General features: G+C 40.8%; 6 protein-coding genes across 7 annotated transcripts; 4 read left to right on the forward strand and 2 right to left on the reverse strand.

The window, feature by feature from the left end:
* LOC102170346 (complement factor H) lies at window positions 18,762-35,415 on the forward strand. Its single transcript, XM_018059969.1, has 7 exons — window positions 18,762-18,819; window positions 23,296-23,484; window positions 23,926-24,102; window positions 27,587-27,760; window positions 30,844-31,017; window positions 34,515-34,697; window positions 35,082-35,415. Exons 1-7 carry the CDS (start codon window positions 18,762-18,764, stop codon window positions 35,288-35,290), a joined length of 1,164 nt encoding a protein of 387 aa, XP_017915458.1. The 3' UTR covers window positions 35,291-35,415.
* Window positions 40,873-47,140, forward strand: LOC102169690 (complement factor H-related protein 2). Its single transcript, XM_005691046.2, has 5 exons — window positions 40,873-41,015; window positions 41,438-41,632; window positions 41,991-42,167; window positions 46,282-46,464; window positions 46,898-47,140. Exons 1-5 carry the CDS (start codon window positions 40,931-40,933, stop codon window positions 47,092-47,094), a joined length of 837 nt encoding a protein of 278 aa, XP_005691103.1. The 5' UTR covers window positions 40,873-40,930; the 3' UTR covers window positions 47,095-47,140.
* On the forward strand, window positions 62,561-80,195 carry F13B (coagulation factor XIII B chain). The gene is made up of 12 exons (XM_005691047.3): window positions 62,561-62,669; window positions 64,495-64,695; window positions 66,858-67,043; window positions 68,754-68,930; window positions 69,294-69,470; window positions 72,433-72,612; window positions 72,701-72,886; window positions 73,780-73,962; window positions 75,085-75,285; window positions 76,140-76,322; window positions 78,629-78,842; window positions 79,982-80,195. Exons 1-12 carry the CDS (start codon window positions 62,606-62,608, stop codon window positions 80,013-80,015), a joined length of 1,986 nt encoding a protein of 661 aa, XP_005691104.2. The 5' UTR covers window positions 62,561-62,605; the 3' UTR covers window positions 80,016-80,195.
* Window positions 92,343-120,213, forward strand: CFHR5 (complement factor H related 5). Of its 2 annotated transcripts, none has more exons than XM_005691048.3 (12): window positions 92,343-92,491; window positions 96,932-97,126; window positions 97,995-98,171; window positions 99,894-100,076; window positions 103,659-103,835; window positions 105,287-105,463; window positions 106,693-106,875; window positions 106,997-107,176; window positions 110,998-111,174; window positions 113,927-114,109; window positions 116,802-116,984; window positions 119,306-120,213. In XM_005691048.3, exons 1-12 carry the CDS (start codon window positions 92,434-92,436, stop codon window positions 119,500-119,502), a joined length of 2,070 nt encoding a protein of 689 aa, XP_005691105.2. In that variant the 5' UTR covers window positions 92,343-92,433; the 3' UTR covers window positions 119,503-120,213. The 2 variants fall into 2 exon arrangements, with proteins under 2 accessions (XP_005691105.2, XP_013825854.2); XM_013970400.2 differs by having other exon boundaries at window positions 105,314-105,463.
* ASPM (abnormal spindle microtubule assembly) lies at window positions 131,667-194,152 on the reverse strand. The gene is made up of 28 exons (XM_018060804.1): window positions 193,710-194,152; window positions 186,075-186,218; window positions 184,431-185,922; window positions 178,231-178,335; window positions 177,345-177,491; window positions 175,255-175,500; window positions 174,912-174,979; window positions 172,274-172,415; window positions 170,650-170,780; window positions 169,705-169,880; window positions 166,147-166,292; window positions 165,973-166,058; window positions 165,324-165,545; window positions 163,280-163,487; window positions 163,040-163,182; window positions 162,792-162,920; window positions 159,453-159,647; window positions 148,458-153,161; window positions 145,730-145,896; window positions 143,607-143,703; window positions 142,090-142,299; window positions 140,574-140,726; window positions 139,562-139,750; window positions 138,773-138,965; window positions 138,265-138,419; window positions 135,940-136,116; window positions 134,713-134,882; window positions 131,667-132,739 (listed from the first exon to the last, which is right to left on the reverse strand). The coding sequence occupies exons 1-28, from the start codon at window positions 194,004-194,006 to the stop codon at window positions 132,637-132,639; spliced, it is 10,395 nt and encodes a 3,464-aa protein (XP_017916293.1). The 5' UTR covers window positions 194,007-194,152; the 3' UTR covers window positions 131,667-132,636.
* ZBTB41 (zinc finger and BTB domain containing 41) lies at window positions 207,075-243,492 on the reverse strand. Its single transcript, XM_018060805.1, has 11 exons — window positions 243,402-243,492; window positions 241,526-242,765; window positions 231,866-232,073; window positions 231,107-231,176; window positions 228,138-228,285; window positions 225,601-225,730; window positions 222,218-222,313; window positions 220,772-220,878; window positions 219,204-219,309; window positions 217,672-217,760; window positions 207,075-213,296 (listed from the first exon to the last, which is right to left on the reverse strand). The coding sequence occupies exons 2-11, from the start codon at window positions 242,646-242,648 to the stop codon at window positions 212,641-212,643; spliced, it is 2,733 nt and encodes a 910-aa protein (XP_017916294.1). The 5' UTR covers window positions 242,649-242,765; window positions 243,402-243,492; the 3' UTR covers window positions 207,075-212,640.

Consider the following 277,479-nt stretch of genomic DNA (forward strand, 5'->3'; position numbering starts at 1 on the left):
ATAAACCTATCTGAGGAGGCAAAAGTCCTATACTCTGAAAACTATAAGATACTGATGAAAAGAACTGGAGATGACTCAATGGATGAAAAAATATTAGAAAGATAGATGGAAAGATATTCTGTGTTCTTGGATTTGGAGAATCAGTATTGTCAAAATGACTATACTACCCAAGACAATCTACAGATTCAATGCAATCCCTACCAAATTACCAATGGCACTTTTCACAGAACTAGGGTAAAAAATGTTTTAAGTTGTATGGAAACACAAAAGACCCCTAATAGCCAAAACAATCTTGAGAAGGAAGAATGGAACTGGAGCAGTCATGGTCCCTGACTTCAAACCTTACTATAATGCTACAGTCTTCAAAACGGTATGGTACTGGCAGAGAAGGGGACGCATAGAACCATAGAACAGGAGAGAAAGCCCAACAATAAACTCATACACTGATAACTAATCTAGAACAAAGGAGGTGAAAATAGACAATGGAGACAAGTCAGTCTTTTCAATAAGAGGTGCTGGGAAAACTAGACAGCTATATGTGAAAAGAATGAAACATTCTTTTACACCATACAGAACACAGAACATTCTTTTACACCATATATAAATAAATACAAAACTAAACTCAAAATGGATTAAAGACCTAAATGTAAAACTCTTCAAGGAAAACATAGGCAGAACACTCTTTAACATAAATTGTGGTGATTTTTTTTAGATACATCTCCTAGAGTAATGGAAATAAAAACAAACACAAAAAACTGGGATCTAACTAAATGGGAAGCCCTTCTGCATGGCAAAGGAAATCATAAATAAAGGAAATCTATGGACTGGGAGAAAATATTATAAATGATGATACCAAGAAGGGATTAATTTCCAATATATGGAGTTCACACAGCTTAATACCAAAAACAACAACAACATAATCAAAAAATGAGCAGAAGGACCAGACATTTTTCCAAAGAAGTATACAAGTGTCTTTTTCAGGCACATGAAAAAAAATGCTAAATATTGCTAATTATTAGAGAAATGCAAATCAAAACTACAATGAGATATTACCTTATACCTGTCAGAATGGCCATCATTTAAATGCCTACCAATAATAAATGCTGGAAAGGGTGTGGAGAAAAAGGACCCCTCCTACACTGTTGATGTCAGTCATTTCTGTGAGCCCTCCTTCACCTTTGAGAATGGCCATTTTAAACAGGTGTACTTTGTAGTTAAGGATAAAGCTATCATGATTACTACATTTTTGCCACATCCAATAGGCTTATTCTCACATATAATAAGTATATAATCTTGCTTTTCTTCCATTTAAATTTCTATTAATTACACAGTTTTTCAGCGTAACTTATCATTTCAGGATAACACATCATTTCAAGTGCAAGTTACCACCTAGAAAGAAAAGTGAAATCAATTTTAAGGAAATGATCAAGTTGAGAAGCAAAGAAAAATGAAATTCACAATGTTTACCTTATTTATTTCTAAAGAGTAACTTACTTACCCCTCATCACAAGAAATGTGAGCTTCTGATTCCCACTCAAATGTGTCATTTGGGGCAACTACTTTACCATGTTTTACTTGTGGATCTGGACATGATTTTCCTAAAAGAAAATTTTCAAATTTGTTTTTTCATACCAATTTCAAAACATTTAAATCAAGATCAAAATTCTACACTGCTCTTTTCTATTGATGAAATATTATTTTCTTTATTTAATTATCATAAGGGCAAACTTGAAATTCACATTTATCGAGGGGCCAATCCCCAAGAAAGATTCCCTGGAGATTTCTCAAAACCAAAAAAAATGATTGCTATCTACAACGTAGTTTCTTATGAGAAAATCATTACTGTTGTAGTGGAAAATTAACTCTTAAAATGCGCAAAAATCTCTAGAGAACGGAAAAAAAAAAAAAAAAACAAGAAATAAAAACGGTTTCGTTTCCTTACTTAAACATGCTTCTTCAATACGGCTCCAAGAGCCATTAGGCTCACAAGTAGCTGAGAGTAGATAAGGCCACACATAAAAGTATCCTCGGTAACACTCATAGTCTATTCTGTCCCCAGGATAATAACGGTGTTTAATGACACCCTTAAGCTTCATACTGTCCAGTACTGGTGGGTCAATGCAGCGTACTAGGAATGAGAGAATAAAAACAGAAAATTAGGAATTTAATCTTTCCCATCAGCCATTGTGGTGTAGCAGCAAGCGGGTAGTATAGAATAAGTAGAAAGTTTCTCTGCAAGAGTTTAAATGATTTTATCCATGGTTTTATCCCAGCGATGGTAGTAGTGGAGAATGTGTCTTGCTTACTAAAAAAATCCTATTAACTTTTAATTTGTTGAGGAATAAGCTAAATTTTCATTCAACAGTAAATTCAAGGATGCAAAATCTATCTTTTGGGTATTAAATATATATATATATACACACACATTCTCATGGGCTTCCCAGGTGGCACTAGTGGTAAAGAACTCGCTTGCCAACGCAGGAGACATAAGAGATGCGGGTTCAATCCCTGGGTTGGGAAGATCCTCTGGAGGAGGGCATGGCAACATACTAAAGTGTTCTTGCCTGGAGAATCCCATGGACAGAGGAGCCTGGCTGGCTACAGTCCAGCAGGTCACAAAAAGTCAGACACGACTAAAGTGACTTAGTACAGCACAGCACATGTTTCCTTACATATTTTTTCCCTAAATTTATTTCAAAACTCACCTTTCATCTTAAAAGTTCTTTTATAGTCTATAACACTCTGCTCAGATTACTCTTCCATAGTTTGAAACACAAGCATATGATCACTTGTCAATTCAGGCACAGTTTCCTCTCAGAAGGCAAGGTTCTAGAGGGAAGGAATCATATGCTTTCTTTTTCTACTACACTCTGTACACACTGGGTGCTCAAGACTTGCTGTAGTAAGAAGAGATTATTTAATAAGCATTGTGGATTTCAAAGATCAAAATAGATGTGGACTATGTATTTCAAAATATGATTTCACTTTATATACTAGGTTGATACAAAAGTAATTGTGGCTTCAGACTGAATTTTAAATCATTGTAACTAGGCTCAAATACATCTTTATTAATCAAAATAGGATCCATTACAATCAACGCATTTTTGCCAATGAGAAATAAGTTTGTTGATTCTGGTAGCATAAAAATTCATGCTTTGGGATTTGAAGAACTCTTGGAAACCATTTTCTACCTCTTGTTTTTCGTGGAAGCATTTTCCTCACAAAAAGTTGTCAAGACACTTGGAGAAGTGGTCATTGGTTGGTGAGAGGTCAGGTGAATATGGAGGATGGGGCAAAATATCTTACCCCAATTTGATCAACTTTTGAAGCGTTGGTTGTGTGATGTGAGTTGGGTGCTGTCGTGGAGAAGAATTGGGCTCTTTCTGTTCACCAGTGCTGGCTGCAGGCGTTGCAGCTTCTGGTGTATCTCACTGATTTGCTGAGCATACTTCTCAGCTGTAATGGCTTTGTCAGGATTCAGAAAGCTATAGTGGATTAAACGGGCAGCAGACCACCAAACAGTGACCGTGACCTTTTTTTGGGGGGGCTGCAAATTTGGTTTTGGGAAGTGCTTTGGAGATTCTCGGTCCAACCCCTGAGCTGGTTGTTGTCAGCTGTCATAGAAAACCCGCTTTTCATCGCATGTCACAATGTGATCAAGAAATGGTGTATTGATGCTGTGTAGAATAAGAGAAAACAACACTTCAAAATGATGATTTATTTGATTTTCAGTCAGCTCATCAGACACCCATTTATCAAGCTTTTTCATCTTTCCAATTTGTTTCAAATGCTGACTGACTGTAGAATGGTCGAAACTGAGTTCTTTGACAACCTCTTGTATAACTGTAAGAGGATCAGCCTCAACTGGTCATTATCAACTTCCCATAGCCAGCCACTATGCTCCTCATCTTCAAGGCTCTCGTCTCCTTTGCAAAATTTCTTGAACTACCACTCCACTGGATGTTTGTTAGCAGTTCCAGGGCCAATTGGAGTGTTAATGTTGTAAGTTGTCTCCACTGCTTTACAACCCATTTTGAACTCAAATAAAAATTCACTCAAATTTGCTTTTTGTCTAACATCATTTTTATAGTCTCAAGTAAATACAAACTAAATATCAAGTAATACATCATTAGCAAAAAATAAGGCAAGAAATGCAATATTATACTTTAAAAATAGGTTCAGTTCAGTTCAGTTCAGTCGCTCAGTAGTGTCCTACTCTTTGCGACCCCATGAATCGCAGCACGCCAGGCCTTCCTGTCCATCACCAGCTCCTGGAGCTCACTCAGACTCACGTCCATCGAGTCAGTGATGCCATCCAGCCATCTCATCCTCTGTTGTCCCCTTCTTCTCCTGCCCAATCCCTCCCAGCATCAAAGTCTTTTCCAATGAGTCAACTCTTCTCATGAGGTGGCCAAAGTACTGGAGTTTCAGCTTTAGCATCATTCCTCCCAAAGAAATCCCAGGGCTGATCTCCTTCAGAATGGACTGGTTGGATCTCCTTGCAGTCCAAGGGATCTTCAAGAGTCTTCTCCAACACCACAGTTCAAAAGCATCAATTCTTCGGTGCTCAGCTTTCTTCACAGTCCAACTCTCACATCCATACATGACCACAGGAAAAACCATAGCCTTGACTAGACGGACCTTAGTCGGCAAAGTAATGTCTCTGCTTTTGAATATACTATCTAGGTTGCTCATAACTTTTCTTCCAAGGAGTAAGCGTCTTTTAATTTCATGGCTGCAGTCACCATCTGCAGTGATTTTGGAGCCCCCAAAAATAAAGCCTGACACTGTTATTACATAATATAATAGGCTGCATTCAGAAAATTCCCCAGTGCTCCAGGTAAGTGACAGAAAAGTGAAATAGTACTCTGCTATGAATCAAGAGAACTGTTCACTTTCTACACACTTGCAAAAATTATGCACTCACTCTACCCACTTGCAAAAATTAAAAATAAATGTCTGACACAAGCACACACCCATACCCCTTCTCATGTAGTCCCCTCAGGAAATCACGGTCTCTGACTCAAGACATAATTCCCCCAAATCTTATCTATTTTTAAAATTTCTTTGCTTCTTCAAAGTGAACATTCTAACACATAATCTGTCAATTTTACTTCTAAATTTCCACTCATTTATAATGTACTTTCAAAGTCATTAAGTAGCCTCCTTCTAGGTAAATTCACCCTAACACTTTCCCTCGGTAATTTTAGGTTTCCTGCCTATAACATCTGGAGCTATTGATCATTTTCCCTTTGCTCCTTCATGCCCGAAAAGCTCTTTCCCTTGGTTTTCAGGAAACAAATGACCTTGATGTTCAGCCTGTCCTCTGGCTACTCTTCCTTCTATGTCTGATTGCATTATGTGACATTACTCGTGGGTTATTCTAGGAACGTTCCTAATTTTCATCCTGCAAATCCCCCTGGGTGAGAATACATACTCTCATGACATCATTAACACTGATGAGAGCTGCCTCCCGAACCGCTCTATCCATCATAGATCTCTAGCTGGGGTGCCAAGCCTATGCATTCAATTCCCTCGCAACACAACTCTACTTGGAAGGTGTTGCACTTTCTCAAATAACATAATGAAGCCAGAGTGTGGTCTCTTTTGACTCTTCCTATCCAGTTTCCACAACTGAAATGCCTGCTCTTTCTCTATTTCCACCTTTGCTTCTACTAAAAATTCAAGCCACTATCATTTCTTATCTGAACTGCTGCAAGAGTTTCTGAATAAGTCTCTGTACTGGTCTTGCCACCTTTCATTCAGTTCATTTACACACTGCCACCATATAATACTAATACTATGACCAGAACACTTCCAAGTCAGATATATTTCAATGGCTCCCTTATTCCCTCATGATAATGTATAAGGTTCCTTGATACAGCTAAGAGAGCTTTAGTATCTGCTCACTCTTGCACACTCGTCTAAGCCCATTCAGTTCCACCATAGTGCCCATGAAATCACTCAGCTTCGTGTAGCACTCTGGACCTCTATGCATCATTTGACTTCAGCTTTGAGCAGAGACTTTGCCATTCCTCCTTCACTTTCATCTTAGGTGCCACTTCTTCCCTGAGGCTCTGAACATCTATCACTCAAACAACTGGGTCAAGCGTCCTCATGGCTGCCACAATTTACTTCTTTCATAGCACCTTTCATACTGTAATTGCTCATTGCTTATATTCCCTAGGACATGGTAACCTTCCTGGGAGCCATGTCCCATTCATCTCTGCATTTCTAGTTCCTAGTGCCACAGTTGAAGAAGCACTGTTATCAGTTTTACATACTTCTGATAAGATTAAAATTCTTTACTCTTCAGCCAAACTGCTCCACAAATATCTTCAAACCATCACTTTTTTACTGCTGTTTTTGTCTGTTCCATTTTGGGGGGGTTTCTTTACAAAAATTTCACTTTATCAGAATTTTTCACTTCTTTCATGTCAAAATATTTGTTTCAATATTTTATTATAAACCTATTTATATCACTTCTATGACTAGAAATAGTATTTTAACATTATAAGTGAACTCCAAAGACTGTAGGTTATATTTTTCCTAAAGATTAGCAATGAACAATTCCAGAACATGTTTCTTACAAAAACATTGGTGATATCAATCATTTTAGAAACAGCAAATCAGGCATTACCTGTGCCAACCATTGTTTTCGTGTTCTTTAAACTAACGTATCCTTCACAGTCTTCCTATGAATTGGGTACTACTTTCCCTTCTTTAAGATAAGCAGTCTGAACCATGGTAAGGTGAAGGGACTTTCCCATGAATGCATTCCTAGTAGGTAGCACACCCAGGGTCAGGCCAGGAATCTTGGTTCCATTACCAACACTGCTTTCCATCACTGTCAGTCATCTGAAATCCTCGTATGGTAATGACAGCGTTTGTATTTAGTGCTTAAGAAATGGTCTTATATTGAGCCTGGGGAAATTAAAGCAACCTAGTTTAGATGTGGTTTCCCAGGTGGTGCAGTGGTAAAAAATCCACCTACAAATGCAACAGACACCGGTTAGGTCCCTGGATCAGAAGATCCCCTAGAGTAGGAACTGGCAACCCACTTCAGTATTCTTGCCTAGAAAATTCCACGGACAAAGGAGCCTGGCAGGCTGTAGTCCAAGGGTCGCAAAAAGCCAGACACAACCGAGTACACACACACACAGTTTAGCTGTGCATTTGCTAGAGCCCACAAAAAGTCTCATGGTGCCCAAAACAACAGGTAATAATATCGTAGTCTGATTTTTAGGATTTTAATTGTTCATTCCTAACTATCCTGTTTCTCCACAACTGTTCACTCTGTGATCTACACTGCTGCCTTCCTCTTGCCTCCTTCACCCCACTGCTGCCACGCGGGTTAGCTAGACAGGTCACCACTGCCCTGAGCCACGTCATCTCCCTCAGCCTTTGCTCACACTCCTTCCTCTGCTCTGAACACCTTTCCTCCTGCTCTGGAGCAACTCCTTCAGCTCTTGCCTTCCTTGTTCACTCAACATCTCCTCTAGGAAGTAGTTTCTGCTTCCTTGGGGAGGCAGTGATCAGTCCCTTCTCTTGTGTAAGCAGCTTTTTGTAAGAAAGAGCTATCTGCAGGAGGTCCCCTTTGTCTTGTCACTTGATCAAAGCTATATTTTAACTAACCTCGGGCCCAAGCATACCTTTCACATCTTTTGATCACACAATACTCTGCCTAACCTGTTGGTTCTTTTCTAAGTTCAAGAAATAGAATGAAGAATAATCAAGAGATGGCCAGCTCTTTCCCCCAGTTTTCCCTTCAGTAATCTTGAGAGCAAACTCTGGGAGACAGAATCTAAAGAAAGAGCACAAGGAGTCAAGAAGTCTGCAGGCAATTGGAGATGTCAACAAATATGACTCCCTATCACAATGACTGGGCTTCCACGGTGGTGCAGTGGTAAAGAATCTGCCTGTACACATAAGAGATGTGGGTTCAATCTCTGGGGTCAGGAAGATTCTCCTGGAGTAGGAAATGGCAACCCACTCCAGCATTCTTGCCTCGAGAATCCCATGGACAGAGGAGCCTGGTGGGCTACAGTTCATGGGGTTGCAAAGAGTCAGACATGACTGAGCATGCACCCACATCACAATGATTAACTTTGGAGATTACTTCCCCTTTTTCCCTTTAAAAACTTCCAGGGCCAAGCAGAATCTTCAGAGTAGGTTCTGGGACAGAAGTCTTCCTTCTCCCCAGATGCCAGCCTTCTGCTTAAAGCAACCTTTCCATTCCTACCAGCACTTGTCTCTTAAATACAGACTTTCTGAGTGGTGAGTAGTCCAACCTAAGTTCAGCAGCACTTGGACTTTCCTCTGCATGCTTATCATTACATGCTTTTATGTTTAACACATAATATAGTGGACTCCCTTCATCCCTGTGGCCAACAACATCTCACACAGCATGTCCGTCAGTCACTCTTCAAAACACTTTGGTTTTCAAAGTATCACTACTGTTAAACAGAAATCAATGGAAAAGAATACAGTACAATAAATCCAACCATTGAAAATAATCATCTTGAAACTTTATGCACTGGGGAAGCATTTGACCACATCATTTCTTTTGCTGTCTATCTCCCAGTAGTATGGTAACCTAGCAACAGACGGATAAGGACTGTTCTTCTTGCACTGTAATACGAAGAGTAGGAAAACTAAGAAACTGTCATGTAAGCATTTACTGATCTTGGCTTCTTTCATTAGGAAGAAAGGAAAGACTTAATATGGGCAGAAGAGATCACCTATAAAGGGAAATTATAGGTTTTGGCCCAAAAAACAGACCCTGCTCTGGAGGTATGAGACGGGTCCCTTCTGTGGGCTCCTGCCATTTGGCAACCACCTTTGAGCTAGCAAGCCTTCCAGGCACAACAACTACTGCTTATTAAACCTGCTCCTCAAGAGCCACTTCTGTGACTGTTTGTAGTATCCACATACTTTCCATGCCCAGTAGAGTGAGTTCCCATTTATACCTTATTTAAGTTTCCTACCTATCCTGATTTTACCTTTCAACCTTAAACATAACCTTTTCATCTTCTTCATTTCCAGTTGGTATCTTCTCTGATATACCCTATTCATTATATCCTTTTTTTCTCTATTTTGAACAATTTTCATCATCTCATTCAACTTCTAGCCTTAAGCATATTTTAAACATCATTAAAGAATTCCTTTTAATTTCTTGTTAGCACTGCCGTTCCATCACTCACACCTCTCCTGCAGAGAAATAAACTTTTAAAATGATCTGTAACAAGCAAGACTGTAGCAGTGTGAGCCCTGAGGAGTCTACTATCAGGGGCATATACATCCTTTCTGATCCTCAGCTGCCTCTGCCTTAGCTTTTAGGCACCAGAGAAAGGCCATACTAAGTGTGGCTCTTTAGAGAACTTCCTCCTGGAAGCAAGAGAAGTTGTTCCTGGGCTCTAAGCCCCAGCTGAAAGTTACCTCTAATTTTCTAGTACTCGATAGTTATACAAGAGTGTTGACACTGAGGCAAAAAAAAAAAAAAAAGGCATTTCAAACCAAGTGTGCCAAGAAGACAGCCAAGGTCTCTGCATTCTCGTGAAGAGAGAATGGAAAACATAGTTTGGGTGGATGACTATCAGTTAGCAGGGGGTTTAAACTGAAGTGTGTGTGTCCACTGGGAATGGTAGGCCAGAGAAGGTCCCTCTGAAAAGGTGATACCACAGACCTTGAAGAATAAGAAACAGTTAATTATGCATAAGGCAGAAGAATTTTCTAAGCCCTCTGAGGAAACAGCAAGTGCAGAAGACAAGGTGGCAGAGTCTAGCCTGTTGTTGAGCAGAAGTCTCCCCTCCCACCAGCCCTTTGTTAAATGCCATCAGAGAACCACACTTCTTTCCTCTTGGGCACTTCTCTTGGGCTATAACATATTCGTTAGTCTTATGCGTTGGCTACCGTCTGCCACTCCCAATAAATTCTAGCAAATATTAATATTCAATTTCCTAATGTGTGCCTGGCACTGGGGGTGTAACAGCGAGCAAAACTCAGTCCCTGCATATACTCACACGTGTGTGCGGGAGGGGGACAAACAGACAGACAGTGAAATCAGGATAGTGAAAACAGGAATGCTGTGTTTATTGTTCACAAGTGCATCTTCAGGACCTGGACAGGACCTGGCATACAGAAGACAAGTATTTGTTGAGTAAATGCTGCTAAGAAAAACTGTAGCAAACAAACTACATGAAATAGATCCTAAAAATATCCTGGACATAGAAACACATCTGCGGACAAAGACAAGGAAATATACCAAAGTATTAAAAAATGGTTGTCCTTGTTTATGTTTTATACAATAACCTTGTATTTTTGTACATATTTAAAGTATTTATTCGATTCACTGAAACACACAAACTTAGTGAACGGGGTCTCAGCTCTAACTTATGAGCTTTAAGGGAAAACCAGGTAAACATCATTTATAGCTCATTTCCAGGATACTCATTTTTCACTAGGTTTGACTACCAATGTGTTTTCTGTTGCTTTGGTAAGCCCCGTGCAAAGCAAACATGGATCTCCCTGGTGGCTCAGACGGTAAAGCGTCTGCCTGCCGTGTGGGAGACCAGGGTTTGATCCCTGGGTTGGGAAGATCCACTGGAGAAGGAAATGGCAACCCACTCCAGTAATCTTGCCTGGAAAATTTCATGCACTGAGGAGCCTGGTAGGCTATAGTCATGGGGTCGCAGAGTCGGACACGACTGAGCAACTTCACATGCAAAGCAAACAGTAAGCTTCCTAGTCCCACACTGGGCACCACTGGGTTGGTGACTTTCACAAAGCATATATTGGGGTACACTTCTCCCAGCTCGCCCAGCGGGACACAACCCCCCACCCCCGCAACCACCCACGGAACACAAGACAAACCCTTCCCCTCGCAACATCCCCAGACACTTGAGCAAGCCTTCCCCACCAGCACCAGGGCCCTGCACCTGTCCTCACCAGGCTCTGCCCTGTAAACACCCTACAACCTCTTGCCAGGAAACCAGCCTGGCAAGAGCTGGTCAACCCCGGCCGAGCCCACCATCGCGCAGCTCTCAGTGCCCCCCAAGATGCAAGCCTTCTCCCTAGGTCCCCGCACAGCTAGACCCGGCAAACACCCGCCCCGCCCTCTACCCCAACTCCGCAGGACCCCCGGCGGATCCAGCTCCGTGTCAGCGCCCCGCGCCACCAAGCAAAGCCCCCCGCCCCCGGTTCTGGCCTGCCGGCCCCCGACCCACTCCAGTTCGCCGCCGGGGCGCACGCTATCTCCAGGCTCCTACCGGAGAATATGGGTAACGGGAGCACTAGGGCCGCCAAAAGCATCCCGACGCAGCACCAAGGGAAGAGGGGACTCTCGGGGCGAGAGGGAGGTGCCTGGCGAGGCGCGCAAGACGCTGTCATTTTCGGGACGATCAGCGGGACACCGCAGACCAACGCGGGACAGACCTTTCCAAACTGAGTTACCGCGCGCAACAATCCGCGGATTCACCCAGTCCAGTGCGGTCACGGAGGTGGGCGTGGCCTGGAACGCGCCCCGGCTGGCCAATGGGCGGGCTGCAAGGCGGGGCCTCGGGCCGGGGGCGGTCCTTAAGCCGGGAGGGGCGGGGCGTGGGCATCACTTCTCCGTCTGCAGACCTAAAGGAGCAGCTCAGCCGCTCGCGCGAAATGTTCACCGCCTCTTCGGGAACACACTGTCACTGCCCTATTTAGGAAGGATGGGAAGGAATCAAGGGCAGGAGCGGTCATCGTTGACCCTTTTCCAGAACGCTGGACTAAATAAAAAGAATCAAGCACCTCCACCTGAAAACAGTCAGTGGATCCCTGTGGGGCAGGCACCGCTCAGGACTCCACTTTGGACCTGGGGCCCTCCAGACTGTCCCGACGCCTAGGCCCTTGCTCAGTCTTTGACATTCAGTTCAGTTGAGTCGTTCAGTCGTGTCCGACTCTGCGACCCCATGAATCGCAGCAAGCCAGGCCTCCCTATCCATCACCAACTCCCGGAGTTCACTCAGACTCGCGTCCATCGAGTCAGTGATGCCATCCAGCCATCTCATCCTCTGTTGTCCCCTTCTCCTCCTGCCCCCAATCCCTCCCAGCATCAGAGTCTTTTCCAATGAGTCAACTCTTCGCATGAGGTGGCCAAAGTACTGGAGTTTCAGCTTTAGCATCATTCCTTCCAAAGAAATCCCAGGGCTGATCTCTTCAGCATTAGGCAGGCATAATTCAGGACAGTAGCTGAGGTTTCCGTGGTTGACTGCTGCTGAAGCCTCTAGTGGCCGGATAGATTTCAGAATTAGGAAAAGTATGGCCATTGTTCTCCCAACTGCTAGTCAATTAGTTTCCCCTCTGCTCCCAGAAAAGGACTCCTGGGAAGGTAAATTATTTACATGGACCATTAGCATAAGAGGCCTCAACTCTATGGGGCCTCAGTCCTTGAGCAACTAAGTTTTATTGAAGGTGAAATTTACATGCGTGAAAAAGGTAAGGACAAAGATTCTGGAGAAGACTCTTGAAAGTTCCTTGGACTGCGAGGAGATCAAACCAGTCAATCCTAAACAAAATCCATCCTGAATATTCATTACAAGGACTGATGCTGAAGCTTCAATACTGTGGCCACCTGATGGGATAGCCTACTCAAGGAAAAAGCCCTGATGCTGGGAAGATTGAGGGCAGGAGGAGAAGGGGATGACAGAGGATAAGATGGTTGGATGACATCATCTACTCAATGGACAGAAATTTGAGCACACTCTGGGAGATAGTGAAGGACAGGAAAACCTGGCATACTGCAGTCCATGGGTCGCAGAGTTGGCCGTGACTGAGTAACTGAACAACAACAAAAGGATTAGAGGAGGTATTTTGGATGGAGTACTTATGAGCAGGATTGGGGTCACCTGAAGACTAACAATAGCACGTGCTTCCTTTTGCTTCCATTTGTTCTTTTTATTTCACACTCTCCCTGAGAATTGGCAGAATGCTCTTTCCTGCTCTGCAGCTTCTAGGAGCGGCATCTATCTTTGGTTTTTTTGGCTTGCAGCTGCATCATTCTAATCTCTGCCTCTCTGGTCACAAAAATATCTCCCCAATTGTCTTTGTCTTTACTTGTATTTTGTTCTTCTTACAAGGATGTCAGTCACATTTGATTGGAGGTCACCATAATGACCTCATCTTAACTTGATTACATCTGGTAGGCACCCTAATTCCAAATAAGGTAGCACTTTTAGGTCCTGGCCGTAAGGGACCCTCTTTGACACATAAGAGTTCACATTGCAATCTATCAGATCCCTATTTTCCCATGTGTCAAATAGATTCACCCAATCCCAACATCCTCCAAAGTTTTCACTCTTTACAGCATCAACTCGAAGGCCCAAATTTTACTTAAATGTCTTCTAAATAAGTTATGAATAAGATTCAGTTTCTGGACCATCCCTGGGCAAAATTTGTAGTCACATGTGACCCTGTGAACTAGAAAACAAGTAATGTGCTTCCAAAGTACAACGCTAATATTGACATAGGATAGAAATTGCCATTCATAAATGGAGAAAGAGATAAGAAAGGGGTCACAAGTCTTAAACAAATTCAAAACCCACCAAGAGAAATCTCATTAGATTCTGGGACCAGAGAACACGCCTATGTGAAAGTAATGCTCCATGTCAGCCCCTATGCAGGCAGACTCTGCTTTATGAACCACCAGGGAGATGAGACTATTTTCTCAGCTGGAAGAGGCCCTGTTGGCCCCACCTACCAGGGCACTAACTTTGGAGACATTCCTCCCTTACGTGTATGATGCCGGCTCCTTTCTAGCTGGAAGCATTTCTGCTAGAGTAACCTTCTTCTACAGGAAACAGGAATCAAGACCATCCCCATGGAAAAGAAATGCGAAAAAGCAAAATGGCTGTCTAGGGAGGCATTACAAATAGCTGTGAAAAGAAGAGAAGTGAAAAGCAAAGGAGAAAACGAAAGATATAAACATCTGAATGCAAAGTTCCAAAGAATAGGAAGAAGAGATAAGAAAGCCTTCCTCAGCGATCAATGCAAAGAAATAGAGGAAAACAACAGAATGGGAAAGACTAGAGATTTCTTCAAGAAAATTAGAGACACCAAGGAAACATTTCATGCAGTGATGGGCTCGATAAAGGACAGAAATTGTATGGGCCTAACAGAAGCAGAAGATATTAAGAAGAGGTGACAAGAATACAACTGAAGAACTGTACAAAAAAGATCTTCAAGACCAAGATAAGCACGATGGTGTGATCACTCACCTAGAGCCAGACATCCTGGAATGTGAAGTTGAGTGGGCCTTAGGAAGCATCACTACAAACAAAGCTAGTGGAGGTGATGGAATTCCACTTGAGCTGTTTCAAATCCTGAAAGATGATGCTGTGAAAGTGCTGCACTCAATATGCCAGCAAATTGGGAAAACTCAGCAGTGGCCACAGGACTGGAAAAGGTCAGTTTTCATTCCATTCCCAAAGAAAGGCAATGCCAGAGAATGCTCAAACTACCACACAATTGCACTCATCTCACATGCTAGTAAAGTAATGCTCAAAATTCTCCAAGCCAGGCTTCAGCAATATGTGAACCGTGAACTTCCTGATGTTCAAGCTGGTTTTAAAAAAGGCAGAGGAACCAAAGATCAAATTGCCAACATCTGCTGGATCATGGAAAAAGTAAGAGAGTTCCAGAAAAACATCTACTTCTGCTTTATTAACTATGTCAAAGCCTTTGACAGTGTGGATCACAATAAACTGTGGAAAATTCTGAAAGAGATGGGAATACCAGACCACCTGACCTGCCTCTTGAGAAACCTGTATGCAGGTCAGGAAGCAACAGTTAGAATTGGACATGGAACAACAGACTGGTTCCAAATAGGAAAAGAAGTATGTCAAGGCTGTATATTGTCACCCTGCATATTTAACTTCTATGCAGAGTACATCATGAGAAACACTGCGCTGGAAGAAGCACAAGCTGGAATCAAGATTGCCGGGAGAAATATCAATAACCTCAGATATGCAGATGGCACCACCCTTATGGCAGAAAGTGAAGAGGAACTAAAAAGCCTCTTAATGAAAGTGAGAGAGGAGAGTGAAAAAGTTGGCTTAAAGCTCAACATTCAGAAAACGAAGATCATGGCATCTGGTCCCATCACTTCATGGGAGATAGATGGAGAAACAGTGGAAACATTGTCAGACTTTATTATTTGGGAGCTCCAAAATCTCTGCAGATGGTGACTGCAACCATGAAATTAAAAGATGCTTATTCCTTGGAAGAAAAGTTATGACCAACCTAGATAGCATATTGAAAAGCAGAGACATTACTTCATCAACAAAAGTCCATCTATTCAAGTCTATTGTTTTTCCTGTGGTCATGTATGGATGTGAGAGTTGGACTGTGAAGAAACCTGAGTGGAGAAGAATTGATGCTTTTGAACTGTGGTGTTGGAGAAGACTCTTAAGAGTCCCTTGGACTGCAAGGAGATCCAACCAGTCCATTCTGAAGGAGATTAGCCCTGGGATTTCTTTGGAAGGAATGATGCTGAAGCTGAAACCAGTACTTTGGCCACCTCATGCGAACAGTTGACTCATTGGAAAAGATTCTGAAGCTGGGAGGGATTGGGGGCAGGAGGAGAAGGGGACAACAGAGAATGAGATGGCTGGATGACATCACTGACTCAATGGCCATGAGTCTGAGTGAACTCTGGGAGTTGGTGATGTACAGGGAGGCCTGGCATGCTGCAATTCATGGGGTCGCAAAGAGTCGGACACTACTGAGCGACTGAACTGAACCGAACCTTCTCAAAAACTTTTTCAGTCTCTTGTGCCCTAATACATGCCAGCTGTTAGTCGTGTGTGTACACCACACATCTTCCCTGGATAATAGCATCTCTACTTCTGGCTTAGGCTGAGACAATTGATTGGTTCTCGACTCACATGTGTAACCTTGTAAGCAAAGGACTGTCTAGCCTCACTATGGGCTTGATTGGTGAGTATAGTATATGGATAGGCTAATTCATTTCAAATCATCTCACACTGCTTCCTTTTTCTTTGACAGTTCATTCTTCAATTTCCATCACATTGAATGTATTTTACTACAAGAAGCAAGAAGAAATCAGGTGTATCTTTCATAGTAGGGTTGGGAATCTTCCAAACTAAATATCCAAGTTGATCTTGTGTGGTAGTTAATTTTGTGTCAACTTGGCTAGACAGTAGTACTCAGATGCTTGGTGAAATTATCAGTTAGATTTTTGTGTGAAGGCATCTTAAAGATAAGATATATACAGTTATATAACCACCCTATTATCAAGATGTAGAATATTTTCATCATCCCAAATGTTCCTTCATGCCTTTTGAAATTACTCCCTATTCCATAATTACATTATTATTTTTTTAGGGTGAAAGTTTGAGTTCAATGAAAAATGAACATTTGAAATAAAATAGTAACTTTTAAATTTATTCTTCAGAAAAATAGTATTTCTAAAGCTAAAGTAAACATATAAATAGTTAAGTACCTAAAGTGAAATTAACCTTAAGTGTCCTGATTGATGTCTTTTAATCACATATATACCCATATAACTACAACCTGGAACTAAAGAGAGCAAACTTCCAGCACAACATAAGATTTCCTTTTGTCTCTTCCCATTCTGTACCACACCTTATCTCCATAGGCAACCACCCTTATGGTCAGGTTTTCCATGTTTTAAAATTTATATCAATAATAAATTGATGAACCTAGTGAGTGTGTTTGATTTTTTTGTTTAGCATGAGAGCTGTGAGATTTTGCAAAATTGCTGTCAATAGCTATACTTCATTTTGGTTTCTAAATTAGTGAATATTAATCCATTGTATGAAAATGCTACAAATGCTTTGTCCAGTCTCCAAATGTTCATGGGAACAATATAGACTTTTGCCATTTATAAATAAAGCTTCCGTGAACCATGCTGTATGTGTCTTTTTATGGGCATGCACTCCCGATCCTCTGGTGAGGGAGGTTAGGGAGGACAAACTGCCAGTCCAAAATACATGAGTCAGGAGCACGAAATATTCAATGTCAAGAATATAATCATTAATTATGTAATTTTAAAAATGTTGGTAGATGTAATTAGAATTATTGTGGTGATTATTTTGAAATAAACAGAAACATGGAATCACTACACTGGGTAACAGGAAGTAACAGTGTTATTGGCCAATTGTATGTAAAAAAACAAGCACATTGAAAAAGAGATCTGATATGTGGTTATCAAGGCTAGGGCTGGGGATGGGAGAATTGGATGAAGGCAGTCAAAAGGTAACAACTTCCAGGTGTGAGATAAATTAGAACCAAGGATGTAGCATACAATGTGGTAAATATGGTTAATATTGCTGTATCTTATGTATGAAAGTTAGTAGAACAGTAAGTCCTAAGAGTTCTCTTCACACACAAAATATTTCTCTATCTTTAATTTTGTATTTATATGAGATGATCTGAAAGTGAAAGTCATTCAGTCGTGTCCAGCTCTTTGTGACGCCATGGACTAGACAGTCCAGGAATTCTCCAGGCCAGAATACTGGAGTGGGGAGCCTTTCCCTTCTCCAGGGAATCTTCCCAACCCAGGGATCGAACCCAGGTCTCCCACATTGCAGGCAGATTCTTTACCCCAGCTGAGCCACCAGGGAAGCCCAAGAATACTGGTGTGAGTAGCCTATCCCTTTGCCAGTGGATCTTCCCAATCCAGGAATTGAACCGGGGTCTCCTGCATTGCAGGGGGATTCTTTACCACTTGAGCTATCAGGGAAGCCCATATGAGATGATAGATATTCACGAAACTTGTAGTCATCATTTCAAGATATATATACATTAAACCATTATGCTCTATATATGGAATCTAGAAAGATGGTACTAACGATCCTACATACAGCAAAGGAGACACCGATGTAAAGAACAGATGTTTGGACTCAGTGGGAGAAGGCGAGGGTGGGGTGCCTTGAGAGAACAGCACTGAAATACATACGTTACCGTATGTGAAATAGATAGCCAGTGCGAGTTTGATGTATGAAGCAGGGCTCCCAAAGCCAGTGCTCTTTGACAACCTGGAGGGGTAGGGTGGGGAGGGACTTGGGAGGGGAGCTCAGGATGGAGGGGGCACGTGTATACCTATGTCCGATTCATACTGATATATAGCAAAACCCATCACAATATTGTAAGGTAATTATCCTTCAATTAAAATAAATAAAATTTGAAAACAAAACAAAAATAATTATGCTCAGCACACCTGAAACTTATGCAGTGCTGCATGTCAATTATATGTCAAAAGAGCTGGAAAAAATAACCATAAAATACCCAGACATAAGTAGCATATAAATACAAAGAATTCACTATAACTTGTGTACTTGGTATTAAGATCTAATGTAATTTAAAAAAATCTCCTCACTTCCCTAGCCATGTGAAAATACAGATAATTCAAAGGCTGGGAAAAACTTCACCTATTCTCTAGAAATGTTTTAATAAAAATTAATATTTTATGTTACTTTGAAGCCAGTCCACACCTAGTCCCACATAAAGTTGTACACGGACATAACAGGTGTTGAACACAATAGCTTATTGTGAAACTACCAACAGAAATCATTTATGGATATTGTAAAACATTGAACTTTGATATTTATTAAATGGCACTAATTAACTAGCTTCATTGTAAGGCACTTAAATCCAAAGTCATGTTTTCTAACTGCAAATGAAGTAGATTTTCAACCTCAAATAGTGCCACTGGAGTATTGTGTGAATGTATCATCAGAAAATCTAACATGTTTTTGCTAATCAGTGTTGTTCTCACCTTGTGGCTTTCCTGTGCTCATGGGCAAGGTAAGTTGAAACAGGTATGAACACTCACCCTTCTTCCTACTTCGTTTCCACTTTCATGTGTGTGTTTTTGATTGAATCAACTGGTAGAAATAGTCTTCAGGATGTGATAACTATAAAGAATACCTTAATGAAATAATGATCACATATTCACCTGAGGGGAAAGTAAGATAAATTATCTTCAACATCCTATGAGTACTACAGTATGCAGAGCCACTGAATATTGATTTGTGAGGTCATGTGAATATGCTCAGGAAAATGTGAACAGAAAATATATCACAGAAAAGCTAGAGTATAACTCCAAAATGTTTAGGGGATTCCTATTTGTAATACAAGAAATTTAGAGAGCAATGTATATCTTCATAATCTTACATGTGGTGTTGATTTTGCAGATTCACACTTCATCAAATACTAAATTTTAAGTATGTTCAGTTGACTGTATTTCAATTATATCTTAGTAAAGCTACTAAAAGTCATTAACATCACTGCCAAATCAATGTTTTAACAAAAGTAGCTACAGGTAACAGGCATCTCTTTTAATAAAATCCAGAGTACACTCTTTATTTCTGCTGCAATGCCAAAACTTTAAAATTGTTTTAAGAGAGCATTGGAAATTGTGAAATTAAAAAAATTTTTTTTATCATTTCTATCTTGAAATTTATAAGTTCTTCATTATGATGCTTTTCTTCTGTTTTTTTTTTTTAAATTTTAATAATCCAGTCCTCTTCTTTCTTTCTTGTAGCTATATCTTCTAATGAGTTTTATGATACCTCATTAAACACTAAGTGTGACTATAATATGCATTGCTGTGTATTATTGAGTTTATAATATGTTGCATGTTGGGTTTTGCATATTATTTAAATCAATTTGTCAATTTTCCTCATAAACAATGTTTACAACACAACAGAGCTTCCTGTCCAGTCCTAAGGGTAACAATTAAAAGCACCTTAGGTCCCAGGTCACCTATGAGAATGGCTCCATTACCAGAGTGCTTGCTGAAGGGCAGGCAGAAGTGTTACTCAGTTTATCCCTGGTTCTCAGTCATATGGGAGATGGTCTATTAATCAGTTAGAGGAAACATTAAAGGCATATTTCTAAGTAAGAGAGATAGCAGAGGAGAAGGAGTATGCAAGCATGAAAGAGAAATTTGGAACTTTGACAAATCCTTGCCTGATATTCCAGTTGAAAACTAGCCTTCTCATTAACAAGGGGCCTCTTTCTAAAAGTGGCCTTAGAGATAAATGTTCTGAATATTTGTGAATAGTTATTTTTCATAATAGATAAGTTGTTCACAATTGTAGACTTCTTGTAAGAACTACTTCCTCATCCAACAGAAATAGAAAGTCATATTTTTCTTAATTGAAACTCAAAGTGAAAGTGAAAGGGAAGTCAGTCAGTCGTGTCCGACTCTTTGCGACCCCGTGGACTGTAGCCGACCAGCTCCTCCGTCCATGGGATTCTCCAGGCAAGAATACTGGAGTGGGTTGCCATTTCCTTCTCCAGGGAAAGCTTCCCGACCCAGGGATCGAACCGAGGTCTCCCGCATTGCAGGCAGACGCTTTAACCTCTGAGCCAAAATCACAGAAATAGATTCATCGTCTGTTGTTCATGACCCATTCTCATCATGAAATCACACTTGTTGATGACATATGCTGAAAATGGAAAAACCCAAGGGTAAAGAATAATTATTCCAAATCTCCAACAGTGTTGGAAATATACACTAGAATGTTAACCAAAAGGAATGAGACTAAATTAGTGGTTTATTCCCAATATGGAAGCCACAGTGAAGGGGGAAAAAAAATCTAACATTACAACATGTCACAGCATTAGAGTATCCTGCGTGCAACTGTACACTTACATTTACCAGTGCACTGTGTATTTTCATGATATTAATTGGCATGCTTTCATTGCACCTTGAATAACTCTTTTCAGGGTTTCTAGTAAGGCAAGTCTATAGGTATTCAGTTCCCTCGGTATTTGTGGGTCTGGAGAAGTCTTTATCTTCAATTCATTTCTGAATGACAGTATTCTTGGTTGGCAGTTTTCTCTTTCAGCACTTGGAATATATCATCCCACTTTCTCCTGGCTACTCAGGATTCTGCTTTGAAATATGCTTAGAGACATATGGTGTTCCTTTGTAAGTTTCAAACTTTTTTGTTTTGTTTTGATGTTTGTGGGTTTTTTCTTCATGCTTTTAAAAGATTTTAAGTCTTTAAGTCTTATCTATTTTTCTTTAATTTTTGAAGCTTCATTATAGTATGCATTGTAGACGTGTTTTAATGTTTATTTTGTTTAGTCATATATAGACTTCATGAACTTTGATATCCAAATCACACCCCTGATTTGGGAAGTTCTCAGTCATTCTTTAAATTAGCTTTCACACTCATCTCCCCTTTTCTCCTTCTGAAAACTCAATAGTTCACAAGTTAGTTCTGTTGATGCTGCTCCATAGATCATACAGACTTTTTTCATTCCTGTTTCTTATTTTTATTTTTGTTGTTGTTGTTTTATTTTCTTTTTATTCTCCTCTGACTGGATAACTTCAATATGTCATCTATCTCACAGATTATTTCTTATGCTTGTTTCATTCTGTGGTTGATGCTCTCTAAAGCATTTTCATTTCATCCTTGAATCCTTCAGTACCACGGTTCCTGGGGTTTTTATATGATTTGTTTATTTTTATTAAACTGCTCATTTTGTTCATTTATTGTTTTCCTACTTTTGTTTGACTGTCTTACTGTATTTTCTTGTAGCACATGGAGTTTTTTAAAACAGCTGTTTTTAAATCTTCACTGGGTAAATCACAGGTCTCCAGTCTTTTGGTGGAAATGTGCATGCATGCATGATAAGTCACTTCAGTTCAGTTCAGTTCAGTTCAGTTGCTCAGTCGTGTCCAACTCTTTGCGACCCCATGAACTACAGCATGCCAGGCCTCCCTATCCAACACCAACTCCTGGAGTATACTCCAACTCATGTCAATTGAGTTGGTGATGCCATCCAACCATCTCATCCTCTGTTGTCCCCTTCTCCTCCTACCCTCAATCTTTCCCAGCATCAGGGTCTTTTCAAATGAGTCAGCTCTTTGCATCAGGTGGCCAAAGTATTGGAGTTTCAGCTTCAACATCAGTCCTTCTAGTGAACACCCAGGACTGATCTCCTTCAGAATGGACTGGTTGGATCTCCTTGTAGTCCAAGGGACTCCCAAAGTCTTCTCCAACATCACAGTTCAAAAGCATCAATTCTTCTCCACTCAGCTTTCTTCACAGTCCAACTCTCACATCCATACATGACCACAGGAAAAACCATAGCCTTGAATAGATGGACCTTAGTCGGCAAAGTAATGTCTCTGCTTTTCAATATGTTATCTAGGTTGGTCATAACTTTTCTTCCAAGGAGTAAGCATCTTTTAATTTCATGGCTGCAGTCACCATCTGCAGTGATTTTGGAGCCCCCCAAAATAAAGTCTGATACTATTTCCACTGTTTCCCCATCTATTTCCCATGAAGTGATGGGACCAGATGCCATGATCTTCGTTTTCTGGATGTTGAGCTTTAAGCCAACTTTTTCGCTCTCCTCTTTCACTTTCATCAAGAGGCTTTTTAGCTCCTCTTCACTTTCTGCCATAAGGGTGGTGTCATCTGCATATCTGAGGTTATTGATATTTCTCCTGGCAATCTTGATTTCAGCTTGTGTTTCTTCCAGCCCAGCGTTTCTCATGATGTACTCTGCATAGAAGTTAAATAAGCAGGGTGACAATATACAGCCTTGACGTACTCCTTTTCCTGTTTGGAACCAGTCTGTTGTTCCATGTCCAGTTCTAACTGTTGCTTCCTGACTAGAGTATGCCAACTCCCATTAGTGTCCTGAGAGAGGTGAGCTAGAAGCCAGAATAGGTGGTAAACCTGAGGACTGGAGGCTATGATTTCATTCACTCTGCACTGAGCTGGCGAGAGGAGCTGTGCAAATGCATGCACACTCCTTCAAACCTTGTGCTCTTTGAAACCATGATTCAGCTCTCTGTAGTCCTCAGGCACCAAGCAAACTCTGGGCTTGCTTCATCAGCGACGGGTTAGTCAGAAGCCAGTTCCCTGGGCAGCAGCTGAAGAAAATGAGCGTCTTAGATGTGTGGTGTGACTCTTCCATGAAGAAACTGGGAGCTGCTCTCTCCACATGTAGCTGGGAAATGACTTGTGAGGAGTGCTGGCACAGCCATTCATAACTGCTATTTTGTTCTCTGTAATCCCAGGAAACTGGAAATGCTGGGCCTTCCGGAGGCAGGCAAGGAGAAACCAGACCCTGGAATAGCAGCTGCATGGATCTCCTTACACATATTAGTCATCTGAAATTTTTATAAATTTTCTTGTCCTAGAATCCCTAGTGCAATGAGTGTAATTATGCTAGTAAGAGAATATAATTAATAGATGAAACCATTTTAATTTAAGATAAAATATTATTTATACTTTTTTTTTTCATTTCAAGTGAAACCTTGTGATTTTCCAGTAATAAAACATGGAAGGTTATATTATGCATTTAAAGGATACTTTCCAGCAAGTGTTGGTCAACAGTTTTCCTATCACTGTAATCGGTATTTTGTGACTCCTTCACAAAGTCCCTGGGATTACATGACTTGCACCCTGAAAGGATGGTCCCCAGAAGTGCCCTGCCTCAGTAAGTAAACCGCTTCAATTTTATGTGTATAAATCTTTCAAAGTGTGAAGAGACACTAGTACTCACTAGTGAGTGAGTACAATTAGGTCTTGTATACAACAGGAAGGCTGAGGAACAAGGTCTGTGAGTAAAAAGATCCAAATAGGTCTTCCTTTCATGAGGAGCTCTTCATGGAAGTCACAGGAGAATTATAGAGACCTTACAAGAATATCTGCATCATTTATACTCATTTTAATTACAAAAACTAAAGATAAATGACATGGAGTATTCATTTTTTTTTTCCTTTTTAACAAATGTGGTAGCAACTTTCATTTTTATTAAGTTATATGATATTTTAGAATACTAATGCATTGTCAGGTAAATACTATAAAGTTAATTTTTACTGTGCTTTTTTACCAAATATATGTGATTTTTCTATTCTATTGATTTTATGATCCTTAGGACAATGTACTTTCAATTATTTGGAAAATGGATATTACACAAATTCCCAAGAAAAGTATTTACAAGGTAAAACTGTAAGAGTCCGCTGCCATGATGGCTATAGTCTTCACAATAATCAGAACACAATGACTTGCACAGAGAAGGGCTGGTACCCTCCTCCAATATGCGTCCGCGTTGGTGAGTAAACTGGGCTCAGACCCTCGTATCTTCATAAGTTTCTAAGACTCAGCTGTATTATCCACTGATAAAAATATTTAGATCAGCTTCTTGTTTTGTCTAAGGACCTATTTAATTTTATTGTTTAACAAGCATGTGTGAGTGTACCAATTCCTAGATATGTGTATAACAAAATAAATGTGCCTATTGATGGACATTAGTCAAGAAACTGAAAAGAACCACAAAGAAGAAACCTGTAATAACAGAGTGAAGTTAGAAAGATGGCAGAATAGGAGTTTTACTGTCTCTCCTGATACAAACAGTCACGCATGAATGAGAGCGTCTTTGTGGGAGGCAAGGCGTCTAGCAGAGAGATTACAGCAGATATGCAAGACCCGGCGCCTCACAGAGGCTTAGAGGAACAGCCTCACCTTTTGTGTGTCGCCCTCCCCTAAAATGGCACAGCTTAGTGCCGAGAGAGACTGCTCAGCATAGGATTTTACCTGTGGGGGAATAAGAGCATCTGACCAAGGGTGGCTTCCTCAGCTTCCAACACCGATGAGAAGGCGCACTTCTCTCTCCCCTTATCCAGGACACTGGGGTCATCTGCATGGCTGAGGGGTGGGGAGAGACCAGCTGTACAGCATCCAGAGCTAGAACTTATTGAGGGACATGGATCCCACTGACCATGTTGGAGACACTACCAAGAAGCCCACCCTCTAGGCATTGCAGACACCTTGCTTGTGGGTCCTGCTCACCCATGGGCACCTCAACACATCCACGTCCCCCTGCCCCAGGGCCAGCTCCCTGTGTAGGTCCTCACGGTGGTGTTCCAAGCCTTTGATCTGTGAGACATCCAGAAGCCAGTCTGACCCCGTGGGACTGTGAGAAAGCACACAAACTCAGTATTCAGCATTGCCCCAGGGAATCAGCCAGGAAGCTGTCAGCACAGAGACTGGCTTTGCTGGGTTGAAAGAAGCATATGAGCTTCAAAATTCTCTCCCAAGAGGAACTGAGATATGTGGCCAGGTGTATCCTTAAAAGAGGTCTGGAAAAGCCTCAAAATCCTATCAGTGACAGAGTGAACTTCTCTCCCCAAGGCAAATCTGTAAAGACTAGAGGAAGTGACTGCTTCTTTAAATGCAAACACAGCATGCTTTAAACGCAAAATGAACATGCGACTGTAAGGAACACAAAAATCAAGGACTATAAGACAAACAGAAGAACATAATAATTATACAGTAACGATATCAAATAATGAAACAATGGATATTCACTAAACTTATGGTTGTAAACATATCATTATATATATGAGTCAAATCATTACACTGTGCGTGATCGGTCACTTCAGTTGTGTCCGACTCTTTGTGACTCCGTGGACTGTAGCCCACCAGGCTTCTCGGTCCGTGGGATTCTCGAGGCAGGAATACTGGAGTGGGTTGCCATGCCTTTCTTCAAGGCATCTTCCCAATCCAGAGATCAAACCCACGTCTCCTGCACTGGCAGCTGGTTTCTGTAACACGATCGCCACATTTAACACCCCATAACCTGTGCAGTACATATTAAGATCTACTGCAATTTTTAAAAAATTGATCATTTTCCATAGCCCATGAAAATACAGATGATTCAACAGGCAGGAAGAACTTCACCTACTATCTTGAGATGTTTTATTGAAAATTATTATTTTACATTACTTCTGGAGCCAGTTCATACCTGGTCCCACATAAAGCTATGGACATACTTGTCAGGTGATGAATAAAATAACTTACCATGAAACTACCAACAGAAAACATTTAGGGATAGTGTAAGACATTGAACTTTGATATTTATTAAATGACACATTAACCAGCTTCACTGTAATACACTTAATTTTGGAGTCACATTTGGGAACTGCAAATGAGGCAGATTTTAAACCTCAAATGGTGCAACTAGAATATTTGTGTCACTGTACCATCGAGAAAATCTAACATGCTGTTTACATTTTTGATTGAATCTCCTGGTAGAAATAACCTGCAAGGTGAGATACCTATAAATAATACCTTAATGAAAAAATTAACATGCTCACCTAAGGGGGAAACAAAATGAATTGTTTTTTATATTCTGAGTACTACAGTGCGAAAGCCCACTGAATATTGCTTATGAAGTCATGTGAGTATGCTCATGAAAATGTCAATAGAAAATATGTCACAGAAAAGCTAGAGTATGACTTGAACATGTTTGGGGGATTCTTGTTTGTAATATGAAGAAACTTTGGGGAACAATGGTTATTTTCATAATCTCGCATAGGGTGATGATTTTGCAGATTCAAACCTCATCAACTCCTATATTTTAAATATATTTTGTTGACTATTTTTCAAAGTCATTAACAATGCTGTCATGTTAATGTTTTAACAAAATTAGATCTAGATAACAGGCATATCTCTTTTCACAAAATGTATAATATATTCTTAATTTTCAGTGTAATGTCAGTATACTTAAATGCCAGTTCATTTAAAAATTGTTTTCAGAGAGCATTGAAAACATAAAAAACTGTTCAGTGAAAAACTCTGGGGCTGCAGTCCTGACACTGTCCTAAAGATTGCCAAGGGATTCTGTGCACATTTCAATCTAGGAGCCGTGGCCACAGCCTCTCGTACCTTACATCCCCTCAATCTCACTGAGGAATTATACACATCACTCACTGCGGTGTCCTTAAGCATTTACCCAAAACATCATTAAAGAGTAGTTTTGTAAATTACGCATTTATTTTCCTGTTGTTTTGTCAGGTCTTCTGTTTGGGTCTTTTGGTCATCTTCTTCCTTCAACTGTGTTATTCTTCAATGTGTATTAATTCCACTTTTTTAAACTAATGAATTGGCAACAAAGTCATGAGACAGACTCCTTTACTCAGTATATCAAATTTTGTATATATTATGGCACTTATATGTAATTTATATATTAATGCATTTAATTAATTTTTGCATGTTCAAATCATTCTTTTTCTTAATTACATTGGTTCCATATAGAATCACTTTTAATTTTGGCAATTTTTTTTGTGTTGGTGCTGGATTTATAACAAAATTAAACCTCCCTATAGATATCAGCAAATGTGTTCATAATTCAACTGTTCATAGAAGTTGCAGTGTTTGCATTGCCACCAAGTTTTTCCCCAAAAAATGTCCTCTGTCCTTCCTACAATGTGCCTTCTAATAATTTACAATACATAACACTTCTTCTAAGATGATGGAATCTCAGTGTGCTTTTCTTTAATTACCCATGATTGGTTAGAGAGCAGAGATAGTCTCTTTCATATACTGGTACTTTTGATTTCAAGCTCTTCCTTATGTGGACAGCGGGACACACATCAGCATGGTGATCTTAGGACACATTTGTGCACTTCTGTGTGATGTCATGTAAACTGTAAAATCATTTATTACTTTCAGTTAAACTATCAAATATGACAAGCAGTACATAAGTTAAATTTCAGAGTTATTTAAACTTAAACCTTTCTTTCATTTATTCCTAGGTCTTCCCTGTGGACTTCCACCTTCAATTCAGAATGGTGCTGTACGTCACAAGAAAGACAGTTATCAATATGGAGAAAAAGCCACATACACCTGTAATGAAGGATTTAGGATTTATGGATTTGCATCTATAAGATGTTTAGGAGGAAAATGGTCCCGTACACCAACATGCATAAGTATAGTGCATTTCACTTTATTCTAATGCTGATAAATATCTTTAATTAAGAGCATAGATGGTACAAAGATGAAACTAAGCAGTAATTCTAGAACTTTACAAGGCATCTTGTGAAAGTTCTGAATTCTAGTAGGGAATTAACAATCCTAGTAATAACAAAAGTTTGAAAACAGGAGCTAAATTATCTCATTTTCACATCAACTTGGGTGCAGTTTGGACATCCTCTGATAAACATTCTCAGATTTCTGGTCTTTGTTCCGCATAACTGTATCACAGTTGACCTCTGCTCATCAGTCTTACCACTACTCAGTGTACTCTTAATTTATCAATCGGTTCTTTATAATACACAATTTTCTAAGACATGTGATGTAATTCAAGGTAACAGATTTTGATACAAGAAACAGAAACACGTTTATAATGTAGGCGGCCTGCGATGGGGAAAAAGAGTGTAAGTGTGAGAAGTATGCTCTCAAGCACCACATGCAGCCCTATCTCTTTGAATATCACCCTTCCCATGTTGTACTTCTGATGAATATAGAGACACTCAATGTGACTAGGTCAAGATGGCTGACATTTGTTTTAAGTTATAAGAGAAATTTGTACAATATTCATTGGTTTGATATGTATATATCTATTTTTTCTGGAATGTAATCATTGGTCACTATGTATTTTTAAAGATGGACTAAACTAATACATATTCCCTTTTTTTCAGGCACAGATTGTTTTAACTTGCCCAGCTTTGATGGTGCTGTACTCACAGGCAAGAAGAAGAAATCATATAGGTCAGGAGAACAAGTGGCTTTTAAATGTCAACCATATTATCAGCTGGATGGATCCAACACTATACAGTGTGTTAAGAGCAAATGGATAGGAAGGCCAGTGTGCAGAGGTACTTTGGTAAAAGTTTTAAATTTTATTATTAAAGTATCTTAAGTAATATAATATTCACCATCATTAAATGGCCATAGATTATTCATTGTTCTTATTGTTGTTCAGTCAATAAGTCGTGTCTGACTCTTTGCAACCCCATGGACTACAGCACACCAGGCTTCCCTGTCCTTCACTGTCTCCCAGAGTTTGCTCAGAATCACGTCCATTGAGTCCATCTCATCCTCTGTCACCTCCTTCTCCTGCCTTCACTCTTTCCCAGCATCAGGGTCTTTTCCAGTGAGTTGGCCCTTCGCATCAGGTGGCCAAAGTATTAGAGGTTCAGCTTCAGCATCGGTCCTTGCAATGAATATTCAGGGTTGATTTCCTTTACAGTTGACTGGCTTGATCTCCTTGCAGTCCAAGGGACTCTCAACAGCACCACAGCTTGAAACCATCAATTCTTCAGCGCTTAGCCTTCTTTACAATGGCACCCCAATCCAGTACTCTTGCCTGGAAAATCCCATGGATGGAGGAGCCTGGTAGGCTTCAGTCCATGGAGTCGCTAAGAGTCAGACATGACTGAGAGACTTCACTTTCACTTTTCACTTTCATGCATTGGAGAAGGAAATGGCAACCCACTCCAGTGTTCTTGCCTGGAGAATCCCAGGGACGGGGGAGCCTGGTGGGCTGCTGTCTATGGGGTCACAGAGTCGGACACGACTGAAGTGACAGCAGCAGCAGCACCCATCCATACATGACTACTGGGAAAAAAAATAGCTTTGACTATACTGCCCTCTGTAGGCAAAGTGATGTCTCTGCTTTTTAATACGCTGTCTAGGTTTGATACAGCTTTCCTTCCAAGGAGCAAGCATCTGTGAATTTCATGGCTGCACTCACCGTCCACATTGATTTCGGAGCCCAAGAAAATAAAATAAGTCACTGCTTCCACTTTTTCCCCTTCAATTTGCCATGAAGTGATGGGACTGGATGCCACGATCTTCGTTTTTTGAACATTGACCTTCAAGCCATCTTTTTCACTCTTCTCTTTCACTCTCGAGACTCTTTAGTTCCTCTTTACTCTCAGCCATTAGAGTGGTATCATCTGCATATCTGAGATTGTTGATATTATTCCCAGAAATCTTGATTCCAACTTGTGATTCAGCCAGCCTAGCATTTCACATGATGTACTCTGCATAGAAGTTAAACAAGCAGGGTGACGATATACAGCCTTGTTGTACACCCTTCCCAATTTTGAACCAGACAATTGTTCCATGTCAAGTTCTAACTGTTGCTCCTTGACCCGCATACAGGTCAAAAAAGTTTATGTCTCAGCATAAAAAGAGATGGGATTGTGTTCTCGGTGTTTAGCATTGTAGCCAATAATTCTAAAAGCACATTCCTGGCACAGCAATCTCAGCATGTTCTGGGAAACTGTAAGATATGCAAGCAGATTCACAGGCTCACTCAGACCTGTTGAATCAAAACCTCTGGGGCTGCAACTCCGACACTGTTTTAAGGAATCCCAAGGGATTCTGTGCACATTTCAGTTTAGGAGTCAAGGCTACAGCCTCTTGTACCTTACATCCCCTGAATCTCACTGAGGGATGACCCATCACTCCCTGTGGTGTCCTTAAGCATTTTCCAAAAAATATTATCAAAGAATAGTTTTGTTTCCCAGATATGTTTGGATCTTTTAATTAATCTTCTTCCTTCAACAATGGTATTCTTCAAAGTGTGCTAATTCTTGATCAAGTTTCTAAATAAGTATCTACTGTGTTTATTTTTCTAGGTGTCTTAAGTTACAGTTAATGCACAGAATGACTGTAAACCAAATCCTGATGATTTAAATCAAATCCATATGATCTTATTATTATGACTTTCTTATGGTTTATAAATTCATTGTGAATTTATTTAACACTGATTTTACTAAAGTCAGAAAGAGTTGTCCAGAAAAGCCCTCATTTTCACTGGCCTGAAATCATGTATTAACCTGCTAGTGAAGGCTGGGGCAGAGATTTAAGGTAAAAAGGCTTAATTTCCACTGAAAAATATTGCTTTCTCTCCTTTTCCTTAATCTTATATGTAAACATTGAATTTAGCAGTCTTTCATGACAGATTACCTATTGAATTTAAGTAACCATGGAATATACTTGACATTAACTCATTGCCTTATTGTTCATAAGGATCATTATATTAGAAATACTTTTTTTTCAGATGTTTCCTGTGTGAATCCACCCAGAGTGAAAAATGCAGTTATACAAAGTGAGAGGCCTAGGTATCAAAATGGTGAGAGAGTACGTTATGAATGCATTGGAACTTACGACATTTTGGGGGACGTAGATGTGACATGTTTAAATGGAACTTGGACAAAACCACCTCAGTGCAAAGGTAGAGTACCTTGTCTACCCACTCCTTGATTTAAGAGAAAGTATTAGGAATAAAATATGTTGATGTAAACAGATATTGAAGAAGTTCTTAGGGAATAATTTTTTGATTAAAAGAAAATGATGGTGCTTAACATCCAGTTCTTTTGTAGAATGAATAAATAATCTCGCATATATATTTTATGAAATAGTTGACCAGATTTGAACGGTTGGAATCATGGAACATTTCCTGTCTTAAATATTAAGACAGTTATTTCCTGAAGTATAAATGTGTTAAAGATACCATAAGTACATTTGACAGCCCAAGGAATTTCACTTTGAGCCATGGAATAGGCAACTGGGACTTGATAACAGAATGTGGCCTCTTTTGGGCATCTTCACATATGGGTGATATTTAAAGGTATGAATGAGTTGAACTCATTCAGGGAATTAGTGTACACATAAAAAGAAAATGTCTGAAACTTGGCCTTAGGACACTTCAGAGTTTACAGTTCAGAAAGGAAGGGAATATAAACAAGAAATTGTAAGTCATGTCCAATTCTTTGCGACCCCACGGACTGCAGCACACCAGGATTCCCTGTCCTTCACTATCTCCCAGAGTTTGCTCACTCATCTCCATTGAGTCGGTGATGTCATCCAACCATCTTATCTTCTGTCGCCTCCCTTCTCCTCCTGTCCTCAATCTTTCCCAGCATTACAGTCTTTTCCAATGAGCTGGCTCTTCACATCAGGTGGCCAAAGTATGGAAGCTTTAGCTTCAGCATCAGTCCTTCCAGTGAGTATCCAGGGTTGATTTTCTTTGAGATTGACTGGTTTAATCTCCTTGCTGCCCAGGGGACTCTCAAGAGTCTTCTAGTTTATCAAGTTAATTCTTGCCTGGTGTGAATTTTTGGCAAAGTCTCCTGAATGTTTTCATGTTTAAAACAGCACACAGCTTAGCATACAGTTTTTGTGTTTAGCTGCCACTCTGTCTTTAAACTGAAGTACTTAGACCATCTACATTTAAAGTAACCACTCTCAGGGCCAGTGTCTGCCATCTCACTGTTTGTCTTGTGTGTGTTCTCTCTGTTTCTCATCTCCGTTTCCTCTTCTCCTCTGTGGAGTTTTGAACACTAAAAAATAATTTAACTGTGATACATCTGCATTGCTTTCGAGTATATGCTTTCTCTGCAGGGCTTTCTTAATAGTTGCTCTAGGTATTAAGGTACACATAGGTAGTTTATCACTCCCTACTGTTGCTGACATTTTAACACCTCAGGTGAAATGTGGAAACCTTATTTCCATTTAGATTTATTTACCCTCCCCACATTTTTAACATAAATTCCTTAAATATTCCCTCAACATGTACTAAGCACTATATCAAATGACATAATTTTGCATGACCATGATCTAATAAAATCATTAGCGAAAAGACAGTCTTATTATATTTACCCCTGAATTTTTAAAATCAATTCTATTATTTTTCGTTCCTTCCTAAAGTATCAATCCCTTTTCTATTTTCCTTTCTATCTTAAGAATTCCCTTAGCAATTCTTTAAGTAGGTCTGCTGGTGACAAACTCTGTTTTCCTTTGTCTGGGAATGTCTTTCTTTCTCCCTTTAATCCTATAGGATGGTATCACTGGACATAGAATTTGGGGTTGACGATTCTTTTCTTCCAGGATTGGAAAAATGAGGTCACTTTTTCCTGGCTCTATTGTCGTGGATGAGAACTCTACTGATGCCTGGATCCTTTTTTTGTATAAGTATTGCATAATATCTATCTAGCTGCTTTTGAGATTTTTTTTTCCTTTGGTTTCCAGCAATTTAATTCTGATGTATCTTGACATTAATTTATACTGTTTGGGTTTATACTGTTTGGAATTCTTCAGATGTTTTAATATGTAGACTTGTGCTTTGTGCCCTATTTGGGAAATATTCAGTCATTATAGTTATTTTTTCATCTCAATCCCCTTTCTTTTCACCTTCGGGGTCTCCAGTCTTTTACTGTCTTCCTTTGCCTGAGGCTCTGTCCTTTTTTTTTTCAGTCTATATTCAAAGTTAGTCTGCAGTTAAGCTTATTTATCCTTCTGTCCTCTGCAGTGTATTATTGAGCCTATCCAATGTGTTTTTAAAATTATATCAGTCTATTTTTTTTAGTTCTATAAATTCAATTCCATTAAGAAAAACCATTTACCAATTATTTCAATATCTGTGTCATCTCACTGTTGTCTTCTATGGATTTTTTTTTTTCTTTTGAGGCTTTCCAGGTCCTTGGTATTATGAATGATCTGTATCCTAGACTTTTGGGGTATCATGATTTTTGAGACCCTAGATTTTATTGGAATCTTTCATTTATCAGGCCTCCATTACTGCCATGTAGGGTGCAAGTTCAGGGTTCCCACCTGGCCTCCACTGACTTAAGGAGAAAGGGCAGAGGTATCTTGCTTCCCAGCCATGTGAGTGGAAGTCTGGGCTCCTCGCTTGGCCCCTGCTGATCAAGGCAGGGAAAGAGTTAGTCTCAGGTTTCCATTATGGTGTATTTCTAGAGTAAGTCAGTATTATAAAAATTCTTTGTCTTGCTAGCCTGCTTCGTTTCTGGGCTCCTCCAATGTCTCAGCAGTAAAGAATCCGCCTACAGTGTAGGAGCTGCAGGAGATGTAGGACTGATCCCTGGAGGAGGGAGTGGCAACCCACTCCAGTATTCTTGCCTGGAGAATCCCACGGACAGAGGAGCCTGGCGGATTACAGTCCATAGGGCCGCACAGAGTTGGATACGACAAGTGACTTAGCAAGCATACACATACCACTTCCTGGGCCTCTGATGAAAAAGATGAAGTATTTCTTGAGAACTTATTTTTTTTTTTTGCTTGAACTTGTTATCATTTCTGGGTTGTTGTCTCAGTGGCTAGACCAAGACACACAGAAAGCAAATTAAAACCCAAGCCACTGTCTGCAGTGTAATTTCTTGAATCTCAAGGTCTCTAATCAGATTGACATATTCTCTACATCTTTTAAAATTTTCTGTGTTGGTTTTTATAGTATGTCAGGATTTTTAATTAGCAGAAGGAATACTTCACAGATTTAATAAGCATCTCAACTTGTCCAAGAAAGGAAGTCCATTATTCAAATCTGTAACAATTTTTTTTGTAACAATTTGAAAATCAACAAAAATGACTAGAGATTTAAGACACTGCAGTATGTTGTACATAAGGACAAAAGAAATGTTATTTCTCTTCAGTATCCATCTGCCTAGCATACATTCACTAAGAAAATGTATTTTAATACCAGAACCCTGCACAGAAGACGTATTTGTGAATGTGTTATGTGTGATTTCAAGTGGGATAAGAGTAAAACTTAAAAATGTGCCTTTCCTGTTAAGTGATTGGATTTTCTTCAATAAATCATTTCTGTCATCAGAAGTCACAACTCTTGATATTACATAGTAGGCTACATTTTTTTTCCTTTATTTTAAACTGTAGGGGGTGGTGGTTTTTCAATAAATCAAACAACACAGATTTTAGACTCTCAAGGAAAATGTGGGCCTTCTCCAACAATAGACAACGGAGGCATTACCTCACTCCTCACACCTGTATATGCTCTGCGGTCAATTGTGGGGTATCAGTGCCAGGCCTACTACGAGCTTCAGGGAAACAGAAACAATGTGGGTGAGAATGGAGAGTGGGCTGAGCCACCAAAGTGCTTGGGCAAATGCCTCAGTCTGCTCGTGGATCCTGGGGAAATCTTTGTACTGGGCAGGAGGCTTACCTGTTTATAATAGAGCTTTCATGGACTAACAAACCATCCTGTTGCATGCTTGATTACCAAATATTACTATGTGTAGACATAAAGTCTGAAAATTTTCTGGTCAGGAACAATAGCAACAAGAGTAATAATTACATTAAATATAGTACCTCATTCTAACGTTTAAAATGATGAAACCTGCATAATAGATTTTCAGTGAGTTGGTTTGGAAAAGGTTTGAGAAGGAATTTTTGGACTAGAATAGAAGATTCTACTTGAAAGCTTGAAATTCTGTGGAAAATATGTGTTCACTATATAATGTTTTATGTTTATATTTTTATCTTCAGAGACCTGTGAAATTTCAGAAGAAATGATGAAAAAACATAACATACAGTTAAAATGGACAACTTCAGAAAAACTTTACTCTAAAACACAGGATCATATTGAATTTATATGTAAACGTGGATATCATCCAGTGACACCATATCGTACATTTCGAACAGCTTGTCAGGAAGGAAAAGTGGTGTATCCTCGCTGTGGGCAAAACACTGGTTAGATGCAGTTGTATGTGCGTGCATTGAGAATTTTCCATTATTAATCCAATTCTGTTTATTTTATCAAGTATTGTTTAACTCATTTTGATTCACAAATCAAATGTTCTGGGGGCGATGAAATTATACTCAGGAAGACTAATGCATCACTTCTTTAGAGCACCTCATTAAACTTGGCAAACCAAGTGCTATCTGTCCTGTTGATAAAATACCTGAGGAAGGAATTAATGCAATCACTTCAGTGCCTCTGCTATAGATCAGTTGCCTAACTTTCTCAAAGATTTCTCCATAACTTCTGAGGTTTTCTGAGACTCCTTCAGGAGAAAAAGGAAAAGAATCTTTGTTGGTATCTTCAAAATAATATCATTTCCAAACATGTAAAGAGCGAACTATGTCATACATAACCATTTACAATATGCATATCTAGCACACAGTAATTCAAAGAAAGAGGAATTAGAGTCCAATTGGGTACATAATGATTACAACATGACGTTAAAAGTGATTACAGTGATTAAAATCATTTGACATCTATAAACACACATGCACATAAACACACTATGCTTTAAACACTGAATGCATTTTTAATAGAAAAATATTAGCAAGAAATGGAATAGAATATTTAGAATAACTATAGTTGAATTTAGAGATAATGGGGTAAAATGTGGTGTTTAACTCCTTTTTGTGTACACGCATTCTTGAATTTTTCTGTCTTTAATGTATATCACCTTTGAAACATAGAATATGTTATTTTAACATAAAGACATATACAAAGCAAGGGTATATATTCCTTGGTGGTTCAATGGTTAAGAATCTACCTGCAATGCAGAGACGCAGGAGATAAGGGTTCAGTCTCTGGGTCAGGAAGATGCTCTGGCGTAGGAAATGACAACTCGCTCCAGATGGATGTGCTTTCCCTGCACAATGCATCTGCCAAAACAACCCTCTGTGGAGGGTGGTGGTCCACAGAGCAATGCTTCTGATCAAGGAACTCCTGTCACAGCAAAAGAAATGCAGCAGTAGCCTAGTGAATTTTGGAATTCACTATGGCAACCCACTCCAGTACTCTTGCCTGGAGGATCCCATGGGCAGAGGAGCCTGGTAGGCTGCAGTCCATGGGGTCGCTGGGAGTCAGACACGACTGAGCAACTTCACTTTCACTTTTCACTTTCATGCATTGGAGACGGAAATGGCAACCCACTCCAGTGTTCTTGCCTGGAGAATCCCAGGGATGGCGGAGCCTGGTGGGCTGCCATCTGTGGGGTCGCACAGAGTCAGACACGACTGAAGCGACTTAGCAGCAGTGAATATATAGGCTCCAGCAACCTGAAGCAGTTCAATTGATAGAATAGTGGCAGAGCAGTTGGAAAACTCAGTTTCAGCGAGCTTCCAAGCTGTCAATCCTTTGCAGGTTGTGGCCATTTTCCCTCTGCTCTAAGTCAGCATCTGATATACGGTGTTGTGCCTCCTTGGACAAGATTAACAGCACCAGGAATCCAGTGGAAACGGGAGTGACACACTCTTGTGCTGTGCTGTGCTTAGTCGCTCAGTCATGTCTGACTCTTTGTGACCCCATGGACTGTAGCCTTCCAGGCACCACTGTCCATGGGGATTCTCCAGGTAAGAATACTGGAGTGGGTTGCCATGCCCCCTCCAGGGTATCTTTCTGTGCATCTGAATATATTTTTAAATTAAAAGGTGCCTCAAAGCACATTAAAGAATATTTAATGTCAATAATATGCTGAAACTCTTGTACTCACTACTGTTATCTCAAGTGAGTTTTTTTTTTTTTTTAATTGGTGCTTCCCTAAGCACCAGCTTCCCTAGTGGCTCAGACGCTAAAGAATCTGCCTGCAGTGTGAAAGACCCGAGTTTGATTCCTGGGTCAGGAAGATCTCCTTCAGAAGGAAATGGCAATCCACTCCAGCATTCTTACCTGGAGAATCCCATGGACAGAGGCTGGTGGGCTATAGTCTATTGGGTCTCAAGGAGTCAGACATGACTGAGGGACTTTCACTTTATAAGCACAAGAAAGTATACATGGTGGAGTAACGTCCAAAGACACGTTGGTTTTCATAGACCCCCAAGCAAAGCTGGGTGAAAGGACATGAGAAAGTGATGGTGACATGGAATCAGTTATTCATATACACTTCACCTGGCTGAGAGAGAACTTCAGTGATTTTTGAGAAGTGTTTAATTTAAAAATTAGATTTTTATGTCACTTTTGGAGCCAGTCTGTTACTGTCTTAAAAAAAAAAAAAGACTTGTAAAAGTACATATCAGGGAATGAATTCAAGAAACTGTTGTGAAACCACTCCTAGGAAATCATGGATTTTTAAAGCTCTTTGAACTTTGATATTTACTAAGTAACCTCACTTAACTAGCATCATATTGATAGAAATCCCCTTAAATTCAGTCACACTTGATGAGCCACTAATCAACCAAACAACACAGCTGGAATATTTATATGAACATGCCGTTGGGAATATCTAATATACTGTTACTACTCAGTGTCGTCCTCCTGTGCTCATGGAAAAAGTTGAAACAGATCTGAACATTCAGCTCCCCTCTTAAGTGTAACTTCATGTTTATCTACTTTCATGTGCCTCTGTAGAAATCGTCTATATTGTGTCATCGTGATGGAGAGTAAACTTACAGGAAAATTACCACATACTTTCCTAAGGAAAAAGAAAATTAATTAATCAATTTTCTGTTTTTTGAGTTGAACATCAAAAGGACTCTCAATACTAATTATGCAAACAGAGAAAGACAAATGCCATATGATATCACTTATATGTGGAGTCTAAAATATGACACAAAGGAACCCATTTGTGAAACAGAAACAACTCACAGACGTGGAGAGCAGACCTGTGGCTGCCAATGGTGTGGGGGAGGGAAGAGTCGGGAGAGTGGGGTCAGCAGACACGAGCTATTACACATATGAAAGATAAACAACAAAACTACTGTATGGCGCAGGGAGCTGTATTCAGTGCTGTGAGACAAACCACAGTGGAAATGAATGTGAAAAAAGAATATATGCATAACTGAACTATTCTACTATACAAGAGAAATAGACACAACATCGTAAATCAACTCTACTTCAATAAAAATATATTTTTTAAAAGGGTTCTATTTTGTTTACCAACCAAAAGGCAACTGTCACCTCACTCTTTCTGGGGAAAACTTCTCTTCCCTGCTGAATTACATTGGTGCCCAAAACGTAATCTCTGGGTGGGTGTGTATTTCTGAACTCTCTTCTTTCTGCTGGTCAATTTGACTATCATTAGCCAACTACCACATGGTGATAAACACAATATCTTAATTATAAATCTAGATATCTGGTATTATGAACCTTCTTTTATTTTCAAGATCTGGCCATTGGCACATGCATTTTTAAATCATATTATTAACTTTTGGAGGACAAATTAAAGAATCATCATCTACTTCTCCCTTGATTTGCATTTTAACATTTTTCTCAGTTTTGTTTTACAATTTGCAGTGCAGCACTCTTCAAACATTTTCTCAAATGCGTTTAATAAAGTTTTTAAGTATTTATAAAAGTCAGTGTGGCTTTTAATATTTTTCCCATTTTTGTTTTTATATGAGGTTTTAATATCATAGGTCTAAGGCCTTTTCTTGGTGGAACCCTTAATTTATAACCATCACATGTATAACGATGCTTTCCTCTGCCCTTACCACTCGCCATTGTAATGGTGTTTCCCTTTTGCCTTAGTGAATCCAACATCATCTGGATATTTATTATTATAAAACACTCTTCATTATTATATAGTAATTCTCTTTTTAATTTTATTTTATCTGATTTTGGAGTTCCACCCCATAAATACTCATGTGGATTTTGTAGATAACTTAAGGAGAAATATGAAGATTTGGGGGAATTTCCCCCAAAAATGGGTAAATACAGGTCCCAGTTTGGTTCCATTTTTTCAAGGGTTGGACACTTACCATTTTCTGCTTTCTTTCAGTATGTCAAGTACTCACTGCTGTAGTTTGTATTAGTTTATAATATTTCTTTATAGAAGGGTTAGTTGCTATAAGCTATTTTTCTATTCTCGAAGCTTTAATTACATTAATAAATAATTTAGTATTTTGAAACTATCATAGTAATATTACGTAAGGAAATAATAAATAATTTCAGTGCATTAACTCTCTCACATTGGCGACTGATCTATTTTCTTCTCCTTTCTAGTAGTATTATATTTTCCATGTTAATTATCTGCTTGATAATTAGATAATAGAATTTCTTGATAATAGAAATTCTCTTCTATTAAAAGAATTACACTTTAAATGATGACAAATATAATTAGTTATATAAATACACACATATAAACAAAATAAGGAATAAAAGCAATTAATAAGTCAGTGAAAGAACAGATAAAGATTCTTGAGTTGTATTCCTATAAAAAGAGGATTATCATTGTGTGCATCTGAATATGTTTTAAAATTAAAAGGTGCCTCAAAGTACGTTACAGAAAAAGAAACGGCAACCCACTCCAGTATCTTTGCCTGGGAAATCCCATGGACAGAGGAGCCTAGCAGCTAGAGTTCATGGGGTCACAAAGAGTCAGACTCAAGGGAGCACACATGCAAAGCACATTCAATACTTCATGCCGAGAATACACTGAAACTCCTGTACTTAATAGCATGATCCCAAGTGAGTTCCAAAAACACTGGTGCTTCCCTAAGCACAAGAAAACCTAGAGGGTGGAGTAAGGTCCAAGTACACATCAATTTTCATAAATCCCTACCCCACGCAAAGCTGGGAGAAGGTAAGTAAAGGCTGTGAGAAAGTGTTAGGGACATGGACTTGGTTACTCATCTGGCTGAGAAAGAAATGGTGTTTTTTCGAGAAGTGTTTAATTTAAAAATTAGTGTTTTATATCACTTTAGAGGCCAATCTAGTACTCTCCCCAAAAAGAAACAAACAAACTCTTACAGGTACATTTGTTGTTGTTTAGTCACTCAGTCGTGTCCGACCCTTTGTGACCCCATGGACTGCAGCGCACCAGGCTTCCCTGTGCTCCACCATTTCCCGGAGCTTACTCAGACTCATATCCACTGAGTTGGTGACACCATTCAACCACCTCGTCCTCTGGGGTTCCCTTCTCTTCCTGCCTTCTTGATACTTAGCAGACACGAGCTATTACACATATGAAAGATAAACAACAAAACTACTGTATGGCGCAGGGAGCTGTATTCAGTACTGTGAGACAAACCACAGTGGAAATGAATGTGAAAAAAGAATACATGCATAACTGAACTATTCTACTATACAAGAGAAATAGACACAACATAGTAAATCAACTCTACTTCAATAAAAATATATATTTTTTAAAAGGGTTCTATTTTGTTTACCAACCAAAAGGCAACTGTCACCTCACTCTTTCTGGGGAAAACTTCTCTTCCCTGCTGAATTACATTGGTGCAAACAGACAAGTACATATCTGGGAATGAATTCAAGAAATTGTTTTGAAACCACTACCAGGAATTCAGGGATGTGGCAAAGTTCTTTGAACTTTGATACTAAGTGACCTCACTTAACTAGCATCACGCTGATAGATATCCCCTTAAATTCAGAGTCACACTTGAGGAGCTGCTCAACAACCAAACAGCACAACTGGAATACCTGCATGAACGTGCCTTTGAGAATGTCTAACATGCTGTTACTACTCAATGTCATCCTCACCCTGTGGGTTTGCTGTGCTCATGGGCAAGGTAAGTTGAAACAGATCTGAACACTCAGCTTCCCTCTTAAGTGTAGCTTCATGTTTTACCTACTTTCATGGGTCTTTATATTTTAATAGGCGACTTGTAGAAATTGTCTGTATTGTGTCATCATGATGGAGAGTAAACTTATAGAGAAATTACCTCATACTCTAAGGAAAAAGAAAATACATTATGTTTTCTCTCTCTTCTTTTATCCTGTATAATGTCAATATTAGAAACACTTCCAAAGAACATAAACATCCTGTGTTTCTCCAAGACCTTTACGCCCTATTAGTTATAGACTGTCCCAGATCTCTATCACTACTACAAGTGGGATAATTAAGCTACGAAGAATAATAAATTCATCAATGGGATTATTAACATACATAGAACTATTCACTAATGTAGGATAACTATTTTTTTTCCTTGAGGAAGAACGTGTGATTTTCCAGAAATAAAACATGGAAGCATATATAATGAAAATAGATATAAAAAATCCTTCCCAGCTGATGTAGGGAAATATTTCTACTACACCTGTGAACACAGCTTTGTGACTCCTTCACAATCACTCTGGACTCGAATAAACTGTACAGAGGAAGGATGGTCCCCAACACCAAAGTGCCTCAGTGAGTAAGCACCCTCCTCATCACCGGGATGAATTATCAGTGTGTCCAGTGGGTGGAGAGGCCGTGCCTGAAGGAATTGCAGGGTCTGGGCAGTCGTAGCAGTGGAGACCAGAGGAGCCAGCAAAGACAGGTCGACCTAAGACAGTCACTGTGGGAAGATGTCTGTGGAAAGAGACTTTACAAATGAAAAACGTTTTCATTATACAAGTTGAAATTAATGACATGGCGTACTAATTTTTTACATGCATGGCCAAATTTTTAAGAAGCAAAATTTTTGTACTTGATTTCTCTTTGGAACTTCGCAAAATGTCATACTCTTTCATTGCAAACTGAGTACCAGTCATTTTTTGCCTTTTAGGACAGTGCTTTTTCCCTTGGGTGGAAAATGGTCAATCTACATCTTCAGGACAAACGCACCGGGAAGGTGACGTCGTTCACATTGTGTGTAATGCTGGCTACAGCCCCCCAAACGGTCAGAGCAGCATTGCATGCGGAGAAAGTGGCTGGTCCTCCCCTCCTGAATGCCGTCGTGTCTGTGAGTAACACACTGTGCTCTCAGGTCCGGTATTTATTCATATTTTATAGAGAAATAACAATATTAAGTGCAGGCGATTTTGCTGTTGCTACTGTCATCACCTTTTCAGTTCAAGGTTCCAACTCTGCCTAAGTAGAGCTGCAAATACCTGGGTCATCACTAGAAAATCATTTTGTCTACTCACATAAATTTAATGTAATAATAGCAAACACTAGCCAAGAACACGGTGAAAAACTATAATTCTCACATTATATAGTTTCTTCAGTAAATGATTTTTATCAGAATCAACAAATCTTGGTAATGCATATTGTGCTGCTTTTGAATATACAGCATTTTAATGTAAATCTCAATAGCTTCACAAAACATAACAATGCATCAAAAGAAGCAAATCAAAATATGGGTCTCTCATGGAACTTTTAAAGGCAGCCAGCTGACTCTGACAAGGTCCTTCAGCAAGTAAGTGAATGATACATAGGGAGGAAACCAAGGGAAGGAAAACTAGCCTTTTTCAAGGTCAAAACCAAATTCGTCAAATTGAATATTTCAGTTACCCCACGTGGCTTTTACTTCAACTTAGGACAAGCCTATAATTATAATTGTTGAAATAGGCCATTCCAGTTGTTTAATGATCTTTCCTATTACAATGATGCATGTTTTCCATGCTGCTGCTGCTGCTAAGTCGCTTCAGTTGTGTCTGACTCTGTGCAACCCCATAGACGGTAGCCCACCAGGCTCCCCCGTCCCTGGGATTCTCCAGGCAAGAACACTGGAGTGGGTTGCCATTTCCTTCTCCAATGGAGGAAAGTGAAAAGTGAAAGTGACATCACTCAGTCGTGTCCGACTCTTAGTGACCCTAACACCAAGCAATTCCCTGAAACTGTCTAACTGGAAATACTGTCAGTTCCCACAGGTAGGCGTTCAGGCCCCCAAGACTTCTTCCTCCCACCGCCCACTTCACAAGTCAGTCACCAGTCTAGCTTGTCATCTATGCTTTTGTCTACGGGCTATGTGTTAGAGGTTCCCAGGACCTCATCTTCAGGTTCAATTAATTTGCTAGAGTGGTTCATAGAACTGAAAGAAACATTTGATTTCTCATATTGCCAGCTTAAAGAATATAAAGAACATAACTGAGGAACACTCAGATGGAAGGGAGGCACAGGGTGAGGTGTGTAGAAGGCGAGGAACTTCCAGGCCCCTCATAATAGCCACTCTTCCAGCACGTCCACATGTTCACCACCCAGGAATCTCTCAGAATCCCATCCTTTTTTCTTATGGAGGTTTTATGACAGGGGCAAATTGATTAATCCATGGGCCATCAGCAGTTGATGTGATCTGCAGCCACTCTTCCCTCCCTGGAGGTCAGGGTTGTGGGACTGAAACTTTTAATCTCATCACAAAGTTGGCTCCCCTGGCTACCAACTCAGGTGTTTTCCATTGTATATATACAATGGAATACTACACAGCAAAAAAAAAGAATGATATAGTGCCATCTGTAACAACATGGATAGCCCCAGAGAATATAATCCTCAGTGAAATACACTCAACTCAGAAAGTCAAATATTCTATGATATTATTTATATATGGAATCTAAAAAATAATATAACTGAATATATATGCAAAACAGAAACAGACTCACAGATATAGAAAAAAATTCATAGTTAGCAAAAGATGGAAGGAAGTAGGGAGGGGCAAGTTAGAGGTATGGCATTAAAGGGTACAAACTACCATGTATTATATAGAGCAGATATGCCACAAGGGTATATGGTATAGCAGAGGGAATTATAGTCTCTGTCTTAAACTACAAAGGAGTATAATCTATAAAAGTACTGCATCACCATGCTATACACCTGAGACTAACACAGTATTGGAAACCAATTGTACCTCAGTTAAAAAAAACCCAATCATCCTGTTTGTTAGTGAGGATTCACCTGGAACTCTCACACATTGCTGGTGGGAATGTAAGATGGTACAATCACTCTGAATATCAGTATGGCAGTTTCCTATAGATTTAATCATGCATGTATCAGATAGCCCAGCAATTTCACTTTTAAATATACAGCAGGAAATAGTAAATACATGTTTACTCGAAGACTTGAGTTCAGGTGTGCATAAATAGCTCAATTATAACTGCCACAAACTGGAAACACTTCAAAAGATAGTCAACAGAGGATAAAATGGATAAACATACTTACACTTATATAAAGCTACCCTGTTCCACAGTGAAAAAGAGTGAGCTAATGACGCAAGACACCACAGAGCAGATGGGGCCCGACATTTGATGACATAAAGCAGCCAGATGTAAGAGAAGGCATGTTATATGAATCCATAAACAAAGTTGTAGGAAGGCAGCATTGCTCCGTAGGGACAGAAAACATGGGCTTCTAAGCAGAGGAGAGTTGTGGGGGAGGGGTGGAGTGGAAATGAAACAGCAGAATTGTAAAGGGAGGAGAAGACTGCCTCTAGTTGGTTGGGTTTGTGACAGCTACACACTGTCACATCATTGGCTGACACGTGGATTTTATTGTATGTAATTCAAATCTGAATAGAGGTGATTTTAGCAATTTTTAAAAATCACCTTTATTGGGTGATTATGGAAAATGAATCTAAAAAAGAGTTGATATATGTATAAGAGATTCACTTTGCTTTGCACCTGAAAGTAACACAACATTGCAAATCAACTACACTGCAATAAAAAAAATTTCCAGGAAGAGATACATTTATATGTACAACTGAGTCACTTTACTGAACACCTGAAACTAGACAGCATTTTTACTCAGCTGTGCTCCGATATAGAATAAATTTTTTTTAAAAATGAGCATTTGCAAACCAAACATATGTGTCCAAAAAACTGTAATGTGATTGAATTATTATTAATTGAAGAAAGGAAGCAGAAGCAATCTGCTAAACAGATTAATAAAATAGTGAGAGAATATACAAAATTACTAGAAACAAGAAATTCCAAACAGAAAGAAGAGAACAATTATGAAATACAGACAAAAATAGCACAGAGGTTAGAGTGATGTCAGCAAGATAAAGGATAAGATGCTCCTCCTGGTATTCCACCTTCAATAATAAAAATTTAGCATCTATCCACAAAAGTAACTTTACGGCAGATGCAAGATCCAGATTCCGGGAGACCATGAAACCCCCAGGGTGCAGTCCAAACACAAGGACAGGCATCTTGTTCCCTTCCAGCATGGGTGAAAAGTCTAGACTCATCAAAGGCCCCTGTTGATCAACGTGAGGAGAGGGTTAGTCCTAGGTTTCCTCTGTGATGTTTTTCTAGACCAAGTCCTGCACTATGAAAGAAAATGTTTCTGCCTTGCTAGGTTGATTCTTTCCTGGGCCTGTGCCTAAAGAAAGCAGAACCTTCTTGTGACCTTTTTGTTTGTTAATTTTGCCTGAATGTGAGATCGTGTCTGGGTTGCAATCTCAGTGCCTGGTCCTGATACATACAAAGCAAAGTGAAAGCTCCAACAGCCAGTGCATTGTAACTCCTTGAATCCCAAGTTCTCAAAACAATCTACTTCTTTTCTACACTCTTCACAACCTCTTATGTTGGTTTTTATAATTCTGTTGAGGATTTTTAGTTAACAGAGGGAATATGTAGCAGAAGAAATAAGCAGAAATGTTCCCTTCTCATTTTGTCCAGACAGAAAGCCTGAAATTCCCTTCACATTATACACATTTGTAATTTCTTGAATTTTATTTAAGAAGTTGATATTTCTCTTGGAAAAAAAATAAAAATCAATTTTTAAAATTACTGAAGATCCAATAGCCATTGCAGTATGCTTAATACCTAAGACCAAGAAACTTCCTTTGTTTATGGTAGCAATCCATCTTTCTAGCAAACATTCATTAAGGAAAATATTTTTAAGTACCAGAATACCACAGAGCAGACATGTTTGCTAATGTCTAATGTATGCTTTCACATGGGGTGAAAGGAAGGCCTTAAAATTTTACTCTCAGTTTAAGTGATTAAAATTCCTTAAATGAATCATTTCTTTCATCAGAAATCATAAATCTTGATATTACATATTGTGGTATATTTTTGTTTGCTTTCTTTAACTTCTGTTTTTCTTTGGTCTCTCAATAAGTCAAATTATGTTTTTAGATCCTCAAGGAAGATGTGGGCCTCCTCCGCCAATAGACAATGGAGACACTGTCTCACTCCCATTACCGCAATATCCTCCAGAATCAGCTGTTGAGTACAAGTGCCAGGCCTACTATGTACTTCAGGGAGACAAACACATAGTGTGTCGGAATGGAGAGTGGTCAGAACCACCAAAGTGCTTAGGTAATACTTTCATCTTCTCGTGGGTCCTGGGAAAATCAGCGTAATTGGTATAATATTTTGTTGTTTAGAATAGAAATCTTATGGATTAACAACAATTCTATTGAATGTGTGACTAACAGATAATAATATATGAGAAAATAAAGTTTGAAAAACTCTTGTTCAAGGGATCATAGCAATGAAAGATTATTTAATATAAACTCAATGTGATATTGACTTCATGAATCCCTCATTATAACACTTAATAAATTAAATGTAGTACCTCATTTTAATATCATTAATTGGAATCTACATAATGGATTTTCAGTGAGTTGGCTTGGAAAATGTTTTGAGAATGAAATCTTGGACCAGTGTAGAAGGTTTTACTTGGAAGTCTAAAATCCTGAGTGATATATTTGTATACTACTTAATGTTCTATGTTTCTTTTTAACTTCAGGTGCATGTGTAATTTCAGAAGAAATGATGCAACAACACAACATACAGTTAAAATGGAGACAAGATAGAAAACTTTATACTAGAACAGATGACAATATTGAATTTACGTGTAAATATGGATATCGCCCAACGACACCAAATCATACATTTCGAACAACCTGTCACGAAGGAAAAGTGGTGTATCCTCATTGTGAATGAAACATTGGTTAAAATGCAGTCATAAAACTGAACTTTTCATTATTAATCCAATTCTCATTTTATCAAGTAAATCAGAATTTGTGTTAAATATTATGTGGATGGTGCAATTATAATCCAGGTGACCAACTAATCACTTCTTAAAAGCACTTTAACACTTATAAAGTCAAAATGCTACATGTCCTATTTATAAAACATCTTTGGGAAGAAATTAGATGCAATCACTTCAATGCCTCCTTCCTTCCATCATTCTAACTTTCTAAAATATTCTCCATAACTTCTGAAGTTTCCTGAGACTTTATTTCATAAAAAATGCTTATCTCCATCCTCATAATATCATTTCACAAACACGTAAAAACCTGTGTGTCATACCTACATTGGTCATTAGATCCAGTTTATTAGATTAGTAATTAGATTTCATTTCTTTTTATGACTGTAATATTCCACTGTGTTTTTGTAACACATCTTCTTTATCCATTTATCCGTTGATACACATCTAGGTTGCTTCCATGTCTGGCCGATCGTAAATAGTGCTCCACTGAACACTGGAGTACATGTGTCATTTTAAGTTATAGAATTTTAAATCCCTGGTTTTCTCAGGGATATCCCAGCAGTGGAATTGCTGGGTCATATGGTAGTTCTATTTTTACCTTTTAAAGGACCCTCCATAGTGTTCTCCACAAAGATGTATCAATTTACATCCCTAACAGTAGAGCCAGAGGGTTCCCTTTTCTCCACACCCTCTCCAGCGTTTATTGTCTGTAGATTTTTTGATGATGGCCACTCGGACTGGTGTGAGGTGATAACTCATGGCAGTTTTGATTTGCATTTCTCTAATAATTAATGATGTTTAGCATCTTTTCATGTGCCTCTTTCATATATGTCTTCTTTGAAGAAAGGTTTATTTAGGTCTTCTGCCCATTTTTTGATTGGGTTGTTTGTTGTTTTGATATTGAGTTGCATGAACTATTTGTATATTTTGGAGATGAATCCTTTGTCAGTTGCTTGAGTCTGTCATGCAGAGTGAAGTAAGTCAGAAAGAGAAAAAATATCATATACTAATGCATATAGGTGGAATCTAGGAAAAATGGTACAGATGAACCTCCTTGCAGGGCAGGAATAGAGACACAGTTATGAACAAACATGTGTACACAGTGGGGGAAGAGGAAGGTAGACTAAATCGGGAGATTAGGATTGACATATATACACTACCATGGGTAAAACAGGTAGCTAGTGGGAACCTGCTGTATAGCACAGGAAGCTCCACCCGGTGCTCTGTGACAATTCAGATGGGTGGGATGAAGCGGGTTGGGGGGAGGGAGGGAATATGTGTAAACACATGGCGGTTTCACTTTGTTGTACAGCAGAAATCAACACAACACTGTAAGGCAATTGTATTCCAATGAAAAAATCAGTTGATTGGAAACATTTCAAATTTCTACAAAAATATGAACACTGAAAGATGAACATAAAGATATAAAGTAAAAATATTTTAAGGTAATACTTTGTTACTCTTTTTTTTTAAATATCTATCACTATACATTGTAATAAAAAACTTTTTTCTTGTGATAAGAAATTTTAAGATCTACTGTCTACAACTTTAAAATATATTATTTTAACACATTATTAGCTGTGCTTACCTGCTGTATGTTACCTCCCAATGACTTCTTTTTTTTCCCACAATTGAAAGTTTTAACTTTTTCTTCACCCATTTTGCCCAACTCCCTATTCCATCGCCAGACTCTGGCAACCACTAATTAACCCTTGGTATCCTTAAGCTCAGTTTTTCTTTGGTTTATTTATTTGTTTTTATGGTTTTGTTTTTGATTCTACAAATAAGTAAGATCATATGTTCTTTGTCTTTCTTGGACATTTCATTTAGCATAATGCCCTCAAAGGTCCATCCATGTTTTCACAAATGGTAAAATTTCATCTTTTTAAGGCTGGATAATATTTCTCTGAATACATATACCACATTCTCTTTATCCATTCTGCCATCTATGAATACTTAGGTTACTTCCATATCTTTGCTACTGTAAATAATGTAGTGGACACTGGGTCGCATGTATCTTTTTGAATCAGTATTTTCATTTTCTTTGTATAAGTGGAATTGCTGGATCATATAGTAGTTCCATTTTTAATTATTGAGGAACTTCCATACTGTTTACATAGTGGCTGAACCAGTTTGTGTGTGTGCTAAGTTGCTTCAGTCGTGTTGGACTCCTTGTGACTCCACAAACTGCAGCCTGCCAGGCTTCTCTGTCCATGGGATTTTCCAGGTAAGAATACTGGAGTGGGTTGCCATACCTTCCTCCAGGGGATCTTCCTAACTCAGGGATCAAACCCGCAACTCCTGCACTGACAGGCCGGTTCTTTACCACTAGCGCCACCTGGGAAGTCCAACCAGTAAACCAGTTTACGTTCTACCAAAAGTGCTTGAGGTTTCTCTTTTCATACCCTTGCTGCTAAGTCACTTCAGTCGTGTCCAACTCTGTGTGACCCCATAGACAGCAGCCCATCAGGCTCCCCTGTCTACGGGATTCTCCAGGCAAGAATACTGGAGTGGGTTGCCATTTCCTTCTCCATCATACCCCTGCTGACACTTGTTAACTATGCCTTTTTAACAACAGCCTTTCTGGCAGGTGTAAGGCGACATCTCACTATGGTTTTGATCTCTTCATCTGGCTTGTGATTTGTAGTCTTTAATGTCCTTTGTAACAAGCTGATAATCTAGTGAGTGAGCCATTTTAGTAAATTAATCAAACCCAAGGAGGGGAAAATGGGAACCTCTGATTTATAGCCAGTCAGTCAGAAGTACATGTGACAACCTGGACCCTGACTGGCATCCTGAGTTGGAGGAGGTTGTAGGAACCTCCAGTTTGAAGCGGTTGGTCAGAAGCACAGGTAACAAACTGGGTCATAACTAGTGTGTGAAGTATAGGGTGATCATACGGGAATAAGCCCTTTACCTGTGGAATCTGATTTTATCTCTGGATAGTGTCACAATTAAATTGATTTCTTGGACACCCTGTTGGCATCTGGGAACTGCTTACTGGTGTTAAAAAGGCTTTACACAGGCACACAACCACAGTGGAATGGGTTCCAGGAACTCTTTTAGTGCGTATCCTTGTCCTTCTTGATGATAGACAAAAATACTTTCAGCTTTTCATCATTAGATATTATATTAGTTGTGCCATGTATGGCTGTTCCCTGTACACCCACATTATTGATAGAATTAACATAAATGGATGTGGAATTTTGTTAAATGCTTTTTCTACAACTATTGCAATGATCTTATGATTTTTATCCTTCATTGTGTTAATGTGTTATATCACAGTGGTTAGTGAATGTTGAACCATTTCCACATCCCTGGAATAAAAGCTACCTGAGCATCAGCAGCAGATCACAGCCTATGATCCTTTAATGTGTTGATAAATTCAGTTTGCTAATATTTTACTGAAAGTTGTTATATTTATATTTACCAGGAATATTGGCCTGCAATTTTCTTTTCTTGTGGCGTCATTATCTGGTCTTAGTATCAGAGTAATGTTGGCCTCTTAAAATGAGTTCAGAAGAGTTTCCTTCTGTGAAATTGTGATTTATAAAAATGTATGTATAATTTGACATTCAGATGACCAAACTATTTCTCATACATTTAGTCTCCCTACAAGGTTCATACTTCACAGTTCTAAACACTAGCATAACATAAATGGATGTGGAATTTTGTTAAATGCTTTTTCTGCATCTACTGCAATGATCATAAGATTTTTACTAAGTGCTGAGAGTGATAAATGTGTATATTGCTATGTTAACGAGGTGACTTTGGGAAAGCCCCTAAAACTGGGGGCTGGCTGCCAGTTTTGGCTGGCAGAACCAACCTTATGATCAGAGGATCAGAACATTCAGTCTTATCTCCTAACCTCCAGGTAAGACTGCATTGACTAATGTTGAGGTGAGGTGAAGTCGCTCAGTCGTGTCCGACTCTTTGCGACCCCGTGGACTGTAACCTACTAGGCTTCTCTGTCCATGGGATTCTCCAGGCAAGAATACTGGAGTGGATTACCATTTCCTTCTCCAGGGGATCTTCCTGACCCAGGGCTCGAACCCGGGTCTCCCACATTGGAGGCAGACGATTTAACCTCTGAGCCACCAGGGAAGCAAATGGCAACCCACTCCAGTACTCTTGCCTGGAAAATCCCATGGTCAGAGAAGCCTGGTGGGCCACAGTTCATGGGGTTGCAAAAGAGCTGGACACAACTGAGTGACTGAACACATTAAGAAGTAGGAAAGCTGTGGGGCCTAACTTATTTTACATATATAAAGTTTGTAGGAGCAAAAGGAGAAAAAGCAAGACTGTTTTATAATTGTCCTAATGGTTCAGAATGCTAGGCACAAATAAAATTCATTAAAAATTTCTTTAGTCTGTAGGCAACTATTTATGATTAAAAAAAAAAAAAACAAAGTGGTTATAGAGGGAACATTTATCAGCATAATAAGGGCATCCAAATTGGAAAAGATGAAGTAAAACTGTCACTATTTGTAGTGCTGTGTGGGACACCTAATTCTCCACTGCTGTGTAACAAATCAGACCAATTGTAACCACTTAGAACAACAGACATTTATTACCTGACAGGTCCAGTGGGTCTGAAGTCTAGTGGCTAAGCTGGTGGCTCTGGCTCAAGATCTCCCCTGGGGCTGAGGTCAAAGTTCACGGCAGTGAGGTCTCCAGAGACTGTGCTGGAGCAAGCTTCACCTCCGAGCTCACTTCTGGGCCTGGGTTCTCCCCACATGGCCTCTCTCCACAGGGCTGCCCGGTGATGGGCAGCTGGCTACTCCCAAGAAAAAATAAGAAGAAAGAGTGAGAACACAGGCAGGATTTAAGCTGCAGGCTTTTATAACCTAATCTAGGAAGAGATACCATGTCACTTCTGCCATTGTGAATCCCTAAGTCCACACCACCCAAAGACACAAATTATTTTCCCTCTTGAATGAAAAGAGGAATGGCTAAGACTTTTTAGACACATTTTGAAAACCACCACGGATTCTTTGGTTCTAGAAGAAGCATTCTATCGTTTGTGGGGACGTACAGCCTCCAGACTCAGAAAATACATCTGCTCCAGAGAGGACAATACCACCTCATCCATCATAGAAAGGGTTTAAAGTAAACCACAGGCCACAAGTAGCTGGTTGGTTCCTACCATGTTAAAAAGAGTTGAAGCAAACATTTCAGTGACTTGAGCTTAAGAGGGCTTATATTTGCAATGTTAATGTGATGAATAACATTACAGTATGAAATAATAAACATAAATTTAGTGTATTAGAAAGTTATCATTGTTCACATTAACATTTTGCTTAAAAATTGTAGTGTTCTCATTGAGAATCAATCCTAAGGGATTCAAAAATACCTTTATAAACATTTTTTGAGTAAGTATTGTCCAGGTGGCACTAGTGGTAAAGAATCCGCCTGCCAAAGCAGGCAACACAGGTTAGATTCCTGGGTCAGGAAGATCCCCTGGAGAAGGAAATGGCAACTCACTTCAGTATTCTCACCTGGAGAATCCCATGGACAGAGGAGCCTGGCGGGCTGTGGTCCATAGGGTCACAAAGAGTCAGACAGGATTGAAGCGACTTAGCATGGAGTGTTCTCATTGTGAATCAGTCCTAAAGGATTCAAAAACACCTCTATAAAAATTTTGGGGTAAGTGTTGTTAAGCTAACAGGGTTCAACATCAGGTCAAATTGGGTGTCAGTGAATACAATTTCCGATCTCTCTTTCCTCATTTTGGTTTTCCACTCAGGGAGTTTTCTTTTCATGTATTCTCTGTGGCTGTACGCACATCCACAGGTTATTTTTTAGTCTCCTGTCTTTAGAGGCAGCGCGGGCAGCGGGGACAGCAAGAGGAGCCGACCCGCCCGTGCCCCTCCTGGCCTCGCCACTCCCAGCTGGCTGGACGCCGGCCTCGCTCTTCTGTGAATCGCGAATAACGGTCCCTTCTCCCCAGGGTGGAAGCGAAGGCGAGATAAATACGTGCAGGGCTTAACACAGCCCCTGGCAGAGAGTAACATGTAGGCTACAATCATTACTATCAGATATCTACAATTAAAATGAAAACCGAGAAGTTATCTGTCGAGGGCCATGCCCGTCAAGACCACGCTTATGAATTACTGGGAATCTCGGGTTTTGTTTGTTTACCTGGTTTTGCTCCCAGATTCCCGAGGTAAGAACCAGCAGGTAAATTACTGAGCTGCTGCACCGATACCACGCACTGACATCAGCACGTCCACACTAACTGTACATTTAATTTTCGTTTTCCTCATTTTCTCCCTTTTGGGCCCAGGAAGTGGAGGAAGGATCCCAGGCGAGTACATTGATCTCCTTCAAAGTACTGTGAGGGAATGACCGTGCCAGCAACCGCCAAGACAGCTGCATTTACGGTGGAAGAGCTGTGACTCTCTTCCCTTCAACCGAAGTGAAGTCGTTCAGTCGTGTCCGACTCTTTGCGACCCCATGGACTGTAGCCTGCCACGCTCCTCCGTCCATGGGATTTTCCAGGCAAGAGTACCGGAGTGGGTTGCCAATTCCTTCTCCAGGAGATCTTCCCGACCCAGGGATTGAACCCGGGTCTCCCGGATTGTAGGAAGATGCTTTACCATCAACCAACCTGTTCACAAAACCGAAAAGCGAATTCCAAACCTAAGCCCCGGCCCTCAGAGGCCGCCGAGACCCGCTGCCCTCGCTGTCTCCTCAGGGAAAGCGCCGCGCCAAGTTTAAATAAGGTGCCGTCTCCTCATTGGCTGGCGCTGCTGCTCGTTGATTGGCTCCGCGCGAAGGAGGGCGGTACCGGGCGCGCCCATTGGTGGAGGCGGAAATTTTAAACTGGTCGATGCCCCTGCGCCATCTGCAGTTTGAGAGTCTCTTGCCCGGGCTATCTTCCTGGGACTCGGTGATCCGAGGAGAAGGGGCGAATTCTCTCTCGATCCCCGCAGCTCCTCGAGGGGACGCGGTGCGCGTTCCTTCGGAGGCCGCTCGCAGCATCCCGGCGGACCCGGAGGCCTTGGTGGCGACCTGACACCGGGGGCGCTGCTGCTGGGAGCGAAGCCCGCCAGAGCCAAGGCTGCGGGCTGGGCAGAGAGGTCCCAGGGCAGAGAAGGCGGCGTCCTCGCCCGTCCTGTCCCTCAGCCACTTCTAGGAGCACTTGAGCATCCTATTTGCACATGTGCTCTTCTTCTGGGTTAGTCAATTAAACTTTCAGCTCCCTGGTGGCTTAGACAGTAAAGAAGTGAAGTGAAAGTCGCTCAGTCGTGACCGACTCTTTGCGACCCCATGGACTCTCCAGGCCAGAATACTGGAGTGGGTGGCCTTTCCCTTCTCCAGGGGATCTTCCCAACCCAGGGATCGAACCCAGGTCTCCTGCATTTCAGGCAGATTCTTTACCAGCTGAGCCACAAGGGAAGCCCAAGAATGCTGGAGTGGGTAGCCTGTCCCTTCTCCAGGGGGTCTCCTGCATTGCTGGATGATTCTTTACCAACTGAGCTATCAGGAAATCTCCAGACAGTAAAGAATTTGCCTGCAACGCTAGAGACAGGAGTTCCATCCTTGGTGGGGAGGTGGGAGGGAGCAATCGCTGGAGGTGGGAAAGATCCTCTCCGAAAGTAAAAGGCAGCCCACTCCAATATTCTTGCCTGAAGAATCCCATGGACAGAAGAGCCTGTCTGGCTACAGTCCATGGGGTCACAGAGTTGGGACACAACTGAGTGACTAGCACTTTTACTTAAGGAAGAAAAGAATAGTACTACATTTTGTCATGCCTTAAAAAAGGAAATAGACAAACTAAATTAAACACCTTTGCAGCCCCCAAACATACACCCAAGTAATGTTTATAATTCAAATCTGCTAAATTACATGTCCCCAATCTTTTGAAAGATTTTCATTTTAATGAGAAAGTCATAACTGAAACTTCCTTTGACTCCATAGATAATGTTAATGGCCAAATTAAAGAGAACAGTAAACTTATTCTTACCCCAATTATTCTTCAACTTTGAACATCATACAGTCAAGGACATTTTCTAAGTCCAGATTCTTTTTTTGGGGGGGGGGTGTGGGGGGTGTGAATAATAGCTGTGCAGCTAATAATCAGAATTAGTGGAGAGTCTTTCACCAGATATATTTGTAAAAAATTATTCAAAGACTATTTGGAATCAAAACTTGTGCATGAGATTCACACGATTGTAAGTCCAGATTCTTTCATAAATGATAATTACAGACTAAATTAGGATCTAGAATCAGGGTAAATTAATCCAGTTCTATCCCCAAGTCAATATGTAAAAGATACCATGGCATGTGTATATGTATATTTCAGCAAATATGTAAGTTGTCACCATCATCAAATGGAAGTTCTTTGATTTGAACTCACAATCTTCTCAGGATGAGACAAAAAATGAAGTTTTACCTTGATTCCTGAATGTCAGGGTTCAAAATCTCCAAAAGATATCTTTGAAAAACCCAAAATCTCCAAAAGCTACTTTTGGAAAACCCAAAGCTTTAGAAATGAAGTAAAATTGTTACACTTTTAAATGAACAGTACCAGAACTGAAGTTTCTGCAGTTCAGGACATCTCCAGTCACAGCCGTAATAAACAACTTAAGTGCTGACTGCATGAAATGACCTAAGATACAGGACTCTGACAGTGCCTGAAACAAAATATTCAACTACTAGCCATCACTGTCATTTTTAATATTGTTGAATTCCTTTCTTCCTCTTCCAGCCTCTTTTTTGTCTTGCTTTTCTTGTCTGTGTTCTTGGTTCCAGGCACCACCGTGCAGTTCATTCAGAGGCCCTATTCCTGGTGTGTCATGTCCACTGCAGGGTCAGCCCAGGGGTGCTCCTGCCAGGAGGCTGTTTGCCTTCCAGATGACTCAGCTTTCCCTCCCCTGTACTGGACCCAGAACGTCCTGAGAGAAGAAAATAAGTGTTTTATAAAAATTCAAATTGCATTTCAAAATTTAATTTTAACAAATCATATTCTTTAAGGGCTTACCTTTTAATTTATAAAGCCAGGGAAGCAGAGAGACCAGCTAGGAGGCTGTCTCCTTAGTCTGAGTTGTGTGTGTGGGTGTGTGTGTGTGTGTCTGTGTGTGTGGTGTGATATGCTCACTCTTGTCTGACTCTTTGCCACACCATGGACTGTAGCCCACCAAACTCCTCTGTCTGTGGAATTTTCCAGGCAAGCATACTGGGGTGGGTTGCCATTTCCTCCTCTAGGGGATCTTCCCAACTCAGGGATCTAACCCAAGTCTCTTGAGTCTCCTGCATTGGCAGTCAAATTCTTCACCAGTGTGATACCTGGGAAACGCTAGTCTGGGTTAGAGGTGACCACATTTGACCATGTTTGACCACAGCAGTGGAAGCTATGAGGAGTGGTTAGACTTGAGATGTGGTTTGCAGGTGTATCTCGAGTATGTTAGTCACTCAGTTGTGACAGACTCTTTGTGGCCACGTGGACTGTAGCCTGCCAGGCTCCTCTGTCCATGAAATTCTTCAGGAAAGAATACTGGAGTGGGTAGCCTTTCCCTTCTCCATGGGAATTTCCGACCCAGGGATTGAACCCAGGTCTCCTTCATTGGCAGGCAGATTCTTTACCACTGACCCACGAGGGAAGCCCAGAAGAAAGATTACACTATATTAAAGAAAGACTATAAATGTATTATTTCCAATATACTTCTATGTTGGGTGAGTTTATTACTGGTGAAGTTAGGTAAATTTCAAATTCACTATCTTGTTACCTGTAATTAACCCAAAGTTTCAGTAGATGCCATGATAACAAGAGTGACATTCTTAATTTAGTTTTAAATATATACATACATAATGTTACAACCTATGATTTTTGCAAATAAAACCCATACTTTTACATTCTTGGAAATTTTTATCTATGCATTCCTAATTGAAGTCAAGTGAGCCTTAGGAAGCATCACTATGAACAAAGCTAGTGGAGGTGATGGAATTCCAGCTGAGTTATTTCAAATCCTAAAAGATGATGCTGTTAAAGTGTTGCACTCAGTATGCCAGCAAATTTGGAAAACACAGCAGGGGCCACAGGACTGGAAAAGGTCAGTTTTCATACCAATCCCAAAGAAAGGCAATGCCAAAGAATGCTCAAACTACTGCACAGTTGCACTCATCTCACACACTAGCAAAGTAAAGCTCAAAATTCCCCAGGCCAAGCTACAACAGTACATGAACCATGAAATTCCAGATGTTCAAGCTGGATTTAGAAAAGGCAGAGAACCAGAGATCAAATTGCCAACATCCTCTGGATCATCGAAAAAGCAAGAGAGTTCCAGAAAAACATCTACTTCTGATTTATTGACTACACCAAATCTTTTGGCTGTGTGGATCACAACAAACTGTGGAAAATTCTTTAAGAGATGGGAATACCAGACCGCCTTATCTGCCTCTTGAGAAATCTGTATGCAGGTCAAGAAGCAACAGTTAGAACCAAACATGGAACAATGGACTGTTTCAAAATTGGGGAAGGAGTATATCAAGGCTATATATCGTCACCCTGCTTATTTAACTTATATGCAGAGTACATCATGTGAAACTGGGCTGGATGAAGCACAGCTGGAATCAAGATTGCTGGGAGGAATATCAATAACCTCAGATATGCAGATGACACCACCCTTATGGCAGCAAGTAAAGAGGAACTAAAGCGCCTCTCAATGAGAGTGAAAGAAGAGAGTGAAAAAGCTGGCTTAAAACTCAACATTCAAAAAACAAAGATCATGGAGTCTGGTCCCATCACTTCATGGCAAACAGATGGGGAAACAATGGAAACAGTGACAGACTTTATTTTGAGGGGCTCCAAAATCACTGCAGATAGTGACAGCAGCCATGGAATTAAAAGACACTTACTCCTTAGAAGAAAAGCTATGACCAAGCTAGACAGCATATTAAAAAGCAAAGACATTATTTTGCCAACAAAGATCCATCTAGCCAAAGCTATGGTTTTTCCAGTAGTCATGTTTGGATGTGAGAGTTGGACTATAAAGAAAGCTGAGCACGGAAGAATTGATGCTTTTGAACTGCGGTGTTGGAGAAGACTCTTGAGAGTCCCTTGGACTGCAAGGAGATCCAACCAGTCCATCCTAAAGGAAATAAGTCCTGAATATTCATTGGAGGAACTGATGCTGAAGCTGAAACTCCAATACTTTGATCATCTTATGCGAAGAACTGACTCATTGGAAAAGACCTTTATGCTGGGAAAGATCGAAGGCAGGAGGAGAAGGGGACGACAGAGGATGAGGTGGTTGGATGGCATCACCAACTTGATGGAAATGAGTTTGAGCAAACTCCGGGGTTTGGTGATGGACAGGGAAACCTGGCATGCTGCAGTCCATGCGGTCGCAAAGAGGCAGAATGACTGAGCAACAGAACTGAACTGAATACAGTTTATTATCCATACTATTTTTTGATTTTATGCTTGAGAGCAAGAAATTGACATTGTGCATTCTGTACTGAAAATTATTGAATTTTTCTCAGTAGGCAAGTGATTTTTTTGAAGTGTTATTGTCTGTATAGCATCTAATTTTTGTTTATAGCAATGAAAGACTAAGACATTTAAAAATCTTTACTGATTAAGAAAAAAATGCCTTTTGGGTAGCTTGTTGCTAGTAGCTAGGCTTGCTAACAGGCCTTATTTTAATTTTTATATTGTTCACTCAGTCAAGAAAGAATAATAATCTACTGTAGTTCTGCTTTCAACCAAGAGGGAGAACTCCAATGAAAGTATTTTACTTATGATTTCTTTATCAGAGGTAAAAATAGTGCAGATAAATGTTTATTTACAATTTTTATTTGATCGTATATGTATTTGTTGCCATGTGTAAAATATTTCAGCCTACGTAAAGGAAGAAGGAAATAGTCCAAAAACTTGCTTATTTCTAGGAATACTTATGGGGGCCTACCTAAAATAGTGCTTTTTCATCTCACATAAGTATGGACCCTTTTTTCCCCTCCAATTTTGCAAAAGCCTACTTCAGAAACCAGTCTTACAGGGCAGAGTTTTATTCTATGAATAACATTCTATCATTGCTACAGATAACTTTTATATTTGGTATACTTGTGGTTTATTTTCAATTACCTAAATGAGGAGGTGTAAGAAACATGGGTTTGAGCCCTGGGTGGGAAAGATCCTCTGGAGGAGAGCATGGCAACCCACTCTAGTATTCTTGCCTGGAAAATCCCATGGACAGATTCTATAGTCTATGGTGTCGCAAAGAGCTGGACATGACTGAAGCCACTCAGCACCCACACACACGCACCTAAATGAGAACAAAACAAAATTTGATCTAAACTTTGCCTTTCCTTTGCCAAAGCATCATTAAGCTTCAACCTGCAGAGTATTGTAGGAGTATTAGAAACAGGCTCTTCCTGTTGTCACTAGTCATGATTGATCTTTATTGAGGTACATTCAAAGAATAGTCCAGTGACTTATGTTTATGTTCAGTTCAGTCAGTTCAGTTCAGTCGCTCAGGTGTGCCTGACTCTTTGCGACCCCATGGACTGCAGCAGGCCAGGCCTCCCTGTCCATCACCAACTCCCGGAGTTCACTCAAACTCATGTCTGTCGAGTTGGTGATGCCATCCAGCCATCTCATCCTCTATCGTCCCCTTCTCCTCCCACCCCCAATTCCCCCCAGCATCAGGGTCTTTTCCAGTGAGTCAACTCTTCGCATGAGGTGGCCAAAGTTAGCAACGTTATTAAGGACAAGGGTTACTCAGTGTCTCCCTCCACTGGTACTTTCTCTGAGGCTCTCTCTGCACCATGGCCACTTTCCTACAAGCCCTCTCAATGCCACGTGTGTCCTCCCTCCTCTAAAGTAGGTGATGACCTCCTGGACAGGCAGCAGCCCTCTGCTTCCCTCACATGCAGGCAGCTTTTGAGTGAAAACCCACCCTGATTCGTAGCCTTGCTGTCAGCGTGCAGATGTTCACTCTTCAACAACCTCCATCCTCCACGTTTCGAAATGCTCTTTATTTCAGGGTTTGAGGTACACAATATTCGATTTGCCCAAGACTCAGAATGTACACCTAAAACTTCTACATTTCTTTGTAAATTTCAAGTCAAAAAATACTCTGCAAAACTGCTGAGTAGAATTAATGATATATTTGCTTTATTTTTTAGAGGAGCACACACAAATACCATTTACTTTTCAATGTGTCAAACAAGAACAGGTGGATAAATGAATAAAGACATGATTTTATAAGTATAATAAAATGTTGATGGTAGAATCTAGTGGGGGAGGTTACGTTTGAAACTGTTCAAATTAAAAAATAATCAAAATAAGCAGAGGCCGTCTTTATACCTTAATTGGAAGTCACTTAAATATACAGGAAGAGTAGAATGGGTAGGTAATCCGTGTCACATTAGGAAAGTGGAAAACTACTCAGGGAAGGAGTTATTCACTATAGCCCCAGACCAGGGTGAATCTCACAAGCAGAATGTTAAATGAAAGAAGCCAGATATTTAAAAAAAAAAATACTCACTATCAGGTAAGAACCGAATCGCCAGTCTATGTCCGACGCAGGATACAGCATGCTTGGGGCTGGTGCACAGTGATGACCCAGAGGGATGTTATGGGGAGGGAGGTGGGAGGGGGTTCATGTTTGGGAACGCATGTACACCCGTGGTGGATTCATGTCAATGTATGGCAAAACCAATACAGTATTGTAAAGTAAAATAAAGTAAAAATAAAAATTAAAAAAAAAAACTCTAGGATTTCATATATGTAGAATAAAACTGGGGGCTTCTCAAGTGGTACAATTGATTAAGAATCTGCCTGCTCAACACAGGAGACACAAGAGGTGAGGGTTCGATCCTTGGGTTGGGAAGATTCCCTGGAGCAGGAAATGGTACCCCGTTTCCAGTATTCTTGCCTGGAAAATCCCTTGGACAGATGGGCCTGGCAGGCTACAGTCCATGGAGTTGCAAAGAGTCAGACATGACTGAGCACATATGCACAACAGCCATCACAAAATAAAACCAGGCAAAACTGACCTATGCTATTAGAAGTCAAAATTGCATTTATCCTGGGAGTGGACCTTGGCAGTGACCTGGGGTGGGAGGGAATCAGAGGGATGGTGCATCCTGTCTCTTGTTCTGGGTGCAGGTTCACAGCTATGTTCAGCTAGGGAGACTTTTGATCTGTGTAGAAATGGTTCATGCACTTTCCTATTGTATTTTAAATAAAATTTCCAAAATTGAAATAATAGGACTTCCCACCTCACAGTATTATTTTGTAGTTTAAACTAAAGCCTGTTAGAATGTAAACTCCATGAGGGCAGTCATGAGAATCTGTTTGTTTTTTTTTGTTTTTTTTTTTTTTACCGTTATTGCTGACTTTAAAAAATGCACAATGTGGGGGTTGTGAGTTAAGTTTTATTGGGGCAAAATGAGGTCTACAGCCCAGGGGACAGCATCTCAGACAGTTCCGAGAAGTTGCTTTGAACAGTTAGTGAGGAAGGTGAATATATATGTGATTTTTGGTGAAGGGAGAGTACATGCAATCAAGCCTATATTTTTTGCAGGTTTCTGCTAGTCACAAGGAGTAGATGTCACCATAAAGGATCTCAATGTACTCCTAGATATGAGGCGATACAAGAATTGGGCTCATAAAATCAACTCTTGAAAACATCTAACAGTCTGACGGACGTGTTCTGCCCGTTTTCCCAGAGCACAGAGTGCCTCGTTTCTGCTCTCCACCCTGAGCTCCCTCCCAGGAGTGTTGCAAGTCAGCCCCTGCAGCAGCACAGGAGTTAATCCTTGTGGAGGTAGAGGGCAAAGGCCAAGTGCCAAAGGGCAAGTGCCAATTTGGAGCTGACACTACAAATGCAAGACCAAAGCATGTCCTGGTTTACACCGGGCTCTCAGAGCACTCCCCACAAGTGGCAGTTCAGCACACTGCTTGTCTCATCACCTGCCACGGGATACAGACTCTCTCCACATGAGACTTTACAAGCAGTAATAATATTCTATCACCACTCAAAACAGGGCCACTTTTCCCTTTAGCAGCTCAGTCTGTACGACACTATTTTCATATCGGATTCATTAACTCACAGACCTAAGTTCAACCCGTCAATTATTCAGTGGTGGTGAAGAAATCAATGGCGACCAGTGAACTTTACTCCATGGACTTACAATGGGAAATTAAAGTCGAAAACTTAGCCTGCTTTTTATGCAGCTTGGGATAATTATTTTACTTTTCTTACTGTTGCGCTTATTGGTGATCATGTTCTAATTGGTCTGTGGCATGAAAAACTACTGTCCATTAACATGGCTGGGTATTTTTAGTATTATCCTAAGCTATTTTAAATCAATTATAAACATTGTTACAAAGGGACTTAGACAGATGTTGTAAATAATTAACTTTTTTCCCATGAGAAGTATTGTGTACTTAATGAGGAGTCCCTAAGTACTTTTGAATGGTTAAAACCTCTATAAAACACACCACAGAAGATGAAGTCAAAAGGCTTGGCTTTGATTATCATATTAATCATCTCAGGAGAACTCCATGCAGAAGGTAAAACTAATTTTTAATATTCTTTATTCTCTAAAAATTATAAAGTGAAGTCGCTCAGCTGTGTCCGACGCTTCGCGACCCTGTGGACTGTAGCCCACCAAGCTCGTCTGTCCATGGGATTCTCCAGGCAAGAATACTGGAGTGGGTTGCCATTTCCTTCTCCAGGGATCTTCCCGACCCAGGGATTGAACCCAGGTCTCCCTCATTGGAGGCAGACGCTTTAACCTCTGAGCCATCAGTGAAAATTATAAAGGGAAATTCTAACATTACTTCTCTTGAAATTTGAATATAGTCTTTCATTTTTATGTATCAATATTATAAAAAAAGATTCTTATAAGTTGTTATAATATTTAGACAAACTTTTTGCTTTGGGAAAAACTACTAAACTATTCCTAAAATAACATAACTTAGAAATCCAAAACAAGACAATAAAAAAAAAAAAAGAAAACCTTTAGCATCTCTAGTTTTGAGGGCATAAGAGACCAGGATATAAATACCTTAAAGGATATTTTAGGCTAAAAGTACCACCATTTGAAGTCAAGTTAACCTTAATTCTAGTTTTAGACTAGAATCCATTCCTAACACTGCTAAGCTTGTATAATTTTAATTCTCTGTCCTTACAGTGAGAGCCTAATGTGGGAAATTTGAAAAAGAACAAACCGCAGATCATCAGCAAGATTTTTGATTCTTGATGCCTTGATTTTTATCCTAATTTATTCTTTGGTTGACAGATCCTGGAGGGGGTTGCCATTTCCTCCTCCAGGGGATCTTCCCGACCCAGGGAAGAACCCACACCTCTTGCATCTCCTGCATTGGCAAGTGGATTTTTTTTTTTAAATCACTGCACCACCTGGGAAGCCCTTGATTGGATACATTAGATAGTACAGATAATTAGTAGGACCATACGATTGAATATGTAAACAAGGACACTTCTGAGAATGCAAGTGGGGTTTAGCGATACTCACGTAGGACAGCAGGGCTTAATCGGGACTGTCCAGAAAACGGTACCTGTGGACTCCCTGTTAGAAATCTTCCTGCCCAGACTGCCTCATGTCGCGAGGTGAGTGTGAATGAGGAAGGCAGTGCACAAGCGTGGGCCCTTTAGGAGTAGTTCACGGTGTTCTCGGGCTGCAGGGATGAGAGACCAGGCAGGTCACTGAGTATCAGGAAGAGGAATAAACAGAGTAGGAAACCATGGCCACAATGCTCTTCTAAAACACCAGAGGGAATCTGTTGACTAAAATAACCTACAGATTATCTACAACCACTTTTAGTTGAATAGCTTACTACAAATTTTCTGCCAAAAGAGGTTTTGCAATTAAAATTATGAAATAGAATTCATCTGATTTGATGCATTTAATTCTGGTATAAGATAATTTTTATATGAATAGTTTCCTGTTATTTTTCTGTCTAATTAGGAAAAAAACAGCTGATATAATTGTCTATTAGCTGTACCATGAGACATTGCCATATTTTAGCTAATTTTGTAATTATTGTGTGGTTATAATCTTCTTTCACACAAAGAAATGTCAGCTGTGTTCTATTTCTATTAGAACATGCTGCTTGACAAAGTTAGGGGATGCTTCTCTGGGGAAGTGGCCTACCCAGACTAATTCCAACAATTGGGATTTGGGGTTGCTAGCAGATTAATTCTGATTGAAAAGTATTGTCACAAAAGTACCTTAAAACGGTAAGTAATAGAAAGTAAGTACTGGCTACAGTGTCTGCAAACACTTTGAAATTTAAAATCTATTGTCACTTGTTCACAAATTGTATGGTTTTAAATGTATTTTTCAGTGTGCAGCTTATTGTTTCCTCATTTCAGAGAAGCTCTGTGGTTTTCCTAGTGTGGAGAATGGAAGGATTGCCCAATATTACTATACTTTTGAAAGTTATTACTTTCCAATGAGCATAAACCAAAATCTGTCATTTTCCTGCTTGGTTGGTTATACGACTGCGACTGGAAAACGGGAGGCGCGGACCACGTGTACGGCGGCAGGCTGGTCTCCAGAACCACAGTGCTTCAGTAAGTCAGTGGTGGGGCCGCTCTCAGGTGATAACTCACAAACAGATTAGCTGGTGAAACCAGGGGCCCCAGAGGGCAGGTGTCTGAACCTTTCAGTAGATATGGGCAAATTATCGGCCCTCGGTCTTTTCTACAAAATGAAAGCATATTCTGAAATTCTATAAGCCATGTTCTTCATTAAGATGTTGTCTTCCTTATCTTTCTGCAAGCAGTTTTAGTTATGTATTTATTTTTGGTGGTGCTGGGTCTCCGTGCTGTGTGGGCTTTCTCTAGCTGCCGTAAGGGCTACTCTCTAGTTGTGGTGCGTGGGGTTCTCATCGAGGTGGCCTCCCTTGTTTCAGAGCAGGGGCTCTAGGCAGACAGGCATCCATAGTCATGGCATGTGGGCTCAGCTGTTGAGGCTCCCGGGCTCTAGACCACAAGCTCAAGTGGTGGCTCGTGGGCTCAGTTGCTCCTCAGCATGTGGGATCTTCCTGGATCAGGGATCAAACCCACATCTCTTGCACTGGCAGCTGAATTCTTTACAGCTAGGCCACCAGGGAAGCCCCCTTATCTGTTCTTAATAATACTCTGGGAAGAGAATAAGGGTAATTATTGAAATTGTTATCATCACATGGCAAGGAACAGACACACCATCTAGTTACTTTGAGGAATGAGGGGCTTATACAGAGAATTCTGCGGGAGCCAGAAAAATATCTGATGCTGGCCTTAGAAGTATGAGGTTGTTACTCTAGTATTTTCTCATTTGAAAGACTCTTCTCTCCTTTGTATGACTTCTCCTTGCATAATATCCATTGAACAATCTGTTTTTCTGAATTTTTGAGTTCAAATTTGTGGAAAGGAAATCTGTTTGGCAGAACCCAATATTTCATGTCAGGCTACACTAGAAACACTAAAGATTATCAGCTGGTTTCCAGGGGCTCAGGTGACCTCTCTCTGTTGACACAGTTCCCAAGCTCTGTTTTGCAGAGTAAGGGGCTTTGGTTGAGTCAGTTTCATTTAGAAGAAGTACGATGTTTATTTACAGTGGTTGATATGTCCAGTAAACATATCCATGTGGGATAATTATCCATTCCATGACTTGTGGATAGATCACCAATTTAAGTTTTACACTTTTTAGTGTTAACACAGATCATAGGTTAACTGCAATAAATGAACCTCATTCATAGCTGGAGGATAAAAGTAAATTAAACATCTGAGATGAGATGTTTTGAGAGCAGTGAAATAGCAGCTGGAAGAGGATGAAGAGGGTCAACACTGCAGGGTCAGGGCTGAGACATACCCTCTGCGGCCAGACTGCCCTGGTGGATCCTCCTCTACCACTGGGAAGTGGCTTAAACATTCTGGGCCGAATTGTCCCGTCTATAAAATGGAAATCACGCAACTTCAGCGAGATAATCCGTATAGAGTGCATCCACACAGCAAGTATGACATATTTAACACTAACCTTGGACAAATCTCTTTCACCTTTCTGAATTGGTTTATTATGAGGGTCCATTAATCATGCTCAAAAACTGATTGAACTGCATTCGATGCTAAGATAAATGTCCTATTCTACATATCACTGTCCTAGGTATTTACTAAAAATTAGCTGTGTGAACTCGAAGTAGCATGTCTGTGACTCACAGTCTACATAGACTGACGAAGGAGTCTTACTGAGCTCGTAGGCAATCAGAGGCTGAAAAAAATAGATGAACACAATTTCCACAATAACTTGTCTGCAGGATTATATAAGGATTCATAGAGTAGGTACATGTGCTTTAGCTACATGATGTTGAAAATTATCAAATGCAGTGGTCTCAAAAGTATTAGGAAGTAAACCTAAAAGAAACTCCATTTCCCATTAATGATAATAAGAAGCAGATCTCTGGATATATTTCCTAAAGTAGATGAGGTAGGGGTGTGGATGACTGAGAAAATTGAAGTCAGTGCATACCAAGAATTTCAGTATCAAACTGAATCAGCTTTTAAAGATACTTCCAAAATCAAATAAAATCAAGGAATTGTGAATTCCTTGTTTAACATTCACAAAAAAGTGAATTTTTTTCCTCCTTAAAACTCCAAGAATAACATTAAACTTTTACATTGTTAGTTTTACAACTTTTAAAAAAATAAAGCTTAATTTTCATCAATTTAGAAAAGAAATATTTTTCTCCCCACAGAAAAGTGCCCTAAGCCTGACTTGAAGAATGGTTACATCTTTGATTCAAAATTATCTTACAAAATACAAGAGAACATGCGCTATCGTTGCGCGTCAGGATACAAAACCATCTCAGGGCAGGATGAAGACGTGGTTCAGTGCCTTGCTGATGGGTGGTCTTCCCAGCCAACCTGCAGGAAAGAACATGGTACGTGTTTAAGAATCATCTCCTAAACCTGAAGACAAGAGCTTGGGAGTTCAGTCAGTTTAGTGCTTTCTTAGAGTGACAGGTATTTTTATTGAAATATAGTTTATTTTTTAGTATGTCTACCAATGCAGGCAGTTATTATGTTGTTTCCTTCAAATGTTAGGTGTTTCCTTCATCCAAGGGACCCCATCTTCCACAGCACACCTACACCAGGAATTCCTACTTTCTGCTAGTAAAAAAAAAAAAAAAAAGAATTGATGTAAGATAAAAGGAAAGAACTTTAATGAACCTGCTTTTTGCAACACATATAAATGATTTCCTTCATTAGACAAGAATTTGAAATAATGCACATTACTTTATTCTGCAAGCCAATATCAGATAAACTTAAAGCAATCATTTGAATATATGTGTGTGTGTGTGTATATATATATATATATATATAGAGAGAGAGAGAGAGAGAGAAAGAAATGCTGGACTGGATGAAGCACAAGCTGGAACCAAGATTGCCAGGAGAAATATCAATAACCTCAGATATGCAGATGACACCACCCTTATGGCAGAAAGTGAAGAGGAACTAAAAAGCCTCTTGATGAAAGTAGAGGAGAGTGAAAATGTTGGCTTAAAACTCAACATTTAGAAAATTAAGATCATACCCTCTGGTCCCATCACATCATGGCAAATAGATGGGGAAACAATGGAAACAGTGAGAGACTTTATTTTTTTGGCTCCAAAATCACTGCAGATGGTGACTGCAAGTCATGAAATTAAAAGACGCTTGCTCCTGGGAAGAAAAGCTATGACCAACCTAAGCAGCATATTAAAAAGCAGAGACATTACTTTGCCAACAAAGGTCCATCTAGTCAAAGCTACGGTTTTTCTGGTAGTCATGTATGGATGTGAGAGTTGGACAATAAAGAAACCTGAGCGCCAAAGAATTGATGCTTTTGAACTGCAGTGTTGGAGAAGACCCTTGACAGTCCCTTAGACTGCAAGGAGATCCAGCCAGTACATTCTAAAGGAAATCAGTCCTGAATATTCATTGGAAGGAGTGATGCTGAAGCTGAAACTCCAATCCTTTGGCCACCTGATGTGAAGAACTGACTCATTTGAAACGACACTGATGCTGGGAAAGATTGAGGCAGGAGGAGAAGGGGACGACAGAGGATGAGATAGTTGGAAGGCATCACTGACTCAATGGACATGAGTTTGAGTAACCTCTGGGAGTTGGTGATGGACAGGAATGCCTGGCGTGCTGCAGTCCAAGGGGTCACAAAGAGTTGGACACGACTGAGCGACTGAACTGAACTGAACTGATGTATCTATCTATCTATCTATCTATATATATATACATGTAGTTAGTGTGGTGTTAGCTATTTAAATTACACAAACTTGCAGATTGGACATCATGAAAAACTTGTTAATGCACAAGCCTTCCATTGAATTGTGGCCTTTGGCCAAATACTCCAGAGCAGATTTTGAAGGATGGAAGACCAGTAGGGTTAGGATGCAGAGTGCATGAAAAAAGGGACTCAAGAGACAAAGACAAACTTTGACTATTTTTCAGTTTTGCTGACAGTTGATTCTGTTATATGTTTGTTAAGATTCAAAGTAAATAAAAGTTGAAAATACTTTCTGAGATTTCCTTTTAATATTCTAGATTCAGGGATGAAGTCCATAAAACAAATGACTTTAATTTTTTTTTTTTTTTAGAAACATGTTTGGCCCCTGAATTGCATCATGGAAATTATTCCACAACACAGAAAACATTCAAAGTGAAGGACAGAGTACGATACGAGTGTGCCTCTGGGTACCACACAGCTTCTGGGAAGAGGACAGAGGAGGCAGAATGTCACCCGTACGGATGGGCCCTCACCCCACAATGTACCAGTAGGTTTCCCCTTTGAAGACAGCTGCTTTCACTCTGAAAAAGTACCTCCCAGAGATGGGTGCAAGTTGTTAGGCTAATTATGTTACTTTTTCCATAATTTTGCTTTTTTTGCTTCTGACTTTAATGATGTTGACAGTAGGCTTTCCTCATTTCAAGCTCTCAAAGAAGAAAGAATCCTTTTAGCTCAGATACTTAAAATGAGTTTATTGATATTTAATAAATGTATAAATTGACAAGCTTTGCTATGGATAATAGCAAAGTTGCTGAATTTGAATTCAGATATAGCATGTAAGTAGTAAGTGGATTTTGTTCTAGCAGGAAAAATAACACGTCTTTGTTTTTATCTGTTCTTTCATTTTTAGAATTAAAATGCTCTTCTTTAAGAGTAATTGAAAATGGTTATTTTCATCCTGTTAAGCAAACCTATGAAGAAGGAGATGTAGTTCAGTTTTTCTGTCATAAAAATTATTATCTAAGTGGCTCTGACTTAATTCAGTGCTATAACTTTGGTTGGTACCCAGAATCTCCTGTCTGTGAAGGTAACTTTTAAATTTTCATTCACAAATAAAATATTATGTCTGAATCAGCTTTAATTTCTATGAAAAATGTCTCTGATGATATGTAAGCATTCTTCTAATTCCTATTTTTAAAAACAAGTATTGTCTTTTAAATTACTGCTGTTTTCAGCAGTCTTTAATGCATTTAATCTGAGTATATAATTAATATGCTTATTTTCTATGTTAGTCTGCAGAGTGGATATAGCTTTTAAACATATTGTTAAAAATCTGTAATAAGTTGTAAATCATTTATTGTAATGAATCATTTTTTAATTGGGAATTAACTAGATCCATTGTGCCAGGTGGCAGCCTTGTAAAGGTACTTTCTTATTACTGGGCCATATATTCCCTAATGTGAAAACACAGACTTCAAAATAGTGGGACAAAGTGCAGAAAAGGCAGCACAAAGTTACCCAGAGTGAAAAAGAAAACTGAAGTCATGCTGTAAGGGCGGCCCTCAAATGGGTCACCTGTTGTTTCATTTGTGTCACTGGCTGTGTTCAGGCAGGTGGGATGATTACCTGTTAGGAGACAGCAATTCCATAGTCACATAATCACACTGCAGAGTTCCATGAAGAAAGTTCTGGTCTAGCAGAAGAAACAGATACAAGAGAGTAATTGATCCAGTGTGAAAAATGGTATCATAAAGTCAGGTATAAGGTGTTCAAACAAACACTGAAGGTTCTGACTGAAGGTGTGGGACCACATGTACAGAGGGGATGGATAATGTCTGATCTGGGCCTGAAAAGATAGGTAGGAGTTGGAGGATTGGGAGGGATGGGGAGATACAAAGGGCTTGATAGCCTCTGTTTTCTCTGTACTGTAGAAAATACAGCCATTACTAACACGCAGGAGAAAGGCAGGAAAGGAAAGCTTGGAAGAGACTAGTGACAATTTGAAACAGTTGCTGGGAAGAATGAAAGCTGAGTGACCAGGGGTTGTGTAGTGGGATTGCTCCAAACGGCCAGCAATCTTTAATTGCACTGAACAGTGACTTTAATTTCTTTTATTAAAAACATTCTTTCTAAAATTTTGCAGTGGTGCCTAACAGCCCTGGTCTAACAGTAGAGCGAAGACTGTTGGCAACTTTCCTATAGCATCTTATTCTTGAACTTAATGGCAGGGTCTTCCCTGGCGGCCCAGCGGTTAAGAATCTGCCTTCCAGTGTAGAGGATGTGGCTTCAATCCCTGATCTCAGAACTAAGATCCCACATGCTCTGGGGCAACCAAGCCCACACAGCACAGGTAGAGAGCAGCCCAGGTGCCCTAAGGAAGAGGCTGAGCGCCGCAACAGTGGAAAGATCCTGCCTGCTGCAGCTAGGACCCAACGCAGCCGGAATAAATAAATATCAAAAAAACTAAATGGCAAGCCTACCTACTCACCACTTATTCCACACTCCTCTCCCCGCACCAAAAATTAGTCAGATGCCAATGTCCATGATACTTTTTTCTAGTAGATAGTCCTTAGATGTAAGATGGGCAGTGTCGTAATCTGGGTAACACCTCCCTGCCCCTCCCATCCCCCAAAGATACTCATATCCTATTCCCCAGAACCTGTGAGTGTTCCCTTATGGAACGGAACAATGGGGACTTTGCAGGTGTCATCGAGTTAGGGATCTTGAGATGGGGATAATATCTGGGATTATCCATGTGGGCTTTAAATGTAATTGCAACCGCTATACGAGGAAGAGCGGGATTTGACTATAGAGGATCAAGTATGAGAGGTGGCAGTGGAAGCAAAGGTTGGAGTGGGAAAGGAAGGAGTCACGAGCTGAGGCGAGCTGGCAGCCCCCAGGCGCTGCAGAGGCAGGCAAGCCACTTCCTCCCTGAAGCTTCTGGAAGAACGCCGCTCTCCCGACACCCAGATCCCAGCCCAGGAAAGCCAACTCTGGACTTGGGTTTCCAGAACTGTAACAGAATAAACGTGTGGTATGTCAAGCCACTCCATTGTGGTAATTTGTCCCAGCAGTCATGGAAAATGAATATAGTCAGTATTTTAGAATAGTTGAGAGGAGGAGATTTTAATTCATACAGACACAGGTTTAGGAATGCCAAGATCCACCACTTATTAATAATTTACTTCCTTCTTAAGTTTAAGTTCCTCTGTCTATAATATGGGAAATGAAATAGTCCCTACTTAACAAAATTATTTTAAGATTAAAGGAGATAATGAATGTAAAATTCTGGCTCTTTTCTTGTGTTCTATTGCATGAACTTAACAGCTTAAACCCTGGAGACAGAAATGGCACTCCAGTATTCTTGCCTGGGAATTCCCAAGGACAGAGGAGCCTGGTGGCTACAGTCCACAGAGTTCCAAAGAGTCAGACATGATTAAGCGACTGAGTAAAGCTTAAAACCACATACAAGTGTGGGTCAGCTATAGCTGTGTGTCCATGTCTGATGAAGCAATAGGCAAGCTGCGGTATCATCTGAGGCTGGACAGGGGAAGAACCTTGCACTCAAGCTTTCTGTAATTTGTGGCAGATTTCTGAGCTTGGCGGCTACTGAGCCGAGGGTAGTAGTGCCTGCTGGCTGCCCCCTGGAGGCAGCCCTGTGCCCCCTGCCCTGCGGTCCTCCTCCCTTTTTGGAAGCTCGCAGACAAGGCAGATTCTCCTCCAGATCAGTAGGGGGACGAAGGGCCTCGCCACACTGCGTTGCGTGAGCATGTGTGCAGGATCACACCTCCACCCTTGTGGCTGTGTTAAACACAGTCACCTCATCACATCATCTCGGCTGTGTTCATCGGTTAAAGCAAGACCCAGGTCCTGCTCCTGGGGAGGGTGTGACTTGAGGAAGTGACTGTCAGGATGTGGGGATCCAAGGGGTGACCCCACTCTGCTTGCCAGACTTCTTAGGGTCCTTGGCACAGCCCAATGTGCTTGTGAGATCTTAACTATTATTTCTGGTGACTATACGACTAAACATCCTGATGTTTTTCCATAAGGAAGAAGAAATCGGTGTCCTCCTCCGCCTCTGCCTCTGAACTCCAACCTTCAAACGTACTCAACCACGTACCGGCAGGGAGAAACAGTTCGTATAGAGTGTGGACTTAACTTCGCCAGGCAGGGAGCAGAGGAGATACGCTGTGAAAACGGGAAATGGACGGAGCCTCCCAAATGCGTTGGTTAGCAGCACCTCGACTAAGCTTTCCCTGACGAGAAACCTGCATGTGAAGCTAAATGGTGTCTTCTCTCTCAACTGTCCCCTTCCAGAGGACAAGCAGAGGACGACCTGTGAGGCCCCGCCGTCGGTGGGGAATGGCGTGGCAAACCCGCCCTCCGAGGTTTATCACAGCGGGGATAAGGTGGCCTACGTGTGTGAGAGGGGCTATCACCTCCGTGGACCAGGAGAAATAACGTGCAACCATGGGAGATGGACCCTTCCCCCTGAGTGTGTTGGTATGTGTGCTGCGTGTCATATCCAGAGCTAAGCCTAGCGTGTAGAATTTTTTATTCTCTTTGTTTAATCCGTACGCTTATAGCAATAGTCCGGGGCTTAGAAGAGTTTGACATGCACAGATAGAGCACCTGCTCTGTCATTTTTCTGAAGCATATGAAGCTCTCTGTAGACTCACATTTTTAATCCAATATAAAGAATAGGAAAGCAAATAATTTTTGAATGTCCTGATTCTGATATTTTTGCATCTGTCCATTCTGACTCCCCCGCCCTCCGAGCAATAAACTTGGCCTTTCACTTAACTCAAGGATGCAACCAGGTTACAACTCCAGGATGCCACCCTTCCTGTCATCCTCATTTCTTGGCCAGGTCCTGGAGAGACCTCCACATGTTTACCAAGGATAACTATTGCATAAGAGAAAAGCTTCTAAGGATGCTAGAGAAATTAACAGAGTAAGAGCAAGATTCTTACAGACAGAAAAATGGAACTTTTCATCCGTGTGTTGACTGAGATCTGAGATGAAGAGGGAGGAGAGGAAAAAATAAAACAGGATAATGACAAACGACAGTTTTAGAACCGACCATAATCCTTAGGTTAAAACACTCTTTACCTTTCTGCTCATCTTAAGAATATCTATAGCATGATTCCTTTGTAAGCCAGAAAAGTAAAAAAGACCCATACTTGTTCTTCAGCAAAACATTTGCTGTGTTATCTTGCTTAGTAAATTTTAATAATACGTAGCTGAATGATGTTTCTGTAATTTCTGATGAGTTCAGAAATCAATTTTCCTAAATTACATAGTACAGATATTGAAGGACTATTGTCTGGGCAACTGTATTATGTCATTATGTTACTATAAGCTCATGTTAATCTAAAAGCAACCTCTTTTCTTAGAAAATACTGAGAATTGTAACCCTCCACCTGGTGTAATAAATGGGGCTATTATTGGCGAATTATTGGCAAGCTACCCAACAGGATCCTCTGTGGAATATAGATGCAATGAATATTACTTATTGAGAGGAGCAAAAATATCTCATTGTGAACAAGGACGATGGTCATCACCACCTGTTTGCTTAGGTAAGACAGAGAACACGATGAATTGAAACAAAATTTTCCCCTGCTTTCTTGAGGTGCAATTGACATATAGTATAGATTTAAGGTGTACAGTGTGATGATTCTATACACAAACACACTGTGAAATTATCATCATGATAAAGTTGGTTTACATATCCTTCACCTCGAGTAATTTAGGGGGCTGTTGTCATGATGAGAGCATTTAAGATCCTCTCTTTTGGCGTCTTTTAGGTGTACCAAATAATGTTGTTGACCATAGTCACCACAGGGCTTACCAGGTGGCACTAGAGGTAAGAACCTACCTGCCAGTGTAGGAGACATAAGAGATGTGAGTTCAGTCCCTGGGTCGAGAAGATCCCCTGGAGGAGGAAGTGGCAACCCACTCCAGTACGCTTGTCTGGAGAATCCCATGGACAGAGGAGCTTGGCAGGCTGCAGTCCATGGGATCGTGAAGGGTCAGACATGACCAAAGCGACCTACACGCGTGCACAGGCAAGCCTGTCCCAACCACCTTACCTAGAAGCATAACCTCCCTTCCCCTAGCTCTGTGACAGCCCCTCCCCTCCACTCTTCATTCTTCTGCCTCGCTTACATATGTCATTAAAGATGGACAAACAAGATCCACATATGTAGCACATTTATTGTTTATCGTATTACGTTTCTCCCAGTTAGAAGGCAATCTCCATGAAGTCAAGGAAATTTGTTTTATTTGCTGATGAATATCAAGTGAAAGGTGTCCCACAAATATAACACAATAAGTACATTTCCTGTTTGAAGGTTTTTATTTTATAGAAAGGAAATCATGATGAATCTAAGTGGTTGCTGGTCCTAAACAATATTTTTAATGTTTCAAATTAAGTTTTTATTTGGTTTTAATTGGTCTATTTGGTTTCAATTGGTTTTATTTGGTTTTAGTTTATGGTATAACAGAGGTTATATGAAATATATAAATTCACTTGATAGTAATGTAATATATACTTTATTGTGTATGTGAAGAGCTTTAATAATACAAAGTGGTAAATATAAAATACTGCTTTTGATGCCTATCATAATTTTATTGTAAAAATGCATCACTCTCATACTTGTAAGATGAGAAAAGAATTTAAAACAGACTTTGTTTTACAGAGCCGTGTACTGTTAACGTGGTTGACATGCACAGAAATAACGTGGAGATGAAGTGGAATTATGAGGGAAAGATCTTACATGGAGATTTAATCGATTTTGTGTGTAAGCAGGGATATGAGTTGTCTCCATCAACCCCGCCCTCTGAATTATCTGTGCAGTGTAATAGAGGAGAAGTGAAATATCCTTCATGTATTAGAAAAGGTAAAACAACAGTGCTTCCTGACTTCCCTGATGGTCCAGTGGCGAAGGCTCCATTAATTTCACTGCAGGGACCTCAGTTTCTGATCCCTAGTCCGGGAAAGTTCTGCATGCTGCAGCCAAGAAAACAAACCAACAGTGCTTCCTGACAATTTCTTAGGTGACCAGTATCACAGGTGATCAATATGGTTCAAAGGATAAGACCATAAGCTATCTACCACCCTCATCATCCAATCTATAAAACTGCGAATGAGCTGATCAGTTACCAGATAGCACATACCCTTAAATAGGATGACGATGAGGACATCTTTTAACTTCATAAGTCAATTTTATAAAAGGAGAAATCATGAGATTTTGCAAATGTCACCAGACTTTCAGAGGATGGATCGCTTTCTTGTGGGCAACCAGTATGCTTGTAAAGCTCACCTCAGGGTGAGCTGGAGAGCATTGTCTCAGAAGGGAACTTGAAGCAGAGGGAGAGAATTTGTGGACTCCTTAGACAGGGGACTGTCATTTTTAATAAGGAAAAAAGGAAGAGAATGCATTCAGAACCATGGCTTCGAGACAGATCTTACACGCTTTCACTTTTGGAAGACAGAAAGGGGAAAAGTAAAATCATGGTTGTTAATACTTGGCTAGTTTTAAATGTGTATTTAATGCTATGAGATTCTAATTGCAAGCATAAATTTTATGTATGACGTGACAGCAGAAAATGCTTTTGATATTTAAAAATTACTTGAGAGTTGTCTTAAAAATGCTTTGACATGAAACATCTTGTTTTATTTCTGTAGCAGTTACGAAAGCACTGGCCACCTACTGTAGCAATTCACTGTGGACTTTAACAATTATTTTTGCAGAATCTAAAAGAGCGTGTGCATCTCCCCCAGCTATTAAAAATGGAGTTATTAAGAGTTCAACACTCAACACCTATGAGAACGGTTCTTCAGTGGAATACATATGTTTCGAGCACCATTTCCTTCAGGGGGCTAGGGAGTCCTATTGTTTAGAGGGCGTGTGGACTACACCACCTTCATGTTTGGGTATGTAATGCTACGTGTGTCTCTATTTGTTCAAACTGAGCCCGATTTTCCACTTTCTCTTCTCTTTGAGTTGATATAACACTAATTAAGATGAGATGGTTGGATGGCATCACTGACTCAGTGGACATGGGTTTGGGTAGACTTTGGCAGTTGGTGATGGACAGGGAGGCCTGGCGTGCTGCGGTTCATGGGGTCACAAAGAGTTAGACACGGCTGAGCGACTGAACTGAACACTACTATAACACTTAAGTTTGCATTTGTTTTATTTTATTAGTGTGCCTGATAGTTTACTGGTTTCCACTCTTTGCTCTAGATCTGGTTACTGTGTGTGCTTATTTGCTCAGTCATGTTCAACTCTTTGCAGCCCATGGGCTGCAGCCCTGCAGGCCCCTCTGTCCATGAGATTGTCGAGGCAAGAATACCAGAATGGGTTGCCATTTTCTACTCCAGGGGGTCTTCCCAACCCAGGAATCGACCCTGTGTGTCTTGTGTCTCCTGCACTGGCAGATTCTCTCCCGCTAGGGGCCCCCTGGGAAGCCCCAGGTGAGCCTCTAGATGACCAATAATGGGAGTCCAGCCCTCCTAACATGCACTTCTTAAGTACAAACCATACATCAGGTATGGGGCTAGGAGGACCTACAGGCTGTGTAAGCCATGCGGTGTGTGTAACCAGGCTAACCACGGTCATCGTGTTATTGGTGCTGCTAGGAAACACGCGGACAGCAGGAGCAAATACGGGAATGGCCTCCTCGGTCTAGAAGGGGAAACACGTTCCTGCCTCGCTGGCAAGGCAGCCTATAGAAGCGACACCACTTCCCAAGATTCTCAGGAGGCGCCAAATAACATATTTTTAAATAAAAAGAAAAATTTCTTTGTGTTTATATTTATTCCATTTATTTTCATTTATTTTCTTATTTCACTGTCTCGGACTTTTGTACAAGGCTGAATAGAAGAAGCGGTGTGTGTCCTTGTGTTCCAATCTTATAAGTAAAATCTTCCAATATTTTTCTTTAGCTATGGTGTTACAAATACTTATAAAACTCAAAGATACAGAAGCCACCTATTTCTATTTTGTTAAGAGTTTAAAAAAACCTCAGTGAGTTTAATTTTAGCTGTATCTGTAGAAACAACCATGATTATTATCTTTGCTCTTTTCCCCCTGGAATTATATTGCTTCTTTTTGAAGGTTAAAGCGTGTTCGCATTTCTGTAACAAATCTCGCATGATTGTGATGCATTATGCTTTTTATATACTGCTGAATTGTATTTGCTAGTATTCTACTAGCAATACATTATGATTAATGTATCTTTGTACTAGCAATACATTATGATTAATGTATCTTTGTCATGTGAGAGGTTGGTTTGTTATTTTCCTTTTGGTTTAGTTTCTGTTAACCTCATACAAGCTGAAAAGTATTCCCTCATCAATTCTCTGGATTTTGTCTGAGTGATACTATTTCTTTCTTAATAATTTTAAGAATTTATCAGAGATATCACCTGAGCCTTGAGGATTTTTTTTGAGGAAAGATTTCAATTACAGCTTCAGTGTGTTTAATAAATACCAGGTTATTATCTCTTCTCTCGGTTTCAGCAGGAAGTGGTTTGTATTTGTCCACTATACCTAAATTATCAAATGTGTTGACATAATGTTCATAACATCCTTTTACACTCTTTTTAGTGCTTTAGTGATGCGTCTTCTGTTATTACTGCTGTGAAGATGTATCTCTTTCTTGTCATATCTTGCTACAGGTCTATAAATTTTATTAGTCCTTTCAAGAGCCGATATCTTCATTTTTTGATACTTTCTTCATATGTTGCTGTTTAATTACTTTGTATTTTTGTCTTTATTATTTCCTCTCTTCCACTTTCTTGGATTGAGTCAGTGTCAGGAATCCAGCTTGTTTCTGCCTTTCCATAAAATACTATCTGTCCAGCAATCAATCGTTTGTCCCATGGATGTTTTATTTGCACTTTCTGAAGAAGAAAAAGGGAAAAAAACTATTTCAATGACTATTACTACTGATCAATATTTTCTAAAAACATCTCTTTTCTTTTCTGTCTTTGAAAACCTTAATGGCATAAAACTCAGTAACTGGTAGGATGTACCCTTTTTCCAAATTCAAGGCAACAGAGATAAATAACAGACTGCTTTCTGTGAGCTCTGAACATATTTTCTGACTTGAGTATTAGTTCCTACTAACTTACTTACTGCTCCAATGCCTGGGAATTTTAAGGTCATTATGAGAAAACAATACAATGGCTAATACTGAAAGGCATCAAGATAGTTTTGTTTTGTTTTGTTTTCAGAGCCTTGCACATTATCTTTTGATACAATGGAAAATAATAATTTACTTCTGAAGTGGAATTTTGACAATAGACCATATATTTTCCATGGCGAGTATGTTGAATTTCTTTGTAAGAGAGATACTTATATAGCTGGGTTTCCGGCTTCTGCATCAGAATCCCGAGTGCAGTGTGACAGAGGACAATTAAATTACCCAAGATGTGTTCAAAGTGAAAGGTAAGAAGGCGCTTGTGCCTCTGTAGTTTTGTACTATTCAGACTATTATTCATGAGATTCATTATGCTATAAATTTCAGACATATCAGGTTCTGCAACACTCCTACTTTCCTCCTCATTATAGAGGGGAAAAAATGTTTATTTTTTAAAGCAAGTGAACTTCAAGAAGCATTAACTAATTCAACAAGCTTTCTGGGTGGTCTAAGATCAAAGTCCTGTTAGCTATTTGGTATTTGTGACTCTTTGGCAATTGGATAAATAAATCAATTTATATGAGTCACATCTAAATGTGGAAAAATTAACCTATATGTTCTGAGATAAAAGAAATCACATTTTCAACCATTTTCCATAGAAGTGCATGTATAAACAACAATGATGGGGAGCACAACTGGACAAACTTTCTACTGAGGAAGAGCATGTTAATAACAATGATGAGATTATGGCATTTATTTTCAGGAACACGTATCTATATAAGAATTTGGAAGTTTTTTCTGATGTACTGTTACATAGCAATTTTGAAATATATTTTCTACTACTAGATCAATGGAAAACAATTCTGTTCTTTTTTTCAGAAAAAAATGTTAAAATAATCCAATAAAATAATATAATTAATTTTATCAGGTCAGAATTTTGCCCCCTTTGAAGATACATTGTAAAATGGGAATTATACTCTATTTTCAACTAAGACTATTTTAAAATTACTTAATGGCAAAGTACATGTGGTACTCTTTTAGTGATTATAATGAGCTATATGAACTACATAAGAAGCATTCACAAGACACATAGGTATTAAACTTTTTTATTTTTTATTGCAATGAAAATCAGAGTTGAAAAAAATTACATGCTAGTTAAATATTTCTAGTTAAATATATCTTGCATTTCCCATTTCTAAGACAAAAAAGAATATGCAACTTGGAAAAATTGCAGAAAATGGTGTTAGTGTAGTTAATGACATTGAGTTTTTAAAAAGAAATTGGTGGTATAATTTATCAAGGATGGTTACTTGCTTTTATCAGTACCTCATTAAAACAAGGCTAATTATATGAAATAGTGAATGGTTAAGATTGTAATAAATACTTGACCAGAAACGATGCTTATTTCAACTCCTTCCCCCTTTTCTCTTTTTTCATTCTTATCAAGGATGTTGTCTTATCAAGAACCCTTAAGGACATAAAAATGAATGGCATAAGATGAACAGCATTTTGACACACTATAAAGTCTTTATAAAGCATAATTGTTAGAAGAAAACTATTGGATAAAAACCTCTAAGTTTTTACTTGCATGATGATTTGACTCTAAACAGTTTACACTGGATATTTTCTATAAATAAAAGCCAGATATATTGTTTTATTTCTAGTTTGGTTGACTTGCCGTGTGACTTCATCTTTGCTGAATGTCTTCCATCTATTAAAAAATCGATCTACACATCAAAATATTTCTGGTTCCTAAAGCCCATTCACTGGGCTATACGGTCCTCAATATATGTGCAGGAATTCACATTTGTCTTTGTAGTCTTTGTTAATACTAGTGTTTTCTGTTACTTTTAGTTCAATATTTATGTCAGTACGAAAGAACCAGTCTCACTAGAGCTGTGAAACTATACATTATGTTAGAGGATTTACTTTATTCAATGCAGATGAGACTGCCCTTCAGACTTTCGAAGGATAAGGAACTTTTAAAATCAACTGTACTATTAGCAACAAAGTTAGTAATCAAATTGTGAGTTAGTGACCCATCCACCTGTTCAAATGTTGTCCACAGAACACAGTTATGAAAAGAACACCACTTGCTGTTTTTATATTACACACTTTCAGTCATTTGCTAGATCAGGTCACTATTGGAATCTTGCGGATTAGAAAATCTGAGGTCAATGAGACCAACAAGATAGGCAGGTCCCACACGAAAAGATCGTGTGTCAGTAACACTAGGATCTATTGGAGTCCTGAGACACCACACGGTCACTTTTCAGTGTGAAGGAAAGTTATTTGTCCAATCGCTTTTACAGCTTATTCGCAAGCACCTCTGGTTCTAGGACCCTTGTTAGGACTGGTTGTTGACCAGAACCACGCATTTTCCTCTCTAGAAGCTGTATAGTTCGTCTAACTCAAGAAGTAATTTTTCCGGTAGGATGACATTCTTCAGCCCCGACGTACAATTCCTGCTGCTGGGTTAAGAGAGTTTCTCTGGGAATGAAGCTGTGGTTAGACCTAACTTTGTGGATTAAACACAGATTCATTTGATGTTAAACCATATATATTCCAGTCGAATTTCAATTTTATGAGATCCACTCTGAAAACTGCTCTTGGAGATTAATGGAAATAATGAATATGGGCTCGAGGAAGGATGGTTCTAAAACACACACGGTTTGTTGTTGTGGTTGTGAAGTCACTAAGTTGTGTCCAGCTCTTTTGTGACCCCATGGACTGTTGCCCGCCAGGCTCTTCCATCCATGGGATTTTACAGGCAAGAATATTGGAGAGGGTTATTATTTCCTTCTCCAGGGGACCTTCTCAACAATATCAATAGGAAAGTATGAATCCTTTCCAATTAATTCATCAATTAATCCACTAAGAATGATATTGATATCACGTGCTGTGTCGCAGCTAACGCAGGATTCAGAGATGAATAAAATTCAGCTCCTTATGTCAAGGAACTCACAAAAGAAGAAATATTTAATTTAGTACAAGAGTTAAACTTGTATTATTTGTCATTAATTCAGACATAACAAGTGAATGGATGGTGGCGTTCTAAGGGTATTTGAGGGGAACTGCTCACGGTAAGCTTTGTTCAACCTGGGTAGCTTCCTATCTCCCTGATTTACTTCCTAGCGGTTTATTTTTAAATGTGGGTTTCTGCATTTAAAAAGTAATTTAGCAATGGTACATAATGTTTCATAAGTTAAAAAAAGGTATTAACCTTTTCCAATGAGTTCAGCAATTGTTCTATTTATGAACAATATTGATCTTGCTTTATCCCAGGAAACAGAAGGTTCAGTCAAGGTGGATATTAGTCATATAGGGATATTGTATCCAGTATTGCTATGTCGTCTGATTTGATAATTGTGAAATCTGTTGATCTTTATGTTTGTTGTCATTGATTAGTCGCTAAGTCGTGTCCGAACCTTTGTGACCCCATGGACTGCAGCATGCCAGGCTTCCCTGTCCCCCCGGGGGGGTGGGACGCCTAAAGTTTTGTGAGCAATGTGGCTTATCAGCTGCCATCTTGTAAACTTCTAATGCTAAAGAAATAAAAGTGTGAACAGGAGAGCAACGGAGCATTTAAAGGAGTGGCGTTGAGGGAGAAGTAATTAACTTTTTTGGTGTAACTGAGCTGTAGGACAATTCCTGGAAAAAGTTAAGTCTGGGGCTTACAAAACTAGGAAGATATCCCAAGTAGCAGGAATGGCACACACGGACCCAAGTACTGGGCACACCCAGTGACACTGTGCGCTGGACAGAAAGCGCTGAAGGAGGGCTCTGTGGGCCCTGCCTGGACTAAGCACACCGAACGCCCATCTGAGTGTGATGTGAAGGTGCAGGAGAAGCTATGTGAGGGTGAGCATGACGATGTGGGTCTCAGGAATGTTACCTTTAAGGTGTTTGTGGAGTAGTCAGGCAGAAATATTACATAAGTTGTTGATTCTTATGGTCAGTGCTGTGATGAACCACGCAGACTGCTTTCAGAAACAAGATGGACCTCTTAGCTGCTGAGAGCTCTCAGCTGTCAGCTCCCCAAGGGGGTTGCCTCAAGTGAAGTGCCTCCCCTTCCAAAGTCACGGCTTCTCCCCAGGGTGCCTGCACCAATAAGCAGTCAGCAGGAGCTCTAAAGTTTCCCCTCACTCCAGCTCAGGACAAATCTAAAGAGTCACTCGTTTGCATAGCTCCCTGCAGAGCTAGGTGATGCCACTGGTGGCAACTTTGCCACAGCTCAGCTTCTCGTGTCTGCTTCCTCCTTTTCCCTTCCACAGGTATGGATTCTAAGAGTCCTCCCCCAAATCCTCTTGCTCCTAATTTCCACCTCATAGCCTGCTTCCCCAGGAACCCAGTCTGAGAGTGATTGGTGCTGTTCAGTCTCTAAGTCAGGTCCGACTCTTTGCCACCCCATGGACTGCAGCACGCCAGGCCTCCCTGTCCATGACCAGCTCCCAGAGGTTACTCAAACTCATGTCCACTGAGTCAGTGATGCCATCCAACCATCTCATCCTCTGTCGTCCCCTTCTCCTCCCACCTTCAATCTTTCCCAGCATCAGGGTCTTTTCCAATGAGTCAGTTCTTCCCATCAGGTAGCCAAAGGATTGGAGTTTCAGCTTCAGCATCACTCCTTCCAATGAATATTCAGGACTGATTTCCTTTAGGATGGATTGGTTGGATCCCCTTGCAGCCAAGGGACTCTCAAGAGTCTTCTCCAACACCACAGTTCAAAAGCATCAGTTCTTCAGTGCTCAGGTTTCTTTATAGTTAAACTCACATCCATACATGACTACCAGAAAAAACCTTAGCCGTGACTAGATGGAACTTTGTTGGCAAAGTAATGGCTCTTCTTTTTAATATGCTGTCTAGGTTGGTCATAGCTTTTCCTCCAAAGAGCAAGCGTCTTTTAATTTCAAGGCTGCAGTCACCATCTGCAGTGATTGTGGACCCCCAAAAAATAAAGTCTGACACTGTTTCCACTGTTTCTCCATCTATTTGCCATGAAGTGATGGGACCAGATGCTATGATCTTAGTTTCCTCAATGTTGACTTTCAAGCCAACATTTTCACTCTCCTCTTTCACTCTCATCAAGAGGCTCTTTAGTTCCTCTTCACTTTGTGGCAGAAGTGTGGTGTCATCTGCATATCTGAGGTTATTGATATTTCTCCCAGCAATCTTGATTCCAGCTTGTGCTTCATCCAGCCCAGCATTTTGCATGATGTACTCTGCATATAAGTTAAATAAGCAGGGTGACAATATACAGCCTTGACATTCTCCTTTCCCAATTTGGAACCAGTCTATTGTTCCATGTCTAGTTCTAACTATTGTTTCTTGACCCACATACAGATTTCTCAGGAGGCAGGTCAAGTGGTCTCCAGTGAACAGTCAGGGTTGATTTCCTTTAGGATTGACCAGCCTGATATCTTTGCAGTCCAAGGGACTTACAAGGCTATATATCAGAGCCAAGCCTTGGGCCTGAATTGGAGTCATCAGTTAGTAGGAGTCTATTAAAGCTAATGAAATGGGTGAGTGTTTCAGGTTAAGGTTAGAAGTATGTTTAGTTCAGGACTTTGAGGGTATTCAGAGTTTGGTGATTGGCTATCAGAAAAGGTCTAACAAAGCAAAGTGATGAGGAAGGGCTGGACTGGTGGAATGAAAACCAGGAACGCTGAGGACTGGAGATGCTTCTTGGATGTTACTGGTCACCTGGAGAGGAGTAGCATTATTCCACATGAGACTGAGACAAGAGCACGTTGAGGAAGAAACGGAGGGTCCAGAAACATGAGGGGGTGGGCATGGCAGTAAGTGTCACAGTGAAAGGGAGAGGTGTGGGCTGGGAGGTGAGGATAAGGAGGGATTTTGAATGAAGTGTGAGAAATCGGAACCTGTTCAAATGAATGCGGATGGGTGGATAAAGAAGGACAGGTGGTGTTTTGTTAACATGGGTGGTGACATTCTCCTTTGATCTCTCAGTGCGGTAAAGCATGAGCGGTTAGATTTCCTCCATCATCTCTGTGTTGTATTGTACCTGTATATCTATTTGGGTTAACATCTGGGTATATTGTGCGGAAGCGTGTACTTTTTGTTTCCAACCTATAAACACTTGGGTTTCTATCCTCTACAGTAACTGATAGTGAAAAAAAGAAGAAGAATGGATGGGAGATAATGGAGGAAAATGGCATAAGGATGCAGAGAAAAGAGATGGCACCCTGGGCAGAAGTAAAAGGCAGCTCCTAGCTGGGCGGGGGGAACTGGGTTTGTGGCTGGAAAGAGGCACTTCTGGTCCCCTGGTTTCTATTTCCTCCATGAAGGAGCGAGACACCTGCTGATTATGTGTCAGAATACATGGGGAGAGAAGCTGAAGGGCTGAAGAGCCAGAGAGAGTTTGGAAAAGTCCTGTAGAGGCTGGAGAGGCAGACAGTAGCAGAAATAAAAGATAAAGATGGCGAGCCCGCAAAGTGATCTGGCAAACTAATCACTCAGTTACCACCTCAGTTAGGTGTGCGGGGTGTGGGGAATCGTGTCATTAATGCAATGATCGCCATTTTGCTTTTGGGCGAAAATTGTGTTGTGTGATCATTGTTTATCATGGGGCATATGAAAGGAAACCTGGCATAGGTGTTTTGCCTCCTTGCGGGGCAAGGTGGCAAAGTCAAAAACCAAAGGATTGCTGACTTGGTGACCACCCTAGGACTTCCCAAGGCTCAGAGCGGGGCTGCCCAGCGCTATACAGAGAAGCTTTCATGTTTCATAGGGAAATGAAGAATTCATTGATATCTATTTCTTCATAAAAAAAGAAAGATCAAAACACTGGAGAACATCACACATTCAAACTGAATTCAGGGAGACACAGCGTGATTCCTTCAGAGGAAAACTGGAGCAAATGGAAGAGGAAGCAGTCAAACACAAGCTGAGACGGAGTTTGCCTGAACACTCCTCAGATACACATTGCAGACCAGGTGTTCGACAAAATACAAGGGTTCAGCTGGCCAGGGGTTTTAACCTGTTTTTATACACTTTCAACATAGCTTTGTGAGAAAATAAAAATTCAATTGTGTATTAGCTTTCATTTTTCCTACAACCAGATATCTCAAGAATTACAATTTGAAATAATTCATTATGTTTTCAAACATGAGAGCAGCCCTTTAACACTGTAAACAGCTCAAGTGATACAATCTAATGGAGTAAAGAATGAAAATCCCCTTCATTCTTCTCCTTTCCCTGTTTGTTTGCTTTTTGGCTGTTCTGGGTCTTCGTTCCCGCGAGGCTTTTCTGTAGCCGTGGTGCTGGGGCTTCTCACTGCAGTAGCTTCGGCCTCTAAGGTGTGTGTGCGCTCAACAGTTGAGACACGTGGAGTTAGTTGCTCTGCGGCACGTGGGATCTTCCTGGATCGAGGATCAAACTCGTGTCTCCTGCATTGGCAGGCGGATTCTTGACCACTGAGCCACCAGAGAAGCCCTCCTTCATTGCTCTGAAAACCCCAGATAAGCTCCCTCAGTCTGCACAGCTCTGAAAAGCATTTGCTCTGTCTTCCAGATGCGGGACAACACTGAGCAGGCACACACACATCAGCTGTAACGAGGCACACAAGTATGTGTTTCCATACACACATGCATATTTCAATTTATATATGTGAATTTATTGAGGTGTATATTACATATCACATCATATTTATTGTCCTAAGCCTTTGGGGTTTTGTTGTTGTTGTTGTTGATATATGATAGACCTATCGCCATATCAGTATAGCTAAATTGATCTCACTCTTCCTAATATCTGAATATTATTTCACTAGCCTGGAGAATCCCAGGGACGGGGGAGCCTGGTGGGCTTCCATCTATGGGGTCGCACAGAGTTGGACACGACTGAAGCGACTTAGCAGCAGCAGCAGCAGCTGGAGGTAACACGGTTTAATTATTCTCCAACTGATGGACTTTTAATTATTTTCCTCACTTCCCTCCTTTCTTCCTTCCTTCTGTCCTTCTTTCCTTCCTTCATAGGTTATAAGTGGAAATAGAATAAAAATAATGTGAAGCTGAACTGTGGTGTTGGAGAAGACTCTTGAGAGTCCCTTGGACTGCAAGGACATCCAACCAGTCCATCCTAAAAGAGATCAGTCCTGGGTGTTCACTGGAAGGACTGATGTTGAAGCTGAAACTCCAGTACTTTGGCCACCTCACGCAAAGAGTTGCCTCATTGGAAAAGACTCTGATGCTGGGAGGGATTGGGGGCAGGAGGAGAGGGGGACGACAGAGGATGAGATGGCTGGGTGGCATCACCGACTCAATGGACGCAGTGAACTCCGGGAGTTGGTGATGGACGGGGAGGCCTGGCGTGCTGCAATTCATGGGGTCGCAAAGAGTCAGACACGACTGGAGCAACTGAACTGAAAGCTGAAGTGAAATTGCAGAATTCTAAATATATTTAAAAAAACAAATAGAAAAGATTTTAATATTCAATAGACTTGCTTGATGGAGGAGAGGGAAGGAAGGAGAAAGAAGAAGCTGTAAGCTGATTTTGTTTTCCATGAGAGGAACAGTTACATATTGCCCCAAAGGTGAGGGAGTATGGTGTTATTAAAAAAAATGTTTGCATAACGATGACTTATTCTGTTGCTCTTTCTTCTCAGGAAATTCCAGGGATTTGGGGAGCTATGAGCTAGGATAAAAACCAAATATATACTTCTCATATATTTGATCATCTAAATGACCAAATATACTTTTTCCTATAAATTACACTATCACACTGTAGAATACATAGACCAAGAGTGAGCCCTGATGTAAACTGTGGACTTTGGGTGATATTGACGTGTTACTGTAGGTTCACTGATTGTAGCGAATGCACCTCTCTGCTGGAGGGTGTTGATGGGGGCGATTGGGTGTTTGGGAGGGCAAGGGATATTTAGGAATTCTGTACTTTCTGCTGAGTTTTGCTGTGAGCCCCAAACATAAAGTTTACTTTTAAAACTGAGGTAACTTGTGCAATAAATTGTATGATCACCTTATGCATTCTCCACCATATTCTTGTTCATTTTAGTATTAGAAGATCACAATGTGTCTCTGGAGATAGGACTTCCTAGTAAGAGATTATGTTTCTAGTTTCCCTTGAAGCCTGTAGCCCCAGGAACACCTAGCGGTAAGTTTATTGCCTAAGATGTCAAATTAAGAAAAACTAAATTCTAATAAGACCTGGATACTTATATACTATGCTTCAAAATGTGGTATAATTAATTAAAATATGTGTGATCTTCACAAAGTCATTAATACCAAGTTTATTATTATAAATATTTCACAGACGAGGAGATGGAAGCCACACAGTTCATACTATACCACTGAAGACCTCACATCTATCCATTCTTATGCCAGGGCTTAAATTCATATTAGTTTGTCTCTAAAGATGGTGCCATTAACAACAACGCTATAGTGTGTCTCAAAGTTACACACAGTTACACATAGTTTATATAGAATTCATATAACTTAACACAGTATAGTAGTACATCAAAAGAAGCAAGTCAACGTATGGTTCTCTCATAATACGTTAAAAGGTGACGCAGTTTGGTTATCCTGACAAGGTCTGTTGTCAGTTATGTGGATGGTATAAAAAAAGAAACAAAAGTCAGGGGGGAAAAACTAGCTTTGGTTCATTTGTGCAAACCAAGTCTGTAAAACTGAAGAGTTTCTGTTACCACATGTGACTTTCGTTTTACTCCAACTGAGGGTAAGTCTGTTTGCGATCCTGACTGAAATATGCTGCTTGACTAGCTCAGTAAACTTTCTTACTAAGATGCATGTGTTTTCCACACCACCAAACGACTCTTCAATACCAGCAGCGTGTCCTACAGCTCAACTCAGTTCTGACACTGTCTACTTGGAGGCAGTACCAGGTGCCACGGGTTGAGGGCACAGACCCACAGGACTGCACCCGCCCCGCTCCAGAAACCCACTGAAGGTCAAAGTTGTTACCTGTCCCTCTGACTAACTGGCTATAGATTGGAGGTTGCCATGACCTCTTCCTCAAGTTCGATTACTTTGCTAAAGTGGCTCACAAAAAGCAGAAAGCATTTGATCTATTAGAGTCCCGGTTTCCTACAAAAGGATCTAACCCAGGAACAGTCAGATGGAGGAGATGCTCAGGGCAAGGTGTAGGGGTGGGGCGCAGATTTTCCAGGCTCTTCCTGGGGCCAGTCTCCTGGCACCTCCAAATTATCACCAGCCTGGAAGCTCTAGAACCTGGTCTCTAGGTTTTATGGAGGCCTCATTGCGTAGGCATGGCTAACTAACTCACTGACATCTGGCAACTGATTTAACCTCCAGCTCCTTTCCCATCCCTGGAAATTTAAGTTCAGACTGGGCTTCCCTGGTGGCTCAGATGGTAAAGAATCTGCCTGCAACATAGGAGCTGCAGGAGACACAGGTTCAATCTCTGTGTTGGGAAGATGCCCTGGAGAAGGGAATGGCTACCCACCCCTGTATTTTTGCCTGGGAATCCCATAGACAGAGGAGCCTGGAGAGATTTCCAGTCCATGGGATCACAAACAGTTGGACAAGACTGAACAAACTTTCACTTTCCCACCCCCTTCCTGGAAGACAGTTGTATGTATCTAAGAGCAGAATATTCATAAATATTTCAGCTATGATAAGATATAAACAAACTTTAAATGTTTATATTGCTGCTGAAGCTCCAGTGTTTTGGTCATTTTATGCGAACAGATGACTCATTGGAAAAGTCCCTGATGTTGGGTAAGATCGAGGGCAAAAAGAGAAGAGGGTGTCAGTGGATGAGATGGCTGGACGGTATCACTGATGGAATGAACATGAACTTGGGCAAAATTAGGGAGGTGGTGAAGGACAGGGAAGCCTGGCGTGCTGCAGTCCAAGGGGTTGCAAAGAGTCGGTCACGAGTGAGTGACTGAATAACAACACAAGGTATAAGCAAACTTCAAATGTTTATAGTGATCATTAACGTGAAGGTATCTTAGTGGAGCAAGAATGGTGAATACCCATGATCCAAATGTAAAATACGTTTTACCATAATCCTATTTGGCATGTAATCGTTAATACAGAAGCTGTGAAATAGACAGAACTGGCACAGCTCTAGGTCAAGACTGCCAGGTCCATAATCTTCTCCTACCCTTGATGAACAGCAACTGGAGAAAGTTTTACTTAATTTTTCCTACTGGTAATTATGAGATAATTATGCCTTCTTTGAGGAAGGAGCTTTGGGGTTTAAAAGAGATAACAGTTGTAAAGACAAGTTCTAGAACTACTAATTAAGTGTTGGATATTACTATGATTTATTTTATTCAATCCTAAAATTTTCATTTTAGGCTTAAAGTTGACTTAAAGCTCAACATTCAGAAAATTAAGATCATGGCATCCAGTCCCATCACTTCATGGCAAATAGATGGGGAAACAGTGGCTGACTTTATTTTTCTGGGCTCCAAAATCACTGCAGATGGTGATCGAAGCCATGAAATTAAAAGACGCTTACTCCTTGGAAGGAAAGTTATGACCAATCTAGATAGCATATTCAAAAGCAGAGACATTGCTTTGCCAACAAAGGTCCGTCTAGTCAAGGCTATGGTTTTTCCAGTAGTCATGTATGGATGTGAGAGTTGGACTGTGAAGAAAGCTGAGCACCAAGAATTGATGCTTTTGAACTGTGATGTTGGAGAAGACTCTTGAGAGTCCCTTGGACTGCAAGGACATCCAACCAGTCCATCCTAAAGGAGATCAGTCCTGGGTGTTCATTGGAAGTTCAGTTCAGTTCAGTTCAGTCGCTCAGTCATGTCCGACTCTTGGTGACCCAATGAATCGCAGCACGCCAGGCCTCCCTGTTCATCACCAACCGGAATGATGCTAAAGCTGAAACTCCTGTACTTTGGCCACCTCATGTGAAGAGTTGACTCATTGGAAAAGACTCTGATGCTGGGAGGGATTAGGGGCAGGAGAAGAAGGGGACAACAGAGGATGAGATGGCTGGACGGCATCACCGACTTGATGGACGTGAGTCTGAGTGAACTCCGGGAGTTGGTGATGGACAGGGAGCCTGGCGTGCTGCAGTTCATGGGGTTGCAAAGAGTCGGATACGACTGAGCAACTGAACTAACTAACTAACTAACACAAAGAGAGCAAGACAATCCTTTCTCTCAACATATTGGGAAGTAAAACTGGAATAACTTGGATGTGAATAAAATGAACTTTCACCCCTGTGTATGGCATACAGTTCCCTATTTCTTTCAGTGTCTCATATTTTTTAACTTTTTATTTTATATTGGAGCATAGTTGATTAACAGTGCTGTATTAGTTTCAGATGTACAGCAAGTGATTCAGTTATACATATAAATGTACCTATTCTTTTTCAAATTCTTTGAAAATTCATTACTTTTTTGGTTGTTGAAAATTAGATATTTTAGATAACCTATGGTAATACATATGAATTCTGAATCCTCTCCAATCAAGGGCTTGCTGCAATTGCTAATGTTTGTTTATTTGTTTAGTGACCAGTGTGGACTAAATCTGTGGAGTCTGATTTTCCCACAGTATGTAGATTTTGATGACATTGCTTAATTTTTTATTTTTTAATCTGACTTCCTAGGGGTCATCCTTGAGTCAGCATGGCTTAGTAGTCAGACAATAACTGGTCAGATGTTTTGCTTAAGCATATTGACTAAGTAAGGATTTCACCTTTATCTCCAGAACAGTGTGTGGCCTGGGGAAATGCTTACAAAATTCAGGGAATTTACAAGTCTGCTCCACATTTAGCCAAGGACTAGAGTCTCTCTCCGCTTTCTCTGATGGAGTAGTCGTGTGCGTATCCATTGACTTCTGACCACTAGCAACAAGGGGCATCTTAGTGGGCACCTTTGGGCTGCCTGCCCCTGTCTCCAAATTGCCCCGTTAAATGGCTGGCTGAGCTGCCATTTTCTTACTTGCCCCAAATAGTACCAGCTAGAGATGCAGGTCTTCCTGGATTATTTATATAATAAACACATACTCTCTGTTGCAGTCTACGATGTCACTGGGGCCGGATTTTTCCAAGCTCTGCTTTCCCTCCAGGCAGCAAAACCTCCAGTCCAGGGGGGTTGCCTGGCCACCCAGCCTGCAACTTCTGAGCCAGGACAAAAGGGAGGAGCCAGGGAGCAGTTGCTCTTTTTACTGAATAAACATTTCCTAAGAGTATACTCTTCGACCCATTTCCAGAAACTATAAATGCTTTTGTAGTTTTGTGGGTTTGTTTTTTTTTACCCCATTTATTTCTATCTTTGGGGAGAGATTATGTTCAGGTTTTCTCATAGCCATTCTTAAAGACCCTCCTAAACAAAATTACTTTGAAATATAACCTGCTCAAGATTTTCAGGAAGCTTTATCTGACAAACTTATTCTTGACTAGACTTTCAAAATGTCTACAAATATGAAAACTATCAAGAAGGAACTTAATTCTCTGTGCCTCTTTAAGAGGAACATATAACTGTCAGATTGATGCTGTGTTAAAATGAAGGCTGATGGCCTTCACCTGGCTGGCCCTGAAACAGCTCACTTCTTGGCCAGCAAGAAGAAAGAAGGGGCTTCATCTCTCCTCCTCAGTGGTCCATTTCTGAACCCTTCAAACTGGGAAACTTAGTAAGTGCAACCACAAAGAAGTTGCACAGCTATTAATAGCATTGTGCTCAAATATCAAATGAAGGATTCAGAGTATTAACGTGAAAACACTGATCAGATATTATTTAGAGATTTCACATTACCCTGTGTGAACTTTGATATTTACCAAAAGGATTTCAGTACACTGGCTTCCTGGTAATGCACGGAATTCACAGTCATGCTCATAACTGTAAATGAAGCAGCGCTGAGAGGAACACCATCACTGCAGGGCCAATTTTAATTACATGCTGCTAGCGTAACGGGCATGTTGCTTTTAACTCATGTCCTTCTAATCTTATGGATTTCTACTGTGGGGGGACAAGGTAAGTTGAAGCCTGAAAACAGCTCTGAATATTGAGTTCCTCTCTCAAATGTGTGTGTTGTGTGTACATATATTTTTAAATGAATAAGGGGTGAAAATATTGGGAATAAAGGATCATCATTTTTGTTTTTAATGAACATTATTTTCTAATATGCAATTAAGGGAAAATAGAATGAAACAATTTTTCTATGTTAAGTTATGATATATAAGTAGCCACCAAATACAAAATCTGGAGAGAAACTGAATGTTGAAAAATCTGCATATGATAAAGGTAAAAAAGTGAAGTGCCAATGTAATCCTGCGTGAATGCTGCGATGCCGCAGACCAGAAAAAGTATACCGAGGAAGCCTGGACACCTGCAATATGTTTGAATTTTCATAGATTTTTTAAATTTAAGATTTGAATATTATTAAATTCAGGAATTTCCTATTTCAATCTAATCATCACTTGACAAGGAAAAATCTTTTTTTTAACTAAAATATAATTTGATGTACAATAATATATTAGTTTCAGGTGTACTACAAAGTAATTTGACGTTTGCATGCATACATTATGAAATGGTCATCATGATAATTCTCATAACAATCTGTCCCCAAACAAAGATATTACAGCAGTATCTATTCTATTCTTTCCACTGTATACTACATCCCTGTGGCTTATTTATTTTATACCTGGAAGTTTGTTCCTCTTAATGTTCTTCACCTATTTCACCTGCCCACTCTCCACCTTCCTCACCTCTGGCAACCACACGTTTGGTCTATGATGAGCCTGCTTTTGTTTTGTCTAGTTTCTTTTTGTTTTGCTTTCTGGATTTTGAAATCCTCACATGTAAGTGGGGTCATACAGTTTTTTCTCTGTCTGACTTATTTTAGTTAGTAGAATGCTCTCCAGGTCCATCCATGTTGTCACAAATGGCAAGATTTCCTCTTTTTTATGGTTGAGTAATATCCCATGGTATGTACAGATACGATATCTTCTTTACCCATTCATTTATCTGTGGACACTTAGGTTGCTTTCAAGTCTTGGCTGTTATAAATAGTACTGCTGTGAAGTTTGAGGTGCATTTATCTTTCTGAATTAGTGTCATCTCTTTTAATGAAACTATAGAGCATATCCTTATTTTCATATGTAATAAAACTAGTGAGATACCAATAAATTATTTGCTTCTTCTGAGCTTTTCAGCAATGTTTAAAATGAAAAAAGAAAATGTATACCACTTCTCCTTTAATACAAAACACTATGTCTCACAGTATTTTAAAAAATGTCACATCTTGTTTTGTGTTGAAATAAAATCCATCACATCTGAGTAATTGCAAATGAAATATCCTACAAGATCTAGGGTAACTGATTAAACTGTATATGGATGTGGGATTTTAGTCATGTGCTTTACCGTTTGATTTTCAGAAAGTATTTGTTTTGCTCTTTTGATGCTAATTTCTGCAAATAGTTGTTCTCTTTGGGAAAATCTCTTCAGTCCTAACATAAGAAAAAATAAGAACTATAAAATTCCTTCCTTTTATGATCCACCATTGTAAAAGTTGCAAAACATTATTTCTACAGACTTGAAAATTACTCTAGTTTGTTTATACATTTTTCATAGAATTATAATCAGAGGACTATAGTTAGCTAATGGGAAAAAAGTATTTTTCTCCAGTAACAGATATTGCTTAGTCGATTAAAAATACCAGCTTCTCTGGTTAGCCTAAAGTAAGGATCAGACCTTTTTACAACATCCTCACTAAAAAACTGTATGTATGGGTGTATTTGACTCTTTTTAACCTATGTGTCTGGTAAATATTGTTTTGAAAACCATCAAGAATGGACATTAAGAGGGGATTTCTAAGTTGAGGGAGGGGAAGCAGAAGAAGATGAATATAAAATATAGTCATATGTAGAATTTTGACAACCTGAAATCTGAGGGGCTTCCCAGGTGGTTCAGTCGTAAAGAGCCCCTCTGCCAAGCAAGAGATGCAGGTTCAGTCCCTGGGTTGAGAAGATCTCCTGGAGAAGGAAATGGCAACCCACTCCAGTATTCCTGCCTGGGAAATCCCATGGCCAGAGGAGCCCGGCGGGCTGTAATCCATGGGGTTGCAAAGGGTTGACTTAGTGACTGCACAATGACAACATTGTGTAAAAAGTGCAAAAAAATGTTCAAGCTTCAATCTAGTCTCCTAGAGCTTTTAGAGGAGCTCTGTCAAAAGTTGTATCGCTGCTAAGTCAGGAGGCCCCAGTCTCCGGGATCTAATGCCTGATGATCTCTGGTGGAGCTGATGCAATAATAACAAAATAAAGTGCATAATAAGTTAATGCACTTGAATCATTCCTGAATCATCACCCTCACCCCCAGCCATGGAAAAATTGTCTTCCACAAAAGCAGTTCCTGGTGCCAAAAAGGTTGGGGACTGCTGTACAGTTAAGCGATTCGTGAGTTTGTGTTGCTGCTGGAGAAGACTCTTGAGAGTCTCTTGGATTCTAAAGAGATAAAATCAGTCAATCCTAAAGGAAATCAACCCTGACTATTCTTTGGAAGGACTGATGCTGAAGCTGAAACTCCAAAACTTTGGCCACCTGATGAGAAGAGCCCATTCCTTGGAAAAGACCCTAAGGCAGGGAAAGATTGAAGGCAGGGGGAGAAAAGGGTGACAGAGGATGAGATGGTTAGATAGCATCACCAACTCAATGGAGATGAGTTTGAGCAAGCTCTGGGAGATAGTGGAAAACTGGGAATCCATGGGGTTGCAGAGTCGGACATGACTTAGCAACTGAGCAGCAACAACAGCTGTTCATTTGCCTTTTGAGAGACTGGCCGGAGTGCGAAAGAAGCACGCTAACACTTGCATAGTTCAACATTCTTCATGCTTTCAGCAGTAGAATATTTATCAAAGACTATACTGTGCAGCAACAAGTTCAAAAGAAAACGAAAACTCCGTGTCTCATTACAATGCACAGGGTCTTATGAGGAAAGCAAACCATGTAAATAAGTAAATAGATTGCAAGGTTGTGTGTGTGTATGTGTGTCCCGTAGGAAATGTACTCCCAAGGTTTTATCAGAATGTCAAGCCTTGAGAAATCATTTTCTCCTTTTGGAGTGGGTAACTGGGTAAAGGAGACCTATGAAAAGCAGTTATTGAATCAGTGCCAATGCTGAGCTACAAGAGTATTTGCTAAACGCTGAAGAATGAGCTTTGAAGGGCGGGACATTTGGAGGATGGAAGAAAGTTCATTCTGCATAGCAAAGAATATGTAGGCTAAAATGCATGGAAATCGAATACTATAGTTTGACAGGCAGACAAGAAATATCTGTAAAAGAATTATGGGAGGTACTACCATCAGTGAAAGCGTCCCCGATGGCTCAGATGGTAAAGAATCTGGCTGTAATGCAGGAGATCCAGATTCCATCCCTGGGTTGGGAAGATCCGCTGGAGAAGGAAATGGCCGCTCACTCCAGTATTCTTGCCTGGAGAATCCCATGGACGGAGGAGCCTGGTGGGCTACAGTCCATGGGGTTGTACAGAGTTGGGCACACCGAGCGACTCACACTTTCACCATCAGTGTGTGAGGGTTCCCCCCCCCCGCCTCCAAAACCATCTAATATAAAATTTTAGACACTTAGATAAGCAACTTCAGATTTCACAAGTGAAACACTATGGGAATTACTAGCTTCAAATATTGTGCAACGTTGAAAATCACCTCTAGATAAGCGGAAAGGGGAAATTTCCCTGGTTAATTTGTGAGCTGAGTTTCTGTAAGTTGCTTCTTTCTTTTCCCAAATAAAGAGAAAACAAACAAACAAACAAAACACTTCATCTTCAATGTACCAGGAAAATACAGACAAGACAGAGACTTCAGGTGGCGCTACCTAGGACTAGGATACAGAGTAGAGAGAGGAGGCGAGTAGAGATGCCAGCATGTCCTGTACACCAGTGAGGTCTTACTGCTGTCCCACTCTGCTTGGCTCTTAACCTGTGGGAAATTTTCTTCTTGAAGATACTGCGAAGGACATTCTATTTCACATGACTCTAACATCTACATTTTTACCTTCACTAACAATGTGCTGTGTGCTAAATCGCTCAGTCGTGTCACTTTTTGCAACCCTATGGACTGTAGCCCGCCAGGCTCCTCTGTCCATGGGATTCTCCAGGCAAGAATACTGGAGTGGGTTGCCATGCCCTCCTCCAGGGGATCTTCCTAACCCAGGGATCGAACCTGAGTCTTTTATGTTTCCTGCACTGATAGACGGGTTCTTTACCACTAGCACCTGTACTGTTCATTAGAGATCTTTCTTTGTTCTTAACTAATTAGGGCGCTGGAGGGCATTAAGCTAAAGGAATTTAAGCTAGCTGAAAGAAAAAAAGTATTGATAAGATGATTAAAATATGATTTAATGATTCATAAATGTAGATTCATATTTAATTCTTCAGTTTTGTTTTACTTTTCCCAGGGAGACATTGTGATTTTCCAAAAATAAACCATGGAATTCTGTACAATGAAAAGAAATACAAGGCATCTTTCCCAGTTTCTCTTGGGAAAGTTTTCTATTATTCCTGTGAATATAATTTTATGTCTCCTTCAAAACACTTTTGGACTCCCATAACATGCACAGAGGGCGGATGGTCACCGACTCCAAAGTGTCTCAGTGAGTAAATGCCTGATGGGGATGAACCGTTCGGGGGGTGGAGAAGGGCGCAGCAGGTGGGGTCCCAGGGTCTTGACAGAGAGTCACAGGGGTCAGGACTAGAGGAGCCAGCAAAGAGGAGAGGTGCAGTCCTTCATGTTTTGAGAAGCCTGTTTTGAAAACCAAGTGAAGAATGAATATATGAGCTTTCTTTCATGTTGTAAGTTTTAAAACTGATCATTAATATATTTCACTCCTAATATTTATGTCCTAATATTCATTTGTTATCAGCCTGGTCATAATTTTTTCTTTAAAAAAGTCTTTGTACATATCCATTCTCTTTTGAAATGTATCATTCTCTTGAATATTGAAAGGAGTACATAAGGTTTAGCATCTATACTTTTACATTTTCCATAGATTACTTTTTTGTGCCTAAAATTATGTCTATATTAATCCTTCAATAAATGTGAAGAGCTTACTCAGGAGGTAACAAGTGTACTAAAACAGAAAAACAATGGGGGAGGGCAGAATAAATGAGCTAACAAAGGTAATAATAATGGTCTTTCTATAAAAAAATATTTATGAGAATTAAGAGAGAAACATATTAAAATACCATTTATACCTAGAAAAGTTTATAAAATAAAATATTTTATTATAAAAACCATAGAACAATGGAGTTAAATGTTAATTTCCTTTTGTGTATGAAACATATATGAAAAGTATATATTTCATCAATACAGCAGCAAAACCTAAATTCTTTTAAAATTTTATTTTCATACTTCCTTTTAGCTTTGAAAGTTTTCCATTAAAAAATATTGTAAGATGCAAACGTATTTTACTATTGTTTTACCACTTCCATCTGGTACATTAAACAACTTTTGGTCCTTAGGAGTGTGTTTCTTTCCTTTTGTGGAAAACGGTCAATCTGCATCTTCGGGACAAACACACCTGGAAGGCGCCACTGTGCAAATTACCTGCAATAAGGGCTACAGCCTCCCGGATAACAAGGGCAGCATTACCTGTGCTGAAGGGGGCTGGTCCTCCCCCCCTGAATGCATCTCCACCAGTAAGTGAAATGCCATCTTCTCCAATCCTGGAATATGTTGTGGTTTTTTTAAAAAGAAATAAACCTATTGTCACGTCTTACGTAGAGATTTCACCACTTGCCTTTATCTTACACATTTGTTTTTTAGTTACAGCTGTCTCTGAATGGATGCACAAGTAACATAGTTTGCCTACGCAAATCAAACAAATATTAAACAAGAATATAAGCACTTGCAGATAGTACCTTTACATTAAAGTAATACCCATTTTTTGTGTACAGTGCATTAAAATTATCATATTAGCTGAGAATAAATATCTAGAAAACTAAAATATTAAAGAGAAAAAAGTCCAATACCAGTTAAAATGTCTTATAACTAAGGCAATTATTAATAATGAACCTTTTGTGTTAATATTAAATTCACATGCTTGATTCAATAAACGATTTCTAGGTTTTAAAAATTTTGTACTTGTGAGAGTTATGTCTGTCACTGATTTAAAATCTGGAAAACAATTCCTTTGGAAACTATAACATGGCAGCATCTTCCAGACCTCTGGAATCATCATAATAATTTATAATCATCTTTCTATTATATAAAATCTATAATAATTTATAATCATCTTTCCAGTTTCCTATAGTAACTCTATGCCTGCACGGTGTATTCAAGGAGACGTAAAAACTTCTCTAGCTGTTTCTCACCATAGTACCAACTCTTTGTTACTCAGCCCTATAAATTCTAGCTGCCAGGGCCTCCAAAACCCTTATCTCCCTCTTCTCATCTCAGAAAAACCACAGGACTCTGCCTGGCTTCTCCTCCTTGGGAGCTGGGATGCTCACAAAGATATGCTTTGGGGTTTGGACTTTGCTTATCTCCCTTCTCTTAATCATCAGGGACAGTTTCCTGGAAATGCGTTTTGTCCAGTTTTCCAGCTTTTTAACCAGTGGGAAGAAATCCTGATACCAGCTACTTCATCTTACAGGAAGTGGAGTCTTCTGGTATGCTTTTTAAAAAAGCAATTATGCTATCAAAATCACTTCACATCTTCAATATTTAAATTTAACCTTTTAGGAAACAGACTCTTTCTAAAACAGCTTGAAGGACAACAGTGTTTCAGTAAACAGTGAGGCCATGGTTTCTTAACAATTACAGAGGGCTTAAACATGACCAATCTTTGCCAAAAACATAAAATAAAAGAACAAATCTATTGACATCATATCTGAAATGTCCAGTGGCCGAAAAGGGTTCATGTTGTATAAGCTTCACTTATGGTGCAAACGTTTTTGCAACCCATTTAATGGGGTGATGGCAACCAAGGTCCAAGAACTGAGTTTCAAAGCTTGCCAGCTCCGTCTGAGCACTGCCAACTCACAAGGAGATCTAGACCAGTGGGGAAACTTAAGCAAAGGGCTCAGTTTGTTGCAAATCATTCATAATTCTTTATAGGAAATTATTAAATAACTGAATTAGATTTCTCTTGGGCATACCAAAACTCTCTGGTCAGAGTTCCTTCCTTGCTTTTTCTAGAGCAACACATTTATTTTTAATGTGCCTTATTCTATGTAAAATATTTTATATAGTTTCCTAAAATATTTTCTTTGAGGTTTAATAAACTAAAAATGTGGATTGCAAGAATAGTTCGAGGCTGTGGTTTTCCTGAAAGGCTTTATGTTTTTCTTTTTATAGTCATATTCATTGATTTATTATGAAAAATTTTAATAAATTTTTATATTTTCCTTTTTTTTCAGAAAAATGTTTAAAAACAGATATTGTAGTTGCCAATGGGTTTTTTTCTGAGTCAGAATATGCTTATCCTGTAAATAAAGAAACGCAATATAAGTGTAAACCAGGATACACGACAGCAGATGGGAAAACATCAGGGACAGTTCAATGTTTGCAAGGTGGATGGTCAAGTCAACCCACTTGTATTAGTAAGTAATTTTATACTTTACTATGCATCTTTCTGAACCCACAACGTGGAAGTTTACTCCAACTTTTTTTTTTGCTTCTTCAGAGATTAGATGGCACCATGTAAAATGATGTCAAACTCATTTTTTAAAAATATATTGATAAAATACAGGAATACTTCTATACCACATTGATTTAATGTCTTTGGTTATGTTTTTCCATGTCTCCAAAGGAGATAATCCTTCTCTAAAGTCTATTTTTTTTCCCCTAGAATAAATGCCATTATTTTGAAAATGGAAAAAAAATTACCCTAATTAGATTTATAAAGCTTCACGCCTGCATGCTCAGTCATCTCCGACTCATTGAAACCTTATGGGCTGTAGCCACCAGGCTTCTCTGTGCCCAGGATTTTCCAGGCAAAAGTACTGGAGTGGGTTGCCATGTCCTACACCATTACAGAGCTTCAGGCAAAGCTGAATTTATTTGAGGCTGAGATCTTTGGGCATTTATCCTTCACCATCTTCAAATTCTCAGTCTCCTGTAGTTGATTACTTGTTCCTTTTAATATAAGTCGTGAGTCCAAGGAACAAGCTTCATCCATGGTGTAGTGGTCCAAGGACACGAATACTGAACTCTTTTCAATCCATGATCTGATGCTTAGAGAAGGAACAGGTCTAGAAAGTCTTGTAATTTGTGAATATTTGAGAGGTATGGGTGGGTTTCAGGTTCTGGTTTCTGGGAAACTTACATTAACAATGGATTTCTTATTGTTACAGGTTTTCTTAGGGATACAAAATGATAAATCAGTACTCTATAATCAAATTAGGAAGCATAGGAAAAAACCTTTAATTTGGTAGAATTTGAAGTTATATAGGGCTGCCTTGGTGGCTCAGATGGTCAAGAATCTGCCTGCAATGCAGGAGACCTGAGTTTGATCCCTGGGTCAGGAAGAACCCCTGGAGAAGGAAATGGCAACTCACTCTAGTATTCTTGCCTGGGAAATCTTATGGACAGAGGAGCCTGGTGGGCTACACAATCCATGGGTTTGCAAACAGTCAGACAAGACTGAGGGACTAAAACTTTCACTTTTCTTAGGCAGAGGAGCTCTCCAAATGATGAAAATGTGCTTATATTATTCTTATATTTTTATAAAATAAATATGAAATTTATTTTAAGCAACTGGATGTGTAAAAATTTGCATTTGGTGCCAGCTGTCTTTGTGAATTATCAGTTCAGTTCAGTCACTCAGTCGCTCAGTCGTGTCCGACTTTTTGCGACCCCATGAATCGCAGCATGCCAGGCCTCCCTGTCCATCACCAACTCCCGGAGTTCACTCAGACTCGCGTCCATCGAGTCAGTGATGCCATCCAGCCATCTCATCCTCTGTCGTCCCCTTCTTCTCCTGCCCCCAATCCCTCCCAGCATCAGAGTCTTTTCCAATGAGTCAACTCTTCGCATGAGGTGGCCAAAGTACTGGAGTTTCAGCTTTAGCATCATTCCCTCCAAAGAAATTCCAGGGCTGATCTCCTTCAGAATGGACTGGTTGGATGTCCTTGCAGTCCAAGGGACTCTCAAGAGTCTTCTCCAACACCACAGTTCAAAAGCATCAATTCTTCGACCCTCAGCCATCTTCACAGTCCAACTCTCACATCCATACATGACCACAGGAAAAACCATAGCCTTGACTAGACAGACCTTAGTCGGCAAAGTAATGTCTCTGCTTTTGAATATGCTATCTATGTTGCTCATAACTTTTGATCATTTTTGTGAATGATCAGCCAGGGATAAAGAAGCAGACAACACAGGGGCCATTTTTGACTTATTTATGTAACAGTGATTTTTAGAAAATTTGATAATGAAGAGAAGAATGTGCAAGTAAATACAGTTTTTACTTTTTAGTAGTTATATCAGAAGAACAAGTTACCACTGGCTGCTCCTCTTCTTTAAACATGTACTTAACTTTTAGAAATTGGATACATTAAAGCAATAAAATAACGGAATAAACTGGAGCTAATTACAAAAACGACACTGATGCTAGTAAATGTAAAAAATGAAGTTTAAAAAATGAAAGCTTCAAAATTATTAGGTGAAATTATTTCAAGGTGTTTGAAGTCGGGAAAGTGGGTTAGTAATTGGAAGGGGTCATAGAAGACGTTGAAAATGTGAGTAATACTCTCTTTCTTTACCTGGAGGGTAATTATAGAGGTGTGTTGATTTTGTAATAATTTTCTGAATTTACACTGCTTACATTCTTCTACAAGCTTTTTCTACTTCAGTAAGTTCATTAGAATATGGTATTAGAAGACAGTTTCCCAGGAACAGCTTCACATCGCTGGTGGTCCAGGCTTTCTGAACAAAGACCACTGGCAGACCAGGGTAAAGGATAATTAAACAGCAGAGACATCTTGGAAGTTAGAAGCAGTGTGTACGTCCAGCAAGATTTAGGGACATCTCTCTAGGGTTATTTGCTGACATTCCAGAGTAGTGAAAACTTAGGGACCTTCCTCTCTCTCCTGAGGGGGAAGAGATTAGTATACCAATTACCATATAAGAACTGGTCTCATAATTTTGAGATTCCTTCCCTATGGACTTCCGTGGTAGCTCAGATGGTAACGCGTCTGATGACAATGCGGGAGACCCTGGTTCGACCCCTGGGTCGGGAAGATCCTCTGGAGAAGGAAATGGCAACCCACTCCAGTACTCTTGCCTGGAAAATCCCGTGGAAGGAGGAGTCTGGTGGGCTACAGTCCATGGGGTTGCAAAGAGTCAGACACGACTGAGAGACTTCACTTTCACTTTCATTAGAATATATACGGTAGCTGATAGAACTACATATATATGTGCTAAGTTGCTTCAGTCATATCCGACTCTTTGGGACCCTAGGGACTGTAGCCTACAAGGTACCTTTGTCCATGGGATTCTCCAGGCAAGAATACTGGAGTGGGTTGCCATGCCCTCTCCCAGGGGATCTTCCTGACCCAGGGATCGAACCAATGTCTCAGTCTGCAATATTAGCAGGCAGGTTCTTTACCACTAGCACCAACTTGGAAGCCCATATATGTATATATTTACAATCATTATATATTATTTATATATTTATATATAATATATAAGATATATATTATATAATACATAATATAATAGAAAATATATAATATATATTTTAAAGAAAAACTTACCTGGAAATAGATATATAAGGAAAATGTAACTAAAACCAATTTTTATTAAATTATTATTACTGGTGATTTCTATTAGGACATTTATTTATCAGAACCCACTCCAGTACTCTTGCCTGGAAAATCCCACGGACAGAGAAGCCTGGTAGACTGCAGTCCATGGGGTAGCTAAGAGTAGGGCACGACTGAGCGACTTCACTTTCACTTTCATGCACTGGAGAAGGAAATGGCAACCCACTCCAGTGTTCTTGCCTGAAGAATCCCAGGGACAGAGGAGCCTAGTGGGCTGCCGTCTATGGGGTCGCACAGAGTCGGACAGGACTGAAGCGACTTAGCAGCAGTAGCAGCAGCAATGATCATTAAAGGTCAGCATTGGGTTGTTGTGTGCTTGGAAGTAGAAATAAAATTTTGATTTTTAATTTGCCCCAGAGTCCTGTGACAGGCCAGTATTAGTGAATGCCAGAGTCAAGAGTGATGTCACATGGTTTCAGCTCAATGACAGGCTGAACTACGAATGCCACGCTGGCTATGAAAACCAAGATGGACGCACCACAGACTCCATAGTGTGTGGTGAAGACGGCTGGTCCCATTTGCCCACATGCCGTGGTAAGAACTTGCTTCTCTGGAAAATAAAAACAATGATGGATAGGTTTCTTTTTAGTAGGCTTTCTAGAAAGAGTTTCCCTGATAGCTCAGCTGGTAAAGAATCCACCCGCAATGTGGGAGACCTGGGTTTGATCCCTGGGTTGGGAAGATCCCCTGGAGAAGGGAAAGGCTACCCACTCCAGTATTCTGGCCTGGAGAACTCCATGGACTGGAATGGAATGGAGAACTCCACTAAATTGACAATAACAATACTTGAAACTGGGTAGATTAAATATTTCTGAGATTATTTAATTAGAAGATACTCCATTATACTTTTTTGATGTGTGCCTTATCTATTGAGAGTGCTTGTTTTGTCTTGATTGTCCTTTATATTTTTACATGTGAATTTCAATATAGAATCTTATAAATGAACCATTAAAAATAGAAGGTTAAAAGAGAAAGCCACACGCATATATTCATTTATATATCCATTTCTAATTGAATCAGAAGGTATTCACAATGGTTTAGTTTTTACATACATGTAGGTTGACCTGAAATAAATGGGCATCAGTTATTTTTCCAGCAATGAGTTTATTTGGGATCAGCAGAGAATTTCAACTTGGCGTCTGCAACCATGAAGAGTCACATGCAAGTCCCTGCATGGCAAGAGAAGGAGAATTTTTTTATAGAGAAGAAAAGGAAGCGGGCGGGCTATGTAGACAGTGGCTTTTCATTGGCTGAGTCCTTGCAGGAAAGAAGAGCCTCTCTTCTTCCTGTTGGGCTCGGCTATCTTCATGGAGCATGAGAAACTTCTGGTCTCCTGGCTTTATTGAATTGAGGTTTCTGTTAATATTTAACAAGTAATACAGTATTTTACATTTTACAGGGTATAATGGAAAGATTCAGAAGACCTAGAGGCAACTTAGCCATGTGTTTTTGAAAAAGTTTTGATATTTAGTTCCTTATTTATATAATTAAGAATTGCATTTTAATGTTCCATCCTGCTTAAAATGTATTAGATATGTTTTATTCAGGCATTCCAGCTATCTACTTTTTAAACATAATTATCATCTTTTATGTGAAAGTGTAGTGAAATACATTATATTTTAATTTTTATTTCTCAAAAGATGGATTTTCATGTACTTTGATTGAACATTTTCTTATTCTATAAGTAAATTATAAAAGTTGTTTTTATTATTAACTAAACAAAGTAAATATTAATAATTTATAAGTAACTTCTCAGAACTTGTCTATAACAATCCTGAAGAGACTCTTATACAAAATTTTACCTGGATGCTCAACTGACTAGTTTTTCCAACACATACTTGCTGAATATAAATCTTTTAAAAGGCAAGAGTATATGCTGCTCTGTATGTGAAGCTCCCTGAATCTTATTTTTACATTGAAAATGTTAACTTCATTTTTGCAGTGATTATTTCACATGTATTCATTTACTTTAATTCTACTTTTAGAAATAGAATGTCATCTTCCATTTTTAGAAGCAAATGTAGATGTTTATCCAAAGCAAGAAAAATACAAAGTCGGAGATGTGCTGAAATTTTCCTGCAGACAAAGACTTAAAAGAGTTGGGCCGGATTCAGTTCAATGCTACCAATTTGGATGGTCACCTAATTTTCCAACATGCAAAGGTCAATGTTTATTTTAGCATTGATGAAATAAGAATTAGATTTTTATATTAAATCCATGTATTTTATTGGCTCTTGTATTTATAATCTGACAAACTGCAAAAAATGCAGAAGGAGGGGGGGCGATAGACCATGTAATTGAGTTGCATAGCTTGTTTATAACTATTTTTGTCAAGGGGTAATTCTACCTCGTGTTTTGAAATATATAAAGGGATTTTAAAGATCAAAATATTGTAGCTGAGGTGAAGAAGTGCTAGTGTTTTTTCTCCTTAGTGTTGTTAAAAATATAATTTAAAAAATATTACTTGGCCCTTGTTATATTTTTTAAGAGAATAATCAAATCATTGTAAAAATGGTTTACTCAATATAAAACAATGACAATTTGTGACTTGCTTCAGGTAACATTATTTTCATCAAGTTTTTGATCAAATTATTTTAGTGTTTATGCTGCTGTTTAATTGCTAAGTCATGTCTGACTCTTTGCGACCCCATTACTGTAGCCCGCCAGGCTCCTATGTCCCCAGGCAGGAATACTGGAGTGGGTTGCCATTTCCTTCTCCAGGGGAATCCTCCTGACCCAGAGATCAAACCCACGTCTCCTGCTTGGCAGGCGAATTCTTAAGCACTGAAGCATCCTGGAAGCCCAGGTGTTTATAAATATGTCATAAAGTGTATGTGTGTATCATACCATGTACTTGATATTTATGTAACAGCCTGGTTCTATAATAAATAACTTGCAATATATTGGTATTTGAGGACAACCAGGATATTTGGATATAGAAAGAATAAAAGATTATAGTAAACACTATTGCTAGTTTGAAGAAATGTAATAAGATATTTTATAAATGTAAGTAAATGTCCTTATTTCTTATACAGGGATTCTGAAGAATTTAGAAGTAAAATCTCACTGTTTATCATTTATTTTAAATGACTTCACAAAAAATTAAGCTCAGCAAACTGTGCAAAATGTAACATTTATATATCTAGGTGATCAGTATATGTGTTCATTATGCATTTTTCTTCTTTAATTTATTCAGAATTATTCTTACTAAAAACTCAAAATTTGAGAAAGAGAATAGCCAATACCCTATATACACTGTAAAAACAAACCTGAAAAAAATAAGAAGGTGGTATAAATGTAATTTAGTTCTAGATCAGACAAAATCGGAACTCCATAACTTGCAATATTTAAGACTATTTAAGCATTATTTACACAGTTTATTTTGTGTTAGGGCAAGTGCGGTCCTGTGGTCAACCTCCTCAACTGCCCAATGGCAAACTGAAACACGTAAAACAAGAAAAATACGAACACAGTGAAATGGTGGAATACGATTGCAGCCCTAACTTTGTAATGAAGGGGCCTAAGAAAATACAATGTATGGATGGAGAATGGACAACCCTGCCCACATGTGTTGGTAAATAGATGTTCATGTTTAAACAGGACAGTTACTTCTAATTTGTCTGTATGTATAAATACATATGTAAAAAGATAAAATATTTTAAAGGTAAAGCATATTTTTCATGACATTTTTTTAGAACCGGGGAAAGCATGTAGATTTATGCCTCAGCTTGAGAATGGCTATAGCCAGCCCTCTGTCCCTCCCTATCGACATGGAGTTTCAGTGGTGTTAAGTTGCAGAAATGCATATACGATGATTGGGAATACTACAGTTACATGTATTGATGGAATATGGACCGAGCTTCCTAAGTGTGTTGGTGAGTATATGTTTCTCCATTTTACATTTGATTGTTTATAACTTTTTAAAATCAATAAATATATTTAAAGCAGCACATGCTGGTGCCCACCAGATATTAAATTATTAGGACGTAAGACACTTATTGCTTGCTCTTAATTACTTAATAAACTGAATGGTTAAGGATTTCCTTTGATCTACGAATATTGTGCAAAATTACTGAGACACTTAGTATCTGTGTATCAAGAACATTTGCAACCTCTGCTTCAGATGAATTCCAGACTGCTTTTTCCAGCTATCTTCCGCTCCATCCCACCTTCACTACGTGATGAAGCTATGCAGACGGATTGCTTTTTTAAGCTTCTGGAAAGCCATGCTTGCTTTCTTTCTTTCTTTTTTTTTTTTAAAAGAAAACAACAGAGTACCTTGAAAAGTATAGTAGTACAGTTTGCATGCAGGGGTTGGCATCGCATGGACAGATAAGAACAGTTACTGAGTGGAGGAAGGCAAGGGCTTGGGAGATGGTAGAGGCGAAGAGGATTGGCTGAGTAAATGACAGCGCATCTGTACAGCAGGATACTGTCTTACATAAACTAGGGTAGAACTTTAAAGTGTGACTCCACAATGCAATGTAGCAATAGATATAAGGGTACATAAGTCCCTTACATATGAACCTTCCAGTTGCAAACTTTCAAAGCCATGTTTTCTGAAAACTCTGGGCCTCTCCTCCCTCTTTACTCTTTTCCTGGGATGTTTTTCTCCATTTTAATCACATGTAAAATGGAGATCACCTTCAAGACTCAACTCAAAATTCTCTCACCTGTGAAATCTTTCCTGGTTCATTTTCCTCTACCCACAGTCTCATCCTGAAACTCCAGTAGAGTGATAGAGCTTCTCCACTGTGCTATCTGCCTGTACATTTATTGTATAACGTTTATTCCATGTCTTGTACCTAAGACACTTGTCTTCCTGTTTAGATTGTAAAGTACCAGAATAGCAGAGCCCATGTGCGTGGACCCAGAGCCTAATTCAGAGCCTTGGTAACCACTTCAGTTTGCGTAGATTTAAAGCATTTTAAGATTATGTGTCAGTAACTCGTTTGCAATAGCTTTTGGTTGGCATTGCAAAGGCTCCTCCTCTAGGGTGTGGTCCATGTGGTGCTAGCCTTCTTTCTTACATCACACCCCTGCACCCTCCTTTCTGTTAGTCTAGGCTTTCTCAGAGACATAGGGAGGCTGTAAATCTTTACTTGACCTTTTAGCTGAGTACATCAACCTGTGCATTCAGGTCTTATGTTAATTTTCTACATATGTTTTATAGATTTCTCATTAATACCATTTTCTGCATAAGTTTCTTCACTAGTCTCTTTGAGGTTTTATTGGTAAATAGGACCTTTTATTACCTTATATATTTGAATCATTATACTATTATATGCAAGATAATAACAGATTTTTTAATGTCAATTTTCTTTTCAGCAACCTTGCTGGATTCCCATATTAGTTCCCAGAATAAATGTGGATTTTTTTTTATTTCTATAAATGGGCTTCCAAGGTGGTGCTAGTGGTAAAGAATTCACATGCCAATGACTTAAGAGACACTAATTCAATCCCTTGGTCAGGAAGATCCCTTGGAGAAGGAAATGGCAACCCACTCCAGTATTCTTCCTGGGAAATCCCATGGACAGAGGAGCCTGGAGGGCTACAGTCCATAGGGTTAGGGTTGCAAAGGGTCGGACACAGCTGAGCATCTGAACATTTCTATAAATAATTACTATCTGATCTTTTTTAATTTCATTGCATCAGCCTGGAAAATACCTCTGTTTGGACCCAAAATAAGAACCAAAATAATAATTATGTAGCCTGAGTTATACCCACTCCAATGTTCTTGCCTGGAGTATCCCAGGGACAGAGGAGCCTGGTGGGCTGCTGTCTATGGGGTCGCACAGAGTTGGACACGACTGAAGCGACTTAGCAGCAGCAGCAGCAGCAGCAGCCTGAGTTATAGTACATTGTAGGGTGTTTGGAGTCTCCTCTTAGAGAGAGAGAGACCAGGACCCAGGCCTCATCTCTGCTCTTCCTGTTTTCCTAATTCCCTTAACTCTATCCCAGATTTTCAGATTAGCTTGCTTACATGTTTCCTCCACAGAAGCCATGAGCTTTATTCTAAGTTTTTCTTTTGTCTGTCTGCTCTATTCCCTTGCATCCGAGCAGTCTCTGGAGTTTCAGCTACAATGCCTAAGTGTTTGCCAGTTTTTTCCTGACAAAGTCAGTTGCTCAGTAGTGTCTGACTCTTTGTGACCCCAAGAACTGTAGCCTGCCAGTCTCCTCTGTCCATGGAATTTCCCAGACAAGAATACCGGAGTGGGTTGCCATTTCCTCCTCCAGGGGATCTTCCCGACCCAGGGACTGAACCCAAGTCTCCTGCATTGCTGATGGACTCTTTACCGCTGAGCCACTAGGGAAGCCCAGCAAAGTCAGATCCTGGCCTCCTTTGTTCCATTTCCAGCAATCTCAGTATAGTAAAGTCTTTACTTTTGAACTTTAAAGACTAGCAGATTCTCTGTTGCTGCTCTTTCAGATTCTGAAGTAGATCACCCAGGCCACTCCTTCCCCATCTCCTTGGCTTTTGGATCATCAACTGGCCCCCTTACTCCTGGGGATGAAAACTCCCGGGGTTAGCTGCTGAACCCCTTTGAGTCTGGCAGCCTGGTCACTGGCCCTCCGTGATGACCCCCTGAGAGGAGCTGTCTCCCACCCCCAGGAAGGTGTAAACTGTATGCGCTCACGGTCACCAATCGTGTAGAAGCGGGACACAGACCTCCAATCAGCAGCATCACTTGGGGTCCATTTAAAGTAGGAATTAATGGAGAAAAATTAATGGAGAATTAATTGGAGAAGGAAATGGCAACCCACTGCAGTGTTCTTGCCTGGAGAATCCCAGGGATGGCAGAGCCTGGTGGGCTGCCGTCTGTGGGGTCGCGCAGAGTCGGACACGACTGAAGCGACTTAGCAGCAGCAGCAGCAATGGAGAAAAAGGACTTATCAGCAGAGAAGAAGCAGAACCCTCCATGTTTCATTATTCCGTCCTTTGACACACGAAGGGGAATGTCCCATAGCAATCTATGTATTTGCGGACAAAAGCAGGGGAAGCGTAATGCTAAAAACCACCTCCACAAGCAAGAGACCTTTGGAAGTGCTTGTTTTGAGGGTCCACAGGGGAGGGCTGGCGTGCTTCAGTCCATGGGGTTGAAAAGAGTCAGACACGACTTGGTGACTGAACAACAAAGTGTTATATCAGGGAAGTTCTCCCCGGCACATGCTCTGACTTACTGACTCTGGGTCTTTGCTAAGCTTCTGAAATGTGGGAATAGTTGAACCTCAAGGAACATCCAGATTTATCTCTCTTTATTAATATGATACTGCTACAGACTTATTCGTGCATCACCTCTTTTTATTACTTAATGCTTTGAAAATATTTCTTCAGCATGATTTAGTGGGTACCTTTTCTTGCCTTTAAGCATTAGGCTGAATGTAGCTACATGAGGACTGACCTTCAGTCAAACCCCTGGACCTAAGCAGCCCATCTTGCACTCTCATTTCCCAAGACTTTCTGATCCATTTTTTTGTCATTCAAACACAGGCTACAGTTTTTTGCTTTCTTTTACTTTTTTTGACAGCACAGCCTACCTCATGCAATGAAATGAAGAATAATTTCATAGGATGACACGTAAATGCATCAAGCATAATTTAATGATATCATAAATACTTCAGATATTTTATTGAAATGTTGCTTAGTTTCTGTTTAATAGTCTTATTGTGTACGGATGTCTTCCTTTTTTAATAGCAACAAACCAACTTAAGAGGTGTGAAAAACCAAGGTTTTATGTAAGAGGACAGTTAAGTTCATATATGCATGAATTTAATCACAATGCCAGAGTCAGTTACAAATGTGCTGGGAAGAGTACATACGTACAGACAGTCTGCATCAACGGGAAGTGGGACCCTGCACCAGACTGCCTCGGTAAGAGTCGTTTGAAAGACTTCCTAGATCCTTTGCTTCTTCACCAGAAAAATGCTCTTGAAATTAACATGCTTTTAAATTAAATTATTTACTGTGATATATAACCATAAAATTGGAAGGTAGTTAGAAACTGCTCGTAACCATGGACAGCGGAGCCTGGCAGGTGCTTAGAGAAGGTAACTGGTGGCCAGTTTTTCTAGATACCAATATTATACTCATTGATGATTATGGAATAAAGAAAATTTGAAACGTAGGACAGACTAAGAAAATTTACCACTTAAAGACTCATTTCGAAAGAGATCATATCAAATATATATGATGGAATACTAACTCCTAATACTAACTTCCTATACTAATGGAAGAGTATAATGGCTGGGACTTAGCTAGTGGTGCAGTGGTCAAGACTTTGCTTTCCAATGCTGGGAATATGGGTTCCTAACCCGGTCCAGGATCTAAGATCCCGCATGCCTCAGGGCCAAGAAACCAAAACATAAAACAGAAGCAATATTGTAACAAACTCAATAAAAACCTTAAAAACTTTCTGGGTATGATGGCATTAGAAACTGTGAAAGAGAAAAATATTTGAATATATAATTAAATTTAAATAATGATTTTAAGAAGATAAGTTAACAATAATTTGTCTAAAACAACTAAAATTTTTCATTTTTATTAAATATTTTATTTTTCAACATATTTTTATTTTTTTATATTAGGAAGTGACTATTGTTCTGATAGTTTCAAGAACTTGTTATATACCTGTGGAATGTTTATTTAAATTAACCAGCTATATATAGTTCACTGTTACATTCCCAGTATTAAGACTCTATAGATCAGTTTCATAACCACAAAGAAGTAATATTTAAAAGTAATAATGAAATTGACCTCCTCTTCTATCTTTCATTTTGTGAAATAATTCACTTCCAAATAACCTAATGGAATAGTATTTAAAATACTAAGAAGTGTATTATAATTATAAAACATACAGTAAAACCTATGAGATGCACAATAACCAAAATTTAGAGTGACATTCAGAGCCTTAAATGCATATTTTTTAGGAAAAAATAAATGTGTATGTGTGTGTATATATATATATATATACACACACACATTAAATAAATATATAGCTAGGGGAAAACATACATTCCAGATATTAAGAAGAGAAAGGAATAATAAAAGTAAAGGCAGAAGAAAGTGAATGAAATAGAATATTTTACTTACAGTTGATTCCGTAAGTAAAACTAATTCTTGAAAAGATTAAGCAGACCTGTCTAACCAAATTTACTCTAATTAAGAAGAATGGTGAGAAGTCTGAAAAAAGTATTCTGCAACCAAAAAAGTAGATGAAAATACAAATTTAGGGAAATAGGAGAATACCATTTTTTAAAGTAAAGAAATTTAGGGACTTCCCTGGTGATCCAGTGGTTAGGAGTCTGTACTTTCACTGCTGAGGGCAAAGGTTCAAAACTCTGGCTGGGGAACTAAGATCCTGTAAGCTACATGGTGCAGTAAAAAAAAACAAATCTTTTTTTGCAGAGAAGCACCACTTGACAGCAGCCTGTGCCCTGGGGGTGGGATGTGCCAAAGCAGGGCACCCCTGCAAGTCTTGGTCAGGAGGTGGGCCTGCAGCTCTAACCACAGTGCTCCGGCGTTAAGGTGACCATTTAAACTGTTTCCCTAAGAACAAGTCCACTGACCAAAAAAGAGTTAATTCCTACTCAGACAGAGGCATTCTAACCACATCCACCAGCAGGCACTGTTCTGTTTAGAAGAAAATGCAGATTATGAAAATGCAGATTTTGACCCTCCCTCCCATCTCCCTCCCCACACCCCACCCCTCTAGGTTGTTACAGAGCCCCTGCTTGAGTTCCTTGAGTCAGACAGCAAATTCCCACTGGCTATCTATTTTACATAGGGTATTGTAAGTCTCCGTGTTACGAACTCCATACATCTCTAAAGAGAGGTTCAAGAGAGAGGGGACGTATGTATACCTATGGCTGATTCATATTGATGTTGGCAGAAACCAACAGAATTCTTTAAAAAATTATCCTTCAATTAAAATATAAATGTAAAATAAAAATAAAAGAATAGGTGGTCAAGGGAAGCCTTGGCTGGTTCTGTCATTACTGTTGCTATTTAAATTTTTTTTTTTTGTTCTAACATGTTTGAATCACATGCACATAGCTTTTTTGAATCATGTGGGTTAGCTAGAAAAAATTGCAAGGGTTAATTTGAAAAATTATGCAAGAGTACTGACAGCATAGTGAGTAGGGGCACCTGAGAAATTTTAAATAAATTATTATAACACAGACGTGCTTTTTAAACCAAAAACTATGTTAACATAAAATACAGGTATTACTATAGCACAGTGTATGTTGTTGTAGTTTAGGTGCTAAGTCGTGTTTGACTCTTTGCGACCCCAAGGACTGTAGCCCACCAGCCTCCTCTGTCCATGGGATACTCCAGGCAAGAATACTGGAGTGGGTTGCCATACCCTCCCAGAGGATCTTCCTGACCCAGGGATCGAACCCAAATCTCCTTCACTGGCAGGCGGATTCTTAAACCACTGAGCCACCAGGGAAGCCCAGCGTTGTATACACTATAGGTATATATATATATGTATGTGTATGTGTATGTATGCAAAGAAAGGGAGAGAGAGAGTTAGTTATTGGATGTCCCATTACACTGAAATGTCATCTTGTTGAGCTGTTTTTCCTTAGCTTTTATTAATCAAATAATGCAATTTTTTTTGTAGGAAAAAAGATACAACTGTGCCCACCTCCGCCTCAGATTCCTAACGCTCAGAACATGCTAACCACAGTGAATTATCAGGAAGGAGAAAAGGTCACTGTTCTCTGTAAAGAAAATTATGCATTTCTGGAAGCAAAAGAACTTGTGTGCAAAAGTGGACAGTGGCAGTCCTTACCACGCTGTGTAGGTCAGTATTTGTTTCTAAATAATGTTGTTTGAAAAGAGATAAATCTTTAGATAAATCTTTGCTTTATCTAAAGAACAGGAAAAAACCTTATGACCTATTTATTACACAATATTCTGAAGCATTAAATTGTCATCTAGTTACCCAATTCTGCCCATGTTTTAAACTGTTTCTCTGAGATGCATCTCCAACAGTGACCAGAGAAGAAACGAGTTTGAGACCTTCACTGGAAACTCGATTCTATTCATTAGAATTATTCAACATCCAGCGTTAAGATGTAGAGCGGGCAATCTGACAGTGGTCAAGGCTAGGGTTTGAATTTGGTAATTGCTGCTGGAGAGATGATATGAAAGCTTTGGGATGGGCTGGGAACACATGAAGAGTTTACATATCTAAACAAGAGAGAAAGAGGTGGGCAAAGAGGAGCAGCCAAACAAGTTTGCAGGAGATAAACTAGGGAAGGTTGCTAAAATAATTCCAGGACCCAATTGCAATGTGAGGGTGCTACCCCTCATTCTACAAGCAAGTGCCCTACAATTGGACTCAGTTCTGACACTGTCTACCCAGAGACAGCCTCAGATCTCACAGGCTAAGGACCCAGTCTTATAAGACTGCTCCCTGCGGCCCCAGTTCACATGCCAGTTGCATGTCCAGGTTGTGACCTGTGCTTCTGACCGACCAGGTATAGATGAAGTTTTCCATGACCCTCTCCTTGGGTTCCGTTACTTTGCTGGAGCATCTCACCACACTCAGAAGCAGTCTATTCACTAGATCACCATTTATTATAAAAGAGGACACCTCGGGAACAGCCAGATGAAAGCTATGCTCAGGACAAAGTGTGGGGAAGGGTGCAGAGCTGCCATGCCCCCTCCAGGTGTGGCTCTTCCCACATCTTCCCACAGGAAGCCCTGTGGACCCTGTCTTTTGGGGAGCTATGGAAGCTTCAGTACGTTGGCACCATTGATCACATCTGTGGCCATGGGTGATGGATTTGACCTCCAGCCCCTCTGCCCACCCTGCAGGTCAGGGTGGGACTGAAAGTTTCAGCCTTCACATGGTGGTTCTCCTGGCAACCAGCGCATCCTTGTGTTATCAAAGGGCTTTCCAAAAATCGCCTCATTGACGGAACAAAGGCACTTTGATTGCTTTCCATCTTTAGGAGATTCCAGGGGTTTCCAGAGCTCTGTGCAAGAAGCAGGAGTCAGACCAAGTGTTTGCTTCTTTTTAGAAATCACAGCACCACAACTGGTGTCCCAGAAGCAACGCCAACGGCATAAGTTTAAAAAAGCAACTTATTTTAAAATGTTATTTGACAGGAAGGCAAACATTTCAAAGACTGCTTAGGACTAGGCAAGATGCCTGAGAATTGAACAGCGGATTTAACAAAGAGCCCAGCCCGGTGCTCTGTGATGACCTAGAGCGGTGGGTTGCGGGGAAGGGAGGCTCAAGAAGGAGGCGATATATGTATCATCATGGCCGATTTGTGTTGTCTGGCAGAAACCAGCGCAACATTGTAAAGCAATTTTCTTCCAATTAAAAGATTTTCGCTAGGAGGAAGGGAAGTAAATGGAGATAGAGATGAAAAAACAATAACAACAGCAGTGGATTTAGCTACCTGAAAATCATGGGTAACTTTGCTTTCATCTGATGAAGCTGTGGCTTTTTCAGTGCATTTCTATGCTGGTCACAGATTCAGCAGAGGAGACACTGGTGACACAGCAGAAAGGGGACAATTCATGGGGCAGGGCCTTTGCTGGTGTAGAGGATATAGAATCCAAAGTCCACGTGGAGTTGGTTTGAGAAAAGAGCAGGGACAAGAAATGAAAGAGGAGAGAGAACAAATTATTTGTGATCAGCTGTCTGAGTCGGTCCTTCCGTATCTGTACCTTCTGTGACCGTGTAGGGAGATCACTCAGTACCATGGAACTTACTCCAGCCGATCTTAACATGAGTTGAAACGTGATGGACAGAGAAAGAGGCCCATGCTATTATTTGAAGTTAAAAAAGTAAACACCGAAAAGTATGTCTGCAAGTCATTTCAGTAAAATTAAAAGTTCATGACCATAACTGATAGCTCCATGTTGTTTGCGTAACAGTAACAGTTGCCCCAGAGAATAAAAATGGGAAGGGAGTTACTTATTTTTACCTTTCCTCTGTAATTAAACATTTGTATGGGGGAAGGTGAAATAGACCAGAGGTTTATTCACTAGTCCATCAGGCTTTAAATAAAAACAGTTTTTAATACTTATATAACCTTATATATATGGGCTTCCCGGTGGCTCAGTGGTAAAGAATCCGCCTGCGATGCAGGAGATATGGGCTCGGTCCCTGGGTCAGGAAGATCCCCCGGAGGAGGGCATGGCAACCCACTCCAGTATTCTTGCCTGGAGAATCCCATGGACAGAGCCTGGTGGGCTATGGTCCATTGGGTTGCAAACTGTCGGACACGCCTGTAGAGACTGACCGCGCAAGCATGCCCTGATGTATGCTTAATACTCATTTTGTGTTAGGGTGAAAGAAAGCATTATAGTTGTATTCTAGTTATCAGGTTGCATGATAGAAATTTTATAATGAGCTATTTGGACTCTCGAACATCATGTAAATAAGATATTGAAGATATGATATATGGAACTCACATTATTCCATTTATACTGCAATACTAATTTTTTTTTAACACTTGCATGTCATCTTCCAGAGTCTGCACAATATTGTGGGCCACCTCCGCCTATTGAAGATGGAGACATCACCTCCTTCCCCTTATCAGCATACTCTCCAGGGTCGGTGGTCCAGTACCGCTGCCAATCTTTCTATGAGCTCCGGGGAAACCTGACTGTGACGTGCAGAAATGGACAGTGGTCAGAACCACCCACATGCATTGGTGAGTTCTTCATATTTTCCTGGAGTCTGAAACCTGATGTTTATAGAATTTTCATGGACTAGTTTTGTAGGATAATTTTTACTTGAATTTCATTCAGCCAAAAACTTGTTAACAAGTGTAGGTATATAACTGAACATTTTTTTAAAAAATCTGCTTTATTTAAAGCAGAGTGGAAAAAAAGTTTCTTTAAATGATAAATCAGGACTTTCCTGGTGGTACAGGGGATAAGAATCTGCCTGCCGATGCAGGGGACATGAGTTCGAGCCCTGATCCGGGGAGATTCCACATGCTGAGGAACAACTAAAGCCCCTAGGCTGACTTCTGAGCCTGTGCCCCTAGAGCCCTGCTCTGCAGCAAGAGCAGCCTCTGCGGTGAGAGCCCATGCAATGTAGCGGGAGAGCAGCCCCGCCACCCTCCACAATTAGGGACAAGCCCGTGCCGCAGCGAGACCCAGCACAGCCAAAAATAAACACAGTTTTAAAAAACAATAATATAAACACCCTTTAAAGAGACCCAAAATACACGGTGCATTACAAAACTCCATGAATATCCCAAGTCATCATTTAACCAGAGGACATACTCTTACACCACGAAGTATTTTCATGTTACAAACATTTGAGGATATTTTTCAGGAGACCATTTGCGAAATGATGGTCTAGGAGTTGTTCTTTATCTGTATGCAAAATTCTACTTGTAAACCTGATGGTTTTTCCTGGAAGAACTCTTTGCAGACCACTGCTAACATGGATTTTTATTCCAATGTGGCGGGGAGTTCTAGCAGGGAAAGTAGAAAAACTGGCAAGGTTAGCAAGTCGCCTCCCAAATCTGCACTATATCTTCTTCTTCTTCTGTAAACATTTGGCTGCATCAGGTCTTGGTCGGCATGCGTTCTCTGGCTGTGGTACTCTGGCTCAGTAGTTGTGGCACACCAGACTATTTGCTCTGGGGCATGTGGGATCTTAGTCCCCCAACCAGGGATCAAACCTGTGCCCCTGCAGTGAAAGGGTGCAGTCAGCCGTTCAACCATCAGGGAAGTCTCTCTGACTCTCTTAATGAAATTATAAAGTGGGGCAAACTCTTTGAAGGGCAGTTTGGGAATAAACCTCAGATTTTAAAACCACACATCCTTTGAGCTCATTATTTTATTTCTGGAAGACTAATCTACACACGCACTCTTGCAAGTGTAAAAGAATCTGTACAAGGATATTCACAGCCACATTGTCTAGCACAATAAGAAATGGAATCTACATAACTTCTATCAGTAGTCTTATGAGATTTGTTTTATTAACAACCTGTGCCAATGAATGAAGAAACGAGGCACAGAACACCTTAGTATTTGATTTAAGCTGCTTGGTGAGTATCTGGTGGTGTTAGGATTCATATATCACTTTGTCAACAAAGGTCCATCTAGTCAAAGCTATGGTTTTCCCATAGTTATATACAGATGTGAGAGTTGGATCATAAAGAAGGCTGCTGCTGCTGCTGCTAAGTCGCTTCAGTGTTGTCCAACTCTGTGCAACCCCATAGACGGCAGCCCACCAGGCTCCCTCATCCCTGGGATTCTCCAGGCAAGAACGCTGGAGTAGGTTGCCATTTCCTTCTCCAATGCATGAAAGCGAAAAGTGAAAGTGAAGTCGCTCAGTCATGTCCGACTCTTAGCGACCCTATGGACTGCAGCCCACCAGACTCCTCCATCCATGGGATTTTCCAGGCAAGAGTACTGGAGTGGGGTGCCATTTAAATGTGGTGATGGAGAAGACACTTATGAGTCCCTGGACTGCAAGGAGATCCAACCAGTCAATCCTAAAGGAAATCAGTCCTGAATATTCATTGGAAGGACTGATGCTGAAGTTGAAGTTCCAATACTTTGGCCACCTGATGCAAAGAGATGACTCACTGGAAAAGATCCCAATGCTGGAAAAGATTGAGGGCAAGAGGAGAAGGGGGTGACAGAGATTGAGATGGTGGGATGACATCACCAACTCAATGGACATGAGTTTGAGCAAATTCCGGGAGATAGTGAAGGACAGGGAAGCCTGGCTTCCATATTCTGGCTCAAAACCCCAAATTATGTGAATTTGGAATATTTATTCTGGTTCTCTGAGCCTCTGTCTCCTCATGGGTAGCCTGGAGAGATAATGTCCGGCATTTATAAATGATACATACAAAATGCTAAGAACTATGTCTAGTATAACTGAATAAATATTAACTTTTAATATTCTTTTATAATTTTATTTAGTTCCAGATTTTCTTAAATGCAATTTCACTGTTCTTGGATAAGGAAAGATATATTATTAATACTTCATTATTTTTTCTTTCAGATGCATGTATCATATCTGAAGATAGAATGAACAAAAATAACATACAGTTAAAACGGAGAAACCCCCCAAACAGATATGCTAAAACAGGGGATTTCATTGAATTTGAGTGTAAAAGTTCACATAAAGAGAGAACACCCATACAATCATTCCGAGTCCTCTGTCAGGAAGGGAAATTTGAATATCCCACATGTGAATGAGACAAGCACAACTCCCCTGGATGTGCCCTTAAAATTAATCCTACAGGTAGGCTGTTAGTATTTGTTATGTGGTCACTGCTACAGTTGTTTTCTTTATACTTTCAGGGATGGTTTATCACAGTTTTAATTAGAACTCTGGATTTTCAGAGGTTCTTAAATTTGTCAGTTGAGTAGCCAAGGCTTCTTTCATAGCAGGACCATGCGTATCCCATTCCTTAGTCTCCTTTCCTGTAACACACGCAGAAACATGCCCGCCTTCACCTCTTAGTTCCACACACCCTCTTCTCATTGTCTGAAATTTACTGCTTCAAGGCTTTCTGAGTCAACTTTATTTCAGAGGAAGTGGTGGATAATCTCTTTCTTTACATTATTATAATTTCACAAAAACGCAGACACTGTCACCCCTTATGTTTGTAGCAAGCATTAGTAAGTATTTATAAACCTCTAATGTGACTCTAACCATCTATTAAGCCATACATACGCCTTAAAGGACTGAATATACCACTTCTACAAATAAGTGGAAGACTCTGAAATGTACACAAATCTTAGTGTGGTACTTCTAATACAGTCAAGAGGCAATATATACATACAAAAAAGAAACTATAATTTTAAATGAGAATTATTAGGTTACAATATTATGTGTATTGAATTGTCTGGGTGGGCATAAATGGATAAAGGAGAAGAAATAAAAATGCTGGCTAAATCAGTCTATGTGGTTTGAGATGAATAGGTTTAAGAAATTAGAATACTTTGAAATTATTTGTATTTCCTATATTTTAACATTATATACTGCTTTTATAGTCAGAAAAGAGTTATCAGATCAAGAAAATAGAAAATGAGAATATAAAGACCCTTTGGGTCACGATACTAATTTCATGCAACAAATCCTTTATTTTTTGATGTACCATAGTTTGGGAAATACTGAACAAAACGTTTTAGAAATACACTTTGGGTGGTCTTCTATTGTAGACGGCGTTTTTTTCCTTCTTTTAAATATCTATACAAAAGATGACTACTAATACAAGTGAAAATATGGCTTAAAGTCCTCATGACCATGGATTTGACAATGGGTTCTTAGATATGACATCAAAAGCACAGGAAAGAAAAGAAAAAAAAAAGATCGACTGGACTTAGTCAAAACTACAATCATTCATGCTTCAGAGAAAAGAAAAAAAAAAGAAAACATAGCAGAAAAATGGGAGAAAATAGTTACAAATCATATATCTGATAATGGGCTTGTAGTTAGAATATATAAACAATTCTTACAACTCAAAAGAACAAGAAAAATAATCCAATTTAAAAATGAAAACAGGATCTAAATAGATACTTGTCTGAAGAAGATGTATGAATGGCCAATAAGCACACTGAAAGATGTCTGACATCGTTAACCATTTGTTGTTGTTCAGTCGCTCAGTCATGCCTGACTCTGTGACTCCATGGACTGCACCACGCCAGGCTTCCCTGTCCTTCACTAACTCTTGAGTTTGCTCACCCTCATGTCCATTGAGTCAGTGATGCCTTCCAACCATCTCATCCTATGTTGTCCCCTTCTCCTCCTGCCCTCAATCTTTCCCAGCATCAGGGTCTTTTCTAATGAGTTGGCTCTTTGCATCAGCTGACTAAAGTATTAAGTAAATTGAAATAAAAGTCATCATGAGACACTACTTCACACAAAGTGGGATGGTGATAAAGTCAGATAATAACAGGAGGTCTTAAGGATGCGGAAAATGGAGACCCACAAACACTGCCGAAGGGAATGTAAAGCGGTGCACTCAATTTGGAAGACAACCTGGCAGTTTCTGGAGGTTAAACATAGGGTTGCGATGACTCAGCAATCCTCCTAGATATCGATAAATACCTAGGAGAAACGAAAACATGTATCTACACAAACTTACATGTGAATGTTCCTAGCAGAGTTACTCATAACCCAAAGGTAAGAACAACTGTTCCAAAATTGGGAAAGGAGTATATCAAGGCTGTATATTGTCACCCTGGTTTATATGCAGAGTACATCATGTGAAATGCCGGGCTGGATGAAGCACAAGCTGGAATCAAGATTGTTGGGAGAAATATCAATAACCTCAGATATGCAGATGACACCACCCTTATGGCAGAAAGCGAAAAGGAACTAAAGAGCCTCTTAAGTGAAAGAAGAGAGTGAAAAAGCTGGCATAAAACTCAACATTCAGAAAACTAAGATCATGGCATCTGGATCACAATAAACTGTGGAAAATTCTGAAAGAGATGGGAATACCAGACCACCTGACCTGCCTCTTGAGAAACCTATATACAAGTCAGGAAGCAAGAGTTAGAACTGGACATGGAACAACAGACTGGTTCCAAATAGGAAAAGCAGTATGTAAAGGCTGCATATTGTCACCCTGCTTATTTAACGTCTATACAGAGCACATCATGAGAAACGCTGGGCTGGAAGAAGCACAAGCTGGAATCAAGATTGCCAGGAAAAATATCAATAACCTCAGATATGCAGATGACACCACCCTTATGACAGAAAGTGAAGAGGAACTTCACAAAGCCTCTTGATGAAAGTGAGATAGGAGAGTGAAAAAGTTGGCTTAAAGCTCAACATTCAGAAAATGAAGATCATGGCATCTGGTCCCATCACTTCTTGGGAAATAGATGGGGAAACAGTGGAAACAGTGACAGCCTTTATTTTTGGGGGGCTCCAAAAGCACTGCAGATGGTGACTGCAGCCATGAAATTAACAGACGCTTACTCCTTAGAAGAAAAGTTATGACCAACCTAGATAGCATATTGAAAAGCAGAAACATTACTTTGCAAACAAAGGTCTGTCTAGTCGAGGCTATGGTTTTTCCTGTGGTCATGTATGGATGCGAGAGTCAGACTGTGAAGAAAGCTGAGTGCCAAAGAATTGATGCTTTTGAAGTGTGGTGTTGGAGAAGACTCTTGAGAGTCCCTTGGACTGCAAGGAGATCCAACCAGTCCATTCTGAAGGAGATCAGCTCTGGGATTTCTTTGGAAGGAATGATGTGAAAGCTGAAACTCCAGTACTTTGGCCACCTCATGCGAAGAGTTGACTCATTGGAAAAGACTCTGATGCTGGGAGGGATTGGGGGCAGGAGGAGAAGGGGACGACAGAAGATGAGATGGCTGGATGGCATCACTGACTTGATGGACGTGAGTCTGAGTGAACTCCGGGAGATGGTGATGAACAGGGAGGCCTGGCGTGCTGCGATTCATGGGGTCACAAAGAGTCGGACACGACTGAGCGACTAAACTGAACTGAACTGAAAATCACTGCAGATGGTGACTGCAGCCTTGAAATTAAAAGATGCTTGCTACTTGGAAGAAAAGCTATGACCAACCTACACAGCATATTAAAAAACAGAGACATTACTTTGACAACAAAGTTCCATCTAGTCAAAGCTATGGTTTTCCCAGTAGTCATATATGGATGTGAGTTGGACCATAAAGAAAGCTGAGTGCTGAAGAATGATGCTTTTGAAATGTGGTGTTGGAGAAGACTCTTGAAAGTCTCTTGGACTGCAAGGAGATCCAACCAGTGCATCCTAAAGGAAATCAGACCTGGATATTCATTGGAAGGAGTGATGCTGAAGCTCAAACTCCAATACTTTGGCCACCTGATGCAAAGAACTGACTCATTTGAAAAGACCCTGATGGTGGGAAAGATTGAAGGTAGAAGGAGAAGGGGGCGACAGGATGAGATGGTTGGATGGCACCACTGACTCAATGGACATGAGTTTGAGGAAGCTCCGGGAGTTGGTGATGGACAGGGAAGCCTGGCATGCTGCAGTCCATGGGTTTGCAAAGAGTTGGATGCAACTGAGTCATTGAACTGAACTGAAAAACAACCCAGATACTCATTAATATACACAAGAACTAAACAAAAGTTACATCGAAACAATGGAATATTCTGAACTATTCTTACATGTCATAACATGAATGAACCTCAGAAACATGCTAAGTGTCAAAAGCCAGTCACAGAAGACTACGTATTATGTGGCTGCATCTATATGGCATGTGCGGAGTAGACAAATGTAGAGAGACACAGGAGACTTGGGTCGCCTAGGGTAAGAATTGGGGAGGGGCTGATGACTGAAAGCTGAGGCTGATGAATGTTCTAAAATTGATAATGGTGATGATCACACGACTCTGTGATTATGCCAGGAAACACTGAATTGTACATTTTAAATGGGCTAATTGTATGGTATGTGAACTATACCTCAATAAAGGTATTTTCAAAAATAGTGGTCAATAATTTTAAATCAATGAGAAACACAGGGAATGTAAAAAGCAAAAAACTAAGACAGTATCAAAATCTATGAGGAATTTGTACTAACACAAAGATTGGTGGTGTTGAATTAAAAAAAAAAAAAGAACTTGTAAATCACTCTTTCTGTTGAAACAGCTGACCCCTAGGTTAGGAGGAAGCAGGTATTAATAGAAGTTTCATTTCTCCTCCTCAGTATTGAGGGGGAAATCTTGAACTGGGACTATTACTTAGAATTTTGTGAATAACAAAATACATATAAAAATGTTTTATTCAGAGCATAGGAAAGAGGATTTTAAAGTTGGATGTTCTCTCTCAGTTTCTGAGAATTTCTTTCTTTCTTAAACTCTTTTGTGGCACATATTCCAAATCAAGGTGCTTGGTCAGCAGCGATGCGGTGCTTGCTGGTAAGCTTTGCCGTGCGTGGCTCACTATTCTCTTCCATGAGGCAAAGGAGCCAAAATCAAACATAACAGGAGTAAGGCTGGAAATAGGAGAAAGCCTTTTACAGGTAATCTCAGGTGCTGGGAGTCACAGCCACATTTCTTGGGGAGGTGAGTAGAATTTCATTCCCTATTCCTTCCAATCTAGTCAGAGGGCTTCAGCGAGACTATTTGGAGGCCATGATATTTATTTTTTACACACTATGTCTGATTCACGACTGAGAGAAGTTGAGGAGGTAAAGAGAAACCGGCAGAGGAAAAGTCTGAGGCCAAGAAGGAGAGAGAAACTGGCGTGAAGCCAGCTTTTTAAAGTACTTGCCTGAAAGGCCCACCTGTAGCCACTCTAGGGGGTTCATGTTTGGGAATGCATGTAAGAATTAAAGATTTTAAAATTAAAAAAAAATAAAAAATAAATTAAAAAAAAAAGAAAAAAAGAAAAGGAGAGCCAGCAAGATGTGTGTTTTTTCTTGACTTTCATTGGAGTATCGTTGACTTACAATGTTGAGTTAGCTTCAGGTGTGCAGTAAAGAGACTCGGTTATACATACACATCCACCCACTCTCCTGTAGATTCTCGTCCCACATGGGTCACTGGAGGATGGAGTAGAGGCCCCTGTGCTGCAGAGTAGGTCCTTAGTAGTTCTCCATTTTATATATAGTAGTGTGTGTATGTTCCCTGGTGACCCAGATGGTAAAGAATCTGCCTGCCATGAAGGAGACCCAGATTCTATCCCTGGGTTGGGAAGACCCCCTGGAGGAGGGCATGGCAACCCACTCCAGTATTCTTGCCTGGAGAACCCCATGGACAGAGGAGCCTGGCAGGCTATAGTCCATAGGGTTGCAAAGCGTCAGACATGACTAAGCAACTAATACCCACAGTGTGTGAATGTTAATCCCAGCCTCCCAATTTATCCCTTCCCCCTTGTAACCATAAGTTTGCTTTCTACATCTGTGACTCCATTTGTTTTGAAAATAAGTTCATTTGCACCATTTTCTTTTTAGATTCCATGCATAAGCAATATCATATAATATTTGTCTTCCTCTGACTTCACTCACTTCAACAATGTCTGGCTCCACCCATGTTGCTGCAAGCTCAATATAAAAAACAAAACAACCCAATCAAAAAAAAAAAAAAAGTGGGGGGGTAGAAGATCTAAATAGACCTTTCTCCAAAGAAGACATACAGATGGCCAAAAAGCACATGAAAAGATGCTCAACATCACTAATTAATAGAGACACACAAATCAAAACTACCATGAGGTCTCACCTCACAGTGGTCAGAATGACCATCATCAGAAAATCTTCTAACAATAAATGCTGGAGGTGGTGTAGAGAGAAGGGAACCTTCCTACACTGTTAGTGGGAATATAAATCGGTGCAGCCACTATGGAAAACGGTATGGAGGTTCTTTAAAAAGAAAAGCGGAACTACCACATGACTCAGCAATTCCACTCCTGGCATATATCCAGAGAAAGACACCATCTAAAAGGGCACACGCGCCCTAGTGTTCATTGCAGCACTGTTCACAATGGCCACGACATGGAAGCCACCTAAATGTCCACCAGCAGAAGAGGGGCTAAAAATGTGGTACATATATGTGTACACAATAGAATGCTACTCGGCCACAAAAAAGAGAGCCAGCAAGGTTTTGAAATGCAAAACGAAATAGGTCCCAAAGTGCCATTGAAGTAATTATCCGCAAGTGTATCGCTTCTCCTCTTCTTCTCTGTGTTTCCCAGAGGGGCCCAGGTCCTGGTTGTTGACTTGGATGGAGCCACGTGTGGGAAGAGCTTGGGGTGACGGAGGGAAGGCTGGCCGGGCCCTTCACCTCCATATCCTCAGCTCCCGAGGACCTGGGGGAGGAAAGGCCAGCTCACTGCGGCCCAAGCTCAGGTTTTTCATTACTGTGTTGAATTGACGGCAAATGGTTTGACCAGATGATCTAATATATGATGTCGTGGATTTTATATTGCATCACCACAAAAGACAGAATTGCTGACGAGATGCTAGCACTTGAGCTTGAATTAGGATGGTGTACAGTCATGCTTTCCCCCTCCTATTAAGAAAATAAACTGTGTGTATTAGCATTTGAATGGGATAATCAGTTTCCATTCATGCATTTATCCACGCTAAGTTCTAAAGGACGGCAAGATGGGAAAGCCTATTTAAAATGCTCCTCACATGATTTTCACCAGCTTTTATTTCATGGCAAGTATACACACAGAGTAGTCGATCAAACTGTTTGATTCAACCATTGTTGAAATGTCAAAATTCAGCAGTTTTTAACATTTTACTGTATCTGCTCTATCAGCTTATCCAGCTATAAAAATTCATGTATGAGTTTACCTTTTAATACTTTCAGTTCAGTTCAGTTCAGTTCAGTCGCTCAGTTGTGTCCGACTCTTTGCGACCCCATGAATCCCAGCACACCAGGCCTCCCTGTCCGTCACCAACTGCCGGAGTTCACTCAGACTCATGTCCATCGAGTCAGTGATGCCATCCAGCCATCTCATCCTCTGTCGTCCCCTTCTCCTCCTGCCCCCAATCCCTCCCAGCATCAGAGTCTTTTCCAATGAGTCAACTCTTCGCATGAGGTGGCCAAAGTACTGGAGTTTCATACTTTAGCTGAACCAAATCAAATGAAGTTGCTGACATCATGACAAGCCACATCATACTCACCATTTTCAACATATTTTAAAGTCAGAAGAATGGGAATTCCTCCATCACAGGTGGATTGGGTTGTTTTAGCTCAATCCTCTTACTGATAGCAACCATGTGTGTGTCAGTCACTAAGTCGTGTCCGACTCTTTGTGACTCCATGGACTGTAGCCTGCAAGGCTCCTCTGTCCATGGGACTCTCCAGGCAAGAATACTAGAGTGAGTGGTCATTCCCTCCTCCAGAGGATCTTCCCAACCCAGGGATCGGACCCAGGTCTCCTACATTGGCAAGTGGATTCTTTACTATCTGAACCAAAGTGCTGGACATCGATAGCAACTATAAATATTTAATAAAGTATTAAAAGCTGTTGGAAGGCAGTAGTGCACTACCAAGACATTGAGGAATTTCAGGGCCAAGATTTAAGAGAAGGGAAGCACAGGGATTTCATCCCAGCATGCAGGAGGCACTTCCTTTCTCACAGGGCTTCCCTGGCGGCTCAGACGGTAGCGTCTGCCTGCAATGCAGGAGACCCGGCTTCGGTCCCTGGATCTGGAAGATCCCCTGGAGAAGGAAATGGCAACCCACTCCAGTATTCTTGCCTGCAGAATCCCATGGACGGAGGAGGCTGGCGGGCTACAGTCCATGGGGTTGCAAAGAGTCAGACACGACTGAATGACTTCACTTTTGTTCTTTCTCCTCTCAGAGCAATCCTTGATTCGGGACTGATGCTAAGAAGACAATGATGACATGCATAGCTATCAGCAGACCCTGGGGTCTGTTAGGAACCTAACAGTGGTTTGCAGAGCCTGCAAGAGAATAGAAAGCTCTAGGGCCTTGAAAAATGAGAGTATGTGAGAAGAAGATACAGACTGTCTAGGGACCCAAATCCACCTCAACACCATCTCAATCCAAACTGGATAAAGGTGATGTGCAGTAGTTAGTGTTTCTAGGCTAGCTGTCAGTTGGGAACAGAAATAAATTCTCTGGGGGTAAGATGACGTCATTCATAACCTTATATTGCACCTAAGTTTTCATCTTGAATGTCCTTTATTCATTTTTAAAAAAATGAAAATAAAAGATGTGTGTTTTGGAAGGGGAATAAAACAGATGATAAAACGCCTCTTCAACTTCAGCTTCGAATATGCACAAGTAAACTCTAAGAGAGCAACTCTAAACAAAATCCAAACTCACCCCCAACGGAAACCAAGAAGCCAGATACGCTGACACACAGCAGAATGGAAGACAGCAGACCGTTTCTGGATGGGAGAATTCAGTTGAAAGAAGGCAAGGAAGTCAGTTCTCTCAGGCAGTAGACCATTTTTACAGGCTACAGCCTGACAGAACTCATCACTCAGCACTTTGCAATGGAGTGAAGCCTTGGGTTTAAAGAAAAAGCCCACTGACATTCCAGCCACAGGTACCAGTGAGGTGGGCAGGGGCAGTAATGTCCACTGAGAAAGGGGGCAATGGGGAAATGAGGCTAGAGAGTGTGAAAAGACAGGCCCGACTTTTGGGTGTGATTTCTCTGTAAATCACCAAATGATTCCTGCTGGGCTTTTTGTGGCTGTGCTGGGTCTTCCTTGCCACGTGGCCTTTCTCTACTTGTGCAGAGTGGGAGCTGCCTTCGTTGCAGTTCCTGGGCTCCTTGTTGCGGATCACGGAATCTAGAGCACGTGGGCTCCAGGGGCTGCAGCTCCTGGGCTTTAGAGCACAGGCTCAGTAGTTGTGGCACCCGGGCTTAGCTGCTCCGAGGCATGTGGGATCCTCTCTGATCAGGGAATTAACTTGTGTCTCCTGCATTGGCAGGTGGATTCTTTACCACTGAGCCATGAGGGAAGCCCCTCCAAATGACTCTTGAATATCTACGTATTATGCAAACTCAAAGTAACTCAGATAAGGATCAAAAATAATTGAAATAAGATTTGAGCTACCACTGCAAAATCAATGCTCAGCTTGAGCCAATCAAGTTGTTAAAAACATTTTGCGGGGGGCGGACGGAGGGATACAAGACAATCCTGTCTCCACAATACAACATTCAGTGAGTCTAGGACACAAGACAAAATTATGTGGCACACAAATAGAGGAACGTAGCCAGACACACTTCCGGAGTTTGCTGAAGAGTGAACATCTGCACGCTGACAGCAAGGCTACGAATCATGGGGGAGTTCTACTCGAAAGCCGCCTGCGTGTGAGGGAAGCAGAGGGCTGCTGCCTGTCCAGGAGGTCATCACCTACTTTAGAGCAGAGAGAACATACGTGGCATTGAGAGGGCTTGTAGGAAAGTGGCCACAGCGCAGAGAGAGCCTCAGAGAAAGTACCAGTGGAGGGAGACACCGAGTAACCCATGTCCTTAATAACATTACTAAGATAAACACAGATGTTCAGTTCAGTACAGCTCAGTTGCTCAGTCGTGTCCTACTCCTTGCAACCCCATGGACTGCAGCACACCAGGCTTCCCTGTCCATCACCAATTCCCGGAGTTCACCCAAACTCATGTCCATTGAGTTGGTGATGCCATCCAGCCATCTCATCCTCTGTTGTCCCCTTCTCCTCCCGCCTTCAATCTTTCCCAGCATCAGGGTATTTTCCAGTGAGTCAGTTCTTTGCATCAGGTGGCCAAAGTATTGGAGTTTGACCTGCAGCATCAGTCCTTCCGATGAATATTCAGGACTGATCCTTTAGGATGCACTGGTTGTATCTCCTTGCAGTCCAAGGGACTCTCAAGAGTCTTCTCCAACACCACAGTTCAAAAGCATCAGTTCTTTGGCGCTCAGCTTTCTTTATGGTCCAACTCTAACATCCATACAATACTACTGGAAAAATCATACCTTTGACTAGACAGACCTTTCTTGCTAAATTAATGTCTCTGCTTTTTAATATGCTGTGTAGGTTGGTCATAGCTTTTCTTCCAAGGAGTAAGTGTCTTAATTTCATGGCTGCAGTCTCCATCTGCAGTGATTTTGAAGACCAAAAAAATAAAGTCTGTTTCCATTGTTTCCCCATCTATTTGCCATGAAGCGATGGGACTGGATGCCATGATCTTAGTTTTCTGAATGTTGAGCTTTAAGCCAAATTTTTCATTCTCCTTTCACTAAGAGGCCCTTTAGTTCTTCTTTGCTTTCTGCCATTAAGTGTGGTGTCATCTGTGTATCTGAGGTTACTGATATTTCTCCCAGCAATCTTGATTCCAGCTTGTGCTTCATCCAGCCTGGCATTTTGCACGATGTACTCTGCATATAAGTTAAATAAGCAGGGTGACAATATACAGCCTTGATGTACTCCTTTCTTGATTTGGAACCAGTCTGTTGTTCCATGTCTAGATCTAACTACTGCTTCTTGAACTGTATACAGATTTCTCTTGAGGAAGGTCAGGTGGTCTGGTATTCCCAAAAGGCTTTTATGTAGTCAATAAAGCAAAAGTAGATGTTTTTCTGGAACTCTCTTGCTTTTTCGATGATCCAATGGATGTTGGAAATTTGATCTCTGGTTCCTCTGACTTTTCTAAATCCAGCTTGACATCTGGAAGTTCACAGTTCATGTACAGTTGAAGCCTGGCTTGGAGAATTTTTGAGCATTACTTTGCTAGCGTGTGAGATGAGTGCAATTGTGTGGTAGTCTGAGCATTCTTTGCCATTGCCTTTCTTTGGGATTGGAATAAAAACTGACCTTTGCCAGTCCTGTGGCCACTGCTGAGTTTTCCAGATTTGCTGTCATATTAATGCATATAGATCTTATTGGACTATTAATGTACCAACACACAACAATAAAGATCAATCACAATTATTGATAGAAGAGTTTGTTTCTAATAATGTTCAGCAGGTATGAAACTTAATGATGCCTTGGCAAAACAAGGGCAAAGTTTAGAACAAATTTCATTGTTTTTTTAGATAATCCAAAATAAACCATTATTCTAAATACAAGTTATCTGCATTAATGATGGAGTATTATTCATAGAATAAAATTAGGAACTTCCTTGGCATTCCAGGGGTTAAGACTCTGTGCTTCTGAAGCACAGTGTGTGAGTTCAATCCCTGGTAGAGAAACTAAGGACCCACATCACATGCTACATGGTGAGGCCAAAAGGTGAAAAAACAAAAACAAATAAAAATAAAATTAGATTATTAAAATTAAAAAAAAAAACCACCTCTGTTCTTTTAAGATGTTTCTGAAATAGGCTTCTGTAAAATTGGAGGAAAAAAAAAATGGTCCATAATCTATGAAAGCTTTAGAAACACTACTTTATGTAGCCCCCATAAGCATTTCTTGAAATAAGCAGGTTTTTAGACCATCCTTCTTTCTCTACATAGGTTGGAAATTTTTACACACACTCACAAATACACATGCCCTCAAATAGATTGTAAATGAATGTTTATCTGCATTGATTTTACCTCCTGTGAAGAAGTTATAAGCAAAGTGTTTTCACTGGAATTCTTCCTTTGTTGAAAGTAGAACTATAGTAGGTTATAATGCTTTCTTTATACAGAGAATCAGTGACAGGTGGACAATATAAAAATTTAAAAAGTAATAAAAAAGACAGCATTTTCTTAATCAGTAAAAGGTTTTAAATGTACTATCTGGAAATCATTTTTCATGTATAACTTGATAGAAATACTTCTTTTGCAAATACTAATTGGTCATAATCATCTTAGAAGAAATGAATACCAATTTTATGCTGCTTGACTATATCCTAGCAGTATAATTTACCAAGTAAATAAACTGTTTATACTAAAATTCTGTGACATGAAAAATGAAGCATTTGGGAGAGTCAACAAAAACCACAGTTTGGAAAATTCTCAGTACCAAGAGTGCCCAAAACACTTTATTGGAAGACAACAACAAAAAAAATTCTCTAGTTACCTTCAATATATTCTACAATACATCAATATGGTCTTTAGATCTATTCTAACCAGGTCTCAGACAATTTCTAATTAAGTTTAATCCTTACTCCAACAAATAGTTAAATGGTCTTTCCATTTCTGGCTATTACCGATTTATTTCTAACAGTTAAGAACTGTCCTGGCCCCCATTTCTAGACAGACTTTGGGACCCGATCAGACTGCAAACAGCCACTGGAGGTAGGTGTCTGCGGCCCAGGAACCACGGGTGCAGGGTTGGCAGCAGCGACCCAAAGCTATGAAAAACGGGTGGTGTTTCATAAATGAATCATCTTCAGGTCTGTGCTCAGGGACTAGAGTTTCTATTACAACCTTGCTCTCCCCAGGTCAAATTATAGCCCCACTCAGTTCCAAGTCTAGGGTTTTTAGTATGTGATGAGGTGGGCTGAATTTGCCCAATGTGTCCGGAGGGGCTCAGTTGCCCATCTCGATGGTCGTCAGGAAGCAGGGGTCGATGGCATTTGTGGGGTTATTTAATCCTCTTCTCACTTCTATGTGAGTTGGCAGACTCTTTAACTTTTCAACATTTATTTTGGACAAATGCCTCAATTTACCTATAAAACAGGAACACTGAGCTACTCTTTTCCCTTTAGGAATATGATTATATGCAAACTAATGCACTATTTTAAGATGACAGCCATGGATAACAGCGTTGGAATCATGTCGTGACATCAGTTTGTTACCTGAATAAAGCTATTAAATAAGAGAAAGAAAGAATATAAAGTTTATTTGCTACATATGTCTTTTTAACTTTAATACAAAGTCAGATTTTTAAAAGTTGTACAAAGAAACCTAAAACCACTTTCCATCTGCATGATGAGCTTTCCTGTGTCTTTTCTTGTACAGGCTGAGACGCTTGCCTCTGCTAATAAGGAAGGCTGAGCGTGTCCATCACCATCTGAATAGCTTTCAGAGGAGTCATGATTTCTTCCACATTATCTCTTCTCAAAACCCAGTCTGGTTTGAGTCTGTGAGAAGAACAAAAACCTTTCATTAACTGAGTTCTTCTCTTAAGAGAGTCATGTCCACAGCTTTGTCTTAACTGAAAGGTGGCCCTTTGTGGACACATCACCCCCTCCAGGCCCCTCACGCAGGTGGGAGGCTTCCTGTTATAACTTCAGATCATTACTCCCTATCTTCCCCAAGGATGATGGTGGCTCCTTTGAAGCTCAGGATATTCAGCCATGAAACCCCAGGGTCTTGTATGTAAACTTGGTTCCTGGTCTCCACTGGACTCCTGTCCCGTCTCAGAACTCCAAATCCTTGCAGCCAAAGAGATGACCCCCTCTTCTGTCCGTTTCTTCCCCTTTCCTGCAGCTCCACCCCTTGTCACATGACCACACGATAGACTGGCACCACCCTCAGAAGGTGCCCAGCCTTCCAGCCCCAACCGCCACTTGGGATTCATCCACATCCTTCAACTTAACATGTCCATGCTCACAGGCTCCGCCCACCGGGGGCCCACTTTCCTGGACCTCAGTGCAAGCCTGCCCCCAGCACAGCACTGCACACCTTTCCTTCCCGCTGCATACCTTTCCCTCCTGTCTGCCTTGGGTACCCCAGTATAATCTCCTTTGCAAATGCTGTTAACGCTATTGTCGCTCTTTCCTACTGAATTCAGCTGGAAAGTTCTAGACGGATTCCCAGTTGAATCCAGGCATCTGCCTTTTCCGTTCCTGCATGCTGAACGGTGCTAAAGAGAAACTATACAACCAGGCTGGCTGATTGTACACCAGCGATTGAAACCACCTAGAAATTGCTTCCTTTCTCTTTCCCCAAGATGACTATTTTATTTTTCAAATGTCCCCTCCACACCCTCCCCCATCTGCTGCGGAGTTAATGTTTATTATCTCCTTCACTGAGAAAATAGCATCATATCCATCTTCCTCACATGAAATCCCTATCACTATATGCAATTCCACATTTTCTTACTCTTTCCAGTGAAAATTCCAAATCTCAATTAATTGGGGGGTGGGGAGGGGAGTGGTCACACAGAGTGGGTGTTTCCCTATCATGGACGAGCACTGTGTGAAGAGAGAGATGAAATCTAGGCCACGTAAGATGTAGATGAACCTCACAAAGCTGTATTTATCAAGCTAAATAGAGAAGTTTGTCACAGAAAGCTGCCTATGTTTGATCCCATGTATGGGACACAGCAGAAAAGACACAACTAAAGATACTGAGATCATGTCAGTAGTTTCCAGGATCGGGGGTCAACGTGAGAGAACTGACTGAAAGGGGCACAAGGGAACTTTGTTGTGACAGAAATATTTTATCTCAGAAAAGGTGCATATATACTGTTTGGAGTTTTCCCCGCCCACTCTCCCCAACAATGGCCCCCCCAAAACAAACCCCTGACTGTGTCCTGATGCTGGGAAAGATTGAGGGCTGGAGGAGAAGGGGTTGACAGAGGATAAGATGGTTGGATGGCATCACCGACTCAATGGACATGAGTCTGAGCAAGCTCTGGGAGATAGTGAAGGACAGGGAGGCCTGGAATGCTGCAGTCCATGGGGTCGCAAAGAGTCGGACGTGACTGAGAGACTGAACAACAAATTTCACAAGGGGGAGTGGGGGGGAAGAATCTTCATTAATATGTGAATAGTTCTACAATGTAATTCATATTAAAATACACCAAGTTCTAAAATAAACATCATACGTAGAAAAGGTGGTGGAGGTGCTCAGTAGCGTCCGGCTCTCTGCAGCCCTGTGCACCACAGCCCGCCAGCCTCCTCTGTCCACGGGATTCCCAGGCAAGGATACTGGAGGGCGTTGGCATTCCCTCCTCCAGGGGATCTTCCCCACCCAGGGACTGAACCCACATCTCGCATTTCCTGCTTGGCAGGCGGATCCTTTACCACTGAGCTACCCGGGAAGCCCTGGCTCAATGAACAAATGAAGACTTGGTGACACGCAGCTGCAGGGCACATTTACTGCTCACCTTGAAACCATTCTGGTTCTTACAGGTGTTTCTGGAAAAAAGGAAAGGCTCACAGAAGAATTCTTCTTTTGTTTACAAAGGATTCTGTCAGTATTCACTTTATGCTTATGAGCTGTAAGTTTGTAGAGACTATAAATACGGTCGACAACTTTGGACCTACTTTGAACATCCTAAAAAAGAAAATGTATGTTTATTAAAATAGTTTATGTTTATTAAAATAGGGTTAAACTTCATATCCTTTCTTTGCCAGAAAAATCAATCTCAGTTAACAAACACTGCGCAGTAACTGACAAGCTTTTAACCGTGAAAAGCCATGCTCTCCAAGTGCAGCAGTTAGACTGGTTTAAACCATAAACTAATTTAAAAGAATAACGAAGAGGGCAAACATTCAAAAATGATACACTTAATTCCATACTGAATAAAAAAAGCAAACATTAGAGTCAATATACCTATTCTACATCGTTATCAAGTCTCATGAATTTTACCTCCTCAAAGATTCCAGTGTTACCCACCTACCTCTCACAGAAGCAGCCCCAGGTCAAGCACAGTCTCTGGCCCAGACCCCTGAGTGCCTACACTTGCCTCCTTCCTTGATGGTCTCCCTACCTCTACACACTCTCCCAAACCCATTCTTCAATCAGCAGCCAAGGTGATGTTAAAACTTAAACTGGAACATATTCCTTTGCTTAAAACACCTTTAGTGGTTTCCTGCGGTTCTCAGGATAAAGGTCACAATCCTATCCCGGCCCACAGTGAGACCTGCTGACTGCACACCTGGAGAGGGTAACTCAGAGACCTCACCAGGGAATGCCTGACACGGCTTTACATCACAGCGAGAGGATGAGAAGCCAATACACTAGGCTGCTTCCTGGTTTGCACGGTTCTGACTTCCCTCAAGTACATGGAAGCTGGTTGCTCCTGTGTGTGCCCAGTCACGTCCGACTCTTTGGGGTCCGATGGACTGCAGCCCACCAGGCTCCTCTGTCCATGGAAGTTTCCAGGCGAGAATGCTGGAGTGGGTTCCATTTTCCTATTTCAAGGGCTGTAATAAGTCCTACTTCTAGAATTCAGCTCCTCTGACATGTGAGGAACAATCAGATCAGCCCAAAAAGAAGGTGTGAACACACACAAAACCCTATTTAAGTTATGATACTTTCCGCATTAAAGTCTTGGGCTTAAGAACATGCAAAAATTACCGCAAAGGAAAAAAAGCTGATGAATACTCACCGAAGCTCGAGTTGTCGTCTTTAATAAAACAGCCAACAAACAACAGGTTTTTGTGAAAATGCTTCTGCTCTTGTCGGCGACTTTGTCACCAGACTTTTCCTGGTACATCTGCAGAAGCTCCAGCAGTGTATCTACACAGTTTTCGACATCATAAATCGCTGAAGTCGTCTTGTCATACTGGAGGGGAACAGAACCAGGTTACGAGTTACAATGAGGGCAGATTCTCTTAGAAACACCAACTGAGAAGGAGGCTTAGAGACAAGTTTTGGACCATCTGCATCAAGAATGAGGACTTTATGAGATGACTTTCTGAGGTCATTTCTGGATCCATCTTATATGCAGATGTGCCTTTTAATGTTTTTCTTCTCAACCTACTTTAAAGTTCCACAAAAAATGAATCAAATCTGAAATCTCTGAAAATGCACACTTAGATGTAAATGAAAACAAGGTAAAAAACAAGGACATTTTAGTGAGACCCTGTCAGAAAAAACATACCATATCTGTGATAGATAATCATATCTGTGATAGGCACTCGTAGCTGTGATAGGCACTCATAGGTTAAGATAACCATAAAGGTAAGAAGAAGGTGAGCTTGCTTTAAAATAAATAAATGTGATGATCATTAGCCAAGAATATATCTTTCATGCTTCAATTGTGAATCGCATCATTAGATTCATGTTGACATCTGCATGGTAACAGATAATGCTACTGGTACTAAGAGAAAAACAGCAAAGCGATATGAACACTTAGCACTTTTTTGGCACATCTGTGGATTAAGCACATTATGTGCACGGATTCATTTATTCTCACAATAATATAATGAGAAAGGTATGATGACTACCGTCAGTTTACATTAAAAAAAGGGAAGCATAGAGAGGCTGAGTAACCCAGAGTGAGCGGCAGAGCTGGGATGCAAGCCCAGGCAGTCTGGCATCAGAGTCTCTCAACCATCACTCCTCAAAAAGAAAAAAACCCAGGGGAAGTCTCGAAGTTACGGCTGATAGATAGGGTGAGGAGGATAAACCTGCCATGTCGACATCTCTGCATGTGTTAAAGTTTGGTGGAGACTACCTTGAGAAGTCCAAGGCCAAAAGGCTGACATTCGTACCTAGAGTGTCCCAGGGAGCCCGGGTACAGCGGTGGTATCAGCCTGTTTTGCCACATGTGATAGGAAGAGGTGCTGCTACCCTGGTACAGCACAGCGTTGGAGGGTCGGCTCTGGCAGGGGATATATGTGAGCCCACGTCCGGCCCCACCGCTGACCACACGCTAGTCCTTGGGCTGGGACCCTCCCTCCTGTAAGGATGATTATTCCTTCACTACAAGATGGGAATGAAAAAACTGGCTTGAATCTCAACATTAAAGACTTGAAGATCGTGGCATCTGGTCCCATCTCTTCATGACAAATAGGGAAGAAGTGGAAGCAGTGACAAATTTTCTTGGGGTCCAAAATCACTGGGGACAATGACTTCAAGCCATGAAATTAAAAGACGGTTGGTCCTTGGAAGGAAAGCTATGACAAACATCTCTTTGCCAATAAAGGTCCATATAGTCAAAGCCATGGTTTTTCCAATAGTCATGTACAGATCTGAGAGTTGGACCATAAAGAAAGCTGAGCACTGAAGAACTGATGCTTTGAAATTGTGGTGCTGGAGAAGACTCTTGAGAGTCCCTTGGTCAGCAAGGAGATCAAACCAGTCAATCCAAAAGGAAATCAACCCTGAAAATTCATTGGAAGGACTGACGCTGGAGCTCCAATACTTTGGCCACCTAATTTCTGATGAGCCAACTCATTGGAAAAGACCCTGATACTGGGAAAGATTGAAGGCAGGAGAAGGGGGTGACAAAGGATGAGATGGTTAGATAGCATTACCAATTCAAGGGACGTGAATTTGAGCAAACTATGGGAGATGGTAAAGGAGAGGGGAACCTGGCAGGCAGCAGACCATGGGGTCGCAAAGTAGGACATGACTGAACAGAAAACAACAACAAAATGGGAAGGATGATACAAACCACTTTAGAGGATCAACACGAGGACTTAATTAAATGATGCATGAAAAGCACTAGCACGTAGTTAGCAAGTCCTTGATAAATGCTTGCCATCACTGCTATCAACACTACAAAAACAGAAGAAATAAAATCATAACATTCAACGTTTCTATGTACAGCTATGTTACACGAGTCAGCATATCCCCCTAAAACCCTGGCATGCAGTAAATGCACTGTAACTGGGAGATCTCAGCTCTAGAGAAAGCAAGCATAGACCTAACTTGCTGGAGGAGAGCTCTGGACCACGGGACGCTTCACAATCGAGCTGGAAAGTACCTTGGCGACATTAAGCAAGACTTGCACGGCGTATCTGATGACCTCCATACACGGGACGCTCCGGTTACAGCTTCGGATCAAGACAAATACTTTAGAGATTGCTCCGCTCTGGGCCATCTTCTCGCAGCAAATTGAAGACAATCTAGTAACTGCCTCTGAAAGAGGAAGAAAAAAAAAGAGATATTCACAACAACAAAAATCAGCCTCTTAACTACTCGTGTGTGCTAAGTTGCTTCAGTCCTGTCTGTCTCTTTGTGACCCCATGGACTGTAGCCCACCAGGCTCCTCTGTCCATGGGGATTCTCCAGGCAAGAGTGCTGGAGTGGGCTGCCATGCCCTCCTCCAGGGGATGTTGCAGACCCAGGGATCAAGACCACGTCTCTTACATCTCCTGCACTGGCCGGCAGGCTCTTTACCACTAGCGCCGCCTGGGGAGCCCCTTCTTTGCCTACTCTAAGGTAAAAATGCATTTCTAACCTTCTACAAGATACTGTTGAAACAAACTAACCCAGGTGCTTCAGGGCCTCAAGCACAGTGGAAAGGTACTTGTACGTCAGGAGATGGTGCAGGGCAACTACTGTTCTGTGGTAGAGCTTGTTTTCTTCCCGAATCTCCCTGTTAACACACTGAAGTCTCTGTCGAATGGCTTTAGTTTTTGAAGTATCATTTTTCTTCCTCCAAGAATATCCTCTCCATAGTGCCTTAAAGAGACAAACCAGTAACTTGAAGATTGCAACCCCTGATGTTGTGAATTTATATCTGTATCTACTTCCAAACAAAGTAAATATTTTCAGTAAAATTATATGATGCAGTCAGACACTTTGCAAGTAGAACTTCAATTCAGGATCTAATAAAGAGCAAAATAAATTTTTTTAAGAAGAAATACGTATAATATTCCTGCGTATGAGCTAAAGTAGCATTCATCGGTCAAAGGTGGCTAACTGTATTCAAAATGAAAAAAATACCTTTGCAGCTCTCAGTCATCAACTTCCTATAGGGAATTTGAAAATAAAGTGCTTAACAATGAAATTATGGTAGCACAGTGCTTATGAATGGTTCTACTGGCCAGCCTTAGTTTTCTAGAATGTGTGCGATTGTGCTTTTTGAAATGTTAGATGTAGAATTCCTGGGTGGTCCAGTGGTTAGGACTCAGCACTTTCCATGCTGTGGCTTGAGTTCAATTCCTGGTTGGGGAACGAAGATCCTGCAAGCCTTGAGGTATGGCCAAAAAAATAAAATAAAATAAAATGTTAGGTATCATGTAGATGAATTGCAAAATCATAATATCTTCAGTTACCTGAATTTTAGCGATTCTTTTGTTCAAGTTTTCCTGCTTTTTACGGAGGAGGAAACGGCGGACAGCTCTCTGTATTACGGAGGCAGCCCTGCTGTGCTGGCTCGCTTGTTCTCGAGCTTCATGCTGAATGTTCACGATGCTGTATTTCTGAAGAAACCTCTTACGCTGTGATCTTGCTCGAAACCATCTCTGTTTAAGACGGATGAAGATCTTTATTATTTCAGGTTTTTAAAAATGAATGTATACATATATATACAAATGAAATAAATAGAACATTATATTGAATATCTTTCACCCTCCCCAGTGGCATTACTTTTCCACTCAAGTTAGTGCAGATCTTTCCAGGCCACAGTATGTGAGTGTGAGTGTGTGCCTGTGCGAGTGTGTGCATGTGAATTCAACCCTGCACAACATATTCCTCATTTCATAATTTATATAAATCTTATTAAGCTGTGTATTCAATTACTTTTTTTACTGAACATACACAAATGGGATTCTTATTCAGAATACATAAAGAACTCTTATAATTTATTAAGAAAAAAACACTCAACAGAAAAACAAGCAAGGTATATGGAAAAAAATCTTTTTAAAGCACATTATACACAGATAAGAATCTGAATAATCAACACAGGTGAAATGTTTTTTTCAGAATTGTTAGCAGTCAAAGGAAATCCAAAACAAAAATGATATAATTTGCCATTCATCAAAATGACAGAAATCACAGAGTCTTCCAATGCCACAAGTTGGCAAGAATGTGGAGAGAGAAACAGGTACCCTCAGATGTTGCTAGCAGAAGAGTAAATAAGTCCAAAGCACCAGAGAATAATTCATAGCTTCAGTGCTGTGCCATAAAACATCAACTTATCTCTAAACCATCACGACATCCTAACAGCTGTGTGGCCAAAGCCAAATGTTATATAACCTTACTAGAGGTATTTGGAAATTGCTTATGAAATATCAAAAAACTTTAAACAAAAATTAGATCATAGTCTTAATGCAAAGGAAAGCTAACCTGAATACAGATGGCTGAGTTAAGCTGTTTATTGTTAGCGTTCTTTAGAGCCATGTGACGCCTGTAGGCTCTTTGAATTCTAAGAGCAGACAGGTGATAAAAGGCAGCTGCTGCGAAGTGAAGAAGCCGGATTTTGGCTCTCTGCTCTGAGATCTGAAGGAGAAAAAAAATTAACAATCAAATAGTTAACTCTTGAGATGATCAACCAATGCTTATTTCTGTATATCTTCAATATCAAGTTATATAAATTAGCAATAACAAGTTAGCTTTTAACTATTAAAATTATCTACATTGTAACTTGAAGTAATTATATTCCTTTGCTGCTGTTGTTCAGTCCCTAAGTTGTGTCTGACTCTTTGCGACCCCACGGACTGAAGCACACCAGACTCCTCTGTCCACGGGATTTCCGAGACAAGAACACTGGAGTGGGGAGCCATTTCCACCTTCAGGGCATCTTCCCGACCCAGAGACTGAACTCACGTTTCCTGCATCTCTTGCATTGGTAGGCGAATTCTTTACCACTGAGCCACAAGCCCCCAATTATATTCCTTACAATATGTTCAATGGTGAAACCCCTAACTGAGGGTATAGAAAGCAAAATTATATTTGGGCACTTCACTCAAGAATTTAATTACGCTAGCTAAGGCTTAAAATGTACCAATTGTACCAGGAGAGGTCTAGGAATACTAAACTCAGGAAGGGCTGGCGTGTTCCAAGCAGACTGGCTGGAGACGGTGATAACAAGCGGGACAAACATTGGACCGGATCTCTCCAGTGTTCCGGAGGAGGCACTGGCACCCCACTCCAGCACTCTTGCCTGGAGAATCCCATGGATGGAGGAGCCTGGAAGGCTGCAGTCCATGGGGTCACTGAGGGTCGGACACGACTGAGCGACTTCACTTTCACTTTTCACTTTCATGCATTGGAGAAGGAAATGGCAACCCACTCCAGTGTTCTTGCTTGGAGAATCCCAGGGACAGGGGAGCCTGGTAGGCTGCCGTCTATGGGGTTGCACAGAGTCGGACACGACTGAAGTGACTTAGCAGCAGCTCCAGTGTTCTGGAGATGGTGATATCAAGCGGGACAAACATCTGACCGGATCTCTCCAGTGTCAGGCAGTGTCGCCGTGTAGCGGACTCCTGTAGCGGAAGCTCCCAACAGGGGCCTTTGGCCTTCAGAGTTCCAGCTTATACTCAGTGAACAAAACACAGATTTCTCCTTTAAGTTTTTTTTTTCTGTTTGCCAGTGCCGCATATATAGGATGCCCAGGATGTTATGAATACCCTAGGGAGCATTCTTCCCTGCTGCAGGTGTGGACGTTATTGCAGATGGTCTTACAACGCCCTGACAGAGTTGCCTGTGGTAGCACAGGACGACGTGGATGACAACCTGCTTCACAGGTGGAGCCCTCACTCAGACTTCAGCTCCTTTGTTGAGATTTATTGCCCGAGAGAATCTATTTTGTATTTCTGGGGAGCATCTACGGGAAACAGATATCCTGCTTAAAAACACTCACCCTTTTCCTTACGAGCCAACCACGCACCAGTGCTTGTAGGACGACTGTAGAGTTTTTTAATTCGACATATTTCATCCTCTGATGCTTCCCAGCCTTCCTGGCTCGTATGAATCTCTGTATGGTCAAAGCAGCTGATTTCTGCTGGAGAAACACCTGCCTTGCTTTATATCCTCTGAAATTTGCTTGAATCAAACAAGCAGCTTGATGTCTCTATAAGGAAAAATTTGCAAGTGACATTAACCTATAGATATAATATTTCAACTCAGTGGAGGTTCTGGAATTTCTCAATGTAAAATATAATGTATAATTATATTTCTTAGTTTAAGATGTTTTATGTCATAGATTTCAAAACCCATAGAGGTCTATAGCTGAAAGTGAAGTTTTACGGAGGTGTAAACCAGGAGCTATAGATACCAGGTACTCTTCCCCTCTCTTCTTCTTAATACTTTTCATTGTGAATGAGCAAAGGACTAATATTACTACAGGACAAAGGCACTTAATAAAACAACTAGTTACACTCTAGAGAAGAGAATGGACATCATAAGCAGCTATGAGGGAAGCTGTTGGCAGCTTCAAGAACCGTGGCGTAGTCCCAGCCCATCTTAGGTTCCTCAATTCCAGAACATCCTTACAATCAAATTCCAAGATATGTAAAATCTCTGGATTGAAACAGGAACTAGATTTGTTTTATGACACAGACCCCCATATATTAGTTGACTGACCTTGAGCAAATCCCTTTTTGTCTCCAGACCTTGCTTTACTCATCTATAAAATGGGAATGCTGACAATAACTATCTCATGAGAATCCCCTTAGTAAATATATAATAGAAGCTGTAATAATAATAGTGGGTATATAATCATACATAGTGAATATTACATGAATGTAAAAATTTACAATTAACTTTTAATTTATTAAAAGATCATAGGTATCACTGCTATTCTAAAACTGATGCTAAATATTTTAACTATATCACCAATTGTGGCTGAGAGTATGTGTTAGACTCATATAGACAGGATATGCTACATCTATTACGACTTTTTTTCAAACTTGGGTCTGAGAATACTTTATAAATACAGGTACACACACAAATATTTACAAATAGTATTTTTATGAGTGAATATAATTTTTAATTGACTGCAATGATGTACTTAAAATAAATGTATTGCTAAGTCACTTCAGTCGTGTCCGACTCTGTGTGACACCATAGACAGCAGCCCACCAGGCTCCCCCGTCCCTGGGATCCTCCAGGAAAGAACAATGGAGTGGGTTGCCATTTCCTTCTCCAATGCATGGAAGTGAAAAGTGAAAGTGAAGTCGCTCAGTCATGTCCAACTTAGCGACTCCATGGACTGCAGCCTTCCAGGCTCCTCCATCCATGGGATTTTGCAGGCAAGAGTACCTGGAGTGGGTTGCCATTGCCTTCTCTGAAATAAATGTATAGTTAGGTCTTTACTCTTTTTGTTTTCTATTTTCTAAAGTAGTTCTTTACACATGAATTGCTTTTTTTAAAACCTACTTTCGTCATTAAGGATTGTTCATGAGTTGTTCTTCCAGAGAGTACAGCTCTCCATCTTCTCTGAATGATGACTGCTGATGCTCTCACATTCAAAAACCTACAAAGCGATTATTGGAAAGTGATTTCAAAGTAACTTATTCAGTAAGTATTTACTGCCCACCCCCGTAAATACTAAAGGAGAAAGAAGGTAAAAGAAAGGCAATGGGAGAATAAATAAAAAGTAGAAATGAGTAATTTATATTAGGTTCTAGCAATCAGGATGGTACAAACACACACAGAGAGATACAAACAGGATAACACAATGCAAAAGAAATTTTACAACTGTTCAATACTTCAGTGGTCAAGAAATATTAAGTTCTAGAATGACAAAACATTCTGAACTGGATCAGGGGAAAGTAGGATTAGCTAGATCTAGAGAAAAGCCTCAATAAAGGGCTGGTGGTAGAATGAATGGTAGAGAATAAAATCTGAGTCCACATTGTAATCAAGTCTTTAAGCAGACAGAGGTGGTCAAGAAGAGAGTTTGGGAGGGTGGAACAGCATCAGCAAATGAGAAGTGGACACTCAACCGAAAGATGAGCGCCATCAAAAGAGCTAAAAGAGACAGAACTGGAGAAAAACTTAAAATGTGAGGGACAGTGATTAAACTTTAGCATCAATATAGTAGTAATAGGCAACAACATAGAATGGGCAGGTCTTTATCTGTTTGTTCACAACTGTGTGGAAAAGACAGAGAGATTAACCAAGTCATGTCACCACTTTTCCTAGAAAATAAGGCTGAATGTCAACAGGAAAACTAAATACTGGTCCTTAATAGCTGAGAAAAGCAACTCTCAGCTATTGTTAAGCCTGACTCTACCCATGGAATTAATCTAACACAAGTGTGCTCTCCTAAAACAATCTTTAAACCACTGATACAATAATTCATCAATTCTGGGAACGGAAGAAAAAATTCTTACACTACGGAATAAACAATAGCATGAACAATCTGGTAAGAGCTTCTGAAAAGGTGTTTCAAAGAAGTGAAGTAGGAAGAGGAAAATAGAATTAACATAGACAAGTTGGTAATTATGTCATCATTAAGGATAGAGAACAGGTGATAATACAAAGTTAAAAAAAAAAAAGGAAAGAAATGTTGCCAATAACTAAATCAACAAACAAAATGGACCAGTGCACTGACAAGCAAAGCAACAGTACTAGGCCCTTTTACCTACTTCCCATTCCTCCATCTGTACCCTTATCCTTAAGAACCTCAGTTAATCAGATTTAAGTAAATACTTTCACATCACTTCATGGCAAGTAGATGGGGGAAAAGTGGAAACAGTGACAGATTTTATTTTCTTGGGCTCCAAAATCGCTGTAGATGGTGACTGCCACCACGAAATGAAAAGATGCTTGCTCCTTGGAAGAAAAGCTATAACAAACCGAAACAGCATATTAAAAAGCAGAGACATCACTTTGCCAACAAAGGTCTATATAGTCAAAGCTGTTTTTCCAGTAGTCATGTTTTAGATCTGAGAGTTGGACCAGAAGGAAGGCTGAGCACCAAAGAATTGATGCTTTCGAATTGTGATGCTAAGAGAAGACTCTCGAGAGTCCCTTGGACTGCAAGGAGATCCAACCAGTCCATCCCAAAGGAAATCCGTCCTGAATATTCATTGGAAGGACTGATGCTGAAGCTGAAACTCCAATACCTGGGCCACCTGATGTGAAGAACTGACTCGTTAGAAAAGACCCTGATGCTGGGAAAGACTGAGGGCAGGAGGAGAAGGGGATGACAGAGGATGAAATGGTTGGATGGCATCACTCACTCAATGGACATGAGTTTGAGCAAGCTCTGGGAGATAGTGAAGGACAGGTAAGGCTGGCGTGCTACAGTCCATGGGGTCACAAAGAATCAGACATGACTGAGCAATTGGACAACAACTGGATTATACCATCAAGGCTCTATCTCAAAAAAATAAAACAATTTCAGAGATAATTTTGTTACAATAATGGAGAAAACATCAACAAACCATATAAATGAAGCATAGCAACTATTTAAAAGAAAAACCAACAAGCGGTATTATTTGATACACAAACACACACACACCACACTGTCCTCTACACAGCTGACACAGTACCGTCTTCTCTGCTGTTGGGTGCAGAAGCAACGCTGAATGATTCTAACAGCTCTTAACACAGCCAGATACTCCTTACGTGCTTTCCAGCACCTGTACCAGGCTTGAATCCTGCAGGCAGCTTTCACTTCTCGTAAATATTTCCTGGCTTTGTGTCTCCTCCACACAGCCTATTAAACAAATAAACATAACAAATATGCAATGAGATGTCTAATTTTTTTTTTTAGTCAGTATTGGAAAACAACTAACATAAGTTCAGGGAGACAAGATCAACTGCAGAAACGCCGTCACATCCCAACTCTTCTGTGAGGCTCGCTCATCCCTGACATGTGAGCTCTCTGAGAACAGTGGGCTGATCTGTGCTTTTACCCCTGTGGCTGGCTGCCGGCTAGGCCTCACACAATCCTAGCAAGTATTTGAGCTGTAAGAGCTGCACAAAGCCTGGGAAGCCAGGTGAGTGCACTGCCCTCACCTTTTCAACCCTGTGAAGGAACACAAAGGACACGCACGTGCCGACTCCGCTTCCGGGGAGAGGACGGGGACCTCCCCACCGCCCTCCCTACCCCACCTCAGATGCACCTGGGTTCAGGCCAGCTGGCTGCGGAATCCCAACATCCATCCAGCCGCGACCATCAGACTTTCCAATTCTGGCAACCCTGCAGCTGACTAAAAGCTTAAGTGATAGTTACAACTTAAGTGCTTAGCGCGATACTCAGTGCTACGATTCCTTACAGTAACACAGGTAGGCACTATTAACTCTAATTTAGAGATGAGGAAATGAAGGCCCAGAGGAACTGACACCAGTAAAGGAAATTGCTGAAGTCACATTTAATAAGCAGCAGACCTCTCTTATTTAATCTTGACAAAAATCTTGTGAGATGATAATTAAGCTCTCTCTTTCACAAAACAGAAATTAACGTTGAGACTTGTTACCTCATAGTAAGTGAATAGGGTCAAAATCTGAACCTGAGTCTACTTGATTTCAAAATACCTACAACAGATATGATAACTACCTCCTACGTGGGGGTCGGTTTCTAAACTCAGTTGACAGGCGAGATTGGTATGTATGGTCAAACTGACTCCTGTGGTGTCCTTGACTCAGAGTATTTCTATACGGTTTTATGTAGACAAACACCCCCTAGAGGGAGCCAGGTATCAGTCTTTTTGTCTCCGCGGGCTCAAAGGTGGCTCGGCTCTATTTAGGTTCCGTGTAAGGCCAATCCCATCCTCTGCTCACGTGGACCCTGAAGATCCTAATGTCATTGCCCTCTGTTCAGTGTGATTCACTTTCCCCAACCTACTGCCTACAGCTTCCTGACTGGCCACCCGCAGCCTAGTCCATCTTCCACATTCCTGCCTGAGTAATTTTTTTTTTTTTTTGCCACACTGGGGGGCATGTGGGAACGCAGTTTCCTGACCAGGGATTGAACCTGCGCTCCCTGCATTGGGGGTGCAGAGTCTTAACCACTGGGCTGCCAGGCAAGACCCTGCCTGAGTAATTTTAAAAAGATAAACTAGGATTCTGGTCCTCCCCTTAAACTCATCTAGAACTTCTCTTAGTTCAGAGGATGAAGGCTAACCTTTTTCCATCTTACAGAGCTGCCCACCTCTCACTCCATGGTCTCAGATCACCTTTATTGCACACCTGTGCTCACTCTCAGTTCAGAGCTCCGGGTTACCCCCACAGCTGGAATACTCACTCCTTCAGTACAGTTTACTAGGCTATTTCCTTCAGCTTAAGCTTAACTCTTAACACCCACTCATTCCAAGAAGCCTTCTCTGATCACTGGGATCAGCTTAGGTTTCCCTTCTCTGTGTTTCCAGCCACATCCATTTCTCATTCTGTATTACGATGAAGAAATTTCCATATATTGATGTATGGGGAAGTCATTTCGGCTATCACATGACTTAACTTGAACTTTCTGTTAACTAGAACAGCCTGTTTTGTGGCCTATTAAACATATACTGTATATCTGCTTTAGCTGTTAAAGAAAAGAAAGCATTTAAAAATCAAAATGGATTAACTGTGGTTCAGGTGCCCAAAATGGAGCCAAGTGGCTACCGTGGATGTGGTTTGACACGTTTCAGCATCACTGAGAACTTGAACTTGATATTAAACTCAAGGACACCACTGCTGCTGCTGCTACGGCTAAGTCGCTTCAGTCGTGTCCAACTCTGTGCGACCCCATAGACGGCAGCCCACCAGGCTCCCCTGTCCCTGGGATTCTCCAGGCAAGAACACTGGAGTGGGTTGCCATTTCCTTCTCCAATGCATGAAAGTAAAAAGTGAAAGTGGAGTCGCTCAGTAGTGTCCGATTCTTAGCGACCCCAGGACTGCAGCGCACCAGGCTCCTCTGTCCATGGGATTTTCTAGGCAAGAGTACTGGAGTGGGGTGCCACTGCCTTCTCCAAAGGACACCACTAGCTGTTCTCAAAACATATAAGGTTGCCAGCTACAACCATATGGTCTCAAAGTCTTCGCTTTTAACTATGCAGTCATAACTTAAGTTTAGGGTGATCATGTCCAGAACAATCTTATTCTGTGCTGTCTTGGGTAAACAATTATTGGCACCTTTTACCCAACTTCAAAAATCTTCCATTTTGGAAGGTAAATGAAATGGTTACATAAACTAACTCTTATTCTTTATAACCTGCTACAGCTCATTTTGAAAATTCTAAGAAATACTGGTCAAAGGATGAATGAAAGCTTTATACTTAAATACATAAATACCTGGATTTTTATGGTGCTATCTTTAAGTTTCCGAAACTTCCGTTTCTGTATAAATCCTTTCACTCTAGCTTGAATAATGATTACACTGCTCCTTATTTGTAAGTACAGTTCTCTTTGATGTTTTGCAGGCAGAAAGACTCTGTGGGGATTCTGCAAACCCACTGCTGCTTCTCTGTACAGTAAGAACCGTTTTCTGCTTTGCTGTGTCCTGAAGTACCGCTGTAACGTGAGGGCCGCCCTTTTCTGCTGAAGGAATCTTCTGCGATATACAGCCATCTGAAGGAAGGACTGAATTTGCACAGCAGCACGCCTCTGTTTTTCCAGTCTTCTTGTGACCATTTTATGGAAAGCTTTTTGAATTGCAACTGCAGCTTTTCTTTGAGAATGATGCTCTGTTTCCTGTGAAGGGCCAGCCAGAGAAGTTTTATGCAGCCCTTGAGCCACAAGTGCTGGACTCTGGCCAGCTTCATGCTGGCTCTCAGTCCCGTGACAGTAGAATGCAGGCTGGGTAGCAGGGGCTGCCATCTTTTCGTCAGGCATGGTTTTTAATTTCTGTCTAACTTTCATGCCTCTGAAAGCAGCCTGAATAGTTCGTGCAGATTTCTGAATGGCTACAAATTTCTTCCTCTCCATTTTCACTCTGACGTACGACCTGTAGTGATTCTGTATGACAACAACTGCTCTTTTCTTGGCCTGATAATCAGCTCTGGCCTGGTGCCTTCGGTAGCATGATTGAATTCGTGTGGCAGCCAGGTGCATGCGTTGGATACCCCTTCGTGCCTTAAATCCTCTGAAACAAGACTGGATACAGATGGCTGCCTGGGTTCGCACTGCCATTAGCACTCTGTATCTTCTTTGAACAAAAACTACCTTTGCCCTAAAGTGGAGATAGTGCTTCCGTGTTTTAAAGGCTCTAAAATGCTTCTGAACAGTAATGGCAGCTTGATGCCGCCTTTCCTGAATCAGTCTCCTTATGACCATATCCTGAAAGTCAGCTCGGGCACAGGCTGCTGCTTTGAGTGCATCGTGTTGAAGAGCTTTCCTTTTACTCACTCTATATCTTTCTTGTATTACTTTTGTAGCCCACTGAAGCTTTTGGTAGGAAAAATGTTGCCTGTACATTCTGTAGGTGCTTTGTATTATGACAGCAGCTCTGTGCTTTTCCCTTAAAAGCTGCCTTGCTTTCAGCCCTTTATACGCAGCCTGAATGACCACTGCAGAATGCCTCCATCTGATGTAAAGTGCTCTTTGCAGTTTTGCAGCTCTGTATGCCCGATAACGCTGCTGAATGAGAATCGCGGCGAGTTTCCAGGTCTGAAAGGCCAGGCGCGCTCTGTGCATTCTGAAGCTTGCCTGGATGAGGGCCGCAGCCCTGTGCATCTCCTGTAACTGCTTCTTTACCATCCGTCTTCGGTAAAATGCCTGGATTATAATGATTGCTTTCTTTAACTCCAGGAATCGCTGCAAGTGGTGTTTGGCACAGATGGTGGCTCGGTACTTCCTCTGAACAAAAACAGCAGCTTTCTTGAGGGAAAGGAATCTTTTCCTCATCATTACAGACCTAAACCTGCTCTGAATCAGGGTCGCGGAAGCATGCATCCTTTTCAGACATTTTCGGATTCTCATACCCCTGAACGCAGCCTGGAGGACCAGCGCAGAGCGTCGTTGCTGGAGGTACTGTCTCCTCTGCAGGCGCGCAGCTCGGCCTGCCCGGAACCGCTGCTGGATGACCTGCGAGGCGCGCCTCCAGGCCTGGTACCTCGCCCGTGCGCGGTGCCTCCTGAACGCAGCCTGGAGGACCGTGGCCGCCCTGCGCATCTCCTGTGTCTTCTTCCTCACCATCCACCCCCTGTACCAGGACTGGATTTTGATCGCTGCCTTCTGCAACCGAAGCTGTTGTAAGTGATGCCTTGCACAAACCTTTGCACGGTATTTTCTCTGAACCCACACGGCGGTCTTCCTGAGAGACAGGAATCTTCTTCTCATCACCAGAGTCCTAAACCTCCGCTGGATTACGGCTGCGGCGGAGTGCATAGCTTTTAAGCGTTTTCGCGCTCTCATGCCCCTGAAAGCAGCCTGAATGCAGACTGCGGAGCGTCTCAGCTGGTTGTACCTTCGCAGTTGCGCATGCCTTTCCCTCCCTGCCCGGTACTTCTGCTGCACCGTTTTTGTCACCTTCTTTAACTTATTAAAATAGGCTTGCTGTCGGCGCCCCCTGTAGTGGGCCTGGATGAGCGTGGCCGCGGTCCGCATCCTTCTCAGGTTCTGTCTAACTCTTGCCCCTCTGAGAGCTGCCTGGAGGAGGGCAACGGCTTTCAGAGTGGTCAGGTACTTTGCACGCTGAGCTCTACCTTGGCGGTACGCTCGGTACCTTACCTGAATTACGATGGCTGCTGTTCTCATTTGCTGATACCTCCTCCGTGACTGCTGCATTTTGAAGGCGGCTTTGATGAGAGTGGCTGCCGTGTGCATGCGCCGGGTCTGTCTTCTTTCTCTGACTCCTCTATAGACGGCCTGGATTTTCAGTGCTGCCTTCTTTACAGCAAGATATTCCTCACGCTGACGGCCTGCGAGCTTAGCCGCTCGATACCACCTCTGAATGATGACGGCCGCTGCTCTGTAGCTGGCGTACTTCTTTCTGGCTTGGTACGCTCGGTATCTAGACTGTATGGTGGTGGCTGCCTGGTGCATCTCCTTCACTTTCTTCCTCGCTCTCACACCTCGGAAAGCTGACTGTAGGATTATTGCAGCTCCTTTGGTTTTCAAAAACAAATGATGCTGTTTTCTTCCTGTACGATAAGCCCGATAATGCATTTGAATTAGACGAGCCGCTTTTTTCATGATTTCCCACCTCTTCCGCTGCACGTGCCTTCGGTAGTAGGCCTGTATGATGATGGCACATCTCTGTTGCTTCTGAATCCGCCTCCTGGCTGCTCGGCCCCTCCAGGCGGACTGGAGCGTCACTGCCGCCCGGCGCAGTGCCATGTACTCTGTCCGCTGCCTCAGCCCCGCGGCGCGCGCTCTCAGATGCTGCTGGATCACGGATGCTGCCGTTTTTAACAACCTGAACTCCTTCTGGGCCCTGGCCGTTCTGAAAGCAGACTGAATCTTCACTGCAGCTTCATGTTCCTTTCTCATCTGCTTCCGAACTTTCCAGCCACGATAAGCAGACTGGAGAGAAATCGCAGCTGTCCTTGTTTTGAAGAAATGGCTTCTTACGGCAGAAACCATCTTGCGTGTCCTGTACCATCTCTGAATCTTGAGCGCAGACTGAAGCATGGATTGATACTTCGTCCTCTGACGATAGCCTCTAAAAGCAGCTTGAATTTTCAGAGCAGCTGCAGATTGCTGTTGCAGCTGCCGGCGGACCTTATATCCTCTGTAAGCGGCCTGCAAGCAGGTCACGGCTCTTCTGACTTGCAGGAAGTGCTTCCTCTGCTGGGCCCCTGCTCTGTGTGCACGATAGTATCGCTGAATGACAACAGCTGCTTGACAGACTTTCAGGTAGTCCAGCCGCATCTTTCTCATCCTAAAATAAGACTGCAGCGAAACAGTGGCTTTTCTCTGCAGCCTCACCTGCTTCCGAACCAGGTACCCTCTGAGGAAAGCTTGCAGTTTGATGCAAGAGGCCCGCAGGTGTTCTTCTCTCTGTTGTGCAATTGCTCTTAAATGTAAATATTGTTTGCGGGCTTGCTTCATCCTGACAATGGATTGTAACTTCACTGTAGCCTTTTTGAGCCTCAGAAACTGTTTTCTGGAAGCATAAGCCCTGTAATATGATTGAATCTTTACAACTGCTGTGAGGATGTGAAGAAACTTTTTCCTGGCCTGCATTCTCCTGCACGCAGACTGCAGGACGATGACAGCAGAACGTGTCTTCTGATAAGAGGCCAGAACTTCCTTGGCTGAGATGTAAGCTCGGAAGTGAATCTGAATTACGAGGGCGGCTTTCTTCATCTTCTGGTATGTCTGTAATTGTTGACGTCTCCTTATGTGTGCCTGCAGCCTGATGATGTTTTTCTTAAGGTTTAAAAATCGGAGTCTGTCCTGTCTCATTCTCCAGTACGACTGTAAGACACAAGCGGCCCTGATCTGCTTGCATAAGTTACGTGCTCTCCTTCCCCTGAAAGCAGCCTGCAGGCGGATGGCTGCAGCCCGTTTCTGCAAATAGCCTGTGCGCTCAACCTTTCCTTTCACGTACGCTCTGTAGTGCTTCTGCAGAGTCAGGATAGACTCTCTGGTCCTTGTATATAACTTTTGGGCTTGAAAGCACCGGAATCTTGCCTGAATGATGATAACACAAGATCTAAGGTGAATGTACTTCTGTGATTCTCTGTGCATCCTATACCAGGATTGTATGACCACGGCAGCTCTTTCTTCTTGAGCGCGTTTCCGGACACGCCATTCTCTGAAAGCTCTTTGCAATGTTATGGCAGCATTTATTTGTGATTGCCTCTTACGTCGCCTCCATCTCCTGAAGGCGGACTGGATTACAAGGGTGGATGATCTTAGCAGTTCATATCTCTGTCGATCCTGCTTGCTTCTAACATGAGCACGCCAGCGCCTCTGAATTGTCACGGTAGCCCAGTGGTATCGTTTGTAAGAAGCAACAGCAATGATCATTCTTATCTTAGATTGCAGGATAATTGAATAATATTTCAATTTCAGAAACTGCTTTCTAGTGGAATATCTTCTCCAGTATCTCTGAAAAAAGTAAAAAAGGACAGAAAATAAAATAGACACAACTTTCTATGCTTAAGACCTTTGAAACTATCACTTTTTCTAACATTTTGCTTAAAAACAAACGTATCAAACTTAAAAGCAATATATTTCTGAAGGAGATACTTATCTCTTTTGTTTATAGTTTGTTTCTATGTTGATACAACTGTAGCCAATCCAAAAATCTTTCTCCAAATACTAATGATATTTACATAGCATTTGTACTCAGGAGACATAAGAAATATAAATAAGTTTATGTTATATTAGAATAACATACTAGGAAAAAAAAAAACCTATAGTACTATTCTGCTATCTATTGATTCTTGGTAAGTTCCTGTGAATATACCTCTGGTTCTTATATTCTGCCTTCTGTCAAGGTTGATAAGATATCATAATGATTGGAAACTGTTCATAGGCCTGGTAATGCCGACAAAGGCCCATACAGTCACAGCTATGGTTTTTCCAGTAGTCATGTACAGATGTAAGAGCTGGACCATACAGAAGGCTAAGAGCCCAAGAATTGATGCTTTCAAATTATGGGGCTGGAGAAAACTGTTAATAAGAGTCCCTGGGACAGCAAGGAAATCAAATCAGTTAATTCTCAAAATCAACCTTGAATATTCATTGGAAGGACTAATGCAAAGCTGAAGCTCCAATACTTTGGCCAACTGATGCAAAGAGCTGACTCACTGGAAAAGACTGATACTGGGAAGGACTGAAGTCAAAAGATGGGGGCAGCAGAGGATGAGATGGTGAGATAGCATCACTGACTCAATGGACATGAGTTTGAGCAAACTCTGGGAGATAGTGAAGGACAGGTAAGCTTAGCATGCTGCAGTCCCTGGGGTCACAAAGAATCAGGCCTGACTTAGCAACAGAATAACAACAAATGTCAACAAAGAGTTTTGAGAAATAAGTGAGCTGGATCACTTTCTGAGTCAGTATTTTCATCAAGAATAAAATTTAGGAATTATAGTTACTTGGTTAAAAAGTGTAATTCTGGAAAGACTTGAGGAGTAAGAAGCCGTTTGCCATCTGCTTCCTTCCTAGCACCCCCTGTTCCCTAACCCTGTAATTATCCCAGCAATGTGCAAGCTGTGAAGTCTCGAGCAGATCCTGGCTGCTGGTCTTCAAGCTCTGTCTGGACAGTCTGCTCTAGCTGTAAGACGATTTTTCTGTCCAAAACACTCCAAATATTGCTAAGATGTGGTGGGAAGTAATGGAAGGATTAAAAGTCTCAGATAAAAAAATCAAAGATACAACTAAGAACCAAATGGGAATATCAGAACTAAAAAACACAATAACCAAAACAACAACAAAACCTCACTGGGATGGCTCAATAGTGGAATGTAGATGACGGAAGAGTCAATGAACTTGAAGATCAATGCAAAGTATCAATGTGGAACGAGAAAGGAAAAAAAAATGGTTGGGGAAAAAATTGTCTCAACCAATATATCCTTCAATAGGCAAATGGATAAACTACTGTAGTGTATCTATAAAATGGAATGTCATTCAGTGTAAGCTACTGAGGCAGGAAAAGACTATTTAAACTTAAATGTGTATTTGTGAAGTGAGAGAATCTATCTGAAAAGGCTATATATATATCTCTGAATTCAAACTATAGGACATCCTGGAAAAAGCAAAAATAGTAAAAACAACAGTGGTTGCCAAGGATTTTGAAGAAGGGTAAGAGATGAATATGTAAAGCAGAAAGGATTTTTAGGGAAGGATTTCTGTCAAACACATAACTATACCACATAAATAGTGAAACCCTTGGAAACTAAGGACTTCAGTTAATTATAATGCATCATTGTTGGTTCATAAATTGCAAACACGATACCATAAAAAAAGAAAGCAAAGCAACAGAAATGATAAAATCTGCACTAATAGAATATGATTCTCATGTACTCCTTAAAATTTTATTATGATCGAAAGCAAAAATTATAATATTGCCTGATGTGGTTTCAGTTGTATGTAAATTTAATAAACAAAACTGCTGCTGCTGCTGCTGCTAAGTTGCTGCTAAAACATATAAGCGAGGGAGGGGAGCAAAGGGATCTAGACAGTGGTAAGTTTTCTACATTCCATTTAAAGGGATAAAGTATTGATTCTAAGTAAAAGTTTTGTATACTGAAATGCCTATAATAAACCAAAAAATGAAACAAAAAAAGACACCCCCCAAAAACAACCAAAAAACACAAAAAATCTCCCAAATAAATCCCTGTACAGAGGAATAAAATAATAGTTAAAATGAAAAAAGATAAATTAAAATGAAACACTAAAAAGTATTTAAATAATTGAAAAGACAGGAAAGGGGGAAGAGAAAAATGAAAGAAAGCTAACATTCAGAAAATAAATGATAAAATGACAGACCAAAGCCCAAACATATTGATAATTATCTGAAATATATATGGCCTAAATCACCAATTAAAAGAAATTTTCAAAACATAAAAACTAAATGCTGTCAAGACTTCAAGCCGTATATAATGATTTAAGTGACTAATAAGTACAATAAAGGAAAAAAATAGACCCTGAAAATGATAATCAAGTGAAAGCTAGTTTGGTTATAGTAAGAACATGCAAAGTAGACTTTAGAACAAAGGAAATTATGAAGGATAAAAAGGAACAATAAACAATGATAAAAAACTCAACTCACCTAGAGGACAGAACAATTCCAAATGTGTACACACCTAACAAAACCTCTTCAAATACATGTAGATAAAACTGAAGAGGGAAAGACAACATCCACAGTTATGTTGGAGACTTAACCACCGCTTTCTTGGCACAAGAATAAGTAAACAGAACGTCAGTAAGGACATAAAAGGACTATCGACCTTATATTTACAGAACACTGCATCCAACAACAACAGAACAGACGTTCTTTTCCAGTACACAGAACATTCAGCAAGACCAAGGACCAACTTTTTCTGTAAAACATTTACAGGCAAATCACTGACAAAGAACTTGTATCCAGTATATAGAAAGAAATCTCAAAACTCAATAAGATTAGCACTCAGTTATAAAAATGGTCAAAAGATTTCAACACACTTTACAAAGAAGATGACTGAAAGGCAATTAAGCATTCGAAAACATATACATAGGTTTTGAGAAAATGTAAATTAAAACCAAGAGACCACTATAGACTTATCAGAACGGGTGAAACACAAGTGATCAGCGTTGCTGAGGATATGGAGCAATTAGAACCCTTACACACTGGGGGTGGGCATACAAAATGGAATAAGCCAGACTAGACGGTTTGGCGATGTCTAAGCTATGGTTTTTCCGGGAGTCATGTATGGATGTGAGAGTTGGACCATAAAGAAAGCTGAGAGCCAAAGAACTGATACTTCTGAACTGTGGTGTTGGAGAAGACTCGAGAGTCCCTTGGACTGCAAGGAGATCCAACCAATCCATCCTAAAGGAAATCAGTCCTGAATATTCACTGGAAGGACTGATGCTGAAGCTGAAACTCCAATACTTTCGCCACCTGATGCGAAGAGCTGACTCATTTGAAAAGACCCTGATGCTGGGAAAGATTGAAGGCAGGAGGAGAAGGGGACGACAGAGGATGAGATGGTTGGATGGCATCACCGACATCATGGACATGAGTCTGAGTAAACTCCGGGAGTTGGTGATGGACAGGGAGGCCTGACGTGCTGCAGTCCATGGGGTCACAAAGAGTTGTTCACGAATGAGCAACTGAACTGATCTGTAAAGCTAAACATATACTTACCAAATGACCCAGCAATCCCATTCCTAGATATTTACCCTAACAGAATGAAATCACCTAAAACTGGAAACAACGCAAATATCCTTCAACAGATGAATATATAGTCAAACTGTGGCACACCCACACCAGGGCACACTACTCAGCAAGGAAGGAGAATGCATGCACGGCTACATGCGACTGCTGACAGCTGCAACACCTGGGTGAGGCTCAGAGGCCTCTTGCAGAGAGAAAAAGGGCCAGTCTCAAAGGCTTACCATTATGTGGTAAGGCTCCATTATGCGATATTTTTAAAAATGCAAAACTATAGTAATAGAGAACAGAGCTTGGTGCATGGGTGTGGAGGAAGAACGGACCACAGAGAAATGGAAGGCAAAAGTTCTTCTGGGAGATGGACTGTTCACAACCTGTGTGTGTGTTTAAATTTGTGTAACTGCACACCAAAAAAGACATGCACATTTTACTGAGTGTTATTAATAATTTGAAAATTAGAATTTTAATTTCGATCTGCATAAAGTTAAAATTTATTAAATTTAAATTTAAAAAATAGATACTATATCTAAGTAAAGGTATTTAAGACTTCTTGCATCAGATAATAAAATCATTTTAGGAGGCTTTTAAAGAAGGCCTGAATAAATAGGTATTGATTAATACCATGTTCAGTAGCTAAAGATATCAGTTCTAACTAAACTGACTGACATATTCAGTTAAATCTCAAATTCTGATATTTTTTAAACTTCAGATTCAAAATCTGTAAGGAAATGCAGAGGACTTAGGATAGCTAAAAACTTCTTAAAGAAAACAAAAGAAGTCTTTGTCTACCAGACGTTCAGATTTCTTGTAAAGCTAGAGTATATGGTTCGATGGTAGACAAAAAGAACAATGAAATAGTAAAAAAAATTCTAGAAACAGAACCACACACATAAGAATCCATGCTAGGGGAATTCCCTGGCAGCGCAGCCGTAGGACGCTGGCTTCCACTGCGCGGGGTGGGGGTTCAGTTTGTTGGGAGCTAAGGCCCCGCATGCTGCACTGCACGGCGAAAAGAAGACCTGATGTGCACGACAGGTGGCACGGGGCTTCCCTGGTAGCTCAGAGGGTAAAGCGTCTGTCTGCAATGCTGGAGACCCGAGTTTGATCCCTGGGTCAGGAAGATCCCCTGGAGAAGGAAATGGCAACCCACCCCAGTATTCTTGCCTGGAGAATCCCATGGACTGAGGAGCCTGGTAGGCTACAGACCATTGGGTCACAAAGAGTCAGACACGACTGAGCGACTTCACTTCACTTCACAGGTAGCACAGTGAAGCAAGGGTGGTCATTTCAGTGAACTGTAACCGAAACAACGGCTATGCGTATATACAAAAAGAAATATGGTCCTTAGCACAAAGCATATGCAGGAATTAATTGCAAGAGAGCTCTAAATGTGAAAGACCTCATATTAATGCTTTCAGAATAGAATAGAGTGTAGGAGAGTATCTTCAAGGTCTTAGCAGTTAAACAAGTACTCCTCAAATCGTTCAAAAAAAAACACCCACACACAGCCCACTAACCACAGAAGAAAATTAAGAATTTTCACTGGAAATATATAAAACTATAAGTAATAGTCTGGGAGAAGATATTTACAACATACATACCCAACAAGGACCCATAACCAGAATATATAAAGATCTGACACAAATCCACAAGACGGCAAACAATTGAAATAAAAAATGGAAAAAAAAGATCCTTGAAAAAACACTTCACAAAAGATTTTCAATATGAAGAGGTGTTCAATGTCATTCATTATCAACAAAATGCAAACTGCAACTATTCTAAGGTACCACTACACACTGACTAGAATCGCTGAAATTGAAGAGATAGCCTCCAAGTATTTTAAATAACGGGTGGTCCTATAACCAGCTTAGAAAACTCCTTGTCAATATCTACTAAAACTGAAACGCATATGCCTTAAGGCAAACAACTGTACTCGTAGGTATGCGCCAAACAGAGTGTATGTATTTCACACCAAAAGGCACGTTCATAAAACCTTTAGTTATACAGCTCAAAACCAGAAACCCAGATATCCATCGACAATAGAAGAAATGAATAAATTGCAGGATATCATATGCTGGGAAAGACTGATGACAAGAGAAGAAGGGGGCGACAGAGGATGAGATCCTTGGATCACCAACTCAGTGGACATGAATTTGAGCTAACTTCAGGAGAGAGTGGAGGACAGGGAAGCCTAGTGTGCTGCAGTCCATGGGGTCTCAAAGAGCTGGACAGGACTGGGCAACTGAGCAACAACAACAAAATGTAAAGCGAACAAGACAGCACGGGGTGCAGGATTAAACTGCTCCCCCTGTCAGAGCAAAGGAGGGGCTTCGATTTGTTTGATCCTCATGTTCAACATAGCCAAGAGTTTTACAGGTAGTGGGGAGATACCAAATATTTGTTAAAGTGCTAGATAAAATATAGAAGCCTAAAATTGAATTTAAAACTTTATCATATTGTACTCTCTTAAAAGTGTCATTAAACCTTTTTAAATCTAAAAATTCAGAATACCATACCTGAATAATAGATGCTGATTTACTGTGAACTCTTTCTAGCTTTTCCTTTTTCAACATTAACAGTTTTCTCTTTGCTAAGGCTCTTCGCCAATATTTCTGAATGACCAATGCTGCGCTGACCTTCTTTTTAAATCGTTGTTTAGTGAGGAAATTGATTACAGCTGATTGAATAATTCTTGCAGCTTTGTCTCTCTCCTAAAAGACAATATAAAAAGGAAAATATAAATTAAACAATCACTTGAGGCCCTAAGCCATTATTTGTAAGAAGTCAGATTGGGATTCCCAGGTGGCTCAGTGGTAAAGAATCTGCCTGCCAATGCAGGAGACGCAGGAGATGCGGGTTGACCCCTGGGTCAAGAAGATCCCCTTGAGGAAGAAATGCCACCCCACTCCAGTATTCTAGCCTGGGAAAACCCATGGGCAGAGGAGCCTGGTGGGCTGTAGTCAATGGGGTCACAAGAGTCAGAGACAAATGAGCAACTAAGCAACAACAACAGTCTCTCAGATTACGGTGGAATGAATTCATGCTTGATTTTTGGGAAAGGGTTTGCCCACAAAGGGCTATATAGTCAAAGCTATAGTCATGCTCACATATGAGAGTTGGACTATAAAGAAGGCTGAGCACCAAAGAATTGATGCTTTCAAATTGTGGTGCTGGAGAAGACTCTTGAGAGTCTCTTGGTCAGCAAGGAGATCAAACCAGTCAATCCTAAAGGAAACCAATCCTGAATATTCATTAGAAGGACTGATGCTGAGCCAAATATCCAATACTCTGGCTACCTGATGCGAAGAGCTGACTCATTGGAAAAGACCCTGATACTGGGAGAGATGGAGGGCAGGAGGAGAAGGGGACGACAGAAACAGAAGATGAGACGGGTGGATGGCCTCATCAACTCGGTAGACACGAGTCTGAGCAAACTCTGGGACATAGCTGAAGGACAGGGAAGTCTAACATGCTGCAGTCCATGGGGTTGCAAAGAGTCAGACATGACTGAGGGACTGAACAACAAAGTAGGAGAAAAAAGAAAGGAAAAAGAGACTCAAATAAATAAAATGCTTTACAGTATAAGGAAGTATTATTTTTTGCTTTGAATCGGATGCACTGTATTTATTTATTATTAATGTGTATTTACTTATTTGGCCGCACCTCACAGCATGAGGGCTCTTAGTTCCCCAAACAGGGATTGAAGCCACATCTCCTATATTGGAAGCTAGGAGTTTTAACTGCTGGACCACCAGGGAAGTCCTGGAAGTATTGTTTCGCTGCAATTTGAAGAAAGGAATCACAAAAAAGAAAAAAAGAGGCAAAACATCCTCTTTTATCACCAGAATACACTGTGGCTTTAAGCATAGAGGCTCAAGAGGACAGAGCTCGGGGCTGTGACAAATGGTGTCAGAACTGCCTGCGGTGTCAGTATCCAAAGAGCAGCTGGCGGCCTCGGGAGCTCCTGCACATCTCTACTTCTAACAGTGAATTCCAGTGAATAATAACAGGTTAAATGCCAGGTATCAGGCACCCTTCTAAACACTGCGAGAATGAGCCATCCAACCTCACAACAACCATGAGAACAGAGGAAGCGGCCCTACCCCCATGGCCGTGAGGAAACTCAGGCAGGGAGGTCAAGTAGACAGCTGGTCCCCCAGGGCTCAGCCAGCCAGGGTCTGATGTAGGCAGTCTGGCTTCAGAGTTCATGCTCCTAATCACTTTGCTACTCTGTAAGCCTAGACTTATTACTTCACTTCACTTGAATTAGACACGGGAATATAAATTATTCCTCTGGTGGAGAGGAACAATGTCCAGGCTGTCTGACGGCCCTTTGTGTTGCTGTGTGCGACAGTGCGCCATGCGAGGGCAGGCTCGGCACAGAGATGAGCTGTAGGTGCTGACTGGTATTCAACTGCAACCGGAAACCATGCAGCGTGAGAACACAGCTAGGGAAGGGATCAAATTGCTATTCTAAGTCTGGCCACCTGATGCGAAGAGCCTACTCATTGGAAAAGACCCTGAAGCTGGGAAAGATTGAGGGCAGGAGAAGGGGACGACAGAGGATGAGATGGTTGGATGGCATCGCCGACTCAATGGACATGAGTTTGAGCAAGCTCCGGGAGATCCTGACGGACAGGGAGGCCTGGCGTGCTGCAGTTCATGGGGTCGCAAAGAGTCGGACAGGACTAAGTGACTGAACAATGACAACAACCCAGGTCTGAAATGGCGCAAGAGAATAAATGGTATGAATCGCCAAAATTTAGCTACTTTACAGGTACTAAGAACTTTATCATAAATACATTGTAATTCAGAACTAAGGAGCAATCTTGGATGAAATATATTTCTGAAATACCTGCTAAGATTTATTAAACATGAATACTTCTTTTACTTTCTCCAAATAAATACAGCATTATTAGTGAAAAGAGTAGAGGATTAAAATAGTTTATTCAGTTTGACCAAGGAGACCATTTCTAACACTGTGAAAAATGACATTTTTTCCAAACTCAAGAAAACACTTATTTTATGTTAATGCAAAATTCGTGCTATCACGGACACAGAGGGACAACCCTTCTCCCTGTGCTCGGGTCCTAAATGTTCTGAGAAGTTAAGCGATGGAAACCAAAATGCCATTTTTAAACTAACAAACGATAGCCTGGAAGACAGTTTCAAGGCAGACAGAATGAGCTTGGCTAATCGAACTGCAGAGTCTGAAAGGGGACACCCAGGCCAGAGAGGCACTGGTTGGGGACAAGCCTCCCAGAGCACAGTGCGAAAAAGGAAAGGAAAGCTCCTGCTTCCCAGAGGCACGTCAGAGTTCAAGAGGAAGGAGGGAAGAGATGAGTCAGACAACCCCAGTTTACTTTTCACAAATTCACAATGTGCATAAGTTATTCCATGTTCCCTGGAGCACAGTGAAAGGGAGGACAAAGCCTGGAAAAAATACCCAATGAAGGAAACATTGGACATTAGGGAGAAATATTGACCCCCTACTTGAAACACACACAATCATGAAAATTACCTCGGTAATTTCCTACGTCAGTAAAATGTAAAAACGATATCAAGAATCATTCAGCTGACATTTTATGAACAATTTACATTACAGTATTTCATTACTGACTGGGCTTCCCATGTGGCTCAATGGTAAAGAATCCACCTGCCAATGCAGGAGATACGAGAGTTGGAACCCGGGTAGGGAAGATCCCCTGGAGAAGGGAATAGCAACCCACTCCAGTATTCCTGCTTGGGAAATCCCATGGACAAAGGAGCCTGGTGGGCTATAGTCCATTGGGGTCTCAAAGAGCTGGACATGACTGAGTGGCTGAGCACACACACACTTCATTTTTGAGGAGTACCTGATGGTGTTTTAGATCTTTTTTTAGCTTATATTGTCTCCAAGTTATTTGTATAAGTCGAGCGGCTCTCGTTTCTTTACGAAGATCCAAAAGCCTCGCACAAAGAAATGACAAATAGGTAATCACCACCTAAGAGAGAACATAAAAGATGCAGACAGAAGTTTCTATGAGACAGAGAGCATGAAACTTCCCATCATCTGAGACTCTGATTACTCAGAGTTATTACTGTTAAGGAACTTTTACTTTACCTTCTCATCAGGGATTGTGTTTGACATATCTGAGTGATGGATCATGGCAGGTATTCCACCAAGGTCTCTGGCTGCAGACCTAACCAACTGAAAATTTTTCTTTTCATTTTCCAGGAGTTCTTTGTATAGTTCTGAAGTATTTTCTGCAATGCAAGTGAAACAGAGATCAGATTATACTGCGAGGACCAGAAGTCAGACAGTGAAAACACTGGAGAAGTAAATTAACTGAAAGGGACGAACCCTGATCAGGTGATTTAAGAGACAAATCCAGAAAACTTCCGTCAGATTCAGATGATGAATTCAGCACCACGGAACCAGTGTGTGTGCACTCCACGGTCTGCGTGGTCCGCTGACATATGGCGTCAAAAGGAACATAGCAAGGATGGTAGTGGTGGATCAGGTAACACAACACCCGGCCGTCTGAGAAAGACACTGTGAAGTTCTCCACCTGATGAGAAACGTCAGAAAAAGAATGGACTGTATTTAGGTAAGAATACAGATACTGACGGCTTTACAGTCCATATTTCCTTTTAATAGCTAGGACCGGCATGCTAATTTGTAGTAGCACCTAGTGTGATACCACGTGTATGCTCCGCTGTATCTGACTCTTTGTGAACACGTGGACTGTAGCCTGTCAGGTTCCTCTGTCCATGGAATCTCCCAGGCACGAGTACTGGCGTGGGTTTGCCATCGCCTTCTCCTGGGGATCTTCTCGACCCAGGGATCAAATCCGCGTCTCCTGCGCTGGCAGACAGATGCTTTACCACTGAGCCACCCGGGAAGTTACACTGTGTACTACCACATTCATGGCCAGATTCTCACCTCTAAAATATCATATGATTGTGCTGGGTTGGAGAGTGTTCATCAAAAACTCATGTCCTTCCCAGACTCTCAGGATGTGATCTTGTTTGGACATAGGGTCACTGCAGATTTAACCAGCTAAGATGGGACCACGCTGGAGTAAGATGACGTATTAATCTGATATGACTGGTGCCCTTATGAGAAAGGGAGAGAGACACAGAGACAAGACGCATAGGGAGAATGCCGTGTGAAGACAGGCAGTGACTGGAGCGCTGTGTCTACGGACCTAGGAAAGCCAAGGGACTGGAGTCAAGCGAAAGGCATGGGACGCAGGGCTGCAGTACCAGGGTCTTTGGGACTCTCAGTACTTACTTAAAACACAGACGATCATATATCTGACAGTTTTTCTGGTTTACATTCCTTACAGGATACGTTATTCATGTGATCAGGACCATTTATTTTCATTATTTATACTTAAACATACATTTCATATAGCAATGGAGGATCAATCTAACAAATGATTATAAAAGACACGACTCAGACTATTTCCTCCTCTCTGCCCAGTGGGGCAAAGTCCTCTTAATGTTCCTTTGTGCGTGGTGGGTTTGTTTGCATTCACCTTTGTAATAAGAGTTTCCCTGGTGGCTCAGACAGTAAACAGTCTGTCTACAGTGTGGGAGACCCGGGTTTGATCCCCGGGTCAGGAAGATCCCCTGGAGAAGGAAATGGCAACCCACTCCCGTGTTCTTTCCTGGAAAATCTCATAGAAAGAAGAGCCTGGCGGGCTATAGTCCACGGGGTTGGAAAGACTCAACTGAGTGACTTCACTTTGTAATAAGGGTATGATCCTTTGGCACCCCAGTTCTATGCAAGCATTTCCTTTTAAGACTACCAACTAGGGCATTTTTTTCCCTAGTAAGACATAAAATAATCGTTCATTACACAATTGGTGACAGATTTGATGAAACTAGGTATGTGACGGCACCCTTACTCATTAGAGGAAAAGTTTGCTTGTACATATTAACTAAGCGGGGATACAGGTATACATGTAACTGACTTGCTTTGCTGTATGGCAGAAATGAACATACTGTAAAGCCATTATACTCCAATAAGAAAAAAAAAAGAAAAAAAGAAATTCATCATCATCATTATTATAATTTTTAATTGGTATTAACACATTTTATTGTTTATAATATAAATTATATTAGCATCTGTATTATCATATAATAAATCTATACAATAAGATGTATCATTATAGTTATATAATTGTTATGTGTTTATATGTTAATTATTATATATTAATATATACATATATAAAATACATCATATAAAAATATCTTTATAAATAATCTATATAGTAATAAAATTATACTACCTTATATGACATTAAAGAAATTAAAGGAAATATTTCATGCATTGTTCACTTGATTTTAACCAAAATTTGCTTAAAGAAATTAGGCTAAAACAAAAACACAGAACTTACTCTTTTATTATAGAAGCCACAGACAGCATTTACCCAATCCATCAGTAGCTTTACGCTTTCACTGTATTGTTCAAAGGGACCGCTATGCCTTTCATCTCTTTTTTTACTGATAACAGCATCAGGACGGCATAACAGTGCAGACATTGTTTTCTTCATACTCTGTGTCTTCTTTAAAAAGTCAATTTCTTCTTTTAATTGATCCAAATTAAGGGAAATATCCACCTAGAATACAAAAAGAGGATAAATACCATACTTTTCATACATTATTTTTGACCCGCAAAAGTTCAAGTCTGCTACTATCAATATCTTTTTAAGGCAAACACAGTCTACAAGGAAGTCATGGAAGTGTAAGTGCTGGAGTGCACGGGATCTGTGTTCACCTCAGTCAGGGATCTGATCTCGTCTCTGCATCTGATCAGTGAGGAACCCTTAGCTCTAGTCTCCTCCCCTATAAAGAAATGACAATAGCGACCTACTGGGGGCCTTGTGAGGATTAGACTGGAGTGTACATAAACCCATTAGCACAGTTCCTGGGACAGAATAAGTCTAGCTAGTAACACCTACTACTGCTAGTCTTTGACACAAAAGACTTTTATAAGTCAATATTGAAAACTGACAAAAAGTACAAAACGCACCAAATGTACAATACCTGAAAAGCCAATGCGATCTTCCAAAGCAACGCCAGGGTTTTCTCTCTGTGTCTGTCCACAATATCCTTAGACAGGATTGCATTTCCTGCAAATGGAAAAGAGTCTGTTAGCGCAAAGTACGTACAACTTGATTTTCAGTGAGAAGAAAACTTTTATCGTTACTTGGTTTTTACCATGCTCATCATTCAGCTGAATTCCTCGTGATTTAAGAATTTCAAGAACGATGTCAACATTGTACATCTTTTGAAGACGACTAATTGCAGGAATTCTGAGTTTCTTTGAGAGATTCCAGTTTTGCGTGAGAAGTTCCATAGTTCGCCTAACAATGAAGGGATTGCCACATGAAATTGTTAAGATAAAAACATGCAGGAAAAACTAACTTTATTTAAATAACCACCCATATCAATCTTCCAGAGTTAAAGGGTTTTAGGTTAGAAAGATCCCAAAACATTATCTCAAAACTGTTACTCCATAGTTAAGTAAATAGAGTTATTTCTCATTTAAACCTGGGGGTTAAGGTTTATGAAAAGAATGTAAGAACGGAAAATAATATGCGCACACACAAATGCACACAGAAACAGAAGAGCAAGGTTCTTTAGGGAAAAGAAAGGAAAATGGACATTGACTGAGGGACTCCAGTATTCTACACATCAAGCAAGCGCTTTCTTCTCTTATTTTAGTCCTTTCTTTTCTTATTTTGTCCATGGCAAATCCCACAGTCGGGCCATTATTATCCCATATCTGGCAGATGAAGAAACCAAAGCCCAGAAAAGTAAAATAAATTTCCCGTGATTTTACAACTAGTAATGACAGGACTCGGAGAAGGCAATGGCACCCCACTCCAGTACTCTTGCCTGGAAAATCCCATGGACAGAGGACCCTGGTAGGCTGCAGTCCATGGGGTCGCGAAGAGTCGGACACGACTGAGCGACTTCACTTTCATGCATTGGAGAAGGAACTGGCAACCCACTCCAGTGTTCTTGCCTAGAGAATCCCAGGGACGGGGGAGCCTGGTGGGCTGCCATCTCTGGGGTCGCACAGAGTCGGACACGACTGAGTGACTTCACTTTCACTTTTCACTTTCATGCATTGGAGAATCCCAGGGACGGGGTAGCCTCATGGGCTGTCTATAGGGTCTATGGGGTCGCACAGAGTCAGACACGACTGAAGTGACTTAGCAGCAGCAGCAGCAGCAGCAGCGACAGGACTAAGATCAGAAGTAAACCCCACTTTTACAGTTTCCGAAGCCATTGTCTTATATTTATACCAGGTAAAGCAAAAAGTGTTTGAGTGCCTACCTTAAAAAATCACTTATGCCACAGTTTAAATTCAAACTCCTAATATCACCTAGTGTTTTACACTAGACAAAAATCACTGTTTCCACAGAAGCATCGAGCCCAACTAATGACTGTATCTGGTTGAAATTTGGCAGACTTGTTTACAGAACCATAATTTCTAAAAGTTAGGAAGCACTGTAAGATAGGTGTAGGCCAACCACTCAATCAACATCTAAAGCATTCCTGCAACACTAGACTGACCGACTGACTGTCACCTATAGCATCAGTGGATTAACCGTTCCCAAGTGACCTCAAATGACCTCCGAGACCTATGCTCATTTTGGGGACACTGAAGATAATAGAAGCTTGTCAAGCAAGATTGAGTCTCTTAACTAGTGAGAGTTCCTGAGAATGACAAAGCATCAACACCCAACACTGGGAAGTCTTAGTAGCGCCTATAAAAGAACAAAAAATTTCTTTCATCATCAAAAAATTACACTGAACATGAAGCCAATCACTGCTCCTCCCAGACAGTGGAAAAAGTTTCAAATCGTGAATTGCTAGTGGCCAGAAAACAGATGTGCTGGTTTGGATTTATGAAATGAACAAATTAAAATTAAATGTAAAAATAGTGTGGAGAACATTCTCAGCAAATGCTCCAGCCTATATAGAAATTACTCAAGAGAGGAAGCTACAGTAAAGCTCAAGACTATTACTTTGTCATGAGAATATATGATTGGAAAAGAAAAGAAGGTTCGTGGAAATTTAATTTAGAAGGCAATAAGAGACGTGTGCTGTTATTGTTTGCTTATCTGTTTAGCTGTGCTGGGTCTTCTCTGCCCCAAGGCGCGTAGGATCTCAGTTCCTGACCAGGGATCAAAGCTGCATCCCTTGCTGCTGCTGCTAAGTCACTTCAGTCGTGTCCGACTCTGTGCGACCCCATAGACGGCAGCCCTCAAGGCTCCCCCATCCCTGGGATTCTCCAGGCAAGAACACTGGAGTGGGTTGCCATTTCCTTCTCCAATGCATGTGAGTGAAAAGGGAAAAGTGGAGACGCTCAGTCGTATACAACCCTCAGCGACCCCATGGACTGCAGCCTTCCAGGCTCCTCCATCCATGGGATTTTCCAGGCAAGAGTACTGGAGTGGGGTGCCATTGCCTTCTGCAAGGCAAATTCTTAACCACTCAACTACCAAAGGAAGTCCCATGTATCCTATTTGTGAAGAACTGGGGATTCACAAAGATACAGAGGTAACTTCCTCACAAATGTCAGACATAATATAAATTAGAGTTCCTTAGAAACAATATGGATGCCTTCAAATCACATATTATAAAGAAGCCACCTGAGCTACAGTGTAAAGGCCGCTCCTTCCAAAGCAGGCAGTGGTGACTCAGTGTTGTCACATCAAAGCCAATGCCTAGGACTCTAGTGTGTTAGTGAGGAAACGCGTGCAACATGAAGGTGGATGTCGTGAGCTGATGCCCACTGCCACTGCCATGTAAAACCTGGGCAAACCACGCCATGTCTCCATCTCACTTCTCCTCACGTGTTGTTGTTGTCGTGTCCGACTCCTTGTGACCTTATGGGCTGCAGCACACCAGGATTCCCTGTCCTTCACCGTCTCCTGAAGTTTGCTCAAACTTAAGTCCATATAGTCGGTGATGCCATCCAACCATCTCATTCTCTGTGCCCTCAATCTTTCTCAGCATCAGGGTCTTTTCCAGTGAGTCAGCTCTTCTCATCAGGTGGCCAAAGTATTCGAACTTCAGCTTTAGCATCAGTCCTTCCAATGAGTATTCAGGGTTGATTTCCTTTAGGATGGACTGCTTTGATCTCCTTGCTATCCAAGGGACTCTCAAGAGTCTTCTTCAGCACCAAAATCTGAAAGCATCAGCTCTTCAGTGCTCAGCCTTCTTTCTAGTCCAACTCTCACACCCATACACGACCACTGAAAAACCCATAGCTTCGACTATATGGACCTTTGTTGGCCAAGTGATGTCTCTGCTTTTTAATACACTAAGTTTGTCACAGCTCTCCTTCCGAGGAGCAAGTGTCTTTTCATTTCAGAGATGCATCCTTACATGTGCAACATGGTTAATACAACTAAAACCGGTCTCAAACGATGTAGAAGTCATGAAACCACTGCAGATAAAGTGCTATTTAAATGTCTTATAGTTTAATTAGCCCCATGCTTTCCCCAACTCCTATTCTGGGGCGTCAGTGGTTGCTACTCAGACCTCATGACCTGCCAGCAGGGGAAAATGTGGATAGAGAACAAAGTTTCTTGGCCTAAAATTCACACTATTTTCTTGAACTTACCCCAACTCTTTTAAACCCTAGATTTATCCCATTACATAAAGGAACAAGAGGGATTGTGTATGTTAGAAAAATATGTCTTTCGGAAAATTTTAGTCTATTCTAGGGAGAGACATAATTCCATTTCTCATACTCACACGAGACGCACCCCACACTGCAAGTCTACAGCAAGATTCTTAACAGCAAAATCAAATTCATCGAAAGGCATCTGGACGTGGGTCACAGGAAATCCCAGTAAGCTCAGGTGACGGGAAAGGTCACCTTCACCGCCTAGGAAATCTCGTGAAAAAGCCAGAAGGATATCTTTACTGGCCTATGGAGAAACAAACAGAAGGTATTATATTCCGGTATCATCGTTCTGTTTATAATAAAAACAAATTCTTCAAATCATTCTGTGCATATAGAAATAAAGTAAAATTAACTAGTATAAAAAGACAGTTTCATATGATAACAATGGGAACCTCATATATTTCCAATATTTCTAATTTAAGACTTTTTAAGAAAGGGCTCATAAATAATAATACACTCTAAAAATTAGAATTTGATAGCATACTAAATTAGGAAAGAAATTTTCTCCCAAATTAATTACTCAGAAGCACAGTTACATTCATTCTCAAAGCAAAGCTAGAATGATGCACTGGTGAAATGTCAACCAACAAGCTAGGCAGGGTTAGAACACTGGGCAGGCATTTCTGTTCTACTCCAGAGTACTGTTCTTTGGGAAAATCACTTTTTCTGAGGAGAAAATATATAATAAAAACAGACAAAATTTTATATGTGAAATATAAAATATAAGATGAAAACTATCAGGCTTCCCTTGTGGCTTAGCTGGTGTAGAATCTGCCTGCAATGCAGGAGACCTGGGTTAGATCCCTGGGTTGGGAAGGTCCCCTGGAAAAGGGAAAAGCTACCCACTCTAGTATTCTAGCCTGGAGAATTCCATGGATTGTATATATATAGTCTATGGGATTGCAAAGAGTCGGACTAGTGTTCTTTGGGAAGATAACTTTTTCTGAAAATACACAATAAAAACAGACAGAAGTCTTATATGTGAAATAAAAAATATAAGATGAAAACCATACCTTGAACTCGGCATCTTTACAGAAGAGACAAGGATCATGATCAATAAGTCTAGAGATTTTAGCATAATCAAGGAAACAAACCAACAATAATAGTTTTTTCAATGTAAACTTAGACAGAGCTTCTTCATGACCTGAAATAAAGTACAAAAAGGCATAGCACATTCATCTATGCAAGACAAGTTTGGCTTTCTTTTCTTGGAGGGGGTGGTTCTCAATTATTTTTCTCTATTTATTTATTGTTATGATTTTGGTCTATATATTCCTGTTAAGGATTCTTGAGATGTGTCCTATACTTTCAAGTCAAATTATCTTGGAATTCTTTGTAAGTCTATAAAATTCCTTATATTTACCTTTTTTTTTTTTTTTGGCAGGGGAAACATATATTGGTGCAGCAACTATGGAAAACAGTATGGAGCTGACTCAAAAAACTAAAAAGAGAACTACCAAGTAATCCAGCAACGACACTGCTGGGTATGTATTCAGAGAAAATAAAAACCCTAAGTCAAATACACCCCAGTGTTTCATTATTTATGATACCCAAGATGTGGAAGCAACCTAAGAGTCCATCGACAGAAGATCAGATAAAGAAGATATGGTGTATACATATGTGCATGTGTGTGCATGTACATGTGTGTGATAGAATGCTACTTAGCCAGAAGAAAGAATGAAATGGTTGCCATTTGCAGCAACATGAATGGACCTGAAGGGCATTATGCTTCGAGAAATAAGTCAGAGAGAGAAAGATAAATACTGCATGGTATCACTTATAGGTGGAATGTAAAGCAAACTAGTGAATATGAAAAAAAAGAAACAGACTTGCAGATACAGAAAACAAACTAGCGGTTACCAGTGAGGAGAGGGAAGGCGGGGGCAAGACAGAGGTAGGAGATTAAGAAGTATAAATCACTACTTGCCAAATAAATAAGCTACAAGGACATATTGTACAACACAGGGGATATAGCCGATACTTTATAAAAGCTATAAATGGAGTATAGCCTTTCTAAATTATGAATCATTATGCTGAACAGCTGAAACTTATATAACATTGTAAATCAACTATACCTCAATTAAAAAAAAAAAGACAAGTTTTATGTAAAAGTAGGATAGTTACATCTGCTGGAACAATAAGCACAGTAATAAGCACAGGAGCACACTGCGTATCTTTCTTAAGCTTTCCATGAATAGACTCATTTAAGGCTCACGAGGGCTCTATGGGGCAGGTACTATTTAACATTTCCAGTTCATGGAAGAAACTGGGGCAGACACAGCAAGAGACTGGGTTAGCTTCACACGACAACTACGTCATGAGCACCACAGGCACTGACCTAGGGGCTAAGAATACTATAACAGCAAGTGGCAGCCTAAGACAGACGTGACCTCCACTGGGCGTGAGGCCTGCTCGTGAGGTGGAGAGAAGAGACAGCAGGCACAAATAGCGATAGGGCTGTAGCGGTGGGGGGAAAGCTGGGGAATGGTGGAGGGTTGCAGAACGAGACGGCAGTGGAGAGAGAGGCCTTTTACACCGGTTTCTCTGGAAGGTGAAGTTGGAACAGAGACAGGAATGAGGACGGGACACCCTCTGCACACAGCGGGGGGAGCACACGACGGAGGCAGAGCCACCCACCATCTCTGTACAGGTGAGGGACACTCGGGTGCCTGTACTCGGCTGCGATGTCAGGATTCCAAAGCAGGCGGTTCAGAATGAACATCGCCAGCCCCGTGACGTCACTGTTGTCTTCCAGAGGCACCAGTTCTCCGTATATTGTCTGAAAAGAAATCCAAGCCCAAGTCAGGGCTGTGCTCTCTCTTCGGGGCACAGGGATGCAGAGAGGAGGGACAGACGACGCTGGTCTAGGAACTGGCGAGGTTCTGATTCCTTTGGGAGAGATGGGGATGTTCGACCGGGCTCTTTGGGCTGAACATGTATGTTTTCTGCAATTTTTAGTGCACTCTTCACAGTGAAGAAGAGATGAAAGTTCAGGACTAAGATAAGTTCTTAAAAATTATATGACAAGTGATATTTATATTGCAATTTTTTCTTTTAAGAACTATCAAATGTAGGCCTCTTGTTCAAATTTAATGACAACTGTTGGAGAAGGCAATGGCACCCCACTCCAGTACTCTTGCCTGGAAAATCCCATGGGCAGAGGAGCCTGGTAGGCTGCAGTCCATGGGGTCGCATGACTGAGCGACTTCACTTTCACTTTTCACTTTCCTGCATTGGAGAAGGAAATGGCAACCCACTCCAGTGTTCTTGGCTGGAGAATCCCAGGGACGGGGGAGCCTGGTGGGCTTCCGTCTATGGGGTCGCACAGAGTCGGACACGACTGAAGCGACCTAGCAGCAGCAGCAGCAGCAGTCCTGTTAGTGGGCTTCCTAGGTGGCGCTAGTGGTAAAGAACCCACGTGCCAGTGCAGGAGACATGGGAGACTCAGGTTCAATCCCTGGGTCGGGAAGCTCCCCTGGAGGAGGGCATGGCACCCCACTCCAGTATTCTTGCCTGGAGAATGCCATGGACAGAGGAGCCTGGCGAGCTACAGTCCATGGGGTTGCAAAGAGTCGGACACGACTGAAGCAACTTAGCGCACATGAACGCACGTCCTTCAAGTGTATCATGAAGGTGCAACACACACCTAAATAATTCTAAATGCTTTAGTAGTTAACAAATGGAAAACCATCTGTAAACCATCTGAGACAATAACTGGGGATGTTCTGATCTGTGTATAATCAAGGATTAAAATATGTCATTAATTTAACATCAATGTGATTGTTAATGATTTTTAAAGCAATTAGAAAAAACTAAAAACATCAAATTGTATTTTATAACTTTATATCAATAAAACTAGAGAAAAGCATAAAAATATTAATATCTGCCAAAATAGAGACACTTTGTCTTTATTTCCTTTATTTTTTTGGCATGTGATGCTTTCTTAAGATCCTCAAAGGTCATGCCCCCTAACAGAATTCTAAGGTGTGATGGTAGAATGTTTTGTTTATAATTATTCATTCACCTTTCCCTTTAGAAGTCCCCTTTCCCACCAAATGGCATAGATTTGCTGTATCTATCGTGAAAGAACAAATATTTCTGCCTCATCTGTGCCTGGACAGGTAATGCACTTTGGGTAGAACTATGGATGCAGTGATGCCCACTACATCTAAGAGGAAGTTTCAAAAGGCACTGAATGTTTCTAACTCTCCCACGTTCTACCTCTGCCACAAAAGAGCTATGCCCCAAATAGACAGGGCCCACTCTACCATCCTGTGCCACCAGGGAAGCCCTAGACAGGTCTCCTTTAATTGAGGCTCTGGAACTCTTTGATATGTGAAGCATAGCCAGTTGACATGTAATTTTCTGATTAACTTTTCTTTGAAAGAAATGAGAAGTTGAATTTCAAATCATTGAAATAAGAATTAAAGCAAGAAATCTTAGCAAGTTCATTGTCTAGTTGGGTGACCACAGTGGGATTATCATTCATTCTCTCTACACCTCAATTTTCTAATAACTAGCCAGATAAGTGTAAAGATTCCTTTTTAGTACAAAAGATTTTTCTATTCAAAAACTTAGAAAAAATTGAAGAATGGGATATCCCACATGACAAAGGTAAAAACCCTAAACAAGCTACAGGAGTTCACCAGTAAAAGACTAAAAGAAATGGAAACACTGAGGGCTGGAATAAAAGGACATTTTTAACAGCCAACTCCTAGTGGCTTTCTAATTCAGTTAGTTTTATCATTCTAAATATTACTGAACCATATACCATGTGAAAAACTCAAATTCTGATGTTTCCATGAGTAGTGTTCCATCTAAATGTTTCTGGTGACTTCAGACTGGTGTGGATTCCAATCCTGGCCCTTCACAGGCATCCGGCAGGTCACTTACCATCTCAGTTTCTGATCAGTGAAGTTGGAATAACAATAAATACTTCACTGGATTTTATAGAGATCTAAATTAGAAAATATATTTAATGTGTTTTAAACAACCTAGTATTATCATTGGTAAATGCTCAGAAAGGAGTTAACTATACTTGTTATTACATCTGGTACCAAATATTACACATATATGAAACTAACGGGAAAACTGCTATGTAACAAAACGGCAGTGATATAGAATGACAGTCTATTAAGAGCATTTATGAAGGGACCTTAAATTTCATACTGAGATATTAAGTAATCAAATAATTTGATAACTGAAACCATCATTTTATTAAAGAATCTTCTAAAAGTATATATATCTTTTTTCAAAAACTGAAAGGTGTACTTACCTCTAGGCCGATTCGTAGCCACAAAGGATTATATGACAATAGCCAATTCAGGACTTTCTGCCGTTCTCCTGAAACGCATATGAAACACAAGTAAGCTCAGACCACTAATCAAATACGAGACAGTGAATACAGTTTCATGGAGAGAAATCAGAGACCAAAAAGGAACATCACATATATGAAATATGTTAAAGTGTACTTCCACTCTTTTATATATGTACATGATCTTGTTTAAGTTTGTGAACTTTTAGGTAGCAAAGTGAAACCACGTATATATTTGACTCTGAAAAAAAATTTCTAGAGTGTTTTTAAAGAATTAATCTCAAGATTTCCATAATCTTCTTACCCACATCTTTCCAGAGGTGCCTGTCTTTCCGAACAATTAACCGCCGAGCTTCGATTTCAATTTCAAGCTTTTTCATAGCCTTAACCATTTTTTCAGAAGTAAATAAGCGGCATGCGGCACGACGCAACCTGTTCAACCTGCACCGAGCTGTGTAAGCTCTGAGAGACACCTCGTCCTTGGTAGGAGCTTTCGGGACACTTATTTTACGTTGACTCTCTACTCCCAGAAGAAGAGTGGAAGCATTTACTGGGTCAAAATGAAAGAAAGGATATTTCTGGTTAAACGATATGTGCATACACTTTAAAATCTAGCAATAAATGCAGCTGAAGGAGGCCAAGACAGAATCTATTCCCTGTGCCTTCTAGCCTGCTCCTCTCCTTCCCACCTCAAACTGAAGGTGTCATCCTTCACTCAGAAGCTTAGGCGGTCCTATGCTGCTGCTGCTGCTAAGTTGCTTCAGTCATGCCCAACTCTGTGTGACCCCATAGACAGCAGCCCACCAGGATCCCTGATCCCTGAGATTTTCCAGGCAAGAGTACTGGAGTGGGGTGGCATTGCCTTCTCCAAGGCTGTCCTATAGTCGCAACCAATTGACTGTACCTGCAAACTGTATCCCAAATCTAACCATTTCTTATAACCACTGTCATCCAGGTTCCAACATGATCTCCTCTAACCCAGACTCATGAGAGAGCCTCCTAGCTGGCTTCTCTGCTTCCATACACTTTATCAAAAGATAAGCTCCTAAAGGATGGGATTTGTTGGGATACACATATCCATGGCTGATTCATGCTGATGTATGACAGAAACCAACACAATACTAAAAGCAATTATCTTTCAATTTTAAAAATAAATTTAAAAAGAATAATCATTAATAAAGTAATGGAAAACATCAAAAAGGTAAAAAGTCAATATGCTTGAATACATTTTTTAAAAAGTTATATTTCTCTATTCCAAAGAGAAATAGAAATAATATTTAAAAATAAATTAATAAAGGTTTAAAAAAAGAATGTGATTTGTTAAAGTCAAATTTTGAAATGCAATTTGAATTTTCATAGAGCACATCTTCTCTCAAAGATGTTTTGTTTACTTTTGGAGAAAAAGCAAAGTACCTAATCAAAGGCAGAATTCCTATACACACTTCTCTAACAAATGCAGACCAGTGTCTGCTGGAACACTACAGCAAGAGGGAAATCGTCCACCTTAAAGTCAGCCTGTGTGATGCCTGGGCAAGTTAAGTATTTTAAAGGGGTTTTCCTTATCTGGAGTTGAACTTATCTCTGTAACTTTAATGGGAGAGTAGCCCAAGTGAATCTTCCTTGTCTCAGGAGAAAATCCTTTAAATATTTGAAGAACACCATGTTTCCATCACATTCCATACTTTGAGTTTTTCTCTTTTCCAGAACTACAGTGAAATATTTTAAAAATTCCTCATATCCGCTGGTTTTTAGACCTCTCATCATTATATACTTGGCCACAAACATCTTAAACAGGGTCCAGTAGAGACAATATCCCTAACAGGCCATACAAGACAAAATGATCCACCAGGACATCCCACTTTATTGATGCAGCTAAGACTGGACTGTGTTTCTAGGAAGCCATGTCTCACTGTTAATGCAGACTGAATCTGTCTAACAATAAAACCCATTCACTGGAAAGGCTGGAAATCACACTGGCTGATGAGCAAAAAAAGAAGTTCAGGACTTACAGCACAAAATTCTCTCACCTGCACAATAATGAGCATTTGTGTTAAAGACCTAGTGTGCTGTGCCACTAACTACACTATGATACACTTGTGAAAGTGAAGTCACTTCAGTAGTGTTCGACTCTGCGACCCTACGTAGCCTGCTAGGCTCCTTTGTCCGTGGGACTTTCCAGGCAAGAATACTGGAGTGGGCTGCCATTTCCTTCTCCAGAGGATCTTCCCAATCCAGAGATTGAACCTAGGTCTCCCACCTTACGGGCAGACTCTTTACCATCTGAGCGACCAGGGAAACCCAATAAATCTGTACAACTAAAGAATGAAAAAATCATGTTAAAAGTGACCCGTTAAAAAAAGGATTATCTAATTTAAACGTTAACTTCATGTTTACCTTCAGAAATATTTGTTTTTACAGTGAAGTCGTCAGGAGTTAATATAAAATTTAGCCACCAAGTGAAGCCCTGTTCCTGCTTCTCCTTCCAGCGTTCATCATAAAATATGTTTTTTGCAGCAAACGGCATTGGATGTCTAGGTATACCTAGGAATACAGTTAGGTTAAGGCATAAACACTTTTCCTTTAAATTACTATACAATCTATAGCAATAGACGATCGTCAGCAAGATCACCTTTAAGACACTGAACGATGTTTGCTTTCCTACTTCCTGCTGGAAGGAGCTGAAAGCATTGGGGTGTGCTGTGCTGTGCTCCGTCACTCAGTCATGTCCAACTCTCTATGACCCCGTGTACTGTCGCCTGCCAGACTCCTCTGTCCATAGAATTCTCCAGGCAAGAATAGTGGAGTGGGTTGCCCTCCTCCAGGAGATCTTCCCAACCCAGGGATCAAACCCAGGTCTCCTGCATTGCAGGCAGATTCTTTACCATTTGAGTCACCAGGGAAGCCCAAGAATACCGGACAGTTAACCTATCCCGTCTCCAGGGAATCTTCCTGACCCAGGAATCGAACTGGGGTCTCCTGCATTGTAGGCAGATTTGCTACCAGCTGAGTTCCTAGGGAAGCCCATTTGGGGGTATAAAATGTAGTAAAAGTAAAAGAGAAAAAGTAAGGCAGTACCTCCTGGTTATTTAGAAATCCCAAGAAAAGTGAATCAACTTCATTGAACTCTGAGAAAATATCCTAATTGTTATTGGGACACATACTTTAACAATTCTTCAAGCTTTTATTCCATTAAAAAAATCAATTCATTTCCATCTGAAATGCGATTAATGCTTCATTCAGTGTCAGTTTTTCAGAGACTTTAAAGATATTAAACACTTGCCTGCTTTTAGCGCTTTTATGAAGGTCAAGTTAGACTGAGCCACAGGAACAAAGGGTCTTGTCCTTTTGTTTGTTTTAGAAGTAGGAGTTCTGTATCCTAGTGAATCTACAATCGTGAGAAAAAGAATAGCATTTTAAAAGTAAAATAAACTCTGCAAATGAACTGCTATCAACTTAAAATTTGCACTCTCCAAAATCATATCCATTTAGCAGATGCTGAGTAACCACTATGTGCCAGGATATGAACTTGGGTAAATAAAACCTATCTGTCTGAAAGTTACAGACCAGAAACTACAAAGTATTTTGTGTCGACAGAGGCCATGACTGAGATTGAACCAGCTCACTGTGTGTGTGTGTGCGCCTGTGTGTGTGTGTATATATACAGCTAGGTGCTGAGAATGCAGAATGGAGAGATGCAGTTCCAGCCCTCAGGATGTTCTGGGTCCAGAACAGAGGAGTAGAAAGACTCACAGTACATTACATCAGAAGTATATGAGGAGCCTGGGACAAGGGGAGGCACCTGAAAGGCAGGACAGCCTCCTGGAGGAAGCATCCCTGAGCTGACCCTGCAGTGGACGTGACATACCAGGAACAGGGCCTCTGACTGAACTGCGAGGTGGCACCTGGAGCCAAGAACACAGACAAGAAAACCAAGACAAAAAAGAGGTTGGAAGAGGAAGAAAGGAATTAAAAAATATGAAAAATGACAGTGATGGCTAGTAGTTGAATACTTGCACCAGGCACTCTCAAAGTCTTGTAATTTAGGTTACTGATGTAGTCAGCACCAGAAATCTATCAGAAGTGCACCATCATCTATGTTTTATGGAGCTTAGAGCAACTATGCTACTTGGTCAAGGTCATGCATGCTAGTAGGTAGCTGAGCTACACAATATGGCTCCAGAGCTTGCACTGTAACTCAGTTCCAAGTACCTGGTGGGCCAGTGAAGGATTAAGGTCCATGCAGTCACACTGTCACATGTATTTCAGAAGATGGAATGGACAGTGGACTGGAGTCAAGACTAGAGACGGAAGTGAAAAGGAAGCAATCCCAGGGGCCTAAGTCAGGTATGATGAGAATTTAAAGGAACACAGCAGCGGTGGAGACAAAACCAGAGAAGAGCTGTTTTCATAGCAGAACTTGTAACAGGGCTTAAGGTCAACTGACTAGGCAAGGGATAGAGAATAAGAACCCTGATAGGTTTCCAGGCCTCACCCGGTGATGAAGTAGACGGTGGGTGGTACCTACAGGAGGTAGACAGTGGGGGTATATACAGGAGGTAGATGGTAAGTGGTACCTACAGGAGGTAGATGGTGGTGGCGGGGCGGGGTGGGTGCCTACAGGGAAAGTACAGGAAAGTCACAGAGGAAAACAGCCTGTCCTAACGCAGTTCACTCCCTCAAAGGTGGGTTTCACACCAGCTTGTGCTGCTGTTCCATACAGACCATGAGCTAATATTAATAATAAAGCCAGAGGCGGGAAAGCTAAGGCCCAGGGCAGAACCCAGCCCACAGCTGTTTGTGTACAATCTGCAAGCCAAGAAGTTTTCACATTTATGAACACTAGTTAAAAACAAAATAGACCTCCAAACAGTTTTATTTCATGACACATGAAGCCAATATGAAATTCAGATCTCGGTGTCCATAAATAAAGCCTTCTTGGCACGGAGTCACAGCCGCTCATGTCCACACTGTCTGGCTATTTCCCTGTTGGCATTGGCAGGGCCCAGTGGTTGTGACAGACGTCACATGAGCTGCCAAACCTGGATATTTACTATCTGGACCTTCACAGAAAAAGTGCTCAGCTTTGACTTAGAAGAATTGCAAATCCATGCCAATTGTCAAAATAAGGAATATGACCACATTGTTACATAATATCTATTAGATTATAAGTTTCTTTCCATCTTAACGTACTTAAAAATATGAGTTCCTTGTTCTGAAGGCTTGCACAAGCCAGTCCCTCCGCCTACAACCATTTTGTTCTGTGGGAGACTTCCTTGGAAATGTCTCACGGCTTCTGGTCATTCCCATAAAGCCAAGTAAAGTGCCCCCACTTCTGCGCTTTCATGATTCCCTGGGCATAGCTCCAAGGACGGGGAGCAGCTGAGGACAGTAATGATGTCTTTTCTCCCAGTATCCACAGAGCCTAGAACAATGCATAGCACACAGCAGGTAACTTATCAGAGTTGAATAAATTCACCTCGAAAAACTGACTTCTTTCTCTGCAGACATTGCAGGGTCTTGCACGTCACTATAAGAACCTGGCTTCCAGTGAGATGAAAGGCCATCGGGGGTATCGAAATGGAGCATGTTAGAATCTAACTGATGACTATTTTAAAAGCATTGCCCTGGCAGCTAAGTGGAAAACAGACTCCAGAGAAGGCAAGGGTGAAGGCAAGATCCAACAGGGGACCTGCAGAGACATAGGCTCGGATGGGGCCGTCAGTGATGGTAAGAAATTGACCCGGTTCTGAATGTACTTGGAAAGAAGACAGGATTTGTTGATGGACTGAATTTAGAATCAGGCAGACTGTCTGAATTTATAGAGAAAGGGTAGGAGAGAAACACACTTAGGGACACCCCAAGGTGTGGGGCCTGAGATGAGAGGAGATCATAACAGAAGTGTGTTGGACTGACACACCAGGGAGAGACGTCACAGGACTGGGGATGGCAAAGGGCTGCTTTTAGACAAATTAAAGACGCTCACTAGGCAGTCAAGTGGAAATAAAAGACGTTGGATAAACGAGCCTACAGATGAGAGGTCCATCCTAAAGATGTAAAGCTGGAAGGCCTCCATGCAGAACTGAAAGCTGTGAGATGGCCTGAAAGCACTAAGGGAATGAGCAAAAGTGTGAAAAAGTTTCAATGGTTGAGTCAAATTTAGAGGCTGGAGTGACAGACACAGAGGATCCCCCAGGGAGGCGGGGAAAGAACCAGGAGGAAGTGGGAGTGGCAGGGTAAAGGGGTCCCAGAGAGAGAGGTTGCCTAATAGTTCAAGATGAAGACTGAGAAATAATCTCTGGATTCAGTGTGGAGGTGTTGATGACCTTGACAAAACAAGATTTTACTAGAGTCATCAAAATCTGGTTGAAGTGACTTCAACAAAGAGGAGAACTAGAAACAGCTAATAAAAGCATCTTTCAAAGTGATTATTTTTGTTTACATTAAAAAGCACCTTTTAATTCAAGCATAATGTTTACATGGAAAAGTATACAGAATCAGCGAACTATCACAAAATGAACACGTAGGTTCTTTCAAGGAGTGTTGCTTACAAGAAAGCAGAAAGATGCTGGGTGTGAATGGATATGTGGTATCAATGAGAAGTCTTTGTTTTTTGGGGAGATGGAGGTAAGAACAGCATTTTGTGCATGAATCAGAAATGACCCGATAGGGAGTAAAACCCTGGAGACGTGGGGAAAGGCAGCTGCTAAAACATCGACCGTGTAGACGGCTGGGGTCTTTACTGTTACTGTAAAGAGCCTGCCTCACTGGCGCACAGACCTCTCAGCCTGTCACAGGATGGGAGGCAGCAGGGGAAGGGAACACAGCAGGTGATGGATGCTGTGGAACTTTCCGCAGCACCTCTGCGTCCTCAGTGAGATAGGAAGCAGGCTGTCGGCTTAGGTGAGGACCAGAGCACCAGCTCCTGAGCCCCCTACCTGGGGGAACCCCAGCCTGACCACTTATTCCCCGTGATTTCAGGCAAAGACTCAGCTTCTGGATGTGGAGGTTTCCTGACTTGAGCGTGTGCGCATGGCAACGTCTACTCAGTCTGACTGCTGTAGGTATGAGAGGAGCTATCAGCAAGGCACTCACAGCGGGGGCTGCGGGAAATGCAGGCAGTAAACACTGGTTGCTTGTCCTCAGAGGGGGAAGGAGGTGCTCGAGGTTTCAGGACCAAAAGGGAGGGGGGCAGTAGTCTGCAGCAGAGAGATAGTCAACAAAGCAGGACGACAGAACCGAGAAGAGTTGCGTGCTTCCAGGAGATGAGCGGTCACGGTCCAGCAAGGTGCAGGCACAGAGCTGGCCTGGGAACTGGAATGTGCCAGGCAAGCACGAAGACGGAACAAGGGGTTACGATGAGCCGTGAAGGCCAAGCCAAGTGAGAAAATGATGACAGGTCAGAGGTGAGGGCTGGGGAAATGGAGGCAGATTCATTGGCTTTTAGCGAAAACGCAGAAATCCCAGTGAGGGAGATGCTCTAAGAGTGTGGCTTAAGGAGGCTAGAACTCACAGGCCAGGGTACTGGAAGGATCTCCTTCAAGGATCTTGAAATCATAAAGACGCATCATAAAGTAGAGGTTTTAGAGAAGGTCTTATGAGCCAAATGTAAAAATTCTCAGCCATCTCTCCCTGTAACAAGGAGAACTCAAGGTGGGGTGGTATGGAAATGAGCTTCAAGTTGTCTGTGGCCTCTTCGCTTTCTTGTCATCTGTTTCCGGGAAGAAAGGAGAAGCAGCAGTCTGGAAGCAGGTATGAGACAGTGCGTGATCCACGGTCCCAGGAGGTTCTGGGTCAGAGGAGCAGGAGAGAAGGCGTGTTCTCAGGAGAGGGCCAGGTCAGGGCGGGAACAGGAGGAGGGTGCATTCAGCAAAGACAGATGGGAAGGAAGGCGGTGAGTCCAGAGCACATGGGCACTGCAGAGAGCTGGGGAGATGCAGAAGGTGGTTCCAACCGGGGAGTGTACAAAGAGAAGTGAGCTCAAGTACTCGGGTGTGACATTTCCTGTCAGTCCTGGAATCCCTTAAAATTATCTGTTTCGTAGCCTGTGTGGTTAGTTTTCCTGCCTGGACCCTGACTGGCATCTGAGGCAGTCTGGCATTAGTCCTGACAGTTTTTGAGGCAGACAGGGGTGGGATGGGTGAGGGGTAGGGAAGGAATGGTAAGGTTCCTCCTAAAGGAAAGAGGAGCTCGGGGGCCTTGTCTTCATCCCTGAATAAGGGCCAAGTAAAGGCTAAGGAAAATGAGGTCCCTGGGGGAAGGCCCCCTCTGCGTCCCCTGAGACAGTGTGATGGGGGCCAGGTGTGCACGGGGCCCTCACTCTGGGGCCTGGACTAAGGGGAGGCATGCTCAGTACTTCCCCGGGTACAACACTTGCAGGGGAACAAAGCACTCTGTCGGCAAGACAAGCACGGAGGGGCTTCCCTGGCGGGCCAGTGACTGAGACTCCGTGTTCCCAGTGCAGGGGCCCAGGATTGATCTCTGGTAGGGGAACTAGATCCCACTTGCCACAACTAAGAGTTTGCGTGCCATGTGTCCAGAGAAAGACATGATCCAAAAGGATACCTGCAGCCCAGTGCTCACTGAGGCAGGTTACAGTAGCCAGGACATGGACACACAGTCTAACCCGACAGAGGGCGGATAAAGAAGACGTGGCACATACAATGGAGTATCACTCAGCCGTTGAGAAGGATGAAATAGCGTCATTTGCGGTGATACGGGTGGGCCTAGAGAGTGTCGTCCTGAGTGAAGTGAGTCAGACAGAGAGGGAGAGATATCTTATGACATCCCTTATATGTGGAATCTAAAAAGAAATCATATCAATGAACTTACAAAACAGAGAGAGACTCACAGACTTAGAAAATGAACTACAGCTGCTGGGAGGGAAGGCATAGTTAGGGACCTTGGAAAAGTTAAGTAAACACTGCTCTATTTAAAATGGATGACCAACAAGGACCTATTGTATAGCACATGGAACTCTGTGCAACTTTATGTGGCAGCCTGGATGGGAGGGGAGTTTACGGGAGAATGGATACATGTAAATGTACGGCTAAGTCCCTTCAGCTGTTCATCTGAAACTATCACAATGTTATTAATCGGCTATACCCCAATACAAAATAAAACTTTAGGGAGAAAAACGAGTTCGCATGCTGCAACTAAGACCTGATACAACCAAATAAACAAATATGTTAAAATATTTTTTTAAAATATAAAGACAAGCATTTTAACACAATAGTTTTTAAAAATTATTGCAGGAAAAACCATGATGAATGAAACATCAAAAATGTAAATAAGAATGAGATCACAGTGATTTCAGAATTCGGCCCTACTCTACATCTGACTCATCTTCCACTAAAGCCAACCGGTGAATGAAAAGTACAAGTTGATTCAAGCTTCTCAATAGCAATTTACTAAACCAAAAGAAACAGAAAATATCCCCCATATAGGTATACTTTCATGAAAGATTTTGTGAACGAGACTCACCTGTTTTCCTCTTCAGGTTTACTTTCTCTCTGTGGCTAACACGTTTCAAGGAGGAGGTTAGCACTTTGTGTGTGTGTTTAACAGTTGATGTTTTAGATGCCACAGGAGAAAAATGGGTCCTTTTGACTTCTTGCATTTCCGAGCATTCTGTAACTCTTACCCTCACATTTTCATCTCCTGTGTGTCTCTCACTCTTTCTTTTACGAGCAACTGAAGCTGCCTTGCAGGGCGGAGTTACAATGTTTTTAGAGCTCTTAGGTCTGCTCGGTATTAAATCTCTAGTTGGAAGAAAAGGATGAAAATCATCTTTCTCTTTTTGATCATCTGTTTCTTTTTCACAGTCACCCACTACGACATTGAGACATCTTTTTGCCTTTGGTTTAACAGTCTCCATTTGGTTTTCTACAGCGCAAGTGGGCTTTCTTTTAGTCACAGTGGCAGAAAGTATTGGGCGTCTCTTAATAGGTTTTTCACGGCTGTGACTAGAAATATCCTGAACTGCCGAAAATTTAGGCTGGTTCTCTTTTTTAAAAGTGTAAGAGTTTGACATCACTTCTAAAGCTTTGGATGCTTCAAAAGTAGCTTTTGGAGATTCTAACTGCTGACATTCAGAAATACCAGGTACAGCTGCATTTTTTCTCTTGTCTTGAGGAGGCTGTGAGTCCTGAAAACGTCTAGTTGATAATGGCAATTGACATGTTTGCTGAGATATACATATATATGCTATATTATCTTTTAAAAATTGATTTGGGGAGAGAATTGGGTTGACGGACTCTGTTTCTAGATCCTCATTTAGTCCATAGTTATCATTTATGAAAGAATCTGGACTTAGAATTTTCCGACAGATTTCATGTACCCTTTTTGATTCCAAAAGCACAGGCCTTGTATTACCTTTCACAAACATATCTGGTGAGAGGCACTTCACGAATTCTGGTTCATTATTAGATGCATGGCTATTATTCACAAAAGAATCCGGACTTAGAAAATGTCCTTGGCTTTGTGTGATGTTCAAACTTGAAGAATAATTTGGGGTAAGAGTAAGTTTACCGCTCTCTTCAGTTTGACTATTAACATTGTCTATGGAGTCAAACGAGGTTTCAGTTATGCCTTTCTCATTAAAATGAAAATCTTTTGCAGTGTTGGCACCGTCTGCTTTCTCCAGTTCCCCATTTTCAGAAGCAGGAAGGGACGTGTAGGCCGTAGAGCGACGAACATGAAGTGGCAAGCAGGTCTCCCTGTGGCACTCTTGGAAAGCGGGGCTGATAGGTGATATGGGGAGTTTATTTTCTTCAAGGATTAAAGGATTGCTTTCCGGTGGGGAACAGTTTCCATTTGTAGCCAGATTCTCACAGGCTTGTAGCGGGCTCCTAACTTTGTCAGCTTTGGGGGAAACATTAAATGTTTTATTTACATTTTGAATATTTGAAACCTTCTTGTTATGTCTTGAAGAGGCCGATACTTTCTTCTTATTAATAGTATCCCAAAGAGTCCTCTGCAAAAGTAAGCAAAACATACAGATTAAGTTGATAACTATTGAATACTACCTGTAAGCAATATTATGAATGTTACTTCAAGAGACCTGCGAACAAAATGATTTTATATATTATTTCCTAGAGTAAATACAGAATGATGAAAACTTATTACCTTTTTCTTTTTCGGCTCTTCTGCATTTCCTAGTAATATAGCTTGGTGTTTCAGAATATCATTTACAAGAAATGTCACGGTCTCTCTTACTCGGCCTCCTTTTAATGGTGTCCAGGTAATAGAAACAACAATTTTTTCTTTAGGCTATAACCAAAAGAACACATTTTAAATTACTATAACAGTATTGACTTATAACAACACAAACATGGACTGCAGCCCACCAGGCTCCTCCGTCCATGGGATTTTCCAGGCAAGAGTACTGAAGTGGGGTGCCATTGCCTTCTCCGCATAACAGTAGTGATTTATAACAACACAAACGTATTCTATATTATATACAAAAGGGGCTTCCCTGGTGGCTCAGACAGTAAAGAACCTGCCTGCAATGCAGGAGACCCAGGTTCGATCCCTGGGGAAGGAGGATCCCTTGGAGAAGGACATGGCAATACACTCCAGTATTCTTGCCTGGAGAATCCCATGAACAGAGGAGACTGGTGATCTATTGTCCGTGGGGTTGCAGAGTTGGACACAACTGAACAACTAACACCCCCATCATCAATAGAGAGAATACAGTAGGGGATTAATAATTGTTACTCACCAACATTTAACAAGTCAAATGTATCTTCCTATCATACCTCATTTCATTCTAAGGAAAAAGGCTACCAGTAATAACAAGTTCACAACAAAATAAAATTCTAATAAACTCTTAATTGTATATGAAAGCAGTGGAACAGAGAGTCTACGAATCACTTTATTTTAGTTCAGTGGTTTTAAAAAATTTAATCACATTATTTCCACTTCTTTAGACTATGTACAGAACTTCCATTTCAAATACAAATACCTTATATGAGAAAGACATCTTCAGAAAGAAATGTAAAGATGATCAGCTAAATTCTTTGTTCCTCACAAGCTTCTTTAAAGTCCACAGCACCATTATTGATACTCTAGGCCTAGTTTCAGGTATCTAACATAACTATTCTGAATCTCACATCCCTAGGAAGCAGATACTGTCATGACGCATGTTTTATAGATGACGTAATCAAGGTTCAGGAAGCTTTATGAATTCTGCAGCCCAGAGAAACAAGGAGTAATTTCAATTTTCAAATCTTAAGAAATACATTTCATGAGGCTATAGCCACCATGAAGAGTGCTTCTTCTAATGGATCTGGGAAAGGTAAATTAAAAACCTTCTGAAAGTGATCCACCATTCTGGATGCCATTAAAAACATTCATGATTCATGAGAAGAGGTCAAAATGTCAACATCAACAGGGATCTGGAAGTTGATTTCAGTCTTCCAGAATGACTTTGAGGGGTTCAAGACTTCAGCAAAGGTGCAGATGTGGTAGAAATGACAAGAGAACTTGAATTTTAAGAGGGAAGAATAATGCCACTCCACAGTAGATCTGTTTCTTTACTTTAAACTTTGTATTCCTTTGCTTTTGTACAAGTTAAGAATGTTGCAGGTAACTTGAAACATACAGGAGAGCCCATTCTCAAGGCTCTGACCTTTAAGTGTTACACTTTCCCATTAAGATAGAGATTAAAAAGTTGTAGAACAGAGAACAGCATTTGTCCTGTTAGGGGTTTATGGGAACATCATGACCTGACCTATAGGGACAGCGGCAAGAACAAAGGATTCTGACACCAAGAAGTTTCTACCAACCAACCACATACCCTCCTCTTAAAAAAAAAAAAAAAAAAAAAAGAAGAAGAAGATCCACTGTCTTTTTGGTCAGCTGAATTTCCATATAATGTCACTACTCCTCGCCCCAACAGCTCATCTCTAGGATTATTAGCCTGTTGCATGGTGAGCAGTACAAGTGTGGACTCAGTAACAGATTTAGGAGTATCTGAGGATGTGACTGAAAAGCTGCAGTTTCATGATAAAACTTGAATGGATGGGAAGTTGTTTCTTATGGATGAGCAAAGAGACTGGTTTCTTGAGGTGGAATCTACTCCTGGTGAAGAGGCTGTGGAGATTATTGGAATGATGAAAAAGGATTTAGAATATTACATAAACGTAGTCGGGAAAACAGAGCAAGGCTGAAGAGGAGAGACTTTTCATTTTGAAAGAAGTTCTGCCGTGGTGAAACAGTACTGCAGGCTACAGAGAAATTATTCGTGAAAGGAAGAGCCAATCAATGCAGCATACTTCACTGCTGTCTTACATTAAGAAATTGGCACAGTCACCCCAGCCTTCAGCAACCACCACCCTGACCAGTCAGCAGCCACCAACATCAAGGTCAGACCTTACAACCACAAAACAGGTATAGTTTGCAGAAGGCTCAATTGACTGTTAGTATCTTTTAGTAGTAGTCCTTTTAGTTGAGATACATATATCGTCTTCTTCAACATGAGGCTATAGTACACTTAAAAAATTACAGAATAGTGTATACATAAATTTTACATGCACTGGGAAACCAAAAAATTCATGTGACTCATTTTTCTATGATTTTCATTCTGTTGCAGTGGTCTGGATGAGAACCCACAATATCTGAGATCCGCTTATACTTAATGGGCTTATCTTTCAAATTTCATTGTCACTGAGATTCAGATGAAATTGTCTGTTTAGGATAAATTCAGGAGTGTGAATTCTTACTACTTGCTTCTCAATTTATACATAAATTTTTTTTTTCAATTTAAAAGGGGGAGTTCCTTCTAAAGAAGGAACTACTGAACAAATGGTTATTGAATGCCTAATGGCATACATAGTACCTGACACGGAGGGGGCATATGTTAAATATTTAAGTGACAAAATTATTGAGTGAATGAAAAACACACATGGCCTCTGGTCTCATGGACACTATATTCTGCTCAATAAAAGAAATGACAAAATCTAAGTAAAAAGATATGTTCAAAAATACAAGTCCCCAGTACTGTCATCAATGAAACAAAAAAAAGTTGAGAGGCACAGCAATAGTGAAGGGAACCATAATTTCTAACTGGCTAATCAGAGATTATAATAATTATAATATTTAAGCTAAAACAAAGTGTAAGAATGAGCTGGACACACAGAGCTAAGTGAAAGTAGCTTAATTGTGTCCGACCCTTTGAGACCCCATGGACTGTCCACGGAATTCTCCAGGCCAGAATACTGGAGTGGGTAGCCTTTCCCTTCTCCAGGGGAGCTTTCCAACCCAGGTATCGAACCCAGGTCTCCCACACTGCAGGCGGATTCTTTACCAGCTGAGGCACAAAGGAAGCCCAAGAACACTGGAGTGGGTCGCCTATCCCTTCTCCAGGGGAATCTTTCCAACCCAGGAATTGAACCGGGGCCTCCCATATTGCAGGTGGATTCTTTGCCAACTGAGCTGTCAGGGAGAAGCAGTTCAGAAGGTACCAGCACATGCATAGCCCAGGAACCAGAGGGTTAGGGTTACAGTTAGGGCTGCCTCGTAGGACAACCCCAGAGACAGAAGACCAGTGTGGCTTAATAGTAGAGAAGGCAAATGAGCTGTGATACATGACGCTGGAGAGAGAAGCGGAGGACTTCTGTATATCTGAGACCTCTTCAGCAGATCTAAACACTGTAGACATTCCTTAGGCGCACATTTGGCTTCAGAGGTTTTATTTTGCTTGTTTGCCCATTTTCTTTAAGGCATACCAAAATGAAGTTCAGGTCTTTTTATCCTTAACTGAAGGCTTGATCCTGTAACCTAGGACAGTACATCGGGAAAAAAGATGCTCAAAATGTTCCTGCCCTTTCCTCTTTCCTGCCTTCTCCTCCTCCATCCACTCTCCCGTGAGGAAATCCTTCTTTAATCTGTAACAGTCCATAAACTGAGGCACTGACAGCAAGTCAGTTCTGAGAGACACTTAAAAGGGATTTATAACTGATACCCGCTTTTCGGACTGTGATGGTGATAGTCTATCCACAAGACTTGACTTTTTATGGAGACAAATACTCTCAGAGGTGTAAAAACTGAGATAAAACATGAAGCATTTTGCTTTTTCCCCTTGGTAAGTCTTCATTTGGATTCCCTACCCATTTCCCCCTTGCTTTCAACCTCTTAGTAACTCAAACAAAACAAATGAGGGAACTGATCTGTTATATATTTTCTTTTAAATACCTTCAGGAATGGCAGTCTATGCATCACTGTTAATCTTTTTGAACAGAAGCATTGCCGAGTGTCTGAGATAAGAGTGATACTATTTTATCTGGATTCTAAGAGAGACATTAGAAAGTCAGGATAGCAATTTAAAATGTGTACTGCTTCTCTCCTTGGGGAGGAAATTTTTAAAAGCTGGGAATCAGTGAACAAAATCATTTGTCATTTCCCTCAAGTCCTAAGATTCTGCAGTCTTTGTTTACATGCTCCCTTATTAGTGACAAATCAGAAAATGATAGTTGTAGCCAGTGACAATGGAAGGTACCTGGTTATTAACTGAATCTGGCTCGCCCCCTGGTGGCCATAAGTGCAATGAACAGAACAGTCTCAGGAGCCCAGAGGTGAAGAGAGGGAGGGAAGAGTCAGGTTTGGGGCTGCTATTAAGCCAGTTCATCCAAGTCTTCCAGTCAGATCAAAATAGCATCACACTCACTGCAGACAGAAGAAAGATGGCTTATTTTATTAAAGAAGTGCAAGTGGCCTCGTGTTAGTTTCTACTCATCTGTCGCAGAAGCTCATATTCCCATAACTGGCACCAATGAGTCTGTTAAACCGTCCAGTTAAATTTTTCACACACCTGGCTACAGGAATCACTTTGAGGGGTTTGTGGAAAGTAAAGATGCCCTGGCCCTCCCCATGTCCTCCCAGGAGTGATGCTGAAGCAGGGTCCTGGTACCTGTGGTTGTTCAAAGCTCACCAGGAGGTAACATGCAGCCAGGATGGACACAGAGCTGAACTCCATGCAGTGTGGGGGTGGTTTAGTCGCTAGGTCATGTCCAGACTCTTGAGACCCTGTAGACTGTAGCCTGCTAGGTTCCTCTGTCCATGGAATTCTCCAGGCAAGAATACTAGAGTGGGTTGCCATTTCCTTCTCCAGGGGATCTTCCCAACCCAGGAATCAAACCTGGATCCCCTGCAATGCAGCCAGATTCTTTACCAACTGAGCTACAAGGGAAGCGTTTAATGTGGCAGGTGGTGATTTTAACTGACTATCATTATGAAGACTCAGACCCAAATGACACACCCCCTACATGACAGCCGTTATGGGCAGATTCTAGCACACCAGTATTATCAAAGTTTTAAAAAGCATGATTTGGAGAGTAAGAGAAACCCAAACGATCATTTAAAATTTTTTTTCCCTTTGTTCTCAATTTTATAAGCTGAATTTCTCACACAGTACCTGGCAAAAAGTAGGTGCATGAAAAATACAGTTTTTAATGTATCATGGGAAAAAAATAGATAAGTACACCAAAAAAAAAAAAAAGTTTTTCCTTGAAAAGGGCTGTCCATAAATCTGCTCTGCAAAAAATATCCTGAATGAGTCTCTGGTCCTTCATTCCTTTTCAGGCCTAGATACATTGTATTGTAGACCTATTTTTACACTAACTGTGAAGTCACTCTCTGGCAGGTATAACCCTTTACCTCGTGGTTCTTGAGATGCCATCTGCATAAAAAAGATCTTGTTTAAAATGCAGTTTTCTGTATATAACCCCAGAGATTTGCATTAGCAAGTGTGGAGTGATGAGCAGAAATCTCCCATATTACAAGCAATCCAGACAACTCTGATGTGAGTGGTTGAGGCATCTCAGAGACATGCTGCTTAGGCGTACGGTGACATGCTAATTCACCAAGGGTGTGTTTTAGATAAGGGATGTTCACTTAGGTATTTTCTACTATTGTGCTTTTCAAAATGTGGACCAGTAGCAGAGGCATCACCTGGGAACTTCTGAGAAAAGCACATTCTAGTTGTCCTCTGCATATATGGAATCAGATTCTGAGTGGCCCCAAGTATTTTACCCTTAGGTGACTCTGATGCCCTCAGATTTAGAACCACCAGTCTCCTCAAAACATCCCATCCTTCTTGGTGCCTATCTGATGCAGCTTCTCCTTGTTCTTAGAATTTCCCCTCATCCTCCTAACATATGTCTTTAGGAAGGAACCATGCCTCCTGTCTTTGAATCAATATAAGTGAAAGTGCACGGGATTTAAAGACCTGGATGAGAATCCCAACTGTGTCAGTCGCCAAGAATAAAACTATGTGTAAATGTTTTCCACCCTCTGAGCATATTTCCTCATTAAAAATTAAGAATGGAACATTTATTCAGGACACAATCAAGATCTTTGCTTGAAGCTTTCTCTCATTTGAGCACCATGCACAGCTTTAGCTGGCATTATTTCCAACTAATAAACGAGAAAACAGAGACTCAGAAGACTGAACCCAGCTGCCTAACTCTGATCCACTGCACACAAACTCTTTGACAGTGGTGCCTTATCCTCTAATGTAAATAATGACTCCATGAGTTTGTTGTAAGGATTAAATAAGGCAACAGACTTGAGAACAATTTGTAAAAGGTAAACATTATGTTTGTATGCATTATCTTAGTGGTTGAGTGGAATCAACACACCCAAACCTGAAGCTGAGGGAAACCAACAGGTAATAAAAGACAAGATTTGTTTTAAAGCAGAAACCATAAAATATCACAAACATACGGTTTAAAAGAACAGTTAACTTCTATAATATAAAAGTATAATTCTAAAAAAAAAATTCAAAAACTTTAGTCCCACAAAACAAAAAAGAATAAGCAGAAGTATAGTGTAGATAGAAAAAACAAGTATTTGTTTTCCCACAAAAAGAAAAGCAAACATTTATAAACTAGAGGGGAAGGACAGGTTCTTAACTGAAGCTGAACAAGTGCTCAAGTCAATGGACCTCAGCTTAGAGCCTTGTATCACTGCGTTAGGAAGTGGTTATTTAGACAAGGAGTGGGACTCTCAGCTAATTTTTTTTTTCTTCTCACACTTTCAGAGGTTCTAACCAATGGAAAGACTACTGCAGTCCAAATAAGGATGTAAATTCTCTAGATTTTGATGATAGGAATAGGAGCTTGACTGTGCCCAATGTAATGCAGAAAAGCTACCCTGGAAATCTTTAAAACGGCAGTCACAAAATTAAATTTGAATCACCATTAAAACTACACTACAGCAAAGGAAAAAACAAAAGATTAAAATAATACAGTGTGCATACTTGTTGAAAACACCCGAGAAAGTGTTTTTGATTTTGTTGCTATTTGGCCAAAACGAAGGTCACGAGAAGAGTAGTTACTCTGACACTCCATGGAGTCAGTTTCCCTTTAGGAACTAAAGCGCATATTAAGATAACTGACAGAAAGCAATTTAAAAACCCTACTCTCATCAGAGTACTCCTGGCAATCTTAAATGCAGACAGGAAAATGGATAGATGGATGAATAGATGAGAGATAAGAATATTAATTGTAAACGTGCCATCCACTCCTCTAGAATTGCCAGTCTGCTCCAGGCCCTAAGTCAAGGCAGGAATGTGCTCCGAAGGATGCCCGGCGCGGGCGCTGTCACCGCCGGGTCCCCGCCCACCCGGGCTCCTCTTGCCCCGGGGACAGGGGCTCACCAGCGTCTGAGGGAATGAATCACTCGGCTTTTACTTAGGTCCGCTCCTGCCCGTTCCGAGCCCGGCTCCCGGAGCGCGGCAGGGAGACCGCACCCCTCTCCTACCTGCAGCACGAAGGCGCTCGGCCAGATCGTGAAGCCGCGTTCGGCGGCGGGGCCGCGGGACAGCCGCACGGCGGCCGCCTCCTCGTTGGGGTTGTCCAGGGTCAGGGGCAGCGTCCGCGAGGCTCCCAGGCGCACGTCCCCGAAGCAGAGGAAGGGCGACCTGCAGAAGTGGCTGAGGGACAGGACGGCCGGGGACGCCGCCTCCTCCTCGGCTCGGGGACCCCTCGGCCCCGCCCGCGGCCTCGGCTCCGGCGGGCTCCGCTCCCAGCAGCCGCGACCCCGCTGCCAGGTCGCCATCGAGGCCTCTGGGTGCGCCCGGCTGCTCCGAGCGGCCTCCGCAAGAACGCCCACCGCCTCCCCTCGAGGAGCTGTGGGGATCGAGAAAGAACTCGCCCCCTTTCTTGTCCAGTTGCTAGGACCCAGGAAGGCGTCCGGACGCACAAACTCAAACTGGAGAGAGAAGCGAACTGAGAAGGGGTTTTGCCCCGTTTAAAATTCCCGCCTCCACCAATGGGCTTCCCAGGTTCCGCCCACCTTCAAGCGGGACCAATCGGTGAGCAGCAGTGCCAGCCAATGAGAAGCCGGCGCCTTATTTAAACGTGGCGGCGACGGTGACAGATAGCGCTCGCTGAGGAGACGGCTATGGTAGCTGGGTCTCGGCTGCCTCTGAGGAGTGGAGCTCAGGCTCGGAATACACCTTTCGGTTTTGTGAACAGGTTGGTGGAAGCGAAGAAAGTCACAGCACTTCCTCCGGAAATGCAGCTGTCTTGGCGGTTGCCGGCACGGTCATTCCTTCACAGTACTTTGAGGGAGATCAATGCACTCGCCCAGGATCCCTCCGCCACTTCCTGGGCCCAAAAGGGAGAAAATGAGGAAAATGAAAATTACAGTTAGTGTGGACGTGCTGATGTCAGTGCGTGGTGTTGGTGCAGCGGCTCAGTAATTTACCTGCTGGTTCTTACCTCGGGATTCTGGGAGCAAAACCAGGTAAACAAACAAAACCCGAGATTCCTAGTAATTCATAAAAGGTGGTCTTGATGGGCATGGCCCTCGGCAGATAACTTCTCGGTTTTCATTTTAATTGTAGATATCTGATAGTAATGATTGTAGCCTACATGTTACTCTCTGCCAGGGGCTGTGTTAAGCCCTGCACGTATTTATCTCGCCTTCGCTTCCACCCTGGGGAGAAGGGACCGTTATTCGCGATTCACAGAAGAGCGAGGCCGGTGTCCAGCCAGCTGGGAGTGGCGAGGCCAGGAGGGGCACGGGCGGGTCGGCTCCTCTTGCTGTCCGCGCTGCCCGCGCTGCCTCTAAAGACAGGAGACTAAAAAATAACCTGTGGATGTGCGTACAGCCACACAGAATACATGAAAACTCCCTGAGTGGAAAACCAAAATGAGGAAAGTGAGATCGGAAATTGTATTCACTGACACCCAATTTGACCTGATGTTGAACCCTGGTACCTCAACGATATTTAATCAAACGTGTTTATGGAGGTTTCTTAAAAAATCCTTCAGGACTGATGCACAAGGAGAATGCTACTACATACATTTTTAGCAAAATGTTTAAATGAATGACAATAACTTTTAAATACACAATTTATATTTATTATTTTGTACAGTGAATGTTACTCATCAAATTAACGTTGCAAATATAGGCCCTGTTAAGCTTAAGTCACTGAAATGTTTGTCTCAGCTTTTTTAACGTGATAGGAACATATTTTGTTTCTATATGTTCTCCCCTCACAGGTTTCTCTTCATAAAGCAATGCTGTTGATGCACAATTTTTAAAAACCCAAAATGAACTATACTGGATATTTTTTGTTTGCCCTCCACTTCCACCCTTCACCCTTTTCCAGCCTGCTCTTGGCTGTGAGATGCTGGCTGTGTTCTGTATTTGCTACATCCATAGGTTTCTTACTCTGTGATGTCTGTTTTAGCCAAAGAGGTAAGCCAGGGTACTCCCCCCACCCCACCCACCTTGGGCTGGCTCCATCTCCACATTAAAGTCACAAGTAGCTGGAGAGATGCCCTCTCCTATTGGAGATCTGGGTGTGGGGACACCACAGTGTCACTAGGCCCAGGATAAGACCCTATTGCTTGTTTCCTGCAACCCAGACCTCTCTTTGTGAACAGTCCCTTTATTAAGCTTCCTTGAATTACAGTAAATTGGAGAGGGCCAACTATTTCCTTAGTGACCTTGGCTGATACAACAATGGCCTTGGGAAATTGCCTCTTCAGGTAGAATTCTGAATTGAGTTGCTTATAATTGAGGAGCACAGGGGTAAACTCTTACTAGCAAGAAACACACCATGACAATCCAAAGGGTGGGGTAACATCCTGGGTCCTCAAATTATCCACTGGACACTGTCTAAGCTTAGTGTCATCCGGTTTTACCTGACACCCTAGAGAGAATACATAGAGAAAAATAAAATGAAGGTACCACTAAGAACATATTGAGAACAAGAATGTGTGGATAGGAGCTCTGAAGAAGCCCCTCACTTCCTGTTGTCTCAGGGAACATATGGCCAAGGATCAAGCCCATGTCTTCTGGTAAATGTGGCAGCACTAATTAAATACCCAACCCTGCCAGCCTCTTAGCTAAGAGGAGAGAGTGGAACCCTGTGAAAATGTATCTTCAGTTCAGTCGCTCGGTCGTGTCCAACTCTTTGCAACCCCAAGAACCGCAGCACGCCAGGCCTCCCTGTCCATCACCAACTCCCGGAGTCTACCCAAACCCATGTTCATCGAGTCGGTAACACCATCCAACCGTCTCATTCTCTGTCATCCCTTTCTCCTCCTGCCCTCAGTCTTTCCCAGCATCAGGTTCTTTTCCAATGAGTCAGCTCTTCGCATCAGGTGGCCAAAGTACTGGAGTTTCAGCTTCAACATCAGTCCTTCCAATGAACACCCAGGACTGATCTCCCTTAGGATGGACTGGTTGGAACTCCTTGCAGTCCAAGGGACTCTCAAGAGTCTTCTCCAACACCACCGTTCAAAAGCATCAATTCTTTAGTGCTCAGCTTTCTTTATAGTCCAACTCTCATATCCATACATCAGTTCAGTTCAGTCACTCAGTCGTGTGTGACTCTTGGCGACCCCATGAATCGCGGCACACCAGGCCTCCCTGTCCATCACCAACTCCTGGAGTTCACTCAGACTCACGTCCATCGAGTCAGTGATGCCATCCAGCCATCTCATCCTCAGTCGTCCCCGTCTTCTCCTGCCCCCGATCCCTCCCAGCATCAAAGTCTTTTCCAATGAGTCAACTCTTCTCATGAGGTGGCCAAAGTACTGGAGTTTCAGCTTTAGCATCGTTCCTTCCAAAGAAATCCCAGGGCTGATCTCCTTCAGAATGGACTGGTTGGATCTCCTTGCAGTCCAAGGGACTCTCAAGAGTCTTCTCCAACATCACAGTTTAAAAGCATCAATTCTTCAGAGCTCAGCCTTCTTCACAGTCCAGCTCTCACATCCATGCATGACTACTGGAAAAACCATAGCCTTGACTAGACGGACCTTAGTCGGCAAAGTAATGTCTCTGCTTTTGAATATGCTATCCAGGTTGGTCATAACTTTGCTTCCAAGGAGTAAGCGTCTTTTAATTTCATGGCTGCAATCACCATCTGAAGTGATTTTGGAGCCCCCAAAAATAAAGTCTGACACTGTTTCCACTGTTTCCCCATCTATTTCCCGCGGAGTGATGGGACCGGATGGCATGATCTTCGTTTTCTGAATGTTGAGCTTTAAGCCAACCTTTTCACTCTCCTCTTTTACTTTCATCAAGAGGCTTTTTAGTTCCTCTTCACTTTCTGCCATAAGGGTGGTGTCATCTGGATATCTGAGGTTATTGATATTTCTCCCAGCAATCTTGATTCCAGCTTGTGCTTCATCCAGCCCAGCGTTTCTCATGATGTACCCTGCATAGAAGTTACATAAGCAGGGTGACAACATACAGCCTTAACGTATTCCTTTTCCTATTTGGAACCAGTCTGTTGTTCCATGTCCAGTTCTAACTGTTGCTTCCTGGACTGCATACAGATTTCTCAAGAGGCAGGTCAAGTGCTCTGGTATTCCCATCTCTTTCAGAATTGTCCACAATTTATTGTGATCCACACAGTCAAAGGCTTTGGCATAGTCAATAAAGCATAAATAGATGTTTTTCTGGAACTCTCTTGCTTTTTCCATGATTCAGCGGATGTTGGCAATTTGATCTCTGGTTCCTCTGCCTTTTCTAAAACCAGCTTGAACATCAGGAAGTTCACGGTTCACGTATTGCTGAAGCCTGGCTTGGAGAATTTTTAGCATTACTTTACTAGCATGTGAGATGAGTGCAATTGTGCAGTAGTTTGAGCATTCTTTGGTATTGCACATCTATACATGACCACTGGAAAAACCATAGCATTGACTAGATGGACCTTTGATGGCAAAGTAATTTGGATAAAATTTTAAAGGTTGAGAACTTGTAATTCTTTCCATAAACCTCACTTTCCAGCAGAGTCAGCCCCCTCTGCCAGTCCATTATATTGATATTTGCTAATTAAATCTAATGAACAAGAAATAGCTATCAAGTACTGTGAGGGTCTGAGATTTTATACATCTAAAAATTTATTGGAACACAGTAAATGAGCCCATTCATTTACACATTATCTGTGACTGCTTTTATACTACAGTTCCAGGAGAAATGGTGTGGCCTCCAAAGTCTAAACTATTTGGTATCTGGTCCTTTACAAAGAAGTTTGCCATCAGGGATCTAATCCAAAGAACAAAACTAGTTGTGACAAGCAAACTACTGTTATCGAATCAGTGGTGTCCAACAGCTTTGGGCTGAGTGGGCCCAGAGTTCACAACCTGCAAAGATGACTTGGGTCCTGTAATATCTCCTCCTCCCATGCTGTCTACATCTGTACCTTGGGAAGGTGGGGGTGTTCCTTGAGCATTTCATAAAGGAATAAAAAGCCGGGTTAATGGAAGGATGTTTGCCATCCAAGGAGAACCAACCCCTCATAGTCAACAAGAGTCTGAAATGCAGTACTTGGGTGTAATCTCAAGAATGACAGAATGATTTCTGTTCGTTTCCAAGGCAAACCATTCAATATCACAGTAATCCAAATCTATGCCCCAACCATGCCAAAGAAACTGAAGTTGAACCCTCCTATGAAGACCTAAAAGACCTAGAACTAACACCAAAAAAGATGTCTTTTTCATCACAGGAGACTAGAATGCAAAATTAGAAAGTCAAGAGATACCTGGAGTAACAGGCAAGTTTGGCCTTCGAGTACAAAATGAAGCAGAGCAAAGGCTAATAGAGTTTTGCCACTGGTCATAGCAAACACTGGCTTCCAACAACACAAGAGAAGACTCTACACATAACAGCACCAGAAGGTTAACATCAAAATCAGATTGGTTATATTGTTTGCAGCCAAAGATGGAGCAGCTCTATACATTCAGCAAAAACAAGACTGGGAGCTAACTGTAGCTCAGATTATGAACTCCTTATTGTAAAATTCAGACTTAAATTGAAGAAAGTAGGGAAAACCACTAGACCATTCAGGTATAACCTAAATCAAATCCCATATGATTATATAGGGGAAGTGAGAAATAGATTGAAGGGATTAGATCTGAAGAACTATGGATGGAGGTTTGTGACATTGTACAGGAGACAGTGATCAAGGCCATCCCCAAGAAAAAGAAATGCAAAAAGGTGAAATGGTTGTCTGAGGAGGCCTTACAAATAGCTGAGAAGAGAAGCTAAAGACAAAGGAGAAAGAGAAAGTTATACACATCTGAATGTGGAGTTCCAAAGACTAGCAAGGAGAGATAAGAAAGTCTTCCTCAGTGATCAGTGCAAAGAAATAGAGGAAAACAATAGAATGGTAAAGACTAGAGCTCTCTTCAAGAAAATTAGAGATACCAAGGGAATATTTCATGCAAAGATGGACACAATAAAAGACAGAAATAGTATAGACCTAACAGAAGCAGATGATATTAAGAAGAGGTGGCAAGAACACACAGAAGAACTACTCAAAAAAAGATCTTAATGACCCAGATAACCACGACAGTGTAATCACTCACTTAAAGCCAGACATCCTGGAGTGCAAAGTCAAGTAGGCCTTTGGAAGCATCACTACGAGCAAACTAGTGGAGGTGATGGAATTCCAGTTGAGCTATCTCAAATCTTAAAAGGTGATACTCTGAAAGTTCTGTACTCAATATGCCAGCAAATTTGGAAAACTCAGCAGTGGCCACAGGACTGGAAAAGATCAGTTTTCAATCAAATCCCTAGGAAAGGCAATGCCAAAGAATGTTCACACTACTGCATAATTGTACTCATCTCACATGCTGGCAAAGTAATGCTCGAAGTTCTCCAAGCTGGGCTTCCACTGTACGTGAACAGAGAACTTCCAAATGTTCAAGCTGGATTTAGAAAAGGCAGAGGAACCAGAGATCAAATTTCCAATATTCACTGGATCATTGAAAAAGCAAGAGAGTTCCAGAAAACTCTCTTGACTGTGTGGATCACAACAATCTGTGGAAAATCCTTCAGGAGATGGGAATACCAAACCACCTTACCTGCCTCCTGAGAAACCTGTATGCAGGTCAAGAAGCAACAATTAGAACTATACATGGAACAATGGACTGGTTCCAAATCAGGAAAGGAGTACATCAAGGCTGTATATTGTCACCCTTCTTATTTAACTTTTATGCAGAATATATCATGCAAAATGCCAGACTGGAGGAAGCACAAACTGGAATCAAGATTGCTGGAAGAAATATCAATAACCTCAGATATACAGATGACATGACCCTTATGGCAGAAAGCAAAGAAGAACTAAAGAGCCTCTTGATGAAAAGTGAAAGAGGAGAATGAAAAAGTTGGCTTAAAGCTCGACATTCAGAAAACTAAGATCATGGCATCTGGTCCCATCATGTCATGGCAAATCAATCGGGAAACAATGGAAACAGTAAGATACTTTATTTGGGCGGGGGGGGGGGTGGGCAAAAATTAATGCAGATGGTGACTGCAGCCATGAAATTAAAAGACACTCCTTAGAAGAAAAGTTATGACCAACCTAGACAGCATATTAAAAAGCAGAGGCATTACTTTGTCTGCAAAGGTCTGTCTAGTCAAGGCTATGGTTTTTCCAGTGGTCATTTATGGATGTGAGAGTTGGACCATAAAGGAAGCTGAGCACCAAAGAATTGATGCTTTGGAACTGTGGTGTTGGAGAAGACTTGAGAGTCCTTTGGACTTCAAGGAGATCAAACCTATCAATCCTAAAAGAAATCAGTCCTGAATATTCATTGGAAGGACTCATGCTGAAGCTGAAACCAATACTTTGGCTACCTGATGCAAAGATCCAAAACATTGGAAAAGATCCTGATCATGGGAAAGATTGAAGGTAGGAGGAGAAAGGGACGACAGAGGATGAGATGATTGGACGGCATTACCGGCTCGATGGACGTGAGTTTGAGCAAGCTCCGGGAGTTGGTGATGGACAGCGAGGCCTGGCGTGCTGCAGTCCATGGGTTTGCAAAGAGTTGGACAGAACTGAGTGACTAAGTCTGCTGAACTGATATATGGATGTGGGCGGTAGGCCAGATGTGAGTAGAGCTACATTTCATCTTCCTCTCGGGAGTAGATGACAACACTCTCAAGAGCAGGATTTGCATAGGTGCATCTGGTCCACTTCAAAAGGGAGATGTGAATTGGCTCTCTGCTGACTCAAAGGCAGCAGCCAACAGCTTGGGCAACTGGTCCAAGGTTTGGAAAAAGGAAAATGAAAAGTTGGTGACAAGTAGGTCTGGGAAGGAGAGGTATGTCCAATATAGGGACAGGAAGTTAAGAAATTTGTGTCCCAAGTAAATGCCCATCAGACAGCATCCATGGCCAAGAAGGAGTTCACAACTCAAGCAAACAAGATAACCTGCCATGCTCAGGTGTCAGGACCTCTTTCCTACTAACAAAGGCCAAGCAGAACCCCAGTGTAACACCCCTACCCAGGACCAGCCAGCTGCCTGTGGTGTGTGGGTTACATTTAACCCCTTCTGTCATGGATGAGGTGATACTGTCCTCTCTGGAGTAGATGCATTTTCTGAGTCAGGAGGCTGTACCTCCCCGTGGACCTGTAGAATGCTTCTTCTGGAACCAAAGAATCTGTGGTGGTTTTCAAATGTGTCTAAAATCTGAGCCACTTCTTCAATCAGTTCAGTTCAGTTGCTCAGTCATGTCCAACTCTTTGTGACCCCATGAATCACAGCACGCTAGGCCTCCCTGTCCATCACCAACTCCCAGAGTTCACTCAGACTCATGTCCATCGAGTCGGTAATGCCATCCAGCCATCTCATCCTCTGTTGTCCCCTTCTCCTCCTGCCCCCAATCCCTCCCAGCATCAGAGTCTTTTCCAATGAGTCAACTCTTCGCATGAGGTGGCCAAAGTACTGGAGTTTCAGCTTCAGCATCAGTCCTTCCAATGAACACCCAGGACTGATCTCCTTTAGAATGGACTGGTTGGATCTCCTTGCAGTCCAAGGAACTCTCAAGAGTCTTCTCCAACACCACAGTTCAAAAGCATCAATTCTTCGGCGCTCAGCTTTCTTCACAGTCCAACTCTCATATCCATACATGACCACTGGAAAAACCATGACCTTGACTAAGATGGACCTTTGTCGGCAAAGTAATGTTTCTGCTTTTTAATATGCTATCTAGGTTGGTCTCGGAGAAGGCAATGGCACTCCACTCCAGTACTCTTGCCTGGAGAATCCCATGGATGGAGGAGCCTGGTAGGCTGCAGTCCATGGGGTCGCTAAGAGTTGGACAGGACTGAGCGACTTCACTTTCACTTTTCCCTTTCATGCATTGGAGAAGGAAATGGCAACCCACTCCAGTGTTCTCGCCTAGAGAATCCCAGGGGCGGGGGAGCCTGGTGGGCTGCCATCTATGGGGTCGCACAGAGTCGGACACGACTGAAGCGACTTAGCAGTAGCAGCAGCAGGTTGGTCTACTTTCCCTCCAAGGAGTAAGCGTCTTTTAATTCATGGCTGCAATCACCATCTGCAGTGATTTTGGAACCCAGAAAAATAAAGTCTGACACTGTTTCCACTGTTTCCCCATCTATTTCCCACGGAGTGATGGGACCGGATGGCGTGATCATAGTTTAGTGAATGTTGAGCTTTCAGCCAACTTTTTCACTCTCCTCTTTCACTTTCATCAAGAGGCTTTTTAGTTCCTCTTCACTTTGTGCCATGAGGGTGTTGTCATCTGCATATCTGAGGTTATTGATATTTCTCCTGGCAGTCTTGAGTTCAGCTTGTGCTTCTTCCAGCCCAGCGTTTTTCATGATGTACTCTGCATAGAAGTTAAATAAGCAGGGTGACAATAACAGCCTTGACGTACTCCTTTTCCTATTTGGAACCAGTCTGTTGTTCCATATCCAGTTCTAACTGTTGCTTCCTGACCTGCATATAGGTTTCACAAGAGGCAGGTCAGGTGTTCTGGTATTCCCATCTCTTTCAGAATTTTCCACAGTTTATTGTGATCCACACAGTCAAAGGCTTTGGCATAGTCAATAAAGCAGCAATAGATGTTTTTCTGGAACTCCCTTGCTTTTTCCAACATCCAGCAAATGTTGGCAACTTGATCTCTGGTTCCTCTGCCTTTTCTAAAACTAGCTTGAACATCGGGAAGTTCACAGTTGACGTATTGCTGAAGCCTGGCTTGGAGAATTTTGAGCATTGCTTTACTAGTGTGTGAGATGAGTGCAATTGTGAGGTAGTTTGAGCATTCTTTGGCATTGCCTTTCTTTGGGATTGGAATGAAAACTGACCTTTTCCAATCCTGTGGCCACTGCTGTTTTCCAAATTTGCTGGCATATTGAGTGCAGCACTTTCACAGCATCATCTTTCAGGATTTGAAATAACTCAACTGGAATTCCATCACCTCCACTAGCTTTGTTCATAGTGGTGCTTTCTAAGGCCCACTTGACTTCATATTCCAGGATGTCTGGCTCTAGGTGAGTGTTCACACCATCATAAGTACCTGGCTCATGAAGATCTTTTTTGTACAGTTCTTCTGTGTATTCTTGCCACCTCTTCTTAATATCTTCTGCTTCTGTTAGGTCCATACCATTTCTGTCCTTTATCAAGCCCATCTTTGCATGAAATGTTCCCTTGGTATCTCTAATTTTCTTGAAGAGACCTCTAGTCTTTCCCTTTCTGTTGTTTTCCTCAATTTCTTTGCATTGATTGCTGAAGAAGGCTTTCTTATCTCTCTTTGCTATTCTTTGGAACTCTTCATTCAGATGCTTATATCTTTCCTTTTCTCCTTTGCTTTTCACTTCTCTTCTTTTCACAGCTATTTGTAAGGCCTCCCCAGACAGCCATTTTGCTTTTTTGCATTTCTTTTTCATGGGGATGGTCTTGATCCCTGTCTCCTGTACAATGTCACAAACCTCCGTCCATAGTTCATCAGGCACTCTATCTATCAGATCTAGTCCCTTAAATCTATTTTTCACTTCCACTGTATAATCATAAGGGATTTTATTTAAGTCATAGCTGAATGGTCTAGTGGTTTTCCCTAATTTCTTCAATTTAAGTCTGAATTTGGCAATAACGGGTTCATGATCTGAGCCACAGTCAGCTCCTGGTTGTTTTTGCTGACTATATAGTTTCTCCATTTTTGGCTGCAAAATTCTAATCAATCTGATTTCGGTGTTGACCATCTGGTGATGTCCATGTGTAGAGTCTTCTCCTGTGTTGTTGGAAGCCAGTGTTTGCTATGACCAGTGTGCATTCTCTTGGCAAAACTCTATTAGCCTTTGCCCTGCTTCATTCCGTATTCCAAGGCCAAATTTGCCTGTTACCCCAGGTGTCTCTTGACTTCCTACTTTTGCATTCCAGTCCCCTATAATGAAGACGACACCTCTTTTGGGTGTTAGTTCCAAAAGGTGTTGTAGGCTTTCATAGAACCGTTCAACTTCAGCTTTCAGCGTTACTGGTTCGGCATAGGCTTGGATTACCATGATATTGAATGGTTTGCCTTGGAAACAGAGATTATTCTGTCATTTTTGAGACTGCATCCAAGTACTGCATTTCAGACTCTTTTTTTGACCATTATGGCTACTCCATTTCTTCTAAGGGATTCCTGCCTGCAGTAGTAGATATAATGGTCATCTGAGTTAAATTCACCCATTCCAGTGCATTTTAGTTTGCTGATTCCTAGAATGTTGACGTTCACTCTTGCCATCTTGTTTGACCACTTGCAATTTGCCCTGATTCATGGACCTATCATTCCAGGTTCCTATGCAATATTGCTCTTTACAGCATCGGATCTTGCTTCTATCACCAGTCACATCCACAGCTAGGTATTGTTTTTGCTTTGGCTCCATCCCTTCATTCTTTCTGGAGTTGTTTCTCCACATTAGGCACCTACTGACCTGGGGAGTTCCTCTTTCGGTATCCTATCATTTTGCCTTTTCATACTTTCATGGGGTTCTCAAGGCAAGAATACTGAAGTGGTTTGCCATTCCCTTCTCCAGTGGACCACATTCTGTCAGACCTCTCCACCATGACCAGCCCATCTTGGGTGGCCCCACATGGCATGGCTTAGTTTCATTGAGTTAGACAAGGCTGTGGTCCGTGTGATCAGATTGACTAATTTTCTGTGATTATGGTTTCAGTGTGTCTGCCCTCTGATGCCCTCTCACAACACCTACCGTCTTACTTGGGTTTCTCTTACCTTGGACAAGGGGTATCTCTTCACGGCTGCTCCAGCAAAGCGCAGCCGCTGCGCCTTACCTTGGACAAGGGTTACCTCCTCACGGCTGCCCCTCCTGACCTTGAACATGGAGTAGCTGCTCTGAGCCCTCCTGCACCCGTGCAGTTGCCGCTCCTTGAACATGCGGTTGCTCCTCTTGGCTGCCACCCTGACCTTGGGTGTGGGGTAGCTCTTCTCCCCCTTCTTGCCGCTGCACTGCCATGAGATTTGACCCCAGCTCCAAGGGAGATATTGAGCCAGAGCCACCAGCTCAGCCACTAGACTCCTGACCCACCAGAGCTACCCCTTCTTCAATAAGGGAAGCTTGTGTCTCTTGAGTGGTGGGGACTTTGGAGTTCACAGTGGCAGAAGTGATTTGATACTATTTCCTAGATCAGGTTATAAAAGCCTGCATCTTAAATCCTGTGTTCTCTGTATTTTTTGCTGGGGGAGTAGCCAGCTGCCTATCACCATGCAGCCCTGTGGAGAAAGGCCTTGTGGGGAGGAACTCTGGCCCAGATGTGAGCTTGGAGGTGAAGCCTGCTCCAGGATGGCCTCTAGAGACTGCATTGCCCTGAGCTTTGACCTCAGCTCCAGGGGAGATCTTGAGCCAGAGCCACCAGCTCAGCCACTAGACTCCTGATCCATCGGACCCAGCAGGCAATAAATGCCTGCTGTTTTAAGACATTGTCTGCTATAATTGGTCGAATTTGTTACACAGCAGTAGAGAATTAGGTTTCTCACACAACACTGACTCCAGTGGGAATACATGCTTCGCAGAAATGAACTCCTGTCCATGGAGTTCACTGAGCTACCAGCTGCCCACAGAGGCTGAATTATGGTGCCAGATGCAGACAGCAGCTGGCAAGGTCAGGTGTGTCCTGTGACACAGCTTGTGCCTTTTATAAACCAGCAGTGGCCCCTCCCGTGACCAGAGTGTACAGTTCTGGGAGAATGGCCCTCACTGTCACAGGGGACAGCCCATCCATGAGGTTTTCTGCACTTTAGACTTCTTGGGGAAGAACAGCAGGTGGCTGCTTCAAGCGTAATAGCTGTCGTTAATGTTTGAATATATATTAATTAGCCACTTCAATTTAGTTCAGTTGCTCAGTATTGTCCGACTCTTTGCAACCCCATGGACTGCAGCACACCAGGCGTCCCTGTCCATCACCAACTCCCAGAGTTTACAAACTCATGTCCATTGAGTTGGTAATGCCATCCAACCATCTCATCCTCTGTCGTCCCCTTCTCCTCGTCCAATCTTTCCCAGCATCAGGGTCTTTTCCAATGAGTCAGTTCTTCGCATCAGGTGGCCAAAGTATTGGGAGTTTCAGCTTCAGCAATCAGTCCTTCCAATGAATATTTAGGACTGATTTCCTTTAGGATGGACTGGTTGGATTAAAAACCATTAAATATTAATGATTTATACATTTAACATACAAAATATTTGAAATTATATCTAGATTATGAAAAGTGAATAAAATTTTAATACTTGTGCCCCAAGAGTTTGGTTTTCTATGTGTTCACTGTCTTTTCATTCAATTTTTCAGGAGGGAGGCAGAGCACTGTGCATTGTCATGCTGTGAAAATGTGTTCAATAAAACCTAGATATGCTTTATTAGGACCAAAGAACTTTATTTAAATATCTAAACAACACAAAGAACTAGTTCAGCATACAACATACTTCCTAGTCTTCACAGAGAACTGAATTTTTCTATAAAGACATTGGTATTCAGGAAACACAAGACAGTCAAAATATCTAGAAAACTCACAAGATACTTTACACACAGTTGACAAAATAATAAATCTTGGTATTTTAGATTTTTCTTTGTAATTGCTTTTAAAAGTTCTAATGATTAAAAACAAAATTTAAGATTGGAGACTGAAAACAGGGTTCAGGGTTCAAAGGCATTTCCACTTTAATGTACACCATAAATCTCATAATCCAAGCGCCCACCTCTGTGCTCATTTTTGGCAGCCTCAGTCATCAGCTGTAATACAGTTTTATCCACAGGGATAAGAAAAGTCCAATTGTTACAAGGAATAAAAATTGTGTACTCATAAAGCAGGAATACCAAGCAACAGGGTGAAATAACAATAAGTGTGCACACTCTCCATTCAAGAAATGTTTTAGAATCTCTAGCAGTAATATGAGCACCCAAATTACTTCTTTACCTAAGAAGTTAGGGGGGAAAAAGCAGAACAAAAAGACATATCCATTCTGTATAACCTCTACTCTCTGAATATAATTCTTATTTTCTCTTTATACGAATGGCTATAGAGGCTCAATTTATTTGGGGATTTTTCAACAGTCACAGACTCAAGATCAGTGCACAGCAAGTTGAAAGATGAAGAGTAAATACAGGACAGATACTCTCTCTACCAGCCCTTCCCCTCATTCTCCACGAGACCTACTGCTGCTACTTCTGCCTTCTTAAGGCCACTGCCAAAGAGGAAGCGCAGAAAGCATGCTACTAGTCCAGAATAAAAGTACCTTTAAGTAGAAATAATTTTTGAGAAAACAGGGAACAGTCCCCCTCCCCAAAAACCACTACAGACTTTAGAGAGGAATGTGCAAAAGAAAGGAGAGGGCCTAAAAAGAACTGTCTGTGGTTCCTAGAAATTACTCGAAAATTATTCTCACATTGGCCATTATTCAGCCTAGTAGTAAGTGACATTTACCATAACACTACTACAGGTTTTAGAAATGTGACTTACTCCTTATTAAAAAATACATTTTGAGTCATTTAAAATTTGGCACTGAATCTTAGAATGATCCAAATATGACTTCAAAAGTCCTAATTTTTCCTGAGTTCATCAACTCAAGTTGTCAGTTGGTTGGGATGTTGCTTTTTAGAGATTCATCTCAAACCATCACCTCTGGCTCAGTTTTAGGCAAACTGAGGAAAGAAGCTGCTTTTTAGAGCAGGGTGGTTTGGTAACGGATTATTCAGAAGAAAAGGCGGGAGATGGGAGGAGATGGAGAGGCAGACACACTGCTCATTTGTCAGATTCCTCTAGTGAGCATCTAGAGACAGGCCCAGGAGTGGCTTTGCAGTAACTAGAAAGGCCACAATAGTAAAGATTAAAAAAAGTTCATACTAGTACTTGATGCCAGTTTCCCTAAAAAACTATAAAGCAACCTAAAAAAAAACAAAACTGTTGCCTGACCAGCAGGCAACACAAACATAAGACCCATAACAATAACAAAACAACCACAACCATTTATTAACCAGCACAATCTAGCCAGCAGAGTCAACTCCAAGCTACTACAACTGCTGCCTCGAACTGAAAAGGCACAAAGCATTCAATCCAGAGACGCCTGGGCATGGAGAAAAGGACACTGTCACAGAGCTGCTGCTCCACATCCGACTTCCCACCCACGATACAGCAGAATGACCTGCTGGAAGAGAACGCAAACTTACACGCACACACACCAGTTAACGGTGTTGTTAATTTATTTGTTAATGACAGAGTGAAAGCAATGAATGATTTTTGAATACCTACTAGCCCTTAACTAATAGCTTATAGTCACTCACTCTGCCAAGATGTTTTGACAATTTTAAGGTTGACAGAAAATTATTAGTGTACCTACTTCATGATGTACCATCACTTTAAAGGAAGTCACGTAATAAAGCACCAGTTTAAAACCCTATTTTTGCTACTCCTCTTCAATAAATGACTAAGTTACTTAAAAGTATGCAAAGATCACCGCCTTCATAGCTAGTGAAATCTTGCTGGCATGAAGAACAAACCCTAATCTTAAATGGTATTTTAGGCTGCAAAAAATAGGTGGGGTTTGTTACAAAAAAATCTTCAGTTCTAAAAAAAATTCTAAGGCAAAATTATTTTAGTAGTGTAGTGTAAAAAATAAGCTTATTATTATTTAGCAATTAATAGTGTCCACTTAAAAGATAACATTCAATTAATTAAACTGAGGAAAACGAAGTATTCTTACTTGTAATTGGCTTGTCAGTATGACTATTCCCGGAGTATTTTCTTCTGTTCTTATTTCTAATACATATAAACACAAACACTTAATCTTAGTATTCAAACTAATGATTTTTTAGAAAATCCATAATCCTAGGACTTCAACTGTGCTTCTTTGGACAAATATTTATTCAAACAACAAAGAATTTAAATTCTTTTAAACTATTTTAAAACCTACTAAAAATCTTTGGCGTATTTAAGTAAAAATGGATTAGGTTAACAAATTTCTACATTTGATAAATTATTCAATTTACATAATAAGTGCTAACTGCTATCAGCTACAAAATTAATTTAAAACAATAAATTATGCTCATAAAATAAAAAATTCTGAATGAGGCTGACCTTAGCTGCAAGATTCAAAATTTTAAGTATAGTTACAGAATTCATGGATTTTAAGAGTTAATGGAGCATTTGTTCCAAATACTCCAAATCAAATGTGACAAACACTTAACTGAAAAGAGCAGGCCTCATTTCATATTTTTTGTGCCAACTTCAAAAACTTATATATACATTCAGTTTGCCCAAATCCATGAGGTTTTCACAACTGTAAGACTTCTTATATTCTAATTTGGAGATCAGAGGCAGCAGATTTGTTTGCCCACTGAGACTATTTCTTCATGAGAATTATATTACCTACTTCCCAGACTGTTTCTAAGATCACATGAGAAAATGCGGTGCCTGGCACCTGGACAGCAGTCATTAATGCTACATTTCTTCCCCTGTTGGTAGCTCTGCCACTTACTAACGATGTAGGCTTAACCTCTGACTCTTCATCTCTAACACGGGAATACAGCATGCCCTTTCTACTTCAGAGCTGGCTATGAGGTTTAAATGAGATAACTGCAAAAGCATTTTATAAAACAGTAAACTACTTTTCAAGTTTAAGTTATCTACAATAATAAGTAAATATAATTATGTTTCACTTTATATAAGAGATGTATTCAAGAAAAGTTCTATACTGTAAACCAATTCCTACAATCAAATTATATTTTTAAAGCATTAGGAGATTATTATTAAAAGAACCCTAAAGTCAATATCTTCAAAAAGCAAAGTATTCTTTTGAATGTGAAAATGCAACACCTTCTTTTTCTGCTACTGAACATACAATATACCGCACACATACACATATATACTATTTGCCTTTGTGTAAGTCCAGACTTTTCTACATTATTTTATATTCAAGGCAGGGTACATTTTTAGAAATGATTTCTTTTCATCATAGTAAGTCTTTTAGTTAAAAGTCTTTATGATAAAAATCATAAAGAGATGTTTTAAAAGTCAGTTTGAAAGACAGATTAATAGTACCTCATACAGTCAAGTTCTATCATGTTAAGTACCCCAGACACAACATTTCCACACAAAAGTTAAGAATGCTTTAAAAAGAATATTGATACATTGCTTGTATCTATCAGTTATAGAATTATAACCAAACTTCAACAAATGAGGCAAAACTCAGGTTGGCTTTACTAGTTATATGAGCTACTTTGGTTAACTGCCCCAAGTCTCAACTTTTTTTTTATTTCCACTAGTGTGGTAAATATTCCTGCAAAGTACCTTCATTTCTTAAGTGCTTCAGCAAACAAGTTTCCACATTATTAAGTGGTTAAAATTTTTCACTAAACTTCATTATTTTATTTGTGATTTTTTTTTTTTTCACAAGGGCTGGGCCAGACTTTACAGTTTACACAAAAAAAGTGCTTAAAGCAATTAGGAGTGTAAACAAAACTGAAATAGAAAACTCTTAAAATTGCTATTTTCCAGTAGTTTACATAAGAACATGCTAATAATAAATCAACCCTGCCTAGTCTCTAATCCTTCGAGCAGCTCCACTAGGAAACATCCTAGCTTAAGTTTAAATTGACTTCAGAGTATGGAAAGTGCACGTCTTTAAGGTATTTCACAATTTTGACTGACTTTTTTGTTTTCCTCATTTAATATCAGTGAGGTTTTGCTCCAACTGCTATTTCCTTTTACCAAGTCCTCAACTTTTGTCTCATACAAAAATAAAAATTAAGGATAATCACAGACATTAGGGTTACGTGTAAAGCAAAAATAAAGATCTAGGTTACATGTATATCTGTATACAAGGAATGGTTCGTTCTAATTAAAGTAAATGAACATGCAGTTCAGTTAGACATGAATTTGGTAATTTGTTTGGCACCTGTTCTAATAATTAAACAAAAATCTCTAGGTTCTATTTCCCAGAGTTACAGCTGGCCAAGGTAAATGAGACCAAAAGTGGCTTGTTAACTGAATTTTAATCAGTTAGATGATGATATATGCTGATATACTGTTAATGTTTCTGAAATAAATGGTAAAATACAAACAGTTAATTTACCTTAAAAAATTTCTAGTTCAAACTGCCATATTTTGCTTTTAACACATTTTCAACCTGTATAATTTAATGCTTACATCCGTTTTTCCATTTCTTATTCATAATAATTGAAGCACTGGCAAAAACCAATCATTTGGATAATTATTTCAGTTCTACATTTCATTTAACAAGCTAATCCTACATTAGTTAGCTTTCTGGTCTTGAGTCTGTCAAAAGACCCAAAGAATAGTGATGAACTGAAATTATGGCCAGATGAAAAAATAACACAGATCTATCCCAAGACTTTCTTATAAATTCAAAAATAACACAGATCCCAAGACTTTCTTATAAACTCAAATTCCTAATTTCATTTTCTTAAAAATCTGGAAGAAATAATCATGAAACTTAAGTCAGGATAAAGAACAGCTGCAATTATCAGTACACTCTGACATTCTTTCTTAAAGGCTACATGTTCCTTAACACTTGTTTAGAAGATGGGGAAAGGAGAAAAGATGAATGAGACTAAAGGAGAATAAAAACTTCCACTGATGTTTAAAAACAAATACCCCCATAATGTCAACAGCTGATAGTTTTGGAAAGTTAAGAGAGTTAAAAGTTAAAAATTAGCACTAAATAATCTTTAAAAAAAAAATCACAAAATGTCTATTTCAAATATTATATACCTCAAAATGGGTCCAAATATTCAAATATGTTCAGTAAACAGAGATACATATTTTTTGATTGGAAAAGCATCTGAGGACTTGAGAAACTATACAGAAAATGAAAAAATAGCAGCCCCACTAATTTAAAAGCCATCAGCACTAGGCTACCATTGTGCATAGCCACTGAAGAAGTCTGTGGAATGTTTAGATTTGCTCACGAATGATGCTCACTGTTAGATATGTTTTGTACAGCAGTGGTAGTATCAAGGCCCAGTAACGTTCCAAGGTAAGACTGTTCTCTAGGATCAAGCATCTGTTCGGGTCGGACTGGGTGAACTATATTTGCAGGCTGAGGAGTAAGCGTGTATTTCTCCAGAAAAGCTAGGTCAGCAGCTCGAGGGTAATCCGCAGCCGGCGGCTGTGGCGACAAGATCTCGTGAGCGGGGGGCGGGAGGGTGGTGGTGTGGCGCACCAGGTCACCCTGCGTGTCAGGCATCTGCACCGGGACCAGCGTCACCGGGACACACACTTCGGCAGACACGTTCTGTAGCATGGTCTTGGCTTCCGACTGGTAGACTTTGGGCTGGTCCATGTATTGTTTAGTTTCCGTTTGAAAGATCTTATCATCAGATGAGTACTCTACCGGCAAGGACACGAGTTTTTCCTCAGAAGCACTGAGAGGGTCATCGGGAGACTTTATGCCGTGAACGTGGTCAATGTGGTATTTCAGCTTGTCCTTCCGTTTAAATGTTGCATTACAGTGCTGACAGTTGAAAGGCCGGGCATCAGAATGAATGACCAGGTGTTTTGTTAAAGTTTTCTTAATTCTAAAAGATTGATTGCAAATTTGACACTTGTATGGTTTTTCACCTGTTTGAACACAAATGAAATTAACTGTAAAATACATTCAGTTAAGACAATAAGATTAAGTAAGCAGTAAATTTTCCACGTGAATACTCACAAGAACTTAACAAAAGCAAGTAATATATGCTATCACAAGGTGGAGACAGTATAATAACTGGTAAAGAGAAAAAGAGAATGAACTCAAACATCAGAAAGATCTGGGTTTGAATTCTAGGTGTACCACTTACCAGGCAAACCTGGAGCAAACTCCCCAACTTCTAAGCACAATTTCCTCACCTGTTAATAGTACCTGCCTCACAGACCAGTGAAAGGACTGAATGGGAAAAGTAAATAATAGTGCTTAGCATTACCCTGGCACACGGTGAGTACCTGATAAACTCATGCTATTGTTACTATGGCTTGCTCTCACTATAGCCCCTAAAGAAGTAAAGCTAGAGCATTTGGTTTCTTCCTATCAAGAAGCATGAAAAACTAAAACAGCAACTCTGACTAACCTGGGGCTTTGGATTGGGACAAGAATTAGTAATACTGGTGTCTATAGCCTGAGATTAAAATAAGGAGAGTTGATCAGGATCAAGAATAAGGAAGCCAGTTTTTGGCTGTGCCTGAGTCAGGTTCTCACACTGTAGCTTTTGTTTCTTCCTAATAACAGTATAAATTCCTAAAGTAGCCAGGATGGTTGGTTAATCCCCAAAAGGAATGATTTTGTTACCTTATATGGAGAGAGGGACTTTGAAGATATGATTAAGCTTAAAGACCCTGATGTGGGGAGATTAACCAGGTAGGCCTAAAATCACATAGATTTTTAAAAGCGGTGATAACTGAAGATGAAGGGGTCGGACAGCTGTGACAAGAGGACTCAAACCCACACTGCTGCTTCTGAAAACGGAAGGAGGAGGCTGGGACTCAGGAAATGTGGCAGCCTCTGGAAGCCGAGATCTTGGTTTACGACTAGTTACAAAACTAGAACCTCAGTCCTACACCTGAAAGTCAATAAATAATCCAACCGAGTGGGAACAGACTCTTCCCTAGCGACTCCAGAAAGAAATGGAGCCCTACTAACATTGACATTTTTAGCTTGGGTCATTCTTCTCACCTTATAGAGCGGTAACATCATAAGCTTGTACTGGAAGCCACTTGCATGAGAGAGACACTTAAGACAAAGTGAACAGTCTAATATACATATAACCGGAGTCCCAGAAAGAAAACGGAGTATAGGTCAGAAGCAGAATTTGAAAGAAAAAATGGCTGACAATCTTACTAAATGAAAGGCATCAAGTCACAGATGCAATAAGTTCTATATATCTAAAAAAAAATTAATACAAAAGAGGAAAAAAAAAGCATATCTGGGCACACTATAAAAAACTATTAAAAATAAATAAAAGAAAAATCTTAAGCAGCCAATTAAAAAGAAATTCCTTTAAAATGAGCAACAATAAGACTGACAGTATATTTTTCAACAAAAACTGGAGAAGGTCAAAGAGGGAAAAATGACATTTAAAATACTGAAAGAAAAATAACCACTAACATAAATTCTACAGTCAGCCAAATGTTCTCCATAAAGTAAAATAAAAACATTTTCAGATAATCAAAACCTAAGAGAATTTGGTGCCAGCAGATATGCACAAAAGGGAATTCTTCATGCAGAAAGAATATGATTCCAGGTCGAAGAATGGTAATGCAGGAAGGAATGAAGAGTAAAAATGAATAATACAAGTTATTTGAAGCAAAATAACAAAATAAGGTCTTATGTCATTTAAAGTATATGTAAAATTAAAACTCACACAGTGCATAAAGCGTGAGAGAGATGAGGTGTCATAAGGTCTCTGAATTGTCTGAAAAGCGATGATGAGCTGACTTGAGACAGAGTCTAATCATTTAAGAACACACAGTGTGATCTACAGGGTGACTACTAAAAGAATACTGAAAGAATACACAGTTAACAACTAAACAAGGGGAAATTGGGTAATAAAATACTTCACAACTGCAAGGAAGTGAAGACAGGGGAAAAGCGTCAAGTAACAGACGGGACAAGCAGCGCAGCGACATTCTGGGAGCAAGGCCTCCGTGGAATGTGGCCACGCTCCTTGCATTCATGCCGTGCCTATGGCTGCTTCCATGTTGCCACAGAGAGTTGCATGCTTGTGACCTGGACTGCTGGGCCCACAAAACCGTTAACGTTCACTGTCTGCTGCTGCCGCTGCCGCTGAGTCGCTTCAGTCATGTCCCACTCTGCGACCCCATAGGCGGCAGCCCACCAGGCTCCCCCGTCCCTGGGATTCTCCAGGCAAGAACACTGGAGTGGGTTGCCATTTCCTTCTCCAATGCATGAAAGTGAAAAGTGAAAGGGAAGTCGCCCAGTCGTGTCCGACCCTCAGCGACCCCATGGACTGCAGCCCACCAGGCTCCTCCGTCCACGGGATTTTCCAGGCAAGAGCACTGGAGTGGGGTGCCACTGCCTTCTCCAATGTTTACTCTCCAGTCCTTTACCAAAAAAGTAGGTTGACCTCTGCTTCAAATGATTCCTCCATCTCATTCCATAACTGCCATAAGTGTTGTCTTAATCTGTAACAGAGCTCATTTCCCCAGTTTTCCATGGGCAGAGGGACTTGTCCCTAATTCTAACTCTGACATATCCAGAGATGAGAATTCTGAAATCACTGGTTACCAATTAATTACTAAAAATTAATGTTTTAAAAAAACTTAATGCAGTTATAAAGCCAGCCCTTAATAACTTTCTCCTCTAGGTAATTCCTATAGTTTTACAATTCTTAAATCATCAGTGGTTTCAAATTAAGTTTTAACTATCTCCTACAAATCATGAGTTTATTCTTAACTAGCATTGAGAATAGTATTAATATAGTTTCCTCATTTCTTACTCCTATTTATGTAGCCCCCAAATTAGGACTTCTTCATTTTCAGGGAGATGCGCTTTTACGTTTAACACAGTTACTGTATCAGTAACAAATTCTTTTTCTACTTTAATTTTTAAAAAATATTTGGCCATGCCAAATCTTAGCTGTAGCATGGGGGCTCCTAGTTGTGGTATGCAGGACCCAGTTCGCTGACCAGGGATTGAACTCAGGCCCCCTGCATGGGGACTACTGAACCACCAGCCCACCAGGGAAGTCCCAGTAATAGATTTTTTACTGTAAGTCTATGCTATTGAAATTGCCCAAATTCAGTTATTTCCAATTCTCATTAAATATGAGAAATATAAAATAAATTCATTTCCCTTCCAGAACAGCAGCTTGACAAATTCCTAACTAAATATAAAGCAAACAGCCATAAATGTATTAATAGCTTTCTTTCTTAAAAAGAAGGAAAAGAAAGAAAGCACTACATCGTGTCCAACTCTTGAGATCCCATGAACTGCAGCCCACTAGGCTCCTCGATCCATGGGATTCTCCAGGCAAGAACACTAGAGTGGGTTGCCATTTTCTTCTCCAGGGAATCTTCCCGACCCAGGAACAGAACCCAGGTCTCCCACATTGCAGGCAGATACTGTACCAACTATGTGAGAAGCCCAAAAAGAAGGAAAGAAAGCTTTAAAAATTATAAATTTACATGAGAAGTAAAACAAGAACTATGATAACATATAGGAAAAAAATCCAACAATCTATGTTTCAAAATATGGTAGAATTGCCAAGGAAAAAAAGGAAAGATTTAGAAAATGGTAAGTCCTAGAAAGGGCTTCCCTGATAGCTCAGTTGGTAAAGAATCCGTCTGCAATGCAAGAGACCCCAGTTCGATTCCTGGGTTAGGAAGATCTCCTGGAGAAGGGAAAGGCTACCCACTCCAGTATTCTGGCCTGGAGAATTCCATGGACTGTATAGTTCATGGGGTTGCAAAGAGTTGGACACGACTGAGTGACCTTCACTTTCAAGTCCTAGAAAGCAGCTGAAGTGAATCATTCTACTACAACTACCTATACATCACAACTGAATATGTGAAAAGGAAAACCATACAATGGTTGACTTGATAAGCAACAGCAAGGTCATATCTGAATTACTCTTCTAGAAGATAAGGAAATAAAATAAATGTCTTCATAGAGCCATGCAGATATAGAGGAACCATAAACAACCAGGAAAGGAGAAAATGGGAACTGAAAGTTAAATAAATTCTCTATGGAAAAAATTTTCCCCAAATTCTACAAAATGATATTCAGAAGTACTGAAGCTTACATAATATGGAACAGAATGATCAGACTAATGTCCATTCACGACACCAATTTTAATAAGCAAAAATTTTACTGCCAGGAAAAAACCAATTTCACCAAGAACAACAGAGTATAAACATCCATTTATCACTTCTGAATAATTACACTATATATATATATAATATATAAATAAATATGTATAAAATACCCATTAGGTTTTACCTGAATGTGTCCGAAAATGCATTTCCAGACTTGATTTGCCTTTAAAAATTTTCTTACAAACATCACATTGATGAAAGGTTGCTTTATATCTAAGAAAAGAAAAAGATTTGAGTGTTTCAATAGTGAAAATAAGTTATAACTTCATACATAACTGTCTCATTATTAAAGCAGAGAATGCCAAATGAACATGGAAATACTTTTTATGCATCAGCCTTAACTCTGGTTCTTCCTTTTCCAGTTATACTCGACAAATAAATCTATAAAAAGGATGTCTTTATATTTTCAACTTTAAACTACTTTAAGCTTTAAATCATCAAACTTTGTTTTTTTTTCTGGGTTACATTTTTTTTTTTAATTTTTATTTTTACTTTATTTTACTTTACAATACTGTATTGGTTTTGCCATACATTGACATGAATCCACCATGGGTGTACATGCGATCCCAAACATGAACCCCCCCTCCCACCTCCCTCCCCACAACATCCCTCTGGGTCATCCCCATGCACCAGCCCCAAGCATGCTGTATCCTGCATCGGACACAGACTGGCGATTTGATTCTTACACGATAGTATACATGTTTCAATGCCATTCTCCCAAATCATCCCACCCTCTCCCTCTCCCTCTGAGTCCAAAAGTCCGCTATACACATCTGTCTTTTTTGCTGTCTTGCACACAGGGTCATCATGGCCATCTTTCTAAATTCCATATATATGTGTTAGTATACTGTATTGGTGTTTTTCTTTCTGGCTTACTTCAAACTTTTATATATTATTTTCTACTTAAAAATGAGAAAGAAAAGTTATAGGGACCAAAAAAAAAAAAAAAAAAATCAATGAGATGGGTAAGCGGGGGTTAACTACAAAAGTGCACCGTGGAAATGATCTCAAGGCTCCACTCTAGATCCACTCCCAGCAGCCCTTGCAGAACGTGTAAGAGACAAATTCTGGTTCCATGATTATCTAGGTCAGCATTACACTAAGTTTCCTGACACCTTATAGACTATTTGCTCCAAATACCTACTCCAAGAACATGAATTCTCAGAACATCTCATACTCACACAATCTAAGTTATTAAGCCTGGATATCTAAACTGTATTAAAAAGTTGATGTTCAAAGACAGTACATACCTCCTTCCAATAAAGTATCATTTATCAGTGTCATTAAAGGGATCTAAATTCTGACATTTTCCAATAATTGCTGTCATATTAAGCACAAAACGTAGGTAGTATGCTCATTTATATTTAGCTCTCCAAGAGCTACTGCAACCAAATATAAATGAAATTCCTAAAGAATGCCACAATTTTATATTAGTCACTCACGTCAATGTCTACCATCTCCCAGTGTTTGAATCAACTGAAATCAAGTATGAAAAATTATGCTACATTCAATTCCTTTACACCTGCAGAGAAGCTAGATAAGCTGGAGAAAGGTCACTGATTAACCCATCCTCAATGAAATAAACTATGAGACAACTTTTCTCAACCTAGCTTTATCCAAGGTGATGATGAGGAGAAGCTTTGCCTTTTCACTTACTTTTGCCACACCTTCTCTCCAAGGTGTACACTTTTATAATGAACAGTGAGATGGTCCCTACGGCCAAAGCATTTTCCACATTCTTCACACTGATGAGCCTTCTCACCTTAAAGACCCAAATACTTTTGTTATAATAGGCATGCCAATCTTTTTTATCCCCAGAAACAAATTATCCAGCAGTTAAGACACCGTGGTAGAAAACAGATACCAGAAAGGTAAAGCCACCCTTTATCTGGGCTGTTTGCCTTTAATTAATACTCAAATTTATCTTTCTTCAGTGACTCTGTACTTATTTTTAGGAATGTGAATCCTCCTCCCCAGTTGGAGAAGGAATCGGTAGCCTTTCACTGCAGACTTCAAATCTTGACTTTCAGTGTAACAGGGTGAGATAATGAAAGGACTTCACAACTCAGGATTTTTTTTTTTTTTAGGAATATATAAGTCTGGATATCAAACACCTCAAATGAATATACAATGAATCCAGATGAGGCTGTCTTATTGTTTATAAAAAAGGACCTGAACATTTTCAGATCTTTATACTTTACTTTTAAAGATTTTTCATCTGTGGGGATTTCTTACATTTGCAATGAGCCAAAATACAAATATAAAGGAAAGTTCTAGATGAGTCCATTTGTCACCTCTACTCTTATATTCAGTTACAAAGGCTTGCTCTTTAAAAATCAGTCTCATTACCCGCGTACAATCAAACCATGTGACTTCTAGAATCAGAAATTTAGAATTGTCCTCCTGAAAATGGAAATGCACAGTGCCAACGAAAAAGTCATCAGACCTTTAGCGCCTATTAACAGTGGTGATAACAACTGCAGCCTGCCTCACTGGGATCATTCAAGAAAACGCTACATCTGCTGCACACTGTTCATTTAAATTATGGTTAAAATAATAATAATAATCACCTGTTCTACTGGGCTCAGAGAGATGGCTCTTTCTCATCATTGTGCTCATAAAGGTGGCTCTCTTAGCACTTCCTGAACATCAATCTGAGAGGAAAATATGAAAGAAATCCCCAGAGTATAAAAATTATAAATACAGAATAAAGATCTGAAACTGATCAGGATTATTAAGGTGCTCTTCTAAAGATATGGTTTCAAAACTTCACTAGTACATAAACTTTAACACCCCAATTACAACGATCCTCTTGAGGGATCTAAGTTTTGCTAGCTTCTTTCAAATCCAATTGAAATGAGAAATATAATCTTGACGTCTTCATTCAAAAAAGTGCCAATGGTAATAACTTCACATACCCACATAATATGCAAAATGCAAATTTGAGAATCTGATTGAAACAAATTTTAAAAGTCAGTTTGTGATCATAAAGGGTAACCAAGTGATTAAAATTACAGAGACCAAAAAAACGTGTCACAAAATTATGTCTCTTTTTAAAAGAAATACTTAGAAAAGCTTAAAAAGATGCTTTTTTTAAAAAAACTTTTAAAATCCGTATTGTTTACCAAGGGGTGACCAAATATACCAGCTATTTAAATTACAGCCAGCAAGTCATGGTGTGGTTTTTCAGGTGCTCTGGAAAATCGTTACAAAATGCGTCTCACCTGAGTGTATCTTCTTGTGCTTCGTAAGGTGATCATGACGAATGAAGGTTTTCCCACATTCATCACACTCGTATCTTTTATCATCATGATGTACTCGTAAGTGAAGTCTATAAAGAAAAAAAAATAAATGAAGCCCACTGACGCCGGTGACAATGGGTGAAAGAGGAAAACTCGATTAGCTTTCAGTAACGCGAGCTGGGCTGCTACTCTCATGCTTGCCCACCACTGTCTGCTCCGTCACTGACGTCTAGGGGCCTTCCTGCTTCGCACCTGACTCCAGGGCTCCCACTCAGCTGGTTTGGGCAGCACTTCGACCTCTGCACAGACTCCACTACCTCTGGATGGCATTCCTTCCTGACATGAGGCTCCTAACCTGCTTCTGGGAACCTACCGGATGTCTAGAGGTGTCAGCTGGTGTTGCAGGACTGACTGGGGTGGAATCAGAATCGACAAGCGAGGTAAGCGCACAAGCGACAGGTGCGTGATGATACAAATCACTAAGAATCAGTCCTATTCTGGGCAGCTGACACCGCTCACACACTGACCACTGAGACCTTAGCAAAGCCGACAAGGAATCAACTTTCTGACAGCCACACTTCACTCCTTTCCTTCACACCAACCAAATAAAGTGTGGCTCACTTTATAATCACCTAGAAACAGATTGTAAAAGGGTATCATAAATAACAGATTACTAGAATTCATTTAACTTGAGCTATTTTTATCCCCACAATATTCCATCTGTATACATCCTAGTGAAATAAATAGCCTTTCCATTCAAGTTGTCAAAACAGGTGTTGATTCTGCTATGACTAAAATCAGTAAAATCACCATTCTGTTTAAACTTAAAAACTGGAAATAATAGTGTAAAAACTAAAATCCTGAGAACACTGATAAGATTTTAAATTGTATACATATTTCACAATAAGTAGTCATCTATTATTTATTCATTTAAAAACAACTTATCATAAATTGCAAAGGTAGTCAGCATTCAGCTGTAAAAATAATCACTTAAGTTACAACTTATTTTCAGAAAATTTTCTAAAATTGAGAATCCTCTAGTTTTCAATTTTGTCATATTTTTGTAACAAAAACATTCTTTGACAATTAGGACTGAAAAAATACACCAACTTTAGAACACCAGAGTTTTCATGAATTTTGATTCAAAGAAAAGTAATGAAATATTTAAATAAAAACAACTTAGTACAGCATTACTCTTAGTGATGAAGAAATATATTAACATATTCTATACCACAGAATTAAGAAAATATTAAAAGGCATAAAGAAGAGGTAAAAGCCTATAAACTTTCCTGCACAGCTTTGCTTCATCACAAATGTTAAGACATGTTTTAATTCATCAAACAACTAAAATAATGTTAAGAAAAGAGAGTATAAAATGGAGATAGAATTTTATCTTACTTAATATAGGGGGAAAATGGCTTGACCTACCTGTATGAGCTTCCATGACGAAAACTTTGTCCACAGATACTACACAGATGAGGCTTTTCTCCACTATGGATTCTCAAATGTTCTTTCAAAGTAGTTCTGTATTAAAAAAAAAAAAAGTATACACACATGTATATACAGCTATAGATTTTTTTAATGCCAACCTAATACAGAAATACATATTTAATACATAAACACAGATTTATAGAAAGCTTACTAGAAAGTTGTTCAAGCTACCATAATGTCAACTGTTCCCCTTCTCCTACCTTTCCACTTCTTACTGGATTAGTTGCACCAGTATACAAACATGTTTATTATGTCTCTCTTCTTAAAAAAAGCAAATAATTTAGCTCTGGCCTCCTTTGCTAGTGGTTTGCTAGGACTGGAAAAGGTCAGTTTTCATTCCAATCCCAAAGAAAGGCAATGCCAAAGAATGCTCAAACTACTGCACAATTGCACTCATCTCACACGCTAGTAAAGTAATGCTTAAAATTCTCCAAGCCAGGCTTCAGTAATACATGAACCGTGAACTTCCAGAAGTTCAAGCTGGTTTTAGAATAGGCAGAGGAACCAGAGATCAAACTGCCAACATCTGCTGGATCATTGAAAAGGCAAGAGAGTTCCAGAAAAACATCTATTTCTGTTTTATTGACTATGCCAAAGCCTTTGACTGTGTGGATCACAATAAACTGTGGAAAATTCTGAAAGAGATGGGAATACCAGACCACCTGACCTGCCTCTTGAAAACCTGTATGCAGGTCAGGAAGCAACAATTAGAACTGGACATGGAACAACAGACTGCTTCCAAATAGGAAAAGGAGTACATTAAGGCTGTATATTGTCACCCTGCTTATTTAACTTAGATGCAGAGTACCTCATGAGAAATGCTGGGCTGGAAGAACCACAAGCTGGAATCAAGACTGCCAGGAGAAATATCAATAACCTCAGATATGCAGATGACACCACCCTTATGGCAGAAAGTGAAGAAGAACTAAAGAGCCTCTTGATGAAAGTGAAAGAGGAGAGTGAAAAACTTGGCTTAAAGCTTAACATTCAGAAAACTAAGATTATGGCATCTGGTCCCATCACTTCATGGGAAATAGATGGGGAAACAGTGTCAGACTTTATTTTTCTGGGCTCCAAAATCACTGCAGATGGTGATCGCAGCCATGAAATTAAAAGACGCTTACTCCTTGGAAGGAAAGCTATGACCAACCTAGAGAGCATATTAAAAAGCGGAGACATTACTTTGACAACAAAGGTCCGTCTAGTCGAGGCTATGGTTTTTCCAGTGGTCATGTATGAATGTGAGAGTTGGACTATAAAGAAAGCTGAGTGCCAAACAAAGAATTGATGCTTTTGAACTGTGGTGTTGGAGAAGACTCTTGAGAGTCCCTTGGATTGCAAGGAGATCCAACCAGTCCATCCTAAAGGATATCAGTCCTGGGTGTTCATTGGAAGGACTGATGTTGAAGCTGAAACTCCAATACTTTGGCCACCTGATGCGAACAGCTGACTCATTAGAAAAGACCCTGCTGGGAAAGATTGAGGGCAGGAGGAGAAGGGGACAACAGAGGATGAGATGGTTGGATGGCATCACTGACTTGATGGACATGGGTATGAGTGGACTCCAGGGGTTGGTGATCGACAGGGAGGCCTGGTGTGCCGTGGTCCATGGAGTCTCAAAGAATTGGACACGACTGAATGACTGAACTGGACTGAAACATCCAAGACATACAAATGAAAGATACTCAATTGTCACTACTGAATTTTAGTGACAAATCAGTAAAACTGATGTAAATTTTAGTGGATAGAGTTTAATAATATATAAGAAATCCAGTTTATCAGTACTATTCCTTTCCAATGTGCTCACAACTTATTAAAGTAATGTTTTAAGCTAAAGAAAACTTCACAGATAACTTGCAATTTCCAGATGGCAATGGTAAACAGGGAAACCATGTAAAGGATATTAATTGTTGCTAGTCCTGAATCCTCCAGCCTTACCAACTGTGGACGGATCACCTCCTACAGTTCTAATATTCAGAGATTTCCCACATACATAAAATAAAGGCTGAGGAAGGGCAGACAAAGTTATTTTGAGAGAAAGAAAGGAAAGCACAGTACATCTGACCATGGCGGGCTTCTGTCACTACCACCTGGTTTTATTTCGGCCCCATGTCCAGTGGGCATGAAGGTGAATGTGACCTAAAGGCAGATCTCCACCAGTAGGGGGTCTCCTCCACCAGGCCCACCAACACCAGGAAAACTATTCCCAGACCCTAATAAGTAAAAAGATGGAAAGGCTGTTTTCCATTTCAGTTTGTTTGATTTTTTATTTTTACAGAAAGACCTTTAAGGGAAAAAATAATTTATACTGTATAAGATATACTTTATATTTTACTAATCGGGGAAATACAAGTTTTCATATAAATACAGCATACTGATTTTTCTGCCGTTGTACCCATTTGCTCTTTTAGGAACGTGTCACTTCAGTTGTTTTAAAATACTGAACTTCTACATACTGAAGCGTGCTAATATGCACACACTGTGTAAAGAAGAGTGCTGGGTGCAGGATGAGACAGAGAACACTCCCGTCACTGACAACACTTCCACGTGGTCTCCTGGGTCTGCTCCTCTGCTCGCGCCTCTCTCGGAAACAGCCATTTAGGGCAGGCCCCCTTTCTTTGTCTTACTGCCTGTGCAGCGCACGTCGCTAGGCAGCGCACTGTGCTGCGCCATATCTGGGGCTCACTGCCGTGTGCCCGACTGCATGACTCCACGAGCCATCTGCCACTGCGCCGGGGCGGTGGCTGTCTAGCACAGGCCTGGTGGGCGACAGAGGAGAACCCACCGCTCTAACTTCCCTTGCAGAGCAGCCCTTACTCCGCCTGCCCGTCACCCTGCTTCCAGGGCATCTGGGCCCGCCAGTTCCCACACCTTCTGTGGACTCTGCAAGGAGACGAGGCTCTCCATTTCTCCATTACCGCTCTGGGATCTGTCCTCCTCAGACCTGCTAAGTCAGTTCCCACCGATACTGCTTTTGAGCTTCCAAACCTGGGTTGCTCTTGTGGCTTTCCTGTCTTGCTGTCTTTGTAGCTTATGCCTTCAAAATGAACGAATGAATGAACAAACAACCTTTAATGAATATTTAGTGGGGTTTCAGAAAGAGACAAAATGATGTCTCTGTTAAATCCACCATCTAAATTTGAAAATCCTGACCTCATATTACCTTCCATAACATGTTATATAATTTCTTTTATACTTAAGTTTCATACTAAAGCATGATTCAAGTATCTTATTTTACCTTAAACATTATAAAATATATTCACTGATTATTTCTACATTACAGTACCGGGACTTTTCTGGGTATTTAGATAATTCCTCACCTTTCTCGTACTGATTTTCCACAGATAAAGCAAGTCCATTTTCTCTTTCCACCATGGGTACACTCTATATGGCGTTTCAAATTTCCAGTGTCATTAAACTGGCGACCACATATATCACACGGGAAAGGACCTACAAAGGAAGAATTAGTGTGCATGTAACGTTTATGAACAGATACTAAGTTAAATTTAATACATGCTATAAATTCACACCTCCCACTGCTACTGCCCATATCATAACACAACCACTTATCTGTTTACAGTTATCTTTTTCCTTCTAGACTGTTTAGCCCCAGCAGACAGGGCACATCTCTACATCTCCAGAGCTGAGTACGGCACCAGGCATCTGGTAGAATAAATGCTGAATAAACCAATGGGTTCATAAACTGAAATGGCCAACTCCGAGCGTGAAATCAGACTGAGTCAAAGTAAAAAATGCTACCTACCAAAGTTTGGGGTTGGCGGGGGGTGGGAAGAGGTAATAAGAAACTTTCAAAGGATAAACAGAGGACTTAAGAGAGCTCATGGTTTGGAAATAGACTGTTGCTCCTTATAACCAAAAAAATGTAATGATATTGTCTAGACTGAAAATACTGTGGCACGTTTCTGTTTAGTCTTACAAAAATTAAACACAAATTTCTTATAGTAATATTGACCTTTAACTGGATTCAAAATGTCACCATGATTTTACCAAATAAATGACTGGAGAGAAGACAGAATTCTACTGAAGGGCAAACCAAAAGGTAGACAAAGGATGTGTGAAAAAGAAGTATGGCGTGCTTGCTATGCCCTGCCCACTGAACACCACCCTGAAGAATCTGCAGTTTCAACCAAATCCAGACAGAAAATATTTGAAAACAATTCCATCAAGTTCCAAAGAGCAAAACTTGAATTTTCCAGGCCCTGGCAACCATTTACATAGCATCTACGTTGTATTTTGTTGTTGTTTACATGCTAAGTCATGTCTGACTCTTTTATGACCCCAAGAACTGTAGCCTGCCAGGCTCCTCTAACCATGCAGTTTCCCCAGGCAAGAATACCAGCGTGGGTCACCATTTCCTTCTCCAAGGTATCTTCCTGACCCAGGGATCAAACCTGGGTATCCTGCTTGGCAGGCAGATTCTTTACCAATGAGCTACCAGGGAAACCCACATTGTATTTACAACTATTTGAATAGCATTTACATTGTATTAGGTATTGTTTAAGTAATCAAAAGATGATTTAAAGTATGCAGGGGGATTTGCACATTATATGCAAACATTACCCCATTTTATAGGAGGGACTTGGGCATCCTCAGATTTGGGTGTCTGGGGAGGTCTTGGAACCAACCCCCACGGATCCTGAGGGGCAACTGTATTCCTCACTGTGCACAAAGAGCCTTGAAAATATCTGAAGACAGCTGTTCTGTCTCCCTTTCCCAAACAGCATATTTCAAGGTCCTTCAAAAGTTTTTCAGATGACATGATCTTCAGGCCCTGCTGCTGCTGCTAAGTCGCTTCAGTTGTGTCCGACTCTGCGCGACCCCATGGACTGCAGCCCACCAGGCTCCTCCGTCCACTGGATTTTCCAGGCAACAGTACTGTGGTGGGGTGCCATTGCCTTCCCCACTTAAGGCCCTATGTTGCCGTAATTACCCACCTCTGGAATATATGTCAATACCCATCCTGAATGTGGTATCCATAAATGAATGAAATGTTCCAGATCAATTTAAAATCAGTGAGATGATGACCTTCCTAATTCTGAACAATACATTTTCATTAATGTAGTTTAAAACTACAGTTGCTTTTGTCAGTCATATGACATTACTGGTTCAGACAGTATCTAAAAAGCCTCTGCTATTAATAAGCCCATCTGAAAACTGAGGCCTTTGGATTCTGTACCATTTTACAGCTCTGCAACTCCCAATGACTGGAAGTCAGATCATTCCCATATGTACAACTTTGTATTTATTGATAATTAATTTTAAGTTAATTTGTTTTAACTTTTTTGACAGCGGATTTTTTTTTTACATTTTTATTTGCTGCTTTATTTCATGTTGCATATTGATAAAATATGAAGTATATTATCTTTTATCCAAGTTGTTAATAAAAACAGTGAATAGGACAGGGAACAGGCCACTTGGATGATAATTCATTACTGGGATTAAACTGTCGTAAATGTACCTATCTGGAAGTCTCCACTGTGGCCACAAGCAGGAGGCAGAGAACTCAGCAAGTACAGCAGTGCATTCCAAGTATACCAAGTTTACTGCACTCTCTGAGAAATGAGGTTTTTCTAAAACAGACAGACAAAAATGCCTACCAAACCTATCCAACAGGCACTCACAAACCTATCCAACAATCAACTGTAAATAAATGCAGTTCTGACCACGAACACACGTGCCACCAAAAAACAAAACAAACCCTGTGTTTATTCATCTCCAAGAACCCTGCCCCACTCACACGAGTTCCTCTCCTAAGTGGTCCCACAGCAGCAGTCTCCCCAGCACGATGTGCTCACCAACAGTGGCTGTGATGGCCCTAGAAAAGTAATTTGCTTACCCAGATGGAACTTTTCTTGATGTTTCAACCGTGCAAATCGTGATTTGAAATGTTCTTCACAATAGGTGCACTTAAAAGGTTTGTCTTGAGAATGGAGAATCATATGTTCCTCCAAGTGTGGTCTTCGAGTAAAAGATTTCTTACAAATCTAAAGGAAAATGCACATAAAATGTGAGGGAACGTGAATCTAAAATGAAAATATAAAGCTTTGATGAGGAATAAACATATAAATTCAAGTAGTCAGGAATTTCTCCCAAAAGAAAAAACTTACCAAAAGTATACTCAACTGATTGTACAGAAAAAAAGAAAGCCTTGAGAAATGAGCGTGCTGTGCTTAGTCACTCAGTCCTGTCACGACTCCTTGCAACCCCATGGACTGCAGCCCGCCAGGCTCCTCTGTCCATGAGGATTCTCCAGGCAACAATACTGGAGTGGGCTGCCATGCCCTCCTCCAGGGGGTCTTCCCGACCCAGGGTCTGAATGAACCCAGGGCTCCACAATGCAGGCAGATTCTTTACCGACGGAGCCACCAGGGAAGCCCCAGAGGAATTACAGCAAGAAGTTGTTTTAAACTAGTGCTAAAGGTCGGCGAATTCCAACATCTTACATTTCCAACAGGCTGATTCCTCAGATTACACAGTCATCTTAATCCTGGTCAACATTTCTAAATCCATTAAATGTATATTTGAAAACTAATTATATGTCATACTAGCCATATATTTGATTAGGAATTGGAATAAAAAACCACAGAAAAATTACTTGAAAGTTTCTCTCTTAAAAGTGGTCAGAAAGAATAGACACAACTTTTTAAAAAATCTGGTAGACATCAAATTTAGAAAGTGGGGGCGGGGCGGAGACAGGCTGCTGTAGTAACAAGACATGCACTATATGCCAGATGTAACAACACGGCATGCGCTCTACACCAGGCGCAAAGCTAAGTGAGTCGTGGATTATTCTACTGAATTCTCGCAACAAACCTAGGAGGTAGATACAGTTATTATCATTTTACACGTGAGAATGATAAAACTTAGTAAGGTAAGGAAACCACTAAGACCCAAATAATTAACCTCAATTCCTAGAAGCTGAGATCAGACAAATGGTGAGAATGCGGTCATACACATAAACTGAAGCCTTGGAGTAAAGACAAAATGACAGCTGGTGACTCATTTAAACAGTATTTACCTAAATAATGAAAAACTACTTTAGGGGGTGAAAAGTAAAAGTGAAAGAGGAGAGTGAAAAACTTGGCTTAAAACTCAACATTCAGAAAACGAAGATCATGGCATCTGGTCCCAACACTTCATGGGAAATAGCTGGGGAAACAGTGTAAACAGTGTCAGACTTTATTTTGGGGGGCTCCAAAATCACTGTAGATGGTGATTGCAGCCATGAAATTAAAAAATGCTTACTCCTTGAAAGAAAAGTTATAACCAACCTAGATACCATATTGAAAAGCAGAGACATTACTTTGCCAACAAAGGTCCATCTAGTCAAGGCTATGGTTTTTCCAGTGGTCATGTATGGATGTGAGAGTTGGACTGTGAAGAAAGCTGAGCACCGAAGAATTGATGCTTCTGAACTGTGGTGTTGGAGAAGACTCTTGAGAGTCCCTTGGACTGCAAGGAGATCCAACCAGTCCATTCTGAAGGAGATCAGCCCTGGGATTTCTTTGGAAGGAATGATGCTGAAGCTGAAACTCCAGTACTTTGGCCACCTCATGCGAAGAGTTGACTCATTGGAAAAGACTCTGATGCTGGGAGGGATTGGGGGCAGGAGGAGAAGGGGACGACAGAGGATGAGATGGCTGGATGGCATCACTGACTCGATGGGCGTGAGTCTGAGTGAACTCCGGGAGTTGGTGATGGGCAAGGAGGACTGGCGTGCTGCGATTCATGGGGTTGCAAGGAGTCAGACACGACTGAGCGACTGAACTGAACTGACTGACTTTAGGGGGTATAGAAGAATAAAAGGAGAAGGACATGGCAACCCACTCTAGTGTTCTTGCCTGGAGAATCCCAGGGACGGGGGAGCCTGGTGGGCTGCCGTCTATGGGGTCGCACAGAGTTGGACACGACTGAAGCAACTTAGCAGCAGTAGCAGCAGCAGCAGCAGCAGCAGAATAAAAAATACCTACAAATTCATTGCTTCTCCTATCATTGTAAAATAGAGACTGATTCCACTCCCCTTAAATCTTCCCTGGCTGGAGTGGCTTGTATGACCAACAGAACATGCTAGAAGTGGTGCTCTGAGACTTCCAAGGTGAGGCTGTAAAAAGCATGATACTGCTCACCTTTGCTTCCTGGAACACTTTTTCCCTCCTGGAGCCGAGGTGCCATACTAGAAGGAAGCTCAAGCAGCTCCAGGAAGCGGCCCTGGCCAGCGGCCTGGCAGAGCTCCCAGCTGCAGACCAACACCAACCTCCAGCCAGGCGAGTGAGGCACTTTGGGAGCAGCTCCAAACCAGACCAGACGGGACCAGACGGACTACCCACCAGCTGAAAACAACTGAGTGACTTCAGCTGGCACCACATGGGACAGAAGAATTACCTAGTGAACTCCTGCCCCATTACTATTACTGACCCACAAAATGATGAGATGAAAGTGAAACAGTAATTTAAGGCCACTAAGTTTTCAGGTGGTTTGACATATAGCCACTGATAATCAGAAGTGGAGGGAAAATTCTAACATTTTATATTGTATGCAACAGTAATGTCATAATTTATATAGACAACTATAGAAACATGTTATAGTGGTTACAATAAAAATAAAATCTAGGATTTCTATTTTTCAGGTCCATCATCCAAAAAGTAACTCATACCAGGCTTAATTTGTAAAAATATTAGAATAACACTGTATAAAAGATTCTAAAAGTAATATAAGCTAAGCTTATATTACTTTAAAATTTAATTACTTTCACAAAAGTTCACACTACATTTAATTTAGGGTTTTCTACAATTTAAAATCTCTTACATCACACTTCCAACTTTCACTCTTAGTCTTCTTAATGGAAATAAATTCCTGTGCGTTTTCAGGATGAAATCTACAAGAAAAAAAATTAAAAGACTGTTAGGAAAAGATGATATTAGTTAAGTCAGTACTCTATTTGACATGTTAACAGTTAATTGTAAGAATCTAGCAGTGATTCCTTTATTAGAGACAGGCACATCTGAGTATTTTAAGAATCGCTATCATTTTAATATATGAATGTCTGTGCCTAAATTTATGCAGAAATAGTCAAAGCAAAATGTAATCATTTAAAATATATTCAGGAACCTATCTATTCACAGAGAATCTTCAAGGCAACTCACTTGACTTTAGTCCCTAGTTCAGTAAATTTAATTTCTCATTATAAATATAAATATAAATATTCTCTCACAAATTTTTATATACTAAAGACAAAGCTGAGCATGAGGAATAAGTTTTCTGGAGTTGTATAATCATATACATTGAAAATATACTTGTCAAAACCCAAGACATAAAACCAAGGATAATAAAAATGTGGTTCCTTAAATTTCTAGAATATAGATTGTTGTTTTTGTTTCAACCTCACAAAACAATCTCACAAGTATGAACTAACATTTGCTGTTTTTTTCTTAAAAAATTTGTCATCTAGAAAATTTTAAGCAATGAAAGGAGTGGAAACAAGCACTCCATAGGTGTGTTTGGCTCACTACATATTTAAATGAGAAGGCACATTAGAATCTACTATGGAAGCAAGATCATACTTGCCTCTTAACATGCTTGGCTAAAGTCTTCTTGCTTGCATGAAGTTTATTACAGTAAGGGCACTTGTGCTCCTTCTTATGAAATTCTGTTTCATTACTGTGCTTCTTTCTGTGAACAGTTAGGTTAGACTTTGTTGAATAGCGCTGGTGGCAAATATCACACTCAAAGGGCTTCTCACCTGTGTGAACACGTGTGTGGCTCTCATATTTCCCTATGAAGAGACAGAAATGAAAATTAAGCTCAGTACCGTTACTACACAGTGACTGAAATTAGACAGTGGAATAAAATCTCATGATAAACAGCATATTTAATAGACACAAACTGAAAGGAACCTACAGATTAGCAGACTTTTTAAAAAATATCACAAAAGGCAACATAATATATTATATAACTCATATATTTTCATCTCTCTTCCCATAGAAGGAAATCTGGAAAGGGTACTACAAATCTAGCATTACTCAACAAAATTTACACTACAGCCCATTCATACAAGACTTCTCCAGCTTATTAAGACATTAGGACACAAGCACATCACCTGGACTGACTGCATGCTTAACATAAATTTACTAAGGCCCACATACTTAGGTAATAAAGAAAAGTAAGAAAATGACAAAATGAGCAGGTATAATGCAGACACCTGGAGGCATATTAATGTGAGATCTGTATTATATCCTGAATATAATGTCCTAAATTATAGGACCTAACAACCTAAATGTCCATTAACAGATGAATGGGTAAAAAAGATGTTGTATGTATATATATGTGTATACACACACACACACACATATATATGATGGAATATTGCCCACCCATAAAAAATGGTGAAATACTGCCATTTGCAGAAACATGGATGGACCCTGAGATTATCATACTAAGTCAAAGTCAGTCAAATATGACAAAGTCACCTATGACAGGTGAATATAAAAAATAATAAAGTTATTTACAAACAGAAACAGACTCACACACATAACAAACCTATCATGGAAAATAATTTATATAAAACTGAGTAACTTTGTTGTACACCTGAAGCTAACACAATATTGTAAATCAAATATAGTTCAATAAAAAAAAATTGAAAAGAAATTTTAACACAGCTTGTCCAAAAAGAAAAGTGACAATTTAAAAATGAAATAAAAGGACACATTTTGGCTTAATTTTTATTTATATTCCTACTTATGATGGTGGTGGTGTGTTTAGTTGCCAAGTTATGTCTGACTCTTTGCAACCCCACTGACTGTAGCCCGCCAGGCTCCTCTGTCTGCGGCATTCTCCAGGCTAGAATACTGGAGTGGGTGCCATTTTCTTCTCCAGGGGATCTTCCGGATCCAGGGATGGAATCTGCGTCTCGTGCCCTGGCAGGCAGCTTCTTTACCACTGAGCCACCTTATACTAAAAGCCTTTTACATCATTATTCAGAATATACAATTTCACATTAGAGAGGCAGACCAGTATCAATGGTAGGGGCAGAGACGCTGGATCCAGGCACCTGGACATGAATCACAACACTTTAAATTGCAGGCTATGTGACCTTGGACAAGTAACCTTTCTCAAATCTTTCTTATTTGAAAAAATTATAGTGGCATAAAGAAAATATGCAAAAATAAAAATGGAATGATAGTATTTACTTCAGAGGATTACTGTAATAATAAATCAGTTAATACACATAAGACACTACTGTTTCCTAACCCATTATAAGCTCTATCAGTTAACGCTGGCTATGATTATTATTCTGTAATCAAAGCTGTGACTATGCACATCTAGTAGCATAAAATGGAAATTTTAACTAAGAATACTTTTGAGTGAAAGGCAACAGAAATAAGAAAAAACACCATCAATATGAAGAGTAATTTTCTATGATAAGCTTAGCTTTGCTTTGTCCTGAAAAAATATATATACATAAATTTTTCTTCAGGCGAAAGCTAATAGGCAAATAACATTTCACCCACATATTTTTACATAAAAAAATATTTAAGTCGTACATGTATCATGGAGATTAGATAAAAAACAAAACATTCTAAGGCCATGAGGAAAAAAGATAATCATAATTATTTGTCTACATTCACCAATTTATTACATGCATCTAAATACAATTTTTGGAGTACAATTGCTTTATGAGGTTGTGTCCGTTTCTGCTGTACAGCAGTGTGAATCAGCTGTATGTCTACACCTGTCCCCTCCCTCCTCGACCTCTCCTCCACCATCCCATCCCCCTAGGTCATCACAGAGCACCACGCTGAGCTCCCCGTGCTGCACTGCAGGTCTCCACCGCTATCTAATGTACACATGGGAGTGTATATATGTCACTTGCCTCCCAAATCCACCCTCCCCTTCCCAGCCACCCCAGGGCCCACTAATCTATTCTCTATGTCTGTCTCTATTTCTGCCCTGCAAACAGGTTCATCTGTACCATTTTTCTAGATCCCACACACATGCATTAATATATGTTATTTTTCTCTGACTTACTTCACTCTGTATGACAGACTGACTCTAGGTCCATCCCCATCACTCCAAATGACCCAATTTTGCTCCTGTTTACGGCTGAGTAATATTCCACTGTACATATATACCACATCTTCTCTATCTATTCATCTGTTGATGGACATTTAGACACACCATGTTCTTGCATTAGAAGAATCAATATTGCAAAAATGACCATACTACCCAAAGCAATCTACAGATTCAACACAATCCCTATCAAACTATCAATGGCATTTTTCACAGAACTAGATCAAAAAGTTTCACTTAGTATAGAAACACAAAAGACCCCAAATAGCCAAAGTAATCTTGAGAAACAAAATCAGAGCGGGAGCAATTAGGCTTCCTGACTTCAGACTACATTACAAAGCTAAAGTAATCAAAACAGTATTGTACTGGCACAAAAATAGAAATATAGATGAGTGGAACATGATAGGAAGTCCAGCAACAAAGCCAAGTACCTATGGTCCCCTAGTCTTTGACAAAGATGCCAAGAATATACAATGTAGAAAAGGCAGCCTCTTCAATAAGCGGTGCTGGGAAAACTGGACATGTAACAGAGAGAAATTAGAACACTTCCTAACACCATACACAAAAATAAACTCAAAATGGATTGAAGACCTAATGCAAGGCCAGACACTGCGAAACTCTTTGAGGAAAACATAGGCAGAACAACACTCTTTGACATAAATCACAGCAAGATCCTTTTTGACCCATCTCCTAGAGTAATGAGAATAAAAACAAAAATAAACAAATGGGACTTAATTAAACTTAAATATGATTAAATTTAATAAACACAGAGAGTATTATCTAAAAATTAATTGCACTGCACTTATATAAGAACACTGAAGAAAGGGAACCAAGGTATTTCCCTTAATGTAAGGGGGGAGGATAACATTATAAGCAAAGAAAAACCAAGATATGATAAAAAATCCACAAGGTATTTAAGCACAGACCATACGATGATCTATGCATCTTTTGCTTCTCTGGTGGCTTTGACAGTAAAGAATCTGCTTATAACACAGGAGACTATGGTTCCATCCCTGGGTCAGGAAGATGTCCTAGAGAAGAGAATGGCTACCCATTCCAGTATTCTTGTCTGGAGAATTCCACGAACAGAGGAGCCTTTGTGACCATGGGGTCACAAAGAGTTGGACCCAACTGAGCAACTGAACATACACATACATATTAATATGCATATAGCATAATTATGTATTTCTAACCTTGAACTATCCAAAAAAAGTTGGAAAAGCATGTATTTTTATCATTTTTTGCAGGATATAACCAGAATAATACTGCTATAACATAATTTCTTGGGGGAAGTGTTTTTTGAGTTGCTTTGAATCTTTCTCTATTATAATACAGCATGCTTGAATTATCCTCCAATTAAATTAATTAGTTAAAAAAATATAGCATGCTTGTACTGGATTCCAAAATACTTTTTACACATTTATTGGATACCAGAAAAGGTACAGAATCCAAACATTAGCAATATGTACTAATAATCCACAATTTTAATTTGGCAAAGATAGGTGTCATTTTATGGAATTACAACAAAAAAGTCTTCCATGATTGTGTAAGTTTTCACGTTTCACATTTTTCATAAGCTTGCTTTTTAAATTATGTAAATAATAAATCAAGAGTATACAGTATGATTTTTAAATGACTAAGTTACAAGTGATTTTCGGAATGGGACTATTCCTACCAGGGGATTGACTGCATACTTAGCACAGTCTCAGAACTGAAAGCTAACTTAACCTCCTACTACTAAAGTCTCCTGATTTTTACCCAAGTGAATGGGAAGAGCAACTTAAAAATCTCACATTATAAGAAAAATCTTCCCCAAACCTTTTATTTTCTATGAAAATACCTCTGTTGGGAAGATGTTAAATTAACAATTAGTAGAATTTCCCTTTATTTAGAGTCAAGAAAGTCTTGCTTGCAAATTAAGTTATATTTAGTTGAATAATAAAGCCATTAAGTGGCAGTTAAAGATCAAAACTACTTCTGATTGTTAAACTTCCATTTGCCTACAGACCAGAAGACTTAACACGATTTAACCCCCTAAAAAGAAAATTGTTTTAAAATAAATTCAGTAAAGTCCAAAGACACCTATGAAAATACATAAATTTGAATAATTTACTGTAACAATCAGAATCTCTAAAATAAAAAAACGTTTCTATTATGTCAACTCAAATGTATGCACAGAGGCACTGCAGGGTATGTTATCTGCATGGCTTTGAATTTCTGAACAAGAGACAGCTTCCGAGGGAACGCCGAACCACAAAGTCAGGTAAATGTACAATGAAATCCCAGGTTTAAATCAACTGGTAGGGTTGTTGAGGGTAGGAGTTCTCGCATAAACACAGACAACAAATCCCTCTTTCTTTTCTTATTGGGTGGGGGGAATTCAATAATAATGTATAAATCAAGTGTTTACTTCAAGGTTATCAAATAGTTTCCATCAAAAAAACCCTCAGTGTTCCTTCACAGAATACTAAATTATGCCCAACCATTCTTGATCTCCAATAGAAAATACATAATATTAAGAAATTCCATCTACAGCATTTTTCTGACTGAATCCCAATATGAATTATGTTCCAAATTAGGAGACATAGAATACACATATTTACACATAACATAACTTGACCTTGGGTTTCATTCCAAATGGGTCATGTTAAATTATTATCAGATTTCATGTGGAGCTTTTTCAAAGAGAAACATCACCAAATTAGCTCATTATATATCTCATACGCCAAATCTTAAATTATACCTCAAATTTATTCATTTGGCATGGCATGAAGAACACTTCACTAAAATATTTAACTTTAAACTAGAGAAGTATGCTGTAAGTCAAAACGCTTCCCTATTCAGAACCAACTGGAATCTGTCAGGATAGTCTTAAATAAGTCACATTTTTTTTAAAGCTACAAAATATTTTCTGCTTCTAGAAGAGATCAAATTTAATCTAAGGAAAGGACAGAAAAGCCAAATCATCTGAAATTTTTTTCTCTCACCCCTATCTGTCATCTTTTCCCGATTTGATTTTTGCCTTTTCACCCCTAGGTTTTCAGTTTAAGGGGGGAAAGGTCAAAGGACTCTTATCTGCATGAGAATGGGCAGAGAGGAGGACAGCTGGAGCCTCAGGATAGCACACTGGATCAGGAGTCTGCTTCTGAGCATCTATGAAACACATCAAAAAAGGTAAAAGATCCAAAGTGAGAGAATCAAATCAGTAAACTACATATGGTTCCAGAGTTTATTAGTTACCTCTCATAAACCCACTCTGAAACAGCAAGTTAAAGCCTTCTTACAAGTCAGATGTCAATCTTTCACCCTAGTTCAATTAAACAGGAACTTACTGAAAACTTACTCATTTTAAATGACCCGGGCTTTCATCAAGGATACTAACCAAAAGTAACAGACACTTTCCAGCTCACAATGTGATGAGGCAGGGAAATAACAACCAAAATCCTAGGTGGACATTTTAAAAACCTCCTGAAGAAATGTGGGTGATACAAGGGTTATTGGAAAGTAGCCCTGGAAGTGTTTCAAGAATAAAGAGGACTTCTGATAGAGATGATACAGGAGGACACTGAAGAATCACAGGTCTTCTCCATCTGCCTGTTCTTCTCATTCTACCCGCCACCAGTCCACTGAAGCCTGCAGCTCTGATCCACCCTGTCCCGCATCCCATTCCCAATGCTGCTCATCCTTCTAGCCCAAGCCTGAAATAACCCTCTGCTCTTTCCAACTTCCTTCTCTTCCCTGAAGCCAGTCTACCTTTCTAAAATGCCTATGGTGGTCATTTCCTCTGTTTTCTCAACTTTTTATCGCTTACTGGATTAAAAACTCCTCTGCACTACATACAAACTACTCAAAACATGACCTCTGCTCACTTGCCAATCCTCATCTCTCATCATTTTCATTACGCCTACTTGCCCACCCTGACAGAGAAGGCAATGGCACCCAACTCCAATACTCTTGCCTGGAAAATCCCATGGACGGAGGAGCCTGGTAGGCTGCAGTCCATGGGGTCGCAAAGAGTCGGACACAACTGAACAACTTCACTTTCACTTTTCACTTTTATGCATTGGAGAAGGAAATGGCAACCCACTCCAGTGTTCTTACCTGGAGAATCCCAGGGACTGGGGAGCCTGGTGAGCTGCCATCTATGGGGTCGCACAGAGTCGGACACGACTGAAGCGACTTGGCGGCAGCAGCAGCAGCCCACCCTGAAATCACTCTAGTTTTAGCAATTTCCAGAACATAACTACCTTAAAGTCTTTGTGCTTGTTGGTCCTTCTGCCTTGCAAGCTCCTCCCTTTCTTATGTTCTCAGCTCAAATGCTACCTGCTCCATGAAATCTTTCCTGATTCCCCTAAGCGTCTGTCCCTGTCCTGGTAAGATGATCTTTATTATAATATAACTGTGTTTTTGCATGTACTCATTAATCTCTAAGATTCTTGACGACAAAAAACATATCACTTCATATTTGTTTAGTGTCTGGCATAGTACAGACACTCAGAAACTATATTAATGATGAATAAGAGCAGCTAGCATTCACTGTACACCTCAATTTCACTGTATTGTAATTTCATACTATATTCACACAAATTTCACAAAGACTACCCTATTTAACCCTCACAGTAACCCCCATGAGAAGGCACTATTAACACCACCCATTCTATCCGTGAGGAGACAAAAGTACACACAGGTGAAGTAGCTCACGTAAGACCTGGATGCAAACACGCAGGCAGTCTGACATCGCCACAGCTCATATCAACGCTTCGTAACCAGTATGATAAAAGCATAATCTCAATCTCTTCTCTTTCTCTGCACAGGGGAGAAGTCAGCAGCCCCAGTGAGGCTAAGCAAAAGAGGGGTTCAGTAAGAGGGGGATAATATAAAACACATCCAGAAAGGAGGCTGGAAATAAGGTGACAATGTGATCTATTGATACCCACATTTATTTGATTATCTGAACTACCCTTAGTTCAAAAAGCTGCAAAATGCCTTCTTTTTAGTACATCAAGACCTTAACTTCTGCAGTATTTCCCCAAATAGTGTGCACAGAACTCTAGTTTCCCGGGAGTTTCCAAATGTCCCGTGATAGTTATCTGAGAAAATGCCAGGTTAAATAAAATTAACAGGTTTGTTTGCTAGAGAATTTGAGAGTGTTAATAGAGATTGAGTATCGTCTTCCTTTTCTTACCTGAACCCAGAATCCCTTGCTCACAATGCATCCCATAGGCCCAGTGTTGGATACAAGATTCTGATATCTATCTGCTGGACCCACAATGCCACTGGCAGACTGACCCTGCTCTCACACATCTCAAATCAAATTAGGCCAAATTAAGGAAATGGCAACCCATTCCAGTATCCTTGCCGGGAAAAATCCCATGACCAGAGGAGCCTGGCGGGCTACAGTTCACGGGGTGGCAAGGAGCTGGACACGACTGAGCAGGAAGCGTGTGCTAAGAGTAAAGTCTAAAAAGGCAGAATCAACTGGAAAGATGAAACTTTGTCAGTTATCTCAATTCAAGAATGTTCTTCTGTTCCCTGTAATGCTCACAGTACGGGTCCACAGCTCCACAAGAACATTTACCAGCCTTAGTTTAACAAGCTACTTGTCTCCAACTGACTAGTTGCTCAAAAAAAGTTACTCTATTCATTTGTACAGAACTTTAAACACACTAAAAAGAGCAATGAACAATTATTAAGTTGGATTGTCAAAAGCATCTAATGTAGAGAAAAATATTCAAAGGCATAAAAAAGCAAAAAAAGGGCACCTACTGCTTACACTGCTTACATAATTTACACTGTTGAGTATTTTGAGAGCAAACCAATACCTTATTTAACCAATTTCCTCCTAACTCAATAACGTCAGTGAGTGAAGTGAAGTTGCTCAGTCCTGTCTGACTCTTTGCCGCCCCATGGACTGAAGCCTGTCAGGCTTCTCTGTCCATGGGATTTTCCAGGCAAGAATACGGCAAGAATACTGGAGTGGGTCGCCTTTCCTTCTCCAGGGGATCTTCCTAACCAGGTATCAAACCTGGGTCTCCAGCACTGCAGCCAGACTCTACCATCTGACCCACTAGGGACACATGGGGATATATTAAATGTATAAGTAATTTTACAAGGTTAAATAATACTTATCTGCTTCTTTTATCATTCTATGTGGTAAAATACAGTCCCCAATTTCATAACTCTCATTTATATGTAAATAGGTGAATTGCTGCAATTTTAAAGTTCACATTATAAAGTCCATATAAGACACCTCTAAAAATTATTTTACTAGCAAGTAAGCTCTCCTGAAATTAAATATTCACTGACTGCCTGCAATGCAAGAGACCCAGGTTCGATCCCTGGGCTGGGAAGATCCCCAGAGAAGGGAATGGCAACCCACTCCAGGCATTCCTCCCTGGAGAATTCCATGGACAGAGGAGCCTGGTGGGCTACAGTCCATGAGGTCGCAGAGAGTCAGACACAAATGAGCAACTAATACTTTCCCTTTCATAAGCTTTTCACTTTCATATCACTTTTCATATGCTTTTCTAATAAAGAAAAAATTGATTTATTCATTATTATAATAACCCAAGAATACTATTAGGACACTTCCTAAAGTCTCTGCCTACAGAATGAAGGCATTTATTACATTTAGTAATTTAGTTTTATCCGTAACTATTCTTAATCTGAAACATCCCAGTTCTAAACAGTACTGGATACTGGAAAAGTGACTATATTTATGACTCACATATTACCATGCTCAAGGGGAAACAGTACAGGAATTATTAAATTACATACAATATGGCCTATTTCAATTTTCTATGATGACTCAAAAATAGCACTTAAATTAAATTAGCATATAAATCAAAATGCTATATTCATAATTATTGGCACTCTGGAATTTTCCATACTAAACACAGGAACTAATGATCTGTCACCTACTGCCAGGACATGAGGAAGAGAAAATAAAAGATAATATAAATACTTAATTCCTGAATCACAATAAATTTATAACAGGATAAAGTACAGATCAAAAATCAAATACCCTCCATACTTTTCAAGTTATTTTCAAAGTTTAGTTTTTAATTATCACCTTTAAAGTATCCATGAAACGTAAATTATTAGAGACAAGAAACATGCTTTCTTATTAGAGACAAGAAACAAGCTTTTCTTTCTTACCTATGCGGTCAAATGTCTTATCGCATTTGGGACACTGCAATATTTTTTTGTTACTGTTCTGAATGATTACAGGGGTTAACCCCTCATGAATGCTTCCGACAGAATCACCGGCCTCCGGCTCCTCTTCTGCATCATTCTGATCTTTTTCACTCTGTTCTTCAATGTCAGAATATTCATCTGACATTTCCTCTTCTAGCTCATCTTCTTCAGCATTATATTCACTTCCAGGATCCTCAGAATCATTTCTGTCTGACTTTTCCTTATCAAAACTGTCTTGATTCAAATTGTCTGACCCATCACCACTTTCTTGCTCATCATCACTGGTGTCCTCAAATTTAACAGGGCACTTTCGATTCCGTTTTGATCTTCTTGTGGAAAAACTTCTCTCCAGCATTTTTAACCCATGTTTTTTCCCTAATAAAAGGGACCTATGGGTTTTCGACAAATGATTCTCTAAAGACTTCTTATAACAAAAATGTCTACTACAGAATTTACACTGATGATTACTTGATAGTCTTCCAGTTAATTCACTTAGTGTTTCTTCTGGTGATGACTTTTCCGTTAGCTCAGACTGAAAAGTGGCAACATTTTCGTTATTTAGCAGCTTAACTGCATCTATAATATCCAGAAATTTTGCAGCCTCTAAAACAAGAGGGATTTCATATTTGTACACAAAAAATTCTGATGTGTAAAGAAATTCAAGCAAATGCTGAAAAACGGAGTGCGTTACGTGATCCAGGGTGACAACATCCGTGCTCGGATTTTTGCTCAAACATGCATGGAAATAACTACTGCCAACAGCAACGACAACTTTATGGGCGCTAAATTCTTTTCCTTCTACTATGATAAGTAAGTCACAGAAAGACGGTTGCTTCTGCCTGTCATCATTCAAATACTTCAGCAAGTTCTTATTGTACTGCAAAGAACTCAGAAGTTTCCTCTGATCCGGGGAGGGAGGAAGTTCCTGATAACAGCGTAGGGTTTCAGGAGCTGGTCTTTCTGTGGAATGAGTGTAGGTTACTTGGTCACAGTCCTCTACAACATTTCCTTCCGGGGAATCTTTATGGTAGCCTAGATGGATCTTCTCGTCAAGATGTGAAGTAACCTTTCTCCTCTTCTTCATTGCAGTACAACGGTTTCAGAACAAGAAACTTCATAAGTGTCTTGAGGGATTTATGAAGGAAAACAGGATTGTCTGGGATCACAGCTTCTGGAGGGGCGTGCCCGAGGGTTGCATGGTCTGTGAAGAAGAGAGTAGAACCACGTAAAACAACTCCACGGCCCAGCCATCCTAAATCACTCGCGGTACTGTCAACAAATTCTTCCTAAATGAGAAGTAAATTATGACAAAGTCGCCGCTTCCACGCATTCGTGGCTGAGATTTTAGGGCGGAGAACGAGGAGGGCCGGGTTAGAAAAACCCAACAAAAGAATAATTTTGAAGGAGGCAGGGCACACCTTGCAGGCCCTATTCCCGAACGGAGTAGCGGGAAAGCGGGCAGAAGTGGAGGCTCCCCCGAACCTGCCGCGGGGCAGGTCGAGGCGGCCACCTTCGCGATGCAAGGGCGCCGGGGCGCTGACACTCAGGCCGTCGCGGCCACGGAACCCACGTTCCCTCCCCCTCCCCGCCACCCATTAACACGTTTCCCCGGGGCGGTGAGGCGCACCTCATCCCGGCCGGCGAGCGTCCAAAGGCCGGAGGCGCCCGGCGGGACTGCCCTGGGAGCGTCGCGAAGACGAGGTCGGGGTCACCCGGGGGACGGTCGCCAGAGCAGAGAGTCCCCTGGCCCCCGCCGGGCCGAGACCGCGCCACCGACGGCGACCCCCCGCCGCCCGCCCACCCGCTCCCCGCGCGGACGCCCCGCGTGTCCATTTACCCGGGAACGCAGGGCTCCCCGCTGGCTCCCGGCCGCCAAGCTCCACTCCGGGCGCGCTCGCTCCGGCGCCGAGACACTTCCGGGTTCAGCCCCCGGCCCCGCCCGCCTTTCCCCTGCCGTCGCCCCGCCGCCGCCGCCGCCGCCGCGGCCACCGAACACGTCAGCCGCGCGCAGCCTCGCTGCCGCCCGACAGCCCCCAGCGCGCGGCCTTACGCATGTGCGCGCGCTCCCCCTCCCCGCGCATGCTCCGTGATGACCCCGCTCCCGGGCGACCCCAGCGACGACAGCCCGAGTCCGTTAGTCCGGGTTTTCGCGGTGGTTCAGTGGCCGCTGTGACCGAGCCAGTCCGGCCCTGGGGGACAGCCCTGCGGGGACCGGCGGAGGAGAAGACGAGGCGGAGTTGCGGAGGCCTGGGCGGGGGCACCGCGGCGCGAGCGGACGGCGTCCTCCCGGCCTGGGGCGGTTGGCGGCGGCCCCTCAGCGGCAGGCGACAGCGTCTCCGCCTACGCCGCCCCGCGTCGGAAGAACCCAACCGGACGCAGCTAACGCAGTTGCTCCTAAAATTAGTGTTTGACTTCTTACTGTCCACAGAAAACATTGAAAATTGTACACATAAGCATACAGCTGGTAGGACAGGAAAGAAACCCGAAGCGAGAAAAGGTCCACAGGCTAACTTTGGGGGCCAGTGCCCGGGATTGTGCGTTTGGAGCGCAGTCCCGGGTGGTGCCGGGATGGCTTCCCTGAAGACTACACGTTTACCAGGCGGTCCTAGTCGTGTGGTTTTCCAGACACTGGGGAAATGAGGCAGAGGCTGACGCCGAACTGGATGGGTGAGCAGCTCGGGGAACCCATTCCCTGTTCCCCTGTGGATGGACCTGATACAGAAAAGTTATTCCTGACACTTGTTAACGGTAAGGCAAACTTCGTTCAGTAGGTTCTGTCCTGTAGGGGAGAGAATGGGCTCAATTCCAGGCAAGGAATAGTGGGAATTTGCAGCCCAGGAGCTGCCTGAGGGTGGCGGGCATGTCAGTGGATGAGAACTGCCAAGAGATAACGCGGGGTGTTGGGGGATTTTGGCTAAACTGAACCAACAGGATTCTGGTTGAAGGCAGGTGGGATTGGTCACACATCACCTGGTGGGATGGGATTGGGGAAGAGGTTAAGGAACCAGGTATCAGATATAGAGGGTGGGGTATTCCGGCTAAACTGACCTAGCAGGATAATTGAAGAGTGCAGAGACAAATACAGAAGCTCAAAGCCAGAATCTAACTGAGAAGGGAGTTTAGAGGAGCCTGATTAAAATTTGGTCAAGGAGAATCTTGGAGACGGCAATGGCAACCCACTCCAGTACTCCTGCCTGGAAAATCCCATGGACGGAGGAGCCTGGTAGGCTGCAGTCCATGGGGTCACTAGGAGTCCGACACGACTGAGCGACTTCACTTTCACTTTTCACTTTCATGCCTTGGAGAAGGAAATGGCAACCCACTCCAGTGTTCCTGCCTGGAGAATCCCAGGGACGGGGGAGCCTGGTGGGCTGCCATCCCTGGGGTCGCACAGAGTCGGACACGACTGAAGCGACTGAGCAGCAGCAGCAGCAGCAAGGAGAATCTTTGTTAGACCTTATCCAATCAGTGGAACGTCTTAGAGCAAAGACTGAGCTTTCTAGCGGAAGCTGTTTTCCCCAGGACTTCAACCTGAAAACTCTGCCTGTGTTTTCAGCCTGATGCTGTGAAGTGTCTGGACTGAAGATTGGAACATCAACTCTTACCTGAGTTTCCTATGGAAACTTCTATCCACAGGCCTGTACTACGGATTTCAGACTTACTAGCTCCCAGAATCAACCATGCAAGTCAATTCCTTAGAATATCAGTGTATCCTCTATCTAACCTGTCAGTTCTATTTTTCTGGAGGACCATCACTAGTACACTGGCAATGAACAATAGGAAAATAAAATTGAAAAATAATGCCTTTGTATTTTCCTCAATCATGTGGCACCAACATTCATGTCCCCAGGGTGTCAGAAGTCTTTGTCAAAGGAAGTAGAAGTGGGTTGGGTGCCGCGAAGGAAAGTGCAGAGCCAGGAAGCCAAGACAAAAAGGAAATCTATACTCTTTAGAACCTCTTCCCTATAGCTTCCTTTTGCTGATCTGTCATGGTCTTAATTCAACATCCTTTAAAAGGCTGTTTCACAAATTTATTTCTGAAAATGAAAATGTGTTTCTTCAGTTACTCATTGAATATCCGTTGAACAACTATTCTGTACCCTGCATGTAACATTTTAAATAAGCTTAATCATAAAAGGTGTTATTTGACAGCATCAGAAATATAAAATACCTGGGAATATGAAATACCTGAGCACTTCCCCTAAAACACAATCCAGAGACATTAAAGAAGACCTAAATAATTGAAATATGTAATATTCATAGATTAGAAGAGTCCATATTGTAAAGATGTCAATCAAGGGACTGCTTTGTTGGTCCATTGGCTAAGACTCTGTGCCCCTAGTGCAGGGGGCTGGAGTTTGAACACTGGTCAGGGAACTAGATCCCACATGCTGTAACTGAGACCCAGCGTAGCTAAACACAAATTTAAGAAAATCAAAAGGCAGGTGAGAATATATTTGAAAAACATATGTCCCCCAAGTAAAAAGAACTATTACAGCTAATGAGAAGGAAAAAAAAATATTTAAAATGAGAAAATACTTGATCAGACATTTCTTGAAAAGAGATAAATATGTGAAAGGTATTATCTTTAAATTGCATCTTAAAGGAGATTCTAATTAAAACCACAGTAAGGTGCATCCATAAGAATAACTATACTTGACTGATAATATCAAGTGTTGAAGAAGATGTTTCAGCTGGAAGATAGATCAACTGGATATCTCATTTTTTAAAATATATATATATTTATTTGGCTGCATCTGGTCTTAGTTGCAGGTCTTGAGATCTTTGCTTCCTCAGGCAGGATTTTCTCATTTTCGGTGCATGGACTCCCTAGTTGTGGGAGCGCTCAGTAGCTGAGGTGTGCAAACTTGGTTGCTCTGAAGCATGTGAGATTGTAGTTGGATCAGGGATTGAACCCACATCCCCTGGCTTGCAAGGTGGATTCATAACCACTGAACCACAAGGGAAGTCCTTCATTCACTTCTTCCTGAAATGTAAAACAGTATAAGCACTTTAGAAAACAGTTGAACAATTTTGGAAAATGACACATCTTATAGGCTAGGCAGTCCATCTTTATTCAAGGGAAATCAAAGCATTAAATCAACGCAAAGTCTTACAAAATTTTATAGCAGCTTTACTTATGATAGCCCCAAATTAGGATCAACCCAAATGTCCAATAAGAGGCAAGTGGATAAATATGTAGAAGACTATTACTGCAATAAGGAACAGAGCAATGCCAAAGGCAACAACCTAGATGAGTCTCAAACTACTCAAATGGTTAAGAATTCACCTGCAATGCCGGAGACTAGGTTCATTGCCTGGGAAAACTGCATGGGCAGAGGATCCTGGCAGGCTATAGTCCATGGGGTTGCAAAGAGGAGACATGACTAAGTGACTAATGCTTTCATTACTTAGCAGTAAGAAGGAACAAACTAATGCCAAAGGCAACAAAATAGATATCTCAAAATAACTGTGAATAAAAGACAAGATGAGTATTCCATATGATTTGATTTATCAAAAAACTACAAACTACAGATTAAAATGACAGTTTGTTGCTTAGTCACAGCAGGTTGCATCAGAATTTGTATAGATTTAAAAAGTGCACAAGAAAATTTTGATTGTAGCGATAATTTCACTAGTGTATACATATAGCTGATCAAATTATATACCTTAAATGTATACAGAGTATTGCATGATAAAGTCATTAAAACATGTCACTGACACACACACATGCAATGAAACAATGGAAAAGTTGAAATCCACAGGTCAAAATTCACAGGTCAATTTACTATTTAAAAAGGTAAAGTTTCAAGTCTGTGACAAAAATATAAGACTGTCCAATAAATGAAAATAGATAAACAGGTGGGCATCAGAAATAAAAGTAAGTTGTGTATAACCTCAGCTAATTAAGATAAATTCCAGTTGAATATAAAAATATAAATTTAAAAATTGAAACCATAAAAGGAGTGTAACAAAATAACAGTAAAATGTGAAGGTTTCTCTCACCATGAGTCAGAATTTAGAAGCAATTAAGGGAAGAAAGTTGTTAAATCAACTATATAAACTTAAAAATATTTTACATGGAGGAATTCCAATATCAGCAATGGTATATTAAGTAGCTGGAACCAATTGTCTAGCTGTAAACAACTAGTTCAATTGTTTTTTTAGACAAAAGCTACTGTTTTGAATGCATGGCGTAGCTACCAAGGTTGTATATGAGGAATTGTGAGGCCCTGGACTGAAGAAAAAGAGGCTCAAAAAGGTGATCTGGTGTTACTGACTGGAAAGAAGCAACCGAGAGGCTGATAACATGAGCAGATCCTTGACAGAGCCATGAGGCAGGGAGATAAAAGCAGAAATTAAAGGACCCCTCCCACAAAAAAAGGACCCTAATAAACATCCCATGTTTTTAGCTGGAGTTCTGAAAGTCCTAACCTATGAATAAGAATGTACCAGAAATAGACTAGTCTTCATGTACTGATGCTCTTAACATTTTTATTCCTTATTTGAGAAAGACAATGAGGAATTGCTCCTTCTTTTAGCCTGCCTGCCTGCCAGAGGCAAAACCAATCCTGTCTTGATTATGATGACATCATCCAGACTCATTATTTTTTTAACTTGGTCATTCTACATGACTTGTGGGATCTTAGTTCCCTGACTAGGGATCAATCCTGGGCCCTCAGCAGTGAAAGTGTGGTGTCATAACCTGTACCACCAAGGAATTCCTAACTTGTTAAATTTTAATATGCGGCATCAAACACATACCTATACATACAAAGGCTATTCTCAAAAAAGTAAAAGACAAAACAGATAAAACATCCACAGAAGATGAAGAAAATGAAGTTATTAGACCAATACAGCAAATAAACCATGAGTGATATGTTCAAGGAATTGAAAGAATATTGAAATTTTAAAAAAATGGAAATCAAACACAAATTCTAGAACAGGAAAATACAGTAGGTAAGTCTAAGAAGAGTGGATATGATTAACATAAAATTAGAAAGAGCTGAAGAGAAACTGTTGAAGTAAAAGATAAATCAGAAGAAACATCCAGAATAAAACACAAACCAAGAATGGATAATACAGAAAAGAGGAAAAGAAAAATTTAGAACACATAAAATACCAAACATAAATCTTAATAGAACCACAGCAGCAGGAGAGGAAAATGAGAATGAGGAAGATGTAGCATTTTAAAAAGAATAGCTGAGAATTTCCCATTGATGAAAAGCATCATGCCAGAGATTCAAGAAAAAGTAGGAATTCCAAGCAAGATAAGTTCATAGAAAAGTAAAATTGGGCATGTCCTAGTAAAACTGCTGAAAATTGGAAGTAAGGAAAAAAATTTAAAAGCATCCATAGGAGAAAAAAGGGACTTCACAGGTGGCGCAAGTGGTGCTAGAACCCCCTGCCAGTGCAGGAGACTAAAGAGATGCAGGCTCCATCCCCGGGTGGGGAAGATCCCCTGGACAAGGGCATGGCAACTCACTCCAGTATTCTTGCCTGGAGAATCACATCGACAGAGAAGCCTGGCAGGCTCCAGTACATAAGGTCGCACAGAGTCAGACATGACTGAATTGACTTAGCGGGCACACAAGCAGGAGAAAAAGGGGTATTGGCATTAGAGGAGCAAAATTAGACCAAGAGCTGACTTCCCAGTGGAAGTTTCTGAAGCCCAAAGACATCTTCATGATGCTCGTAGAAGACAGCTGCTGAGCTAGAAAAATATCCTTCAAATGAGAAGATAAAAGCTAGTTGAAATAAGCCAATCTTGAGAGGATTGGCCACCTGATGTGAAGAGCCAACTCATTGGAAAAGACCCTGATACTGGGAAAGATTGAAGGCAGGAGAAGGGAATGACAGAGGATGAGATGGTTGGATAGCATCACCAACTCTATGGACATGAATTTGAGCAAGTTCTGGGAGTTGGTGATGGACAGGGAGGACTGACATGCAGCAGTCCATGGGGTTGCAAAGAATCAGACACAACTGAGTGACTGAACTGAACTGAAACAGCCTAAAGATAAAAGAAAATAATCACAATATAATTTACAACTTATTTTGAACTGGATAATAATAAAAATATATCAAAACAAATGTGGTATAGCTAAAATCATATTCAGAGGGCAACTTTAAATGCTCACACTAGAAGAAAAACGGAAAATTCTTGATCTATGCATTAATTTCAAGAAATTCGCACTTGCCCTCTGCCTCAAAAAATTTCCAGAGATTATAAGACTGGAAACACCCAAAACCAGATATCAGTAAAATGGAAAGTTTTTTTTTTTAAATATTATTTATATAGTTGACTGCATTGGGTCCTAGTTGTGGTGTGTGGGAGCTTTCCTCATGACATGTGGGCTCTTCATCATGGCATAGAGCCTTCCCTCTAGTTGGGGCACACAGGCTTTAGAGCGCCTGGGCTCAGTAGTTGGGGCCTAGTTGCCTGGTGGCATGTGGGATGTTAGTTTCCCAACCAGGGATTGAACCTGTGTCCCTTGCATTGGAAGATGGATTCTTAACCCCTGGACCATAGCACTTATTTTTTTAAAACCCTAAAATTATTTTTTTGTTGTTAAAAAAAGCAGTACACAGTTGATAAGGAACTCTTATCTTCCTATGTGCCATTTGTTAAGTTATTGTGTATTAACTTCAAGTCTCCCCTTCAAAATTCTGCGTGTGATGCTGGGCTGGCACTCAGATTTACAGACTGGCTCCCTGTTAGTTCCTGAAGGGAAAAATAGATATTTTTTAAAAGTAAGAAAACCGTGGTTGGAAAGTCACAAGCTCTCTATCTTGTAAAAGTACCAGAAGGAAAGGACACTATCAGGAAAGTGAAAAGACAACCTAAGAATGGGAGAAAATACTTGCACATGATAAATCTGATGATCTAGTATCTAGATTCTATTTAAAATTTTTATGAATCAAAAAATAAAATAATCCAGTTTTAAAAATGGACATTGGATTTTAATAGACATTTTTCCAAAGAAGATATATAAAGGCCAATAAACGCATGAAAAGTTGTTCAGTGTCACAGTCTGTATAGAAATGTAAATTGAAACCACAGTTACATACCTACCACATCACACCAACTAGGATGGTCTTTATTAAAAAGATAGATAACAAACATTGGCAAGGCTGTGGAGAAGTTGGAACCCTCATAACTGCTGGTGGGACCATGAAATGGGGCACCTACTTTGGAAAATGTTTTGTCAGTTTCTCAAAAAGAGAAACAAGAGTTACAATACAAGAGTTACAATATGCAATTCCACTCCTAGGTATATACCTGTTGTTCAGTCTCAAAGTCATGTCTGACTCTTTGCGACCCCATGCACAGCAACATGCCAGGCTTCCCTGTCCTTCCTTCACTGTCTCCTGGAGTTTGCTCAAATTCATGTCCATTGAGTTGGTGATGCTATCTAACCATACCTAAGTAAACGAAAAACTCATTTTCATGCAAAAACTTGTACACAAATGTTTATGGCAGTATAAATGTACATATGTATGACATAATCGTCAAAAGGTGGAAGCAAGCCAGATGTCCATGTTGATAAATAGATATTAAAATGTGGCTTATTCATAGAATTTAATATTCTGTCATGAAAGGTATTAAAGTATTGATACATGCTACAACATAGATGAGTCTTAAAAAATTCTAAGTGAAAAATGTGAAATGTAAATAACCACGTAGTGTATGATTCCGTTTATATAAAATGAATAGTGAAATTCACAAAAACAAAGTAGATTAGTAGTAAGAGTCTAGGGAAAAGGGGAGTGGACGAATGACTGCTGATGGGTACAGATTTCCTTTGGGGTAATGAAACTCTTCTAATATTAGATTGTAATTTTACTTGTGCAACTTTGTGAATATGCTAAGTGAAAGTGAAAGTCGCTCAGCTGTGTCCAACTTATTGCAACCCCTTGAAATTCTCCAGGCCAGAATACTGGGTGGGTAGCCTTTCCCTTCTCCAGGGGATCTTTTCAACCCAGGTCTCCTGCATTGCAGGCAGATTCTTTACTAGCTAAGCCACAAGGGAAGCCCAAGAATACTGGAGTGGATAGCCTATTCCTTCTCTGGTGGATCTTCCCAACCCAGGAATTGAAAAACTCCTGAATTGTATGGTTTAAAAGGTTAAATTTTATTTTATATGAATTACATTCAATAAAAATCATATATTCTTTTTTGTAATTGTAACAGCATTAGTTCAGTTCAGTCGCTCAGTCATGTCCGACTCTTTGCGACCCCATGAACTGCAGCACACCAGGCCTCCCTGTCTATCACCAACTCCCAGAGTTCACCCAAACTCATGTCCATCGAGTCGGTGATGCCATCCAGCCATCTCATCCTCTGTCATCCCCTTCTCCTCCTGCCCCCAATCCCTTCCAGCATCAGAGTCTTTTCCAATGAGTCAACTCTTCGCATGAGGTGGCCAAAGTATTGGATTTTCAGCTTTAGCATCAGTCCTTCCAAAGAAATCCCAGGGCTGATGTCCTTTAGAGTGGACTGGTTGGATCTCCTTGCAGTCCAAGGGACTCTCAAGAGTCTTCTCCAACACCACAGTTCAAAAGCATCAATTCTTCGGCGCTCAGCTTTCTTCACAGTCCAACTTTCACATCCATACATGACCACTGGAAAAACCATAGCCTTGACTAGATGGACCTTTGTTGGCAAAGTAAGGTCTCTGCTTTTGAATATGCTATCTAGGTTGGTCATAACTTTTCTTCCAAGGAGTAAGCATCTTTTAATTTCATGGCTGCAGTCACCATCTGCAATGATTTTGGAGCCCCCCAAAATAAAGTCTGACACTATTTCCACTGTTTCCCCATCTATTTCCCATGAAGTGATGGGACCAGATGCTATGATCTTAGTTTTCTGAATGTAACAGCATAGAAAATGGTTATATAATTTTTATGCATAAAAGAGTGCTTTTTGTTCACATGGTATGGTCACGTGTAAAAAAGTTATACTGAGTGAAGTTTGGAAAGCATTGCATCAAAACATTAATAGAAATTCTCTCCAGGTTGTGGGGTGATATAGGATTTTCTTTTCTTCAATTTTTAAAAAAAATATTTCAACTCTTCTATTATAAACATGTATTTTTGGCATCATTGACTCAATGGACATGAGTTGGAGTAAACTCTGGGAGACAGTGAAGGACAGGGAAGCCTGATGTGCTGCCATCCATGGGGTCACAAGGAGCTGGACATGACTGAGCAACTGAACAACAACAACATTTTTTAATGATGAAAAAAAGTTTTTTTAAAAAGTACCATAAAGAAAATGTGTCAGATAATGTCGTAGTGCCTGTAAGGCTCTTAGATGTTAGACTTCAAAGTCAGAGTGTCACATATGCTGAGCAAGGACTAAGAAAGCTTTGCCATTGTCACCTTGTGAAAACACAAGGACTATAAAAACATAGTCTCGGGGACTTTTCTGCTACCTAGAAGAAATTTTTTTTCAACTTTATTGAGGTATAACTGACAATAAAATTGTAACATATTTAAAGTGTACAATGTGATGACTTGACATACATACACATTATAAGTTAATACACCATCAAGTTAATTAACACATCCATCACATCACATGTCTTTAACACATCCATCAGCTCGCATTACATTTTTTAGTGAAAATATTTATGTTCTACCCTTTGAGCAAATTTCAATCATACAGCACTGTGTTGTTATCGTCACCATACTGTGTATTAGAGCGTCAGACCTCATTCATCTGATAACTGAAAGTCTGTGCCCTTTTGTCAATCTCTCCTTACTTTCCCTACCTCCCAGGCCCTGGCAACTGCTTTTGTACTCTCCGTTTCTATGAGTTTGACCTTTTTTTTTTTTTTTTGATTCCACACATAAGTGGTAATATATATTGATAGTATTCGTATTTGTCTTTGTATATCTGTCTGGCTTATTTCACTTAGCATGATGCCTTTAGGTTGCAAAAGGCAGAATTTCCTTCTTTTACTTAAGGCTGAATAATATATATAAAGAAATATAACATTTTCTTCATGCATTCATCTGTTTACAGACACTTAGGTTGTTTCCATAATTTGGCTATGTTGAATATTGCAGTGAACATAGGAGTGCATATATCACTTTGAGATAATGGTTTCACTTTATATGGATATATTCTCAGAAGTGGGATTGTTGTATCATATGGTAGTTCTATTTTTAATTTCTTGAGGGACCTCCAAGCTGTTTTTGACAGTGGTTGTATCAGTTTATATTTCCGCTAACAGTGTACAAAGATTTCCTTTCCTCCACATCCTCACCAACATTTGTTATCTTTTGTCTTTTTGATAATGAACATCCTAGTGGAGGAGAAGTGACATCTCGTTGTGGTTTTGATTTGCATTTCCCTGAGGATTGGCGATGTTGAGCAACCTTCCATGTACTTGTTGGCCATTTGTATGTCTTCGAAAAACTGTCTGTATAGGTCCTTTGCCCATTTTTTCATTGGGTTATTTGTTGTTGAATCGTATGGGTTACTTGTATATTTTATTAGGTAAGTGGTTTGCAAATATTTTCTCCCATTCTGAAGGTTGACTATTCAGTTTCCTGATGGTTTCTTTTGCTATGTAGAAGCTTTTAATTTGATGTAGTTCCACTTATTAATTTTTGCTTTTGTTAAATCCAAAAAAATCATTGCTGATAGCAATGCCAAGGAGTTTGCCAACTGTTTTCTTCTAAATATTTTATGGTCTCAGGTCTTACATTTAAGTTTTTAATCTATTTTTCAGTCGATTTTTGTGCATGGTGTAAGAGAAAGATGTGGCTGTCCGGCTTTCCCAATACGTTTACTGAAAAGACTGTCTTTCCCCCATTGTATATCTTGCTCATTTGTCAGTTAATTGACCATATACACACAGGATTACTTTGGGCACTTGATTCTATTCCATTGATCAGTGTATCTGTTTTCATGCCATTACTATATTGCTTTGAAATCAGGAAGTATGATGCCTCCAGCTTTGTTCTTTTTCAAGATTGCTTTAGGTTTCCTTTAAATGGAAAAGAAGCAAAAATCTATAGGAAAAGGAAAATCCCAACAAGAAGGGCAAATACATAGAAGGATTGAAGATCACTTAAATAAGCCAGTATGTAGATTTAAAAAAAGAAAACAAAATTGTGAAAGCAACTATAACTACAATGAACAGTAAAGTGATAAGCTTGAAGATGCAAAATAATGACATCAAAACCACAAAATGTGGGGGAAGGAAGTGAAAAGTATGAATCTCTTTGGACATTCCCTCACATAATATACAAACATAAACTCAAAATAGTTTGAAGACCTAAATGTAAAACATGAAGCCATGAAACTCTTAGAAGAAAACATAGGGGAAACACTCTGACATAAATCATGGCAGTATTTTCTTCATCAGTCTCCTAAAGCAAAAGAAATAAAAAATAAACAAGTGGGACCTATAATGATTGACTTCACAGCTTTTGCACAGCAAAGAAAGAAAACCATCAACAAAACAAAAAGAAAAACTGTGGAACAGGAAAAAAATATTTGCAGATGATTCAACTGACTGGGGTTAATTTCCGCAATATACAAACAACTCATACAGCTCAGAATCAAAAAACAAATGAGCCAATTGAGAAATGGACAGAAGACTTGAATAGACATTTTTCCACAGAAGACATACAGGTGGTTCACAGGCACATGTAAAATGCTCAGCTTTACTAATTATTAGAGAAATGAAAATCAAAACCATTATGAGGTATCATCTCACACCTGTCAGATGGCTGTCATCAAAAAGTCTGCAAATAACAAATGTTGGATAGGATACGGAGGAAATGAAATCTTTGTAAATTGTTGTGTGACAGTCACTCAGTTGTATCCAATTCTTTGTGACCCCATGGACTGTAGCCCACCAGGCTCCTCTACCCATGGAATTCTCTAGGCAAGAATACTGGAGTGGTTGATGGAATGGTACAGCTACCATGTGAAATAGTATGGAGGTACTCTAATAAACTAAAAATAGAACTACCGTATTATCCAGTGATGGATATATATATCCAGAAAAAAATGAAAACAGTAATTGGAAAAGATTCACAAACCCCAATGTTCATACCAGCCCTGTTTACAATAGGCAAAACATGGAAGCAACCCAAATGCTCATCAACAGATGACTGGATTCAGGAGAGGTCGTACACATACAGAATGGAATCTTATTCAGCCATAAAAGGATGAATACTGCCATTTGCAGCAACATGGATGGACCTGCAGAATATTATACTTGGTAAAATGTTAGAAAAAGACAAATACTGTAGGATATCAGTTATATATCGAATCTGAAAACTCATGCAAATGAATGTATATACAAAACAGAAGCAGCCTCGCAGATATAGAAAACAAGTCTGTGCTTACTAAAGGGTAAAGGGTGAAAGGAAGGAGAAGAGTGTTAATGGCTCAGTCGTGTCCGACTCTTTGCGACCAGGCTCCTCTGTCCATGGGATTCTGCAGGCATAAATACTGGAGTGGGTTCCAATGCCCTTCTCCAGGGGATCTCCCCAATCCAGGGATTGAACCAGGGTCTTCTGCATTGTGGGAAGATTCTTACAATCTGAGTCACCAGGAAAGCATCCCATTTTCCCCCTAAAAGATTATTTATTTGGCTGAATGGGGTCTTGGTTGTGACAGAGGGATCTTCGCTGTGGTGTGAGGGCTTCTCTAGTTGCCCTGAGGCATATGAGATCTTAGTTCACCAGCCAGGGATCCAACCTGCATTTCCTACACAGGAAAGCAGATTCTTCAACCCTGGAGGGACAAATTCGTGGTATGGGATTAACAGGTAGAAGCTACTATATATAAAGTAGGTAAGCAACCAGGATATACTGTATAGCACAGAGAATTCTACCCATTATCTTCTAATGACCTATAAAGGAATATAATATGTAAAAATACTGAATCACTATTCTTTACACCTGAAACTAGCACAGTATCGTAAATCAACTACATTTAAGTTAAAAAAAAGTTGAGGGAGCGGGGGTTACGTTTTTAAAGGATAAAAAAAAGTAAGAACTGAGTAAAATAAAGTAGAAATATTTGTAATAAGTAAAACAAGTGGATTAAACGAAACACTTCGAAGAAGTAAAAATTAAACCTGGAACCTGCAACACACTGAATTAGGTTGAGGAAGGTATTCAGGAGGGGTGAGAACAAATCATACTTGACAGCTAAGTGCCTATGCTGGTTCCAGAAGGGTTTCTGATATGAGACAAGATGAAAGAAGCAGGGAGGAGATGGAGGGTGTCAGAATTAGGCCTTGTGCTGTAAGAGCCTCGGGTAGCAAAGATCGGGTTTGCTTTCTTCTGCCAGAAAGCTTTAAGTTGATTTGTCAAGGACATCAGATGTTTGTTTGGCAAAATGGTAACATGGAGTGAAAATTTTATTGCTTAGCGTGACCATCTGCAAGGAAGAGACTTGTAAACCCTCTAAAGAGTGTGCCGGGGTGGAAGGTGGTCAAGTCGGGTTATCAGGCTTTTCATTTTGCCTAGTGTGGACAGTGTGTAAGGCAAGGCTAGAGAAGAATCAGGAAAATAGAGGAGGTTTTAGAGGTCACATTGCAGCGGAGAGAAGAAAGCAAAGGAGGGAGGCATTTCCAGGAGAGATGACAGTTAAGAAAAAGACCTCAGTTTTAGGTGGTACCTGCTCCTGGCTTTGGGAGTGTGCTGCTGATTCACGAGAAGCAAGCGGTCGGTAACCACAGGAGTGGCATAGAAGATTGCGGGATGAGTTCAGTTTTGGAGTCAAAGCACACCTCTTCCATCCTGTTGGTGTCAGCTTGTATGCTTTTCAGACTGCAGTGAAAATCATAGAGATGTGCTCAGACTTTCAGTTCTTTCTGAAAAATAATGATTTTAAAATCAGTGATTCACATTTTTTCCCATTGAAAAAATCATACATGTTTTGAAGAAGAATGAAACATTTGTCTGGTGATGTGGTATAGTATATCTAAATTATTTCTACATTAAACACAGAGTAAAAGATATTCTTCTAGAAAACATCCAATATATGGGTGTGTGTGCCCAATTTTATCTTTTACTTTTCTTTTTAAATTTTTGCTTTGAAAGTGTTTTACTTTCCCAGAATTTAATGGCCTATTTACATAATAGATTCTGAAACTCAGAGCAACTTCCTTGGAACCCAGAGGAAATGAATAGATGTTGATATACATTAGTGAAGGTCATAAAACACAGTTACATTAAATGTTTTAGGTGAAAATTCTTTTGAATATATTAAACCTGCACTGCAGAAGCACACTAAATTTTTATGGATAAACACTTTTTTTCCCACTGGAGGGTGCAATTCATCAGTGTATCAATATTTCCACAGTTCCTTTAATGAGTACACTTTATAAAAAATATCAGAGAAATGATTATTTCCATGTGGAATGCAGAGTAGATTTTATGAAACTTTAAATAAATGAAATTTCACTAATAGGAATCTGGGTTTTATTCTATAATATACCTTTGATTTAATTAGGATCAAGTGATTTTTAAGCTAAGTGTATTTTTTAATTCTCTTTTTTGGATACTGCCTATGACTTTCTTGGTTTTTAATACTGCAAAAATGTATGCTAAAAATTCATAATAAAGAGAAATACAGCCCTGCTTATTGTGAAATTTTTGCAGTGGTTTTCTTTAGCAGTCTATATTTATTTAAAATTCTCTATGAAATACAGATTATTAGACTGTGCAGTAATAATGTGTGGTCTAAAATTAAATGTGTATTTAATAAGCATAAAATGAATATGTCCATTTAGTTGAATGTTTCGTTTTCATTATATGCCTTCATGTAGTGTGAAGGCTTTTAATGTGTGTCTTAGATATAACATTAATAAAATATGGATTTTAATAACAGCCATATTTATTGATTACCGATCAGTTGTGTCTCAGCAGAATTTTGTACTGATTAACTTTCTGTTTTTATTTAGTTCTCACAGCAACCTTAACAAATAGGTACCATTTTTCCCCCTTCAGAGAAGAGGAATCTGAATTGTCTTGTGACTTACCCAAGTTTATACTTACCACAGCTCAAGCTGAGGGGCCTGACTGCATGGCCCAGACGTGATCATTGTTTAATAGCTGTGTTAGACTTATCTTTGCCAACTCCTGTTACCCAAATAGCAATGTCTTGATTTTTATTTTAGACACTTGAAGGCAGGCACGTTGCATTGCAGCTAATGTCTCAAAGATGTCCACCAACTATTATGGTTTTTCCTTGGCCAAAACTGATAGAACTCCCTTAATCATGACTTAGAGAAATGGTGACTCAGACTCTTAATTGCCTATTCCAGCAGCTCTTCTCTCCTCTCCTGCCCGTAGCAGGACACTAAGATTGCCACTCAGAGGAAAAGACCATATCGTCTCAGCTCATGTGGCCTCAGAGATGCATGGCTTGTCACCAGGTGGGCAAGGAAATGTTAAGTGTAACTGTTGGGTAGGACTTCCAGGGGGACTTCTTAAGATACAAGATCTGTGGTCTGTGGCACTTACTCCTGCTTACTCTCTCCTACTGCCTCCAGTGCCTGCATGAAGAGCAGCAAGACATTAAGCAGCCAGTTTAGACCTTCAGGCAAGATGCTGAGATGAAGAGCAAGAGAGGCAAGGAACTTCTGTCTCCTGTAAGCCTCTATTTTGAGGTTTTCTGCTATAGGCTGCTATCTTTAATCATATTAACAATTATGGATTTTTGCAAGGTTTAAAAACCCATGTTGTCAGTCCTCAGTCAATACCCAACCGCAGCCTTTCTCAGTAGATGTGACCCCACCATGAGGCCATCAAACATCCTTTCAGTCTATATTGATTTTGAATGTTATTGGGCTAGTGACACACATTTGCTTAATTCTACACCATCATTTCTTTAAAGATTGCTTCTTCCTATAGTTTAAAATTAATTGCAAAGCTTGTTCTACTCAGGGTAATAATTTACAACTTGCTTTTTACCATTGTCAATTTAAAATATTTTAATTCATGCCAAGTGTACTTCCCTTTTTGTAGCCAGGAAGAGTACTATGGTATACTCTTCTTGAAGTCAAAGAAGTTAAAAGTATTTTTATAAGATTAACAACATGATTTGGCAGTAAAGAATAAGTATGACACAGTCATTTTGTATAAAGAAGTTCACTAACTTCCTGGATTCCCAGCATTTCCTCTTTGCTCAGACACAAACCTTGATTTTGCCAGCTTCTCTTTAAACTTGCCGCCAGCCTCTTATTTTAAGGAAAAGAATAAATGAAGTTTGCTTTAAGGCCCTTTCCTTGAGGTTTAATCGATGTTTGGGAGAAATTACATGAAACTTCCTAGGTGAGAAGATGACAAAAGGTCTGTGGGAGGCAGAATATCATACAGGTTTTAAGATTCTGCGAACAAAGGTCTGTCTAGTCAAGGCTATGGTTTTTCCAGTAGTCATGTATGGATATGAGAGCTGAACTGTAAAGAAAGCTGAGTGCCAATGAATTGATGCTTTTGAACTGTGGTGTTGGAGAAGACTCTTGAGAGTCCCTTGGACTGCAAGGAGATCCAACCAGTCAATCCTAAAGGAAATCAGTCCTGAATATTCACTGGAAGGGCTGATGCTGAAGCTGAAGTTCCAATACTTTGGTCACCTGATGCAAAGAACTGACTCACTGGAAAAGACCCTGATACTGGGAAAGATTGAAGGCAGCAGGAGAAGGGGATGACAGAGGATAAGATGATTAGATGGCATCACTAACTGAGGTTGAGTGATGCCAGGCTTCCCTGTCTACCACCAACTCCCTGAGCTTGCTCAAACTCATGTCCATTGAGTCAGTGATGTCATCCAACCATCTCATCCTCTGTCACCAGTGATGTCATCCAACCATCTCATCCTCTGACACCCACTTTTCCTCTTGCCTTCAGTCTTTCCCAGAATCAGGGTCTTTTCCAGTGAGTCAGCTCTTTGCATCAGGTGGCCAGAGTATTGGAGTTTCAGATTCAGTGTCAATCCTTCCAGTGAATATTAAGGACTGATTTCCAGTTCTTCGGGGCCAGGGCAGCCAGCCTCACATCAAAGGGAAGGTGCACTCAGAGCCTGGGTTTCTGTTTCTAATGCCCTCCCTCACTTCACCTCTTACAGTCAGAGTCCAGCTCATTCACAGTCTTGCTTCTAGGAGGGAAGAACAAAAGGAAAACCCTCCAGTCGGCTCTTCTGCTTTCTCTCCCAACTTTCTCAGATGAACTCCTTTCAGAATGGCCTAAAACTATGTTCTGGGAGAGCACACACGTATTGAAAACACTTAGGTAAACACATACTGGGAGTGAAAAAATGCTTGATTGAAACAAAGGTAGGAAGGATAACTTGTATCCTTCTCAGCTTTTGCCCTTTCCTTCTTGTTCCTCAGCGACTTGTATCTGATGGTGAGTCCATGTCACGTAAAATCCAGGACTTAAATAAATTAGAGCAACAAGACACTAGGTTTCAGTATATCAACATCTAAAATGAGGTGAATTTGATAAGATAATTTTCAGAGAAGAGCTAAGACTAAAGGTGAGTAGGGGAATGGATGGGGCATTTCATATGGAAAGTAAACCATTGTATGATGATTAAAGACACCTGCAGTGTCCTCAAGGATTCAGGAGAACTGTCGGTTAGGTTTCTTTAGAGCATTTTTCACATACAAGCATAAAGTATTACAGAAGACACAAGGTTTGCTTCTTGTACTCGATTTGCGGTCTTACCTGAATGGTCTTTGTGGGTAGGATTTAACAAACTCTCAATAATTAGAGTAAAATTTAAGATAGTCAGTCCTGTGGTGACAGGATCCTATGGCTGAGAGCAGATTCACTGAGTTGTCTGTATTACCTCTAAATCTGTACTCACGAGACAGGGCAGAATGCCCTTGAGGGCTTTATATGAAGGAAAAAACACCTTTGCCCAATGCAAGGAGGACAGGACTGTCTCCTCACCATCTAATTACCAATGCTTTCACAATTTGCATTTAAAATTTGAAGAGTGTCCTCCACCTTGTCTGCTGCCAGACTTGTCTCATATGGTTTTTTCCTGCCTATTCAGGAGAATAAGCCTGGAACTAGATTCTGAGGGTGCTGGAAGCAAAGAGGGGTATATCGTAAAGTGGATCAGGTACAATATGGAAACACTCTCTGAGGATACAGGGTATCATAGCTGGGAAACAGTTCGTCCATACCGAAAGGTCGGCATTAGTACCAGGGACAAGGCAAGCAGCCATGCAGCCACGCCAAGCAAGGTGGAAATGCCAGAACTGACATCACAGATGGCAAACGGCTAGGCAAAGTGGGCCTGCTAGACGATGCACCGCTAGGGAAGCCCACTAGGGGCTGGCTCCATGGGGGGCCTGAAAGGTTCTTGGTCCACAGTGAGGAATGAGTTGGTGAGAGGGGCACCAACCGTGGAAAGAATCTCAGGAGTAGTTCTCCACAGGCCAGAGAGTAAGAGGCTGTTTGTGGTGTGCAGGATAGCATGCACGTGTGCGTGCTCAGTCGTGTCCGACCCCTTTGCTCCCGCCAGGCTTTTCTGTCCATGGGATTCTCCAGGCAAGAATATGGGGGTGCATTGCCATTCCCTTCTCCAGGGGATCTTCCCAACCCAAGGATCGAACCTGCAGCTCCTGTGTCTCCTGCATCGTTGGGCAGATTCTTTACCACGCCTCCACCTGGGAAGCCCAGGTAAGTATGATAATGGCCTCCCCAAAATGCTCAGGACCTAGTTCCCAGAACCTGTGAAGATGTAACCTTCATGGCAAAAGGAACCTTGCAGATTTGATTAAGGATTTTGATATGAGGATCTGATCCTGTATTAATCTGGTGGGCCTACTCTAGTCACAGGGGTCTTTATGAGAGAGAGGGTCAAGGAATGAGGTGTGACTTGGGATCAGAGGTTGGAATGAAGTGGTCATGAGCCAAGGATGCTGGTAGCCTGTGGAAGCTGGGGAAGGCAAGTAAATGATTGTGCCCTAGAGCCTTATGAAGGAATGCAGCTAAGCGAACCCTGATTTTAGCCCAGTGGGACTCGTTTTGGATTTTGACCTCCAGATCTGCAAGAGAATAAATTTGTGTAGCTTTTAGCCACTGTTTTTGGTACTATTAAAATAGCAACAGGAAAAGACTTCGCTTTTAAAGAACTGGACTAACTAATGGGGATGACCCCCTAAAACAGTGCAGACCAAATGGCCGTGCTTAGCAGTTAGGAATCAGGTGGGTGCAGTTCTGATAAAGACAAGCAAGGTTTGAGTGGCAGTGAGAACTGACCCACGGAGAGGCTCCCAATATGTGGGGTCCCAAAGAAGCAAGAGAAATGGGCAGCCCACATGGACACCACTAAGTCTACACAATGAGAAGAAATCAACGATGGATGACCAGGAGGCTGAAGCCAGATACTTCAGAAAATACTCATGATTCCTTTTCCAGTTTTTGTATTTGAACCACTTTTCAAACCCATTGAGCCAAGAAGAGGTCAGGTTTCCAATGGGAAGAATTCTCAAAATATATATATGGTAATAATTTATCTAATGCTTCCACAATAGACCCTGTTGTTGCTATTCAGTCACTAAGTTGTATCTGACTCTTTGTGACCCCATGCCCTGCAGCACGCCAGGCTTCCCTGTCATTTACTATCTCCCAGAGTTTGCTGAAACTCATGTCTGTTGAGTTAGTGATATTATCCAACCATCTCATCCTCTGTCACCCCCTTTTTCTCTTGCCTTCAGTCTTTCTCAGCATCAGGGTTTTTTCCAATGAGTCAGTTCTTCAGGTGGCCAAAGTATTAGAGCTTCAGCACCAGCCCCTCCAATGAATATTCAGGATTGTTTTCCTTTAGGATCAACTAATTTGATCTCTTTAGAGTCCAAGATGGAGAAGGCAATGGCACCCCACTCCAGCACTCCTGCCTGGAAAATCCCATGGGTGGAAGAGCCTGGTGGGCTGCAGTCCATGGGGTCACTAAGAGTTGGACACGACTGAGCGACTTCACTTTCACTTTTCACTTTCATGCGTTGGAGAAGGAGATGGCAACCCACCCCAGTGTTCTTGCCTGGAGAATCCCAGGGACGGGGGAGCCTGGTGGGCTGCCGTCTATGGGGTCGCACAGAGTTGAACATGACTGAAGTGACTTAGCAGCAGCAGCAGAGTCCAAGAGACTCTCAAGAGTGTTCTGCAGCACCATGGCTCAAAAGCATCAGTTTTTCGGTGCTCAGCCATGAAGTTAAAAGATAGCTCCTTGGAAGAAAAGCTATGACAAACCTAGATAGCTTATTAAAAAGCAGAGACACACTCACTTTTCTGACAAAGGTCTGTATAGTCAAAGCTATGGTTTTTCCAGTAGTCATGTATCTATGTAAGAGTTGGACCATAAAGAAGGCTGAGAGCTGAAAAAGTGATGCTTTTGAACTGTGGTGTTGGAGAAGACTCTTGGGAGTCCCTTGGACAGCAAGGATATCAAATCAGTCAATCATAAAGGAAATCAACCCTAGATATCCATTGTAAAGACTGATGGTGACGCTGAAGCTCCAATACTTTGACCACCTGATGTGAAGAGGTGATATGACTCGTTAGTGATACGACCTAAATCCCAGTCTGTGAGAGTCTGAGCCCTTAGCTCACCAGGCCTTTCTTGGGGTATAGCCATTGTATTTGACTATTTGCTATCAACATTGGTCAAGAATGCATGAAGCTGGGAGCCAAATTTCTCGTGATGTTTCTAGTGTATGGTTGGCTGACAACCTGTTTTCTTATTTGATACCTGCCTAACTTTTGCACCGTAACTTCCCTGGTGGTGCAGAGGTTAAAGTGTCTGCCTGCAATGTGGGAGACCTGGGTTCGATCCCTGCGTCGGGAAGATCCCCTGGAGAAGGAAATGGCAACCCACTCCAGTATTCTTGCCTGGAGAATCCCGTGGACAGAGAAGCTTGGTGGGCTACAGTCCATGGGTCACAAAGAGTCAGACATGACTGAGCAACTTCACTTTCACTTTTGCACCAAGTTCATGATCCTCCCAAGGAAGCCAGTGAGTAAGATGGGGATACATGGGCCTAGCCATTTCTGCCCAGTGTGAGATCTCTCTTATGGACTCTTCTAATGAACTCTGTTGCAGAACTCCCCTTGAGCTCACAGACAACTTATCCATCCTGCATCATGATTTGATCAATCCCCTGCCAAATTCTATCCCTCCTTTTGTCTTTACCTTGTGTTACCTGTCTCCTCCAACAAATTAAGTATTTCTCCTAACTCCATCTCTGTGTCTGCTTCTTAGAGAACCTGAATAGTGGGATAGGGTATAGACATGTGGATGGCCTATGGGAGTGGACACACTGTCTAAAGATCTTTGTACCAGTTGTGGTAGTAGTTTTAAGTGTCTCCAAATTCTTTGATACTCTTCTTCAAGAGTTAGAGTCTAGTTTTTTCCTCTTGTTGACTTTGGGATAGGCTTCTTTCTAATGAATAGAATAAAGGAAAAGTAATGATGAGCAGCTTTGGAGACTAGTTGGCAGAAGGCACTGTAGCTTCCTGCTCCTCTCTTGTATCCCTTCCTCTGAACAAAGCCAGGCACCGCATCATGAGGAATGGGACCAGAGAGCCCCCTGAGATGGAGAACAGAGGCCTCCCACCAACAGCAGGTGAGCGAGTCTGGAAGTGGTTCTGTTAGTCCCCAGACTGCAACCCTGAATGGCAAATTGACTGCAGCCTCTTCAGGACCGGAACCAGAAGCAGCTGCTTCTGGACTCCTGTGCGTGAGCTGATACAGACAAATGTGTGTTGTTTCAAGCTGCCAGTGTTGGAGGATTTTGTTATGCAACAATAAATAACCACATATTTGTAAAAGACTATCTGAAAGTATCCACTATTGCAGAAACACTAAACAGACAGAATGACTCACCCAGCTGTCATCAGTCAGCCTGTTATCAGCAACTCCTGTGTTAGCAAAATGGTTTCAAAGATGGAGAAACCATGGGGACAAGGATGAAAGCTATTCGTGATCCTAACAACTTGGGCTCACATTCATCAAGGCCTATTTAACTATTTCCGTGGCTCCCGGAAGCCTGAACTGATGGCAGTGGTGGACAGCACTGCAACACCTGCGAGGACATTCACTTGCCCAGTGGTGACCACATAGCTTCTTTCTGTGGGGCAGAGGAGGGCATGTGCCCTGGGAACCCACAGGTCATATTAGTTATAATCTCACTGAGCACCTGCTGGCCGGACAGAAAGATGGGAACGTCTGTCAAAAACTCCAAAATCACTGCAGATGGTGACTGCAGTCATGAGATTAAAAGATGCTTGCTCCTTGGAAGAAAAGCTATGACCAACCTAGACAGCATATTAAAAAGCAGAGACATTTCAAAGATCCATCTACTCAAAGCTATGGTTTTTCCAGTGGTCATGTCTGGATGTGAGAGTGGGACCATAAAGAAAGCTGAGCACCAAAGAATTGAGGCTTTTGAACTGTGGTGTTGGAGAAGACTCTTGAGAGTCCCTTGGACTGCAAGGAGATCCAACCAGTCCATCCTAAAGGAAATCAGTCCTGAATATTCACTGGAAGGACTGATGCTGAAGCTGAAATTCCAATACTTTGGCCACCTGATGCAAAGAACTGACTCACTGGAAAAGACCCTGATACTGGGAAAGATTGAAGGCAGGAGGGGAAGGGGACGACAGAGGATGAGATGGTTGGATGGCATCACCAACTCGATGGACATGAACTTGAGCAAGCTCTGGGAGTTGGTGATGGACAGGGAAGCCTGGCATGCTGCAGTTCATGGAGCAAAGAGTCAGACACAACTGAGCAATTGAACTGAACTGAAGAAGTCAGCTCATAAACAATTCAAGGGTGGAGTGTCATCCTCCAGGAAGTAGCGTTTGTTGCAAACCAGTGACACATGTGGCTCTGTGTCCCCAGTGGGCAAGTATGTGGGAACCGAGGGTAGAAACAGGAGTGGCCCAGCCTGTCCACCTTTTGGGTGCCCAGTTGGTGGCCTTGTACCTTCTGTCCCTGTAACTTTGAGACACTGAAACATGTTATGAGGACCTCATTTCAAAGGAGAAATAATTGCATTTGGGTCCCATTATGGGCTTGCCAAGTGGCTCAGTGATTAAAGAATCCACCAGCCAATGCAGGAGATGTAAGAAACGTGGGTTTGATTTCCTTGGTTCGGGAAGTTCCCCTGGAGAAGGGAGTGGCAACCCGCGTCGGTATCATTGACTTAAAATTTTCCATGAATACAGGAGGCTACAGTCTGTGGAGTCACAGAGAGCTGGACATGACTGAGCACTCGTGCACCTCTCCACTACAGTTGCTAGCCAGGCACTTTGGGTTCCTCATGCTGAGGGGCAAGCGGGTGGGAGAGGCGTCAGCATCTGTTGGAGGTCATGAGAGCTGATCGCCCAGTAAAGGCAGCTCTTCAGAGGCTTGAAGGATGCAGCGCTCTGTGGCCGGCTCTCCCGCTGCTCCTGGAATCCTGTGAGCTCCCTGTGGTTCAGCCTGTGCTAACCTGCTGTGATGACAGACGCTAGGCTGGCCCGGGACCCGCGCTGCTCCCATGGGTAATATGCCAAATGCTAGTCATATGACTGAGGCTCTCTTAGTCACCTACCCACCAGCCAAACCACCAGCTGAGTGCAGTGGGGGCATGAGCAAACCAGAAGAGACAGCTGAGTGGTTCAGACCTCAGACTCACAACTAGATAAATGATCGGCTTTCTAAGTACCTAAGTTCTAGAGTAGTTTGTTACAGAGCCAGAGGGTAGAAACAAGAAATATCTCGCAAGCAGAAGGGTTTTAGGAACCAGGATACTGGATCATTTCTTCTTTTCAAACACCACAAAATCCAAAGATCACTCTGAGGAAAACAGACATTTATCAATGACTAGACTTTCTGAATAAAGTCATTTTCTGGTGACATGACTGGGGGCCATGAGTGAAGCTTGGGGATGTTCTTTCTATTTTGTGTTAGGCTTATTCTGAAGCCATGCCCTTGTGTCTTATCCTCCGGTTCTAGCTTTGGTTCAGGTTGAAATTCTTGACCTTATCTCATAGTTCTGCTCCTGTGAGCTCTAGTGCAAAAGTGTTACAGACAGAAGTAAGGTGGTGTGATTATAGCCTTATGTTTTATGGCACTTACTTGAGAAGTAGCTCTGTACCCATTGTGTGAGTATGATCTATATGGCTTTTATTTTCTTATCGCACTGACTAGAACTTTCAGCACTATGTTGATAAAAGAAGTAAGGGTGGACATCCTTGATTTGTTCCTGAGCTTCTCGTGAAAGCATTCCATATTTCATTATTAAGGGTAATGTTAGCTGTGGGGTTTTGGGTAGACGTACTCTATCAAGTTAAAGACGTTTCCCTCAATCTCTATTTTTCTAAGTGTTTATATCATGCATGGGAGTTAAATTTTGTCAATAGCCTTTTCTGCCCCTGATGATATGCTATATGATTTTTTTCTTTAAGCCTTTTAATGTGGCAGATTACATTGATTTTCAAATGTTGAACCAGCCTTGCATATGTGGAATCAATCCCATTTGGCTATGGTGTATAATTCTTTTTACATATTTTTTTGGATTCAATTTGTAAGTATTTTACTGAGGTTTTTTTGCGTCTATGTTCATGGGATCTATTGATCTATAGTTTTCCTTTCTTCAAATACCATTACCTGTTTGAGGCATTAGTTTGATGTTGGCCTCATAGAATGAATTAGGAAGTAGTCTCTCGGTTTTCTAGTAGAGACTGTAGAGAGTTGGTATCATTTTTTCCTTGAATGTTTGGTAGGATTTACCAGTAAAACAGCCTGGGTGTAGCACTTTTATATTTTGAAGATTATTGTCTGAAGATTATTAATTTAATTTCTTTAATAGATATAGGGCTATTCAGATAACTTACTATTTCTTGTGTAGATTTTGTATATTCTGTCTCTAAAGGAAATGTTCCATTTTATCTAAGTTACCAAATGGGTGGGCACAGAGTGGTTCATAGTACTTCCTTTTATTGTTCATCTGATTAGTAGTGACTTGTCTGTCTTACTATGTTGCCTCTTTTCTAATCTTTGGCTAAAGGGAGCAGGCTTTTGCTCAACTTTTATTTGTCTACATCCATCAGCATTTTTGAGTCTGTAACTTCTTCAGATTCAAGTCTGGGATATACAGGGCCAACCCCCACCTCCAGAAAACCTAAAGAGCTTATCATAGTCCCATTTCTAGAGCCTGAAGTCCAGTAGCCAGATGGCTTTCTTCCATCTTTCAGAGTCTCCTTATGTTTGCTTTGTATGTATAATGTACACATTTCTTAGTTGTAATTAGCAGAAGGAATAGGAAAAAAATGTCTACTTCATTTTCCTGAAAGAGGTCCCAAGAACATTTTTACATTGTTAAGTGATTGAACAAGAGCAAAAGAAGAATAAAATTTCATGACACATGAGAACCACATGAAAGTCTGACTTCAGTGTCTGTAAATAAAGTTTTAATTCTACATGGCTGCTTTTGTGCTATGGTGGCTAGGGGTTAGTAGTTACATCAAAGACTGTTGTGGTTCAAAACCCTAAAATATTTATCTGATCCTTTATAAAAGCTTGCTCACCCCTGGATCACATAACAGAATGAGTTACTAGAACTTTATCAACAGAGTTGAGTAGAATACCTGCTCAATCAACATGAAAATAATTAAGGATGTATAAATTCATATAGACTGTCTTCAGGTTTAGGTCCTGGTGAATACAGATTTGGTTGAAATTTTGGTTAGGAAAGATGATACTTTGACAGAAGGTTACCTGCCCTCCTGCTCTTAGTATCCGTATCTTTCATATACTTATTATTGTAAGATACTTAATTCAACAGTTCTAAGAAGTATTTTCCTCTATATTTTAACATCTCCGATGTGACTTGCAATCAATACCTTGTCATAGTTTAATTGGCAGCATTTTTCCTTCTTAGTGATATGTGAAAGAATGATTGTTTAGTCGCTAAGTCATGTCTGACACTTGGGACCCCATGGACTGTAGCTCGCCAGGCTCCTCTGTCCATGGAATTCTCCAGGCAAGAATACCAGAGTGGGTAGCCATTCCCTTCTCCGGGGGATCTTTCTGATCCAGAGATCAAGCCCTCCCATGTCTCCTGCATCAGCAGGCAGAGCCACCAAAAGAAGGATGCACCTTACAAATGATGATGTCTTGGTTTTAATGAGATATGTAATTGATCAGGAGCAGTCACAAATACATCTTTGTGCAGTTAAGAATGTATACATTTTTGAGTAGACAGAAGCTACTCAGGTTATATTAACTTTTCCTTAAACGTTGACCTCAGGGTCACCCCCTTTTTTTAAAAAAAATTTCTTTTTAGTGCCAAACCTTTTTCACTCATAATTTTTTCAGGTAAATGTTTTTCTAGCAGTCTGGTACTGCTGCTGCTGCTGCTAAGTTGCTTCAGTCGTGTCCGACTCTGTGCGACCCCATAGATGGCAGCCCAACAGGCTCCTCTGTCCCTGGGATTCTCCAGGCAAGAACACTGGAGTGGGTTGCCAGGTGCCATTTCCTTCTCCAATGCATGAAAGTGAAAAGGGAAAGTGAAGTCGCTCAGTCATCTCTGACTCTTCGCGACCCCGTGGACTGCAGCCTACCAGGCTCCTCTGTCCATGGGATTCTCCAGGCAAGAGTACTGGGGTGGGGTGCCATTGCCTTCAAATAGTCTTAAATACTTCTACTGTCAGAATAGTCCCCTCAAAACTTGAATGTTTCCAAAATTTTTTCTAGTTATGCTTATAGACAACTGTTGTGTATTGGTAACTTCGATTTGCATATTGGAATTGTATAAACAAGGTTGACATTGTTGAAATGTTGATCCATTCTAATCCTGAGAGTCCTAAACAGCGAGCACCAAATTAATTTTGAAAGGCATATTGCAAGAAGGAAAAAAAGGAAAACAAACCCCAAACCAATGGTACTATTTCCCACTTATCTAACCTTTCAAGGGCACTTAGCAGTTAGAAGATGATGATAAGTACAGACAGATTTCCTGATTAGAAGGTTCATTAGTAAGAAGGAACAGAATACTAATCACAAGACTTTCATTTGCACTGACAAGGTCTGACCTAGCTAGCATTCATCAGTGACAGTGGAATTGCTCCCTGGTGGTATCAACCCCAGGCAAAGCAGAGAAAACATGTTCTTCATGGAAGAATTCATCAAAAGTAAGCAGAGCTGTACCACACACCATTGCTTTCAGGGGCTCCCCAGAGGGTAGCCAGCATCTTCTCTGAATCAGTTTGCTTGGTCTGTAAAATGCAAAATGCTCAGGGGAAGTGTGCGTGTTAAAGAAAAACAGCTTAAACTTTGGAACCTGAGAACAACGATCATCACACAAACCTGCACCTTAAATATTAATAATCTAGTTGACCACGAATAGGTGCTTTGGTCAATGCTGAGCCTATGAGCCCAGGAGAGCATGCTGCTGCTAACTATGTAGTAGTTATAAACGTGATAAGTTCTTGTGAGTGTGGGCATTTTTAAATCTTGTGACCTGACACCAAAAGGTTACCACGTTAGTAGAAATCAAAAATTGCATGTTTTAAGCCTGCAAAGGTATTTGCACATTTTAATTATAAATGTATATTAAAATGCTCTTTTTCCAAACATCACAATTTTCAATAAAATATGCCCTCATCATGTAAAAGCATTTTATGAAGAATAATTAAGTTCCCAGGTTTGGTCTGTGAAGTATAAAACCAAGCACCACCAATTTTCCCATCTGCAGAAAGCTTGCTGCTAATTTGTTACAAGATGAGCAAATAAAATAATTAGAAATTAGACAAAATATACCTGAGTGGAAAGCATCCAGGCTCTGGAGTCAGACAAACCTGATTTTGAATTTTTTAAATTAACGACTCTGGGCCTTAGTTTCCTTATCTATGAAGTAAGGCAATACTGCTTAACATACAGGGTCATGATAAGTGTTAGATAATTGGTGCTTATTGGAACCAACTCTAAATTGTGTAGTAAATATTTTAAGTACCAAAAAAAAGAAAAAGCCTACCAAAAGGAAAGAGCTGAGTGAAACAGGTGAGAGCTTCCTGGAGGTGAGACTTGGGCTAAGCCTTAAAAATTCTCTCTCATAATAGTAACATTTTTATTACATTACATTTTAATGTTTCTGAAGTTGATGCTAAAGTAAATGGTGAAAAACAGCAGGTAAAGGATTAAATTTTGGTATAGTTAGGATTGCCTATGTCTTTGCCAAGTCATGAGATCCCACAGCTAGGTAAATTTTAATGTTAATTTGTATCTTTATTTTGATTGAAATGTCTTCATTAAAGACAATTATTAATTAAACAACAAACAGTATTAAAACAAAATATTACTTTTTGAAAGCAAAATGTGATTAAAGGCCACAAATAAAGCTGGTTTCTCAGAGTAGATCATGAAATTTTTTGTTAACCTAATTTTTAAATTGGTACTATAACTATAAATTTCAGAATTAAGAAAGATTAGATACACCCTGCTGTATTTAAAATGGATCATAAACAAGGACCTACTGTATAGCACGTGGATCTCTACTCAATGTCATGCCTGGATGGGAGGAGAATTGGGGGGAGAATGGATACATGTATATGCATGGCTGAGTTATTTATTTTGTGAATGGTGCCTGTAAGGAGTTTTGAAAATTTCAGAGTGAAGGAGAGCAAGAAATATGATTAGATAGCAGAGCAATGTAAACTACCAGTTCTTTGAGTGCTGTGGATTGATAATTAACAATGTGGTAGAAAATAGTGCTGAACTGTTAAAAAGTAATGTGTAGTATTTATGAAGGTCAACGTTCTGAGTACGAGGTTTTATTTCCTGCACTCTGGAGTGTTGGGAGCTTTCAGAAAGGGCATCACAAGATTTTTCAGATAAAATAAAGCTAGTGATGTGATAGATGTATGCAGTCGAAACAGTGAGGTCAGCGAAGACCGATGTTTTGGGGAACAGGTAGAAAGCCAGGATCTAAATTCAGGGAGATCAACCAAGGTGAGAAAAGCAGACTCAATGCTCTGGCATTCTTAACAGCAAAGTCCAGACTGGAAGAACCATCGAGAGTGGAGCTGGTAAAGGTAGTTGGTGAATGTTAATCCCAGGGAGTGAGCTATGAGGTCTCTCGCCTGTGTGTACCCTGTACTGAGTGTTTGGAGGCACTGGAAATATTTATGGCTAAGATGAGTCCCCTGGACTGCAAGGAGATCCAGCCAGTCCATTCTGAAGGAGATCAGCCCTGGGATTTCTTTGGAGGGAATGATGCTGAAGCTGAAACTCCAGTACTTTGGCCACCTCATGTGAAGAGTTGACTCATTGGAAAAGACTCTGATGCTGGGAGGGATTGAGGGCAGGAGGAGAAGGGAACGACAGAGGATGAGATGGATGGATGGCATCACGTGAGTCTGAGTGAACTCCGGGAGTTTGTGATGGACAGGGAGGCCTGGCGTGCTGCAATTCATGGGGTCGCAAAGAGTCGGACACGACTGAGCGACTGAACTGAACTGATACCGCCTTCCATAATGGCTGTATCAATTTACATTCCCACCAACAGTGCAAGAGCATTCCCTTTTCTCCACACCCTCTCCAGCATTTATTGTTTGTAGACTTTTTGATGATGGCCATTCTGACCAGTGTGAGAAAAAAATCTCATCATAGTTTTGATTTGCATTTCTCTAATAATGAGTGATGTTCAGCATCTTTTCATGTGTGTGTTAGCCATCTGTATGTCTTCTTTGGAGAAATGTCTGTTTAGGTCTTTTTCCCACTTTCTGATAGGGCAAAACTCCTTCCTTTTTTCTTTATTAATCTTTTCGTACGAGAAGAGAAACTAGTATTTTCCATAAAACTCCCTGACTTGATGCTTTGTGGACATTCCGTTACTCTCCCCTTACAGATCCTATTTTGGAGGGTTGCTCGATGTAAATTATACCAGTTCAGCAATATTAGGGGCATAGAGACAGGGCTGTGTGGTTCTGGCAGAGAAAGATTTTCTCTGTTCATTCCTGTGTTTGGTGATGTTCCGTTACTGGACACTAGCTTTCCTTAGTTGAACTGACTTTTTAATTAGTTACGTGTTTTTGGCTGTGCTGGGTCTTCACTGGTTGCGGTTCTCGAGCTTCTCGTGGTGGCTTCTCCTGCTGCCCAGCACAGACTCCAGGTATGCAGGCTTCAGTAGCTGAGGCGTGTGGGCTCAGTAGTTGTGGTTCCTGGGCTCTAGAGCAGAGGCCCAATAGCTGTGACTCATGGGCTTAGTTATTCCACAGCATGTGGAATGTTCCAGGACCAGGGATCGAACCCGTGTCTCCTGAATTGCAGGTGGATTCTTTACCACCAAGCCGCTAGGGAAAGCCCCAAACTGACTTTTTGTACCAGCCTCTGTTAGGGGCACCTCCTTTGTGGGAAAGCAGCTTTTCGCATCTGGGAAGAGCCCCCTACTTAGTAAGAAGTACTTCCTCGCCATGTTATTTTCTGTATGATAAAGTTTTTCTTTCCCTTGATTCTCCTGATGAGCTTCTCTAAGTGCCCCTGATAGAAAGGTCTTCAAGCAGAGTGATTTCCATCTATTCTCCAATCTGTCCACTTGGTAGCCCTCACCTCTGTACCAGTGATTAAAGAAATTCATAAAATATGTAAATAACTACATTTACTGGACAATTGAAACAGACATCGTGCTGCTTTTCATACTTTATTTGATCTAAAGAAATAGTCCAGTGTTGAGAACACGGACCCTGTGTACAGACTATCTGGTTTCCAGTCACAGCTCTGCACTCACAGCTGTGGAACCTCATGTAATTTACTTAACTTCGCTCCCTGTGGTTTCCTTATCTGTAAAATGCTGTTGTGAGGACTTAAATAAATGAATAATATCAGGTGCTTAGAACAATGCTGAGCACATAGGAAACACTACAGACGTGTTTGTTTTCATCCTTGTTGCAGAGGGCTGGGACTGGCTGTTATTTGATTTTTACAGCAGATCTGTAAGTATCTGTTTAAAAAGAAACAGGTTCAGAGATGTTAAGCTTGCACAATGTCATGTAATTGCCTGGAACACAGTACTCATTAAAGACACATTTAATAAATGAAGTTATAGAAAACGGAGTTAGAGACAGGACTGGCTGTGCTTTTAATCTCTGTTCCTCAAAATATCTCTTTTAACCATTTCCTGCCAATTAAGATCACTTTCTCCGGAATGGAAGTTGTTTGTTTGAGTCTCCCTGGCTTCTTTTATTATTGTCTTCAAAACATTCTGTTAAAAATTCCTTGTAATTTGTCTCTTAGACCTAGCCTCCTTCCTAAGTCTTCAGTGTAATATGGAGGTTTCCAGCATTTTAATGGTGGTTGAGTGTGTGTTTGATCATGTTCAGTTGGCATTGTGGTGTTGGGAAGAAGGAAGGCTTAGACTGTCTGCTTTTTGCCAGTTTACCTGGTTTTCTCTCGTGGTGATCTTTTTCTCTATTCCGGATTATTATCTGTCCCCAGAACTTGAGCTAGGTTAATATCTAGAAACAGAAATATTTTCCAGTGATGCTGATGATTTACTGCTGGTTGAAGAATCTTTCTGAATACAACTCATACTGGACCTAGCCATCCAGTTTGCTCATACCTGAGTTCAAACATTAGCAAAGTTTTTTCAGTAAAAAGCTAGGTCATGAACAGTTCTGGTTTTGTGGACCACACAGTCTGTGTTGTAAATGCTCTCTTCTGCGTGGTGCTGTGAATGCACTCAGCCACAGACAGCATGTATGTGCCCCAATAAAACGTTTATTCATGGACGCAGAAATTTGAAGTGTATATACTTTTTACATTTTATTTGTTTTTTTAAATTTATTTTTACTTTATTTTACTTCACAATACTGTATTGGTCTTGCCATACATTGACATGAATCTGCCACGGGTGTACATGAGTTCCCAATCCTGAACCCCCCTCCCACCTCCCACCCCATATCATCTCTCAAGGGCTTCCTCGGTGGCTCAATGGTAAAGAATCTATCTACAACGCACAGGAAACTTTTTACATCTTATATGTTAGATACTATTCTGTTAAAAATGTTCAACTATTTGAAAATGTAAAAATCCCATCTTAGCTTGTAGGTGACATAAACTTAGGCAGCTGTTGAGAATTGCTCTAAGACCATAATTTGTCCCCTTCCCCCTTATTCTGCTTCAAATTCCCACAGTCCCTTTTATCCAGATGATTCCACTTTATTCATTGTGCCACAGCTGGAATTATCACCCTTAAATTTAAACTGCTCATCTGATTATATTTCTCCCTTACTTATGATCCTTCATTGACCCTCCAGACTCCTTGGCACCACGTTCCAGGTCACAAAATCTGCAGCATCTTCTCTTCCAGACATACTTTTCAGTGTCCCTTCTGAGCTTAAAATGGCACCTCTTTTCATGAAGTTGTCTCTGAATTTTCAGGCCGAATTAATCACTTTTGCATCCCTACTTTCACAGTACTTTGGACGTGTTTTAAAATATTTATCTCATTATGTTATAATTCATTGTATTCATGGTTGTATACACTCATCTTAATATGGGCTCTTAACATAAGTAATTAGATGAATTTATCTTTGTTTTTCCAAAACCTGGTTTATGCTTGGGACTGACAAATGATTTTGTTGACAAATGACAACAAAGGAATTTAGATTTGAGTGCTCACATCTGCCATATATCACATGAAATGAGTTTTGGAAAAAAACTAACATTTTTGGAAGGAAAATAGTATATGGGGTGTATCTTTTTGCAAAGCAGAGGTTCACTTGGTAAAGTAAAATCACCCTTAAATTAATTTGTTTTGGATTTTTTCTTAGTGGATTTGAATTTTTAAGGCTATAACTACATTTTCTAAAGCTATCAAGTTTTAAGAGAATTAACAACTTTTTGTGTTGAGAGCTTCTATTACCACTTGTAGATAAGCCCAGTGAGGTTGCAACTATAAATCTGAGATTTGGGGGATTTTTTTTCAGTCCTAAGCACTTGGGTGCAGAAATTATCTTAGAGCTCATTCCAAATGTCCTAGGGATGCAAATGGTGAAAAAGGTTTGGGAAGCTATGGATCCAGACTATGGACCAGCTCTGGATCTGAACTTTCACTCTGTTCTCTTCAGCCTCCCAATTCACACATCCCTTCTCTTCTCCCTAGGGAAGCATTGGATTGGCCAAAAAGTTCGTTTGGGTTTTTCCATGAGATGTTACAGAAAAACCTGGATGAACTTTTTGGCCAACCCAATAAATACAAGTATTTATAGATATAAGAATAATTATTGGGAAGAAAGCTGCAGCACATATATTTGATTAAAAAAAAGCTTCCTGGAGACTCTGCAGGCTCAGGAACCTTACAGTTATTCACCTGGGATGGTACCCAGGCCCGTTGATGACCAGGGTTAGTGAATGACTCCCTCTGTATGATTTTTCCCTCCCTTCTAAGCAATGCACACAAAAGTCTATGGAATCACTATTTATAGCAAGATAGAAGAAAGAAATACTGTAGGGTGCTGAAAGTTTCAGTCCACTAGGGATTTTAGGAATTAATATTGATGTCAGTGGTGAGCTTGTCAGAATTGCTCATGTTCTTTTCTTAGCAGTGTCACAGTGATTCATGATGTGAATAGAATTTTTTTTTTTCTCATACTGTCTCTTCTACTCAATTCCCAGGCTCTGTTGCTATTTCTACTTTTCTGTGGTGGTGATAATTGAATGAGGACAGGGAGCAAAGGGGCCTCATCTGTTTTAATTTCTGAGTAGGGACTTAGATTAACTAGAATCAGGACTGCAACCTGAATTCAGGAAACCATTTTAAAAAATATATATTGAATCATATATTCCACTATAATCAAAATACACTGAATCACTTGGCTGCACATCAGAAGCTAATATATTATAAATCAACTACAATGAAAAGATGTCTTTA

The sequence above is a fragment of the Capra hircus genome, chromosome 16 (genome assembly GCF_001704415.2).
Source record: "Capra hircus breed San Clemente chromosome 16, ASM170441v1, whole genome shotgun sequence".
Lineage (NCBI taxonomy): Eukaryota > Metazoa > Chordata > Mammalia > Artiodactyla > Bovidae > Capra > Capra hircus.

Coding starts and splice junctions, on each gene's coding strand:
- LOC102170346 (XM_018059969.1), top strand. CDS start 18,762: ATGTTTTTGCTAATCAGTGTTGTTCTCACCTTGTGGCTTTCCTGTGCT. Junction 27,761..30,843: donor CCGTACACCAACATGCATAA/GTATAGTGCATT, acceptor CTTTTTTTTCAG/ATGTTTCCTGTGTGAATCCA. Junction 31,018..34,514: donor AAAACCACCTCAGTGCAAAG/GTAGAGTACCTT, acceptor CACAGATTTTAG/ACTCTCAAGGAAAATGTGGG.
- LOC102169690 (XM_005691046.2), top strand. CDS start 40,931: ATGAACGTGCCTTTGAGAATGTCTAACATGCTGTTACTACTCAATGTC. Junction 41,633..41,990: donor CCCAACACCAAAGTGCCTCA/GTGAGTAAGCAC, acceptor TTTGCCTTTTAG/GACAGTGCTTTTTCCCTTGG. Junction 42,168..46,281: donor TCCTGAATGCCGTCGTGTCT/GTGAGTAACACA, acceptor TTATGTTTTTAG/ATCCTCAAGGAAGATGTGGG.
- F13B (XM_005691047.3), top strand. CDS start 62,606: ATGAAGTCAAAAGGCTTGGCTTTGATTATCATATTAATCATCTCAGGA. Junction 68,931..69,293: donor CCTCACCCCACAATGTACCA/GTAGGTTTCCCC, acceptor TTTCATTTTTAG/AATTAAAATGCTCTTCTTTA. Junction 72,613..72,700: donor GGAGCCTCCCAAATGCGTTG/GTTAGCAGCACC, acceptor GTCCCCTTCCAG/AGGACAAGCAGAGGACGACC.
- CFHR5 (XM_005691048.3), top strand. CDS start 92,434: ATGTTGCTTTTAACTCATGTCCTTCTAATCTTATGGATTTCTACTGTG. Junction 92,492..96,931: donor TTCTACTGTGGGGGGACAAG/GTAAGTTGAAGC, acceptor TACTTTTCCCAG/GGAGACATTGTGATTTTCCA. Junction 114,110..116,801: donor GTCCTTACCACGCTGTGTAG/GTCAGTATTTGT, acceptor GTCATCTTCCAG/AGTCTGCACAATATTGTGGG.
- ASPM (XM_018060804.1), bottom strand. CDS start 194,006: ATGGCGACCTGGCAGCGGGGTCGCGGCTGCTGGGAGCGGAGCCCGCCG. Junction 166,059..166,146: donor TCAGCTGAATGATGAGCATG/GTAAAAACCAAG, acceptor TTCCATTTGCAG/GAAATGCAATCCTGTCTAAG. Junction 145,897..148,457: donor ATAGCACCATAAAAATCCAG/GTATTTATGTAT, acceptor TTTGTTTAATAG/GCTGTGTGGAGGAGACACAA.
- ZBTB41 (XM_018060805.1), bottom strand. CDS start 242,648: ATGAAGAAGAGGAGAAAGGTTACTTCACATCTTGACGAGAAGATCCAT. Junction 231,177..231,865: donor TTAGCCAAGCATGTTAAGAG/GCAAGTATGATC, acceptor TTTTTCTTGTAG/ATTTCATCCTGAAAACGCAC. Junction 222,314..225,600: donor GGAAAATCAGTACGAGAAAG/GTGAGGAATTAT, acceptor TTTTTAATACAG/AACTACTTTGAAAGAACATT.